Below are 288,358 nucleotides of genomic sequence, written 5' to 3' on the forward strand. Positions count from 1 at the left end.
GCTATATGTGCCTGTCTGTCAGGAGCCTGTAGTTCAGTGTTTGTCATTGGTTCATGCTATATGTGCCTGTCCGTCAGAAGCATGTAGTTCAGTGTTTGTCGTTGGTTCATGCTATATGTACCTGTCTGTCAGGAGCCTGTAGTTCAGTGTTTGTCGTTGGTTCATGTTATATGTACCTGTCTGTCAGGAGCCTGTAGTTCAGTGTTTGTCGTTGGTTCATGCTATATGTGCCTGTCTGTCAGGAGCCTGTAGTTCAGTGTTTGTCGTTGGTTCATGTTATATGTACCTGTCTGTCAGGAGCCTGTAGTTCAGTGTTTGTCGTTGGTTCATGCTATATGTACCTGTCTGTCAGGAGCCTGTAGTTCAGTGTTTGTCGTTGGTTCATGTTATATGTACCTGTCTGTCAGGAGCCTGTAGTTCAGTGTTTGTTGTTGGTTCATGCTATATGTGCCTGTCTGTCAGGAGCCTGTAGTTCAGTGTTTGTCGTTGGTTCATGCTATATGTGCCTGTCTGTCAGGAGCCTGTAGTTCAGTGTTTGTCGTTGGTTCATGCTATATGTGCCTGTCTGTCAGGAGCCTGTAGTTCAGTGTTTGTCGTTGGTTCATGCTATATGTGCCTGTCTGTCAGGAGCCTGTAGTTCAGTGTTTGTCGTTGGTTCATGCTATATGTGCCTGTCTGTCAGGAGCCTGTAGTTCAGTGTTTGTTGTTGGTTCATGCTATATGTTCCTGTCTGTCAGAAGCCTGTAGTTCACTGTTTGTTGTTGGTTCATGCTATATGTTCCTGTCTGTCAGGAGCCTGTAGTTCAGTGTTTGTCGTTGGTTCATGCTATATGTTCCTGTCTGTCAGGAGCCTGTAGTTCATTGTTTGTTGTTGGTTCATGCTATATGTTCCTGTCTGTCAGGAGCCTGTAGTTCAGTGTTTGTTGTTGGTTCATGCTATATGTGCCTGTCTGTCAGGAGTTTGTAGTTCAGTGTTTGTCGTTGGTTCATGCTATCTGTGCCTGTCTGTCAGAAGCCTTAGTTCAGTGTTTGTCATTAGTTCATGCTATATGTACCTGTCTGTCAGGAGCCTGTATTTCAGTGTTGGTCATTGGTTCATGCTATATGTGCCTGTCCGTCAGGAGCATGTAGATCAGTGTTTGTCATTGGTCCATGCTATATGTGCCTGTCTGTCAGGAGCCTGTAGTTCAATGTTTGTCGTTGGTTCATGCTATATGTGCCTGTCCGTCAGAAGCATGTAGTTCAGTGTTTGTCATTGGTTCATGCTATATGTGCCTGTCTGTCAGGAGCCTGTAGTTCAGTGTTTGTCATTGGTTCATGCTATGTTTGCCTGTCCGTCGGAAGCATGTAGTTCAGTGTTTGTCATTGGTCGATACTATATGTGCCTGTCTGTCAGGAGCCTGTAGTTCAATGTTTGTCGTTGGTTCATGCTATATGTGCCTGTCCGTCAGAAACATGTAGTTCAGTGTTTGTCATTGGTTCATGCTATATGTGCCTGTCCGTCAGAAGCATGTAGTTCAGTGTTTGTCATTGGTTCATGCTATATGTGCCTGTCTGTCAGAAGCATGTAGTTCAGTGTTTGTCATTGATTCATGCTATACGATCCTGTCTGTCAGGAGCCTGTTATTCATTGTTTGTCATTGGTTCATGCTATATGTACCTGTCTGTCAGGAGCCTGTAGTTCACAGTTTGTCATTGGTTCATGCTATATGTACCTGTCTGTCAGGAGCCCGTAGTTCACAGTTTGTCATTGGTTCATGCTATATGTACCTGTCTGTCAGGAGCCTGTAGTTCAGTGTTTGTCATTGGTTCATGTTATATATGCCTGTCTGTCAGAAGCATGTAGTTCACAGTTTGTCATTGGTTCATGCTATATGTACCTTTCTGTCAGGAGCCTGAAGTTCAGTGTTTGTCATTGGTTCATGCTATATGTACCTGTCTGTCAGGAGCCTGTAGATCAGTGTTTGTCATTGGTGCATGCTATATGTGCCTGTCTGTCAGGAGCCTGTAGTTCACAGTTTGTCATTGGTTCATGCTATATGTACCTGTCTGTCAGGAGCCTGTAGTTCAGTGTTTGTCATTGGTTCATGTTATATGTGCCTGTCTGTCAGAAGCATGTAGTTCACAGTTTGTCATTGGTTCATGCTATATGTACCTGTCTGTCAGGAGCCTGTAGTTCAGTGTTTGTCATTGGTTCATGCTATATGTACCTGTCTGTCAGGAGCCTGTAGATCAGTGTTTGTCATTGGTGCATGCTATATGTGCCTGTCTGTCAGAAGGATGTAGTTCAGTGTTTGTCATTGGTTCATGTTATATGTGCCTGTCTGTCAGGAGCATGTAGTTCACAGTTTGTCATTGGTTCATGCTATATGTACCTGTCTGTCAGGAGCCTGTAGTTCACAGTTTGTCATTGGTTCATGCTCTATGTACCTGTCCATCAGAAGCATGTAGTTCAGTGTTTGTCATTGGTCGATACTACATGTGCCTGTCTGTCAGGAGCCTGTAGTTCAATGTTTGTCGTTGGTTCATGCTATATGTGCCTGTCCATCAGAAGCATGTAGTTCAGTGTTTGTCATTGGTCGATACTATATGTGCCTGTCTGTCAGGAGCCTGTAGTTCAATGTTTGTCGTTGGTTCATGCTTTATGTGCCTGTCCATCAGAAGCATGTAGTTCAGTGTTTGTCATTGGTTCATGCTATATGTGCCTGTCTGTCAGAAGCATGTAGTTCAGTGTTTGTCATTGGTTCATGCTATATGATCCTGTCTGTCAGGAGCCTGTTATTCATTGTTTGTCATTGGTTCATGCTATATGAACCTGTCTGTCAGGAGCCTGTAGTTCACAGTTTGTCATTGGTTCATGCTATATGTACCTGTCTGTCAGGAGCCTGTAGTTCACAGTTTGTCATTGGTTCATGCTATATGTACCTGTCTGTCAGGAGCCTGTAGTTCAGTGTTTGTCATTGGTTCATGTTATATGTGCCTGTCTGTCAGAAGCATGTAGTTCACAGTTTGCCATTGGTTCATGCTGTATGTACCTGTCTGTCAGGAGCCTGTAGTTCAGTGTTTGTCATTGGTTCATGCTATATGTACCTGTCTGTCAGGAGCCTGTAGATCAGTGTTTGTCAATGGTGCATGCTATATGTGCCTGTCTGTCAGGAGCCTGTAGTTCACAGTTTGTCATTGGTTCATGCTATATGTACCTGTCTGTCAGAAGCATGTAGTTCACAGTTTGTCATTGGTTCATGCTATATGTACCTGTCTGTCAGGAGCCTGTAGTTCAGTGTTTGTCATTGGTTCATGCTATATGTACCTGTCTGTCAGGAGCCTGTAGTTCAGTGTTTGTCATTGGTTTATGTTATATGTGCCTGTCTGTCAGAAGCATGTAGTTCACAGTTTGTCATTGGTTCATGCTATATGTACCTGTCTGTCAGGAGCCTGTAGTTCAGTGTTTGTCATTGGTTCATGCTATATGTACCTGTCTGTCAGGAGCCTGTAGATCAGTGTTTGTCATTGGTGCATGCTATATGTGCCTGTCTGTCAGGAGCCTGTAGTTCACAGTTTGTCATTGGTTCATGCTATATGTACCTGTCTGTCAGGAGCCTGTAGTTCAGTGTTTGTCATTGGTTCATGTTATATGTGCCTGTGTGTCAGGAGCCTGTAGTTCACAGTTTGTCATTGGTTCATGCTTTATGTGCCTGCAGTCTGTCAGGAGCCTGTAGTTCAGTGTTTGTCGTTGGTTCATGCTATATGGCTGTACAGATCCTTATAATTGCTAACATCTACTTCATTTGAAATTGGTAGGTAGTTGTCTCATTGACAATCATATCACATCTCCTTATTTTTATAAATGGTTTGTGCTCTTCCTCTTTATCATAGAACCACTGGAGTAACAAAAGGAAAGTAAAGGAAAAGCATTTCGCTCATAATACAAGTAAAACAGGGAAAAAACAAAAGTATATTTAAATATATAAATTACAACATCTATTGAATGAAATTAAGTTAAATAAGTTCATGCTTTTATATCAGTTTAGAAATATCACCATCTGCTATCATCTAATAAATGATCAATTTCAAAATAATAAAGATTTACCTTCATTAGATATTAGCAGATCGGAGGTAACATATGTTGTCTATAGAGATCTATAATGATGCTTTGTACATTATATTCCCTATTAAACACTATTCTTTCCTACAATGTTAAATTGTATTGAATTCTATGTCATCAAAAAAATTGTGGGGAGAACTCTGAATCATCAGATCATTATATATACTGGTGACTTCGTATAAACTTGAGGGCCTCTGTGGCCTAGGTTGTAAAAGTACCGGTAGTCAAACTGTCTCGAGTTCGACGTCCACACATGGCAAGTGCACTCGGCTCAAATCTTTATGACTAGGATTGTCAAATTTTTCTGCAAAAAGGTCTGTGTTTGGCTCCTGGCACTCTGACTTCCTCCACCAACAAAATAATTTACCACCAAGAAATACAACAATATAGTTGAAAGTGGTGTTAAACACCAATCAATCAATCAATCAATCAATCAATCAATCAATCAATCAATCATTTAAACTGAAAGAACAAAACTTGTTTTTAAATAAGAATGACTCATCTCTATCAATCAATAAATATCAAGAGTGTCCTTGTACAGGTTATTTCTAATATCCTTTAATTTCAAGACCACAGTATAGATTTGATTTAAAGTTGGCAAAAGTCAATTCCACATTTTGATATAATGTTGGCAAAAGGTCTGTCCAGTGGCAAATATTTCATATCAATTCCGCATGGAATGAAGGTTTACTTACATCCTAATCTATATCAAAGATTAGTTCTGTTATACAGTGTTTGTGTTGGGGAGTAAGACCAATTTCCCCTGAATGTATATCAAAAGTCTTCATTTTTTTCTTAAATTCATTAGATTGGGAGAAAATTTGGCTTAATTTAAATATTTGTCTAAAAAATTTACAAGTAAGACATTGTTAACCAAAACTATGTTTGAAGCCCATTTATGTATTGTCCTTGGATACAAATTAATTCATTTTGCTTTTAAGATTGCATGAAGGCCTGGATTTGGGAGGGGTATACATTTCTATACTCCTGAATTTTTAGTCCATTTTTCTCTATGCAGTAAAAATATTTCTCTAATCTGTAAACCTGATCCAGGCTTTTTTGTAATAATGCATGCTTACCCTAACAACAAAGCTACACAGGTTTAGACTGTGTACACTTTGTATTTCATCTCAATTTTTATAATAAAAGACACCATGATTCTTCATAATTTTATATATCTAAAAAGTATTACACATTAAAATGTCAATAAAAACAGCTTTAAAACTGAGTGATTTACACTGTTCTGAACACAACTTTTCTTTCTTCAGTAACACATCTTCAACTAGTGTCGAAAGGGAAATAACTCTGGTTTTATCATTCAAAAGGGAGATAACTTAATTTTCTGTTGTACTTGATGGTTTTTCTTTTTCATCTTCATCTTTTATTTTATCAAACAAATCATGTTTCCACGTGGATTCTCTTTCTGAAAACAAATTAAAAAGAAAACTGTTAAATGATAGTTCATTAATACACTTACACTTACAAATGTAAGTTTCTGAAGAAGAAAAAAAACATGCTAGTTTTGCTAGAACCCGAATTGAGATTTATCAGTAAAAAATAATCTTACTATTGGTACAATAACAAGATGCTGCTTTTGCATAGATTTCCTTTTTTTATTTAATTCATTTAAATATGTAATTCTAGTGCAAAAGCTAGCCTAAGGATGCTTAGTGATGTTTCATTGTTTTCATCATTTTTATTGTCATTTAAATCAATACAAGGGATTAGAATTAAATACATGTACAAGCTAATAAGACAATAACTTATTTTTATGCTAGAAAATTTAAATTTATGAGGAGCTGTATGAAAAACTGAACCAACATTGCTCTGGTGTAATAAATATTTCAATAACTAACAAATAATTTATAATATTGTATCTCTAAATAAAATTTAAAATTTAACTGAACAGTTAACGAAATTAACACTTTATATAATATAGTGCATTCAAATGTTATACCTCCATCAGGAATGTTCAAAGACCTCAAAATTTGAAAACTCAAGGATGAGCAAGATCTGAAAACATGAGAAGCTACATAACCAAAAGGAACATCAATTATTCAAAACCTGTATGAAAAATTTAAGGTGAACAGGGTTATCTGCGGGGCGTAAAGGGGGGTATCTGCACGGAAGAACATGAAATAAAATTGCCATTTCAGGATGAACAGACAATTAAAAATGTCTTGCTTGTTGATCATTTTACCAATTTCATGAAACACCGTGAATAACGAACCTTTTCCATGGCTGCACATGAAATAAAAATGGCAAAACATAGTGCATGAAAATAACCCTTTACCACCCTCTTCTCTAAATTTTATTTTCACTGGTGGTCCTGGAAATAAATCTGTTAGTCCTCACTAACATATTTCTATGGCAAGATACCAAAATTATGTCAGTCCTTTGCAAAATTAAATGGTCAAAACCTTCGGACCACCACTTTTCCAAAACTCTGGTCCGAGAAAATGAAAAGTAAGGACAGGGGATAGCCAAATGGCAGAGATAAAAAAAATGAAAAGACAGAAAAAAATTAATAAAGGGTAGATATTAGACTGGATTATCATCTTTGAGGATTTAGCATATGTATGGACAATTATCTAGATTGGATAGTCAACCAACAAATATAAGAGAAAAGGTGATCAACATTTAGTCGAAGAAACTCTACGAAGTTATTCGAAATTTTCTCTTTGTCAGTTTTTTTCTCTCTTTTCCTTATCTGAAGACACAAATACTGTTTTGAGTTCCTCTTAAAAAAAAGTGAAATATATAAGTACAACAAACCTTTGTAACTGTCCCTTGTGTCCCTGCTGTCTCTGTTGTCCCTTGAACTACTACTGAATCCCCTACTGAATCCTCTACTTGATCCCCTGAAGCCTCTTCCTCTACCCCTTGGTGGGGGTCTTCCTCTAAAGCCACGACCTCTGCCTCTAAAACCTCTTTGACCTTCTCTGTTATCATGCTGATAAAATAAATGAATATTCATATATACTAAAGGCTATTCCATCAATTTTCATATCTACTAAAGGCTATTCCATCAATTTTCATATCTACTAAAAGCTATACCATCAATTTTCATATCTTCTAAAGGCTATACCATCAATTTTCATATCTTATAAAGGATATTACATCAATTTTCATATCTAATAAAGGCTATTTAATCAATTTTCATATCTAATACAGGTTATTCGATCAATTTTCATATCTTATAAAGGCTATTTCATCAATTTTCATATCTACTAAAGGCTATTCCATCAATTTTAATATCTACTAAAGGCTATTCCATCAAATTTCATATCTACTATTAAAGGCTATTCCATCAATTTTCATATCTAATAAAGCTATTCCATCAATTTTCATATCTACTAAAGGCTATTCAATCAATATTCATATCTACTAAAGGCTATTCAATCAATATTCATATCTACTAAAGGCTATTCCATTAAAACCAATAAGGGATTGTAGGAAGCAGTTTTCAAAATTCTTCCACAATCAACTTACTTTTTTTGTGAAATTTTGCATATAACAATTGGACATAAAACCATAAATCACAATGTCCATGTCTAAATAAAACAACCCTTCCTACCCTTACATTGATTTTAATAGAATAACCTAATTTCATTCATAATTATCTAAAACTGAAGCCACTGTATGTATCTCTAGAAACTCTACAACTTTTTTTTCTAAAGTACTGACAAAGCAGATTTCTCATTTTTAAGTATGGAATGGGATAGTGGAAAACAATCTGTTTGACTTAATTTCAGTAGTAGAGTAATACATATGTTGTAACTAGTGTTGTCAACGGTTAACCGGTTAACCGGTTAACCGTTCGAACGACCGAATACCGAATACCAAAAACGCTAACCGGTTAACCGGACTTTTTTTCAATTTTAATAGATTTGATATAAATTTGTATTGACATTATTAAATAGTTGTGTTTTCTTTAAAAATTGTCGTCGGGGTAATTAATTTGACGGATCAATTGTCCAGTATATTGATTGGTATTGTTAATCCAAAAATATAAAATTGATTAGAACTTGTCTCTCAGCTCGGGGCAAGATCTTAAGGAAACATAATTAGTTTCAAATATTTTTAACAGTAATTTTTAATCAGCAATACAATTAAATTTTACGATTTACTTCATTATTTCATTTTTGATCTTAAATTATGTAGACCTACATCTGAATGTGCAATTTCCGTCGTGCAAGTGTTTGCCATACTTTAAACTAAATGCTAACTCAAAAACTATAAAAAGCAAACCAACGGGAATGTAATCCATGTATACTTGATGTTACACCCCAGTTCTATTGTTATACTACATAGTTTCTATTTTTGAAACACGTGTAAATTGAATAGATCTATTGTTACGAATAACAATGGATTTTTACAATTGTCTGTAACAAGCGGGGTTTCTGGAAACCCCTGCTTCTACATCCCGCAAACAAAGGCCATTGTTATTCATAACAATAGAAATTGATTATTCTTCAAATAGCATGAGCATAAGAAATTACTAATATTGTTCACTACAAATTTTTTCAAGGTATTAAAAAAAAAAAACATTTTCGGAAATTCCAATACCGCAAAAAAAAAATTAAGCATCTATTTTCAATACAAAAAAATCCTTTAATTACTCCTTTGCTGAAAGTAATATTTATTTTATCCCAGTCATATGTTTCTATTTAGAAACTAGAGGCTCTAAAGAGCCTGTGTCGCTCACCTTGGTCTATGTGAATATTAAACAAAGGAAGCAGATTGAAAATTGACTACAAAGGTCAATAACTCCTACAGGGGTCAATTGACCATTTCGTTCATGTTGACTTATTTGTAGATCTTACTTTGCTGAACATTATTGCTGTTTACAGTTTACCTATTTCTATAATAATATTCAATATAATAACCAAAAACAGCAAAATTTCCTTAAAATTACCAATTCAGGGGCCGCAACCCAAAAACAGGTTGTCCAATTCATCTGAAAATTTCAGGGCAGATAGATCTTGACCTGATTAACAATTTTACTTCATGTCAGATTTTCTCTAAATTATTTGGTTTTTGAGTTATAAGCCAAAAACTGCATTTTACCCCTATGTTCTATTTTTAGCCGTGGCGGCCATCTTGGTTTGATGGCCAGGTCACCGGACACATTTTTTAAACAAGAAACCCCAAAGATGATTGTGGCCAAGTTTGGATCAATTTGGCACAGCATTTCAGAGAAGAAGATTTTAGTAAAAGATATATAAAATTTACGAAAAATGGTTAAAAATTGACTTTAAAGGGCAATAACTCCTAAAGAGGTCAACTGACCATTTTGGTCATGTTGACTTATTTGTAAATCTTACCTTGCTGAACATTATTGCTGTTTACAGTTTACCTATATCTATAATAATATTCAATATAATAACCAAAAACAGCAAAATTTCCTTAAAATTACCAATTCAGGGGCCGCAACCCAAAAACAGGTTGTCCAATTCATCTGAAAATTTCAGGGCAGATAGATCTTCACCTGATTAACAATTTTACCCATGTCAGATTTGCTCTAAATGCTTTGGTTTTTGAGTTATAAGCCAAAAACTGCATTTTACCCCTATGTTCTATTTATAGCCATGGCGGTCATCTTGGTTAGTTGGCGGGGTCACCGGACACAATTTTTAAACTAGATACCCCAATGATGATTGTGGCCAAGTTTCAAATAATTTGGCCCAGCAGTTTCAGAGGAGAAGATTTTTCTAAAAGATTACTAAGATTTACGAAAAATGGTTAAAAATTGACTATAAAGGGCAATAACTCCTAAAGTGGTCAACTGATCATTTTGGTCATGTTGACTTATTTGTAGATCTTACTTTGCTGAACATTATTGCTTTTTACAGTTTATCTCTATCTGAAATAATATTCAAGATAATAACCAAAAACAACAAAATTTCCTTAAAATTACCAATTCAGGGGCAGCAACCTAACAACGGAATGTCAGATTCATCTGAAAATTTCAGGGCAGATAGATCTTAACCTGATTAACAATATTACCCCATGTCAGATTTGCCCTAAATGCTTTGGTTTTTGAGTTATAAGCCAAAAACTGCATTTTACCCCTATGTTCTATTTATAGCCATGGCGGCCATCTTGGTTAGTTGGCGGGGTCACCGGACACAATTTTTAAACTAGATACCCCAATGATGATTGTGGCCAAGTTTGGTTAAATTTGGCCTAGTAGTTTCAGAGGAGAAGATTTTTGTAAAAGTTAACGCCGGACGCAGGACGACGACGCCGGACGACGACGACGGACGCCGGACGCCAAGTGATGAGAAAAGCTCACTTGGCCCTTTGGGCCAGGTGAGCTAAAAAGGGGGATTTTAACTCTCGGACCCCCAACCCGTTCATTATCCAGTGGTCGACTCGGGGTAGGGGTTCTGCAGGTTGGACCCGATTTAAAAGATCAATGTATTTGACTGATTGGAACCTCACCCCCTTTCTGGTGAGTTGGGACCCTAGCTAGATCAGCCCCTCTCCCCAAAAGAGAGAGTTTCGAAATATCAAAGCTGTATCTTTGTATGCTGAGCGTGTCTGCAGGTAGTCGGGTTTCTATTGCAGACACACTTATCCCCTTACAGGTCCGAATATGAATGTTTAATTATTCTCGAGAGGAGGGGGGGCTTTTTTTTCTATCAAATCGTAAGATAACAAAAAAATTAGTTATGATTACCTTTATAAAACTGGTACAGGTAAGTAATTTGGGTTATAATATTGCCTTTATCTTTAGTCTCTTCTACCAAATCCAACCCTTGCCAAAAAATATCGTCCGTCTCATACCCTTCTATATTGAAAACTGTTTACAAGGAGCATGACGTTTTTTTTTGTTTGTAATGTGAATACACGATACAGTCAACCTTGACCTGCTGAGCCATATTTACCCAAGAATTTAATTGGAATATGCAAAACAACCTTGACATTGGAAAAAATATACTCACTTGTAAAAGTTTGAACGAAGATAACCAAAAAAGGTTACTATTGGAGTTTCATGTAATAAAGCAAAAATCTTATAAATCATGGTTTGATATTGTCAATAAAATATATGCTATCGGTTTTTTTTTATTTAATAATCAATGTTAACAATATAGAGCTTAGAATGGAGTGTAACTTAGTTATACACCTCGGGATACGGCCCAGCCTTCAGCTGACGGGGTTTCTTATCCAGACACACCTTTCCCTCGGTGTATAACTAATACGTACGAATATCAGAATTAATCAATTTTAGTTGATACACTTCACATTATTTTTGGAGACAACAAGACAAAATCATCGATTTCATACATATTCAATTCTACGAGCTCAATTTTTTTTTTTCATTTTTCAATTTGAAGTTAGTACAAACGCCATAGTTAAAACCGTGTATTTGATTATCAACAGTCAAACTCCGCCAAGAATCTTCACAAACAAGCCTTATAAAACCAAAGGCCAAACTTTAAAAAAAAAACCCGTAAATGTATGACTTGCATGGAATGTAGTCACATTGACACTCATACCACATCGTCTTATATGTGTAGGGTACTAACTATTGATAAGGCCTTCAAACATTAACTTTAAGTACCGGTTAACCGGTTAGTCGGTCGAACGATTATACGAGTAACCGGTTAGACAAAAGTGTACGATTTGACAACACTAGTTGTAACAGATGTTGAAGACTAATATAAAAAACATTCTGTATGTATTTGCCTTTCCCAAGTCAGAAGCCTTTAACTCAGTGATTGTTGCTTGTTGATGCATATCCTATTTGTTTGAGGAAAATCTGCATATATGTATCAGATTTTAGAATGAGACTTCTTATTTTTGAGACACTCACCCAGTTACATTGTTTGCAACAACATATACTGTGGATTCATTATTATTAGTTGGATACCAATTTTCGTGGGTTTCGTGAGTACAGGTGAACCACGCATTTAAATATTCAACGAAATACAAATTAATAATAGGCTTTGTTCGGAGCGGTTGTAAAACCACAAAGTAAAATATCCACGAAAATGTAAGTTTTCCTTAATCCACTTAATTAATTGATAGCCATATAAAATAAATGATTACACAGTAACTGGTAATAATTTCTGAAATTTACAGTACAAACAGGTAAACAAGCCTGTCATTGTACTTTTTCACTTTCTTAAGGTGGTACCCAACACCATCACTAAAATTAATTTGGCTTGTTTAATTTTCATAAAATTTTGACAAAGTATTTATTTTGACCATTTGAAAAAATACAAAAAATTCAAAAAATTTGAACCAACCATTTTATCAGAAAAAATACACTCAGTCTGGTTATATAGCAGTTAGACAAACACTAATTTTGATCATTGAGAAGCTTAATATTCCTTTAACAACACAAAGTAATTAAAACGTTTTTAAAGAGTTATAGTGTTAGGTACCACCTTAAAAGCCACTTTTATTTAATTCAGTTGTAAATAAAAAATAAGTCAATACCTCAAAATAACTAGGATTTCTAGGTATCATCTCAGGATTTTCCTTCCATTCATCATATCTAAACTTATCTGCAAAAAAATAGAAAGTGTTGAATAAGATATGCTTGAGGAACTAATATACTGTGAAAGTACTATTGTTCATGGGGTACCAATATTTGTGGTTTTCATGGATGACTTTATCCACGAATTTAAGTGTCCAACGAAATAAAATTTTACAACCATTGTCCAAATCAAGACATGGAAAGATCACCATCAGCAGGTTTGACTTCTGATATGATCTAGAGAATATATTGAACTAGATATCATTGAGATGGGAGCCATCTCTGTGGGCCCCGCTGTGAATAATGTGCATTAAAAAATTGTATCTTTACCATAGGACATGGGTTTGTCAACTGAAATCAAAGTTTTTGACCTTGACCTTTGACCTAGGAAGTTGTAAATAAATTATGACACACCCTTTGGTGTTGGTTTATAAACATGTCAAGTATAAACTTTGAAATGATAACGGTTCTCAAGATATAGAGCGGACACGATCTTTACCATAGGACACGGGGTTGTCAACTGAAACCAGTTTTTGACCTTGACCTTTGACCTAGGAAGTTGCACATAAATTATGACACACCCTTTGGTGTTGGTTTATATACATTTCAGGTATAAACTTTAAAATGATAATGGTTCTCAAGATATAGAGCGGACACAATCTTTGCCATAGGACATGGGGTTGTCAACTGAAACCAAAGTTGTTGACCTTGAACTTTGCCCTAGGCAGTCGTTCATAAATTATGACACACCCTCTGGTGTTGGTTCATATACATGTCAAGTATAAACTTTGAAATCATAACGGTTCTCAAGATATAGAGCGGACACGATCTTTACCACAGGACACAGGGTTGTCAACTGAAACCAAAGTTTTTTTACCTTGACCTTTGACCTAGGAAGTTGTACATACATCATGACACGCCCTTGTGTGGTGGTTAATAAACATGTAAAGTATAAAGTATGAAATCATAATGGTTCTCTAGATATGGAGCGGACACAAAGTTATTACAAAGTGTTACGGACGGACAGACGGACGGACGGACGGACGGACGTACAGACTGATCACTATAGGGCGACCCGCCTTTGGCGCGGCCCTAATAACACCAAATCTGAGAATACTTTAATAGAAGTCACAGAACTACAACTGCATTATATCCATTCAATCTTTAATAACCTAAACTGTACAACTTTTGATCTTTTAATTCTCATAAAACATATTTTTGATTAATGAAAGTCAGATTTCCGGTATTGATATGCTAGTATGATAAAGTGATCATTTTAAATCCTAACAGTTCTGTACATATGGGAAATAAAAATTTCATGCTGGGCTTGATTTTGATAAGAATTATTTGACAATACAAGATATGTTTATAACATTTGTTTATGTTACTGTTTTCTTTAGGTGACATATTTATGGCCTAATTAACCATGTGATGGTCTTTAATCTGTTGATCACTTTATCATGGGTTACTAAGTGTTATCACTGCCATTTACACAGGTAAATGTTAACTTTGCAATTTCCTTCAATACAGACTATTTGTAACCTTCGTTTCTAAAGGGTTTAACTTTTCAATTATTGATTTTTTTAGAAAACTAAAATACAACAATTTAAAAACCAACGAACATGTAAATATTGCTCAAACCACGAAAATTGATACCCACGAATTAAAATACTTTCACAGGAATTAATATCAATTAAAATACTTTCACAGGAATTAATATCAATTAAAGTACTTTCACAGGAATTAATATCAATTAAAGTACTTTCACAGGAATTAATATCAATTAAAGTACTTTCACAGGAATTAATATCAATTGAAGTACTTTCACAGGAATTAATATCAATTAAAGTACTTTCACAGGAATAAATATCAGCTATTTTTTTAATTTCCACTTTTGATTCATTTATTCTCTGACATGGGTATCAAACTTGTTTGAGAAAAATATTTTTAGGCTAGTTGTTCAGCTGATAAGCATTTAGGCCAAATAAAAAAGTATGTGTGGTTCCAGTTACATCTGAAAAAAAGTTAGGGTAGGTAGGGATTTTTTTTTATTTTATGTTTTTTTTTAACATTGAGTCTATGGAAGCATCATTCTGACTTTAACAGTGCTTATGAAAAATGACAATAAAATCTTTACAGTACACTATTTTTAAGCCAAAAAGTAGGGACGGTAGGGTTACTGGAACCACACATATATTTTTATTTGGCCTTACTTCAGAAGCTTATTTTATTTTTATACCTTATAGTTAGTTCTCAATGTTTCAAATTATATTTTCTTGTCTCTGATTCTGATATATTCTTAAGATCATATTAAACTCAAAGGAACAAGTCTTTCAGCACAAAAATGGTAATATAAAACAGCAATTCCTTTATTTTCTTTTCCACCAATAGTTTCATGAGATAAAAGCTCATCAACATACCTGGTCTATTTTTAAAATCAGGAAGCCGTTGTTCTCTGTCTGGTTTATCTCCTTCAGGCCTCTTATTGTCTGTTGATTACAGAAAATAGATATGAGCAACAATAACTACTGTAAATTCAGAAATTATTGCGTGCATTTATTATTGCGATTTTTTTTAAATGGATAATAATGCAAGATGAATTATTGCAATTTCAGGAAAATCTGCATATAGTATTATGTATTAGATATAAACATGCCAGTTTTTATTATTGCGATTCTCACCAAGTCGCATTATTCGCATTCATAAAACCTCGCAATAATTTCTGAATTTACAGTAATCATAGATACCAGCATTAAAATTATGTACCCAGACACATGTTATAAGACTCTTCAGTGACAATCGAATCAAGAAATAACAAAGGACTGAAAACGCATATATATGAGAGGTTTTCTGAGAAGAGATTCAAGTCATACAGATCTAGATATAATACATAAATCTGAATTGGACAATGAAACATTTTTCCATTTGAGTTATCTCCCCTTTTCCATAAACTAATTATTCATCCTCCAATCAGCAAACTACTGTAAAAGCAGAAATTTTTGTTGGAGGATTTAATTTCATTTACTTCAGGGAAATAATATATCCATGAAATTAAAACACCACGAAAATTTAACCTACATATTATTTTACTGCCATTTAATAGAAACCACTAAACTAAATCCCCATGGAATGTTATGTAGAGTCAAAACAACGAAATTTTAACCCCACAAGAAATAAACTCTCTACAGTATAGTACATGTACAAATTAATAAGTTTACAAATAATTTTTGAACAATTTCATAGTATCTAAATATCGTCTCCTGGTGTCCTGATTCTTATATTCTGTTTCATGTGCTGTATTAAAATTTTAAGTATGCTAAAAAATATGTATGTTAAATAATTATAACGTTTACCTCTATCCCGTCCTGATGTGGATCTTTCTGGCTTCCTTTCTCTAGAACCATCTTTCTTTCTTTCTCTCTGTCTTCCTCCAATTCTGTCAAATACACGATTACTGTCTTTTCTACTTCCATCAGTACTCTTTCTTTTAGCATCAATTTTCTTCCTAAAATCAAAGACAACATTTATTACATGAAATGTCTTTTATATGCATTTATGTGTTAGTTTTATAAATTTCTATAAACTGAAATGATCTTTTTGTTTTCTCTTACTTTAGAAACCTACTTTTCAGATTTCAGAAGTCAAAAGTTGAATTTCTTAATTGGTACTGCAAGAAGAATGCAATTTCAAAGGGAAAAGAAAATGTACCTTTATCAGTAAGTTCACACAAAAACTTAAGAAAGAAAAAAGATTTAATACATTTGAAATTCAACTAAGCAAACTCCACAATTTCCCCATAAACTGTCCTGTAAGATGATGGAAGTTTTTAATGACCTTGAATGGCTATACAGCCATCATACGGTCGGTATAAGTGGGAGGATTGGCTAGCTATAAAACCAGATTAAACCAGATTATGTTGTACTGTTATACCACTGTCCCAGGTTAGGGGGAGGGTTGGGATCCCGCTAACATGTTTAACCCCGCCACATTATTTATGTATGTGCCTGTCCTAAGTCAGGAGCCTGTAATTCAGTGGTTGTTGTTTGTTTATGTGTTACATAGTTGGTTTTCTCGTTTGAATTGTTTTACATTGTCTTATTGGGGCCTTTTATAGCTGACTATGTGGTATGGGCTTTACTCATTGTTGAAGGCCATACCGTGACCTATAGTTGTTAATGTCTGTGTCATTTTGGTCTCTTGTGGACAGTTGTCTCATTGGCAATCATACCACATCTTCTTTTTTATATGTTCATCAGATAATGTCTGTACCAAGTCAGGATCATAAGAATTGTTTTCTATTCGTCCCTTTGAGTTGACATGGTCTTAACAATTGATTTTGTCAGATTTTATAGACTTCCTCCTTTATGAATTTATCTTAAAGTTTGGTATTTTTTGAAAATACATCCTCCCCTATATCGGCCTCTAACACAAATCACATTTTCTTTAGTTTGTTAGTCTCTAGAAATAGATCAATCACTTGTAATTGGCTTCTTTAAAATCAAGATCTTTCTACTCTTTGTCCTGAACATGTATTAAATATTTTAATGTTGAAGCTTCAAGCTATTAATCACTAGTTTTCTCCTTAGGTTATTACCTTGCATCAAAACTAGGACCTTCATCTTGTTTGCGTTTAGACAGACTGTGTCGTAGGTCATTAGGATTTTTCTCCACTCTTTTAATTCTGTCGTGATCTTCCTCCTTCACTAATGATTCATATTTAGGGTCAGGTTGGAAATTTAACCTGGCAAAGAAGAAAAAGCCTGATTTAATCATTTCAAGTGACTTCAATGACTCACTCACTGTAACACAAGTGTAAGGTTTTCAAGCGCTGATTCAGGACTTGAGGTTTGAGTGGCTAAAATTGTCCCTGGTCTCTATGATAAAACAAAATTTGTTCTTGCTTTTATGCATACTAATTATTTTGTTGTTCTTGTTTTTATGCATAAAAAAATTATATCTTTTTAACAAGTGCCCCAAGGGTGACTGGGGTATAGAAATATGGTCACTTGGTCTTCTCCCAACCGGCAGTAAAACGCTTGTCAAAGTGGGGTGTCCGTTTGGCTGTGTGGGATGTATCAATTTCGCAGTCACGTCCGGTCAGATTGGGGACGTTAAATCCGATGCCTCGTGTAAAGAGAGGGCCACGCTCTTTGCACTTTAAAAACCTTTGCAACAACTCTTTGAGGGGTCCGTAGGTGGCCTGTTGCAAGGCAAAATTTCTGTCCCTATCCAATATACCCTCATTTTCCAGTGGCAGTCCAAATTTCCCCAACCATCATCCAAGATGGCCTCTATTGTGACAAAACCTACCTATTGTATTTATTGTGAACTTGTTCTCGTCCTGAATATGCATGAAATATTTGCCACTGGACGTTAAGCAACCAACAATCAATCAATCAATTTTTAACAAGTTTTTGGGGCAGCATTTTGTTCACGAACCCTACATTAGAGATGTGTAATACATTGTAGTACAGGTACTAACTAAATCCATAAAATGAACAGAGAAAAACATAAAAATAGAAGTGTTCAATTTCATAGTACAAAAGTGTTGTATAAGATACATACTTTATTTCTGGACCATGCTTGAATTTCCTAATCACTTCAGGACTATGACGTCTGAAAGAGCAAATTGAAATATATTTTCTGATCCTTTTAAGACTTTTTAAAACAGATTTAGTAGTGGTGTGTTAATTGAAAGAAATTCAAATTTATTCCTTAGTGTTGAGATATCTCTGTTATATCTATTACATGTATATTTTTTTTTCTGGTGATTCAACGACTTTCATTCTCATAGTTCTTCAAGAACCTTTTTTCTGATTAAATCCTTCTTCAAATTCAATTTCTACTCATATAGTCTGAGGATAAGAATACAACAAAAAAAAATATGTTTTAAAGCAACACTTACCTTTTTGATGAACTATGTGATGCAGATGGAACAACACTAATAATTCTCTTCTCCTCATAAACATTCTCATCTAGAATATTGTCAAAACCGAATATCTTAATTTCCTCACGATCAAATATCGACTTTTTACCTTCGTCTTTCCGTCTGTGAACAATAACATTACTTGAGTCAAATTCTCTACTAATTTCCATCGGTGATGCATGCATGGCATGCGGTCCTCTTTGAATTGCTATTACGATATTGTCCTCAACCACAATGTCTCCCTGATGTTTTTGATCATCAGTTATAAATCTATCGGACAATAACTGTCGACGGATGGGTGTAGCGACAATAATGCCACTGATAAAGTCAGTTTTGTGTCGGATTTTAGGAGGGGCTGCCTTTTTTGGTGATGGTGAAATACTTCTCTCTCTTGGAGCATGATGTGATGAATTCCTGCTAATGTAAAAAAAAAACTTTCCAGTATTGATGGATTGTTGGTATTACTGTAAATTCAGAAATTATTGCCAGGTTTTTATTATTGTGAAGAATGCGTCAGAGTTGTTAATGCAATAATCTAAACTTGCATTTTCAAATATTTTGTATGAATTAAACAGAATTTTTCTCAAATTCGTAAAAATTAAAAGTCTAAAATGACAAAATCGCAATAATAAATGCACACAACAATTTCTGAATTTACAGTATCAAATGGTTTTATATAACATTGTGCATTCAAGAACAGTTTTGTGAATATTCTTGAGTTATATATATAATTATTGTAAATGATGTATGTAAATGTTGATTTAAATTAAACAAAGATGAAAAAAAAATAATTCACAATCTAAAAAACCATTCAAATGTTTATTGAGAAATACACATGTAAATTTGAATCACTGAATATAAATGAGAAGCTATTAAAAAATAAATCAAAAAAATCAAAGAAATATAAATGAGAAGCTATTAAAGAATTGTTTTTTTTCTAACAAAACTTTTGGCAGTCATTTAAAAACACTTTACATGTAAATACTGTGAAAAATTATATAACATGCAAAAAAGGTAAAGAAAGAGCATAACTATTATCAAATTGATCGTTATTTTTCAATATATTAAATTTCCTTATACATTTAATTTGTTATACATGTACATTTCTACAAGGAAATGATACAATCACTTAACTTGCTGAAGTAATTTACTCGAATAACAACTGGAGTGGTTTTCCTTACCTATCCAATCCTAACCTTTTTATTGGCATGTTTTTGATTATGTACCTAAATCCAAGTCATTTTCTTTTATACATATATGAGCAACAAGTACATGTACGATATAATTGCAATCTATTAATGTTCATTTATATTTTGAAAAAATACTTTTTCCAAAATGCAAACTTACTGCAAAAGTTTATTTCAGAAGCTGTTTTTTGAGTTTTACCTGATTTTTCTTGAAATGTGTCAATTTACTTCAATAGTATACATTTTTCAACATATAGTTTTGTTTTTTTTTATTCATAAAAGTTTTCTAATTATAAATATGATCATGATTTGATGATAAATATATATGTTTGAAGTGGTTTTCCTTTAAAATCTAAGATATCTTTAAAATTCAGTAACCTACCTGATTCAAGATGAACTTAAAAAACTCATGCATTTACCTAGGAGATAAAACTGGAGATTGACTTCTGCGACCTCTCAAATCTGTTGATGAATGTGGTGATTGTCTCCTCCTGTCTTTCTCAAGATGACTGTATACCTGTCCTGTACCGATCCTCTTAGGAGATCTCCGTACTGGTCTGTTCCTTGGTGAAAGTGATCTAGGACCTAAGCGTCTTCTCTGGGATGGTGACCTTCTTACAGGTGGTCTTGACCTTGGTAATGGTGAGCCTCTCCGTCTTGGAGATATTGACCTGTTTCTTGACCTTGACCTTCTTATTGGCCGTCTAGCTGGAGAATGTGTTCTTGAACGACGAGGAGAAAGACGTCTTGGTGTTCGAGATCTGGATCTTGAACGCCTTGGGGGTGGTCTCCGTCTTGGTGATCTTGACTTTGACCTTCTTGGTGGAGGTCTTCTGTAAGGTGATCTTGACCTTGACCTACATATAACAAATTAAAATTTATAATAACAATTATATAATTAAAATCTAAATTTAAGAAGAGAAAAATTTAAAACTTTGATATAAACTTAGATATTTATATGCATGGTTGAATAAAAAGGTTTCTGCAATTAATCAACTTCATTTGGCTCTTTTTCAATGTTTTTGAAAACCATTTTAGTACAAAAATTATGTCAAATCACTAGATGTGCGATCAGGCAAAAATGACAAAACAAAAAATGTTTGAATAACTGTTCTTAAACTTGAAGTTAGTGGACAAGTTCAATGATGGCTTAGTTATTTTTGTCCTAAATGATGGTAGTGCACATCGTGCATCATGGGGAAAACACATGGTACATCATGCGAAAACAAATGGTACATCATGGGAAAACAAATGGTACATCATGGGAAAACACATGGTACATCATGGGAAAACAAATGGTACATCATGGGAAAACAAATGGTACATCATGGGAAAACAAAAGATCAATAGAAATCAGTCTTTTACTGACGGGAAAAAATAAAGGGAAAATATATATATTCATTTATCACATATTTGTTACGAATACGTTGGGTTTTGCATATGCAATAACCTCAAAATTGCCCGGGGCAAAAAAGACGATATTGATATTGTGCCCTGATTCCAAATGACGTCACGTCATTGCGTCCTTAACGACACTTTTGTGATACAAAATTTAAAATTTTACCTGTTATGTTTCATTAAATTGTAATAATTGAACTTTGTGTCTCTATTCTGCAGAACTTAGATATGTGATAAATAGATTATAATATGGCCTTTTCCATATTGGCCCTGGTATCATCCCTCGACCCATATCGGCCCTCGGCTAAAGCCTCGAGGCCGATATGGGAGTCTCGGGATGATACCAGGGCCAATATGGAAAAGGCCATGTTATAATCTATACATATTGTTTATAATTCACAGAAGAATATATATGTTTATGTCCAATTAATCATGTTAATATCATCATTGTCATCATGTTTTCAAAAGTTTTTCCAAAATTTCATGCATCATACAAACACATTTCAATGTTCTTTTCTAGAAAATAATAAAAGTTAAATAATCATGGAAATAATATTTAAAACAAATTATTTATCATTAGAATGTCAATATGAAGGAAGTTGAAAGTTGTCAAAACAACTTTTTTTTATAATTTAATGTAAATTATTTCCCTTTAATAATAGCAGAATAGTAATCATGGTAATTGCTACAGAAAAATGTACAAATTACTATAACAACAAGAATGTGTCCATAGTACACGGATGCCCCACTCGCACTATCATTTTCTATGTTCAGTGGACCACGAAATTGGGTTCAAAACTTTAATTTGGAATTAAAATTAGAAAGATCATATCATAGGGAACATGTGTACTAAGTTTCAAGTTGATGTAACTTTAACTTCATCAAAAACTACCTTGACCAAAAACTTTAACCTGAACTTTGCACTATCATTTTCTATGTTCAGTGAACCATGAAATTGGGGTCAAAACTAAAATTTGGCATTAAAATTAGAAAGATCACATCATGGGGAACATGTGTATCAAGTTTCAAGTTGAATGGACTTCAGCTTCATCAAAAACTACCTTGACCAAAAACTTTAACCTGAAGCGAATGGACGCACAGACGGACGGACGAACGAACGGAGGCACAGACCAGAAAACATAATGCCCCTCTACTATCGTAGGTGGGGCATAAAAATAACTTCATGTTAAAACCAAAGTAATAAGTTATTGCCTAATAATACAAAGTAAAGAACTAATTATTTGTAAACATGATAAATGTCATTAGGCTAGAAGTTTTCATGTCCAAACCAAATCTCTCTAAACCTTCACCAGTGATTATTTTATTTTAATTTCATGACACAAACCACAGGATTTTGATGGTAAGGATTTGTTTTAGTTCACTGCACACACTTCATATTAACAAAGTCTGGTTACCTCTCACTGATGCAATAAACTAAGTTACAAATGTATTTGACCAGTTGATCAGTTAGGAAGGTGGTAATGGGGTTACCTTCATGACAAATTTAACAGTAAAAATTCTTGCCAAATGACATTTAACAGTAATTTTTGGTGCATGATGATAAAATATGTAATTTCTTTTAGACGATAAAAAAACACCAAAAATTTCCACGAATTACGTTAATTTTTCAAAAAAATAACGGTAACCATAATTTTTTGAGACCTCTGACAAATCACAATAAATGGTACCGGTACTGTACATTTGAAAAGACATAGCCTTTTAATCAAGCATAGTAAATTAATATGAAAAAAAATAGGTTCATTCATTCAAGTCCTGTAGATGAAGTCCTTAAGCAGTGTATTTTTTTATAAATAGTTTTGAGTAAATTCAAAATAATTTTTACAGCGGACCATCGTGATTACTCAGTGTATAAAAAAAAAATAATATTTAGGCCATTTCATGAATCATATCTTTCACTAAATATTTGTAAATTTAATTTGCACGCCTTAATTATGACTTCATTTTCAAGATAGTAGCACACCTATATCCCTGCTCTATTAAAATTTTTAGGCTATTTAAGAATCATCATTCTGCAGGGTAGTTTACAAATACTTCATTTTATTTATTCAGTTTACATGTAATATTATCATAGTTTCTAATCTTTTTCATTGTATTTCTTTTACAGTTTTATTCCTTCAGTGACAGTGTGCCTTTAATATGCAATGATTATTATGTACCATAATCTCATACATGTGATGGACTGTGAAACTCAAATTAGGGGATTTGGAAATTTTGGTCAGGAGATTAGGACTCAGATCAGGAGGTTTTTTATCGACATAAATTTTGTCGTAAATGTAACCATATGATGTAGAAATGGTGTTTTTCTTCAAATTTCCATCAAATTGTATGTTTCTATTTGAATGAAAATAAAATATTAAGACAAATCTGATTCTTGTTTTGTTTTTGATGTTTTTGATAATTGACTATGTATTCACTGCTTGCAAATAAATCATTTTACTTATTTATCTTATCTGTATAGATTTGTATTCATGTCTCCATCTCCTTATCATTGGTAACTGTATAGACAAATAAGAAAGAAATATATGCTACATGTATACATGTATTTGCAACATGATAATTAAGGTATCGGGACCGTTTGCCCTAATAACGTGTTCGCCCTAGGTCCGTTCGCTCTGAGTTCATTCGCCCTACTATAAAAATATTAATATTCAGGGCACTGAAGTTGAATAAACTTATTCAGATATTTCTATGGTATTTATATCATGTATATTCTTAAAATTTATGGAAACATTGAAATATTTAAAAGTTTATGGCTTGTTTTTGATCATTAATTGTTCAATTACAAAATAATTCGGATAACTCATTACTGTGAAACTTGTCTTTTGATAGATTAATAATAAAAACAAACATTTTATTTTGATAAAATATTCAGCTTGAAATTAATAAAACTAATGATGTAAGAACTGTAAATTATGAAACGGATTTACAAGTTCATTTATTTATACTGCATACTTTCGTGATTGACTGATTACAATTATTTTGTTAACAAATATTAATAAAGATAAATACATTGTATTCCAGTATTCTACTCTGCAAATCAAAGGGAAAATGATAAATTGATTGCGGCAATATAAATATTCTGTCAATTTTTTAACAAACTTTAACATTATAATTTGTTCAAATACTTAAAATAATGCGACTAGACAACAATTAGAAAAAAATAATAATCAGGGCGAATGGACCCTGGGCGAATAGGTATCAGAACGAAGAGGTACTAGGGCGAACGGACCCGGATTCATAAATTAATAAGAAAAATAACAAACACTAACAATAGTACTGCATGTTTTTTAAGCATTATGAAAGTCATATTTCTAGAAAACTTAAAAGACTCATACAGTGTAAAATGTTTTGCTATTTTTATAGTTGTGTAGCAGAAACATCTCGAAAGCTGGAGAGATGAACAGTTAAAGTTAACGCAACACTACATGGTAGGTCTAGAAACAAAGTAATCACTAAAGTAGTAATGATCATAGTGTAGAAGTAACATTGTGTTATTGTTACGATTTATTAACAGACTTTAGCTTAAATTTAGCACAATCTATCTCAGATGATCTGATTTTTGACAATGTTTATGTTTGTAGTGCTGAAATTTCCCGAAATCTTTTGTTGTCTGTGAAAGATATTAACCTTCTATCTCTGGAACGTCGTCTTGGTGAAGGCATTGTTAGTTAAAGGGTGGAATGCTATGCATTTACAAAATGTGTAAGAAACGATACACTATTTACAAGAAAAGACAACTCATGTCACACACCGACTCCATTTTTAGTATCTAAGTGCAAAGTGCGCTTGAAAGTAAAGAGAAAATATCCTAATTTCTAAACTTCTATCTGACATTGATGATTCATGCAACTTTTTCCTGCATTTTACTTTCATGTGTAATTTCTATATCTGTTCATCAATATTGTTCGAATTTTAAGGTATAAAATGTTAACTACGCCGTCACACGTCATTTGAAATTGTAACAATTTGCATTTTCGTCGATTGATCTTTTTTACATAGTGAAAAATCTAGATACATGTATGCATATCCTATTTTTGAACCCTGCAGCCTCTGTTGCTGGGGATAGAAATACCATTTAATTGAACATTGTCAAGCCACAAATACCATTTTTTTTCTACCGTTTAATGAGGGTAACAATGCCCTTTACCGTCGGGCGTCAAACGGTCATTTTCAACTCAATTTGATTAAAATTTTACCATGATTTGTCAAACCATCCTTATCTTTATTGGTCAGAGGTCTCAAATAATTATTGTTACGGTCATTTTTGGGGAAAATTTAACATTATTCGTCAAAATCAGTCAATTTTCTTATCGTAAAGAAAGTGTACATTTTATAATCATGTATTGATAAAAAATTACCGCTATAATAGTGTCATATAAGCTTTAAAAAAGTTGTCATTTGTCAAATCATGTTACTAGTACATGTACATTGCAGTAGAAAGGCTGAGCATGACAACATTATGGTGTTTGTTAAGGAATCAGGGTCCATCCATCCTAAAACATGTTCATGTCTGTGTTCGCCCCCTTTCACTTTGGCATCCTACACATTTGCACCCTTCGTATTGGTTTTATCAAGCATAGTTGCCAACTGACATGACAAGGTCCTGAAGGTGAGGGACACAGGCTCTTTATAGGAGCCTTTAGCATGCTTTTCTTCTCCTGTTTTTCTGTCACACCCAGTTTTATTATATTGACTGTCATAAAAACCTCGCAATAATTTCTGAGTTTACAGAATCATGTCCTTGATCATGATGATGACTTTTCACATGTTGCATGTGGATTTTGTTTTGAATTGAGCGTCACTGATGTGTCTTATGTAGACAAAACGCGCGTCTGGCGTACTAAATTATAATCCTGGTACCTTTGATAACTATTTACACCACTGGGTCGATGCCACTGTTGGTGGACGTTTTGTCCCCGAGGGTATCACCAGCCCAGTAGTCAACACTTCTGTGTTGACATGAATATCAATAATGTGGTCATTTTTATAAATTTCCTGATTACAAAACTTTGAATTTTCGAAAAACTAAGGATTTTCTTATACCAGGTTAAGATTACCTTAATTAGCCGTAATTTGCACAACTTTTTGGAATTTTGGATCCTCAATGCTCTTCAACTTTATACTTGTTTGGCTTTACAAATATTTTGATTTGAGTGTCACTGATGAGTCTTATGTAGACGAAACACGCGTCTGGCGTACTAAATTATAATCCTGGTACCTTTGATAACTATTGTATAAGCTAGTTTATAGTTTATATACACTGAACTATTTCCCTTTGATCTGTGACAGGATTGCTTCCTTTAGAACATGTGATACTTACTTAACCAGTTATAAAAGGTTGAGTTAGGGAAGTACTTATTAAGCTCAGTCAGTATACACACTACCCTTGAAACACAAGAGGCCCCTGGTTTCATGTCCTGGTGGAGACATTAGATGATTTTGTAAGAAGAATCATACACTCGTGTTAAAAATCTTAATGTTTACTGTATTAAACATTTATTAATTGTAAGCATATGTTTTTTTGTAGGATATGGATTCAGCTTCTGGAGGTGACAATGGGAATGAAGAGTCTGCCACCACGAGTGAAGGTGGATTTAAACCAAGGGACGATCATCTGGCAGTGCTCATGTCATTAGGCTTCTCTAAGAATGCTGCCACTAGGGTAAGAATAGTCACAAAAAGAGATTGTTTGGATTTACTTGTGTTCTAGCTAGGGTGCTCCTACTTGGTCATGTTGGTTATGGATAATTCTGGAGTTGATCATATGTGACATGACAGTGCTCATGTGACTTTGGTTCTCTAAGAATGCTTCATGTACCATTAAGGTAAGCTTGCCAATGATTGTCTTTAGTTTTATTCTACTGTACTCACGGTACATTGCACTTTGATTTTGTTCTATGATAAAAGGTGTTTGTTTTACACAGATCTTATTACTAGCATGACTGCTGAAAGGTTATTCTCAATCTCTGTATATCCTGATACAATAGTTAATTTTATTATTTTAAAAAATTTACTTTGATCTTTTTGTGTATAAGTTTTTCATCTCCAGTGACCTGACTTTTCCTATGCAGACAGTTTTACTAGTCCGCCCATCTGCCAGCATTTTAATATTGGGAACACCTTCTCTTTAGGAAAATATAAATCTATATTTTCATTTTTATTGGCAGGGGTTGGGATCGATTAATTTAATAGATGATACTGTGGATTCATTAATATTCGTTGGATACCAATTTTTGTGGATTTCGTGGGTACAGAAAAAACAACGAATTTAAATGTTCAACGAAATGCAAATTTTCTAAAGGAATGCATGTGAACTTGTTCAAAACCACCAATTTAAATATCCACGAATATGCAAGTTTTCTTCTATCCACGAAAATTGGTACTCACGAAAATAAATGAATCCACAGTATTCCATGTATTAACAGATCTATATATATTTGTTTGTAGGGATTATATTATACTGGGAATTACAATCCACAGTATGCCATGTATTAACAGATCTGTATATATATATATTTGTTTGTAGGGATTATATTATACTGGGAATTACAATGCTGATATTCCATGTATTAACAGATCTGTATATATATATATTTGTTTGTAGGGATTATATTATACTGGGAATTACAATGCTGATATTCCATGTATTAACAGATCTGTATATATATATATATTTGTTTGTAGGGATTATATTATACTGGGAATTACAATCCACAGTATTCCATGTATTAACAGATCTGTATATATATATATTTGTTTGTAGGGATTATATTATACTGGGAATTACAATGCTGATCTATATATATATATTTGTTTGTAGGGATTATATTATACTGGGAATTACAATGCTGATCTAGCTGCAGCTTGGATCATTGAAAATGAGGACAAAGATATTAATGCTCCATTTGAGGTATTGTAAAATATAATTTTAAAAGACATAGAACATACATGTAGAGCATTACGTATAGCAGGTTATTTTCACGATTTTCATTGAAGAAGGTATACGAAATATTTTGGCAATTATTATTTTGGCAGATTTAAATCTTTTACTTTTAGCAATACTATAACATGTACACCTTTAACATGTTTAATTTGGCGGAATTTATTTTGGCGAATTTGTTCTGTACGCGAAAATCAGCTAAAATTTACACCCTGTGAAAATAACCCACTATAAATTTTCAGATGCAGATATCTGCTAAAAGAGAGACGAAAGATACAAGAGCATACATTTTTAAACCTCATCTGTCCCTCCTGTTCATAATTCAAATCTTATAGGTTTTTTTTAAATTTCAACCATCTTAAAATTGTCAGTCTCTTTTTTTAATTACCATTGATGTCAATCTTAATTACGTTTTAAATTTGTGTCACTGAGGAAGGTAAATTTCACCTGTGATAGAAGAGGGACATTCAAACCCATAAGTCGAAAACAAACTGACCAAGCTATGGCTCAAAAAGAAAAAGATAAACAGACAAACAATAGTACACAAAACTCAACAAAGAAAACTAAAGACTGAGCAACACAAACCCCACCAATACTGGATGATATCAGGTGCTCTGGAAGGGTAAGCAAATTAATTTTCTATGTATCACTCTGCTCAGCTCATCATTGTATTACATATCAACTCATCCTGAATATGCATGAAATATTTGCCACTGGACGTTAAGCAAATAACAATCAATCAATATTACATATCAAGTCTCTATGATGTCAAATACATTTACCTTGCTGTCCTGGCATTTACATCTTTGACTTGGAATAACACCCAGGTCATTTTGTATGATTGATTGGTGTTCAACACCACTTTCAACACTTTTGTGATATTTCGTAGTGGTAAATTTCTATTGGTAGAGGAAGTCTGAGTGCCCAGACAGAACTACAAACCTTTGGTATGAAAACTGACAAGCTTAGTCATTTATGATTTGAGTCAAGTGCACCTGTCTATGTGGGATTCAAACTCACAAACTCAGTTTTGACAGGCTATTGACCACTCAGCCACCGAGGCCTCCATATAATGTTTTACAAGTGATACCACTTGGCCACCCAGGTGAAAATAATATGTTCTCCTCTGAAAGGCTGGTGAGGCAAATATACCTATTGTTTTTGTCATAAAAAAACCACATGCAAAATCAGATCATTCCATAATCAGATTTTCATCATATTGTGAGTTTAAACTATCAGCAGCTCGTCACAATAGATCACAAAGGCTAGAAATATCTCTGTGTTGACAGTATATTATAAATAAGAATAAGAAGATGTAGTATCATTGCCAATGAGACAACTCTCTGCCAGAGACTAGATGATATAAAAGTTATATGACCTTCAACAACTAGAAAATTCCTAACCGCATTGTCAGAGTTTGCTATGAAAGGACTGGAATGCCAAATGTAAACAATTCAAACGAGAAAACTTGTAGCTTAATTTATTCTAAAAAACTATTAATCAATATGAATATATGATATACAGCAAAAAATAACAACCTGATAAATTAAAGGCTCCTCACTCAGGATAGGCACATACAGAATGTAGCTGGGTTAAACATGTTTGAGGGCGCCCAACCCTTCCCCTAACCTGTGACAGTAGTGTAACAATAAAAAATATTATAGTATGTTTATGATGTATAATTATAAAAATGTTTTTATGATGTATTATTAAAGAAATGAACTATTTATCTGTTTATCACTAAACTTAAATTCATAGGCTGATGCAGAAGATTCCGATGACAGTGAAGACGACTATATTCCTGATGGTGTAGATTTCTATAAGATGGTGTTTGTTGTCAACAGTGAGTTCAGTATGGGAGTGGGGAAGGTAGCGGCACAAGTAGCTCATTCAGCATTAGGTTTACATCGGGTGTTATTAGAAAATCCACAGAAATATGGGCAGATGTTAATGTCATGGGAACAGTTTGGGTAAATATTATATAATAAATAGATTTTCAAGAAACATTTGAAAAAGTACATTTTTGAACAGAACTTACATTTAAAAAATATTTTGTGCCTAGATAGGATAAATAAAAGATATACTGTTTTTGCATTAATGAGAAAAAATACTGCTGGGATTAAGTCAGACTATTGTTCTTATTCCTACTTCTTACATTTGTTTTTCAATTTTCCTTTAAAATATACTTAAACTTTTCCCTCTCTTTTACCCTCTTAAATTTACTTTTATCAAGTAACTTCATATTTTGTAGTGTTTTAGAGGTGAAAGTTCAATATAGCTATCATTATTATTGTACAGTAAAATATTTTGTCAAGACTGAACTGATATTTGAAAATCAAATTCACCTTATCGCTTTTTATCTGCAATGCCACAATGGAAAAGTGACTGTTGTATGACGTCAATAGTTCAAGCGGGACAGATTCTCGGATCCAGCAGGAATATCATTAAGGTGTTTTAAAACTGAAATAACATTTTTTAATTTTTTTTAAAAGATGCCTCTGTAAATTCACTATTTCTTTTTTAAACAGGGAAACCAAAATAGTAGTAAAGGGAGAGAATACATCACAGTTATTAGGATTAGCAGCCAAAGCTAATACCATGGACCTCCCTAATTATCTAGTACAAGATGCTGGAAGAACACAGGTATGCCAAGGGAGATAATTCCTCTCAATAATTTGGATAAGTATGTATCTCCTTAATTATCTAGTACATGATGCTGGCAGAACACATGTATGCCAAGGGAGATAATTCACCTCAATAATTTGGATTAGTATGTATCTCCGTAATTATCTAGTACATGATGCTGGCAGAACACATGTATGCCAAGGGAGATAATTCACCTCAATAATTTGTATTAGTATGTATCTCCGTAATTATCTAGTACATGATGCTGGCTGAACACAAGTATGTCAAGGGAGATAATCGTATGAAGAAACAAAATTGTTTTTTTTCTTCTTTTTCATTGTTTAATTTGTAATGTTGTTTTCATAGACAGCACAAACTATTGGGTTGGTCTTTATTGTTCTCAAGCTTGTTGATTGAATCAAACAAATAACAATTTGATACTCTCAATTTTGTTTTCAATATATATATGTGTATATGCCTATGAACAATCATTCCCCATTTTATTTTCAGATTGAACCAGGATCCATTACTTGTCTTGGCATTATGGGAAAAATTGACCAAGTAGACTCTGTCACAGGAAGTCTGAAGTTACTATGACAACAACAAATGCTTAGCTGTGATAGGAAGATCTGTGATTTTATGTTCAATGCTTTCATTGTAGCATTTGTCATGTTCAGTATACATGCTATTTTTATCATCAATTATTGGACCAGTCCAAACAGTGTGAAAGGGGTGCTTAGTATACATATGAATTGTACTTAATATATGAGTTGGATTTCCAACAGGTGCTTGAAGCTTAAGTTGGTCAACCTTGCACTAAAGTAAAAGATCTTCTTAAAATGTGTGTAACAACCACTGTCCATTGGTTTTGACTATGCTTAATTTACATTACTTTGAGTACTTTATGACACAAGATTATCAATTCGACAATTGCCATCATCATGAATTTCAATGATCAAATATTAATATTTTAACAATTTTCTTGGGCTTATGGGTGTTTTTCAAAATCCATTGTAATCCTAAATGGAAATTTTAGTTTTAAAAATCTGACATATTTTGTCGTTTTGTTTTTTGAATTAAGAATAAGATATTTTTTTCTTTCATGTATTATATAGTTTAATATCAGTTAAATGCATTTTTTCATTCAAAACTTTTGATTGTATTTTTCATGGTGATTTGTCACTGAATCATTGAAAACAGTATATATCTGTATATTCTAATTAAGAGGGTCTGGATGGGATTTACAAAATAGAGAATAATGGGTCTAGAAATAAAAGAAATAGAAAAAGTGGTATAAAAATGGAAGAAAGAATAATGGGGTGCTAAAATATAAAGAAAAGAAAAAGTGGTATAAAATAGAAAAAAGAATAATGGGGTGCTCAAATATAAAGAAAAGAAGAGAAGTAATTTGAAAAAATGACCTAAAACATTTAAGAATAATACAAAAATGAAAAAAAACAACTCACCAAAACCCTCAAATACAAATAATGTATTTTATTATGTGTTAAAATAAGATGGATGAAAGGCCCTAGAAAAATCAGAACTAATAATTCTGTGACAAGCTATTTAATCAGTGCCACCAAATGGAATGTTTAACTGAATTAAAATCACCTTTAATGTGTACTGTATATTCAGGGATGATTCCACTATATAGTTTAGGGCCGCTTAGCGGCCCCTAAATCTGCCAACGGCCCAAAAAAAATGTACATGAAAATGAATTCCCAACTCAGGAAAATAAAATAAAAATCGATATTTCCGGAAAAGTTTCTGTCACCGATTAAGGCAACTATAATTTTTCATAGTTTTTTGTCAAAATGTTTTAAATCCCGTATAAGAATGCTGTTTACGATCGCATTTTATTAACAACGATTTAATTATGTCAAAATGTGGCAAACAATTTTATCAGCCGAATCCAATTGATTAATATGTTATAGGAGTATTCGATCTTGTAAAAGCAGATCGCCCAGCAGGTTGATAAAAATGGGTGTCAAAGCAGACCTCGGCAGAGAGAAAATTCAAATATTGATATAACATTGATGGATAAAGTTTAATGGGCGCCGATCTCGTAAAAGCAGATCGCCCAGCAGAGCCGGTTATATAATATGATGAAAATTTGATTTGTAAAAGAAATTATTTCCTCAAAAGACAAAAGTTTGAGTGTTTTTTGAAAATAATGTTGATGATAGACCATTCATGAAATACGATGTCATCATTATGGAACTATTTCAAAAGTTTTGAAGATGATTCAAATAATTTTAGAGAATACTAGTTCAATGCTTTTAATATCTTATCAATTAAGTATATGAACTTTTGTAATTGCTTTTCTGAATTCGACAATTGACCAGTTCAATTTGAAATCCATTTGAATCAAGGGAAATTTATAGAGATGACCTGCTGTTGAAAAAATACCGGATGAATGATTTTTTTCAGTGGTTTATGTTTGCTGAAATATATGTTTTTGTAATAGGCCTAGGTAACTGTAGCTAAGATGATAGACTAGAGCATCATGTTCAATGATATTCATGTAATAACAGTTCCCCATCCAGAATTATTCAAAATGTTACAACTTACATGAACCTCAGTGTACAGGTTAAACTTAATAATATACATCTTCTGTTTTTTTAACAGGAAAATAATGTTATTTCGTCTTAAATTTTATGCTTAAAAAATCCCAATTAGGATAAAAATTCCCAATTTGATGTTCAAGGGACCCATTTGAAAACACCTGGAATCATCCCTGATATTAGCATGAACAAACAATTATAATTTGATCTCGTATACATTTCTACATTTATCTATTAGATATATGTTGTATTTTCATGTTCCATTCATAAACTGTTATTCAGTATTATTTGCTACACTACAAGCTATATGAAATATTCTTTATAGTATATTACCTCTTTTTCACAGATTATTTCATCTGACAGTTTATTTCATCTGACAGCTTATTTCATCTGACAGCTTTTTCATCTGACAACTTATTTCATATGACACCTTATTTCATCTGACAGCTTACTTAAATTGCAGTTAAGTCTTTAGAAAAAATGAAACTGTTTTCATTGTGTGTGTCATGTGCAATTTTTAAAAATTAATATGCTTTTAACATCATTCAAAAATGATGGAAGTCTGATCAAGTGTGATACCATTCATCTCCCAAGACTGTTTTTTTTTAAATCGGAAATGTTTGGCTGTAGAGGGTTTTAAATATTGTATCACTCAAGGTATGAAGAGGAGATCTGTTTCTGAAATGAGTTTTAGGGAACATTTTCTTTCCAATAATCTGGGGGGAAATTGTGTTCTTTCTATTTGAAATTGTCTGTTTTTTTTTGACTTTACAATACATGTAGCAAAATCATGGGAAAGCAATTTGATGTCATTAATGAATTTTTACCATTTAAGAATGGAGATCATGGGACCACATGCTTATTATGAAATGCATATATTATTATATGCAATTAACTGGACCATGATTTGATTTGGCACTCATAGAAAATCACTGGAACTGCAGACATTAAAGTGGTGTTCAATGTAGTTTTATTGTTGGTGTGAATGATACAGTGGGTGGCCCTTTATAGGGTAGAGACAATTTTTTTGTAAATTCCAAAAAAATTGCAATGTTTTAATTTCTGCAAAACATTTGCATTTTAAATTTTTATTTCATAATTTATATACAGCATTTTCTGACATTTGTGTCCATTGATCAACAGCAATGATAGATGCACGTACAAATTTATGAATTTATAGTAGTTTCCACTGAGGGAGATGTATCGAGAACAGTGATTATTTTTTAAATAAAAACCAAAAGTTATTAATTTTAGATATACAAGAAAATGTGGAATGAGTGCCAATGAGACAATTCTCCATCCAAATCACAACTTGTGAAAGAAAAACCATTATAGGTCAAAGTATATTAACCATATTTAATTTAGTAACTCATACCTGCCAACTTTTCAAAATGCCCATTGGGGTTTTGCGTGCAAGATGGCTCTGTAGTCCTATAAAATTTTCAAGGGGGCCTTCAAATGTATTTCAATGTTGTTTTTTAGCTGCTTCACACTTTTAAAAGCCAATAGCAATTATTAAACTACTGTTTTGTTTAAAATTGTAGACAAAAATGCTCTTACAAAATTTCCATTTGAGAGCTTCCATGGGGGAAATCCCCTGCAAATAGTGACAGTTGAAGGTATTGTAACTTTAAATTATGTAATGGAAAATTGAAATGTTTTCATTCTGACAATTTCATGCATTTTTGATTATTATTAATGAATACCTGTATTTGAATGTTTGCTTTGTTATTTATGATGTATTTTAATGGAAATAAATATGAAATATAATGTTCTTCCTTTGTGTAGAATTTGGTGTTGGTGGCAGCTTTTTGACAAGTTTCTGTTTAATATCTTAAAATTCTTGAAATTTATAGAAAATTGAGAGCTTGAAATATTGAATTGTTTTCTAGAAGTCTTTCATGTTATTTTTGTCATTGTGTTGTCGGCACACAGTGGTAACCTGCCAGTCAACCCTGATGTTGTCAGTTTGAACCTCACTGGTGCAGTCATGGCAAGGAAATTAGGTTGACAACTGTGAGTAATACATCAGAAAAGTAGTGAAACTGAAGTTAATGGTCAACAATTTGTTTGAATTGGTTGAAATGTTTTCCAGTTGTGGAATTTTGTTGTGTGGTTTGAGAGGAGTTTCGATGACAAACTGTTGCAGTAGGACATTAAAGTAAGTAAGTTCAAAGGGGCGTAACTCCTAGGAAAAAAATTGAATCACAATTTCCTGTCAATATGCACAACATAGTATGTCCTTATTATCTAAAAAGTTTTCGTGATATTCTGTTGTGTGGTTTGAACGGTGTTGCGATGACAAGAAACAGGACTGACAGACGGACAGGTCAAAAACATACCCTCCACAACCCGTTGCATGGGGTATAATAATATTCAAGATAATAACCAAAAACGGCAAAATTTCCTTAAAATTACCAATTCAGGGGCAGCAACCCATCAACCATTTGTCTGATTCATCTGAAAATTTCAGGGCAGATAGTTCTTGACTTGATAAACAATATTACCCCACTTCAGATTTGATCTAAATGCTTTAATTTCAGAGTTAGAAGCCAAAATCTACATTTTACTATTTTTAGGCATGGCTGCCATCTTGGTTGGCTGGACTAGGTGGGCCAGATGAGCTAACAATGATCAAATCAATATTATCAATCTCATCATTTATTGATTGTAAAAGAAATAATGAAACAAAGCAAAAATCATATGACATGTATAGATTCCATGACAAAATATTACAATCATAAACAAATAACAAATCAATTGATATTAGTACATTCGTAAACAAAAGTTTACAGCATAAACAAATAACAAATTAATTGAATTTAGTACATTCATAAACAAAATCCTTCAAATCATAAACAAACAAATTTAATCACAAATCTGATGTTTCTAAACAACTAGTGTTGAAAAAAACCCACAATAAGATCGTTTCATCCATAACAGGTTAAAATTGGAGGAGTATTTGCAGAGAAATTTTTCAGCATGCATGTTTTCAACAGGTTCAAATGTGCAACAAAATGCAGCATGAGTGACCATTTTAACATATTAAATTTCAAATTTATAAATTACATTAAACAAGATGATAGGAGTCTTGTATGGAATTTCAGCAAGTTTTAAATTTGTAAATAAATGTACTTATTTCAGACTGCAAAATGGATTTAGGCATCTCCTCACATAAATGTTTTGTCAGAAACTTCTCATTTTCTTGTCAAAGTTTTAATAAAAGTACTTGTTGAAAAACAAAACTACTCAATACAAAATAATAGAGAAACAGTTTAAAAAAACACTGAATATGTACACAAAATTACATCGACTATAAATCATTTTGGTGTAAATCAAAATTTATTAATGCTAAAATGTCACTGATTTGCTCACCCAATATAATGCTAAACACACATTTTTTGGTTGTATGATTTGTAAGCTACTATTACTAAAATTGCATTACAGCCGATCAACTTGAGTGTGTATAAAGAAAAATATGTTTGTTTGTTTATAAGGTGGGTTATAAACTCATTAAAAGAGTATCAATTGTTAATTATAGAAAAATATGAACTTTTTTGCATTCTGCACATAACTATTGAATACCTTATTAAACCTCACCCTTTCCTAATGTCTAAGCTTCATACAAAAAGTGCTGACATATTACACGAAAGTGTTTATCACAAATACTGTGGGTTTATTTATTTTTGTGGATTAAGGAAAACTTGCATGGTTTTTTTTATATTTGATTTCGTCGGTTTTGTTGATGACTGCATACAAAATGTACAAGCCTATAGGGACTGTGTCATTTTTTGAACATTTAATTTCATGTTTCACCTATACCTGCGAAAATTGAGAAAGGGGGGGGGGGGTGGGGGGTAGGAGTGGTCCTGATCCTAAATTCCTGGACTTAAAAACATGAAATCCTGACATCCCGAAATTCCAAAGAAGAATCCCCAGATCCAGAAAGGAACAATCCCAGGCATAAAAACACCTGATCCCGGAGTCCTGATAAAGGTCCTACCCCCACCCCAATCTGGTATCCAGCGAATATTAATGAATCCAACTTAAGCATTATGAAAATATATCATTTCCTACCTTAAAATAGATACTAGCTATATATTTGTAGCTGGGAAAGAATTTCATAGTTTACCTAATGAACAATCAAACTGTTTGAACTTTTATACTATTACACACTCTTGAAGACTAGCTGTAACTTATCTAAGATTCCTGTCCCCTATAAAGCAATAACAATTATCAGTTTAATAAACGTACCTAATTTCTAAATCTACAATGTACAGGCATGGTGGAATTTGCAACTCAAATCTTCACTGACTACATGTATATATACAGACGTGACTACAGTTTATAACACCATCAGTTTAACACCAGTGATATATATACATGTATATATACAGGAATGACAATAAATAGAGATATGATTGCACATCATTCATCTGAACAACATTGTGTAATAACAAAATTACATTGTGTAATAACAAACTTATATTGTGTAAGAACAATATTGTATTGTGTAATAACAATATTATATTGTGTTATAACATTATTACATTGTGTAATAACAAAATTACTAACAAAAACATGTGTTTTAACCCCTTTTTTCTTGCAATTGGTTAGTTTTACTATGTATTAAATGTAGGCAAGATTATTATAAACAAATGATTGTACTTCATTTATACCAAAAAATATTGCGAAATAACAATATTACAATCAAAACTATATGCATGGCACTTACTCAAATTTAATTGTACATGGTAAAGTAAAGACTAGTCTAATTTTTGTTAAACTCACATCAGTTGAACAGTTCAAATAGAATTAAGGCAAGAAAAAGTAAAGCAACGCAAAACAAAGCTGTTTCAATTTTGCGATTGTGTGTTCATTGTGATAACTAGTTTTTAAAAATTTTTAGTAAACAAAGCTTCTGTGAGAGTCATCAAGAATGATTGATCACTTGCAAGCACACACTTCAATGGTTTTGACTCATTGTAAATGACAAAAATTACATTATAAATTAATTATTTACTTGGAATTTTAATATAAAAGTGGAAAAAATACAAAACTGTCCAGCAACAGTATAAAGCTTATAATAATATTTTGTGTTCCTTGTTTTGATTTTCAATTTTTCGTCAATCCATTTTTTGATTATTCCATTTTTATCTCAGCATAAAAAGATCACTTCTAACTTATTAAGGTGGTACCCAACACTAAAACAACTAAAATTAATTTGGCTCGTTTAATTTTCATAAACTTTTGACAAACAGTACTTACTTTGACCCTTTGACAAATATATAAAAATTTCAAAAAATTTGAACCAACCATTTTATCACAAAAATTACACTGGTTATATAGCAGTTTGACAAACACTAATTTTGATCATTGAGAAGCTTAATATTCCCCTAACAACACAACGTCATCAAAACATTTAGCTGATTTTACAGAGTTGTCTCCCTGTAGTGTTAGGTACCACCTTAAATATCAAATTTTAAAATGACACTCTCTTGAGGAAGTTTGCTCATGTTTTTGAATTTTTGACAAATATTCGGAATCCTGTGGTTTTATCCATGTAGTGCCATTAAAATAATTTGCCTATTAACCTCTATTTTTTGTCCATTATTTGATTAAACATAGTATAAAATATCTTCGTTGAAAATCTTATAAAATCCTTGTTATTTTTTCAATGTTTTTGAAAGAAAAAAGGTTTCAATGTTGAATATAGGGAAAGTCTAGAGAGAATTATTTCCCACCAAATTTTCAATCGCTTATACATGTATCTCGAAAACGAGCACACGGACCCATAATTTTTTTTTGCTTTTTTAGTTTCTTTGTTTATATACTATCAAAATATAAAAGTCTTTTAAAAAGCTTGTTATTTTGACATAGACAATGATAGAGTAGCGAACACCCTTAACATCAAGTAAAATGTATAATTAAAAAGCCAAAAGTTTTTTACAAAACAGGAATACAGCGTATTCATTAAGAACCGATTGCCGATTGAAATGGTCGTTTATAATCAAATTACCATCGGTTGTTTTTCTGAAGTCAAAAAAATATAAATCGTACTTTTAGTTTTAGATCGTCGGTCACTATCTAGGACAATCTAGAGAGATATATAACGGCATTTCTGATTGGTTTATAAAATTGAATTTCCGGTAAAATAGATCCTGGTTGTTGATTTCGCTGCAAAGTACTATACGATTTTGTACTGAAACCAGGAAAAGTATGCATTCATAGTAATAACGAGATTTTGTAACCAGTCAATAGCATAGTCTGAGAAATGAAAAGAATTTAAGATTTTTTTCAATCAACAACAAAGTGAAAAAAGGTTTCTTCTATGACATTTGCATTCAAATAATTGAGACACCCTCCTTGGTCATGTTCATGAAAGTGCATGATCGTGGTCCTACCATGAAATGAAAAAAAGGAGCAATGTCTTGTCTAGTAAAAGCAGACATCACATTATTTTCATTAAGTGATTTTCACTTTCTTGTTTTCAAGTGATAGAGCCTCTTAACAGCAGACTCTTTATTTTTACCATAACATGGCCTTTCTTTTGAAATGAAAGAAAAAAATGTAGAGATAGCTCGTCTGCATGTCATTGTGTAGCTTCAAATAGAGTCATAAATACTAGGACTAGGAGCATGCCACCACCTGACACCAAGAGATATATTGTGTAAAGGAGGATATACTATTATCACACATGACAGGTCTTGCTTAACATTCCCCAAACAAACATGACACAATGCTATTAAAAAAGAAATCTCACACAATCATGCCTTGACTAACCTGATCCAAGTAATAATAATAAAAAGTGAGGATGAGGATGATGTCTCCCTATGATTATAAAGAAGTGTGAGTCTTGCATTATGCATTCAAGGATGTACTTTGGCCAGGTTCTGGAATTTCTGTCAGATGTTTAATCTCTGGGTTTTTTCCTATGATACAGGGTAAAATATTTTGACCCATGACCATGATGATCCCATTTTTCCTTTCTTAAATAAAAGACTTCAATTATTAACTCACATAAGTCATTTTAATACCAAAATTTAAGCAGATCTTAGATTTCTTTCTTTCCTTTTGTTTGCTTCTTAACTAATGCTCTTCTGAATTATGGTATCAATTTTAAATTCTAGATTATTGTAATTTCACCAAAGTGCATCCTTTTTGCCTTTAAACAACAGTCCATTTAATTCATCATTTGATTTATTGTGATAAGTATTTGAGATTATTAGTACTGAAAAATGTTTTCTATGGGTTAGAACTATTTGAATAAATGCATGTCTACAGTTAAATTAAAAATATTTTCAACTAATAAAATCAAATTTAAATCTTTTCCTGAATGATCACCATGTCTTACAGAGTCATGCCTTCATTATTTTCCTCAAAAATCCGCAAACAACTTCAATAACTTGTTAGCTGAAAGTCTTGATGATATGTGATCAACTTTATAGAAAATATGACCATCTTGCTGCTCATTTACCTTATCATCATTAAAAAAATGGTGTTTGCGAAGAACAAAATTAGAGTTCAGGAGCCCCCGAGGGTGCAGGATTTTGCACCATTTTTAAAAAAAATTCTGGGGGCCTTAAGCGGCCCCCAGACCCCTCGCCGTGAAGGGCAACGAGCAAGCTCGTCGCGCCGAACGGCTACGCCGTCCGCCGGTGTTGCCTGCTACTTTTATTATTTAACCTCCTACTTTAAATCTTATTGACAACCCTGGGAATATACTCCTATTGATGCATAACAATTCTGTAAGCACTTCTCTTTTCAATAATCTGACATCTTTTTAATTCAATTTAAAAAAAAAACTGTTTCCCAGAATGCATTTCAATCAGCAATGTCGAAATTCAAAACCATAGATCTAATAAATTCTCAAGTTCTTAGTCAGAACTACTGTCTTTATAAAATATATCTCCATGATTTTGATACTGGTAAATTCACATAATTCAAAATCAATAAAGACTTATCAATAAAATTTATCTTTAATCCCACTGGAACCACTAGCACTGTTTAAATCCTCCTTCGACAATGAGGTCTCTGGAACATTGGATATAGCCTCTACTGTGAATCGACTCAAACGACGGGGAGCATTAGGATCGGATTTTCTTCTCTGCTTTTTTGGTTTAGCCTCGAAATGAATCCCTTGGTCTTTAGGAGATTCTAGTATTGTTTGGTTTTGAGATTCTGCAAATAGACGCTGAGTTGAAGTTTTCAGTCCTGTACTTTTTCCCATACTGAAAGATCTCATTAGTGATGTCTTTATTGTACTCCATCCTTTTTTACTTGGTACAGCATTCATACTGCTAGGCTGTATAACATATCTGTCAAGAAAAAAAAGTTTTAGAAATGATAGCTTAACTAAAGCAGAGCTGTTGTTTAATAATGCATAAACAAAGTTATTAAACATTTTTTTATACAAGATCATGGCCTGATCAGAAATTCTGTAAAATCCGGTTTAAAAATCCTCTTTAGAAATAAATTAGATGAACAGTGTTTCTGATATTTTCAAATGTTCTCTCTTTTTTATGAAAATATTTGAAGTTACTCATATTAATTCACGGATCTTTTTGACAGTAAATATACAAATATTTTTTAAGTTAATACATGATCGATTGCTGCTTGCTTTATATTCAAATATTTCGTCATCAGGTATGGGTTTTGCCCCACTGTTGAATGCCCTACGGTGACCAAGTTATAAACTTCTTTTTCATTTGGTCTCTAATGGATAGTTGCCGATTTGGCAATGATACCAAATCTTTTTATTTTTATTTGTTGTGTTGTGCAGTATTATAAGCAATGTTCCCTTTACCCCCTTTTATGTATAATCATATAAATATTGTAGAGACACCAATGACCTGCCCCTTACATCATTATCACTTACACAATATCTCCTAATCGTAGTTTTCTCTTTGGCGTAGGATTCAAAATTACATACGAAATAACATCTTGGTCTTCATCATCAGCTGTAATTTATATCATAACATTAATGGTACTTTTTTTACTGCACAAGGTGGGCATATGACAAGAAAATTCTATTCAGTGATTCTCTAAACTCAAAATTATAGCCAACTTAATAACTAGAATTAAAATATTTACAATACATTTTTTTGAATTTGGTATATATAAATTAACTTTTTTTTAATGCTTCTTCATTGGAAGTTTAAGAGAAACAGCTAACTATGCGGTATGGGCTTTGCTCATTGTTGAAGGCCGTACAGTGACCTATAGTTGTTAATGTCATTAGATATCAGTGTCACATTGGTCTCTTGTGGACAGTTGTCTCATTGGCAATCATACCACATCTTCTTTTTTATATTCTTATGATTTATACTACACTCACAGGTGGATCTAGGTGAAGTATTGTGTAAAGATATTGTACCTGGTTTATTATTTGATTAGCATACACATGGTTTCATAGTTGGACATACATTTCCGAAATATTTCAATGATGCCAAGTCATGGTGTGTATTATATACCTGGTTTCTATTTTATTTAAACGTCATAGCTCATTGAACCTGTTGGCACTAGGTCATTATAACATTAACAGTGCATAAGTTCCCATTTGACTGCATCTGATGCCCATTTCAACAATAAAAGTCTCATCAGTAAAGGCCAAAATATTTGAAAATCCAAAACTTCTTCAAAAATTGATGAGCTTATTAATAAGGATCAAAATATTGGCCAAAGCTGGACAAGTGAGACTTACTGTAATCATTAGGATTCATTCCAAGGTTCTTTAACCTATTCCTGATCAGATCACCAATGTCAGAATGTTCAGTATCCTTGCCCAGGAATGGTTGTTTGGGGAACGATGGTCGTACCGTTTTCTTTTTGAACGATTGATTATTGCCATTGTTGTTTACACGTTCTTTGCCATCCTACAAATATAAATCTTCTCAATAAACAAAACGTCTATAGATTTATTTCTGTTTTTAAAATTACATATAGTACCAGAGACTAGTATTATATTTGTAATTCATCAAGGAATGACTTGCATAGCGGGTTATTTACATGTGGGCACCACATTTTTTATGTTATTTCAAACAGACAGAAAACATATTACAGTCATTCCTTATAATTTATTCCAAAATGATTAAATCATGAAAAAAAAGTTGATGACGTCACAGTCAAATCATGACAAATGACAAAATTATGTCTAAGAGCTGATAGATAAAACATGTTCAGCCAATCAGACATGTTACATCCAAAATTAAATTATTAAGATATCATACAAATTATTCAGATTTATATCATAGTTGAACTTTTGGTATCTCAATTCAAGACTTCAGCTGTGTCTGTTTATACCAGCTTCATTTAATTTTCACTATTTGTATTCTTAAATTGTAATTTGTTGTATATATATATGTCATTGTTGAATTAACAAAAAGAAAAAAAAGAAACTGTAAAAATAATCAAATGAAAAATAGAAAATTAAATCGCCCCTGCCAACCAAACTAATTACCTTTTAGCAAGCTTTCACATACCCTTCACAGAGAAATACAAATTCTCAATTTATATATAATGTTTTAGTTGCTCATAAATAGCAATTTAAGGCTTAAAGCATTAACCAGTCATATCTGGGTGTAAATCAATTTTCTTGAAAATTAATTATTGTTATAAATTAATATATTGTTTTCAATGAAATATTAAGTTATATAAAAAAGATTATTCTACATGTGTAAGAAATTTTGTTATTTCACTCCTCTGACAAAAAACACCAACACGCAAGCAATGATGTTGCATTAAAACCAAACAAAAATGGGTAAAATGATAAAGTTCCTGACAGTCTATGCTTTATTTACATTTAAAGATCAGTAGTAAAAAGAATAAATTATCCAAGAATTCAAATGTTGAAAAATAATCAACTTGTAACCAATCAATAGCTGAAATACAACCATGCATTATGTATGTGCCTGGCCCAAGTCAGGAGCCTGTAATTCAGTGGTTGTCCTTTGTTGCTGTGTTACATATTTGTTTTTCGTTCATTTTTTTTGTACATTAGTTATGCCATTTGTTTTTTTGTTGGAATTATTTTACATTTGTGATTTCTGGGCCTTTCAGAGCTGACTGGTATGGACTTTGTTCATTGTTGAAGGTGGTATGGTGAACTATAGCTGTTAATTTCTGTGTCATTTGGTCTCTTATGGAGAGTTATCTCATTAGCAATCATACCACGTCTTCTTTTTTTTATATTTATGTGAAATTGCTATATTTGGCTGTTAAATCACTAGTTCAGTTGTTGAATATTTTTTTTGGTATTTGAATTCATGTTGGAGTTGTTTTACATTAAATTCTATAATTATTTAAATAAGTAACCAGTTTTACAGGAGATGATCAATAATGATTTCTGTACTTAAAATAACTACTTTAAATTACTTGTAAATAAACTGGCCTGAGATTGCAATTCAATCCAATACAAATATCTTTTTAGCATTCTGTCACGCTCAAATAATTAAACCAGCAGATTCTATAAAACCATTTTGACTGCGTAAAATAAAGCTTTAGTCCCAAAACATTTCCAAGTAACGCAGCAGCACTGAAAATTACAGAATAACTCCAGAAGCCTACCCAAATCACTTTTTTTTTTACCTTTTTGCACTTGGCCTTAACCTGTTATGGAATAGAAGTGCCTTTATGATACAAATTTGAAATTGAAGAATTTTATGGAATTCTATTCCCACTGTAAGAGATTTTATTTAGGCTGTGTCAGATAGAATGAGACCTTATGCAAGTGTATGTATGCATGTACACAAGTAAGACTTTGATTGATTTTGGACATTCAAATGCAAAGTAAAAGATGTATATAAATGTTGAAATTATGATCTCTATGTTTCATCTCATAGAAAAATTACTTTGGAATGTTACCAGTATAGATACACATGGTAGCGGGGAAAATTGAATTCTGAGGAACACCCAAAGTGAAAAGCCAGGAAGTACAGAATTTTATTAAAAGATTAAACCCAAAGAAGTCCAGGCAAATAAATGTTAAAATATGCCACACAGCCCTATGATTTGACCTTTGAATAAAACATTAGTGCATAGATCAACTTTTCATTCAAGGATATAATTTTTACAACACTTCATAGTTAATGTGGCACAGTTTAAGCCATAAAGAGAGTTCCTATGGGAAATTGCATTGTCTATATTTATATGTGTGCAACTTCTAATTGTATTGTCTATATTTACATAAGTGCAACTTTTTAATTGTGTACTACAAATTCGTATTTAAAAGGATTATTTCAATTATCTATAATAATGATTACAAAACTGTTATTTGAAAATATAATGTGCATTTTTAAATAAATGTACTATAATATATATTTGTGCTATTAAAGAAAGAGATTAATTAAAAGATATTAATATAATACATACTGTGTTTAAAAATCTACTGTTTTAATAACTTTAACAGAACCAATTTCATTTCTGTTCAATAATGAGTGAGGTAAAAATATTTGAAAATCTACCAGTAAAACTTATCCAAATAATTTATTTAATGGATAAATGTGTATTCAAAGTAGGGGAAGGGATTAGAACTTTGCATGAGGGCGACGTATTGTAATACTGTGGAATCATTATCAATCGTTAGAAACCAATATATGTGGGTTGCATGGGTACAAGTGAAGGGGGTCTCATTGGGGGATTCTGATCCCCGATCCTGCTTACTGTTTTGTCAGATTCCTGTATCCCGCTTACACTATGTACGTAAGCAATTCTCATTTTTTTGTCATTTCCTGTGTCCCGCTAGACTTCATTTCCCGTTTTCATGGCACAATAATTTGACTTTCACGTGTCACGCTTACAAGAAATCAACATGATCAACAATCCTGCGTCACGCTTAGACCCCAATGAGACCCACAGTGAACAACCAAATTCAAATGCTCAACAAATGAAAAATGTTCATAGGCTTTGTAAAACCATGAAATCATATATCCAGGAAAATGCTTTTTTAGTCCACAAAAATTGATACACACGAAAATAAATGAATCCACAGTAACTGTCCTGTGTTTGTGTAGTTCTTTTGTCTAGTTCATCCAAACTAAAGTTGTGCAGACACTAGCGATAAGGAGATCACAACTGAGTATAGTGAAGAAATTGAGTCTTCTGATGAGTATGATCACACTGCCACCAATTGTAAATAAAAATAGCAGTCTTTTTATTCGAAAAATGGGTAAATAGAATTAATAGAACAATGAAAGCATATGGAATTAAATTAGAAAGGTATAAAGAACCTTTCTCAAACTTTTAAATAGCCAAAAGAAGGTTTTATAGATAGTTAACCTTTCACTTATATGACAGTCCCATAAAATTCCATCATATTGACAACGTTGTAAGAAAATAAGTTTTTCATAGGAACTTCACCTGACTAGATGATAGCTGTATTCCTGAATTTAAAATATTTTTTCAAAATTTTGCTGTAGTCCTGAATTTAAAATATTTTTCAAAATTTTGCTGTATTCCTGAATTTAAAATATTTTTCAAAATTTTGCTGTAGTCCTGAATTTAAAATATTTTTCAAAATTTTGTAACAGCAAACACAAAATCTGTATTTTCATGCCAGTACAAAAGTACCTTCCGTGAGCTTTTAAGCTTTATAAATAAGATAAACTCAAACTGACCACTCCCAGAACACTGCAACTCTGTGAAATAACTAATAAATCTACTCTAACCAGTGGTAAAGTGTTTCAATTTATGGAGTACCAATTTAAAATAACACACTTTTTACAAATCCTACAGAATTAACATTAGACATAATTTGAAATACCTTAAATAAAAGTTTTTAAATTGGGCTTTTAAATGAAACAAGATATAATTTTATATTGTTCGTTGTAAATGGCCATGTAAAGATAAGAATAATAACATTGAAAAAAACATAAATTCTTTTTACAGCATAATTTATTTATTTTAAAACTTTTGGACAGAACTTTCACCATGATTCAAACTCAGATAAAAAAGAAGGTAAAATTTTATAACTGAAATATATATACTCGTAAATAATTCAAAGTGTCTCTTTTTAATTGGTACTCCTAGTATTTAAGGAGGAATTTAATGATGAGGCATTAGGTGGTTACTAGCACGGTATAATGTGAATTCGTACCAACTTAAACAACTTCTTCATTGTAATTTGTGGCTCATTGGTAAATAAATCCTGTTAATTAAATCAATATATAATAAATATCTGAAAAATAATGACATTTGTAATTTAATTTACTTTTAAAAGGAAAAGTTTGTAAAACTAAAAGCTAATTGATTAAGGCAAAAAAAACAACTAACTTTTCCATGAATAAAAAAGCTTCGACTTCAATAAGCATGGCTGGAAGAAGTTTTGAAAAGGATATATTGTATGTTCATGATGTTTATTTGACAATTCTGTTGAGTGAAAGATGAATATTTTTGTAACATCAATTTTGATTGGTTACTTGTAAATAATATAGTAGAACATGATTTCAGTTTTTTTTTTATTTCAAAATACTTTATAACTTACAGCACTAATTTATATTTAATATATACTTACATTACTTTGGCTTTGAGATTTCTCTGTTCTATAAATAGCAAAAGGGATTTCCCCAGTTGTAGCAGCTACTCCATGATAAAGTTCTCCATAGGTAGGATACTGTGCTAATGTCACACCTCTGACACGAATCTACAAAGAAATATTCAGGGAATATTATTTGCTTATCTTCCTTTCCAATAATCTTTGGAGGTGAGCCCTCAAAATAAAACTTTAAAGATATAGTTACGTTTGACATGCAGAGACATTTTTTACTGAAAATGTAAAAAAAAGTTGATATCAGATGAGAGAGTTGGGTTGCTGGTTTCTTTGCTCATATTATGAATTGGGGAATTTAACCTCGGCACGAAAAAGTATATGTATTGAGTTGCAAAAATATCAACCCTTCGAAATGTCCACAGTAAGATAATTTAAGATAAGTGTAAAGGTTGGTACATATTCAAATGTTTAAACCCACTGCATTTGTTTACACCTGTCTTTAGACAGGAATCTACTGTTCCCTAGTTGTAGTTTGTTGATGCGGTTCATAAGTGTTTCTAATTTCTCTTTTTTTTATATTATATATAGATTAAACCGTTGGTTTTACACTAGTCATTTTTGGGTCTCTTTATAGCAAGCTGTTCGGTGTGAGCCAAGGCTCTGTGTTGAAGACGGTACTTTGACCTATAATGGTTTACCTTTACAAATTGTGACTTGGATAGAGAGTTGTCTCATTTGCACTCATACATCATCTTCTTATATCTAATCAATTTAAAAACTTACACTAGAGAGATGTCCAGAATTCTCCTCAGCATCAATTCCTAGCAGTAATCTGACAAACGTGATCAAGTAACCTTTTACAAATGTCTGAAATAAATAATAAAAATAATTCTTGTGTTGTGTAGCCCATCTAAATTGAATATGGTCAACAAATCTATATTGCTATTTTGAAATCTGTGCCGCTTGACCAGACTATCTGCACCTCTAGAACTTTTGACATCATACAGCAATCACTTTTCCATTGTAGATTCTGATTTTTTCTATTGTGATGTTAAAATTTTACTGGAACCTTTGTGATTTCCAGTAATGGCAGACAAATAGAGATAAGGTGCATGCTATAAAGGAAACTGAGTTTAGAAAATTGTGACATAATCTTTCAAATAGTTTAATTGAGGTCTAAGGCTGGCGCCTCAGTAACTGCTAATAGTCCTTTGTTAATGTATGTATCATTGTCATTTTGCTTAGATTTTATTATTTCATATTCTTACAATGTACCCAGACTTCTTTAAAATTGAGTTTTACTAGATGTGTATTGCTTTATATTTGTTCAATCTACATTAGCTCGAGTTATAGGTTGAGATCTCACAAAACATGTTTAACACTACCCCATTTTTGCATTTAAAATTGCACCCTGCAACTGATGTTTCATATGAATAAAGGAACTAAAGAGGTATTGATCAATGAGACACCATGTCAATTCGGTCAAGAGATGCATGGACCAGATTTATAAAATGAAAGACTATTTACCTGATATAATAAACTATCTAACATACTAGCACTAAAAACTTGTCCTGAGGCAAACGGTAGTCGAAAGATATGTGATAAAGTAGAACTCATCCCACCTCGTAGTTTCTGAAAAATATATATTTTCAAAGTCAATAGTTTTCGAGCATGGGTAAAAATACAGAAGATTCTAAAATCCCTTAATAAGAAAAAAATAATACTTTGTTTAAATGAAAGAAATCATGGTACTATGGTACAAAAAATGTAAAAATCTTGAAATCAGCATTCTCCTGAAAAATTTCATCCATGTGCAAGCCTAGTATCAATTACGTCATACATGTTAAAAATATAACCCAAACACATACTAATTTTTTTTCTTACAAAATTACAACATTAATTTAAGTATGGAGAACTGCTAACAAGGCGTTTTACTTCAGACAAAATTATTTCCATGTGGCTAGTAAAATCATTCAGAGTGTTAATATTACACTTCAAATCAATTGTCTTTCTTTTTACTTTTCTTGCCAAAAACAACCATAAATTGCACACATTCTTCAGAAGAGCCAATCAAGTGCATGACATGGCACTTTTTTAGCATTAACTTCAAATCAGACCTAAATGACATGTAGAAAGGCATAAATGTTGATTTGATGAAACAAACATGTTTTAGTAAACCAATTGTTCCACAATTAACAAGAATGTGTCCTAAGTACACGGATGCCCCATCCACTACATCATTTTCTATGTTCAGTGGACCGTGAAAATAGGGTAAAATATCTAATTTGGCATTAAAATTAGAAAGATCATATCATAAGGAACAGGTGTACTAAGTTCCAAATTGATTGGACTTCAAATTCATCAAAAAATAACTATAACGGATGGACGAACAAACGGATGCACAGACCAGAAAACATAATGCCTATAAATGGGACATAAAAAGCTTAATACAATCTTTTTTATTTTCCATGCTATGAACATCAACGGTAATGTCCATTTTGATCTTTCACATGGTTTAAAATACAATTCACAAATTTAATGTAAGATGTAATGCAGGTCCAGGCAATATTTTGTAGAAAACAGAACATGGCTTTGTCTAAAAAGTAAAAGAACATCATATTAGAACTATGAATTAACTATACCTTTTCCATTCTGGAGACATATCGGTTGTATTCATTGTTAGCTTGGAACTGCATAAATCTGATATTGGTTGCCTGACTTAGCTCTGTGATAATATTAGTGTGCGGAAATAATCTGTAAGTAAAATGATCAAGAATTTAAGTGATGCTGATATTCAAATTTTTGTATCAATTATATATGTAAGCTGGTTTATGTCATCATATTTTCTGCAAGACAATTTGTAACAAGCATATACCAGATGATCTGTAATTAGCAACATTCAATTATGCATAAATTATTTCTTGTTAAAAAGAGTTAACCGGTGAAGAAGTACATTCTTTTTGTATTAACACTTGTGAGCAAATTTATCTGCTATTATTCATGTTATCTAAACCCATAAGATTCAGCAAAATAGTAATACTGCATCACAATTAAAAACATATAACGTCACAATTAGAATGTAATTGTTTATAATCTCTATCTAAAATAAAACTTACTTTAATATAGTCTGTACAGCTACAATAGTCTGTGAATCAACCATAGTCTCTTCTAATTCCCCAAATGATTCTTTGTTCACAATCACAAAATGGCTGCTCTTGTGTATTCCAGCTAGCAACAGGTGATCAATGCTACAAATAGAGCAAAAACATTATTAGGTTGCTTTTACTGGTAGAGATGAATGGAGTGCCAAATTAATGGCTTTATCATAATATTCAAAATCTTGTCTTGAAATTAAAAAAGATTTGGCCATTGCAAATGAAATGAAAACAATAATGGAAGGGTGATATCAGATACTGTAAACAACTTATTTTCGCTACTTTCGTGGGTAGAAAAATAACGCCAATATAAATCGTCACGAATATGTAAAACTTGGATCTCTCCTTATCAAACTAAATCAAGTAAATTATAAAGACATGAAATTAAACAGCCGCAAAGTTGACTAGAAAGTAACATGCAAAATTAAAGGTATCTGCGAAAAATAAATTGGTTTAAAGTAAATGTCACAATAATGTCTGGATATAGATCATAGATGACGTGCTTTATGTCCAGTGACAAATATTACATTCATATCCAAACTAGAACATCATCTTTGAGATAGAAATATATGAAACCCTACTTTTTACCAGACCAATAAATGACAAGAAAACATAATGCCCCTCTTCTGTTGTAGGCAGGGTATGAATATGATGGAAAAATCACATATTTGTTCATCTCTTTACAGCAACTGGTACCCATAAATGAAACCAGTCATACAACTTACTTTGTTATCTTTCCTTTCATCCAGTACACCATAGGAAACTCACAAATCGTCTCCAAAAATAAATCTTCTGGACTAAAAACAGAAGCACAAAATATCTACATTTACCACTATATCTTCATTTAAAGAAATGTTCACCATAGTATTACAAACTAATTTTACAGCACAACAATGCTTAGTGTTATTGATAGGAAAGTTAACAACAAATATCCTGTCACCTTCTTTACTTCTATAATCATATCAATTAACTATTAAAAGACTATCAAGAAACAAACTTCTCAATTTTATAACAGGTCTTTAGACAGTGAGAAAATCCTGAACCCAGAGGCATACTTCAGCTGGTCCCAACCCCTATACAAAAATGTAAGGAAAGGTATATACTTACTCATTTTCTAACAGTAGTACTATTGGACTCAGTAGATGCATACTGATATAGTGAGATCGTAACGGTACAAGAAAGTTATGTATCCCTCCACAGGCTTGGGAGGCACTCATAATTATCAACTGATTTTTCCATCGAGAGTCTTTGGCATTCTTATAAGAACAATGTTCACAGTCCTGTAATATTAAAAAAAGTTTGCAAATATATATATGAAATTATTTTATAATGATGACAATAGTAATTTACTAGCAGTGTGTAGAAACATACTTATAACTCATTAATTAACAACAAAACCAAACTGCATGAATTTTTTTTTTTTTTTATGTCTCATGATAATATGACCTAATTGGTATACTGCAATGAGACAGAAACCAAGCAAAGTAAAAAAAAAGGCATCTATCTATACCCAACTATAGGTCTACAATAACAAAATGCAGTCTTAAGGATGTTCGCTGCTCAGTTTCAAAATAAATAACTTTTCATAAAACTGGTATGTATTGATAGGGAATAAATTGAGGAATCCAAAAAGCAAAAAAATATAGGGGTCAATTTGCTTGTTTTCGAGATATTAGCCTTTGAAATTTTGGCGGGAAAATGTTCTCTCTTGATTTTTCATAGCTTAATCATTGACCAGTTAAAGTTCTCAAATACTATTAAGAAATAAATAAAATTTTACAAGACTTTTACAAATGACTTATAATTATACACGTAAAAGGTTTATAAAAAGAAAAATGGGGGTTCACGGGCAAATTTTTTTAAGGCATTCAAATGTTTATAACCAGAGGATTCCGAAAATCTGACAAAAATTCCAAAACATGACAAGCAGACATCCTTAACATTTCATTACGAAGTCCTCTTCCATGTCCTTGTCCAAAATACAACATCTTTTGATATTTCAAACATAGAAGAGGCGAATGAGACATACCAGCCAACTGGTTAAAAGCACATGAAGATCAAATGTGTCTCTCTTGCATGTCACAAGTGTTCTAATTGATTATACAACTGTCTTAATTGAGTATACATGTGCATAACTTACTTTCATGCTTGTTTTTTTTTTTTTTTGGTATTCTGCTTATATTAAAAAAGAATTCAAAAGTCTGTTCAATACATCACAAATACTGCAAAATAAGAAAACTTGGTCGGTCTGATGAGAATGTCAAAATAAAATTTTTGTCCCTATACTACACATAAAATGAAACGAGTGAAACTGCGAGCTACTGCTCACTGATGATACCCCCGCCGCAAGTGGATAATTTTAATAGTGTAAAAATATGCAAGTGTTCGGTAAACAGGAAGTTGTTGAGTGATGAATCTGAAAACGCATTACACGGTATTGCTGACTTGTATAGATCCTGAAACCAAATTTCAGAAATCCTTGTATAGTAATTCCTGAGAAAAATGTGACAAAATTTTCAACTTGGCTATCATATGTAAAATCATACAAGAGTTCGGTAAACAGGAATTTGTCGAGTGATGAATCTGAAAGCGCATCACACAGTATTGCAGCCTTATATAAACCCTGAAACCAAAGTTCAGAAAACCTTGTATTGTAGTTCCTGAGAAAAATGTGACAACAAGAATGTGTCCTCAGTACACGAATGCCCCACTCGCACTTTCATTTTCTATGTTCAGTGGACGGTGACATTGGGATAAAAACTCTAATTTGGCATTAAAATTAGAAAGATCATATCATAGGGAACATGTGTACTAAGTTTGAAGTTGATTGGACTTCAACTTCATCAAAAACTACCTTGACCAAAAACTTTAACCTGATGTGTAAAATAATACAAGTGTTCGGTAAACAGGAAGTTGTCGAGTGATGAATCTGAAAACGCATCACACGGTATAGCTGACTTATATCAAGTCTGAAACCAAATTTCAAAAATCCTGGTAGTGTAGTTCCTGAGAAAAATGTGACGAAAAATATTCATGGGACGGACGGACTGACTGACAGACTGACGGACTGATGGACTGACGGAAGGACAGACAGAGGTAAAACAGTATACACCCTTTTTTTCAAAGCGGGGGTATAAATATAATATCTTTGCAATGAAACATGAGAAAAGTGTTGGCATATATTGCTTTTCAATTTTTTATTAACACATTGAAAGCTCATATAGATTTCATTAAAAGTATATTGGTTTAAAGTATACTAAGAACATGTAACTATATTCATACCTCTCCCCATTTCAGACAACATTTCTGTCTTGGATTCTTCAGTATGTGACACATTGTTCTTCTGTTACCCACATATAATGTTGTTGGTGGGGAACCAGTTGTAAATCTGAAATCAAAATTACATGAATAATTTTTATCTGTTATTTTAACTGCAATTTTCTTTCTTTTATTTTAAATAAGAGTTACCACTCTAACTTCAATTTATTAATATACAATCTATTTTACACAACATTGATTTATTTTGAAGCAAAAAAAGCACAAGTTATAACAAGCTTTCTGTATTGAAACTTTGTTATAAAACAGGTAAAAGTCTCAAATAGTTTGGTAGCATGATTTGTAAGGAATCAATGAAGTTGTAATAATATGAAGGTTTTAAATTTTACATGAAGATTACAAAGTTCACAGTCTAAAAAAGGTGTAAAAATTATTCTAACAATTTTATTATAACAGGTGCACAACACAGACTGTGAGTATCACCCTGAGTATTATGATAGAGGTATGATAGGGTTATACTAAATACTTACTCTTCTTGTCCCATGTCAGAGTATATCTGTAGAACTTTAGGCAAGGCTGAGTCTGTTTGACTGTGAGTATCAACTTGTGAGTTTATTACATTCACATTAATGTCAGTTTGTAAGTCCTCTTGAGAATTGTTACTGTTAGTTTTTTCTGAATTATTCCGAACACGACGTGCTATTTCCTGACCCCACTGAAAAGTGATGGTATTGTTAAACACACTTTCTTCCTCAGCGTTTTCTTCCTCTAATTCATGTTGCAGTAACTTTTCTAGCACTTCAGATATATGATCTGTTAAAATATAAAAATGATAAATGTAAAAATTAAGAGAATCAGAAACAAATTTTATGCTTACCCATCAACCTATGAAAATGAAGGTCATGATCTGCATTGAAGATTAAAATCTCAGGTCATAATGCATATAAACTTTTTTGGAGCTGAATTAATGTATTAAGGATGTACTAAGATGAGATTTTGGAATAAGTGTCAAATGTTCGGACTCCCTGGTGGTTTTCTATACGATTCAAGGTGAAATATTTTGTCCCATAATACCTATTTATCCTATAACATAAGACTTAAGGTGGTACCCAACACTTTCACTAAAATTAATTTGGCTCGTTTAATTTTCATAAAATTTTGTCAAAGTAAATACTTTGACCCTTAAACAAAACTATAAAATTTTCAAAAATTTTGAACCAACCATTTTGTCAGAAAAATTACACTGGTTATATAGCAGTTTGACAAACACCTATTTTGATCATTGAGAACCTTAATATTCCTTTTACAACACAACGTAATTAAAACGTTTAACTGACTTTGCAGAGTTATCTCCCTGTATTGTTAGGTACCACCTTAATAGCTCATAAAAGGTCATTTGACAAAACTAAGCAGATTCTTGATTTTCTTTCTTTCGATTCGAGACCCAAATAATACCTATGCAATTACATTTGTATAAGGTAAAAGTCACAGTCAGCCTTTTTCAGCCATATTTTATAAATCAAATATCTTGAAAAGGAGCTCTATGACTGATCAATATTTTTTAGCTTATTTTGATCCTTAACTAATACTCTTCCAGCTTAAAGCATCAATTTTGATTTCATGATTTACTTAATTTTACCTTAGATCACCGAAGTACATCCTTAAGTGGACTTTTTCTCATAATTTAAATCAAACAGTTTAAAAAAACTTGTTCAAATGGTGAAGCATTCGCTGAAAATAATTTAAAACTTTACATATTATAATTTTATTGCACTTGAAAGACATTGGTCAATTTAATATATACTGCCATATCTCCTTTTCTTGTTAGTTCCATGTTATAAGCAACATGATATACCCTGTCACCAGCATGTGCATTTACAATATCTCTCTTTAGATTTGAGAAGCTTTGTTTCATCATTCCATTGCAAATGTTAATATGAGAGTATAACTAGTTAAACAATTAAAGGGGGGGGGGGGGAATCAAAATTCTTATTTTTTAATTGTTCTAAGGTAGAAAAATAATTAAAAAAGTAATACTGTCAAGTGTAGCCCTGTTTTCACAGCTAGTTGAACTGCCTCTTCAGAAGAATATCAAATTTGCCAGTATTTCAAAAAAGAAAATCACTAATGAAATGAAGGCTCCAGGTTCTGACTGAAAACAGGTCCTTTTCTGAATTTCTGAATTCCCAGGTTATTTAACGACCCGGCAGGTATTAAAAATCAAGAGGTGAGGAGTGAAATATCTGGTGTCATCCCCAGGATACAAGCAAGTTAACAGGTCTGTCTATTATACTTGCATTACACCATGCAATATTACAGCAAAACTTATCAGCAACATCACAATGTTAGAGCAGAACGTAACAGGCTTGTTTGGTGTAAGACAACAAGCATAAACATTGTTAGGAGGTAAAATATTTCCAACAAAACCGGTACAGTTAAGGTGGATCATTGATATTTTTTTCCTGGATAGAAATTTCTTAAACTTTGCCAGAATTCAGATTTTTCTATGCTTTTTCAAAAATAAAATGAAACGTATGCGTCTCCTGAGTAAGTCATGCAAAATTGCCAAAATTTACCTAGATTGTTCATGAAAAAGCACTTTATTGTGAAAAATTAGAAATCTGTGAGATCGCATTTGAAAAAAAATATGAGAAGATAGGTTTTAAAATATGATTTAAGCAAATAAAAAAAAAATGATGTAACCAACCTTGTTTTCTTGCTAAAAGTAAAAATTGAAAATTTCTTCATCTTTCCTTTATAATTTCTTTTTATAACTATTTGAGTTATCTCCCATTAAAGGACAACTTCGATTATACTTATTGTATAATAAATCTGTCTGAATAATTCAATAAATCACTTATTTTTCCTTTATTCCAATAAACAGTTCAACCCATTAATTACCAATCTATTTTGGATTCATTTATTTTCGTGGGTACCAATTTTCGTGGATAGAAGAAAACTTAAATGTTCGTGATTATTCAATATCATGGTTTTTCAAAATTATGCATACAAGCCTATGGAAAATGTGGTATTTGTTGAACATTTAATTTGTGTTTCACCTGTTCCCATGAAATCCACGAAAATTGGTATCCAACAAATAATAATGAATCCACAGTATCTCAAATTTTCAGATTTTAGCAAAGGACTAGATCTATTGTGCACTGCTGTTTTAGAATCCAAGATGGCTAAGTTAGGAGATAACATGTGGAGCCTGTAAACAGGTATTAGAGACCATCAAATTACCAATTGACACTGTAGGAGCTTAAAATACAATATTATTATCTCCATTCTAATAAAACTGACAGAAAGCAATGTCAAATCATACATTCAAATCTGTCATACATTGCTTGCCTGTAAGTTTTCATAGCATCAATTACAAACTGATGCCATGAAAATTAGTGACGTTATCCAATCAAAATGAACGTTACAAACAATGTGTCATTATAATCTAAATTAACAGTACCTAAATTTTTACGACTTTTATCATTATCCGTCTTTTGTAAGTGTGGAGTAGAAGAGACATCATGACATATCTTAGAGTACTCTTCTTTAAACTCTCCGATATAAAAACAATAATCTGTATCCTTCAGTTTGTATTCTGGTCCGGGGTTTAACTGGAGTCGGGGGTCTAGTTTGGTTATATCTAGCACTGCTACTAAACAAACTCCAAATCTGCAAGAAAGTAGAATTAAGTTTATCTGGAGTCAGGGTCTAGTTTTGTTATAAATAGCACTGCTACCAAACAAACTTCAAATCTGCTAGAAAGTAGATTATCTGGAGTCGGGATCTAGTTTTGTTATATCTAGAACTGCTACTAAATCTGAAAGAAAGTATCATGTCTTTTTATTCAGTCCAATTAACAGTACCGGTAATTTGCATACGGTATTTTCATTCTTTTATAAATTTAAAGTTAACGTAGGAAGAATTATCAGTTGTACATGTGACATAGTTTCGGATTGGTATTTTTATACAGCCATCTTGACTTTGTGGTTGGAACAATTTAGAACTTTGTTATGGTACAAAATGTATGGGCACTTTTTCGATTATTGAAAATCATACATTAACCTCTAGATGTTTTGGGTAATAACTAAGTATTGACACTCTCTAGCAATATCAAGCATAGACAACAATAATTAAGAAATTAATTAAATTAGTTGATGCAAGCTATACTTTATTGTAGTTTTAACATGCCATTGGGTAGGCATTATATTCATGATTATTTTTACCAGGATTAGTGACATCATGTGCACCATTTAAGGGTTTGAAAGTGTTTTAAAGTTAAGGAAATGTATCAAGTGCATGATAATTTGATAAAATTCATTATTCTGAAGTCAATATACACATGTGCAAACAAATTTTATTGGATTTAGAGCATGGGTTTGTTCACAAAGCGAAAGAAGTAAGTCATATAAGAATACACTTTTTGTTAAGGGGCCAGCTGAATGATCCTTTGGGTGCAAAAATTTTTTCTCCCATTGGTGGCCTTTGATTGTTTTTTACTCTTTGGTCGAGTTGCTGTCTCTTTGACACATTCCCCATATCCATTTTCAATTTCACAGTATTATTTTTAAACGAACCTTTTATGTGCATCTTTAGAGGCTTCTGTAAATGATTTATGAATATAAGATCTAAAGAAGACACTCTTAGATATCTGTATATGATAAACCTGGTTCCCTGCATGTCTACCATATACCTGCTGCCACTGCTCCTTGTAATCTGTTCCTATTCTAAATAATATATTGATACAATGTTAAATCTACAAAAGTAGTGAACAAAATACAAAAACTGTTGTGATCTTGATGTCCGATTGCATAAACTTGTAGAAAACATTCTATTGCTACTGCTTTGGCCGTCTTTAAATATTCTTTTTTAGAAATTTTTATATTTATTTTTCATAACTTTAATACTGAAATAACAAAGTTTAAATTATCCCTGTAAGATGAAATTTTAACAAAAATTCTATTTGAAGATTTAAGTAAATTTATAAAACATCAAATATTTATAATACAATTTTTAACATATATCTTTATTTGTAAATAAAAAAACATTTCAAAATGAGGCTGCAAGAAGGGGCAGATAATTTGTAAGATTTTGGAAATTAAGAACAAATCCCCCCCCCCTTTTTTTCCCTCCCTCAACAATGAGTAATAAAATGATATAAAATAATGAAAAACATTAGCACATTCAATTTTAAATAAGGTTTCATTGGTGGTGCGAGGCAAGCAGTGTGATAAACAAAACTATTGCCATGGTTACATAAAATAAACCTACTGTTCAGTGGTGGTGTGCAGCAGCAGTGTAACAAGGGTAGATAACCCTGGATACAAACAATTGTTGGCTAAAAGGGCATACTTGAACTCATCGGCACAAACTACATGCTCTACAGAAACAAAATAAACAAACTAAAATTAAAAGGCTATTTCAGTGAATTCTTAATCAAATCTTTTTTTACCATTTTTCTCCATCAAATAACACCAAACATTTTCACATATGATTTAAAATAAGCACTACGGGAATTTTTCTAATTTTCCTTCAACCCCAAAGCTAAAATTGATACTGCATTTAATGTGAAAACTGTAGATTCATTTATTTGATGAGTAGGTATACAAGATACAAATATTGTTGATTAACAACAGTCAGCATACAAAAATTTCATTGAACAACTAAATTTGAGGTTCCCCTTACCCCACAAAATACAAGAAAATTGGAATCCAATGAATTATTATGTTTTCACAGTAAGTCTGTTATGGTGACTGGCCCTCAATTAAGTAGCAGAAATATCTTTTTTAAATGATTTCAAAGAAATAGCCTTGTCTATAAATAAACAAACAATAATAAAGTAAAATGTACAAATAAACTCCCCAGAATTCTACAGCAAAAGCTTGTTTTATAAAAAAGTGACCAGCGATTAAATAAGTTTTGTTTTTACATCTATTTTTGTTGTAAAGAATCATTTCAATTAAATAATATAAAAAATTGAAAATGTATAATTCAAATTTCAAATGCAAAGGTTTTTCAATGTTTATCCCTGCATATTGAAAACTGTAAATTAAGTACTTATTGAGAGTATTTTATTTATGCAATAATATGACGAGGTGAGTATTGCAATTATAAGAATTCACAGATCTGTATGCAGAATTTTTCAAAATCGCAATAATTAAACTTGAATTTTTGTCCATTCTTGAAAATCACAATAATAAATGCATGCAATAATTTCTGAAATTAAAGTTCTGCTATTTCATTTTATTAATAAAATTTAAAATATATCTGGTCGTAGATTATACACTATAAGTTTTCACTGTAGAATTCTAAAGAAAATTAAGAATATAACAAAACTAACTAAATTCAAGGACAACACAATGTTCATAAAACGAGTCACTAAGTAGGATGCAGAAAAGATACTTTGGAAGTGAAACTATAAACATATGTGATACAATTTCAAATATATTACAATAATTATAGATGTGTGTTAACTAGTTCTTGTATTACACATGTATCTTATTACATAATTAAAAAATATTTGGTAGAAATACATGCACATTAAAACAAATGGTATTCCTATCCAGCTTAGGGACGACATAAAAAAATCAATGAAGGATAAACAACTTTATTCACATAGTTTGGGGGTGGGGGTAAAAATTTCTGCAAGTTTTGTTTATCCAAAATCAATATTTCATATATCCATATTGACCAATTGATTTTTCCCAAATTAAGTTTAGAGGGGGGTGAGGGGCAGTGAAAAAAACTATTTGAATTAAGGTTTTTTTTATCCTTCATTGAACTTTTAATGTTGTCCCTTATATTTATTCATTTTGAAAACTAAGTCTGCAAATAACAATTTTACAGGATTTTCTTATCCTTTTTTATTCAAAATAAAGACTCTTATTCAATCTCCTCTTCAAAAATAAAACAACAAATTCTACATATAGACATACACTAATCAACACAATGTTACGAAAAAAAAACCAACAGTAGTCAACATAAACAAACACAAAACAACTTTTTTTAAATGATCGGTATCAAACCTGCAAAAGTGACATGGATTTTATATTCTGTTTTAAACAACTGTATGTACTGTCGACAATCAGGGGCGAAATCTTTGACAGCCCACGATCGTAGAATGGAGTGCTCATCCTGTGAACAAAAAAAAGTAGTATTTATAGAACTATTAGTACACTCAAGAATTAATATTCTATTGTTAACTAAAAGGGGAGATAATACGCTGTTACTGTTGACAATCAGGGGCAAAATCTTTGACAGCCCATGATCTTAGAATGGAGTGATTATCACATGAACAAAAAAAGTATCCATCATAAACATTGAAGAATTAATATTTTATTGCTAACTAAAGGGGTGGTAATTCAGTTACTATTGAGAATTAGACAGTTTTTCATTCTTTAGAATTGAGGACAGGGGAGTTTTCTTATTTTTTGTTGTTTTTATTATTTGTAATATGTCACAAAGTATCAGTTTACTTATATGACGATAAAGATTTATAAATATATTTGAAGTTCTGTGTTTACAGTCTTGCCTTTTTGTCATGGTATATTAAATGTATATAAAAAAAAAAACAATGTGTTTCACCATTTTTATTTCACTTGCAGATGTGAAAAGGGTTCATTAATTACAGTGTTTCGTGAAATCAGTTAAAGAGAGCAACGTGCAAGTAATTTTTAATTGTTTGTTCATTGTGAAATTGCAATTTTTTTTTGTGTTCTTCCGTGCAGTTACCCCCCCTTTACCATGTTTATCCCCTCTCTGATGTTTTGGAACATGCTTCTCCAGTTTGTTAAATGTTACTTACAGCTTCCTCCCTGTTCTGACAGAGACTTGGAGACAAAATAAAACAGGCGTCTGCTTCCTGTATCCTACAATCATAATGTTGAATATATATTAAAAATGAACATTTTTCAACTGATTTTTAGTTTCTTCATATGTTGTACTGTTTCACCACTCTCTCAGATTAGGGAAGGGTTTGGATCCCCCTAACATGTTTAACCCTGCAACATTTTGTATGTATGTGCCTATCCCAAGTCAGGAGCCTGTAACTCAGTGGTTGTCGTTTGTTTGTTTGTTTAATTTTTCGTACATAAATTAGGCTGTTAATTTTCATGTTTTAAATTGTCATTTCAGGGCCTATTATAGCTGACTATCCGATATGAGCTATGCTAATTATTAAAGACGTTCGGTGACCCATAGTTGGTAATATCTTTTCATTTTGTCACTTGTGGAAAGTGGTGTCATTGGCAATTACACCACATCTTTTTTTATATAAAAGACATACACAGAACAAAATTTTGTTAAGAAGAAATACAACAACAGTAAACATAAACAAGCAAACAGAACAAATACTTAGGTCCTTTTTTGTAAATAAGTTCTTTAACTGTTTCAGTTCTTATACACTTTGGCTTCCAAATACTCAGCTTTGAGTATTCCTAATGAAAGAAAATTTAAAAAAGAGCTTTGGACCTGTTGGATGCATGAAATCTATAAAATGAGCTGCTTTGGATAGAAATCAAACTTTTGCAAATGAATATAATTTCATGTTAGCTGATTTTGAAAAAATCTCGATGCAAAGTCTGGAACTGTTCGAAAATTGAGTTTGGTTTAAAAACAAAACAACAGACAAACAATCATCTTTAATTTCTTATTTGAAATCAGTCAAAGTCTTATGTTTGTTCTGTGCACTCACCAAAAATCTATTTCTTTCCAACACATGTCACTAACTGAATATATATTCGTAAATATTTTGGTGTCCAATTTTCAAATATTACAAAGAATAAGTAGATTCTGAAAATGTACGATTGGCAGTTCATTTATTTGATTTTGCGCATAAAAAAATTGTTACGATATAACAATATTTAATAAATGAACTCCAATTCACCATTTCATAATCTAATGCATTCTCGGTAATAAATATAATTATACAAATTTAGATAATGCACCAGATAATGATCACCCCATTTCACTCTGTCATCCAAAGAATAACTTTATAACCATACCTGCATCTTTTTAAATCAATATCTTTGAGAGCTGATCCTTGGATATATACCACTCTGTTGACCCATTTAGGATCCTTTAATATGACTTGTAAGTTACTATCCTTTTCATCAGAACTAACAAATACTACTACATGTTCCTGAAGAGAGAGAAAATAAAGTAAAAATAAATGTAAAACACAAATAATCCTCAAGATGGAATAGTCAGGTTAAAAAATACCTTAAGGTGGTACCTAACACTACAGGGAGATAACTCTGTAAAATCAGCTTTACGTTTTAATTACATTGTGTCGTAAAGGGAACATTAAGCTTCTTAATGTTCAAAATTGGTGTTTGTCAAACTTCTATATAACCAGTGTCATTTTTCTGACAAAAGAGTTTGTTCAAATTTTTGAAATTTTTATATTTATGTTTAAGGGTCAAAGTAAATACTTTTGTCAAAAGTTTATGAAAATTAAACGAGCCAAATTTATTTATGTGAAAGTGTTGGGTACCACCTTAAAATGGAGGAAACCAAACCATTCAACCTTGAATGAGGGTTAATCAAGAATGAGCTTTTAAACCAATTAAGGTGGCTCGTGGGTACAAAAGTTTTAGCAAAAAATTTAACCTTTATTTTTTCATTACAAATTTTATTTATTACACTATTAGTTGTTACTCTATGATATGGTACAAAAAACAACCCAAAAAAATGATTTGGTTTGGCCCCAGATGACTTTAAAAATTGAAAAAAGCTCCAAATTATCTCCCTTTGGTGCAAAAATGCCATTTTTTTGGCCTTAAATATGAAATATCTTTTTTAACTCATCGGTGACCTATATTTTTTATTATTGTTTTCAAATAAGCTGTACATAAACTAAATAATTGTAAAATTTAATCGATTTCTTATATTAGGTTATTTTTTTATTTCGATATTTCCTCTTTTTCTCCTATTAGTTCAACAGAAAAAAAGGACATTAACAAAAATGTATGCTTCTTCCAGAGGCAAATTTTAGCTTAAATGAACGGTGACCCCATTTTTTTATTTCATTTTTCTTTTAAGTATATGATAAAGATCATTTATGAAAAAATATAGCGAAATCCTATATTAGAAAAAAAAATTCATTTATACCCAGGAGCCCCCTTAAATGCATGAAATTTATAAAATATTGATTTCATCATTTTGGTAGCTTCATTGTTCATACCCAAAAACTCAAAAAGGTCTTTGAATGAATATTCATAATTTAGGATGTTGTAAGCCAATCACAATATTTTGGTATACATTTTAAAAATACTACACAAGAGGCTCCTCCTCTCACCTCAGCCCCCCAAAAACAAAAACATCTTCATTCAATATCTAAGGGCAACTCATTAACAAAGGCAAAACTAAAGAAATAAATAGAGGAAGAGAATGCAATGTGCAGTACCAAGCATTATCTTATGAATGGGAAGGAAATTAAAGCAGGGGGGGGGGGGGGGATGCTCAGAGGTTTAGTCTGACTGAAGGCCTTTCATATTCTAAATGCAAACTGCAAGGTAAGGTACTAAGAGGAAATTCCATTACTAAGCTCCTAAATTTAAACAGTTTGACCCTTTCGCTGGCGAGTCCCGGTTTACCGGGATTCACGCTTCAGACAGCTGACGACGAGTCCTGTTTTACCGGGATTGGAATACCCGTTTTATACTTCCCGCTCAAACAGTGCAAACATGAGTTATCTTTCTTTGATGAATAACCCGGATAAAAGTGTAAACATGGCGGTTCCGTTTGTTGAAAACCGTGTCAAAATCAGAGGAAATTTACGGAATTTACGAGAATTTGAAATGAGGGAACATTTTTTTTGAAAGAATATGGAGGAATTGAAGCCAAACTAGAATACTTTTTTGACATAAAATGTCGTTTTATGTACAAAACACTTGGAATGGACATTGATCAGTGTGAGGAATTTGAACAGCCTCATTAAATTTTTCAAAATTTTCCTGTTTTGGGTTAAAAAAATTACGATTTGGGGTGAAAGAGCCGAATTTTGAGAATTTCACCTAGATAATGCCGAAATTTGAAGATTTGAAAATTTTATGAAGAAAAATTTGTCAAAACATGAACAAAACTGTGAACATGGTGTTAGTGAATGAAATAAATACACAAATAACTATAAACAAGTTTTTATTGACATTTATTATGAAGATCTCCCACTTGAGTAATAGTAGCCAGGGAAGCCATCGTCTCAGAGTAACTTCTGTCAGGGCAGCAATCGGTGAAAGTGTTAACGCATGGTATAACCTTTTGTAATAACCACTAACAATGAGTTTGCTATTCTTATTCCATGTATTGTATGAAGTTTTTTTTAACTTATAACAGCCAAAATAATATTGAACTTACTCTGACATCTATCATGGTAACACTAATAAATTCAGCCAGCTTTGAACAGTTGAGAAGTGAAAACAGTATATTAAGCTACTTGTAGCCTTACCTCTAATTTAGGATGTGCATAGAATTCTAAGAGAAAATCCATCACATTGTCTGCTGTCAGATGACTACTAAACACGACCACATGACGATGACCTAAAGCATCATTTCTACTGTATTCTCCTCCTGTCTTCTTTCTTTCTCTCCACACAGAAGTTATTCCTTCAATCTTAAATAAAAGTTTCCACATATATGAGGGTTATTTATGATTTTCATATTTTTACAGTTACAACTTATTTGTTTCTGAGATACTTTTCTTTTGTTTACTACTTCTTTATCCCTTGGTTTTTTATACAGTGAAATGGAACCTTTCTAATTTTTTTTTATTATCATGATAATATCCCCTTACATTATTTTGAGAAGTATAAATGACAAGAAAATCACAGAGAAATCACAAAATTTAAACATTACAGTAAAATTATATTTATATACAGCCAAGGGTCTAACTTAAACAAGTTATTACACAAAATAAGAGGCCTACTGGTATTGTGGAAATTCTGACAGAGTTATCTCCTCTTGTCTAGAGTTATGTTGAAATAATACATATCTGTTATTGCTCAAAGGAACGATGTCTCTATGTTATCAAAGGTTTTTTGGTAAGGCGAACACATATTAATTCATAACAAAGTAATGTAAATATGTTGAAATCAAACAAGATTGAAACTGTTGAAAAAGTGGTCAATTTGAAAGTATCTGACCCTATTGGCATTTCTCCTGCTAAAATAAAGATATCATGGCAAAATTAAGTATCAATGTAGAGAGGAAATTATTTCTTTAGATGCAATGGTAAAACAAAGGCTATGAAATCTTAGAAACACACCACTAGAAAAAGTTGAATTCGCCTTTCAAGATGTTTTAATCATTTGGACTACTGTGGATTCATTATTATTTGTTGGAGACCAATTTTCGTGGGTTTCAATAGGCTCTGTATATATAGATTGGCAAAACCACGAAATCAGATATCCACAAAAATGCAAATTTTCAGCAATCCACGAAAATTGATACCCACAAAAATAAATGAACCATAGTAATAAAAATTCTGTATACCATTATTATTGAATATATGTAACACTTATTCTGGCCTATATAAAGTGTACTTTATTGTATTTCCTACCTGTCTGGGAACAAAGGCAAAAGCAAAACAAATCATAAACATCATGAAGAGTTGTCCTAACCATGTATCAGGCGAAATATCTCCATAACCCACTGTTGAGAATGTGACGATAACGAAATAAACTGACTCGAACAAAGACAGCTGTTTCCCCTCGCTCCCACGCTGTATGTGCTGTATACCACATATTCTAAAAAGAAAAAGTTAAATATTGGGTCCAATCAAAGACTGTCAATTTATTTAAACCGTCTACCGGACTGTACTGTTAACCATGTGCTATAAAACATAAGAGTTACAGCATCTTAAGGAAATAGTAAACATGGCTTTATGCCTTCACTGCCTAGCTGTATATGCTGTCTCCTGTTTTTCTAAAAATGCAAATAAAATGTCAAAATATTAACAAGTTAAATAATCACCCCTGTGAAAGTTTAGTTGACTTTAATTTATATTTTTCTTTTTGCATATGTGCAAGTTGTGTTCTACAACTGTGCAGTCTCATCAATTACCATATAAACCTGTACAATAGAGTTTAGCAGTTCACATGGACAGACAGCCAGCTAGGTTATTAAAATATCTAAAACTTTGAGGGGGTTGGGGTATATAACTAGAGGCTCTCAAGAGCTTGTGTCGCTCACCTTGGTCTATGTGCATATTAAACAAAGGACACTGATGGTTTCATGACAAAATTATGTTTTGGTGATGGTGATGTGTTTGTAGATCCTACTTTACTGAACATTCTTGCTTCTTACAATTATCTCAATGTATAATGAACTTGGCCCATTAGTTACAGAGGAAAATATTTTGTTAAAATTTACCAAAATTTACAAATTTTTCAAAATTATTAAAATTGACTATAAAGGGCAATAACTCCTTAAGGGGTCGACTGACCTTTTTGGTCGTGTTGACTTATTTGTGGATCTTACTTTGCTGAACATTAATGCTGTGTCCAGTTTATCTCTATCTATAATAATATTCAAGATAATAACCAAAAACAGCAAAATTTCCTGAAAAAATACCAATTCATGGGCAGCAACCCAACAACCTGTTGTCTGATTCGATCAATTTAACCCAATGTCTGAATTGCTCTTAATGCTTTGGTTTCAGAGTTATAACCAAAATCTACATTTTACCCCTATGTTCTACTTTTAGCCATGGGGGCCATCTCGGTTGGTTGGCAGGGTCAGGGCACACATTTTTTAAACTAGATACCTTATAATGATTATGGCCAAATATAATTAAATTTGGACCAGTAGTTTTAGAGGAGAAGATTTTTGTAAAAGACGAAAAATTGGTAAAAATTGACTATGAAGGGCAATAACTCTTAAGGGGTCACCTGACCATTTTAGTCATATTAACTGATTTGTAGATCTTACTTTGTTGAACACTATTGCTGTTTACATTTGATCTATATCTATATCTATAATAATATAATAATATTCAAGATAATAGCCAAACAAGAATGTGTCCACAGTACATGGATGCCCCACTCGCACTATCATTTTTTATGTTTAGTGGACCGTGAAATTGGAATAAATTCTCTAATTTGGCATTAAAATTAGCCTAAATGTTGGAAGAAAATGTGAAGAAATTTTTCAACTTGGACGTCATTTGTAAAATGTTGTAAGTGTTCAGTAAACACAAAGTTGTTGAGTAATGAATCTTAAAAACACATCACACAGTATAGCTGACTAATATAAACCCTGAAACTAAATTTCAGAAATCATAAAATATAGTCCTGAGAAAGATGCAACAAAAAATATTCATGGGATGGAGGAAAGGATGAACAGACAGAGGTAAAGAATGCATCCACTTTTTTAAAGCTGCAGGGGTATAATTAAAAAATAAATAAGATTTCTACAAGTAAAAGAAAATAAAATATTTTGAGTTATCTCCCATTAGAAAAAGTGATAGAGATGAAAGAGGTCTTTTCAAAAATATAAAAGAAATCCCAGCACTCATAGTATTAGGCTATAAAAACATTACAAGGAAATCAAATAAAATACCCTGCAAGAAAAAAAAGCATATACCAGTACATTCATGTTCAGGCTTGCTCACTACTTAAATTTGAAATAACAGTAAAACAAAAAAATCTTTCTTAAACTTCTAAATGTTGTGTTTCTGTGGCAATTTAATGGTCAACTACTTAAGGAATACATTCTCAATAAAAATAAATAATGTTATAACATTGTTAAATTCCAGTTTTAGGATTCTCAAATGAGAAACATTGGGAATTGAATTTTTTGAAATATCAGTAGTTTTCTAGCAAATGTTTGAACATGAAATAAGTTTGCATCATGTGGTCACGAAATTGACATTGAAATTGACAACGTCGTCACAGGTAAAATAGCGATAAACAGATTATCATTGGTCATCTCAACTCGATTGCTTTTCTCACTTTCGCTTTACCAGCTCAAGCGAGAAAATCAATCTCGTTGAGATAATCAAAGATAATCTATAAATATACCACACTAAGATATTTAAACAGTAAACATGTTATGTTATGTGACAAATTAAAACATTGAAGGTGCAGAATGCCACACAAATAACTTTTAAATTACCTATCCCTGTTATACTTTAACAGTTACAATTGAACTGGTGTGATGGGACAAATTGCGGGTAGACTCTAAATGCATGAGTGATCATCTATTCATCATATTTAAAAATTTTAATTTAAATGTCTCAATTTTACCATCTGGTTGAATAAAAGGTGAAGGTAAAAAAACAACACCCATAGTCAATTAGTCAGAAAGAATAAATATTTTGTTTACCTAATACATCTTCATCCACCCTGGAATATTTTTCAGGGTCAATTAAACAAACTATAACCAAATACTGTTTTTCTTTCATTTAATGTAAGGAAAAGGGAGTAAGTTTATATTAGAATATATACCCTATTTCATAGAACATATATTGCAGGTGTAAGTTTGTGCAATATAAAATTCTACTCGGGACAATATTCCCCAATATTCATGCAATAACCCTTTATTCCACCTACCATGAGAGTGAAACTTTGGAAACTTTTTGTTTTATTTTTAGCAGAAATTATAAATAGATGATCTACCTGTTATTGCACCATCCATATCATTTGATGACGTCTGAACTCCTACGTCACACAATATATAAATAAGCTATATAAAGGAAATTGCACAACAAATGAAAAATCCATCACGTACTTGCTTTCACAGAGTATATTAAGAGGATTTGAAAAGCAAAAAGAAAACATTGTAAACATGCATAAATTTATCGAGTGTAAACCTATGTATTAAAATAAAATTGAACAATAAGATGGACAAAAACCTTTCTCATTAGGTAAGTAGAATTTCTCACATTATTTTAATGAATATTAGTGGAATGAATATAGTACTACATGTTTAATTTGTAAAAGGTTCTGTGTAACCCTGTGTCTTGCCTGTAATTGCTGCTATTAGTGTATAGGTGTAATTGTTGATCACCAAATACTAAGTCAACTGATCATTAAAATGTAGAAAGAATTATTTGAAACTGAATTCAAAATAACTCCAACTCAAGGTTAAAATGATTCTTGAACCTTCAACTTCAGACTTAGCCTAAATGTTGGACAAAGCTGATTAAAAAATGTTGGATGACTGTCTTTGTTCCTACTTGGAATGTCTTATTTGTTTTGAGTGGCCTTATTAGATGTTGACATAATTGTGTTTAACCTGTTTATTGTTGTTTACAAAATAAAAGAGGGTGTGGGGTTTGACCCCTCCCCCCTCTTTTTTTGACTATCATTTTTGAATATCATTGTATTTTAATTGGGACATATGATTGGAATCCCCTTTTTCATTCTGGGTTGGGCACCCCCCCCCCCCCTTTTTTTTTATATTAAAAATGGGTAGATTGATCAGTCTGTCTGTCAGTTTTTAAGCAGTAGAATTTTTTTCATTTATTGCCCTTGTACCTTTGATATATAATAGATATGCAACAAGGTACATTGGAACTCTGTTCTTTTATTTAAGTATTTGTAGATTATCGTTGATCATCTCAACGAGATTGATTTTCTCGCTTGAGCTGGTACAGCGAAAGTGAGAAAAGCAATCGAGTTGAGATGACCAATGATAATCTATTTATCGCTATTTTACGTATGACAATGTTGTCAATTTCATCATGTTCATGTCAATTTCGTTATCAATGCCAGTCGTGGCCTCCTTAGTTTTTAGTGATAATTATTCCATCTCAAGCGAGTAGCATGATATGAAAATTATCACAAAAAAAGAATAAACGAAAAATGCACAAAATAGCGATAATTTTATTTACACACCAACTCAAACAACATGTGAAATATTGAAAATTATGAAATCCAAACAATGCATTTACTTTTTAATATTAATTATACTTACGTGGTGAATATAAAACAAGCAAGTGTTACAACTAAAATCAGCATCTGTTGGGACAATGTCACAGATATTGTCTGGAATCGTTGTTTGGTAAGATGCAGGTCATGCTGAAATATAGAAATCGTTGATTGAAAAGTGGTTCCAACCATCCAAGTGTTACTATATCTAACTTTGTGAAATGATCACCTGCATCAAACAGAATTGACCTTAAAGTGATTGCACAGATACATGTATAAGACTTTTGATAGATTTTGGAACATTCAAATACAAAATAAAAGATGAATTTTGGGCTTTTTGGTATGGTTTTAATTTCAACTATATTTTACAAACAGTTTTTTAGACTTTGCATAGACTCTGTAAACCAGAAATGGTTAACAGATGTGTTTGTATTCATTTGCTTTAAAAGGGAGATTTCTATCTGACGCAACACAAATGTTAAATAAAATTATGGGATTGATTGATTGTTGGTTGTTTAACCTCAGGGATGATTCCAGGTGTTTACAAATGGGTCCCTTGAATATCAAATTGGGAATTTTTATTCCAATTGGGAATTTTTTATGCATACAATATAAGACGAAATAATATATCATTTTCCTGTAAAAACGGAAAATGAATATTAAATTTAATTTCTTCTATACACTGATTGAAGAAATTATTGGATTCAGACCAGGGAAGTTGTAATACATGAATATCATTGCATATGATGCACTATCATCTTAACTTTGGTAAACGAGGCCTATTACAAAAAACATATATACCACAAGTACCAGCTAATATAAACCTATGGCAGGCCCTTTAGCTATTTATTCGAATTTCAAATTATCTCATAATATATACAATATCTCATATAATATATAAGATTTATTTAAGATATCTTAAAGTATATGTTTTGTATAAGATATCTTATATAGTTCATTGGATATCATATTAAGAAAATTATATGAGATATCTTATAAACTACATGTATAAGACATCTCATAAATTATTTCAGATATCTCGTGAACTATATACATTTGTAAGATATCTTATAAACTTTATAAGATATCTTTCAAACTATATCAAATATCTAATGAACTATTATATAAGATATCTCATTTCATGAATGGTCTATCATCAACATTATTTTCAAAAACGCTCAAACTTTTGTCTTTTGCGGAAAAAAGAGCAAAATATTAAATAATTTCTTATACAAAACAAGTTTTAATCAACATAACCGGCTCTGCTGGGCGATCTGCTTTTACCATTCAAATTCATTCATCAATATTATATAAAATTTTCTCTTTGCCGAGGTCTGTTTTGACACCCATTTTGACAAAAAGCATATTTTTGATCAACCTGCTGAGCGATCTACTTTTACGAGACCACATACTCTCATAACATTTTAACTTCAATTGAATCCGGCCACTAAAATTATTTACCTCATGTTGACATAATTAAATCGTTGTTAATAAAATGCGATAATAGTCAGCATTTTTATCCGGATTTTACTATGTTTTGACGACAAACTATGAAAAACTATAGTTGCCGTAATCGGTGACGGAAACTTTTCCGGAAATACCGATTTTTGTTTTATTTTCCTAAATTGGGAATTTATATTGACAAACATTTTTTGGGGGCCGCTGGCCGATTTAAGGGCCATTCAGCGGCCCTAAACTATATAGTGGAATCATCCCTGTACTCTCATAACATTTTTAACTTCAATTGAATCCGGCCACTAAAATTGTTTACCTCATGTTGACATAATTAAATCGTTGTTAATAAAATGCGATAATAGTCAGCATTTTTATCCGAATTTTACTATGTTTTGACGACAAACTATGCAAACTATAGTTGCCGTAATCGGTGACGGAAACTTTTCCGGAAATACCGATTTTTGTTTTATTTTCCTAAATTGGGAATTTATATTGACAAACATTTTTTGGGGGCCGCTATCCGATTTAAGGGCCGTTCAGCGGCCCTAAACTAGGGACTCTGTAGGAACGTCACGTTAAACAACCTATATCTGCCGCAATGCATTTTTTGCATTTGCAACGTTTTTGTAACTGCAAAATAAACAACTTTTCCCTCACTGTAAAAAATAAATAAAAATAGCTTGAGAAACTACAGTATCTGCGCTTTTAAATTCAGTAATAATCTTATATTTCAACGTGTATATTAGCTTGCAGTAAATCTTTGAACTACGATAAGCGTTGCCGTAAACGTCAGTTTTCAGCTATCGAGACAGACAAATGCTAACCCTTTCCGTTCTTCGCGCTATTTATAGAAAGGTAAACAGACAACGAAAATTGACACACAAATGCAGAAATAAACCAGGAATCTGATTTTGTAAGTATCTCGAGTAAAATTGTAGAAGAAGGTAGGAAATTATTAATATTAACGACATTTTTTCAATGTTTTTGCCAAAAATAAGTGTTATTTCTAAAAATAACGGGGGGATCCATACTTTTCCAAAATCTAGAATATTTTCTCCGTAAAATCATGTTGGATATGTGTTGATCTGTTCTACATGAGCAAGGCGCGACCCTGGTAAAGATGGTATGTTTCGTCTAAGAAAAGTAGAAAAAAGATAGCCGTGAACGTTCACGACGTTACAAACCACATGAAATATTTTCTCATTGGAATTATATAATCGGCGCTCCGTAGAAGTGTCTTCCTATTTTACACCTTGATATCGGTGATAAACAATTATTTTTTATTTAATACTGTGTTTCAATTTTTTTTCACGAAGAAAACCATAGTATTATACTCTTCACACTGATAATCACTCGCTCGAAATCACTCGAGGATAACTATTATTACAGTGTAAAATTTCTGTTGGTTTGTAATTCAGACATATGGGTTAATTCCCTTTCCAGGTAAAACTATTGAGGCACTATGCGGGATAATAAATAAAAATAGCTTCATTCAGAGTCGGCGGGAAATTTAAAAGATATAGTTCCATATATTTTTTAACTGCCATAATATAATTCCCAATGAACTGCATTATATAGTTAGATGACAGAAGGCTGTAATGTTTATATTATTTGCTATCATGCAAATCAGAGAAAAGAATATAATTATGTAGATCTAAATTTTCAAATAAGAATTATTAAGTAGTATTTTTTTTATTATTATTATCTTGTTTGTAATTAATATGTACCGAAGGGCCCTTTAATTATTAATAGAATGATTTTTTTTTTATTTGATTTGTAGTTCAAATATTGTAAAAATATTTATTATAAAAAGGAAGATGTGGTATGATTGCCAATGAGACAACTCTCCCCACTAAGTTAAGAGACACAGAAATTAAAAACTGTAGGTCACTGTATAGCCTTCGACAATGAGCAAAGCATGTACCGCGGCATAGAAAGCTATAAAGGGCATTGAAAAGACAATGTTATTAAACGAGAAAAATAACGGCCTAATTTGGGTACATAAGGAACAAATTCAAACATGTATGTCATAGACAAACGACAACTACTGAATAACAGGCTCCTGACTTGGGACAGGCACATACATACAGAATGTGGCGGTGGGAAATATGTTAGCGGGATCTTAAATCCATTTGCTGCCATTTGATCGATAATTTATTGAAAAAATATATAATACGTCTCAATATATTTGAGCATGATAAATTATTGATAAATAAATGTGACCAAATTTACAATGCCAATTGCTGGTAATCATTTGATACCTCTGTTGCATAGATTTATATTTGAAGTACAACAGTGGACACCAAAATTACAAACTTATTAATTAAAAGCAGCAACCTTTCCTGTAAATACATTTAATTTAAAGAATATTTGTAAAGGATCAAATCAAAGAAATTGCACATGTGTAGATTAAAAATATGCATGACACAAACTTTATTTCTCCTTTCAATTACCTTGACTTCAATCGTTCCATTAGTATTAAAACTCACTATAGAAAGTGAGGTGTCTTCTGACTGTGTTGGGTGTATAAATACGCAGTAACGACCAGTGGGGATGGAGACTTAATTTAATCTAATGCATTAGATTGAAACTGATTTGCTTTCTGAATTAAAAAAAAACTTGCAATGACTCATGGCAGTCATGTTGTTGTTTTCTAACAAGCAAACCTCAGGCCAATTGACAACATAACATCAGCATGTACTCAACCACACATGGTTAAAGCCAGGCATATAAGCAAAAAAATCATAATTCTACAAGGTACATGTAAATAGGATTTTTAAATGTCAGAAATATTTTTAGTATTTAAACATTTTTATGAAAGTAGGTTAATTAAATACATGGTTATACTGACATTGTTACATCATATCAGTTTGCAACTACAGAAAACTATACTGGAAATTGTTTTTAAATTTTGTATTCATCAGATCTAAACAGTATTTTATATATTTGTTTGTATCCTCCTGAATATAATGAAATATTTGCCACTTGACATTAATCAACCAATCTATATCCTTGATCCTCCTGAATATAATGAAATATTTGCCACTGGGATTAATTAACCAATCTATATCTTTGATCATCCTGAATATAATGAAATATTTGTGACTGGGCATTAGTTAACCAATCTATATCTTTGATCCTCCTGACTATAATGAAATACTTGCCACTGGGCATTCATCAACCGATCTCATATTCTTTACAAGGAAGAATCTCCTTTTTTTTTTTAATATTACAAAATGAAAAAGAGATTATATAGGTATAGAACAAATGGTTTTTATTTCTACTATTTTATACTTTCAGGCTGTGAAACAACTGCTGAGCAATAAGATGGAACTAGGTGTTTGATGAAGGATTTTTTTTATTCAGACTAAATTTAGAACATTTTGAAAAATTAGTTTGTCTTGTCTTTGTACTTGTTATATAAAGCCAACGAAAAAAAAACCCAAAATAAAGCATTTTCTTCTTGATCTTTTATTATGATTTAATCTTTTCTTGGCTAACATGGCATTCACGATCTATAGATATAAGAAGATGTTGTATGAGTGCCAATGAGACAACCTTCCATCCAAGTCACAATTTGCAAAAAAGAAAAACCAATATAGATCTAAGTACTGTCTTTAACACGGAGCCGAAGTAGGCTGACACTGAACAGTACGCTTCAATCCCTTTAATGAATGTGACCTACAGAATTGTACTATTCGCTGGATTTGTTATAGCATGATCAACACGATGGGTGCCACATGTGAAGTAGGATATACTTACTTTTCCGGCGCACCTGAGACCCCCAGTTTTTGATGGTGTTCGTGTTGCTTATTCTTTCGTTCTTTATGTTGTGTCATGTGTACGATTGTTTGTCTGTTTATCTTTTTAATGGTTAGCCATGGCGTTGTCGGTTTATTTTCGATTTATGACTTTGACTGTTCCTCTGGTATTTTCCGCCCCTCTTCTTTAAGAGGCCCAAAAATATGACTTATATAAAACCATTTAAAATTGCATTTATATTGAATTCTTTCCTTTTGCACTGCTATAAGACCTGCTCTATTATGATGGGTTGGGGTTCAGAGGGGTCCAATTCCTAAATTTCGAGTTTACTTTTCCAGTGCCTTATTTGACAATATCTCATCTCAAAATCCCGATGAAATTTTTTATATTTTTGATAAATACATTGATTGATGAATGTGCACTGTTCAAAGCAAACAGTCTGAGTGTCTTTTGTGCAGATTCCCTGTATCTTAAATAAGTTGTCCAGTTTGAGCTAAAAAAAAAAAAAAAAAAAGATAAAAAATGTTCGTCGGTTACTTGATAGTGCATTGTACACGTTTTTACTCTTCATAACTCTGCAACTTTTGTTGAACTAGTCTGTAGCCAGGATACAATGTCAATAGATATAGGATGATGTGGTATGAGTGCCAATTTTTTTTTTTTATATAAAGTCTATTTAGCTCTGTGTTATCTTTGATCACCGCAGTGACGGATCCAAGCAGAGGGTTTTTGGGGTTGGAACCCCCCTCTTTTTTTGGACGATCAATGCATTTGAATGGAGACATATAGTTGGAATCCTCATCCCCTCCCTTGTCCTAGTTTGGGATCCCATCTTTTTAAAATGACTGGATCCGCGCCTGCATGCAGGGCGAACAGTAAATGACATTATTCTGATTATAACTTTGTGGAGTGCTCTGAAACAAGATTGTGTAACGCCAAAATCAAACACATTTTTGGGGATTAAAGTCAGAAGCTTTCGGAGGGTTACTTTTATTACAATACTAATACCCGATGAATGAAAACCCGGATTTACTGGACGTATATACACATAATTCCAGATTTAAATTACATTAAATCCAAATCCCTATGATGATATACTTCTTTTCTGAAATCGGAAGTTAAAAAAAAGTGGTCCGACCCCCCCCCCCCCCCCCTTTTTTTCCCTCCCCCTTTTCTCCTTTATGTTCTCCAGTTTAAAATGCTTATTGTTTTTGTCATTTCCACCAAATCAGTTACAATCATAAACAAACTTTAAGTAATAAAATACAAAATTGTCCTGCTAAATATGTTCAGTTTTAGTCAAATTTATTTTTTCCAGTTTTACAATTTCAATACTATTATCTCTGTTCATTTCCTTTTTTAATCATTTGAAAAAGCTGATAACGACAACATTAGCTTTAGTAAACAGAAAACATACTTTTAAAGACAATGTATCTAAGTTATCAACATTTTTACACTTTTTGTACATATATTCAGTTGGCATTAAGGATGAAGAAATTTTGGCAGAAAAAAATTGTATTGTCATCAAACTCCGACACGTGCTATGGGTCAAAGGTCAAATGATTTTCTGAAACCATGTACGTTAAATTTCTTCTGCCATATGGTACATTCAAATAATACATTGATATTAATTATGAAATACTCCTATAAAAATCCCACAGAGTCCCTACCTAAACTATATAGTGGAATCATCCCTGAACCTCCTAATTTTATTGAGATTGTTCCATTTCATTCTATAATAAAATGTTTCGCTGAACCAGCCTGATACGACCACAGAGATTGAACCTTGAACAGTTGTTGCAAATTTAGACACAATATTCAAGCTTGATTCTGTTTGAATTTGGATTGTGATAAAAATTTGACATAGTATAGGTTTCTGGCACAAAATTAATGTCAAGATTTTACACTTATTACATAATACTGTGCAATTAAGAATTCTTCTTGAAAATCTAAAAAATTTGAAATATTTTGAAAAAAAAATTGAACCCCTTAAAAAAATTAAAATCCCTCAAACTTTTTGAATCCCCACTTAAAGCAATTACGCCCACACTCAAACCCAGCCTTCCCTTTGTAGTATGGAAACTTGAAGTATGATTTCAGAGAGATCCATATTTTTAAACACAAGTTTTTGTCTGGAAACTAGAACCAGAAGCTCCACAGGGCGCAGCTTTATATGATGGCAGAGTTCGAACACTGAACAGTTGGGGCAAGTATGGACACAACATTCAAGCTAAATACAGATCTGAATTTGGATTGTGATAAATTAGATAGTGGACACAGCATAGGTTTCTGACACAGAATGAATGTGGTCTAATGAAGTTAAAATATTTTTTTGCTTTTGATCTATGTGAATATTATACACAAAGGACACAGATGGATTCATAACAAAATTATGTTTTGGTGATGGTGATGTGTATGTAGATCTTACTTTACTGAACATTCTTGCTGCTTACAATTATCTCTTTCTATAATAAACTTGACCAAGTAGTTACAGTGGAAAAAGTTAGTAAAAATTTACAAATTTTATGAAAATTGTTAAAAATTGACTATAAAGGGCAATAACTCCTCAGGGGGTCAATTGACTATTTTGGCCATGTTGACTTATTTTGAGGTGTTACTTAAGAAATAATTCATGGGGGCTTGAATATATCATGATTTTACCACAAGTTGGCCCTTTATGACAAATATTTTACCCTGAGCAATAGCGAGGGGTAAAATATCAGCATAAAGGGACAACCTGTGGTAAAATCTAGATATATCCAAGCCCCCATGAATTATTTCGATTCAAATAGGGCAAATACGGCAATTTTTTTGGATCGAAGCGCTCTAGGTGGAGGCAAATATTTGCCGTTCCCATAAATTAACGCATTTTAAGATTGGCGTAAAAAACAGAGCAAACAGAATTAGTGACATGCTCAAACTATTTACAATAACGTATTTAGATAGATTTGGATGAATTTTAATGATAATTTACTTATATGTCTTCTATGTATAAAACAAATGGACTTATACCACATTTGAGCATCATTTGTTTACATTTCCTTGTTGTGATGATTTTCAGTATCAGAAGCATGTATTTTCCTGTAAAATGCTTATATTATAACGTCATCATTCTATGATGTCAGGTACTCCAATCATAAAAAAACATATGACGTGGGAGTACGATCGGAACAGCCAATGCAATATATTCATATTTTACCACGGGTGTGTACTCAAAGCGTTTGAAGAACGTCATGTTAGAATTTGCTGTATATTATTGCTGTTTACAATTTATCTCTGTCTATAATATTCAAGATAATAACCAAAAACGGAAAAATTTCCTTAAAATTACCAATTTAGGGGCAGCAACCCAACAACAGGTTGTCTGATTCATCTGACAACTTCATGGCAGATAGATCTTGACCTGAAAAACAATTTCCCTAAGCCAGATTTGCTCTAAATGCTTTGGTTTTTGAGTTATAAGCCAAAAACTGCATTTTACATCTTTGTTCTATTTTTAGCCGTGGCAGCCATCTTGGTTGGATTGCCGCGTCATCGGTCACATTTTTCAAACTTGTTACCCCAAAGATGATTGTAGCGAAGATTGGATTTATCTGGCCCAGTAGTTTCAGAGGAGAAGAATTTTGTAAAAGATTACAAAGATTAACGAAAAATGGTTAAAAATTGACTATAAAGGGCAATAACTCCTAAAGGGGTCAATTGACCATTTTGATCATGTTGACTTATTTGTAAATCTTATTTTGCTGAACATTATTGCTGTTTACAGTTTATCTCTATCTGTTATAACATTCAAGATCATAACCAAAAACAGCAAAATTTCCTTAAAATTACCAAATCAGGGGCAGCAACCCAACAATACGTTGTCCGGAAACATCTGAAAATTTCAGGGCAGATAGATCTTGACCTTATAAACAATTTGACCCCATGTCAGATTTGCACCGGACACATGTTTTAAACTAGATACCCAAATGATGATTGTGGCCAAGTTTGATTTAATTTGGCCCAGTAGAAGAAGATTTTTGTAAAAGCTAACAATGGACGACGACGACAGACACCGGACGCCAAGTGATGAGAAAAGCTCACTTGGCCAATTGGTGAGCTCAAAAGGCGCAAGGAACTTTACTTTTGGGGAACTAATGAAAATGTATTTAAATTTTGATGTACTGAGGGGGAAGAATAATTAAACTCTCCCATCAAAATTTAAGTTGTATTTCATAGCTCACATTAAACGGAATAAGTTGCATTATCATGCAAAATTTAGTATTCATCAGATAAGGGTCTCAAGAGAGGGAAAAATACCCACCTCCTCATTTGGGTCTTTGCATCAATTCTCCAAATGGAACTTTATGCTAGATTGAGTGGACTACAACTGCATACCAAATATAATTGACCTACCACTTGTGGTTCCCCATAAACTGGCTAATCACAAAAAATACATGTAAAATAAGCAAAAGTTTCGAAGTCAATAGACCATGACTGAGGGGGCAGGGCAATATAATCTCCATGGAAATAAGATGTGCCAATCCTTATACAAGTGCATACCAAATATGATTGACCTACCACTTGTGGTTCATCATAAACAAGACCTAATCACAAACTAATACATTGTTGACGCAGCTGTCATTGGAAACAGCATACCTATGTCTCTCTTTTTGACTCCATCAAACTGTTTTTTTTAACACTACATGTATTATTATGTATTACTACTTTCAGGAGATGTAGGGAACTGCCTGAACTAAGAACTGATGAAAGCTGTGAGAAAATTCAAACTACTGACATCCCTTTATTCTTACCTTAGCCTTGTCAAACAGGATAGACAGAAAAATATTGAGCACACAAATCAAGGAAAGAACAAAACCATATAATTACTTTTTATTAAGTATTGAATAACCTGCTATCACAGAAGTTTTTCTGTTAGATGTGTATATAGAACGTGATCTCTTTACTACAGGTGAGAAATAATTTTATTTATAACACACCATCTTATGTTCAGACTGTGCTTGTAAATTAGCAGTGATCCTAATGTATATTATTTGACTTGTAAGTAAACAGATAGAATTTGTATTCACAGGGATGATTCCACTTAATATAGTTAAGGGCTGCTAAACAGCCCTTAAATTGACCGGCGGCTCAAAAAATTTATGAGAATATAAATTCCCAATTCAGGAAAAATAAAACAAAAATCAAAATTTTCCAGAAATGTTTCCATCACTGATTAATAGGCAACTATAATTTTTCATAGTTTGTCTTCAAAACGTTTTAAAATCCAGAAAATTTGTAAGGGTTCCGCGGAACCCAGTGTCTCGCCTCACTTTTGCTGTAAATCGCAGACTCAACAAAAATGAGGAAAAAACTCAATAAAAATATTCCTTTTGATACAATCTTCTGATTGTAAGAAGCTTCTGTCCAAGTTTGGTTAAAATTCAGGATAGTTTATGAATCTAATAAATGTTTTAATAACAACTGCAGACTGTACATGTATGTATGGTTCACCCTGCCACATTTTTGCGCCTGTCCCAAGTCAGGAGCCTCTGGTCTTTGTTAGTCTTGTATTATTTTAATTTTAGTTTCTTGTGTACTATTTGGAAATTAGTATGGCGTTCATTATCACTGGACTATATATTTGTTTAGGGGCCAGCTAAAGGACACCTCTGGGTGCGGGAATTTCTCAATACATTGAAGACCTGTTGATGACCTTCCACTGTTGTTTTTTCTATGGTCGGGTTGTTGTCTCTTTGATACATTCCCAATTTCCATTCTCAATTTTATTAACTGGAATTATTATTTAACAAAATTTACTTCTGGATACTATTTTATGATCATTATTAAGCTTCTGTCCAAGTTTGGTACAAACCCAGGATAGTTTAAGAAAGTTATTAAAATTTTAAAAACTTTAACCACAGAGTGAATGAAATGTTTCCCCGCAGAAAAACTATGTCCATTTAAAAGTAAAATATGGAAAAAATGGATTTATTTTTTTACAAAATTTACTTCTGGATACTATCTTATGATCATAAACAATCTTCTGTCCTGACTCCAAGTTTGGTAAAAACCCAGGATAGTTTAAGTAAGTTATTAAAATTTTAAAAACTTTAACCACAGAGCGAATGTAATGTTTCCCCGCAGAAAAACTAAGTCCATTTAAAAGTAAAATATGGAAAAAAAATGGATTTATTTTTTTACAAAATTTACTTCTGGATACTATCTTATGATCATAAACAAGCTTCTGTCCAAGTTTGGTACAAACCCAGGATAGTTTAAGAAAGTTATTAAAATTCTAAAAACTTTAACCACATTTATGTAAAAAAGTCTCAGCTTCAAAACAAGCAATCATATATGTACAAGTTTCAATATGAGCTGACAACAGAAGAAAACCTTACCATTACCGCCTATGGAGAAACAATTACGCATATTACTCCAATTATTGCAAGGAAGACAAATCTTATATGATAATCTTCCATATATTAATGGTCAATGACCCCCAAACCAACACACATTATTATAATCATCCTCTGTATCCACGGTAAATGAACAAGCCCAACCAAAATTAAAGAACCTTTGTGAGCAAGCTCACATACCCCACCCCCATTGTCACTGGACAAAGAAAATCTCACCAGGTTCCTATGTTCAGACTCATAACTCCACAAAAGTCAACTGATTCTTGCAATGACTAACTGTTGCAGTAGTATTATTAGGCTGAAATTCTAAGTTCAAAGTGGCATAACTTCGAGGCAAAATTTCCCATAATTTTCTGTTGAAAGGCACATCTACATAGTATGTCATTATTTTCTACAAAGTTTCGTGAATTCTGTTGTGTGTTTTCAGAGGAGTTGCAATTACAAACTGTTACAGTAGTGTATTACGGCCAAAATTCTTAAGTTAAAGGAGCATAACTCCTAGTAATAAAACTAGAAGCTCTCAAGAGCCTGTGTCGTTCACCTTGGTCTATGTGCAGATCAAACAATGGACACAGATATATTCATACAAAATTGAGTTTTGGAGATGGTGATGTGTTTGTAGATCTTACTTTACTGAACATTCTTGTTGCTACTATTATCTCTATCTATAATGAACTTGGCCCAGTCATTACAGTGGAAAATATTTACTAAAACTTTTCAAAAATTTACAAAAATTTATGAAAATTGTTAAAATTAACTATAAAGAGCAATAACTCCTTAAGGGGTCAATTGACAATTTTGGTCATCTTGACTTAATTGTGGATCTTATTGTGCTGAACATTATTGCTGCCTACAGTTTGTCTCTTTCTATAATAACATTCTAGGTAAAAACAAAAAACTGCAAAACTTTATTTAAAATTACTAATTTTGGGGCAGCAACCCAACAAGAGGTTGTCTCACATGTCTGAAAACTTCAGGGCAGATAGATCTTGACCTAATAGACAATTTTACACTATGTCAGATTTGCTCTAAATGCTTTGGTTTCAGAGTAATAAGCTAAATCTACATTTTACCCCTATGTTCTATTTTTAGCCATGGCGGCCATCTTGGTTGGTTGTCCAGGTCAGGCCTCACATTTTTTAAACTAAGATACCCCAATGATGAGTGTGGCCAAGTTTGGTAAAATTTGGACATGTAGTTTCAATATTACAACATGCATAAGTGATGACTCGCTGTCTCTTGGGATAAAATGATCAAATATCAACAAATTAAAACAAATATATGGCTGTCGTGAATTCTTTTTTCCACATCTGTTTTCTACAATTACAGATTGATTGGAGGATACATCTTTATGCTAAAAACCATTTAGTGGTGTAACGAAATAATAATATCATTTCTTTGAAATACTTTTAAATCATGTAAGTGTTTACACATGTATAAGCTTGACACATCTCTGAAGCCAAGCTGAAAAATAAACTTAAGAAAACATTATATTTTCAGAAAAAAAAGGAAACGACCAAAAGTGAAAATCAAAAAGTAACATAGAATGTATCATTAATTAAAGGTGAGTAAAAGTAATAACACCATTATGTTTAAAAATTAACCAAAACAAATAATCAACTAAATATTGTACAATTCAAATTTATTTTTTCATGTTATATAAGACTCAATCGAAAACAAAAACTATTTCATTTGCAAAAATTTGTAAGGGTTCCAAGGAACACACTGGACACATTTTTTAAACCAGATACCCCATTGATGATTGTTGCCAAGTTTGGTATAATTTGGCCCAGTAGTTTCAGGGGAGAAGATTTTTGTAAAAGTAAATGACAACGATGGACAAAGGATGAAGAACGCAAAGTGATTAGAAAGCTACTTTGAGCCAGATGAACTAAAAACATACAAAATCTAGGGCCAATTTTTACCCTTCTTGAACCTTTACCTTTGGTGTTTTGTCTACAAAAGACTAATCAGTATTTCAATTCAAAACAATGTATTATTTTTAAACTGAATGTAATAATTGGCAATTGCCAATCAAAATCCCTGATTTCTAGTTGATTAAAAGAATTATTTTGGGAATATTTCTATTAAGTATGGATAAACCATGAAAAGTAGACACACATTGTGTAATACTTTCTCTCACTGTTTAAGTCCTTAAATTTGAAAGGTGCCCTCATTCCAATGATTTATAATAATTTCCATGATATTTTTCATAATTTCCACTTTTACTATCGCATAGGGATAAATTATTGAATATAAGCCCAAGAAACAATGTTTCCCTTACTTAAATTGAGAGAAAAAGCTGATTTTCTTTCGTTTCAAATCAGCTGTGCCTTGGACAAATCAAGACACATTTCCAGTTATCTTCCTTTGGCTATCTGATCATCACCAATTTGGACCTGTAGAAAGTCATTCAGCCTGTTTACCTGGCGTGTTATATATGGTAATAAAAGGCATTTGATGTTTATATTATTAGGAGGTATCATCCCTCTAAAGAAAAAACAAGTCAATTAACATTTATTTACTGAGAAGTAACGGCCAGGGCATGATTTTTTTCATCTTTGCCAATCAAATTATAAACATTGATAAAGGTAAATCTGCATTTTCGTTCTTAAAAGATTAACTCAGTGAAAGTTTGCAACCGTCCATATCAAATGATATATATCAGGTTACGTAATAATGTAAAAACATACACAAAATTTTATTACATTGTAGATTTTGTGAAAATGTGAAACTGAAAATCATATGACCATTGACGCCATAATATGAAATTTACTGCCCAGCTGTTAGATTAAATGCTAAAAAAAAATTGTATAGTGATATAAATTTTACTTTTTCAGGAAAATAATTTAAATGAATTGCAAGATATGTATCATGAATGCAAGTGGATGTGGAGAAAATGTAAAGGGAAAGGAAATACCCAAAAAAAGGAGAGATGTAATGAAAAAAGTTTTTCAGAGGTGTCCACATATCATTTTCATACAGGAATCAACCATTGCATTGAAAAAGATTTGGAGAACATATTTTACTGATTTGAATTATAAATCTACTGATAAAAAAGATACTGGAATAATCTATGACACAAACACATTTGATTTAGTAGAAAATCCAATATCTGAACTAATTACAAAATACATGTATGCCAAATCAAGCCATATTATAAGAGTGGAAATGTATGAAATTTTTAATAATATGTGTGCTATAATATTGAAAGGTAAAGGTCCCAATGCACTACCAACCCTTTTTGTTTCTTGGCATGGACCTCACAAGATGTCAAAAGATAAAAAAACAAACCTTTATCATGATTTGTGTTCAGTTTTAAGTCTTTATGCATCTGAAAAACAAATTCAGGTAATTGTTGGAGGGGATTTTAATTTAGACCTCACTGAATGCCCACCAGCAAAGCCTGTCAGAGAGTGTCCTGTTACACTTAACGTAATTGATTATACCAAATTAGAAAAAAGACCTCACAAAATTGACTTCATACTAAAATCCACAAAAATTACTGTAGAAGACTGCACACCTGTTGATGTTTTTTCAATTACTAAAGACTTATTTCCTGAATTACCTGAATCATTAGTAAAAGCAATTCTTGATCATGATCCAATTGAAGCAAATGTAATCATCCCAAACCAGATAGACTCCCTTTCTAATTCTCTGGAATTGAATCGAACCAAACCACATCATTCAGGTATTACACTTTTTGATCTATTGTCAACAACCAAAACCAAATCATATTATACAGATTTTGAGCATAATGATCAATTGTCAGTGACTCAAACTAGACCATATTACACAAATAATGAACATGTTGATCTATGGTCAATGACTCAATCCAATCAATATAATTTTCTTCATCTGTCCTATCAACATGTAATGACCCTACCCAACCAATACTTTTATCCTCCAGGTTATTATCTTCCAATTCAATGGTTAATGAACCCTCCCAACAAATATTATTATGGCCATCTTCCAATTCAATGGTCAGCAAACTCTCCAAGCAAATATTATAATGACCATCGTCTATATCAATGGTCACTGAACCCTCCCCACAAATATTATAATGGCCTTCTTCCAATTAAATGGTCAGCAAACCCTCAAAGCAAATATTATTATGACCATTTTCCAATTCAATGGTTAATGAACTCTCGTAACAAATATTATTATGACTATCTTCCAATTCAATGGTCAGAAAACTCTCCCAACAAATATTATTATGACCATTTTCCAATTCAATGGTTAATGAACTCTCCCAACAAATATTATAATGGCCTTCTTCCAATTCAATGGTCAGAAAACTCTCCCAACAAATATTATAATGGCCTTCTTCCAATTCAATGGTTAACAAACCCTCAAAGCAAATATAATAATGACCATCATCTATATCAATGGTCACTGAACCCTCCCAACAAATATTATAATGACTATCTTCTATATCAATGGTCAGGAAACTCTCCCAACAAATATTATAACGGCCATCTTTCAATACAATAGTTAATGAACCCTCCCAACAAATATATTATAATGGCCTTCTTCTAATTCAACGGTCAGGAAACTCTCCCAACAAATATTTTAATGACTATCTTCCAATTCAATGGTTAATAATAAACCCTCCCAACAAATATTATAATGACTATCTTCCAATTCAATGGTCAATAAACCCTCCCAACAAATATTATAATATAAAAAAGAAGATGTGGTATGATTGCCAATGAGACAACTATCCACAAAAGACCAAAATGACACAAACATTAACAATTATAGGTCACCGTACGGCCTTCAACAATGAGCAAAGCCCATACCGCATATAGTCAGCTATAAAAGGCCCCAATAAGACATAGTAAAGCAATTCATGCAAGAAAACTAACCGCCTTATTTATGTAAAAAAAAAACGAAAAACAAATATGTAACACATAATTAAACAAATGACGACCACTGAATTACAGGTTCCTGACTTGGGACAGGCACATACATAAATAATGTGGCAGGGTTAAACATGTTAGCGGGATCCCAACCCTCCCCCTAACCTGGGACAATGGTATAACAGTACAACATAAGAACGAACTATAAAAATCAGTTGAAAAAGGCTTAACTCATCAGATAGACAAAATATAAAAGTGGACGTGGCCTGGTAACAAATATTATAATGGCCATCTTCTATATCAATGGTCAATAACCCCCCCAACAAATATTATAATGGCCATCTTCTATATCAATGGTCAATAACCCCCAAACAAATATTATAATGGCCATCTTCTATATCATGTATATCAATGGTCAATACCCCCCCCAACAAATATTATACTGGCCATCTTCTATATCAATGGTCAATAACCCCCCCCCCCCAACAAATATTATAATGGCCATCTTCTTTATCAATGGTCAATAACCCCCCTCCCCCCAACAAATATTATAATGGTCATCTTCTATATCATGTATATCAATGGTCAATACCCCCCCCCCATAAATATTATACTGGCCATCTTCTATATCAATGGTCAATAACACACCCCCCCAACAAATATTATAATGGCCATCTTCTTTATCAATGGTCAATAACCCCCCCCCCCCCCCCCCATCAAATATTATAATGGCCATCTTCTATATCATGTATATCAATGGTCAATAACCCCCCAACAAATATTATAATGGCCATCTTCTATATCAATGGTCAATAACCCCCAACAAATATTATAATGGCTATCTTCTATATCATGTATATCAATGGTCAATAACCCCCCCCCCCTCCCAACAACAAATATTATAATGGCCATCTTCTATATCAATGGTCAATAACCCCCCCAATAAAATACTATAATGGCCATCTTCTATATCAATGGTCAATAACCCCCAAACAAATATTATAATGGCCATCTTCTATATCATGTATATCAATGGTCAATACCCCCCCAACAAATATTATACTGGCCATCTTCTATATCAATGGTCAATAACCCCCCCCCCCCCAACAACAAATATTATAATGGCCATCTTCTTTATCAATGGTCAATAACCCCCCCCCCCCCCAACAAATATTATAATGGCCATCTTCTATATCAATGGTCAATAACCCCCCAACAAATATTATAATGGCCATCTTCTATATCAATGGTCAATAACCCCCCAACAAATATTATAATGGCCATCTTCTATATCAATGGTCAATAACCCCCCAACAAATATCATAATGGCCATCTTCTATATCATGTATATCAATGGTCAATAACCCCCCAACAAATATTATAATGGCCATCTTCTATATCAATGGTCAATAACCCCCCAACAAATATTATAATGGCTATCTTCTATATCATGTATATCAATGGTCAATAACCGCCCCCCCCCCCCCCCCCCAACAAATATTATAATGGCCATCTTCTATATCAATGGTCAATAACCCCCCAACAAATATTATATTGGCCATCTTCTATATCAATGGTCAATAACCCCCTAACAAATATTATAATGGCCATCTTCTATATCAATGGTCAATAACCCCCCAAAACCCCAACAAATATTATAATGGCCATCTTCTATATCAATATATTTCTCGTCATAGAAAAATCAAAAAAATAGAATATAGAAAAACCTTAACCATATAGTAGCCTATGAACAGAACTTGGATAACACAAATAAAGGGCTGCACTTTAGCGCATGATACGCCCATTGCTCTTTTAACTGTTTTCAATTTTTTTTTTTAATAAGACAGCATAAAATGTAAAATCTGACGAAATTGGTATAGTTGATGTAAAATCTGATATTTATACAAATCAAAAGGGATGTTACATTAGTATATTCACCAAAGTTTCACCAAAGTTGCATAAAATCCCCCTTTATTAAGTATAAAAATTCATTACTTTTAAACGTGAAAATCTAAAATTTATAAAAATGGAAAGGGAGCTTATGTCAATAGATATAAACAATTTATCAAAGTTGCATAAAATTTTGTGAAAGTGTTAGTTATTGTCCCAAAATTGGAAAATCTCCCCTTTTTCAAGCATAAAAATTCATAACACGGAAATGTAAAATCTGAAATTTATAAAAATTGAGAGGGAGCTTACATTGATAGATATAAACAATTCACCAAAGTTTCATGGACATTGGTGAAAGCCTTTTTGAGTTATTGTCCGAAGTGTTAAAAAAAAAACTTTTTTTTATGAATAAAGTCCCATAAATCCAAAACTTAAAATCTGAAATTTATAAAAATTGAAAGGGAGCTTACATCAATATATATAAACAATTCACCAAAGTTTCATGGACATTGGTGAAAGCCTTTTTGAGTTATTGTCCAAAGTGTTGACGATGGACCCCCCTTTTTTATGAATAAAGCCCCATAAATCCAAAACTTAAAATCTGAAATTAAAAAAAAAATGAAAGGGAGCTTACATCAATAGATATAAACAATTCACTTAAGTTTCATGGAAAGTGGTGGAAGTGTTTTGGAAATTGGTGACAGTGTTTTTGAGTTATTGTCCGAAGTGTGGACGATGGACGGACAGAAGGACGGACAACGGTATACCATAATATGTCCCGTCTAAAAGACGGGTGTATAAAAACCAAACTTTTAGGTTTGACTACATGACCAAAAATTTATTATTTTTAAAAAATGGTAATCCTTAAGACAGAACATTATCCTTTTAACAATGAAATTATGTCAGTCAATGACTCTTTACCGTAATCGGCCGTGTATAGTACGCATTTATGTATAGTCCGCACCCCCTTTACATCCCCTTAAAATCAAGAAAAAAAGTTTTGTAAAAAAAAAAAAAAAAAAAAAAAATAATTGTAAAAGTCTAGTTCACTGTAAAAAACCATTAAAAGAGAGTTATTCTCCATGTATTTTATAAAAAAAAAAATTATGTTTTATTTATTTCATAAAAAAATGAAATGGTAGAACTTTTCATCAGGTAGTTAATATTTAATAATTTTATATAAGTAGTTATTAATCAAGAGATTCATTTTAAAATCAACATTTGTCTAAGTATGTCCAAGCTGATATATAATGATATATAATATAACAGAAATAATTTGAATATTATGGAACAAAAGAAAAAAGAGATCAAACATTTATCTAAATTATTTAGCAGTAATCAAAATTTTAAAACTATTTAATCTTATATAATCTTTTCATTGATCATGTTGTTTTATTGCCTGGGATTATAATATTTAACACCTGTCAAAACTTGACATCATTATTTAATTGCTACACACCCATACTTAATCCTTAATTACCTCTCTTGATTACCTATGCAGGATGTCACACCTTTACTTTTAATAATCAATTTTGAAAAGAAAAGTTAAAAAAGAATAAAAGAATAAGAATTAAATGAAGTAAATACAATAAACGTCTCCAATATACATTGTTGATGCAGAAAAACGAATTTTAAAAAAATTTTTTTTTTTTTTTTTTTTTTTTATAAATTTCGAAAAACCGTCTATAGTTGTGTATAGTCCGCACCCCTTGTACAAACTACATATTTAAGGAAAAAAGTGCGGACTATACATGCCCAAATACGGTATACATAAGGTTGCCTCATTAGTATTCATAACTAAAACAAAGAATGTGATACTTACCCACAAAAATAAATTTAACAGAATGGACATTTCAGACCATAATCCATAGATTTACATGTACATTTTTAGGTAAAAAACTAACTGGTGAGTATTTTGTAGAGAAAACATGCATCTGGCTCAAATGCAAGTTTCAATCCTGGTATCTATGATCAGTTTATTTGTGTTAGTGTTATTTTGGATAAAAATTATGTTTTATTTTAAGAAAGAAAATTTTATGTTTGTATTTTGTAAGAATTGTAATTAATTTGTTTAATTGATTTAACCTATGCTGTGGCATTAATACTCGAAATGTCACAGTTTGCTCATAGCATTTTATTTTGAAATATTAATTGTAATTAACATATGTCACTTTGCAAGTTTAGATTTTTATCAGGATTAGGGTTTGTCAATTAAAGTTTATTTTTGCTAATGAGAGTATTGTTAACGTGACGAGACATATCTATTTATTTTAGATGTTAGTATTAATATCATTGTGCAATTTTGGAAAGGCAGTCAGTGTTTCGGAAGCGTAACCTCACACTACTCATGTCATTATACTGGACACAAAAGAATGTCTACCAGTCTACCAGTTGACTGTGTAGTGTGAGACTAAATTTATCTCCGACTCATAAATTTTACTTTAGAAAATACTTTTGAGAAACTTTTATTTTGAGACTTTATATTTTGAGTTTGAGATTAAGTTCATTTTATGATTTGGTAATTTTGGCATTTATTTCATATTTAACATTTTAAGGAGAAATAGTTTTACTTTGGATTTGATATTTAGATTTGATATTTTGTACTGTAATTAGATTATTATTTGGAATTATTTACTAATTGATTTGTTATCATTCATTTAAATTGTTATAGCTATTAAATTATGAAAACCTTCCTTGCGTTTTAGCTATTCCTATCAGAACATGAAGTCTAGCCATAGACTGACCCCCTGTCCCTGGGTTCCAGCACATACGAGTTAGCTCCCCCGTATCTAACAGTGCTCTGGAGTGGACCTTGGTGACATATTTATTGATGTTTAAACCTCATAAAACGAATAAGAGGATACAAATGATGGTATAAACAAAGCTGAGGGTTATTCTTAATTTATAAATAGATATTAGTTCTAATTAATTTTTTCTGGGACCATTGTATAAAAAAAATTTAATCAATGTGTGGCTCGATTGATCTCAGTTTTTCATTGGTTAAAATTTTATTATGATGTTGAATTTTCTTGCTGTCTTCTAAATTTCCTATTGTGACGGCATGAAAAAAGGCGACCATGTCTGATGACGTCACATAGAATATACACATCTTTTTGCAGATCATTCGACAAGAAGGATAATATTTGCCTGCGTATTGTTTGCAAATCATTAGACAAACAGATTCCACCACCAAATCTCATGTAATACGATATATTTATCCCCTCTCGACATTTAAATTTTAAATATTTCAAGCGCTAGACAAGCCTCACGTTTTAAATTTGAAAATTTAACTGTCTCCAGTGGATAAATATTGTATCCCACTCGATGCAGTGGTAGAATCTATATGTAAACAAATCTGTACTTACAAACAATTTCTGACAAGATCTTCTCATCAACCAACAATGAAGAAAACTTGGAACATATAAATCTATTAACAATGGTGGGTAAAATACCTGGAAAACAAATCAATATAAATGATTATTAAACAAATCAGATTCACTACCAATTCCAGCCCATAATATAATTGGTTTATTTCAAAGAAAATTTAAACCTTCATCTGATTGTTTTATTTTTCAAAGCTTGCATTCTTGATTTTGGATGAAAGGAGTAGGGGCAATAAGGTCCTTATTTGGCCCAAAAATTACTGCAAATTTAAAATTGATCATACTGATTCTTAAATAACCGAAAACTTGACTTAGGTATAAGGTACTAAGAAAATCAAAACAAATTTGACATCGAACAAGTTACCATGGTAACAGATCATGACCTAATTTGCATATTTTGTTAAAATACGTGATTTTCCTTGATTTTTCATTAAATTTTAAGTATATTTTTGATTGAAAAAGTATGTGCGCACCCAAGAAACAACTTTATATTTGGTGAGATTATGCCAATAGTTATAATAAAGCTTCTGTTAAATTATTTTGTTGTTTCTCGGCTGCGCTGGATGTTTCCACAACGGAAATAAAGACTGAAAACTGCATAAATTCTGTATTTTTCAACGTTTTTGTGAAACCAGTACATATTATGACGTAATTGTGACGTTGTCAGATAAAAATCTTTATGTTTTTCATTTATATTTCTTGACTCTATGCATTTCTAAACATTATGTGCCAATTTGAAATGGTTATCAAACATTTTATTTTCTTGGGCCAAAACTAGGCCTTAATGCCCCTACTCCTTTCAGAAAAATTGTAATGGATGAAAAATGCATCACACATGAACTGTTATCATTTTTATTCTTGAAAACTTTATTGAAAAATCTGGAAATCGCATGCAAAGAGAACTGAGTAAAAATAAACCTTTATAAATACAGTGTTTCTAAGCAATGAGTATTATTTTTTTTAATGAAAATATTAAAACTTGTCTGTATCATATGATATAAATCAACATTTTATATAGTTATACATAATTATGCAAACTTAACTGAAAAAAATGTGTATCAAATTCCCTTCGTTGACATAAGGAGATCTCACAATACATGTTTAACCCTGCTGTATGCTGTGTCTGTCCCAAGTTAGGACCTCTGGCCTTTGGGTTTGATAGTCTTGTAAGGTTTTTTTTAATTTTTATTTTAGATCATGTATATGTTTCAGTTTAGTAAACGGTCCATTTTCACTGAACTAATTCAAATATTTGTTTAGGGACCAGCTTAAGCTAACCTCCAGGTGCAGGATTTTCTCGTTGCATTGAAGACCCATTATTGGCCATATGATGTGTTCTGCTCTTTGGTGGGGTTGTTGTCTCTTTGACACAATTCCATGACCTGCCTCAATTTTAACTAAGTATTTAAGTTTGGATTCCTCATTGTGCAGCACTTCTTTTTAAAAAAAATTTTCATAGGATGTGGTTTATGGATGCATCATATTTATTAGAGAACCCCTCGTTTTCTTAAAGAAACAACATATCAAAGGGAGATAACTTCTACCTGTATCTGTAACTTACTGTTGCTATCAATGGCACTGAACACACTAACTCTAATATAAAACCATCGCTGGTCATCTTTGTGAGACAGATACCCTGTAAAAGACAGTTATATACTTTTTCACACAGAAGGGCTATTTTTTCAAATTTATCAGATTTTTTGTGGTTTTTAAATTTTTTAAATTGCCTGTATACAGTTTAAATTTTTTTTTTATTGCATGTGATTTGGTGTTGTAATATGTCAGTCTTATGACAGATGCCACATGTGGAGAATCTGCTTATTCTAGCTTGCTCAGTCTTTAGTTTTCTGAAGTGTTTTGTGTACTATTGTTTGTCGTTTTGTCTTTTTTTTCTTGGCCATGACATTGTCAGATTATTTTTCAACTTATAAGTTTGAATGTTCCTTTAGTATCTTTCACATCTCTATCAGATACATACAAATGATGAAAACAAAATGGATCTTTATTAAATATTTTCCACTTAATTGCAAAAAAGTGTGTTCTTTTTTATAAGAAGATGTCGTCAGACACAATCCCATTGTTATATATACAGAAAAATTCATCATTTTTCTATTTCAAATATAAAGGGTCATTCATACCATTTGGTTGAGGCAAGGTAGAGTGAAAACAACAAAATTAGAAACTTTTCATTAAAAAAGGTACATAACTTTTGAGCAGTGAAAACAACTTAATTTGTGTTTGGTAGAAATTAGCATTGTGTATAAGTTATATTGCATTTTGTTGAGGCAAACTAAAGTTGCGGAAACGATGACATCAATGAAATCACAGGTAAAATATTAATACAGATTAACAATTGTCTACCAAATTCGAGAGTGTTTCACACAGCTACATCTAATATCAGGGCTGTCGTCCTTCAATGAGCTTAACACTTAACACTTAATAGTTTTGAAATACCATCTATAATCTATGATCATCTAGTGCCTGCTTATTTGTTGCAAACAAAGATGAAATTAAATATCAAACTTACTTTAGATCCTATATACAGTTCTACACAGGCTTTGACTAGAGTTACGACTGATAAAAATACTTGTAGTACCCATGCTGCTAGAGGCCGTCTCACCCATACCAACACATGCCTGAAACAGAGATGAAAATAATTGTATCACTCTTACTAGATACATTATGAGGTCTTTTGACCCATGACAGCTTTTAGTTCCATTAGTTTACGTGTCTAAGGGGAATAACTCTAAAACTATTCAAAGTGTATTGGAGATTTATCATTATACAGAAAAAAATAATACAGCTAGCCAGGTATTCATTGTTAAAAGGTTTATAATTCTCAACAGCTTTACTGTTAAATTCTGATTTGGTTTTTCATAATATTTATTGCTTACATATTACATTGCTAAAGAAACTGACAAAATTTTGACTTCATTAGTCATCAACATGAACACCTAGACCATGTAGACAACTGGCAAGGAGAAGTTGATATAGAGTTGAATTTTCAACAACAAAAAAACAACCCAATATTGATGTCTTAAGTCAGGAACATTCATTATCAGTGTTGCCATATAGTCAGATCTTAAGTGTTTTCTTTTGTAAAATGCACTTTTTGTGTTGATGACAGCTCTTTGATAGTCTCATCATAAATTGATTCATACTTTTTGAGGGCAAATTTCAATAAAAAAAATCCATATTGTCATGCTAGTTAGGTGAAGACCCTTATGATTGACTTTTCTTATGGATAACTGTAATTTCAGATATTGTTGTGAGCATTTATTATTGCAATTTTGACCATGTTGACACCACCAACCAAAAATAATTCATGTGATTTTAGGAAAAGACAATATGTATCCAATATCAGAATGTGAGTTCTTATAATGGCAATCATATACACACCCATTCACATGATTCCCGTTAACAAAGACCTCAAACTGGTTTATGGATTTACAGTATATGTTGATTTCTATTTTTTCTTTTTTGTTGTTTTTAAGTTTGTCTTAACGAAAATACCACCTTTTTATTATCATAATTGTCAAATTGTTTGCCTATTCATTTATCTATAATGTAAATTTAGAGATTATTATGTGCATTTATTGCAATTTTTTCAAAATGTGAGTTTGATTATTGTGATTTAGACAAAAAAATTATTCAGTTACAAGAATGTGATGTCTTCTCATTGCAATATCCACCCAGAAGCATTATAAGCAAATAATATATCTATATAAAAATATACCAATAATTTCTGAATTTAAAGTATTTGAAATGTAACTGGATTATCTCCCCTTAGCTTTAAGACAAATAAATTTTCATACCAATTAATTGCACATTTCCAATTTATAGTTTTAAACTGTATTTAACTAAATATATCTTCCTTTTTATCTAAGACTTTATATACATTTCTATACCAGTTAATTACATTTGAAGAATACACAATTTCCAATTTATAGTTTTAACATGTAACTAGGTTTATCTCCCCTTACATTAAGACATTGTATTGTATATATATTCATACCAGTTAATTGCGTTTGAGGAAAACACCATTTCATCACTATCTTTGGGTAAAGTTAAGTTATGTACACTGCAGTCCATTCCACCGCTGAAAACAAAAATAAATTTGTTAATAAGACATAAAAATATGAAGTATCAGCACTCAAGCTGACAAACTTAACGAAATAATTAACTTTGTAACCAGTTGAGCCACAGAAACAATTTCTTTGTCTCCAGTTTGTTTTAATTTGTTGATCATAATATAGATAATAAACAATATGTCATCTGTTTATGTGGTTCATATAAAGTGTTTCTCGTTTCTCGTTTTTTATATATGATTAGACTTGGTTTTCCCCGTTTCAATGGTTTTACACTAGTAGTTTTTGGGGCCCTTTATAGCTTGCTGTTTGGTGTGAGCCTAGGGTCCTTGTTGAAGACCATACTTTTACCTATTATAGTTCACTTTTATAAATTGTTACTTGGTTTGAGAGTTGTCTCATTGGCATTCATACCACATCTTCCTATATCTATGTAATACATGTACATTTTGATGTAAAACTGTTATTAGCATCATACTTGTTCAACTTTAAAGCAGTTTGTAACAAATCTCTTCTTAATACATCATAAATTTAAACTTTTCAATAAATAACATGTTTAAGTTGCAGAAGAAAAAGTTTTAAAATCAATGCAAAACACTAAATTTGATGAATGGATTGTAGAATAACAATAGCATGTTGTCTTGACATAAAAAAATTGAGAATTCTGCACTAAATGGCAAAATTTATTGCAGAGTTATGAATATGCATGTTGCACTTTTAATATTTGCATATTATATGCATTTGTGACTTGGCAAGACTTATTAAAATATAAATTCAGAAACTGTTACGATTTTAAAAGAATCAGCAAAAATGCTAGATTATTAATTACAATTTTAGGAAAAAAATTACAAACATAATAATGCATTTTTTTTTATTATTGTGATGTTCACTCAGTCGCATAATTCGCAATTAATAAAAACCTCAAATGTTTTTTTTAATTTACTGTATAGATATTGCACTTTTAATTTTTGCAATGTATGCATATGTAATTTTACCGAGACATGGGTTTCAAAGTGTATTCATGAGTTGTCTGTACAACAAAGGTTAATAATTCAAGGCTAACAAAAAAAGTTCAGTGCATTTTTCTTGATGTAAATGTCTTGTACATGTACATGATGTACTTATATATAGCTTTGATATAAAACATAAGAGCACCTGGTCTAATGTTAAAACAGAAGTCCATAAATCTGTCTCAATAATTGCTCAAAAGGTGTTCGTTTTAATTTATTCAAAAGGTATCTCCAAATACTGCTATGCTAACTAATTTATTCTCGAGGGTTCCAATTTTTGTAGATATATATATATATGGGCCTCTGGGTGCAGGAATTTCTCGCTGCATTGAAGACCTGTTGGTGACTTTCTGCTGTTGTCTGTTATATAGTCAGGTTGTTGTCTCTTTGACACATTCCCAATTTCCATTCACAATTTTATAAAATTTCATTGTTTTTTCAAAAGTATGAAAACATTACAGAAAATTTATAATTCGTTGAACATTCAAATTTGTGATTCTCCTAGGCCTGTACCCGCCAACCTAAGAAAATGAGTACCCCATGAACAATGATAAACTCACAGTAATACAACTTTTTAATCAAAAGAAAATAAAGATTTGAATGGCATAAAAAATTGTTTGTGAATCTTGAATCTTGATTAACATAAATTTTCAATTTGAAAATGATTTATAAGTAGAAAGAGATACAGCCTCTTTCCCATGTCCAGTGACAAATAAATTTATATTTTTATTTCAAAAGGACATAGTTTGCAAGCCTGAAAGGATAAAAAGTCAAGACATTTAAAACCAGTTGAACTGCAACTATCTGATTATTTTTTGACCAAATGTGTAATAAAATTAAACTGAAATCTCATATATAAGTCTTTGGATATTTGTTTATACATGACCAAATGCCTGCCATGAACTTTCAAAAAGTCTACACTATTTTTATATTTAATAATTAAAATTGACAACAACACTTCAAAAGATCTGCAATTTTATTATCTATGTCTACATGTTTCGCCTGCAAGGCAGGCTTCATCAGGACAATTTTTATACAGAAATTGAGCCCCTGAAGTACTCAAAGTGGTGCATTGAATTTGACGTCGTCATGGTGAGAGAAACAATGAAAAGTGAAAGTAGCAATACAGAGTTATAAATAGATAAGATAAATATAGAAAATTAAAGTTTGTATACAATGTAACTTGAGTTCGTTTTACTATTATATGACACATGAAATTGTTCTAAAGGCTTGGCATCTAATAGGACGAACTTCCCATGGTTCCTACCACTTCGCAAGGCTTCTCTTCCAACCTGGCCATAGTTGGAGGTTACTACTTCCCGGCGCGTCGGCAACAATGGGAAGATTATGATCGCCGCTGTGGATAATAAAATTGTCAAAAACTGTTCCTTTGTTAATTATTTGGTGACTTTATATAATTTTTGGATCGTCTGCAGTAGTTGGTCTGTATAATGGCATAGTTGTGAATTCCTAGTTCATTTAAGATCGGCGCCCGTGGTACGTTTCTTCTGCAATCATTTATATCTGCTATCATTTATAGATGTATAGGTGGTATCGGACATCTTGGTCATCTTGATTCAGTTGTTTTTTCGTCGTAAGTATGGAATATTCCTTGGTCCATGTATATGCTGGTGGCCTGTAGATCGGCGCTGTTAGCTTGGCGGTTCCTTTCGGATGCAGGGGTTCACGATTAAATAATAAATTAAATTCCGCGAGGTGAACCAACGCCTGTGAAATCGTTTTGGTAGAGTCCCTGAAGTGGATACCTTGGTATGCCGGGTTGTCAAATCATGCAAATGAATGCAATCCTTAAATAATAATTAAAATTGACAACAACACTTCAAAAGATCTGCAATTTTATCATCTATGTCTACATGTTTCGCCTGCAAGGCAGGCTTCATCAGGACAATTTTTATACAGAAATTGAGCCCCTGAAGTACTCAAAGTGGTGCATTGAATTTGACGTCGTCATGGTGAGAGAAACAATGAAAAGTGAAAGTAGCAATACAGAGTTATAAATAGATAAGATAAATATAGAAAATTAAAGTTTGTATACAATGTAACTTGAGTTCGTTTTACTATTATTTTTATATTTATATATTTATTTCACTTAAGAAGCTTAAATTGTTAAGTTTCCATTAACTGTTGAAAACTATATATCATATAAATAAAATAACAATTTTCTGCCTTGAACCTGAAGAAAGTCTACACATATTTGTTTCACTCAAGATGCTAAAATGGGAAAGTTAATGAATCTAAGTTTCACAATTACTGTTGAAAACTATATATCATATAAATAAAATAACTTGTTTTGTATAATTTTGTATGAAAAAGGACATCAGTGAAGAAAATAAATTAATCTAAAAGACAAAGAGAACTGAAAATTTTGTTTTTGGTTTGTAGAATGGATTTGCTCTTTTTTTTATTTCATCAAAATATAACTTAAGGTCTCCTGCCAGTCCTAGTGAAATTTACAAATTTGAAATCTCGATGAAGTATACCAGGGGTATTATAAATGTAGTTACATTGGGTTATTGTTGTCTGTGGATCAGGCCATACAATTGCAGTTATATTGCTGTGTTTCTTTCACTTTTCGTGACCTTGAACAGTGCATTTGAATAAACAGTAAAATATATGTATAAGGGTAAATGTTTCAGTTGAATTTCTTTTGCTAAAATAAGGAAAACTAGACACATGCAAACATTTTGTGATATTTGTGGATTATTGTTGGTCATTTCAACCAGATTGATTTTCTCGCTTGAGCTGGGACGGCTAAAGTGAGAAAAGCAATGGAGCTGAGATGACCATCGATTAATAACTATTTTACATACGATTTCATCTACAACAGTATGTGCTCCCTTAGTTTTTAACAATAATTTTTCATATCACTCGAGTGCCTCAACTGTGCTGAGAAAGAAAATGATCAGTCAGTATGATCAAAGAAAATTTTTGTAAAAATAGCGATAAATAAAATTGAGAATGGAAATGGGGAATGTGTCAAAGAGACAACAACCCGCCCAAATAAAAAACAACAGCAGAGGGTCACCAATGCATACATGATAAATAAACTCATCATAGATGCGAGAATCAAAATTTTGTAAGCCAGACAATGCATCGTCTACTAAAGACTCTTGATTCAAAAAAGTTTAAAGGGCCAAATAAAGTTAGAAGTTGAAGAGCATTTATATTTAAGACCCAAAATTCTGAAAAGTTTTGCCAAATAGTTAAGGATATGTTTGTCTGGGATTGTTTTTAAGTGCCCATGAAGATTGGTTGATTGATTGTGTTTTTATACCACTTGAAAGTGCCACTTTTGGGCTATATTGTGCACAGAGAAAACCATGACCTTCGATAGAAAAACTGACAATCCCATGAAGACAAATTGATTATAAATACATAGTAAGAAGAAATATTTACATGTACCACAACAAGTTATGTTTGAAATGCACATCTATATTTTATATTGACTTTTATTGCTAAAAATTTGAGTTCATCTATATTCTCTATTACTGCAGATTATCAAATATATTCCTAATTTTTAACGACTTTTATTAGTAAAATTTTGACCTGTGCTATTTATACCACAATTATTCAAGTACATAAATTTTTCGATACAATAGTTGGAATGAAATCATGTTTACAACATTAACAAACCATGTTTACAATATAAGGTAAATTATTGAAACAAGAAAACATTATGTAACTCTATACCTCAAAAGAATCTTAAAATTGGAACGCCTATAGTTATGTCATGGTTAGACCGACATATTTATGTTCAAATGTTCCAGTCGGTAAAATAACAAGTATTAAATTTACCTACAGTATTTAATGACCTTTGGTAAAAAAAATATTATGACAAGGAGTGATCATGGTTGAAATCTCAAGAACTAAATTATAACCCTCCCCATATATTGGTGTGGCTGTCCCATGTAGAGCACATAGTCAGTGGTTTTATCTTTTGTGTTTTTAGTTGAATTCTGTATTGATTGCTGATTTGAAGAGGATGCAAGGATTTGTGATATTTCAAATTTAATTTAACATATAATTATACAGAAAACTTGTAGTTTGGTGACTCTTTAATTTGTGGTAGAACTTTAACCACAAAATCTTTAACAGTTAGTATCCCATAAAAATGACAAATAATATGGATTCCACAATACTTAGATTTGTACTTCAATCGTTTTTTAGTAGTATTTTTCATTGCTTCTTTTTATGTTTTTCATGTTGTGTATTGTGTACCACTGTATGTCTTTTTCCATACCATGTATTTTTCTTCACTGCACCCTTAACTCCAATCCATTCTGCTGTTTTAAAGATCATTATTATCTCTTACCATGCATAACTCTGTGGATCATCCAATTCCACACGGATAATGTACAGGAAACATAATAGGAATTTTATTACAAGGTCAAAGATACGACTTCCTAATCCTAAAATAATGAAAAAATATTATATCATTGCGATTATCTAACAGACAATTATCAATACTGAGATTATAAATATTGGTTTGATTTTCATGTTGACATTCATATTTACTTAATAACCAAGTAAATATGTACACTGTATTTGTTTGCTGATGATAAAATTGACAAAGTGCTCCTGTTGAAAAGGTCACAAGGTCATTGTTTTTCTTTGAATATTTAATATATGTTTAACTATTTGCACCAAATGTAAATGAAAGTCATGATACTCATTTATCATGCTTTTAAATACCATAACGATATGGTCAAATTGCTGAAAGAACACCCCCCTGCTTATGAATTATTGAAACTATCTTTCTGCATTGGCAATAATATTTTGGTGTTATATATATATTAGATACCATATCAGATCTCTAGTCTCTTTATAGTCTCATTTAGAAATATCATTAAAAGTACAATACATATTAGAATCAACAAGAAGTACCACGATGAGCTATAGATCACTGTTTATAGTTTGCTGTTTTGTGGAGTTTTTCTCTTCAGGCCATAAAAAATAATAGGTTTGTTTGCCCAAATCCTACCTACAATCTACCCAGAAAAAAGCTGCCTACTCAAAATCTTTTATTGTCCTGATGTGATAAAGTTTCTTTTTTATTCAGATAGGCATGAAATCTAATAAACATCTGATACTTAAATTTCTCTTTGCCAAAAAAAAAGGAAATGCCAACCTACCTACCCACTGTCTCTATGTTTAGGTAGGGCTTGGGCAAACCAAAATATTTTTAAGTGTGGCCTGATGGCATCATACAAACATTCATACCAGGCTAAGTCCACTGTGTGTTTGTTCGATGTATTTCTATTTGTATCCATCTGATGAGTAAGCCTTTTGAACTAATTTTTATAGTTTGTTGTTATGTTGTACTGTTACACCAATGTCCAAGGCTAGGAATGTTAGGGGAGCCAGTTAACATGAATAACCCTGCCACATTCTCTATGTGCCTGTCGAAAGTCTCTGTTGCTGTACTTGTGTTACATATTTGTTTTTCGTTCTTTATTTTGTACATAAATTAGGCCGATAGTTTTCTCTTTTGAATTGTTTACAATTGTCATTTCACCATCTTTTATAGATGACTATGCGGTATGGGCTTTGCTCTATTGTTGAAGGCAGTACAATGACCTATGGTTGTTACTTTTTGTGTCTGACGTTTCCTCTCTTGTGCTTGTGAAGAGTTGTCTCAATGGCAAACATTTCTACATTTTTTTTCCTTCCTTACATGTACATGTATCAGTTATCTACTTACTTGTTGAGGGATTTCTCAAGAAAAATCTCTTTAGTCTGTTTCTAAATGAGATGTCATTTGAAATGAACTTCACAGGAGCAGATCTGAAAAAAAAGACATAACATTGTTAATTCTGAAGAGATTTATCCTGTTCACTAAAACACATGAAACTACAAATGTGAGATTAATTATCAGATTTTGGTAAATGCTGCCTACAAACAAACTATAAACATTTAAATTTTTAATTCTCTATACATATTCCATAGCAATTTTTCGAAATAGTAAAACCATTGCAATTTTATGCAATAGTAAAAACATTGTAATTTTTCACCATAGTTAAACATTACAACTTTCCCCCAATAGTCAGATAAAAAAAAACATTGCAATTTTTGGCAATAGTAAAAACATTGCATTTTTTTGCAATAGTCTGATAGTGAAAACATTGCATTTTTTGCAATTTTAAAAAAACATTGCAATTTTTGGTCAATATAGTATGTTCCCTATTGGAATTTTGAAAACAAAGAATAGTAAAAACCATTGCAGTATTTTGCAATAGTAAAATCATTGCAATGTTTTGCAATAGTAAAAACATTGCAATGTTTTGCAATAGTAAAAACATTGCAATGTTATGCAATAGCAAAAACATTGCAATGTTTTGCAATAGTAAAAACATTTCAAATATTTCTGTATTAACAGATACTCAGCCTGTGTACTAGATCAGGCTTTTCCCACTTTTCTTTTGCCATTTATATCTTGTCCCAACTGTTATTGACCAACTTCACAAAGTTCACAAAATTGCTTTTTTCCAAATACCATTGAATATAGTTAAAACAATAAATTATCATGATTATGTGTTTATGATTCATATTTAATATTCAGTATTAATGTCCAAATGGATACCTCATTTTTCTGCTTGAAAAGAATATAAAACCGAAGTAACTTGATTATATATGTTCTTCAAAGAAATTGAAAGAGCTCTATTGTTAGTTTTTTTCTTTTTAAATCTGTCTTTCTCAAGTGTTTAAAATTATTTAAATACCCTGATTCAAAATTTTCATATCTTGTTCTATTATTAAATCTGTTTCTAACCAACAACAAAAAACACTCAGACGTGGCCTCGACCCTAAAGACATCTGCCGCTTTTATGTTTTCATTTTTAAAACTTTGTAACAAGAATGTGACAAGGATGCCACACTCACACTATCATTTTCTATGTTCAGTGGACAGTGAAATTGGGATAAAATTCTAATTTTGCATTAAAATTAGAAAGCTCATATCACAGAGAACATGTGTACTAACTTTCAAGTTGATTGGACTTCAACTTCAACAAAAACTACCTTGACCCAAAACTTTAACATGAAGTGGAACTGACAGATGAACAGACAAACAGATGTATGAAGGGACACACAGAACAAAAAAAAATGCCCCATTTAATATGAAGAGGGACATAAAAATAATCAGTGCTCTAACATGTCTAAGGAGAAGGTTCTTGTCTTCAGCTAGTACTCTAATGGAACAAAATTTTGTATGAACATTATACTTTGTACAACGCCATAATAAATAATAGGTTTGTTTGCCCAAACGCTACCTACCCAGTTGCCTACTCAAATTCTTTTATTGTCCTGATTTGAAGAAGTTTTTTTTAATCAAATAGGCATGAAGACTACCGGTAATAAACATCTGATACTTCAATATCCTTTTTAGAAAAGAAAAAAAAAGAAAATACCTACCTACCTACCCACTGTCTCAACCTTTGGGTAGGGTTTGGGCAAACAAAAATATTTTTAAATGTGCCCCAATGCACAATTTTATACTGAATACAATCAATAACATAGAACCCACCTCCTTATATTCTCCAGTTGGTTCTTTCCAGCCCTCCCATTTAACTCAAATCCCCTCCCCAATGCTCTTAAATGTCTTAGATGCCTTTCTCTATACTATATATTTTTGTCTTTCTCTTGTAACAGTTACATTTTTCTCTTTATTGAATACAATATTGATTTGTAACATAAATTGGATTTTTTCCTTTGATGTTTTTATGAAATAATTTGCTTAAAAGGTGTGGTGAGGGATAACCATATGGTATATTATATGCAAATTTATGTTGTACCATACTTTGCTAATTAAATATGCAACTCGACTAGAATCCAAAGGAAAAAAGGTGGAGCTTCAGCCATGGTATAACATATTCATTTTCATGTTATTCCATGGCTGAAGCTCCACCTTTTTTTTTTTAAATGTATCCGCCTCTTAAATATTTAGGAAACTGTAAAACGTACTAAAAGGTCAAGATCTTCATTTGTTTTCATTTTATAAGAAAAAGCAATAAATTATGTGTACCACATTTCAAGAAACCCTTTTCAAACTATATAGGATTGTTACGAATTCCCTTAATTTTGGAAACACTTACTAATTGTTTCTTTTTTCAGTTTTGAAAAAAATAAAATGTAAAACTATCATTTCTTCTGCGAAAATTCAATTAAATTTCGATTTAAAAAGGGGGTACCTATACAAAAAGGGATAAATATCGGCTACAAATATCTGTGAAAAACATGATTAGGGGACGTACACTATCTACGCCCCTGGATCCGCCACTGTTAAAATATTGTTTTATCATTAAACTTGCGTTTTAATAAATAATCTAATAAAATAACGGAAGAAAAGCATTTTTCAATTAGATGAAAATTCTGTAAAATATGATTAATTTGTATGATACATTGAAAAAAAACAAAAAAAAAACCAATTCTTACCGTCATTAGAATAATTATTTAATCCTTGTCGCTGGAGTCCGACATTTTTGTTTACCTCAGTCTGGAGACATTATGAAATTACCTGCGCCTACAATCATACAAGGGGCACAAAACTAAAAAAAAAATAATCGGGAAATCCGACATTTTCTTTACTTTCTGCAAATTCAGGGGTTCTACTACATGAAATACACAGACGATCATACACGAAGCGCAAAAGTGACTTGCGCGAGCTTCCATTTCATTGGATAAAACTGTAACGTGATCAATTTCCAATATTAGTTGAAGGTCTTGCAGCTGTCAATCATTTTATTTATATTACAAATTTTATATACCATGTGTCTTACTCATTAACATATTTAAACAAACTCATCCTTCGGATTCGTTTGTTTAAATATGTTAACTCGTACAAACCATGGTATATATAGTACTTGACATATTACGAAGTAAATCTATTTCAATTCAATTATTTAAATCTTACATAAACTGTAATAATAACTTATAATGAGATGCAAATTAATTCATAAATAAAAATATTAAAAACTAATAAATGATTGATTAACCATAATTACATTACCTGTCAAAATTTCCAACACTCTTACGCCGAGAGTTCATTGCAAGTTTAAAAGTATTTTATCAAGCAGAAACTTCCTATATTTATTAACCAGATTATCTTGACAATTGAGGGGTATATCAGACAATCTCTCTGTTACTCAGGTGTAGTGGTCCAAGTTATTAACCGTGTATTATTTAGTTTTGTACATTTCGTACACACAAACTTTAAATACCTTTTTCCCGTATTAAAAGTTTAACATGTTTCAAGGGATAAGAAAAAAATAAACAAAGAGATTTGTAACCCTGACATTTCACCAGACACCTTGGGTCTAATTTTAGACTGTAAACTTCTACGTTCTTCCATTCATAAATGTAATCAAGTATTTATTTATTTAGTTTGATATGGGATTATCTAATATCAATATTTTCAACAATAATACACCTTGTTTAATATGTTAAGAAATACTACTAGTGCATGTAATCAGATCACCTACAATCCAAGTTCGTTTAAGCAGCAACCATTTGATTTTCTGGGGGGGCTATGGTTTTTTTGGGAAAAAAAAGTTTGTTTCCAGTTTTTGGAGAAAAAAAAAATTTGTTTTTGATTCTGAGAAAAAAAAATTGTTTGTTTCACCCTCAGCTGCCACTATATGTAATGCTAAAATTGAAAGAAAAAAATTGTTTTCGACTTGTCGCGAAAAAAATTGATTTTTTTCGCCGCAGCGGGAAAAAAAAATTGTCCAGAAAAAAAAACCATAGCCCCCCCCCAGAAAATCAAATGGTTGCTGCCTTATGCAGCCTTATTTACATTTGGCATTACGTTTGTCTTATGTTTTTGCTGAGGTGATCAATGGCTTTGAACAAAAAGAATTTGGGATATAAACATCAAACTGTTGTTCGTTGATTTTGTTCAAGAGGACGTATTGATTTATAAACAATGTCTAAGTTTCATGGGGCTTAAATTAAAATATTGTTTGTTTGCCCTTTACCGACTGACCCCATAAATTCGTTCTGACTGAAAATTTTCAGACTTTTATTGTATTTACATGCAATATTTTATTTTCATTTATTTTTTTTCGTTCCTATCGAAAATCTTATATCTGTATTTCCCGCTCAAAACTTTTTTACCAGTATCCTCGGGTTTTATCTTCCACGTAAAAGGTCCGTTTGGTATCACGTGAGCATTTGGCATGAAGACTTGCATTTAGAGATTCAAAGCATTTGATTGAAATCGATGTTGAAAGTTATGAAATGATATGACGAACGTTGCCCTGTATCTTTTAATATACTTAAAGAGCAGGGTTCATTTAAAAAGTTCATCCAATAAAAAATTATCAACATATGTACAAAATATTTTGTTAAAGGACGTTGTATCCTATGTAGGGATGGCCAACTGTGATCTGTAGATTAGGATGATTATGTCACTGCCTTCGATCAGCTTTGACATTTTATTTATATCTGACATGAACCAACGTCCTGTGAATTGGAGAATAATTGGTAGTAAAATTGCCAAGTTTTCCTTATTGTACAGACCATTTATAGATGTGATATAAAATATGTGACAATTGAGTTTCAAGTCTTTTAGATTTTATTGATAACACCGCTTAGTTTTAGCTCTTTTAACTGGTTGCATGATGATGATGGTGGGAAGTGCACTGGGTTTATATTCTAGTCCAATATTCTTTTTATTTCATAGATATCATCTCTGAAAATTGAAGTTCAATATTGACATGATTGATAAAATTGGTAGAATGTCGGAATAAAACATGCTATAGATTGTACAATTGCACATTGTACAGCTGTGTCACAAACAATGCTAGGGAGATATATGATATTAATAAACCTTTCACTCAAGTTAAGCATATGTAGTACAGAATATTAGTGCAAGTTAAAACTCTTTAAATTTCCAGGCATATGAACGTTGAAAATATGATGCACAGCTCTATATTTTGATATTTGAAAACAAAATAGTAGTGCATAAGAATTAACTTCACATTCTACATGATATTTGTTTTTCATAACTTCCTGGGACTATTATACTTATAGTCCTAGAAACTTTAATAATAGTAAAGATCAGTTAAATCATACTTAAACCAAAGACAAAAATGATACGTTGTATCATGCAGATTTTGTATTTATGAAATAAAATATCATACCTACTTCTGTAATGCCTAACCATGAAAAAAACATGTACCGAGTCAAGTTATTTTGTTGGAAAGAAAAAGAAAATATTTTACCTACCTACCTACCCTGTTTCAAAAAATAGGGTCGGAAAAGTGAAAACAAACAATATTTTAATTTAGGCCTGAATTATAACATTATATGTAAATGTTTTTCTGAAATGTTGTTGAAGGTCAAATCGTGACCTAATAAATATTGCTTCTTTTTACTATGGTGAATACGTTGTAGTTGATTCTTGCAAACAGGGTGGTCATATAATCATGAAATAATAATTAATGTATTTGAGCAGTAAATATTGTCACATTTGGAAATAAAAAAGTAGTTTTACATTATTCATGATCAATGACATAAAATACTGTATAATATTACTATGAACACCTGAAGTAATGTTAAACTGGACCCCTGTTGTGTTCACTTATCGCTACACTGACAACAGGTATGGCCTAAATCCCGTGGTCAGAATTCTGACCACAGGATTTAATAATTTCGACGAGACTAGTACATCATGGGCTACATGTATGTTTAATTATGTATTATACTGATAGCAAATCAAAGAAAAATTAGCACATTTATTACTGAGTTCTTAAGCATGTTAAGGGAACAAAAGATACCGGCTCAGTTTGTCAAGAACATGTTAACACGCTCGTTGGTCATTTATCTGCGCTACTATCATGGGGTTAATTAACAGATAGAGTGGGGGGCACATATTTGCCGGGGACACAATTTCGCCGTTTTATGATTTTGAGGTGTAAAAACTTCAAAGGATCGCTGAAATGGGAGAAATATGCCGATAAATTATAATTTTATAACATTATAACAAATATGATTATTTTTTAAACTTAAACAAAATTGCGCAACTTACTGCAAAGGACGGAAAAACGGACAACAATTTTCGGTCAATTTCCTGAATGAAAAATACGATTTTCAAAGAAGTTTTTCTTAGTATTTTTTGACTGCTTGGCCTAAATTTCTGTTTTTACACCTTTGAAATGTCTGCTGTTCATCTATAATGAAATTTATTGGATAAATATTATACAGTGGCGGATCCAGAACTTTTCCTAAGGGGGGGGGGCCGCTGACTGACCTAAGGGGGGCCCACTCCAGTCATGCTTCAATGATTCCCTATATAATCAACCAAATTTTTCCCACAAAAGGGGGGGCCTGGGCCCCCCAGGGCCCCCCCTGGATCCGCCTATGTTATATTAAGCTGCAGTTTAATATTTGGTTTTAAATTGATGTGTAAAAACAGCGAATATGTGTCCCCCATTGACAAAACTTCAGGAAATTTCAAACACCCTTTAATCTAACTTAAAGTTTACAGATGATTATTTTCAAACAAACATGTTTTCAAGCTTAGGAATGATTTGCATTTGAAGTTATCTTCATATAGAAATATCAATATACTTCAAAAACATATAGACCTGAACATAAACTGTAGAGAACATGGAACGATATGGTGAAAATTAGCACTCCACTCTACTTGTTTATTTTGTGGCATCGCAATATTAACATTTGAGGTCAATTTCCAACCACTTTAATTGGCCATTTTTATTAGCGAATCGTTGAATTTGTAAGACTCGTCCAAATAATGCCAATGTGACAATAGCTCCAACCCGTTCCTTCGGTGCGAAGCTATAGATAGAACGACGGAACCGGTTTAAAGTAATGAATGTATGATCAAATCATCAATAAATTGCCAGATCTTATATTTTCATAAAATGCAGTGGGGGTTCCAGGGGGTACCTAGTGTTGCCTGTTGGAACCCCTACCCCTTTTTAAGGACTCAATAGACAATTACTGTTACATTTGAATGCGGATATTCTTGGACCCCCTTTTATCCTGGATTGGAACCCCTCCTTTTTATATGACTTGATACGCCCCTGAAACGTGGTCAGTATAAACCAAAGGACCATAGAAAAAATAAACTCATTACCATGATGACTGTTAGGAGTTGTGTCACAGGCACTTGTTTCTATCCATACGAAGGTCGACTATCCATATAAATATGGATAGTCGACCTTCGTATGGATAGAAACAAGTGCCTGTGAGTTGTGTGTCCAATATCAGTCACAAATTTACAAAAATTGGTTATAAATTTTACAATTATACGATATGTATATACACTGAATACATTTACGGTAGTGTACATCCAACATATCTCGTCTTGAACGTGTGTGTTGTAATTCATGATGCAAACCTTTTACTTTCACTTTCGTTTATTTTTTAAGTTGGCGCCAATTGAGCTAATTTTAGAGTCAATTCCGGGCAGCTCAATAGGTGTCATACCACCAATTAAAAGTCCCTATCTGTTCAACCAAATTTTGCAATTTTCGCAGCTTTCTAAATATTTTACCTTAAGTTTAACTTCATAGAAACTAGGTATATCCTGAATTGTACAGGTGTCACCTTTCTGCATGCCAATTTTCAACATACATTCAAAATCATATAAGAAAGCAGAGAGCTTCCGAAAGGAGGTACCACTAAAAATAACCCCTGGTTTTCTGGAAATCTTAAATTAGTATACTATGGAGCGCATTAATCCTCAATTTTTAATGCAAACTCATAGACAGATAAATTTTGGCTCAAAATGGTCTTAATATATTTCTCTTTCAACAAAACTTTCATTTCTGCAAATTTGTTGTTTAGTTTAGGTGAACAATGACATCAAATGCACTATTTTTTGTCCGAGTAGGCCTACTTTCACATACGTTCTAAATTTGAGGGAGTAATTGGTGGTATGACACCTTTATTAAAGGTGTCATACCACCAATTAAAAGTCCCTATCTGTTCAACCAAATTTTGCAATTTTCGCAGCTTTCTAAATATTTTACCTTAAGTTTAACTTCATAGAAACTAGGTATATCCTGAATTGTACAGGTGTCACCTTTCTGCATGCCAATTTTCAACATACATTCAAAATCATATAAGAAAGCAGAGAGCTTCCGAAAGGAGGTACCACTAAAAATAACCCCTGGTTTTCTGGAAATCTTAAATTAGTATACTATGGAGCGCATTAATCCTCAATTTTTAATGCAAACTCATAGACAGATAAATTTTGGCTAAAAATGGTCTTAATATATTTCTCTTTCAACAAAACTTTCATTTCTGCAAATTTGTTGTTTAGTTTAGGTGAACAATGACATCAAATGCACTATTTTTTGTCCGAGTAGGCCTACTTTCACATACGTTCTAAATTTGAGGGAGTAATTGGTGGTATGACACCTAAAGAGACAAAAAAGTTGATTAGAAATCTTTTATTTTGCTTTATTCTTAATCCTTAGTCAATTTGCAGTTAAAAACAGCCTATCTGAGCATTATGTGACTTATATTAAAAATTTCACAGCTCAATTTAAACTGACTGTAATGTATGACTTTAATAGAAAATACTTGAAAATTTCATTTTGGGCTACAGGAACATAAACTTTCAATATCAAGATCATTGTTTGCTGATTTGTTTTGTTTGTTCTACTTCTTTAAAGACTTTCAACAATTTTTGCAATGAATTTAGTAAAAAATCCAAGGTATTGAAGTGTCAAGGAATATTGACCCCCCTTTTTTCATCTGGTGTCAGTAAAGTACTACAAATTGATCAAAAGTGCAGTCATGGTCATTTAACTGTGTTTATTTACATCAGTTAATAAAATTTAAGATATAAAAATTTCATTTAGAATAATAAATGGTGCTTTTGTGAGTTTCTGCAGTGCTTACATTAGGCTATGCTATCTGCCAAGTACATAGTATGACGCAATGCTATAAGGGCTAAAAATCAAATAATTTCATTAAATCTGCATGACAAAATTTTGTTAGGGGTAGTAAACAACTTATGTTTCAATGTTTAACACCACAGAATAACTTTCTGTGCATTTATAACATTATTTAGGACATTATTTATATAAAAGCATATTGTCAGGATGGGAAAAGCTAAAAATAGCACAAACTCAAGTTTTTGGCTCTAAATTTGAAATATGTGACATTTTGCCCCCAAAAAGATTGAAATGTGGCTACTATTATCTCAAATGATCAGTTAAGACAAAAAAAACCAATTGTTTTCTGATTTTGATGTTTCACCGCATTTTGCTTTAAAGAGACAAAAAAGTTGATTAGAAATCTTTTATTTTGCTTTATTCTTAATCCTTAGTCAATTTGCAGTTAAAAACAGCCTATCTGAGCATTATGTGACTTATATTAAAAATTTCACAGCTCAATTTAAACTGACTGTAATGTATGACTTTAATAGAAAATACTTGAAAATTTCATTTTGGGCTACAGGAACATAAACTTTCAATATCAAGATCATTGTTTGCTGATTTGTTTTGTTTGTTCTACTTCTTTAAAGACTTTCAACAATTTTTGCAATGAATTTAGTAAAAAATCCAAGGTATTGAAGTGTCAAGGAATATTGACCCCCCTTTTTTCATCTGGTGTCAGTAAAGTACTACAAATTGATCAAAAGTGCAGTCATGGTCATTTAACTGTGTTTATTTACATCAGTTAATAAAATTTAAGATATAAAAATTTCATTTAGAATAATAAATGGTGCTTTTGTGAGTTTCTGCAGTGCTTACATTAGGCTATGCTATCTGCCAAGTACATAGTATGACGCAATGCTATAAGGGCTAAAAATCAAATAATTTCATTAAATCTGCATGACAAAATTTTGTTAGGGGTAGTAAACAACTTATGTTTCAATGTTTAACACCACAGAATAACTTTCTGTGCATTTATAACATTATTTAGGACATTATTTATATAAAAGCATATTGTCAGGATGGGAAAAGCTAAAAATAGCACAAACTCAAGTTTTTGGCTCTAAATTTGAAATATGTGACATTTTGCCCCCAAAAAGATTGAAATGTGGCTACTATTATCTCAAATGATCAGTTAAGACAAAAAAAACCAATTGTTTTCTGATTTTGATGTTTCACCGCATTTTGCTTTAAAGAGACAAAAAAGTTGATTAGAAATCTTTTATTTTGCTTTATTCTTAATCCTTAGTCAATTTGCAGTTAAAAACAGCCTATCTGAGCATTATGTGACTTATATTAAAAATTTCACAGCTCAATTTAAACTGACTGTAATGTATGACTTTAATAGAAAATACTTGAAAATTTCATTTTGGGCTACAGGAACATAAACTTTCAATATCAAGATCATTGTTTGCTGATTTGTTTTGTTTGTTCTACTTCTTTAAAGACTTTCAACAATTTTTGCAATGAATTTAGTAAAAAATCCAAGGTATTGAAGTGTCAAGGAATATTGACCCCCCTTTTTTCATCTGGTGTCAGTAAAGTACTACAAATTGATCAAAAGTGCAGTCATGGTCATTTAACTGTGTTTATTTACATCAGTTAATAAAATTTAAGATATAAAAATTTCATTTAGAATAATAAATGGTGCTTTTGTGAGTTTCTGCAGTGCTTACATTAGGCTATGCTATCTGCCAAGTACATAGTATGACGCAATGCTATAAGGGCTAAAAATCAAATAATTTCATTAAATCTGCATGACAAAATTTTGTTAGGGGTAGTAAACAACTTATGTTTCAATGTTTAACACCACAGAATAACTTTCTGTGCATTTATAACATTATTTAGGACATTATTTATATAAAAGCATATTGTCAGGATGGGAAAAGCTAAAAATAGCACAAACTCAAGTTTTTGGCTCTAAATTTGAAATATGTGACATTTTGCCCCCAAAAAGATTGAAATGTGGCTACTATTATCTCAAATGATCAGTTAAGACAAAAAAAACCAATTGTTTTCTGATTTTGATGTTTCACCGCATTTTGCTTAAAGGTGTCATACCACCAATTAAAAGTCCCTATCTGTTCAACCAAATTTTGCAATTTTCGCAGCTTTCTAAATATTTTACCTTAAGTTTAACTTCATAGAAACTAGGTATATCCTGAATTGTACAGGTGTCACCTTTCTGCATGCCAATTTTCAACATACATTCAAAATCATATAAGAAAGCAGAGAGCTTCCGAAAGGAGGTACCACTAAAAATAACCCCTGGTTTTCTGGAAATCTTAAATTAGTATACTATGGAGCGCATTAATCCTCAATTTTTAATGCAAACTCATAGACAGATAAATTTTGGCTAAAAATGGTCTTAATATATTTCTCTTTCAACAAAACTTTCATTTCTGCAAATTTGTTGTTTAGTTTAGGTGAACAATGACATCAAATGCACTATTTTTTGTCCGAGTAGGCCTACTTTCACATACGTTCTAAATTTGAGGGAGTAATTGGTGGTATGACACCTAAAGAGACAAAAAAGTTGATTAGAAATCTTTTATTTTGCTTTATTCTTAATCCTTAGTCAATTTGCAGTTAAAAACAGCCTATCTGAGCATTATGTGACTTATATTAAAAATTTCACAGCTCAATTTAAACTGACTGTAATGTATGACTTTAATAGAAAATACTTGAAAATTTCATTTTGGGCTACAGGAACATAAACTTTCAATATCAAGATCATTGTTTGCTGATTTGTTTTGTTTGTTCTACTTCTTTAAAGACTTTCAACAATTTTTGCAATGAATTTAGTAAAAAATCCAAGGTATTGAAGTGTCAAGGAATATTGACCCCCCTTTTTTCATCTGGTGTCAGTAAAGTACTACAAATTGATCAAAAGTGCAGTCATGGTCATTTAACTGTGTTTATTTACATCAGTTAATAAAATTTAAGATATAAAAATTTCATTTAGAATAATAAATGGTGCTTTTGTGAGTTTCTGCAGTGCTTACATTAGGCTATGCTATCTGCCAAGTACATAGTATGACGCAATGCTATAAGGGCTAAAAATCAAATAATTTCATTAAATCTGCATGACAAAATTTTGTTAGGGGTAGTAAACAACTTATGTTTCAATGTTTAACACCACAGAATAACTTTCTGTGCATTTATAACATTATTTAGGACATTATTTATATAAAAGCATATTGTCAGGATGGGAAAAGCTAAAAATAGCACAAACTCAAGTTTTTGGCTCTAAATTTGAAATATGTGACATTTTGCCCCCAAAAAGATTGAAATGTGGCTACTATTATCTCAAATGATCAGTTAAGACAAAAAAAACCAATTGTTTTCTGATTTTGATGTTTCACCGCATTTTGCTTAAAGAGACAAAAAAGTTGATTAGAAATCTTTTATTTTGCTTTATTCTTAATCCTTAGTCAATTTGCAGTTAAAAACAGCCTATCTGAGCATTATGTGACTTATATTAAAAATTTCACAGCTCAATTTAAACTGACTGTAATGTATGACTTTAATAGAAAATACTTGAAAATTTCATTTTGGGCTACAGGAACATAAACTTTCAATATCAAGATCATTGTTTGCTGATTTGTTTTGTTTGTTCTACTTCTTTAAAGACTTTCAACAATTTTTGCAATGAATTTAGTAAAAAATCCAAGGTATTGAAGTGTCAAGGAATATTGACCCCCCTTTTTTCATCTGGTGTCAGTAAAGTACTACAAATTGATCAAAAGTGCAGTCATGGTCATTTAACTGTGTTTATTTACATCAGTTAATAAAATTTAAGATATAAAAATTTCATTTAGAATAATAAATGGTGCTTTTGTGAGTTTCTGCAGTGCTTACATTAGGCTATGCTATCTGCCAAGTACATAGTATGACGCAATGCTATAAGGGCTAAAAATCAAATAATTTCATTAAATCTGCATGACAAAATTTTGTTAGGGGTAGTAAACAACTTATGTTTCAATGTTTAACACCACAGAATAACTTTCTGTGCATTTATAACATTATTTAGGACATTATTTATATAAAAGCATATTGTCAGGATGGGAAAAGCTAAAAATAGCACAAACTCAAGTTTTTGGCTCTAAATTTGAAATATGTGACATTTTGCCCCCAAAAAGATTGAAATGTGGCTACTATTATCTCAAATGATCAGTTAAGACAAAAAAAACCAATTGTTTTCTGATTTTGATGTTTCACCGCATTTTGCTTAAAGGTGTCATACCACCAATTAAAAGTCCCTATCTGTTCAACCAAATTTTGCAATTTTCGCAGCTTTCTAAATATTTTACCTTAAGTTTAACTTCATAGAAACTAGGTATATCCTGAATTGTACAGGTGTCACCTTTCTGCATGCCAATTTTCAACATACATTCAAAATCATATAAGAAAGCAGAGAGCTTCCGAAAGGAGGTACCACTAAAAATAACCCCTGGTTTTCTGGAAATCTTAAATTAGTATACTATGGAGCGCATTAATCCTCAATTTTTAATGCAAACTCATAGACAGATAAATTTTGGCTAAAAATGGTCTTAATATATTTCTCTTTCAACAAAACTTTCATTTCTGCAAATTTGTTGTTTAGTTTAGGTGAACAATGACATCAAATGCACTATTTTTTGTCCGAGTAGGCCTACTTTCACATACGTTCTAAATTTGAGGGAGTAATTGGTGGTATGACACCTAAAGAGACAAAAAAGTTGATTAGAAATCTTTTATTTTGCTTTATTCTTAATCCTTAGTCAATTTGCAGTTAAAAACAGCCTATCTGAGCATTATGTGACTTATATTAAAAATTTCACAGCTCAATTTAAACTGACTGTAATGTATGACTTTAATAGAAAATACTTGAAAATTTCATTTTGGGCTACAGGAACATAAACTTTCAATATCAAGATCATTGTTTGCTGATTTGTTTTGTTTGTTCTACTTCTTTAAAGACTTTCAACAATTTTTGCAATGAATTTAGTAAAAAATCCAAGGTATTGAAGTGTCAAGGAATATTGACCCCCCTTTTTTCATCTGGTGTCAGTAAAGTACTACAAATTGATCAAAAGTGCAGTCATGGTCATTTAACTGTGTTTATTTACATCAGTTAATAAAATTTAAGATATAAAAATTTCATTTAGAATAATAAATGGTGCTTTTGTGAGTTTCTGCAGTGCTTACATTAGGCTATGCTATCTGCCAAGTACATAGTATGACGCAATGCTATAAGGGCTAAAAATCAAATAATTTCATTAAATCTGCATGACAAAATTTTGTTAGGGGTAGTAAACAACTTATGTTTCAATGTTTAACACCACAGAATAACTTTCTGTGCATTTATAACATTATTTAGGACATTATTTATATAAAAGCATATTGTCAGGATGGGAAAAGCTAAAAATAGCACAAACTCAAGTTTTTGGCTCTAAATTTGAAATATGTGACATTTTGCCCCCAAAAAGATTGAAATGTGGCTACTATTATCTCAAATGATCAGTTAAGACAAAAAAAACCAATTGTTTTCTGATTTTGATGTTTCACCGCATTTTGCTTTAAAGAGACAAAAAAGTTGATTAGAAATCTTTTATTTTGCTTTATTCTTAATCCTTAGTCAATTTGCAGTTAAAAACAGCCTATCTGAGCATTATGTGACTTATATTAAAAATTTCACAGCTCAATTTAAACTGACTGTAATGTATGACTTTAATAGAAAATACTTGAAAATTTCATTTTGGGCTACAGGAACATAAACTTTCAATATCAAGATCATTGTTTGCTGATTTGTTTTGTTTGTTCTACTTCTTTAAAGACTTTCAACAATTTTTGCAATGAATTTAGTAAAAAATCCAAGGTATTGAAGTGTCAAGGAATATTGACCCCCCTTTTTTCATCTGGTGTCAGTAAAGTACTACAAATTGATCAAAAGTGCAGTCATGGTCATTTAACTGTGTTTATTTACATCAGTTAATAAAATTTAAGATATAAAAATTTCATTTAGAATAATAAATGGTGCTTTTGTGAGTTTCTGCAGTGCTTACATTAGGCTATGCTATCTGCCAAGTACATAGTATGACGCAATGCTATAAGGGCTAAAAATCAAATAATTTCATTAAATCTGCATGACAAAATTTTGTTAGGGGTAGTAAACAACTTATGTTTCAATGTTTAACACCACAGAATAACTTTCTGTGCATTTATAACATTATTTAGGACATTATTTATATAAAAGCATATTGTCAGGATGGGAAAAGCTAAAAATAGCACAAACTCAAGTTTTTGGCTCTAAATTTGAAATATGTGACATTTTGCCCCCAAAAAGATTGAAATGTGGCTACTATTATCTCAAATGATCAGTTAAGACAAAAAAAACCAATTGTTTTCTGATTTTGATGTTTCACCGCATTTTGCTTTAAAGAGACAAAAAAGTTGATTAGAAATCTTTTATTTTGCTTTATTCTTAATCCTTAGTCAATTTGCAGTTAAAAACAGCCTATCTGAGCATTATGTGACTTATATTAAAAATTTCACAGCTCAATTTAAACTGACTGTAATGTATGACTTTAATAGAAAATACTTGAAAATTTCATTTTGGGCTACAGGAACATAAACTTTCAATATCAAGATCATTGTTTGCTGATTTGTTTTGTTTGTTCTACTTCTTTAAAGACTTTCAACAATTTTTGCAATGAATTTAGTAAAAAATCCAAGGTATTGAAGTGTCAAGGAATATTGACCCCCCTTTTTTCATCTGGTGTCAGTAAAGTACTACAAATTGATCAAAAGTGCAGTCATGGTCATTTAACTGTGTTTATTTACATCAGTTAATAAAATTTAAGATATAAAAATTTCATTTAGAATAATAAATGGTGCTTTTGTGAGTTTCTGCAGTGCTTACATTAGGCTATGCTATCTGCCAAGTACATAGTATGACGCAATGCTATAAGGGCTAAAAATCAAATAATTTCATTAAATCTGCATGACAAAATTTTGTTAGGGGTAGTAAACAACTTATGTTTCAATGTTTAACACCACAGAATAACTTTCTGTGCATTTATAACATTATTTAGGACATTATTTATATAAAAGCATATTGTCAGGATGGGAAAAGCTAAAAATAGCACAAACTCAAGTTTTTGGCTCTAAATTTGAAATATGTGACATTTTGCCCCCAAAAAGATTGAAATGTGGCTACTATTATCTCAAATGATCAGTTAAGACAAAAAAAACCAATTGTTTTCTGATTTTGATGTTTCACCGCATTTTGCTTTAAAGAGACAAAAAAGTTGATTAGAAATCTTTTATTTTGCTTTATTCTTAATCCTTAGTCAATTTGCAGTTAAAAACAGCCTATCTGAGCATTATGTGACTTATATTAAAAATTTCACAGCTCAATTTAAACTGACTGTAATGTATGACTTTAATAGAAAATACTTGAAAATTTCATTTTGGGCTACAGGAACATAAACTTTCAATATCAAGATCATTGTTTGCTGATTTGTTTTGTTTGTTCTACTTCTTTAAAGACTTTCAACAATTTTTGCAATGAATTTAGTAAAAAATCCAAGGTATTGAAGTGTCAAGGAATATTGACCCCCCTTTTTTCATCTGGTGTCAGTAAAGTACTACAAATTGATCAAAAGTGCAGTCATGGTCATTTAACTGTGTTTATTTACATCAGTTAATAAAATTTAAGATATAAAAATTTCATTTAGAATAATAAATGGTGCTTTTGTGAGTTTCTGCAGTGCTTACATTAGGCTATGCTATCTGCCAAGTACATAGTATGACGCAATGCTATAAGGGCTAAAAATCAAATAATTTCATTAAATCTGCATGACAAAATTTTGTTAGGGGTAGTAAACAACTTATGTTTCAATGTTTAACACCACAGAATAACTTTCTGTGCATTTATAACATTATTTAGGACATTATTTATATAAAAGCATATTGTCAGGATGGGAAAAGCTAAAAATAGCACAAACTCAAGTTTTTGGCTCTAAATTTGAAATATGTGACATTTTGCCCCCAAAAAGATTGAAATGTGGCTACTATTATCTCAAATGATCAGTTAAGACAAAAAAAACCAATTGTTTTCTGATTTTGATGTTTCACCGCATTTTGCTTTAAAGAGACAAAAAAGTTGATTAGAAATCTTTTATTTTGCTTTATTCTTAATCCTTAGTCAATTTGCAGTTAAAAACAGCCTATCTGAGCATTATGTGACTTATATTAAAAATTTCACAGCTCAATTTAAACTGACTGTAATGTATGACTTTAATAGAAAATACTTGAAAATTTCATTTTGGGCTACAGGAACATAAACTTTCAATATCAAGATCATTGTTTGCTGATTTGTTTTGTTTGTTCTACTTCTTTAAAGACTTTCAACAATTTTTGCAATGAATTTAGTAAAAAATCCAAGGTATTGAAGTGTCAAGGAATATTGACCCCCCTTTTTTCATCTGGTGTCAGTAAAGTACTACAAATTGATCAAAAGTGCAGTCATGGTCATTTAACTGTGTTTATTTACATCAGTTAATAAAATTTAAGATATAAAAATTTCATTTAGAATAATAAATGGTGCTTTTGTGAGTTTCTGCAGTGCTTACATTAGGCTATGCTATCTGCCAAGTACATAGTATGACGCAATGCTATAAGGGCTAAAAATCAAATAATTTCATTAAATCTGCATGACAAAATTTTGTTAGGGGTAGTAAACAACTTATGTTTCAATGTTTAACACCACAGAATAACTTTCTGTGCATTTATAACATTATTTAGGACATTATTTATATAAAAGCATATTGTCAGGATGGGAAAAGCTAAAAATAGCACAAACTCAAGTTTTTGGCTCTAAATTTGAAATATGTGACATTTTGCCCCCAAAAAGATTGAAATGTGGCTACTATTATCTCAAATGATCAGTTAAGACAAAAAAAACCAATTGTTTTCTGATTTTGATGTTTCACCGCATTTTGCTTAAAGAGACAAAAAAGTTGATTAGAAATCTTTTATTTTGCTTTATTCTTAATCCTTAGTCAATTTGCAGTTAAAAACAGCCTATCTGAGCATTATGTGACTTATATTAAAAATTTCACAGCTCAATTTAAACTGACTGTAATGTATGACTTTAATAGAAAATACTTGAAAATTTCATTTTGGGCTACAGGAACATAAACTTTCAATATCAAGATCATTGTTTGCTGATTTGTTTTGTTTGTTCTACTTCTTTAAAGACTTTCAACAATTTTTGCAATGAATTTAGTAAAAAATCCAAGGTATTGAAGTGTCAAGGAATATTGACCCCCCTTTTTTCATCTGGTGTCAGTAAAGTACTACAAATTGATCAAAAGTGCAGTCATGGTCATTTAACTGTGTTTATTTACATCAGTTAATAAAATTTAAGATATAAAAATTTCATTTAGAATAATAAATGGTGCTTTTGTGAGTTTCTGCAGTGCTTACATTAGGCTATGCTATCTGCCAAGTACATAGTATGACGCAATGCTATAAGGGCTAAAAATCAAATAATTTCATTAAATCTGCATGACAAAATTTTGTTAGGGGTAGTAAACAACTTATGTTTCAATGTTTAACACCACAGAATAACTTTCTGTGCATTTATAACATTATTTAGGACATTATTTATATAAAAGCATATTGTCAGGATGGGAAAAGCTAAAAATAGCACAAACTCAAGTTTTTGGCTCTAAATTTGAAATATGTGACATTTTGCCCCCAAAAAGATTGAAATGTGGCTACTATTATCTCAAATGATCAGTTAAGACAAAAAAAACCAATTGTTTTCTGATTTTGATGTTTCACCGCATTTTGCTTTAAAGAGACAAAAAAGTTGATTAGAAATCTTTTATTTTGCTTTATTCTTAATCCTTAGTCAATTTGCAGTTAAAAACAGCCTATCTGAGCATTATGTGACTTATATTAAAAATTTCACAGCTCAATTTAAACTGACTGTAATGTATGACTTTAATAGAAAATACTTGAAAATTTCATTTTGGGCTACAGGAACATAAACTTTCAATATCAAGATCATTGTTTGCTGATTTGTTTTGTTTGTTCTACTTCTTTAAAGACTTTCAACAATTTTTGCAATGAATTTAGTAAAAAATCCAAGGTATTGAAGTGTCAAGGAATATTGACCCCCCTTTTTTCATCTGGTGTCAGTAAAGTACTACAAATTGATCAAAAGTGCAGTCATGGTCATTTAACTGTGTTTATTTACATCAGTTAATAAAATTTAAGATATAAAAATTTCATTTAGAATAATAAATGGTGCTTTTGTGAGTTTCTGCAGTGCTTACATTAGGCTATGCTATCTGCCAAGTACATAGTATGACGCAATGCTATAAGGGCTAAAAATCAAATAATTTCATTAAATCTGCATGACAAAATTTTGTTAGGGGTAGTAAACAACTTATGTTTCAATGTTTAACACCACAGAATAACTTTCTGTGCATTTATAACATTATTTAGGACATTATTTATATAAAAGCATATTGTCAGGATGGGAAAAGCTAAAAATAGCACAAACTCAAGTTTTTGGCTCTAAATTTGAAATATGTGACATTTTGCCCCCAAAAAGATTGAAATGTGGCTACTATTATCTCAAATGATCAGTTAAGACAAAAAAAACCAATTGTTTTCTGATTTTGATGTTTCACCGCATTTTGCTTTAAAGAGACAAAAAAGTTGATTAGAAATCTTTTATTTTGCTTTATTCTTAATCCTTAGTCAATTTGCAGTTAAAAACAGCCTATCTGAGCATTATGTGACTTATATTAAAAATTTCACAGCTCAATTTAAACTGACTGTAATGTATGACTTTAATAGAAAATACTTGAAAATTTCATTTTGGGCTACAGGAACATAAACTTTCAATATCAAGATCATTGTTTGCTGATTTGTTTTGTTTGTTCTACTTCTTTAAAGACTTTCAACAATTTTTGCAATGAATTTAGTAAAAAATCCAAGGTATTGAAGTGTCAAGGAATATTGACCCCCCTTTTTTCATCTGGTGTCAGTAAAGTACTACAAATTGATCAAAAGTGCAGTCATGGTCATTTAACTGTGTTTATTTACATCAGTTAATAAAATTTAAGATATAAAAATTTCATTTAGAATAATAAATGGTGCTTTTGTGAGTTTCTGCAGTGCTTACATTAGGCTATGCTATCTGCCAAGTACATAGTATGACGCAATGCTATAAGGGCTAAAAATCAAATAATTTCATTAAATCTGCATGACAAAATTTTGTTAGGGGTAGTAAACAACTTATGTTTCAATGTTTAACACCACAGAATAACTTTCTGTGCATTTATAACATTATTTAGGACATTATTTATATAAAAGCATATTGTCAGGATGGGAAAAGCTAAAAATAGCACAAACTCAAGTTTTTGGCTCTAAATTTGAAATATGTGACATTTTGCCCCCAAAAAGATTGAAATGTGGCTACTATTATCTCAAATGATCAGTTAAGACAAAAAAAACCAATTGTTTTCTGATTTTGATGTTTCACCGCATTTTGCTTAAAGAGACAAAAAAGTTGATTAGAAATCTTTTATTTTGCTTTATTCTTAATCCTTAGTCAATTTGCAGTTAAAAACAGCCTATCTGAGCATTATGTGACTTATATTAAAAATTTCACAGCTCAATTTAAACTGACTGTAATGTATGACTTTAATAGAAAATACTTGAAAATTTCATTTTGGGCTACAGGAACATAAACTTTCAATATCAAGATCATTGTTTGCTGATTTGTTTTGTTTGTTCTACTTCTTTAAAGACTTTCAACAATTTTTGCAATGAATTTAGTAAAAAATCCAAGGTATTGAAGTGTCAAGGAATATTGACCCCCCTTTTTTCATCTGGTGTCAGTAAAGTACTACAAATTGATCAAAAGTGCAGTCATGGTCATTTAACTGTGTTTATTTACATCAGTTAATAAAATTTAAGATATAAAAATTTCATTTAGAATAATAAATGGTGCTTTTGTGAGTTTCTGCAGTGCTTACATTAGGCTATGCTATCTGCCAAGTACATAGTATGACGCAATGCTATAAGGGCTAAAAATCAAATAATTTCATTAAATCTGCATGACAAAATTTTGTTAGGGGTAGTAAACAACTTATGTTTCAATGTTTAACACCACAGAATAACTTTCTGTGCATTTATAACATTATTTAGGACATTATTTATATAAAAGCATATTGTCAGGATGGGAAAAGCTAAAAATAGCACAAACTCAAGTTTTTGGCTCTAAATTTGAAATATGTGACATTTTGCCCCCAAAAAGATTGAAATGTGGCTACTATTATCTCAAATGATCAGTTAAGACAAAAAAAACCAATTGTTTTCTGATTTTGATGTTTCACCGCATTTTGCTTAAAGAGACAAAAAAGTTGATTAGAAATCTTTTATTTTGCTTTATTCTTAATCCTTAGTCAATTTGCAGTTAAAAACAGCCTATCTGAGCATTATGTGACTTATATTAAAAATTTCACAGCTCAATTTAAACTGACTGTAATGTATGACTTTAATAGAAAATACTTGAAAATTTCATTTTGGGCTACAGGAACATAAACTTTCAATATCAAGATCATTGTTTGCTGATTTGTTTTGTTTGTTCTACTTCTTTAAAGACTTTCAACAATTTTTGCAATGAATTTAGTAAAAAATCCAAGGTATTGAAGTGTCAAGGAATATTGACCCCCCTTTTTTCATCTGGTGTCAGTAAAGTACTACAAATTGATCAAAAGTGCAGTCATGGTCATTTAACTGTGTTTATTTACATCAGTTAATAAAATTTAAGATATAAAAATTTCATTTAGAATAATAAATGGTGCTTTTGTGAGTTTCTGCAGTGCTTACATTAGGCTATGCTATCTGCCAAGTACATAGTATGACGCAATGCTATAAGGGCTAAAAATCAAATAATTTCATTAAATCTGCATGACAAAATTTTGTTAGGGGTAGTAAACAACTTATGTTTCAATGTTTAACACCACAGAATAACTTTCTGTGCATTTATAACATTATTTAGGACATTATTTATATAAAAGCATATTGTCAGGATGGGAAAAGCTAAAAATAGCACAAACTCAAGTTTTTGGCTCTAAATTTGAAATATGTGACATTTTGCCCCCAAAAAGATTGAAATGTGGCTACTATTATCTCAAATGATCAGTTAAGACAAAAAAAACCAATTGTTTTCTGATTTTGATGTTTCACCGCATTTTGCTTTAAAGAGACAAAAAAGTTGATTAGAAATCTTTTATTTTGCTTTATTCTTAATCCTTAGTCAATTTGCAGTTAAAAACAGCCTATCTGAGCATTATGTGACTTATATTAAAAATTTCACAGCTCAATTTAAACTGACTGTAATGTATGACTTTAATAGAAAATACTTGAAAATTTCATTTTGGGCTACAGGAACATAAACTTTCAATATCAAGATCATTGTTTGCTGATTTGTTTTGTTTGTTCTACTTCTTTAAAGACTTTCAACAATTTTTGCAATGAATTTAGTAAAAAATCCAAGGTATTGAAGTGTCAAGGAATATTGACCCCCCTTTTTTCATCTGGTGTCAGTAAAGTACTACAAATTGATCAAAAGTGCAGTCATGGTCATTTAACTGTGTTTATTTACATCAGTTAATAAAATTTAAGATATAAAAATTTCATTTAGAATAATAAATGGTGCTTTTGTGAGTTTCTGCAGTGCTTACATTAGGCTATGCTATCTGCCAAGTACATAGTATGACGCAATGCTATAAGGGCTAAAAATCAAATAATTTCATTAAATCTGCATGACAAAATTTTGTTAGGGGTAGTAAACAACTTATGTTTCAATGTTTAACACCACAGAATAACTTTCTGTGCATTTATAACATTATTTAGGACATTATTTATATAAAAGCATATTGTCAGGATGGGAAAAGCTAAAAATAGCACAAACTCAAGTTTTTGGCTCTAAATTTGAAATATGTGACATTTTGCCCCCAAAAAGATTGAAATGTGGCTACTATTATCTCAAATGATCAGTTAAGACAAAAAAAACCAATTGTTTTCTGATTTTGATGTTTCACCGCATTTTGCTTTAAAGAGACAAAAAAGTTGATTAGAAATCTTTTATTTTGCTTTATTCTTAATCCTTAGTCAATTTGCAGTTAAAAACAGCCTATCTGAGCATTATGTGACTTATATTAAAAATTTCACAGCTCAATTTAAACTGACTGTAATGTATGACTTTAATAGAAAATACTTGAAAATTTCATTTTGGGCTACAGGAACATAAACTTTCAATATCAAGATCATTGTTTGCTGATTTGTTTTGTTTGTTCTACTTCTTTAAAGACTTTCAACAATTTTTGCAATGAATTTAGTAAAAAATCCAAGGTATTGAAGTGTCAAGGAATATTGACCCCCCTTTTTTCATCTGGTGTCAGTAAAGTACTACAAATTGATCAAAAGTGCAGTCATGGTCATTTAACTGTGTTTATTTACATCAGTTAATAAAATTTAAGATATAAAAATTTCATTTAGAATAATAAATGGTGCTTTTGTGAGTTTCTGCAGTGCTTACATTAGGCTATGCTATCTGCCAAGTACATAGTATGACGCAATGCTATAAGGGCTAAAAATCAAATAATTTCATTAAATCTGCATGACAAAATTTTGTTAGGGGTAGTAAACAACTTATGTTTCAATGTTTAACACCACAGAATAACTTTCTGTGCATTTATAACATTATTTAGGACATTATTTATATAAAAGCATATTGTCAGGATGGGAAAAGCTAAAAATAGCACAAACTCAAGTTTTTGGCTCTAAATTTGAAATATGTGACATTTTGCCCCCAAAAAGATTGAAATGTGGCTACTATTATCTCAAATGATCAGTTAAGACAAAAAAAACCAATTGTTTTCTGATTTTGATGTTTCACCGCATTTTGCTTAAAGAGACAAAAAAGTTGATTAGAAATCTTTTATTTTGCTTTATTCTTAATCCTTAGTCAATTTGCAGTTAAAAACAGCCTATCTGAGCATTATGTGACTTATATTAAAAATTTCACAGCTCAATTTAAACTGACTGTAATGTATGACTTTAATAGAAAATACTTGAAAATTTCATTTTGGGCTACAGGAACATAAACTTTCAATATCAAGATCATTGTTTGCTGATTTGTTTTGTTTGTTCTACTTCTTTAAAGACTTTCAACAATTTTTGCAATGAATTTAGTAAAAAATCCAAGGTATTGAAGTGTCAAGGAATATTGACCCCCCTTTTTTCATCTGGTGTCAGTAAAGTACTACAAATTGATCAAAAGTGCAGTCATGGTCATTTAACTGTGTTTATTTACATCAGTTAATAAAATTTAAGATATAAAAATTTCATTTAGAATAATAAATGGTGCTTTTGTGAGTTTCTGCAGTGCTTACATTAGGCTATGCTATCTGCCAAGTACATAGTATGACGCAATGCTATAAGGGCTAAAAATCAAATAATTTCATTAAATCTGCATGACAAAATTTTGTTAGGGGTAGTAAACAACTTATGTTTCAATGTTTAACACCACAGAATAACTTTCTGTGCATTTATAACATTATTTAGGACATTATTTATATAAAAGCATATTGTCAGGATGGGAAAAGCTAAAAATAGCACAAACTCAAGTTTTTGGCTCTAAATTTGAAATATGTGACATTTTGCCCCCAAAAAGATTGAAATGTGGCTACTATTATCTCAAATGATCAGTTAAGACAAAAAAAACCAATTGTTTTCTGATTTTGATGTTTCACCGCATTTTGCTTTAAAGAGACAAAAAAGTTGATTAGAAATCTTTTATTTTGCTTTATTCTTAATCCTTAGTCAATTTGCAGTTAAAAACAGCCTATCTGAGCATTATGTGACTTATATTAAAAATTTCACAGCTCAATTTAAACTGACTGTAATGTATGACTTTAATAGAAAATACTTGAAAATTTCATTTTGGGCTACAGGAACATAAACTTTCAATATCAAGATCATTGTTTGCTGATTTGTTTTGTTTGTTCTACTTCTTTAAAGACTTTCAACAATTTTTGCAATGAATTTAGTAAAAAATCCAAGGTATTGAAGTGTCAAGGAATATTGACCCCCCTTTTTTCATCTGGTGTCAGTAAAGTACTACAAATTGATCAAAAGTGCAGTCATGGTCATTTAACTGTGTTTATTTACATCAGTTAATAAAATTTAAGATATAAAAATTTCATTTAGAATAATAAATGGTGCTTTTGTGAGTTTCTGCAGTGCTTACATTAGGCTATGCTATCTGCCAAGTACATAGTATGACGCAATGCTATAAGGGCTAAAAATCAAATAATTTCATTAAATCTGCATGACAAAATTTTGTTAGGGGTAGTAAACAACTTATGTTTCAATGTTTAACACCACAGAATAACTTTCTGTGCATTTATAACATTATTTAGGACATTATTTATATAAAAGCATATTGTCAGGATGGGAAAAGCTAAAAATAGCACAAACTCAAGTTTTTGGCTCTAAATTTGAAATATGTGACATTTTGCCCCCAAAAAGATTGAAATGTGGCTACTATTATCTCAAATGATCAGTTAAGACAAAAAAAACCAATTGTTTTCTGATTTTGATGTTTCACCGCATTTTGCTTTAAAGAGACAAAAAAGTTGATTAGAAATCTTTTATTTTGCTTTATTCTTAATCCTTAGTCAATTTGCAGTTAAAAACAGCCTATCTGAGCATTATGTGACTTATATTAAAAATTTCACAGCTCAATTTAAACTGACTGTAATGTATGACTTTAATAGAAAATACTTGAAAATTTCATTTTGGGCTACAGGAACATAAACTTTCAATATCAAGATCATTGTTTGCTGATTTGTTTTGTTTGTTCTACTTCTTTAAAGACTTTCAACAATTTTTGCAATGAATTTAGTAAAAAATCCAAGGTATTGAAGTGTCAAGGAATATTGACCCCCCTTTTTTCATCTGGTGTCAGTAAAGTACTACAAATTGATCAAAAGTGCAGTCATGGTCATTTAACTGTGTTTATTTACATCAGTTAATAAAATTTAAGATATAAAAATTTCATTTAGAATAATAAATGGTGCTTTTGTGAGTTTCTGCAGTGCTTACATTAGGCTATGCTATCTGCCAAGTACATAGTATGACGCAATGCTATAAGGGCTAAAAATCAAATAATTTCATTAAATCTGCATGACAAAATTTTGTTAGGGGTAGTAAACAACTTATGTTTCAATGTTTAACACCACAGAATAACTTTCTGTGCATTTATAACATTATTTAGGACATTATTTATATAAAAGCATATTGTCAGGATGGGAAAAGCTAAAAATAGCACAAACTCAAGTTTTTGGCTCTAAATTTGAAATATGTGACATTTTGCCCCCAAAAAGATTGAAATGTGGCTACTATTATCTCAAATGATCAGTTAAGACAAAAAAAACCAATTGTTTTCTGATTTTGATGTTTCACCGCATTTTGCTTAAAGAGACAAAAAAGTTGATTAGAAATCTTTTATTTTGCTTTATTCTTAATCCTTAGTCAATTTGCAGTTAAAAACAGCCTATCTGAGCATTATGTGACTTATATTAAAAATTTCACAGCTCAATTTAAACTGACTGTAATGTATGACTTTAATAGAAAATACTTGAAAATTTCATTTTGGGCTACAGGAACATAAACTTTCAATATCAAGATCATTGTTTGCTGATTTGTTTTGTTTGTTCTACTTCTTTAAAGACTTTCAACAATTTTTGCAATGAATTTAGTAAAAAATCCAAGGTATTGAAGTGTCAAGGAATATTGACCCCCCTTTTTTCATCTGGTGTCAGTAAAGTACTACAAATTGATCAAAAGTGCAGTCATGGTCATTTAACTGTGTTTATTTACATCAGTTAATAAAATTTAAGATATAAAAATTTCATTTAGAATAATAAATGGTGCTTTTGTGAGTTTCTGCAGTGCTTACATTAGGCTATGCTATCTGCCAAGTACATAGTATGACGCAATGCTATAAGGGCTAAAAATCAAATAATTTCATTAAATCTGCATGACAAAATTTTGTTAGGGGTAGTAAACAACTTATGTTTCAATGTTTAACACCACAGAATAACTTTCTGTGCATTTATAACATTATTTAGGACATTATTTATATAAAAGCATATTGTCAGGATGGGAAAAGCTAAAAATAGCACAAACTCAAGTTTTTGGCTCTAAATTTGAAATATGTGACATTTTGCCCCCAAAAAGATTGAAATGTGGCTACTATTATCTCAAATGATCAGTTAAGACAAAAAAAACCAATTGTTTTCTGATTTTGATGTTTCACCGCATTTTGCTTTAAAGAGACAAAAAAGTTGATTAGAAATCTTTTATTTTGCTTTATTCTTAATCCTTAGTCAATTTGCAGTTAAAAACAGCCTATCTGAGCATTATGTGACTTATATTAAAAATTTCACAGCTCAATTTAAACTGACTGTAATGTATGACTTTAATAGAAAATACTTGAAAATTTCATTTTGGGCTACAGGAACATAAACTTTCAATATCAAGATCATTGTTTGCTGATTTGTTTTGTTTGTTCTACTTCTTTAAAGACTTTCAACAATTTTTGCAATGAATTTAGTAAAAAATCCAAGGTATTGAAGTGTCAAGGAATATTGACCCCCCTTTTTTCATCTGGTGTCAGTAAAGTACTACAAATTGATCAAAAGTGCAGTCATGGTCATTTAACTGTGTTTATTTACATCAGTTAATAAAATTTAAGATATAAAAATTTCATTTAGAATAATAAATGGTGCTTTTGTGAGTTTCTGCAGTGCTTACATTAGGCTATGCTATCTGCCAAGTACATAGTATGACGCAATGCTATAAGGGCTAAAAATCAAATAATTTCATTAAATCTGCATGACAAAATTTTGTTAGGGGTAGTAAACAACTTATGTTTCAATGTTTAACACCACAGAATAACTTTCTGTGCATTTATAACATTATTTAGGACATTATTTATATAAAAGCATATTGTCAGGATGGGAAAAGCTAAAAATAGCACAAACTCAAGTTTTTGGCTCTAAATTTGAAATATGTGACATTTTGCCCCCAAAAAGATTGAAATGTGGCTACTATTATCTCAAATGATCAGTTAAGACAAAAAAAACCAATTGTTTTCTGATTTTGATGTTTCACCGCATTTTGCTTAAAGAGACAAAAAAGTTGATTAGAAATCTTTTATTTTGCTTTATTCTTAATCCTTAGTCAATTTGCAGTTAAAAACAGCCTATCTGAGCATTATGTGACTTATATTAAAAATTTCACAGCTCAATTTAAACTGACTGTAATGTATGACTTTAATAGAAAATACTTGAAAATTTCATTTTGGGCTACAGGAACATAAACTTTCAATATCAAGATCATTGTTTGCTGATTTGTTTTGTTTGTTCTACTTCTTTAAAGACTTTCAACAATTTTTGCAATGAATTTAGTAAAAAATCCAAGGTATTGAAGTGTCAAGGAATATTGACCCCCCTTTTTTCATCTGGTGTCAGTAAAGTACTACAAATTGATCAAAAGTGCAGTCATGGTCATTTAACTGTGTTTATTTACATCAGTTAATAAAATTTAAGATATAAAAATTTCATTTAGAATAATAAATGGTGCTTTTGTGAGTTTCTGCAGTGCTTACATTAGGCTATGCTATCTGCCAAGTACATAGTATGACGCAATGCTATAAGGGCTAAAAATCAAATAATTTCATTAAATCTGCATGACAAAATTTTGTTAGGGGTAGTAAACAACTTATGTTTCAATGTTTAACACCACAGAATAACTTTCTGTGCATTTATAACATTATTTAGGACATTATTTATATAAAAGCATATTGTCAGGATGGGAAAAGCTAAAAATAGCACAAACTCAAGTTTTTGGCTCTAAATTTGAAATATGTGACATTTTGCCCCCAAAAAGATTGAAATGTGGCTACTATTATCTCAAATGATCAGTTAAGACAAAAAAAACCAATTGTTTTCTGATTTTGATGTTTCACCGCATTTTGCTTAAAGAGACAAAAAAGTTGATTAGAAATCTTTTATTTTGCTTTATTCTTAATCCTTAGTCAATTTGCAGTTAAAAACAGCCTATCTGAGCATTATGTGACTTATATTAAAAATTTCACAGCTCAATTTAAACTGACTGTAATGTATGACTTTAATAGAAAATACTTGAAAATTTCATTTTGGGCTACAGGAACATAAACTTTCAATATCAAGATCATTGTTTGCTGATTTGTTTTGTTTGTTCTACTTCTTTAAAGACTTTCAACAATTTTTGCAATGAATTTAGTAAAAAATCCAAGGTATTGAAGTGTCAAGGAATATTGACCCCCCTTTTTTCATCTGGTGTCAGTAAAGTACTACAAATTGATCAAAAGTGCAGTCATGGTCATTTAACTGTGTTTATTTACATCAGTTAATAAAATTTAAGATATAAAAATTTCATTTAGAATAATAAATGGTGCTTTTGTGAGTTTCTGCAGTGCTTACATTAGGCTATGCTATCTGCCAAGTACATAGTATGACGCAATGCTATAAGGGCTAAAAATCAAATAATTTCATTAAATCTGCATGACAAAATTTTGTTAGGGGTAGTAAACAACTTATGTTTCAATGTTTAACACCACAGAATAACTTTCTGTGCATTTATAACATTATTTAGGACATTATTTATATAAAAGCATATTGTCAGGATGGGAAAAGCTAAAAATAGCACAAACTCAAGTTTTTGGCTCTAAATTTGAAATATGTGACATTTTGCCCCCAAAAAGATTGAAATGTGGCTACTATTATCTCAAATGATCAGTTAAGACAAAAAAAACCAATTGTTTTCTGATTTTGATGTTTCACCGCATTTTGCTTAAAGAGACAAAAAAGTTGATTAGAAATCTTTTATTTTGCTTTATTCTTAATCCTTAGTCAATTTGCAGTTAAAAACAGCCTATCTGAGCATTATGTGACTTATATTAAAAATTTCACAGCTCAATTTAAACTGACTGTAATGTATGACTTTAATAGAAAATACTTGAAAATTTCATTTTGGGCTACAGGAACATAAACTTTCAATATCAAGATCATTGTTTGCTGATTTGTTTTGTTTGTTCTACTTCTTTAAAGACTTTCAACAATTTTTGCAATGAATTTAGTAAAAAATCCAAGGTATTGAAGTGTCAAGGAATATTGACCCCCCTTTTTTCATCTGGTGTCAGTAAAGTACTACAAATTGATCAAAAGTGCAGTCATGGTCATTTAACTGTGTTTATTTACATCAGTTAATAAAATTTAAGATATAAAAATTTCATTTAGAATAATAAATGGTGCTTTTGTGAGTTTCTGCAGTGCTTACATTAGGCTATGCTATCTGCCAAGTACATAGTATGACGCAATGCTATAAGGGCTAAAAATCAAATAATTTCATTAAATCTGCATGACAAAATTTTGTTAGGGGTAGTAAACAACTTATGTTTCAATGTTTAACACCACAGAATAACTTTCTGTGCATTTATAACATTATTTAGGACATTATTTATATAAAAGCATATTGTCAGGATGGGAAAAGCTAAAAATAGCACAAACTCAAGTTTTTGGCTCTAAATTTGAAATATGTGACATTTTGCCCCCAAAAAGATTGAAATGTGGCTACTATTATCTCAAATGATCAGTTAAGACAAAAAAAACCAATTGTTTTCTGATTTTGATGTTTCACCGCATTTTGCTTAAAGGTGTCATACCACCAATTAAAAGTCCCTATCTGTTCAACCAAATTTTGCAATTTTCGCAGCTTTCTAAATATTTTACCTTAAGTTTAACTTCATAGAAACTAGGTATATCCTGAATTGTACAGGTGTCACCTTTCTGCATGCCAATTTTCAACATACATTCAAAATCATATAAGAAAGCAGAGAGCTTCCGAAAGGAGGTACCACTAAAAATAACCCCTGGTTTTCTGGAAATCTTAAATTAGTATACTATGGAGCGCATTAATCCTCAATTTTTAATGCAAACTCATAGACAGATAAATTTTGGCTCAAAATGGTCTTAATATATTTCTCTTTCAACAAAACTTTCATTTCTGCAAATTTGTTGTTTAGTTTAGGTGAACAATGACATCAAATGCACTATTTTTTGTCCGAGTAGGCCTACTTTCACATACGTTCTAAATTTGAGGGAGTAATTGGTGGTATGACACCAATACGGATTAGTTTTTCCGTATCATGTTAATGATCCGCAATGAGTATAAAAAAAAAAATAGGACATGGACTGCCTGGGATAACAGAACAAAGAAAAATTGACAAAAAGTAAAGAATAAATAAAATCGGAATATGATAAATAATGAAAAAATGATGGGTTGCTAAAAGATAGTTGTTTGACAAATTGTTGCTGTTTCCTCACTATTTGTTTATAGATCTTTATAGGGGGTTTTCATAAGTGCATCATAATTTCTGTTTTACATTTTTCACGTTGGGGCCTTTTGAGGCATCCCAAGTGGAATGGTTTTTGCTCAGTGTTTAATGCGACATTGCCAAACGGTGATCTATCGGTTGATTACGTTTATCACGGTCATTTGCGGGCGGCCGTCGCGTAAGTTGAACAATCACAACACAAATTCTTCAGTATTTTTGTATGTAAACATAGAAATAAGAGAATGAAAAAACCTTACTATACATGATAGCTGGGACTGATCATGGCCATCTATATATTGTTCCCATATTTCCGAAAGAAATGACCAACAGAAAAACGAAATGGTCCGCTGAGTGAAGTTTTAATAATTCATCTGAGACAGTTAAGATCGAAGTTAGCTGACAAAGGCGGATTTAGGGGGATAAGGGGGCCCGCCCCCACCCCTTTTTGGAAAAAATTTTGGTTGCTTATATAGGGAATTACTGAAGCATGCCTGGAGCGGGCCCCCTCTTAGGCAATCAGTGGGCCCCCTCTTAGGCATTTCTTCTCCTGAAATCTAAATAAGGAACTTATCATAATCGGCCAACTTGATTCTTCCGCTTCAGTTATCTGTCACGGGGTGAACTTGATTCGTGGGTAGGTTCTAGGCTAGATTTTATGACACACGTTCGTTGAATTCCAACATGACGGTCTGAAGTAATAATTTCTAAACCAAAGTGTTTTTTTAACATCAATGTTAGATATTGACTGTAATCAAAATAGAAGCTCGTTTTTTTTAAACTTTTAAATAAACTCGATATATCAATTATCGAGTATTAGCATCGTTTGCCTTTTAATGATAAGTAATCGATCCTCGGAGAAAATCGTTACTCATAAATCCTATTTGAGCATGCTGTATTCAGATGTACAAGCAAAGACTGACCGATCTACCGTCGCACCGCTTATTGATTGTTTATATGTCTGATGTGGTTAACATTCTTTCCTACGGACTTTAATCTTGTTATATATATATATTGTTAAAAACTAGACTCAGCGCCAGTATCGGTATAGCCTAGTACAAAAATTGTATAAAAAAAATTATCTCAAAAAACATGATATCTTCCTGATTATGCATGTAATATTTGCCACTGGGCGGGAAAACGGTCATCAATCAATCCTCTCCTCGGTAAATAACACAATACTTTATTATTGTTTCTACCTGTTTTTACCTTTCAATATCTTCTTCCAAGTAATTTTTATCCGTTTTCTTACATCCTCTTAACATAATTTTCATTCTTCGAACCTTATCACCAATTTCATTTCAACTTTAAATATGTTATTTGATAAGAATTATTCCGTATTAAATGTATAGAATAAACAAGTTAGTGATACCGAAACACTGACATTTTTTGTGTAAAAGCTTACACTTGTGAGGGTCCTCTGATGTTGCACTCATATGGAAAGTTGGTGCTTAATAATTAAAAAAAGACAATCATTATTAGAATGACAAGCATTGTGAGGCCCCTCAAAGGTTTTCTGATACTACAAAAAGCGTAATCACATCTATTGCCACACTTATCAGGTAAATAAAAAAACAAAAACTTCCTTCTTGCATTTTTTTTGTTTAATCTTGCTAACCAGAACTAGTATTGGTGCTCTAAGACCAAGCAATCTTTGATACTGAATGACTCCTTTACTTGGTATATATTTTTCTAAGCTGAGATACCTACCTCGAATCTAGGACAAATCCATTACACGAACAACAATGCATCAGGATAATTGTCAACAACAATGCACCAGGATCTTAAAAATCTACTGCGTATACTTGATGGGGTCAATTGTCTAGATATGTGACCAAAATGAAGTGAAATAACACATATGAGTACAAGGAGGTGTGAGGTATTCGTCATTTTAAGACATTTAGACAGCAAACTCACGACATAAATAATCAAGTGATGTCAAGGTCAACAAGCAGTCTTCAACAAGAGGCTGTGGTCTATTTATAACATGTCAAGCTTGGTATGTAAATGAGACAGAAGACAATCAAAAATCAAAATTACAAATCAAAGAAAAACACTAAACAGACAAAGCAACTAAGTTAAACGACAAAAGGCAGTCAATTATATATGCAGCACACAGCAATATAAAGACTGAGCAAGTCGGTCCCCGGTAACACCCGATGATGCTCTCAAGTGTACCGGAAATGTAGGTAAGCGGTCACAGACAGCTCTATTAGTGATACCCGTCGTGTAAATGAAACGATACATCACACAAAAGAGCAATGAATTGTGGCTAAGACAATTAGCACAATATCCATGGATATCCATGATCATCTGTGACCACATGCACTTGTTTCAGAAAAAAAATCCTATATTAAAGTATATACAGGGAGGGATTCTGAGACAAGTGCCTGTGTCTGTGACGCAGATTTTCCATAACGATCAAGCAACCAAAAACATGATGGCGTTCGAGAAATTTTCAGAAAGATAACTTCAAAATAACTAATATTGGAACCCTTGGTTAAATATAGCTTCTTAGTAACATCAACACGTTATTAAGGTAAATGAAATAGGGAGCATAAGCTCCGCAATATCGTATTGAGAGATAATCTCCATGCGCAAGCACTGTTAGATATAGAATGGGAAAGTTTACTACTTGAAACCATACATCATTTTCTTTGTCGGAAAGTGAAGACACTTATTGTCAATCTTTAGATAATATAAAAAAGAAGATGTGGTATGATTGCTAATGAGACAACTCTCCACAAAAGACTCATAAATTAAGTCAAAATATCAAGTATACTTTACGGCATATGTGGCATCCTTTATTCCAAGAGCGATGAAATAGATGCGTTTAGCATAGTCGCCACTCTACTTATTACATAAATACATACACATACACATACACATATACATATACATATACAGACGGACACAAACAGACTGAGTAGACAAATGTATACATTGCAAACATACACTGACATCTGCAAATACGAAAATACACAAAATCTTTCGGAAGTATCCTACCTGAGCCAATCGTCTTCATCCGCATTATTATCCTCCATAAAATGTAAATCGATTCCATCGCATGACCTTTCTCCGTAACCCATACCTTTTCTGCATCCCTCTGGAAAAGACCGACAAAATAGTCATATAACCGACAAAATAGTCATATTACCGAATAGTAGGCATATAACAGACAAAATAGTCATATAACCGACACAAGTCATATAACCGACAAAATAGTCACATAACCAACATAATAGTCATTTAACCGACACAATAGTCATAAAACCGACAAAATAGTCATATAACCGACAAAATAGTCACAATTTTATAACCGACAAAATAGTAACATAGCCGACCTAATAGTCATAAAACCGACAAAAAAGTCATATAACCGACAAAATAGTCATACAACCGACAAAATAGTCTTATAACCGACAAAATAGTCATAAAACCGACAAATTAGTCATATGACCGACAAATTGTATAATCGACAAAATTGTCATATAACCGATAAAATAGTCATATACTGTGGATTCATTATTATTCACTGGATACTATATTTCGTGGATTTCGTGGCTACCTGCGAACCACTAATTTCAATGTTCAACGAATTACAAATGTTATATAAAAATGTATGCAGACTTTGGCAAAACCTGAAAATCGAATTTCCACGAAAACGAAAATCTTCCTCGATTTATGAAAATTGGTACGCACGAAAATAAATGAATCCACAGTAACTTTTCTACTCACCAGCGCTCGTCTCAAAATTGGTTTACACTTTTATTCATATCTCTTTTTGTTGTAAAAATATTTATTTCTTATTACGCCTCAGGGTGTATGAATTTTCAACAACGGTGTAAAATTCTGTACACCCCTGATTACACCAAGATAACTAACAATATACAGGTAAAAAAAAATTTGAGACAAGTGTCTTTGTTAGTTTAAAGATGCATTGTACGTTGACCTAATCTTTGCATAGACTTTGACAATTGTATATTTAACACAGTAAATTTTTAAAGAGATGAAAGTGCCTTTCAGAAGATGGTTTAATCTATTTCTGTAAGAAAAGAAAAATATTTGTCATAGATTTATTGACATATTGAGGATTGACACGTCATTTTTGGGTCCCTTTACAGCTTGCTGTTCGGTTAGAGCTAAGGCTCCGTGTTGAAGACCGTACTTTGACCTATAATGATTTTTATTGTACAAACTATGACTTGGATGGAGAGTTGTCTCATTAGCACTCAGACCACATCTTTTTATATCTATTGTGGATCAAGCTTGAAAGTCTGAGATGGTAATGCAAACTACACTGTTGTGCACACTGGACGTCATGTGACTCCCTATCATGCATTCTGTAACAGTTGTGTGCGCTAAACAGTTATTGTCTGTCCAAAATGAAATTCTTATTTATCACCGTGACGTGATCATATAAACTAGATATTGAATGCAATGGTCAAGCAACTTAAGATTACTTTTAATCATATAGCGTCTCTTGTATTCACATATGCATACGTGTCTCCATCCTTATTTGTAGGTTTAAGAGTTTCTGATGGTGGACAAAATAGACAAAAATAAGCTATTGAATTGACAACCGGGTTTTCTGTATTTTTAAGACGTTTTTATTCTCGTTTCAATCATAAGACCATAATTCACGAATAGCAAAAGCGAAATCATCAATTTCAGCATTTTTTAATCAGTATAACTATCTTTCTTATATATTAAAATTTGAAAGTCATTTGCTGATAGGTTCTTTAGATAATATATTCATTATACTTAAGAATTGAATGCTTCTTTTTGTAAATTTATTGGGATGTAAAAGCGTTGACCGAAGTACATTTTGTATGAAGCGCGGAAGCGCTTCATTCTAAAAATGTACGCACGGTCAACGCTTTTACAACCCTATAAAGTTACAAAAAGAAGCATTCAATACTGCTTATAATTACATTTTTCAGCTATGATCATGAAAACACGAATTTTATATATGTTATTATTTAATTCACCTGTGCACTTTATTGTTGGAGCACGTGTTATCATGAGTGAAAAGTTGTATTGAGCAATGCAACTGCTTACGGAATATCACGTGATGTGCTGTTAGCCAATCAGAATAAAATATTATAATGAAACATACACCTAATGTAATTATATGTACATACATTACATTGAAATGACAAAGATGGCCATTTTTTTTTCAATGTATCAAGGACTAGAACTCCTAAAAGGTATGAAGTGAACGTCAGAAGTCGTCAATATTAAACTTAACCACTATTACGTCATCAGCAGCAATAAATTGTAATCTGAAAAGCATTGATTGACGGTTCAGAAGTTATTGCAAGGAAAATGTTGACAACCACCCGCTATCGGAACGCTGTATTTCACTGTGCATTCCAACAAACAGATTTTTGATTCGCAAACCCGGTTAAAACGCGCTTCTGATGCATCATTTAAAAAAGTGTTGTTTTTGACAACTCTCTTGAATCAGTGTAAACATTTATTTTCAAATAAGAGAAATATATTGGAAGCTTCAATTGTTGATTCTAATTTTCAGTATACAATAAGGGTTTTAAAACAATATAATTGGATATAACTAACTATTCGAACATTCGACCATGCAAGCCAAATATATCCGACGCTCCACATTGGTAGAGTGCTATGTATATGGTATGCATACTCTTTGCAAGTTCAAGCAGCCTTTAAACAAATCATTCTGTGCCGTAAGTGAACTGTTGAATATAGGTATTTTCGGTCCAAATCCAAAAATAAATCTCTTTTTTATTACAAATGTAAGTACAAATTCCTTTTCCTTTATTACACAGATAATGCAGACCCTGTATCTACACTTATTGTGTGTTTTTTCGTCATGAACTTGTGTGGAATATTTGGCGTAAAGTTAGAACCTATGTCACCTGCACTTTTCTGAAGAAAAAAAAACTGTAATCTTATTATTATTAATAAGATACATGTATATAGGATCCCCCCCCCCCAGACAAGTGCCTGTGACCTATATGCTTACGACTAATACTATAACGTTAGTCTCAGCTATATATAATCACTCATAACTGTCTCAATCGTCAACATGGTCAATAAACTGTCATATGCCCGAGCTTCTTATTAACTATATATTGGTTTAATGCGGCGAAGTAATAGAATAGAAGAAATATAAAAAAAAAGGAGAGAAGAGAGAAAATAGGCCGATTGCTAAAATAAAAATAAAAAATAAAGAATTAAGATTGATAGATTGATTGTTGGTTGCTTAACGTCCAGTGGCAAATATTTCATGCATGTTAAGGACGATAAAGAATAGAGAATATAGAAATAGAGTATAATGAGGGAATGATAAGCCTAAAAAAAATAGTCTATTTATACAAAACCCAAACCCTCTCTTATGATTTGAAAAAAGGAGAAGTATCATAAGGTTCGAAACTGACTGTTGGGTCTTTTTAAAGAAGACTCTAAAACTCTTGTTTGAGACAACAGTAAAATAAGTACTATACATTTAACATTCTACAGCTATACAAATTAGGGTAGAATTGACCTTTTAGAAGAACCGTTAGTATACACAGTCAAATGGCTAGAACATGGCTAAAAATTGGGCTAAATTCCTATTATTTCATTTAAAATGTCTTACCAATTGGAAGTAGATCCCCTGTCCTTTACTTTCAAGGAAGCAATTTCACGGATTTGTATAAAACGTAAAAAAGTAGAACCAAAGTCTCGATTTCTTCACACGAGATTTCACTTTTAAAATCGCAGCACGAAAATTCGCCAATATCATTGTAGAACTCACCATCGAACGCCATTGCCCAGCCATCAGATTACAAAAATGAATCGAAACAACGAAATATCCCAATTTACCTGTGTTTTTGGTTCCAAAAGTATCTATATATGGAATTCAATAAATACGTTATCAAATTCTTTTTATGATATGTCGAAATTACAGGTATAAATCATGTATCATTTACATAGAATTCCGATAATACTTTTATCTCTGACAGGGAACAAACTTATGCATTGTTGACACTTTGACTTGCGCAATTATTTGTCAACCTCACTACTTGGTACAGGGAATAAACATGCTGACTATTGGCACTAAAACTGACAGACCGGTATTCAAAATATTATCCTTTAACTTTGATCTTTCCCCTTCGTAGACGTCACATTATACTTGTACCGCGTTTAAAATTACCATTGAAAAAACTTAATATCTTATTAAAGATCAATGTTTGTACACTGAAATCGTAAATATCCGTCTCAGTATCGTTAGGGTTTAAACGATTGATCTTTACCTAAAATAAACTTTCAACAATATGATTGCAAACGTTAAACATTTTACTCCTATTCGATTGGGAAACTTTTTATGCATAACATACGAAAAAAAGTTTCAGCAGATATGTGAAATGTGTTTGCATCTAGTCCTTTCTGGAGTCACGATCCCGTAAAAAAAAAGAAATATAAAGGATCACAACAAAATCATAAATCAAAGAAAGGCAAACAACACCATGACCCAGCCCCTCCGATAGAAAAAATATATAAAAATCAACAGGTGAAATGTGGACTTGGAAAGGTAAGAAGTTCAATACTTCATAAGAAATACACAGTTGGTAACTATCGTTATAAAAGTAACTTAGTTTCAATTGTACTTTTAAACGCAATGTACAATGGTCATTGTCATTGCTATTGGTCCTTTATGGCTTAATTACTTACCAGGTTTTGGTTATTTTAATGGGGTTTTGATGATCTGTATAGAAGGTTACTTGTTTGTAAAATCCTCCTCTTGCAGGACATACAGGAGGTTCGCTTTTAAAATTTAATAAGTACCGCCGTTAATCCTTATTCATAGTAAAATTTTAGACGTTCATGTTATCGCAACGTGAATGTAATGTTTCCTGGCAGAAAAACTAAGTCCATTTATAAGTAAAATACAGAAAAATTGGGAATTATATTTTTACAAAATTAACTTCTGGATACTATCTTATGATAATATACAAGCTTCTGTTCAGGTTTGGTACAAATCCAGGATAGTTTAAGAAATTTATAAAAAATTTAAAACTTTAACCACAGAGTGAATGTAATGTTTCCTGGCAGAAAAGCTAAGTCCATTTATAAGTAAAATACGGAAAAAATGGAATTTTATTTTTACAAAATTTACTTTTGGATACTATCTTATGAACATAAACAAGCTTCTGTCCAAGTTTGGCAGAAATCCAGGATAGTTCAAAAAAGTTATTAACATTTCAAAAACTTTAACCACAGAGTGAATTTTGTGGACGCCGACGACGACGACGACGACGACGACGGAATGTAGGATCGCTATGTCTCGCTTTGTCGACTAAAATCGAAGGCTCGACAAAAATGAGAAAAGATATCTTAATTAAGAGGTAAGATATAAGAGTTTCCAATAAAAAGTAACTTTCAGTACATGTGACATGAGTCAAGTGAAAGAATGTTCATCTTCCAACAGATAATAGTTAAAGCAAGATATTTAAAAACTTATGTGAAATATCTTGAAGACAAAGGTACTAGGACAAAACACTCTTTATCAATCCAGATCTTAAAAACAATAGTGATAAAAAAACACATTTTATTATCATGCATAATAAACATGTACGTGTATATACATTTTATCAGATTAGACAAAATCAACAAGACTTAATAATCAGCGTATTCTTACACGTTCGTGAATAAATGATTTCTTTAAAATACAAGTACGTTATAATTATTATACCGTAATGTGAACAAAGACGGAAATTTAGAGAACAAAGCGACATGAAAAACACACAAGTCAGATAAACTGACAAATGCCATAGGTAAAAACAAAGAACGAAACAGCACAAAACAAACAAGACCACGAAACAATACATAGAAAACTAAAAACTCGGCTAACAAAACCCACTAAAAAACTTAGTGATGTCTGGTGTTTCGTGAAGGGTTAGCAGATCCTGCTTCACTAGTACGGTATTTCTTATAAATAATTTTAAACAATTTTGAAACACTACTCAGTCTAGTTCATGGAAATATACTGTGCTCAAGGCAACTATACAATAACCTATATATATGCTATAGGACAAACACTTTTGTAGCAGTTCTTTGTCTTGAGAGTTGCTGATAGGTCTTGAGAGAAAAATGCCTACAAAAAAATTGTGTAGTTTCAAAAAGGTAAATTGCATTAGTTGCCTTTCTACAGACTTTTGAATAACTGTCACTGACTACAAACAAATAGACAAAAGTATGAGGGTGTGGATGGGGGTCATTCATTTCTGTAAAAAAAAAAATCATTTTTCAGGCCGTTTTTCTCTGTTCTTTATAAATGTTGTCTGTTTTTTTTCTCTATTCTTTATATTTAATATCCCCATTTGTCAATATTCTTTTTTTTCTCTCGATTTCTTCCTTACAGCCCTTCTTTCTAAACATTTATCCGATTATAAACCCCATCTGGTCCCTCCGAATATAACAGAACATCACCAAGGCAGTATCTAGGTAAAGTTGACAGTTGACAAGAGTAAAGGTTGACAAGTGCCTTATAAACAATTAAAAGGTTATTATTTTTTAAGTGTGTGCAATTCAGGCGCGGATCCAGAGGGGGGGGGGGGGGGGGTCCGGGGGTTGGAACCCCCTTTTTTTTGGGACGATCAATGCATTTGAATGGGGACATGTAATTGGAACCCCCCCCCTCCCCTTTGTCCTGGGTTAGGAACCCCCCTTTTAAAAATAGCTGGATCCGCCCCTGCAATTGATGATTTTCAACATATTATTCCTTCTGATTAATGGATTAAATAAATAAAAGTGCAAAATACATTTTACAGGTAGAATATCAGATATATACATCTACTATTATTGTATTTTGTTTTTTATTGCTCGAATGCATGTTCAATATAACGTCACGTGAAAGATAATGAAACTTTTCGAACGAAAAGACTACACATATTATATTTTAAGATATCATATTTTACTAAAAACAAAACAAAAAAAAACAGAAATTTTGGAAAATCAGGACATTTTTAAAATATATTTTATTAGTTTGTTTTATAAATTCGTTCTCGAATCAACAGTTACGGTTAGCGGTAGAAATATATCATTAAAAATAAATTGCGAATAAAATGTCGATATGAAAAGTTAAAAGGAAATTAAACGTTTTAAAAACACCCTCTTAAAAGTATCAAGGCAACTGTGGCACAACGGATATATAATGTATTATACATTAACGCCAAAATAAATGAAGGCTTTTCTGGTATGGTTAAAAAAAAATGTACGATATAGCGTAAAATCTATAATATTCAAGAATTTTAATTAAAGGCATAATTATTTAGATGCCAGAATCCATATTTTGTACATATAATACAATCGCCAAGATTTTTTATTAAAGTGGCAGTAATTTAAAACTAAAGCTTGAAAAGGTAGTCAAAGCCACAAAACACATATAGCACAGGTACTTACTTGTCTTAGGATGTTTTCCCTATATTATATTAAGGTATATAAAGGGGGGGGGAGATTTGAGACAAGTGCCTGTGACAATCAGCTAGAAAACAACGACAGAAATGGTAAACAAAGAAAACAATGTCTGTAAAAAACAGCAAGGTCAGAATACGGAGATGACATATAGCTAACGATATTAACGATTTCAGTTTTTAAAAACAAATGACATTTTCTGATTACAAAGTTTTTAGTAATTACTGAAGTTGCAATGGAACAGTTTAAATCACCTACTTACATTGTACGGGACAGCACAAGACTTCGACACCGACTGACTCACAAAAACACAGATATCGAAGATGAACACCATCACATGTTACATGATCAATCACAGAGAGATTACATGTAACCAAAATAAATTGAAAAATGAAACCACAAAAATAAGTACGAAATTATCATTTCATTTCCTAGAGATGACGCAATATATGTCATTTAGATATGTCATGGAAATATAATTCCCTTAAAAGTTTTATGGTATATCTTAAGGACTTTCCGTTTTGGATTTTCCTCAGAGTTCAGTAGATTTGTGATTTGAATTTTTTAAAATGGAACAAATGTTCTGGAATATCATTTCTACTGGAAAAATTATTGCAGAATTTTCTAACGGAATAAAGGATATACAATGGTAACGGCGGTAAAGGCCATTTCATTTTTTTTTGATATTTCGCTCTTTCACCTTTAACATTTTATACGGCGAAAACAATACAATGCAATAATAAATTGGATGGAGAGTTGTCTTATTTTCACTCGTACTACATCGTCTTATATCTAAATAATGTGAAGCCGAAAAAGAATTTCACTTCTCGTTTTTGTGAATGGCGACTAAGCGAATTCGAAAGGCGAAATGGCAATAACCGGCCACTATAGTAGTATAAGAAAGGAGTAGGTCCGGTAAGGACTCATTTTGGCCTCAAATTTCAGTTTCATCTGACGAAAGATTTTGACCACTTTTTAAAGACTTACGTGTCTATTTCACTTGATTTAATTAGTATCAGTGAAAGATTTTAACTGATTTAGTCATTAAAAACGATCCGATTCAAGCTCAAATATGAAAAATCTCTCAAATATGCCAAAAAACGTCACTTTTCAGATGGTTTTTGTCAAAAATGAAAGTGGCCGCATCCGTGTTCATCCACAACCTTTATATATGTTATGTATTATCATAAAATACAACTTACATTTCAATATTAAGGATGAACACGAATGCGGCCACTTTCATTTTACAAGGAAACCGTCTAAAATTTAACTAAAATGATAGAATTTTGAAGATTTCAGTAATTTAGCATGACTTAATGGTGCTACAACCCGATATATGTGCATTGTATTGTCAAAAACAGACCATATTTATGTAGCAGAAGCATTCAACTGTCCAATAAATAACTAAAAGTTTACATTTTAACAATTTTGTAAAACTGTTATATTTTGGGGCCAAAAAGGGGTCTTACCGGACCTACTCCTTTGTTCCAACAGGAATAACTTATCAATAAAATTGAAAATGGAAATGGGGAATATGTCAAAGGGACAACAAGCCGACCATAGAACTTTAATTTGCTGCAGGAGGTCACCAAGAGGTCTTCAATGCAGCGAGAAGTTCGATCCCGCACCCGGAGGCGTCCTTCAGCTGGCCCTCAAACAAATATACTAGTTCAGTGATAATGAACGCCATACTAAACTACAAGAATTGACTAAAACAGAGTTTACAGAGGAAATTATATCATACGTGGACTCGGACAAATACACATTGACAATGTGACATTTTGAGTAAACAATAATGTGTCAGTACCTTGCTTAGATGACAATGTCAGTAATGATGAATTTCATATAAGGTCAACGTTGACATTGTCAGTCTAGTAAAGAGATAAAGATGACCGTGATGGTGACAATTTTGATACTATATATGAAGGACAACGTTGACAATTTCAGATCATACAAGTGAGAGGTTTAGCTAGCTATAAAACCAGGTTCAATCCACCATTTTCTACATTAGGAAATACCTGTACCAAGTCAGGAATATTACAGTTGTTATCCATTCGCTTGATGTGTTTGAACTTTTGATTTTGACATTTGATTGGGGACTTTCCTTTTTGAATTTTCTTGGAGTTCAGTATTTTTGTGATTTTACTTTTCAGTGTCATTCTGGTACAGTTATAAAGATGACAATGTCATTATGGTAAAAAATATACAGATGACGATGTCATTCTGGCAATTATATAAATTTGACAATGTCATTCTGAAAAAGATATAAAGATGACGATGTCATTCTGATAAAGATATAAAAAGATGACAATGTCATTCTTGTAAAGAGATAAAGATGACACTGTAATTCTTGTAAAGAGATAAAGATGACACTGTCATTCTTGTAAAGAGATAAAAATGACACTGTCATTCTTGTAAAGAGATAAGAATGACAGTGTCATTCTAGTAAAGATTTAAAGGTGACGATGTCATTCTGGAAAAGATTTAAAGGTGACGATGTCATTCTGGTAAAGATTTAAAAGTGACGATGTCATTCTGGTAAAGATTTAAAGGTGAGATGTCATTCTGGTAAAGATTCAAAGGTGACGATGTCATTCTCGTAAAGATATAAAGATGACAATGTCATTCCGGTAAAGAGATAAAGATGATAATTTTACTCTGATTAAGAAATGAAGATGATAATTTTACTCTGGTAAAAGAGATAAAGATGACAATATCAGTTTAGAAAAGAGATAAAGATGACAATGTCAGTTTAGTAAAGGAATAAAGATGACAATGTCAGTTTAGTAAAGGGATAAAGATGACATTATCAGTTTAGTAAAGGGATAACGATTACAATGTCAGTTTAGTAAAGGGATAAAGATGACAATGTCAGTTTAGTAAAGGGATAAAGATGACAATGTCAGTTTAGTAAAGGTATAAAGATTACAATGTCAGTTTAGTAAAGGGATAAAGATAACAATGTCAGTTTAGTAAAGGGATAAAGATAACAATGTCAGTTTAGTAAAGGGATAAAGATGACAATGTCAGTTTAGTAAAGGGATAAAGATGGCAACCTCATTCTTGTATTTAAAAGAGATAAAGATGACAATGTCAGTAATGATGGCTGTATTGGTAACTATTGAAGTATGATATGACAACGTTGACAATGTCATTAATGATGCCTGTGATAATAACGATTTCTAGTTGGCAGTTAAGATGACAGTTGGAATTTAAGATGCCTTTGATAGTTTAGTTGATAGTTGACAGTTCGTTGTTTAGATAACAGTTGGCAGTTGAAATTGCAGTTGATAGTTAAGATGACAGTTGATAACTAAGGTGACAGTGTGTAGTAAAAATGACAGTTGGAAGTTAAGATAGTTATATATAAGATGATAGTTAAGATCCCAGTTGATAGTTATATATAAGATGATAGTTTAGATTCCAGTTGGTAATTATATATAGTTTAGATTCCAGTTGGTAATTATATATAAGATGATAGTTAAGATTCCAGTTGATAGTTATATAAGATTCCAGTTAGAAGTTAAGATTCCAGTTGATAGTTTAGATGACAGTTGGTAGTAAAAATGACATTTGGCTGTTAAGATGACAGTTGAAAGTTAAGATGAGTTGATAGTTCAGATTTATACAGCTGACATTTAAAATGTCAGTTGACAGCTAAGATCACATTTGGCAGTTAAGATGGCAGTTGACAGTTAAAAGTGTTTTACTAAGATATAAGTGAAGATGACAATTTTCTTAGCGGATTAAGATAAAAAGTATTTTGAGATGGCAGGGAAACATTGAATGAGGTTGACATCTCTGGTTTTGCGAGAATTAAAAACTGTGTGCTAAGAAAAGACGTCTCTTGTTACTCAAAGGCAATCGCTCAGTTTTGATTACTAATTATTTTGTGCTGGTAAAAGCATAAGATAACAAAATAAAAAATATACATTGATATAACTTCTAGATTTTGTCTTTTGATATAAAAGATGATTGATTGTTGGTTGCTTAACATCCAGTGGCAAACATTTCATGCATGTTCAGGACGATAATGGAGTGAAGATTTAGAATAATTGTATGCTATAAATGTAAATGAAAAGAATATATTTTAGACAATACCTGAAGAACATCCATTTTCACAGGTACACGGCTTATTTAAATTAAGATATCTCTCCAGTAACTCGCTTTCACTTCCGGTTCGTGGTAGTTTCTTTTCTCGAATAGTTTCCATTTGAGATGCTCACATCTTGTTATCGTTTATAACACCAGATATGGTTACACATGCCTTTTGTTCGTTGCACTCCATATAATGCTCGAATGAATATTTAAGTCAACAACACACATTTTTTACAAACAATTAAATCTTCAAATTTTTCAACGGAAATTGATTAAAATCTTTTTTATTGTTAATAGGGAAACTGACAAAAATTGCAATTCACAATTCAATTTTAAAAATAAATTATTTATAACCTATTAAATCTTATATATCCACATAAAAACAGTTACTACGTGTGGCTCCGTTACGGAAACATAATATAGTTTGAGATTAGAAAAATGAAGTAACGCTTATATGATTTCTCCGAAATTTTGAAATTAAAAGTTTTATAAAATAAACTTTTTAACGAAACATATAAATTTTTCCACCTGTGAAATTACGCATCCGTATCGCCAATGTAACCAGTTAACAGTTAAAATTTCAAATACGGTATAACTCTATTCTATATTATCCTAAATTGGCCACATTTCGTGAGAACGCATATTAAATTTAGGTATTTGATTTATATACGGGTATATATAAGTCATTACGGACATTGTATATTAAAATATATGGAAAATTGCTATCTTTTTAATAAATAGGCATATATTTGGAGATCATGGTGGTAAAATAATTTCATTTTACCTTGGACCAGTTTTTTATGGGGTATATAAAATCATTTCACCCTTTTCAATAACATTTTGAACAAATACAACGTAGCTTGATTGCAGGACTGCATGAAAATCTTATCGCAACAAGTTTGATTTTTATTGCGAATACTGAAAGCTTACGGATACTATTTTTTTTTATTCTAAAGAGAAACAAGAATGTGTCCTAAGTACACGGATGCCCCATCCGCACTATCATTTTCTATGTTCAGTGGACCGTGAAAATGCGGTAAAATCTCTAATTTGGTATTAAAATCAGTAATATCATGGCATAGGGAACATGTGTACTAAGTTTCAAGTTGATTAGACTTCAACTTCATAAAAAAATATCTTGACCAAAAACTTTAGCCTGAAGCGGGACGATCAGAAGGACGGACGGACGAAAGGAGAAACAGACGCACAGACCATACGACATAATGCCCGTAAATGGGACATAAAAGTTCCTTACTTGTAATTCATATGAGCAGGAACATATACATTGGTATACTGTTCCCAGATATGAGATGCATTCCAGTAAGGAACAGTAATGTGCTCATTCGTTTAATTTCTAAAAGTGACTTTAAGAACTCAATATACTTTATTTTATAATATATTTCTTTTTGTCTTTGAGAAATTCTCGGCTTCGTTAGAGTATATTAACAAAAGTATTGTTCATGGTTGTTGTACGTAATATTAATACCCTTCTGGTGATAGACGAGGGACTCGTGTTTTCTGGTTTGTGTGTCCGTCCATCCATCCGTCCAATTACAGGTTAAAGTGCATTATAGGTTAAGTCTGTTTCCCATGAAGTTGAAGTCACATTAAATTAAAATTTAGTATAAACATGATAATAATTATCAATTGTGATTTATGTAGCAATTCATAGTTCAAGGCCAGATTCCACGATTTATTAAACATTTTTGGGTTTTTACTATTTGTTTATTATTAATTTTGTTAATTTGGATTTTTTATTTAAAGAGTTTACGCTTATGAAATTTTAGAATACCTCAGTCTCCGGTTAAGACACTTACACTGTACAGTTTCTTACACTTTGTTATTAACTATATCATTCAAAATGCGAAAATATAACCTATGTATGAATAACTTATTCAATAATTGGTAACCAGGATATTCGTTGTAAATTATTTTGTCCATTTACAGTCTCGTGTTTAATTTGACCAAGGGGTACAACTCTGAATGTTCTCAAAGGGTTGTCGTTCATTTATGTTTTTTTTTGTTTTTTTGTTTTTTAAATATTTAGGTCAGTTTTCTCTATTTCCTACCCATTCTTCTCTATCACTTATTGTTTTGTCACATAATTCTCTAGTCTTTATTTTTTGCTTCATTGTTCGAAAGATTTGAACCCTTATTCTCTATTCAGTAAACCCCATTTAAACCCTCTTGTATGAAGCTCGTGTGGTTTTGCTTTTCTGAAATATTTTATGAATTTGGCTATCTCATGCTTAGATGTATAAATAGATAGATTGTAAATTTCCTTAAAACTAATTACAATTAAGTTTCTAGAGAATTACAATAACAATATAAATACTCCGGCCATCGGGGTGATCTTACACTGACACAACGCGTCTTCATGGGATAACTATTACTTACACAATAGTTAAGGGTAAATAGATAAGTATTAGAGCGACAATGTTTCACGGAAAAATTGCAGTCAAAATCCCATTTCATCAAACAATATGTGCCATCTTCTGAGAACACGATATTTGATCAATTATAGGGCATCTTTAAAATAATGGAAAGATACAAGTATGTAGGTGATGGCTTCCTTCCTCATTTATAAATATCAACTCGCTTCGATATTTTTTATAAACATCATAGCATTAGCTTGTTTACTTTCATAAAAGTGACTGATGGAAATCAAAAACATTTATGATTCCCATGACTTTTATAAGTGTACACCGGATAACTTTGATTGTGTTATAAAGAAACAATGGATAAGCTTGGATTCGTTAAAAAAATTTGTCAAACTCGTCAACTTCTCGCTAGTGAAACTTAACCCCCTACTCGTAAGCGATAATTTAGAGAACATGAAACTCCGACTCCTGTTAGGCAGTTATCGACGCCTCTCCGTCATTCGACCATTTAAATCTTGCTAGACTAAAATTGCACACATTAAGGCATAAAAACTAGAACAATTTAACCAAAGAAAACGAAAAACAGAAGAAAGAACAAAATTAAATGCAATACGTACCACTTTACAAGTTATGTATAACTGTTTGATTCCAAATGCAGTAAACAAAAACAATGAAAAAGTATTCCTTCGTGCTCTCACAAAACTGAATCGAGTTCTCCCGAAATTCCTATTAAACTTGAAACAAAAACTAAGTACTGATTAAATAACATTGCAATAAAGTAACTAAACATACACAATAAGGAAACAAATTTGAATTAATTGTCAACATACTAATCAAGAAATAATTGTTGTTAAAGATTTATTATTGTCTGTAAGTTACTTAACACGAGCGAAAATTTATGTGACCACAGTAATTAATGAGACTCTGAATGGGGGCTCCCTATTTCATAATTCTGAATTTTTCGCATAATTTTTCTTCACTCTTTATTTATTTAGATCATTGTTTTGACCAACACGTACTTTATTTCAAAGTCCTCCATTGTTTCTTTTATTAATTTTTTCTTTGTTTGCCAAATATTTCTCTATTCTAGAGACCCCATTCAACCCAACCTCTTATACGTACTAAAGAATGTTTTGCATAAATATAATTACAAAAAATGTATCTATATTTAGAATTTATAAATTCCTATATTAGTTTGTATAACTTCTCATTTGATAATTTATATAACTTATGTCATTTACAAACGTCAACATACTGGACATATTTGTTTATATAGATTAGACCGTTGGTTTTCCCGTTTGAATGGTTTTACACTAGTAATTTTGGGGCCCTTTATAGCTTGTTGTTCGGTGTGAGCCAAGGCTCCGTGTTGAAGGCCGTACTTTAACCTATAATGGTTTACTTTTTAAATTGTTATTTGTATGGAGAGTTGTCTCATTGGCACTCACACTACATCTTCCTATATCTATATATGAACACATGATGAAGTTCATCTTCTACATTGTATTTCCGAATGAACGTTGTGTTTGTGGGATTATTCGGTTTAATTCTGGTACTCTGAATAAAACACGTCCTTTTTTATAAACAGGGATGTGTTTTATTCGGAGTACCAGTGACAGTAACATAGATACCGACATAACAGTATCAAAGTTACATGTATTTTGAGTTTCAGAAGATTATTTTAAATCCTGGATTTTAGTTCACATTTCATACGCTACAAGATAAACTATGAGTTAATCAAAGAAGGGGTCTTTATTCAGTGTTCCTTTTTTTTCCCTGTTCTTTTTTGTTCACCAATTTTTCTCATATAAATGAATTGAATTGGTACATGTATCATACTGATTGATAAAGACAATAGATTGATCGATGAGTGAATGATTGGTTTTTGCTTTAAGCCGACCCAGCACAAAAAAGGCTACTTGTATATCTCTGCGAATATAGACAATATATACATGTACAGCAAGACTGGACAGTTGTCTCATTGGTAATCATACCACATCTTCTTTTTTATATTAACCGAGTAGACTACGAAATGAATTCGTTCAACAATTTGATTTCTCCGATTATTGAAACATAATCGATTTTATATGTGTCACATCGTCTTGGTTTATATACCTATTCGACGATAATCGTTACGTGCATTCGCAATCTAATCGATAATTGGATTTCGCATCGCTCATGGTTTCAGACAAATTGTCACATTTAATTAGAAAAAGGTTTCATCGGTCCCATTTTTTGCTATGTCACGTGATATATCAGAAAATGGGGGCAATGCGTGCACGGTTTTTAATCAGTTTGATACATTGTAGGTTAACAGTTTATAAGCGTACCAGGTTGTATTATGATGAATTTGCATATTATGTGTAATCACGTGCTGCTGTTATACATGTAGCTGGTGATAAAAAAATAATTGAAGTGCAGAGCTGCATATGAAATAAGTAAAAAAGGAAACATTTAGTTTACACTTGACCGAATTAATATGTCGCATGTCATCAAGATTTATGACAACTACTTAACACTTTCTTCTTATAAACGTCAGAGGAATTCTTTTAGCCAAATAAAGACAATATAAGCCTTGTAAAACCTCTTTTTGACATTAATAAAACCATAAATAGGTGCTTTTGTCAGACGGTAGTCTACATTTAACTTATTAGATAGCCAAGGCTAAAGTTTTAACAACTATAACTAATTATATAATTGTTAAAATGAGACCGACCTATGTACGTAGGGTCAACAGGGACATAAAGAGAGAGAGAAAGGGGGGCTCAGGCGAGTACCAAGATAACATAAGAAAAGGAAAGTGTTCTGCATGAGATATATAGAGTGTTTTAAGGATGTACTTAGGTGAGGTTTTGGAATTTGTGTCAAATGTTCGGACTCCTAGGTGTATTTTCATACAATACAATGAAAAATATTTTGCCCCATAACACCCATTTATTTTTTCATTTAAGACTCGATAGCTCATGAAAGGTCATTTACCAAAATTTTAGAAGATTCTTGATTTTCTTTCATTTGATATATCAATTTTAAATTCTTGATTTATTAATTTTCACCTAAACTCACCTAAGTACATCCTTAAGTTCATTTTTTGCTCAAATTGTTATTTCTGAGATGCGATGACATTTTCAGTTGAGCAGAGTCAGCCATAGAACGGTTCGACTTGACAAAAATGAAACACGTTCAATTGAGAAGAAATAACGGTATTTGGTTCATGGTCAGATTCCGCATACTATCAAATATTTATATTTTTGTAAGGAATAGAGATACTTACTCTTAGTTTTGATCTGATAGTTTCTTTTACCTCTTAAATTAAATTAAAAAAAGCTGTGAAACCTTTGCTTAAGAAATACGAAGACCCCCCCCCCCCCCCCCCCTCTGTCCCCCGGATAAGGCCTATTAACTTATAAGAATTTACGTAAACCTATTTGAAGAAAATACAAGTTATATATATCTATTATATACATTTCTCATAAATTCGACATCAACAGGTGTTCATTTTGTAATTATTCAAGCGTGCATAAATTACTAACATGTCGTTTGAAAAGTGTAACATGTAGTAATAGGGACAATATATTATGTAAGACAAGGTAATAATAAATGAACGAGTTTCCAGGGTTAGACTGCTGTCTCTATTTTAGTTGCTTATGAATGTATTCAAATCACGTGTATAAACTTGGGTCACGGCCCCAAAAACACTACAAGCAACGTCTATTCGAAAGAGCGAAGATATATTCGATGCTTCATGTAGGAAGAGTATTACGGTACCTGCACTTTAAAGAATCTGCATGTACAACAAATTGTTGGTAGCCTATCTACTGAAAGACAGAATTGTTGGCCATATCTATCAAGACCAAATTTTACACACAGTTATGGTCTAAATTTAAATCTTTCACCCTGTTGTAATACCTAGCAGAACCTATGTCTATTACATTGAGTGTTGTCTTGTTTTATGGTCCTTATTTGCGTGAAATGTTTGTTGCTGGACTTTTTACAACATCTCGTTATAATATCTAGAAGAACCTAAGTGTTGTCTTGTTCTACGGTCCTAATTTGCGTGAAATGTTTGGTGCTGGACATTTTACAACATCCCGTTATAATATCTAGAAGAACCTAAGTGTTGTCTTGTTCTACGGTCCTAGTTTGCGTGAAATTTTTTGTGCTGGACTTTTTTAAAACATCACGTTATAATATCTAGAAGAACCTATGTCTACTACATTGAATTTTGTCTTGTTTTATGGTCCTAAATTTGCGTGAAATGTTTGCTGCTGGACCTTAAGCAATTAAAAATGTTCGAAATAGAATGATCCGATCTGAGCTATTATATATTCAATTGAACTTTAAATTTACGTCTTGATGAGTTCGAATAAATAATGTAAACTCTATCTCGATCTTAAACTTTTATTTTTATTCAAAGGTCAATCACTTTTAATCAATTAAAGCTTTCAAAGGTATTTTTAAACGCAGAGTAATCATACTGACTTTCAATTATACATGTATTTTTTGAAACTTTGTAGTTTTTATATTCCTTATTCTCAAATATTCTTTCCAAGCACGTGTGACGATATGCTATCTGCTTTCAATAGTATTTTAGGCGCAGTGAAAGCATATACATTTATTTACGGATTATACATGTATCCATAAACTTTATAGTACATTCTTTATTCTCAAATGTTCTCTTAAAGCACGGTAGACGATATGTTATCTGCCTTAAATAATTACATATTAACATATGTATATTATAAATGTTACAAAATAGTATCACAATTGTAATAACATATTCTAAAAGGGGACTTTTTACTTTTCATCTTACCGGGAAGTCTGAAATAAAATAACTTACTTACCACACACCTTTACTGTTTATAGACAAAAGTACAGGTGAACTGTATGATTTCACATTTAAAAATAAACCGGTTTGTTTTGGCGATTGCGGTATTTTCTAAAATATTCACTTATGATAACACGATTTATTTACGGTTTGTTTTCGTTCTATTACAAGTAAACACATAGAAGGAAAGTATTAAAATACCGTGAAAGTGGAATTTATCTAATGTCTTCGATGATTGATTGATTGTTTGTTCAATCGATTGATTGATTGATTGATTGTTAGTGTTTACCGCCACTATCATGTTTGTCAGCTAATTAAATCCAACATCATGGACAGAAGAAATAAGACGGGTAAAAAACCATTCTAATGCAACAACGTTTGTAACGGTCATTTTGATTGGATAACGTTACTTTTTTACATGGCATGCATCAATTGACAATTGATGCTATGGGAAGTTCGAGCAAAAAAAAAAAACGGCATTTGACAGATTTTTACATCAGAGGCCCCTGAGGGGGCCTCGGGTGTATTGCCATCGCCTACTTTTCAAAGATCAAAGAGATGCCTATATAATTAGTGTTGGAATAATAACCGACATTATAGACCCGCGGACCTATATAGTGCAGAATAAAATTCCGTATCGCTTCTTTTAAATTCATGTTTTCAATGGATACTCAGTTTTTTTAATTTTGATTCAATTTTTCTTAATGCAAAATTTATAATATGAAAATGTTTTGTCGTTATAAATATTTGTATATTAATCAAACGATCTTCAATATCAATGACGCGTCGAAAAATTGTTGTTGCGGATGAATACCACGAGTGCGCAAGAGGGCAAGAGCGAGCGTGTAGAAAATCGAGAGGAAATCAATTCACACATTTATACACAGAAAGGTAATTATATTTCAATTATTTGATTTGGAGTCACCTTTTTAAACCGTTTGTAGCATATTTGTCTATAATATTAACGTAGCATAACCAGGAAAATTTAATCTGTCATAATATTAAAATAAATTATCAGGTCACGTCCCGGCCCGCAGCCATTTTGAAAATACCAGCAGATTGGGTAGGAGTACCAAGAACCTGCAAGGCCTTTAAAGATAAGGTTACTATTTGTGTATTTTTTATAACAACAATTTGTTTTTATAAAGATCTCAACAATTTTTGGAGTTAAATTTCTTTTCTTCGTAAATAACAAGAAGATTGATCACTTGGACACACACGGAACTATTTTCTGATTTTTAAGATACTGTTTCGGATTTTCGCTCCTTCTCCGACTTAGTTTGTTGCATTAGTATATGTGAATATGTCCCCTTGACTGGAAAATACGCGGAATTTGTAATGACTTTGACTATGTCTATGTAAGTAATTCTAATATATAATTATTGGTTGAATTTATTGTTTATATAATATTCAGAGAATCTTCGACTTTTTCTTCTTCCAATAGAGTTGGACTCTTTTTGAGTGTATAAAGACTCTTGCTCGTAAAATCAAGAGTCTTACTTTACACTGAAATTTCAGAATTTGGGTTAATCACATTTACTGAATTACTATAGATATATTGGGAGAAACCTTACAGTTTTGGAGATATAGATATAGATTAACTGTCCTGTTTTTTAAGTCTTCCTTAGCTTGTAGTATTGTATTATTTTGACCATACATGACATGTATCGCCAAAATTATATGATAATTTGATGACATACTTGTGCTTATCATACTCTACAGCATTATTTAATTTAAATGTGTAACCATATTCATGTCAAATTTTAGTAACTTATATTAGACACTTGTTCACACATACATGCATATGAGAACTTGAATTGAGCAAATATGATTAGTTATATATCTATGAGAAATACAATCAGTTAACTTTATCTATGAGCACCCATGAGATCTTAAATTGAGCAAATATGATCAGTTATATGTTGAGTAAAATTTGAGCTAGATCTACTCAATTGAGTTAGATATATATCAATATTGAGACTAATCTAAATGGTTATTTGAGCACACATGAGCCTATTTATACTATTGAGAGCAATATTGGGATACTGCATGGGCAAACTTTAAAGCAAATCTTTATTGAGACAAACCTATGAGCGCTATATTTTTTAATTTGTTCTTGACAATTTGTTTTTGTTTATTTAAAAAAAAAAAATATAGGGACAACAGAGTTGGTGTATGTGGGTTCGATTCCCACCCTAGGCATTCATTTATATTGGCTGGTGCAAAGCGGGCAGTTTAGCTTAGTGGCCCCACACTGACTCTGTTGTTCATATGTTACTTAAAAAAATTAGGCGGCATCGTTCAGGTCTTGCCATCTTTATTTTTCTTTTCGAAAATCAGACACAACAAAACCATTGAATAATTGTGAAAATTATACCACAGATAACTATGGTAAAACTTTAATTGTTTTTGGCATAATTAAACTTGGCTGCCATCCAAGATCTAAAAAGTTTTTATATTGATGAATTATATATATCAGATTTGGATTCTTTTGGTTACAAAACATTTTGGATGGTACATGTAGGTAGGGGCCAAATCTTTATTCCTGAGGCTTAAAGCTTTCAGGTCTGAAAATTGCCCAAAATCATCACATTTTGACAAATTTGGAACGTAAAATGTACTTTTATGAAAAGAACTCATTTATTGAGTGTTAAGACTTTTGAAATAGACCCAAATTACAAACCAAATTGAGAACTTTTTGGAGTTTTATAGTTTAGGCTATTTTGGGCAATAAGTGAAACTTGTCCTTTAAATCAGTGTTTTCACAATAACCATTATATACTAAGTATCTGTTAGAAGATAGCTCTTTCACAGTACATTGTTAAACTTAAAGATAAATATATACCAACAATGACCAATATTAATGATGGAATGAGATTATACATGTATATACTGTTTTATATTGTTACATGTACATACATAAATGAAAATTAAAACCAAACTGTTGTCATTATTCATAAAAAAAGAAAAGGGAGGTATGATTGGTATAAATCAGACACCTGTCTGAGCTCTAGACAAAATGATGAAAAAGAAATAAAGCTTATAACCATACAACATTTTTACAATCAGAAAAAAACTATACATAAATCAGTTAGAAATAGCCATGAAATGTCAAATGTTAAACAATATATACAAGAAAACTAATGGCCACATCAATGTACAATCGGGAAATCAAGATATACACCAAAAAATTACAAGGCCTGTTTTACAGGTTTCTTACAAAGGACCGACACATTCATATGGTAGTTGTGTTCTATATGTATAGTGCAAAATGTTCTCATTGCTATACCAGTGGTATCCAAAGTATTAAATCCAGAACAAAGTAAAAAAAACCTAACAGTTGAAAAACTATCCAAACGTGATATTCAATTAACAAAAATACCATCATTAGCAAATGGCTATCTACATATAATACATTGTAATATTTACAATGAACCATTTAATAATTAGAAAACAGAACCTACAATGTACATGTATAGCTGCTGATTTAAAAAAAATATAATGGATAAATGATTGACTGTGTTACAATAAAACCAAGATACAAATGTAACTCAGTGAAGCTATTTATGAACATTTAAAGAGTTTGTGTTGACTGCAACAAAAATCTAGAATAAGGGATAGTAATCTTGCTGTGTTAACATCCATTTAATTAGCAATTGATCCAAAAGCTAAATGTTTCAGAAAAAAGACCTGGATACTACATGTACAAACATTGTTAATAAATGCCATTTGTAGAGCAGGATCTGCTTACCCATCCGGAGCACCTGAGATCACCTGTTTTGGTGGGGTTCGTGTTGCTCAGTCTTTAGTTTTCTATGTTGTTTCTAGTGTACTTTTATTTGTATGCATGTCTTTTTCAGTTTTAGTCATGGAATTGTAAGTTTATTTTCCATTTATGAGTTTGCTGTTCATCTGGTATCTTTAGCCCCAGGGTTTCCCCTGGGTCAATTATTTTTTTCGCCACCTCTTTCGCCAAAACAATATATTTTTCCCCACTTTATTTTTCAATTAGCCACAATTACAATTTATCTGTTTTGATATGATTGTCTTGAACCTCTTTTTCATAGTTCAGTGAGTGACTGTATAGCTACTCGAAGAATTGTTTGCTATGTTGATTCTCTATTATAAGTTATATGTTAGCGATTTTTGTATGTGTACAACTATATGGTCATAATGCCAATCTAACAGTTCTCATTTGACCAAGTAATCATTGATAATTCACAAAGTTAAGTTTCCTAGTTCAAGTCAGTATCTCAGATATGATAGCAAATTATATTTAATATTTGTACTATATTGTATGGTGAACATATCTGTCTGGTAGGTATAATATAAACACCGTCATTTATCAATAATTCAACACAACTTGAGGTCCTCTGATGTTCAGTACTTCAGTACTTTGATTATTACATGTTTTAACGTAGTTTTCTGTCAGTTTCATTAGACATGTTAGAATGGAGATAACAATATTGTATTTTAAGCTCCGACGGCATCACGCGTCGCCAGTAAACTTAATTTGCGACCATCAAATCCCCAATTGATGCCGTCGGAGCTTAAAATACAATACAGTTATCTCCTAATTATCAGCACACAAAACAAAACCTAAATTCATTACTACCAGTAAACAACACAAACCAAAATTGAAAAAGATGGACTCAGATTACCGAATGATTCAATATTTGGAGCTTGCTTAGTACCTGCTTACAAATCTTATTCATGTAGTATACGGTGTTTCGTCAGGTATACATGGTCAACAAGTACTGAATCATGGTTTATTATATAGAAATTCAAATTTGAGCTTTTGTTCTTGAATTACTGTACATCAATATTTTTCTATGTAAACTTTATACTCATTGTATTGATTTTTCCCGTAATTTGGTCTACTACATGTAGAAATAAATTTCATGTCATATCTATTAATAAAATCAAAACGATGTTCATATACGTTAAGGATGTTATGAAATCGTGTTGACAAATATTTCGGATGAACAAATAGCATTTTTCCGTGTCAAATGTCTCTCAAATGTAAAACAATACTTATTGTCTATGTTTAAATATAACTATAAATCGGTTCTTTTTATATTTTTTTTATATAGATATATACATGTAAGAAGATCGACTGTTTACATGCATGCAGGAACAGTTAACTGATTTAACGTTCTAAAAAGAAATTTGACATCTCTGTATTCGTTTCTTCAGAAAGGGTCAAAATCTGGAATTTGACGAAATGTTATAAAAAAACCAATTCAAAGAGTCTTTATGATATCCTTCTATAATTGAGGCCCCTCATGGGGGGTCCTAGTAATCACATAATCACCATTTTTTGCCAATATAATCACATAATCATTAAATATTTGCTTATCTTTAGTAATCAAATAATCATAAACTAAAAATACAATCCTAGGTAATCAAATAATCATGAAATATTTGGCTTAATAATCAAATAATCATTAAAAAAACGACGACCAAGTAATCACATAATCAAAAACCCCATGAGGGCCCTCATAATTTCCTTCATAACAATTACAGAGCAAAGCAACATTAAAAAAATGTAATAGCTACTGAAGACAATTTTGATATACAAATTAAAAAAAAATATAAATCGAAGGACGTTCAGTGACAAATATTTCATGCTGGTGGACCAGCATATTGTATGGGATCGAATTTTACACCAGTCGTCTCTGAGAATAGTATGAGAAATAAATACTGCCTCTGAGAAAAGTTTGGGAAATTATTACTGCCACTGAGAAAAGTATAGGAAATTAATATTGCCACTGGGAAAAGTATAGGAAATAAATACTGCCGCTAAGAAATTATTTGAAATAAATACTGCCAATGAGAAAAGTTTTGGAAATAATTACTGCTTGGGAAATTAATATTGCCACTGAGAAAAGTTTGGGAAATTAAAACTGCCACTAAGAAAAGTATGAGAAATTAATACTGCCACTGGGAAAAGTTTGAGAAATTATTACTGCCACTGAGAAAAGTTTGGGAAATAAATACTGCCACTGCGAAAAGTATGGGAAATTAATCATTGCTGCTAAGAAATTATGGGAAATAAATACTGCCACTGAGAAAAGTAAAGAAAATTAATCATTGCCGCTAAGAAATTATGGGAAATTAATACTGCCCCAAGAAATTATGGGAAATAATACTGCCGGAGAAAAGTTTGGGAAATAAATAATGCCACTGAGAAAGGAATAAGATATTAATACAGTAATACAGCCACTGAGAAAAGTTTTGGAATTTAATATTTGCCACTGAGAAAAGTATGAGATATTAATACTGCCATTGAGAAAAGTATAGGAAATTTATACTGCCATTTAAAAAGTTTGGGAAATAAATATTGCCACTGAGAAAAGTATAGGAAATTAAATCTGCCACTGGGAAAAGTATAGGAAATTATTACTGCCGCTAAGAAATTATGGGAAATTAATACTGCCACTAAAAAAAGTATGAAATATTCATACTGCCAATGAAAAAGTTTGGGAAATAAATATTGCCACTGAGAAATGTATAGGAAATTAATACTGCCGCTAAGACATTATGGGAAATTAATACTGCCACTGAGAAAAGTATGAGATATTCATACTGCCAATGAAAAAGTTTGGGAAATAAATATTGCCACTGAGAAATGTATTAATACTGCTGCTAAGAAATTACGAGAATTTAATACTGTCACCGAGAAAAGTTTGGAAAATTAAGACTGCTACTGAGAAAAGAATGTGAAATGAAGACTGCTACTGAGAAAAGAATGTGAAATTAAGACTGCCGCTGAGAAAAGTTTTGGAATTTTATACTGCTACAGCGAAAAGTAGGGGAAATTAATATTGCCAGAGAAAAGTTTTGGAATTTTATACTGCTACTAAGAAAAGTAGGGGAAATTAAGACTGCCACTGAGAAAAGAATGTTAAATTAAGACTGCCGCTGAGAAAAGTTTTGGAATTTTATACTGCTACAGCGAAAAGTAGGGGAAATTAAGATTGCCACTGAGAAAAGTTTTGGAATTTTATACTGCTACTAAGAAAAGTAGGGGAAATTAAGACTGCCACTGAGAAAAGAATGTTAAATTAAGACTGCGCATGAGTAAATTATGGGATACTTTAAGACTGATAATATGTAAAGAAATATTCTGGAAAATTATTTCCAGTGGAATAAACATTACAGTATTTGTTCCTGATGGCATAAAGGGCCGTATCGAATATTTGTTCAGACATAAATATAAAACTAAATGTCCATGTAATTCGCCGGTTCAGAATTTTAAGGTCTGTGGATTATTCCATTGACAATTAAATAACGTCTTGCCATTGGTAGAATTTTCATGATTTAGGGAGAAGTTACCATACCACAATGTATAGGTGTGCGCCCATGGAAATATTACCCGGAATGGACCGAATTGATTGAGGAACGACGAACTATCATCGACCATGTTTTCCTCCTCACAGAAATTCATCTGAATATTATTTTATAAGAAGTCCCTACGGAGTTTTTATGGTCATTAATTCCGGTTTTTTTGTGTTCTTTTAAACATTGAAACAAATCTGTGACCTATTTAACGTATAATTCTTTTTCAGTTGCAGTAATTTCCCATCATTCCTGCACTCTGTCCACCCTCATTTACTTTGCAAAATATAACTAACGGATATTCAACACATATTTGAAATCGGGTTCATGTTTATGACCAAAAAAAATCATATATCTATTTTCAGATTTTAAAATACTAAGAGGTTTAAAAACCACAAGGTATTATGTAATAATTCTTTATTTGCAAAACAGACAAAAACCAATTTTGGTTAGACAAATACATTGACAAAACAGTTAAAGAAAAAATGGAATTCATTGTCTAAGATATTACACATTTTACATTTTCTTTCATTTCGTGGTATCATTTTGGTATATCGTCCAGTTTCTATTAAGAGACACTGATCGCTTATTCTAAATTTTGTTAACATTTTTCTTGTTTCTTAACTTGGGTGCGATAGGTAGTATTTCATTTGGTTATTTATATTAGATTGAAGAAATTTATATAGATTTATTTTATTATTTTCGTTTAAGTTATTTATTTTATCATCATTATGTACCGCTAATGCATTTTTAAAATTGCAAAATTACGGCTAAATTGCCTTTTGAACAGGCTCGGGTATCAGACGGGTAGGAACAGGATACAGTCAGATTCTCCAAAGAGAGACTAGTCACGGTGTATCCAATGAGAGACCAGTGCTTATTTAATATCCAGCAGTGAGAGAAGCCAAACATTTATATATCGTGCAATGTAGCAAGTCAGAATGATTCAATAAAAGCTGTGGCAGTTACATTCAAAAAGCTATGCCCGCGGACATTGAAGCACTGATGAACCTCATCAAAACATAACCATGCTAGACTCGGAGGATCTCTGGATAAACATAATCAACAACATAGCCATGCCGGACTAGGAAGCTCTCTGAAAAAAAAACATAACCAACAACATAACCATGCCGGACTCGGAAACTCTCTGGATAAACATAATCCCAATATAGCCATGCCCGACTCGGAAGCTCTCTTGCATGATCAACAACATAACCGCGCCGATATCGGAAGCTCTCTGGATAAACATAATCATAAAATAACCATTCCGGACTCGAAAGCTCTTTTGATAAACATTATCACAATATAACCATGCCGGACTCGGAAGCTCATCGGATAAACATGCCGACTACATGCAACCTCTTGTGTTCATCAGGATCCAGAAAAAAATAAACGATGAAATTGAAAGGCATGCAAAAGTTCAAATGAAAATGTTGCTGCTACATTGTAGCTGTGTTTTGTTATGTGAGACTTGAAATTTTGGAAGAAATCTCGCGATACTTGTTAAGTTTTTGCTGGATCCTTGTGTTCTCAAAGAAAATTTACCAAAGCTTCCGTTGAAAAGAAGGTGCATCATTTAGAGGCCTGGAATCTTTGATGAGTTTTATTTTACACATGTGTGACCTATATGAACTTCAATATAAATTATTAAAATGTTATTTCTTAAACAAAAAGTAAATTGAACTTGTCGATCTATTAAAAATCTTAATTATTATTTGGCAGGCAAATATTGTCACTGTATATGACTTATTTCAACAGGCACTTGTCTGAGACCAGTAAATAGGAAATTTTTACTGAGACAAGTAAATAGGAAATTTTTACTTAGACAAGTGCCTGTGCTTATTTCTAGTCATTTATCATAGAACAATTATATTCACGTTATTAGGGAGCTACCATTTGATTTTTAGGGGGGGGGGGGGGGCTAGGATGAAAATTTGTCCTGCATTTTTTTTAGCTGTAATCTCTGTCCTGCCTTTTTATTTTTCACTCTGTTTGGTCCTGGCAGTGCTTTTTGTTTTAGTTTATCCTGACTTTTTTTTACCTAAATTGTCGTCCTGACTTTTTTTTTTTTTTTGCAATTGTCTCATCCTGCCTTTTTTTTTTACTCAAAACTCCTGTCCTGCCTATTTTTTCAAATTTCATCTTCCCCCCACCCCCCCCATAAAAATCAAATGGTAGCTCCCTTAGAGTAATTTAAGAATTTAAGCACAATTGTGTAGCTGACCGGACAGATAAATGGCAATAACATTTGGAATTTGAACTTTAAAACCATAACTTTCACTAGCTCAGCTGACCGTGTGGACAGTAATTTTCTAGCTGGTACAAACTTAAATACAAATTTAAAAGAGGAGAAAATAAAGTAAACAAGTGCAAAAAAAAAAACACAATCTAGTTATATTAAACTAGCTCTTACGAAATAAATTCAGGTTTAAAGGAGGTGTAAACAAAGTAAAGAAGCGCAAGACAAAAATCTGGAAGATATAAAACTAGGCTAGCTCTTACGAACTGAAATTCAGATTAAACAGACGTGTATTAAAACAAGAAAAAAGCCTGGAAATAAAAAAAAAAATAGCTCTTATGAACTGATATTCAGATAAAAGAGAGGTGTGAAGTTAAACAAGAAAAAATCTCATATATACGTCCTCCCTCAAAGGTATCAAACTAGCTTTTTCGAACCCTGAAAATTCAGATAAAAATACTAGGTTAAAACGTGAAAATTAATATAGTTATTCGAAAATACAGTTAAATCTGCTTACCTCGGAGTTTAGTCAGATGTTTGACAATTGTTTAAGTGTGAAAATATCCCACTTTACACATTGTAATCATTTGTCCATCACAATAATTGTCATATTAATGATGGTTGTGACATACTATTATGTAATCATACACCGAGAGTGTAGACGGAGGGGTGATATGGGGACAACGTTAAGAAGAAGACATTATTTTAAAATTTGACAAGAACATAAAAAAATTGTTTAAAACGTAAATCTAACAATTATGTCAAGAAAAATAAAATCACGGTAATATTAATAATACATTTTAATACCATTTTTATTAAAAACAAAATACATTGATGACATTACAGACAGATAGAGGAACATCTAAAAAGCCTCTACAAAGAAACGCCCACAAAATTTGACCCCACTGTTATCTCTTTTACCTTTAAGGCATCTTCTTATATTTAACATCTCTTTTCGCTTTCATTTAATTTATAATTTTTAAATAATGTTTATCTCGAGCTTTAAAGGTCGTTGACCAAAAGATTGTTGACATTCTTTATTCTTATAGTGGTCCAAGGTTATAGTAAATGGTCCATACTCGGTTAAAATTCTTTCTAAGATTTATGAAATTCCCCCAAAAACATAAGACAATTTTTTATCTTTTATGAACACGGTGAATGACTGAAATAGGGGTGGAGCTTTGTTTCTTAAAAACGCAAAAAACGCTACGCTAATTAAAATTGTAAAGTTAAACTGATAAAAAATTTAAGCTTCACCTATTGAAAATTTAAGCTACATTTATTGAAAATGTAAAGCAACACTTATTAAGATGTATAAGCTACACGTATGACATGTACTATGTGAGCTCCGCTGTGGTTAGATCATTATATTATAAAAATGTAAGACGTTTTTGGTATTGAGTCTTACGAGTGGTTGTTAAAATCAAAAGAAACTGATCTACAGTACTTGGTCGCAATTTCTATAAGCTCTCGACATATATCAGTTTCTATAGTGTTGGGTTTCCGTTAAAACGTCCATGATGCAACTTGTCTTAAACTTTTCTCAGCCATAATTACTTTTACACTGTAAGTTGACTGCAAAGGGACACGTGTTTTTAAATAGTACTATATATGAAAAAGAAGATGTGGTATGATTGCTTATGAGACAACTCTTCACAAGAGACCAAAATGATAAACAAATCAACAACTATCATGAATATAGGTCAGCGTACGGCCTTCAACAATGAGCAAAGCCCATACCGCATATTCAGCTTATATAGGCTCCGAAATGAAAATTAACGGCTAGTTATTTCTCGTCTTGAAAGTGTTAAAAATGTTAGCCACCTCATGCTCAGTAACAACCAGTCAATAATAACCAGTCAATAATAACCAGTCAATAATAACTACAAACGCTGACTATACATGTCCACGTGCTTTGTGGTGTATGTCATTAGTTTTTATAAACATGACTTGTTTCCTTGCTAGACTAGACAGTTGTTCCCGTAAGGCCATGAGTGACATATATATATATACATCTTCATGCCTTATATATCATGTACTGTAGTACGCCGCTAGATTAAAACTGACGTGGAAAGGTAACACATGCCCACCGAAAGCTCTTTTATTGAGAGCCCAGGTGGTCGTGTGGTCTAGCGGGACGGCTGCAGAGCAGGCGATTTGGTGTCACGATATCACAGTAGCATGGGTTCGAATCCCGGCGAGGGAAGAACCAAAAATTTGCGAAAGCAAATTTACAGATCTAACATTGTTGGGTTGATGTTTAGACGAGTTGTATATATATATTTTGTTTACATTTTTGGTGGATAATTGTATCATTTTCAAATAACTTTTACATCAGAGTTTTCTAAAAAAAAAAATATAAAAAAACTTACTTGTAACGTCCAATACTCAAATGTACAGAATGTTCTGATGTACAATTTAGAATAAATTAATTACATACTAGTATATGAATTATGTCCTATTATAATCTACCTTTGCGTCCCATAAAACGTCAATGCAAGTCATGTACAAAATGATTTTTGTGACAACCAAATTGCAAAACAAATGATTCGTTGTTCGTTCGGATTTTTTTTAAACCTGTCAAGAGGGGTCAAAGTTAAATGAACTTATAGATGTATATTTTGTTGAAATAACGTCCAATGGCAAATACTTCATGCAGCTTAGCGTCCATTTGAAAATAGTTTATGCAAATTTCGAAAGAGAACAAATTAATCAAAACCAAGAATAGGTTCTGCACAGTTACCGAAGAAAACGGGATTTTTTACAATATTAAGTTTTTTTATAGGTAATATTTCTGTTTATCATTTTTATAACAAAAATAAGGTCGGTCGTTCTCTGTCGACACACCGGCTTCCTTTGCCAACATAAAAAAAAATCGCCCTACGAAAAGCAAATTCCAGATAGTGGGTTAAACACCAACCAATCTAAAACAGAAAAATATCCTCTCGTTCCAGCTGCAACCTTAATTTCCAACCCTGAATTACTTACGATTATCTTTGCAGAATCTAATTAAGGATGTGGAATGATTGCAAATGAGACAACTTTCACTCAGAGACTAAATAACAACAGTTTTTATTGTTTCAATATTTAATTCAGTCTTGACCTTAACCATGTTGTTAACCTGTGTGGTTTTACACTGGACAAACACAATTCAATTGATCATCAAAAATGAAAAAGTCAGACATTAGTATTTGCACACGAGCTTTATACTTCGGTCCTCATACACAGCTACGTTTGCATAGGTACTATTTCTGTACTATCTCTTTACTTTAAAATTATTGTAATATTTAGGTACTTGTGTTTTACAGTACTTGATTTGTACTAAATATTTTAGTACAGAAATAATACAATATTTCATGTTTGAAAATCATAATTTTAAGAGATTTGAAATAGAAAAATTTTCAAAATGCTGAAAATTTAACGGTAGGGTGTAACCAAAAATCTGTAGTACCTAAATTTCAAGTACAAATTAAGTACTGTAAAATACAGGTACCTAAATATTACAATAATTTTAAAGTAACAAAATAGTACTGAATATTAAAAGTACATTTTCAGTACTACAGATTTTTAGTACAGAAATAGTACCAATGCAAAAGTAGCTGTGTATTTATCATTTGGAAAATCATTGACAAAGCGTGACAACTCAAACTAATTTCCACTTGAGATACATGTAGTAGACTAACTGTATTTTTTTGTTCGAAATAGTAGAACCAATACGCCGTTTTAGAATCTAATGCATTCTGGGTAATATTTTCAAAAGCGTACCACAAAACGTTGTGATTGGTTTAAAATGTTCTAAACAATGGAAATCCATCCAATGACGCCACGTTATTTTCATTTTGGGGTACGAACAATGATATTACCCATAGTCCTTCAGATTCTGAAAAGGCGAATTGACATTCTGTAAAGAAATATGACGGCTGTTATTATTCCAACAACAACTGCTCACCTTGGTTGAAAACCTTCGATAGGTGATCCCCAATCTTGTTATGCCCCATTTACTTTAGTAGAGGGGCATTATGTTTTCTGGTCTGTATGTCCCTTCGTTCGTTCGTTCGTTCGTCTGTCCCGCTTCAGGTTAAAGTTTTTGGTCGAGGTAGTTTTTGATGAATTTGAAGTCGAATCAACTTGAAACTTAGTATACAATGTCATGTTCCTTATGATATGACCATTCTAATTTTAATGTTAAATTAGAGTTTAAAGTGCGAGTGGGGCATCCGTGTACTGGGTACACATTCTTGTTTTATCTGTTCTGTGGACAATTGTTTCACGTTTCTTGGTGTGTTTTTTTTTTTGCCATATAATTGATTGTCTTTCTACGATTGATATCTTAGTAGATTTGTCAATAACTCGAATGGGTGCATGCCATGCATCAACTAGTAGTGCATGATTATCAAAATTACTAAAACTTTCCGAACGTATGCTGATGTATCAATCTTTTTATTCTTTTCCCCAGTATTGTTAGATTGTATTGGTTAAATTGTATATTGTTATAATCGCATATTGCCCCCGTGGGCCCATTAATTATGAATACAGTATTTTCTATGCTTTTCTTTGCAATGGCAGGGACGAAACCGTCACAATATAGATCAGTTAATTTTACGACAAATTGTGTAAACAATTCATGAATGCATGTGAATGAGTGAAATGGTACGCATTTGTGTGAAATAGAAGAAACCATGGGGACAGACAGAGGAATATGCGATTACAGAAGAATCTATTTTGTGGATCGGAAAGAAAAGACAAATCTGACCAGAGATAATTGTAGCAACATATGCAACAAGTAGAAAATATGAAGGAGTAGCATAGATATCAAATCTAAGTGAAACCGATTCATGTCAACTGGGAAAACATGCGACGATGTTGGAAAAGGAATGACAAAATTTATGGTTTTCAAAATTACACATATAGCAATAACCAAATGTAATAAAGCAACAGATAATTTATAGTAAAAATTATTATTTAATAATATGTGAACGTGTTTAATTTAATACGAATTCTAGTATACCAAAAAATCTCGCACATTTCACTTAAGTTCAATGACGTCTGAATCTCGTACGTTGTTTATGTGATTTTCACATTTAACATTATAGAAATACGATGGTGTGGTTTCAATGTCAACCAGTTTATTTTACGATATATATTTCCATAAAAGTAAGAACTGCCTACATCTCCACAATCAGAGACATACATGTATGTATATATGTCTCTGTCCACAATGCAGGTATTTCATAATCAATTCTTAGTAGCTTTATTGCAATGCCACGTACGAATATGAAATAGTCTCTGCTTTTACATAATAATATCACTTATAAATATGATTATGGAGATTAATACACTGATGATTATGCATAGTAGTAAACATATGATTATCAAGATTCTGTCAAAATGGATGACATAGAAAAGTTAGCATTTGAAATAAATATTCATCGTGAATTAATAGCTCATTAATAGAGCTATAGAGAGAAGATACATCCGTCGATTGGTTGTTGGATGCTTAACGTCCAGTGGCATATATTTCATGCATGTTCGGGACTACCGTCGATGATGAAATTTTCATTTTTAAAATCAAATCAATTCTTGAGTACAAGGTAACGACCGGAAAATTCCCAAATCCTCACGGTAAAAAATGGTGTCACTCTGACGGGTTATTTTGACAGAAAAATTGGGTACTAAAACGAGACTAAAACCGGATTGCATCAGTGATGTCGGAAATTTGTAAACAAATTCTTGCGACTTAAGATAAGAAAAAAGTATGCTCTCTAAAGTAGATCAAAGTACACTAGTTTAAATGTCACGACGACACGTGTTATCATAATTTCATGACCTCGAAATATAAAATAGGAAAACACCTTAGCTATGTCATAAATTTAAATAAAAACATTTACGTTTTGTTTATATACAAAGTAACATTCTCATGCTAATATAATATAGAAATTAACATGCAATTAATAAAATTAATTATAACTACCTCAAGGAGAACTCATTGCACGGGTGATTTCTGTAGATTATATTTCTTTGTTTACTTGTTAATGGTTTTTCCCGCTTTTAGGTAAAATACACTGATCTCCAAACAAATAATTTAAATGTTTACAAATGGAAATTTGTCACCTTGCCATTGAACAAGATAAAACAACCATAAGTAGTTCACCAACTAAATACACATGTCATACCGTCCCTGAAACACATATGTAGATCTATGGGATATCTACACAGTAATATATGTCAAATACCGCTTTAAACCACTTCGGACGGATGAAATGCATATAAATTTTCCTCCATATGCTATATATAACTCCGGCTATAAAATTGATGACAAAGCGAAACGAAAGCTTGTTATACACATATTGTGCGAAAACTAAATAGGAAAACACCTATCAAAATCTGAGTTTAAAATAAACCACATAAAATAATTTAAAAAAAACTGTCTACGGATAGTAATGACTTTTTATGTTAATAACTTTCGGTAAATATCTCTATCTAGGATCTAACTGAGGGTTTTGATTAAAATTATTTGTCCATCTGAAGGTCTCTTTATTGATGGATGAGATCTAAACCAATATTTAATTTATGTTTTTGTGTCTTTATAAAAGCACACGAAGCACACTTGTCTATCTATTAGTCGTTAAAGAGGGGAAGTATACATAGTTGTAAAAAAGTGTAGATATGCAATATAAGGGGTAAAACAAAGTGAATTAATTTGTGGGATACTAGTCTAAGAGTAAATAATTAAAGATTTGTGACATTAAAAGAAGTATAAACAAAGTGAGGACGTGCTATATATAAATATATATATATAAGTACGTCTGAGTCAGGGACAACTCTACAACAGATGTATCCATCGGATCGCCATCAATGATGGTGATACATGGCTGTGGACTCAGACGTACTTATAAATATAATTATTTTCTGTGACTGTATATTACATTAATTTGTAGGATCCTTTACTATAGATAATTTAGCTGATCTGTAACAATAACATCTTCATGCCTTATATATCATGTACTGTAGTACGCCGCTAGATTAAAACTGACGAGGAAAGGTAACACACGGCCAGCGAAAGCTCTTTTTTTGAGAGCCCAGGTGGTCGTGTGGTCTAGTGGGACGGCTGCAGTGCAGGCGATTTGGTGTCACGATATCACAGTAGCATGGGTTCGAATCCCGGCCAGGGAAGAACCAAACATTTGCGAAAGCAAATTTATAGATCTATCATTGTTTGGTTGATGTTTAGACGAGTTGTATATAATACATAATGTACACATCCATGTATCACCATCATTGATGGCGATCCGATGGATACATCTGTTGTAGAGTTGTCACTGACTCAGACGTACTTATAAATATAATTATTTTCTGTGACTGTATATTACATTAATTTGTAGGATCCTTTCCTATAGATAATTTAGCTGATCTGTAACAATAACATCTTCATGCCTTATAGATCATGTACTGTAGTACGCCGCTAGATTAAAAATGACGAGGAAAGGTAACACACGGCCAGTAAAAGCTCTTTTTTTTGAGAGCCCAGGTGGTCGTGTGGTCTAGCGGGACGGCTGCAGTGCATGCGATTTGGTGTCACGATATCACAGTAGCATGGGTTCGAATCCCGGCCAGGGAAGAACCAAAAATTTGCGAAAGCAAATTTATAGATTTTCGCAAATTTATAGATCTAACATTGTTTGGTTGATGTTTAGACGAGTTAAATATATCATGTATATAGGCGGTAAAATAAATATAATGTGGGATAAAGGGGTTTAAAAGTGGGATTCATGATATGGGATGTAAAAAAGTAGGGCTTTGGGATATAGAGGGTGAAGTTGACTGGAATGTAGGAACTTATGGTCATCATGTCATCAAACAAGCTTAAGATATGGGATATACCGGGTGGGAACACAGTGAGCATATAAAATATAGTGATAATGCAAAGTGGGTGTCAGAGGCGGATTTAGGGGGGCACAAAATGGTTGATTATATACACAATCACCGAAGCATTATTGACGAGGGATCCCTATTAGGCAGCCTGTGGGTCCCCTCTTATGAACAATTTCTGGATCCACGACGAATGTGGAATCACTGATTCAGTGAAAAAGAAGGATACATGCAATTGTAGAAAATGATGAAAAATTCAAAGAATGTAGAAATTGAGCTACAAATGAAATTTTAAACTATCTAGCTACCATGAAATATCATAAAGGGACATTAAAGGTACTATTTATATTAAAACGTAGTGTTTTTTGTTATGCATTTTCTTTTCTACATTGGCTAGAGGTATAGGGGGAGGGTTGAGATCTAAAAAAACATGTTAAACCTCGCCGAATTTTTGCGCCTGTCCCAAGTCAAGAGTATCTGGCATTTGTTAGTCTTTATGAATTTTAATTTTAGTTTCTTGTGTATAATTTGGAGTTTAGTATGACGTACATTATCACTGAACTAGTATATATATATCAAGCTGAAGGACGCCTCCGGGTGCGGGAGTTTCTTGCTGCATTGAAGACCTATAATGATGCCCTTCTGTTGTTGTCTGTTTTGTGGTCGGGTTGTTGTCTCTTTGACACATTCCCCATTTGCATTCTCAATTAAATTTCAATAATTTAATGTCTTAATAAGATCTGTCTATAATACGGTTGACTCTAGTTGTCTCGAACTTGGTTGACTTGAAGTTTCGGATGAGGCAAAGTTTTCCCGTGATCCTGAACCTTGTTCCAATTGTTCATGTATTTCGATCCAATATCAAACTTGCCAAGTTTTCAAAATGCTCATTGGGGTTTTACGTAAAAAAAGGTTAATCATTTGATTGACTGATTCGATTCACAAACAATCATTCTTATACAGGTACAATTGAAAATTTACTTATTTTTTAACCTTTAAATTGAAATCAAACAGACATAGAAAAAAACAATTTGCACGAGGTTCACATTATATGTATTTATATTTACGTTTATATTTATATATATATCGTGTTATGTGGCCGTCGGTTGTTTTCGTGGTCATCTCAATAGTTAATTAAATGGCGTCTAGACTAAGACGATAACAATCAAAACCAAGGAGTAAAACGAAAAGACATTTACACTGAGATTACCCTAGTTTTTGGTGGGGTTCGTGTTGCTTATTCTTTAGTTTTCTATGTTGTGTCATGTGTACTATTGTTTGTCTGTTTGTCTTTTCATCTTTAGCCATGGCGTTGTCAGTTTATTTTCGATTTATGAGTTTGACTGTCCCTCTGGTATCTTTCGTCCCTCTTTTACATCCACAGTTACAAATGATAAATAAGAAACAACAAGAACTCCATTAAAAAGCGGGAGTGAAATCAGGTCCGCCGGAAGGGAAAGCATTTCCTGCACCGTATACGGCACCCGTCGTGTTATTTCTTTGTTCAGTTCGGTAATAATGGAAGGTAATTATGACTGAGAAAGAACATAATATATAATTTCTGACACACTTTTGTAATACTGGCCAATCAGCTCATGATCGCGACCGTAAACTTTCTTGAGTGATGACCTTAATTTGATTGATTCATAGCCCTGTCTTAACAACTTTTGAGAAAGCAGTATTCCTCGTTAAACAAAATCGACGTACTTTGAGCTAGCTCTAGAGTAACATATCAATTGAGACACATATACTCCATATGCTGGTGCCGCTGGGATGTTGCTACACAGAAATGGAGGAAAGTTGACTATAGGAAAATTAAAATTAGCGCGTTTGTCATAAATTTTGGTATTTAACCTACCTTGTCATTTGGAGAAAAGGGTCTAAATATGAAGCAGATCTATCTGTGTTGCTAGTATCTTAAATTTCAAGTTCACTTGAATATATTAAATGTAAGTGATCAGTGAATATATTATTATTATTAAGAGACAGTACATCATCAGTATACCGAAAGGTGAAATTAAAAGATTGGGCTAATTTCTTTTCTCTCTTCTGTACAAGCCCTTGGATACATTCTGCTTCATAAGACTAAAAAAAAAAATCTGCAAGTAGAGGAGCGCAATTGGTACCCATTGGGATTCAAATAGTCTGTTGGAAGACAAAACCTCCAAATTCAACAAAAATGTTGTCAATTTAAAGTCAAGCATGGCAGTGATATCCTCTTCGGTATATTGGTTGCTTGACTCTGTATGATTTTCACAAAGTAAGCTTAATTTCTGCCCAAAACTAGATATTTAAAACGTCTAGTGCCCTTTTTATTAAAGAAACATAAACTGACGAGTTCTTTAAGTTGAGCTTTAAGTTTAGTACGTGGAATGGTACACTCAAAACGAAGCTGTATATCATCGAGCCAATTCCCTGTAAATTGTTTATTCTTATAATTTGGATAAATGTTTTACATTGTTATAAATCTAATATGAGAATTTGAGTCAAATTGGTGGACTTTAATTTGACAGCTAATGCCCTTTAAAACATCCAGAAAACATGAATGTCATCTATATTATTAGTGGGAGATATTATGGACATAATTGTGCAAATCGTGATACAAACATGAAATTTGGTATAACGGTTGACTAAATGATAATTAAAAAAAATCAGGTGCTGGCCATCAAAAATTTCCATTTTTTCAAGATGGCCACCGATCATTTTGCAAATGGCGTCATATCCAAATGGCTACATTTCGTAAATCATTGAAAGCTGTCTAATAGGTATAATTCAGTTCCCAAACCACGACAAAACAACAAATAAATGACTAAAAAAAGTTACTTCCGGTTCCAAAATGGCGACAAAAATTTTGAAAATGTATTTTTTTTTTTATTTCCATCAACTTAACGAGTGATATCACATTATTTTTTATGTTTACATGTCTAGTTTTGTTAGTTAGACAGGTTGGTTATCTTATATTTATCTGACAGTAGCCAATACAAAAAAAAACGTACAAGGAAGGACAGAACGGTAGCTTTTACAGTTGTTAACACAGCTTGATTTTTCCTTCGCATTTCAAGTTCCTGACAGGAGGATGTAACGGCAGCCGAAGAAGTCCTTTTTGGTTTCCAACTGTCATCGATTTTTTTCTTTCATCCAACCCCAGTGTTTATGACTTGGTACATGTACCTGTCGAATACATAAATCAGGCTGAGCTTAAACTAGTCCTCCTTGATATGCTTTTCTTTGAATGTGCTCCGAGAAAAAAACTCTTGTAGGCGGAATTGCATCACAATGCCGCTACTTTCTGGGTAACAATTTACATAGCGCCTCGTTAACAGCAAATGTTGATGTTGTTTCTGTCATACATGATGCAAACAAATGTTTCTATGATGTCATGTATATGTCTTTATACTTCAGCGAAGAGAAAAAAAACGTCCCTTACATCTGGAAATACTTCCCATGTCATCCAAACTGACCTATTCCCTTTTCCACGAAAATCCTATAAAGTATCACATCCACTGAATACATGAACGAAAGGAAGAGTAGCTACACGAGGACCAAGCGCATTTGATATGTCACGTACAGGAAGCAAGCCGAACATGGACAAACATTCGTGTATCTGCTTCTCCATGATTACAAGGGGTAGCTGAAAAGTATCCGTATTAGTCTTAAAAGAAGCAATTCTGTCGGCAAGAAACTTGAAAAATTTCGTTTCGTTGTCATCTTCACAGAGAAAACTAATCCAGTCCCCTGGTGTTCTACCAGAACCAACACCTTTCCGTTCAGCACAAGAACCTTGCTTTTGTCTTGTCACATCTAGCCTTTAAATTATACATTTAGTAAACATCACATACAATGTCTACTCTCGAATACTTATCGATGCAAGATTTTATGTAAGACAGTATGACATCATTTGCAAAATCATCAAATATTGTTGCCCAACAAGGTAGCCTGGAATAAATTATTGCTGCTCCACCAACGATAAATGCGTCAGAATTTAGATCAGCTTATCACAAAATGTTTCAAGTATACCATTTGCACCGATTTAATACCACTGTCTAAAGTGACATCGCGAAACAAAAACGGAGGAGCAGTTTGTTTTTTTATGGATAAAGAAATATTCCATGTCAATTTGTCTACTGTGACAAGAAATAAAAGTCTAGAAAAGATATCGCAATCACTTTTAAGGTTCTCTAGCTTTGTTTTTGACAACGACGCTTACAGTTTTATTTTACGGACATAATAGGAAGCTGTTCTTTTTGATCTGGTTATAAGAAACCGGTTCTCCTTCGTTTTGCATTTGCTTCAAACGATCTTCGCATTGTTTGCCTTTGATCTTTTTAAAGAAATCCTTTTGTGTTTTTGTAGTGTGTTCATTAAGGATGTACACCCCTGAGGAGCCAAAAATTTCTAGAATTAAACTTTTTTTCTTAACCTGATTTTTGGGTTTATAAGACTGTAACAAATTAATTGGTGAAGAAAAAATCATATGGTGGTGTACTTCTTTTTTTGCTACGGCCCTTTGAAAATGCCCAATTTTGATGATTTTCCCATTTTTCATCGATTTGTACCTATTTTTGGGCTATTATCATGAAAAAAATTACAGTTCCACAATTAAACTTTTTCTCATACTTTCTATAAAGATGAAGTGGGCCAATCTGAATAAATTTTACTTACAAAAACTATAAGTAGGTGTTACTATAAGAAAGTTTTATCATATTTTGACGCTTTTTTGTGTAAAATTTACCATGCTGTCAATTTTGTATTTTTGTGATTTTTCTCAGTTTTAAGAACAAAATGCATATTATTTCAACTTTTTTTTATATAAATGAATGAAAAAAGACATATCTAAGAAATTTGAAAAGACCAAAATGATATGGGATGTACATGATTGTTGTAAAATCATTTTTTGTATCCCTCACCCATTTTCTCAAAATTTTGGCTAAAAATACTGACTTGATTGGTCGTAAAATTTGAAAACTGGATTACGCGAAAACCATTCATTGTAAATACACAATTTTTTCACAGATTTATGTTTGCTTATAATATTTTTAAAATTCAGTGATATTTTCCACTTCTATCACATATTTTGGAAATAATTCAAGAACGAGATTTCAACAAGACTGAACGAGACTGAAAAGTCAGAAGAATGCATCCTTAAGTCGTTCCGTCTGTTATAGAATGCCTCAAACAAATAGATCTTTCAAAATTCATCTGATAGTCTACTTACTTCTGGTCCAGCTACCATTCATATGTCTAAAATAGATCTTCGGTTAAACCTATGACAACAACATCGCCCCTCACAATTGCATTATTCTGGGTTTCTTTGCCTGATCAATTGTACTATTAGAAAACTATTTGCTGGTCTTACGTACAGTGAAATTATCATTTTCAACTGTGGGTGATGTTAGAGAAGGGACGCCATATCTCGGAGAAGGTCGGTAACGATCGAGAATAATTTACACGATCAAGACTTAGATAAATACGGCATCATGCTTTATATGGACTATTTGTACAAAATCTGACTCGTGAAATGAGCATACTACCAAATTCACAAGAAGTTTTTATTTTACAATTGAACACAAGGAATTAAAATATGGTCGAGATGACTATATTTCCTTACACCAGTCTATCAAATCATTGAACGTCACAGAGTCATGACATGATTATAATTTCTGTGTTTAGCTTTCTTAAGCCGATATATACAGTTCAAGCAAAACACATACAGTTATCTGATGCGCGTGTCTAGTCCTAGGTACATTTGAACATACATACAAAGAATCTAGATCTGCCGTTTTAGGTTTTGCAGTATTGGTTTTAGTGAGGACACATGTCCATCCACTATTACGTGATATATCACCCAGAATTTTATAAGTCTTTTCAATGTGCAATCCACCTCAAATGAGGATAAACTTATCTTCTCTGTACAAATCAGGCCATTCCCACTGAATAGCGAACACCAAAAGTGGCTGATTGATGTTTCTCCAGCAATAACCACATTTTTCGCCTTATCGTATCCATCGAATACCTGATCATTGCAACTGAATGGGCTTGTTTTTTAAGCAGTGGCATCATAGATGTTACACTTACTTGAACAGCTCTACAAGAGCATCGATTTTTAGAGTAATGAGAAGAACTACGATTTTAACCAGTTTTGCCCTGGTAGTGCATAAAGATCGCTCTTTATGTCTATAAATAGTTTGCGCATGCGCAAAATTGTTAAATCATGTGTATCACAACCTTGAAAAATGTTATCAAATCAAATCATAAGATCATTGAAAATCCCAAAACATTAATTTTATAGTAAAAACATGTAGTTCAAATGTTTTTTTAATGAATTTTGATACATTTTCGCGCATGCGCAAACCCTGGATATGTCAAATATTTACTAGTAAATTTTTCACAGGTTAGGAAGGTAGCTACCAAAATTCAGATAGCTGTTTTTCACTAAAAGAAGGTAAAAGAAAGTTTCCAGAAAAAAATCACGATTTTCAGACTTTAAAAACAGCCATTTTAGAAAAAGGCCGTGGCCATCTTGAAAAAATGATTTTTTTTAATGTCCAGCAGTTGTTTCTTAAAAAGTATATAATAATGATGCTTTGTGGTAATTTCCATGCTTGTATCATCATTTGCACAATTTCCTCGATTTTGCCTGGTAATATATCCCACTACATTCTAAGAAAATGCATTCTACTTTGAAAAAAATTACGTATGAAATACTGTAAATCTTACCTAGGACTGTAACATTTCAGCCAAAACAGATCTGGTCAGATTTTATATATATATATGGCTTCACTTATCAGATGGTACACTTATAATGTTATATGTAACCCTTTGTTTAATAGGAAAAGCATAATAAATCAAATAAGTATACCTGTACATAATGTTGGTTTTATATAGTTGATATAGTTTTGCTCTGCTCTAAATATATTTAATTATCAGAATAAGATAGCTCATGTTATCACATAGCAACATTAAATATTCATTAAAGATAAGGTTTAAACAATATCGTATGACGTCTATACTAAAAAAAGGTCTTAAATGAAATTGCTTTTATATTGCAGACAGTAAAAAGAATAATCATAGACAAATAAATTTAAAAAATATGGAATAACAGAGTTCCAATGTCGCGTTTCACATACTTTATCTATCCGAGGACAATGACTATTTAAAAACCCAACTTTTTACAACCTTTCATTGAGACTGAAGGATCAGTTTTAATTCGATGATAATGGTTGTGTTTAGTTACAATGACTACTCACGAAGGTCTGACTTGCACGTTCGGTATGTTTTAATCTAAATAATAATTAAAAAAAAAACTAGTGATGCAATTTATCAACCACTTCGCAAGTTTTAAATACAATCTTTAAATACACTGGTCAAATATAGTTGACCTATTGCTTATAGTTTCTTAGAAACAGGCATAACCAAGGAAACTAAACATTGATCAAAGAACAATAAAATGAGGTCAAGGTCAAATGAACCATGCCAGACAGATGTATACATTACGATAAAGTCGAGAATTGGAAATGGGGAACGTGTCAACACCCCGACCAAAGAGCAGACGACAGCCGATGTTCACCAATAGGTTTTCAATGCAGCGAGAAATCAACAAATGTATGAAATATAGTTGACTTATAATTGCTTATAGTACATGTATCTAAAAATCCAACTAAGACACCAACAGAACCACGAAAACTTAACATTGGCCAACGAACCAGGAAAATGAGGTCAAGGTCAGATGATACCTACCAGGTAGACATAAACACCTTTCAATCATTCCATACAGCACATGTAGTTGACTTATTTCTTATATAGTTTTACTTTAAAAGAAAAACACAAAAACTTAACACTAAGCAATGAATCATGAAAACGAGGTCAAGGTCAAGTAAAACCTGAGAGACTGAAATGAACATTATAAAATATTTCTTGCCTGGGGTCCTGGCTAATCTTGTCAGTACGCGCACCTAGATATCGGGCAGGGATACCAGGCTAAAAATATTTCCACATATCAAACATAGTTGACTCATTGCATATAGGATGTATAGTATTAGGGGGAAAAAAGACAAAAACTGAAGAAATCATGAAAATAAAACAAATCAATCAATAATAATAATGATAATAATTAAAACTTTTGTGAAAACGATTTTATTAAATATATTCGTAAAAAAGATAAAGAACAAAAAATATAAAAATATACACACAGCTTATAAATTTGAAAGTACTACCTCTCTCTCCTAATTGTACACACATATGTGTGTAAACTATTATATTCAAAAGCAAGTAGTGAACACTAAAACATATATAGACTGCTACTAGTTGAGAATAAGTTGAGAGGCGCTTGCTTGTATGAGTATTTTTATTAATGCACCCTCTCTGAGATGATAAAATGAGAAGTAAAACAAGGCTATACATGTAACATATAAACGAAAAACGGCAAAATAAGAAGTAAGAAAATATAAGTATAAACATAAATATACATTACATTACACTTACAAGTTTTATTTATCATGAAATACTTTTTTAATGAATAAAACGAGTAAATGAGGTTACTAATGAATAGATATACATGTATGACTTCAATTCCGAGTAAAACCAAATTAGTTACTCAATACTGGTAACATAATTTTAAGAGGACCACAATGATTTATTGTCTTGCGTTTCTGGTGTCAGACCACCAATTACTCCCTCCTATTTAGAACGTATGTAAAAGTAGTCCTACTTTGACACAAAATAGTGCTTTTGATGTCATTGTTTACTTAAACTTACCAACAAATTTGCAGAAATGAAACTTTTGGTGAAAGGGAAATATATTTAGACCATTTTGAGCCAAAATTCACTTGTCTATGAGTTTGCATTACAAATTCAGGATTAATGCGCTACATAGTACACTAATTTAAGATTTCCAGAAAACCGGGAGTTATTTTGGTAGTACCTGTCTTTTCAAAATCAGAAATTTGTTACAAGACTTTAAACATTGGTTGAAAATTGGCATGTAGGAAGGTGATACATGTACAATTCAGGATATACCTGGTTTCCTTGAAGTTAAACTTAAGGTAAAATATTTAGAAAGCTGTGAAAATTGCAAAATTTGGTTGAACAGATAGGGATTTTTAATTGGTGGTCTGACACCTTCTTAGAAAAGAACCTATTTTTTTTAAATGTATGTAACAGTAGCCAAAATGTAGGCTGGTTGTTACCTTGCAACTTACAGGTTAATAAGTTAGAAGGACAGACAACCAGTCCATCCAAATAAATGCTAACATCATTTAAAACGAATTGTAAGAGGGTGATACATGTATGTGATGGAATGACATGTGAAGATTAGTGACATGTGAAGATCAGTGACATGTGAAGATTAGTGACATGTGAAGATTAGTGACATGTGAAGAAATAACATTGTGACCAATATTGAGACATATATTTGTGAACGGCAAGACACAAGCTAATAATAAGAAAAAGTTATGTTCTTAACATGTCACAAAATAAATATTTTTAAAGGAATGTAATTTATCTATAGGGTTCTTTATATACATTATGCACGTAACTTTCATCTAGAATTTCATTTTCAATTTAGAAGTTGTCTATTATCTGGACGTCTCTGCACTGGTAAAACATAGGTGGTGCTTGAGGGTTATTTGTGACATACACGACCTGTAAAAGAACGAAAATAAAACTTTAACTTATTGATTATAGAAAAAAAATAAAAATGTTCTATTTCATTTTGCTCAGGTTTTTTTTAATAATCTGTCGAATTGGAAACAATCACCGTGAGAAGGAGGGGGGGTCTTTCATGACTATTTTGTGTCATCTTTGTGTATGCATTACAATTGGGTCCAAAACAACTTTCTTGTGATAAATTTCCGAAATCCCGAATTGACTTTAAAAGCCTAACTCAATGCTATTGAATATTTAAACAAAGTGCTAACATCACATCAGTATGCACAAAATGGGGCACTTTATTGCCACGTGACCATACCGATAATATTACAGTGGAAAATGTTCAAATCTTATACAAAGGGCTACGTAGATTTATGACTATTAAACCGTTTTCGTGTAGCTAGCCTAGCTGCTACATAGATATTAATAGCAGCTAGGCTAGCTGCTCAGTCATAAATCTAGGTACATGTAGCACTACGTAGCCGCTACTATTATATTGAACGCAACCCTGTTATATTTCCATCAGAGGCAAAACAAATCGCAAAGTTAAGTGGGTCTCATTGGGGTCTAAGCGTGAAGCGGGATTGCCGATTTTTTGTAAGCGTGACACGGGAAAGTCAAATTATTGTGTCGTGAAAACGGGAAATGAGGTCTAGCGGGACCCGGGAATGGACAAAAAAAATGAGAATTACTTACGTACATAGTGTAAGCGGGATACGGGAATCTGACAAAACAGTAAGCGGGATCCGGGATCGGAACCCCCCAATGAGACTCCCAGTTAACAATATATTATTCTCGTTTTGTTCTTGAATAATACTAGCAGAGACATAATATAAGTTTGTTTATATGTCTCGTACTTTTGATAATTAAATCTTACATACCTGAAGTACAAGCGTCTGTTTTAGTCTGTAATAAAGGAGAGAGACAATTATCAATTGCTGTGTGCTCGTATGAAAAACTAAACTTCAAGTTAAAATCATTGGCCGGTCACCTGAGTATTAGTTACTGTAAGTTTCAGTGAAAAAACTATGTGAATTAAGTTTTTTTTATCCTACATTGAACTTTTGATATCGTCCCTGAATAGTTAGTTGGGTCGATGTAAACCATATTTTCAAAATTACGTCCATCGAGGTCCATAGTACATAAAGATGAGTCGGCAATTCTTTGGTATATCGTTGTTTAAAATGAAATCAAATACAAATGACCCAGGTATTGATATGCAGAGATGATAGTCTTACGTGTCATTGTAAAGCAAAATATTGTCCTATGAAATATTGTACCGTAAGACAATTTTTCATAACTATATTTCATGAAATATTGTCCTGCATAGGCGGATCCGTTGGGGGGGGGGGCTGAGAGACCCAGGTCCCTCCTTTCTTGGGAAAAATTTGGTTGATTATATAGGGAATCATTGAAGCATGACAGGAGCCCCCCGCCCCCTTTAGGAAAAGATCTGGATCCGCCACTGGTCCTCGTCTATGGAAAATCGTTGTTTAAAATGAAATCAAATACGACCCAGGTATTGATATGCAGAGATGATAGTCTTACGTGTCATTGTAAAGCAAAATATTGTCCTATGAAATATTTTACCGTAAGACAATTTTTCATAACTATATTTCATGAAATATTGTCCTGCATAGGCGGATCCAGGGGTGGGGTGGGGCTGAGGGACCCAGGTCCCTCCTTTCGTGGGAAAAATTTGGTTGATTATATAGGGAATCATTGAAGCATGACAGGAGCCCCCCCCCCCTTTAGGAAAAGATCTGGATCCGCCACTGGTCCTCGTCTATGGAAAATCGTTGTTTAAAATGAAATCAAATACGACCCAGGTATTGATATGCAGAGATGATAGTCTTACGTGTCATTGTAAAGCAAAATATTGTCCTATGAAATATTTTACCGTAAGACAATTTTTCATAACTATATTTCATGAAATATTGTCCTGCATAGGCGGATCCAGGGGTGGGGTGGGGCTGAGGGACCCAGGTCCCTCCTTTCGTGGGAAAAATTTGGTTGATTATATAGGGAATAATTGAAGCATGACAGGAGCGCCCCCCCCTTTAGGAAAAGATCTGGATCCGCCACTGGTCCTCGTCTATGGAAAATCGTTGTTTAAAATGAAATCAAATACGACCCAGGTATTGATATGCAGAGATGATAGTCTTACGTGTCACTGTAAAGCAAAATATTGTTCTATGAAATATTTTACCGTAAGACAATATTTCATAACTATTTTTCATTAAATATTGTCCTCATATGCGGATCCAGGGGGGGCTGAGGGGCCCGGGCCCCCCTTTCGTGGGAAAAATTTGGGTGATTATATAGGGAATCATTGAAGCATGACTGGAGCCCCCCCTCTTAGGTCAGACAGCGCCCTCCCCCCCCCCCCCCCTTAGGAAAAGTTCTGGATCCGCCACTGGTCCTCGTCTATGGACACATGTCAAATTTTCATAGTGAAATTTGGTCTGTATATAGACAGTATTTCACAGAAAAATACTGTGGAACTTTGTCTAGTTAAAGGCAGGTTATATTTCGTGTTAATTGAGACAATATTTCACAGATGAATACTATGAAACTTTGTCTCGTAAAGGGGAGGTTATGAACTTATATTCATATTAGAGAAGGTCTATAGGAATTTTTGTGTATATATTTACAAAATAAGTAATTGTCAGTACATTACTTATATGTGTACAATATAATGTAATACAATGAAACATACAATGGAGAGTTGTCTCATTGGCACTCATACCACATCTTCCTATATCTATTTGACAATTATTTATTCTATAATAAACCATTTGTAAAGTATCTATGCAAATTTGAAGCTCACTATTAGTAATAATATAAATTCCTTACTAAACAAAACCATTTTAGTTATAAATCTTAAAATGTGCTTGATACATGCTTGTGTACTGTTGTGTAAAAAATTCGATTAAAAAAGATTTTCAAAGCCAGTATTGATCAGTATTTCATAGTGAAGTATTGTCCAGAGGGAGGTGACAAAATTTCACAGACAGGGACAATATTTCATGGAGGACAATATTTTATGTTACATCATCACTGAGCGTGCCAGCGTCACTTCTAAGTATGCCTTCCATCCCATTGGGGTATAAATGTGCATTTATTCAATAAACATTATCAGTGTAAATATATTTATTTATAGTGCATTGGGAAACAAGTTATGCAACTTATATCAATACCTAAAAGTTTCTATTTTGCGGCTGCGAGTGCTGCCTTGTAGCTACATTAGCCTGCTCTTTGTCGAAATCTACAAGGGTGTCTTTAATGCGCAAGAGATATGGCTCTCTCTTAACACGGGTCAGCTATTTGTCGTCCCCTTCCGACGGACTATCATCGTTTCCTCAAGACCATACTCGTAAATGGTGTCAAGGGAGAGCCGAAAATTCAGTCCCTGAAATTTTCATCCCGGAACCGGAATCGAACCAGGAACCTTTGTGTTAGTAGTCCGATGCCGCACTAACCACTACACCATGGCTCTAAAAACATTATTTTACTAAGTCCTATGTAGAAGAATCGCGCGTCTGGTGTAAAAATATATAAGCCTGGCACTTATTTTATGGGATGAGGATGTAATCTGCCTTTGGGACAATAATAAGCTGTATACAGATGAAGAACTGTTCTACCAGGGGACAATTAAAAGAATTGTATAAAGATGAAGATATTACCTGTCAGAAGGGACAGTTATTGGAACGGTATAGAGATGGAGATTGGGTTCGTTGTTGTCCTTCACTACTGCCAGTGATTGAAACTTCTCTGTACCTTCTACCCCAATATTTACCCTAAACTCTCCCTGAAATTTAAATTTTGAAATAAGCATAATTATGATAAGTATGGTTCAATCATAGAGAAATATTGAATTACACGTCAGAGGTTTACCAAATGGACCTGTATCACTTAGATACACTGTTGGATTATTGGCGCTACGATTTTGCAGCGTGCATCAATTATGATGGGTGCATTGTGGGAAAGTCGTCTTATATGACATCGTGAGAAAGATTATTTTGTGATCGACCATTTGTAAGAAAAGTAAGTTTGATTTAAGTTATTATAGTAACTACTTTTGCGTTGAGGTTACCATATGTTAACGTTTCTAGTTTAGTGTTGTTGCTGTTGTTGTTAGTGCTACTCCTTTTTCGGAGGAGTTTGTTGTCATTTAGTGTCACTTGATGTGGTCTGTTCTACTGAAGTATTTTTGGTGGGTACTTATTCTTATGTACAATTGCAGTGCTTTAGAAAACATACAAGTTTTTTTAAATAGTGTATATAATCTCGTTGTGGGGTAAGTTTTAACAATGTTTTATTTTTCGAAACTTCACAAATGACAAATACAACATAGAATTATAGAGATTTGGAAACATGCAAAACTTTAAATGAATGTTTATTTGAATTTTCGTTTGGCGGTTTTAAATGCGTTCGTCTGATGAGACGATCTAAGCTGAGGATCTAACTTAAGCAAAGTTAACAATAATTTTGGATTAAAAAGTAAAATACAAAAAATACAAAAAAACAAGGAAAATTCGAAACAGAAATTCCCTTATCATAGGGCAATATCAAAAAAATTAATAGAAAACAACTACTATAGTATCATATTCCCGACTTGGTCCAGACTTGGTTCTACTTACAGGAGATTTCTGTATCCAGTGATTGAGATTCTTCTGGAAAGTTACGGTGGTATTCTGTCCTGCCCTGCAATGTTAGAAAAGGTATGCAACGAAAAGCAAATAATAACATGATAAATAATTTTCGTCAACTAACAGGCTCCGTTGAGGTTCTTATTGAAAAACACCATTCGAAAGATTTGAGTACAACTAATTGAAAATCAACTGGACAAGTTGACCACTAGTTCGTTTTCCAAAACCGATTAATAAGGTTTTGATTAATCATTTACCTGAAATATGTTGTCGCCTTGTGAAATTGAAAAGCCCAGATAGTACTGCAGTAGCTAGCGTAGTCCCCTCGATTGAATAAAATCAAGTGTTCGAGCCCCAACGGGCCAAACCAATTTTGAAACTGGCACTTGATGATTCTTTACAAAACACATGACATTAGCTGTGGTGTAGGACTGTGAGTGAAGACTAGTCGTCTCGAAATTAAACTAATATGTTCGGCCAGAAAGGGTGACATGCACCTCTGAAAAAGCACAATTAAAACGCGGTCCAGAATGTCGTTTTACGTACAATATAAAAAAAGAAGATGTGGTATGGTTGCCAATGAGACAACTATCCACTCAAGACCAAAATGACACAGACATTAACAACTATAGGTCACCGTACGGCCTTCAACAATGAGTAAAGCCCATACCGCATAGTCAGCTCCGATAAGAAAATGTAAAACAATTCAAACGAGAAAACTAACGGCCTTATTTATGTAAAAAAAAAATGAACGAAAAACAAATATGGAACACATAAACAAACGACAACCACTGAATTACAGGCTCCTGACTTGGGACAGGCACATACATAAATAATGGGACAGGGTTAAACATGTTAGCGGGATCCAAACCCTCACTCTAACCTGGGACAGTGGTATAACAGTACAACATAAGAAGGGTTCATAGTCATACCACATTAACATGTTCTTGTCCTGATACATCTCTTGCCACACAAAAGGAAAATGAAACTACTTGAATTAAAATAAACTACACGTGACCAGGTTTTTAATTACTTTATCATAGAATATATAACATTACCAGTGGCGGATCCAGGGGTCGGGGGGGGGGGTTCCGGGGGTTGGAACCCCCTTTTTTTGGACGATCAATGCATTGGAATGGGGACATGCCAGTGGTTGGAACCCCCCCTTTTTTTAAAATGGCTGGATCCGCCCCTGATTACTATTATAACTGTTTACGATTTACCTTAAAATTGCAGCATTCTTTGGTTCTGATGGGCGTCCGCCACAAGGAGGTTTCAACAAAATGCAATCTTTTGATGCTGTAAAAGTATTTTAGAAACACGGTTATTTGGACGTGTAAATACTCACAGACTTAATTAACAAAAGTCCAAAATACTCGGCCTTTATACATGTTACTATATTTTTGTTTTAATTGAGTGGTAGATATTAAGCCATCATTAAGATTGTTTGTTAGGAAACAACTTCTTAAGTTTAGTCGGTTAGACTATAGACTGACTAGTGACACAAGAGTACGAATCCTTGAGGAGACAATGTGGGATTTTTAAATAAGATAATGCTCTCCAGTAACAAACATAAACTCAACATAATACAACTGTAGTCTGAAATTTCTCTCAAATAATGTTCAGAAATACAAGTTATCAATATTCAAGATATTTACAAAGTTATATCGCACTAGTGGCACTATTATGACTCATAATATATGAGATTAAAACAGGTTTATTATTCAATGCATGATTTTTAAGTTGAAAATACAAGGATATGGTATATATGGGGTCGGGCCACTTAATATTTTTTCCGCAAACTCATAAATAAACCTAAATAAATGGAGAATGTGTTCATGGGACACAGATGATGCTTCGCTTGCATACGACCTTTATCACTGAAATATAAAACAAGAATATGTGGTATGATTCCAATGAGACAACTCTCCACAGGAGACCAAGTGACACAGAAATTAACAACTATAGGTCACCGTACTGCATTCAGCAATGAACCAAGACCATACCGCATAGTCAGCTATAAAAGGCCCCGAAATGACAAATGTAAAACAATTCTAACGAGAAAACCAACGGTCTTATTTATGTACTCGTTTGCTTCTGACTTACTGTAAGTCGTTTAACCCTTGATCATTATTGGTTGCAGTTTGTTCTCGTGTCCTCCTGTTACACTATGACTCAATACTATAGTTTAGAATTAAGCTCTAAAAAAGCTCTTGAACGTGCTTGTGGTGACAATCTCTTACACATTTACACAGTGCATTTAATTATCGTCCCCCGTTCAGAACGGATGGGGCTGCGATATATATAAAAGATATAAAGCTCATACAAAAGGGACACATTATTTAGCATTGTGTTTACTTTTGGTCTGTGGAAGTCCAGGCTACCATATTTCTATACTCCAGTCATCATAGAGTCCAGGGCAACTCTTAAACAAAATGTAATGTTATTTTCGTTGCTAACGATTTCATAGCAGCAATGAAGACATTTTCAATTTTCTTTTCTAATCCCACTCAAGACTACTTTCCTGTTTAAATAATTTAACCACACATACACACAAAATCATGTGAATTTATATGATTCATACAAACATATCAAATTAGTGGTTTGGTTGGGGTCCTTCATTTAGGGAGCTACCATTTGATTTTTAGGGGGGGGGGGGGGCTAGGATGAAAAATTTTGTCCTGCTTTTTTTTTTAATTGTAATCTCTGTCATGTCTGTCCTGCCTTTTTATTTTGTACTCTATTCGGTCCTGCCTTTTTTTTTTACTAGTTTATCCCGACTTTTTTTACACAAATTGTCATCCTGCCTTTTTTTTACCAAGTTGCTCATCCTGCCGGTTTTTTTTTACTCAACACTCCTGTCCTGCCTATTTTTTTTCAAATTTCATCCCTTCTATAAAAATCAAATGGTAGCTCCCTTATGAAGATATTTTTTTCTTTTTCTTCATACTATTTTTTTGCTCATTATTCTTTAACATCTTTAAATATCAACACCTTGTTATTATTAATTCTTTATTTTATTAGTCCCGTTTTTCTGTACTTAGACTATATAGCATATTGTTCACTATTCTCTATTTAAACCTCTGTCATCAGTGACCCTTACAAATGCAACACAATATACGACATATACTTAATAAGTAATAATCAGTTATAGTAATTGCTTAACTCATACACATTGTGCCTAGTTTGTGATTTATCAAAACAAATCCTGTAATTACAATTTACGTTTTATACTTGACTGGATGTTTAAAAATGGATATTTATAAATATACCAGGAAGAAAATCCCGCCAATAATTTTTTATTTACATAATCACATGACCACGAATACTAATGTTTGCCATGTATTTCACTCCAAGATTTGGAGTGCATGCGGGTACAAAGAATCGTAATAAGGCGCTGTTGCCTAGAGCTTCACCCAGGAACTTCACGAGTCTTCTTGTCATTAAAATGTGAAAAGTAAATATTAGAGTAAATTCCAGCTAATCTTACCTTGTGTATTAAGTCCGGTCATCGACCCTCTTTGAGTTGGACTTATGAGGCAGAGATGACATGACATCTGTGGAACCAGAAACAGCAGAAATGATAAGGAGCACAGAACCAAACTTCCCGGTATCGCCATGTTTAGTTGTATAACCAAATCACATGCCATGGTAAAAAATCATCACGTGTCTATACAAGTTATATAAACTGGGAAAAAAATATCGAGCACATGATTATGATGTGCATAAAAAGTTGTTGAGGACAATGGCAGACCATAGATTTCCATAGCAGTATTTGTATCGACGGACACATAAATTTAACTTGTTGCCGTAAAAAAAGGGGCCGGGATGCAAATAATAATTTAACTGTCCTGATCGGCAGTGGAAATGAATGATCTTATGAAGACAGGGTGAAAAATCAATTTAAAATAATCTGCTCATCCAACTTTGACGGTGAAAAATATCTTTAATAGCAGGTGCTCGTTGTTCCTTCCCTCGACGCTACATGACCATCCAGCTCTCCAACCCTAATTAAAAATCAAATGACCTTCCTCAAACTATACTCCGTTTCTGTGCCAGTGGTTCCAGGTCACACAGCGGGTGCAAATGTAATTTTGGAAAAAGAGTAAAATTAATGACTAGACCTTCGTACCGTTATACTGTTGACTTAAGGTGTAAATGATTGAAATGGTGCATATAGATTCTTGATATTTTTTATTTTTTGGGGGGACAAAATAACTGGTTTCAGCTTTACACATCTGTGAACTTTTAAGTTTTATTATGCAAAATTTGGCAGTGCCTTCATAATGAGTATATATCTCCTAGTGTGATCACATGTTTCTATAATCATGTATTTTCTGATAATTGTAATATAAATTACGAACGCCGGAATAATTCGGCTTTTACAGAGGGTTGCTTATACAATGTACTAAGAAGTTTTTGAACAAAAGTGTTCTTATGTTAAAGTTAAATTCATGTCTTTGGCAGTTTTACAGGAACCCTTACGAACTAATTGACTGTTATTGAATACATATGTGTATGGGATGAGAAAGTGGTGCACATGACCCCTCCCCTTCATATGACCCCCTCCCCTTCAAAAGCTGAAGTTGTATGATGTTGTCTTTTTTGGAGAAACATATAAGCACGTTGTCCGTCTGAATCATTCTCTCTTAAATACAACATAACAGGGATACACTCATGATTGTTAACCAAATACTTTAGAGCTGCTTCATGTCAACTGGTCACGTTGGGCATTTGAACTTACTTTACTTAGTACACACACAGATTATTAGCACACACAGAATATTAGCATACAATTTTTGTGCCTGTCCCAAGTCAGGAGCCTCTGGCCTTTGTTGGTCTTGTATTATTTTTAATTTTAGTTTCTTGTGTATAATTTGGAGTTTAGTATGGCGTTCATTATCACTGAACTAGTATATATATTTGTTTAGGGGCCAGCTGAAGGACTCCTCCGGGTGCGGGAATTTCTCGCTGTATTGACGACCTGTTGGTGGCCTTTGGCTGTTGTCTGCTCTATGGTCGGGTTGTTGTCTCTTTGACACATTCCCCATTTCCATTCTCAATTTTAATATTTACAAATAAATAGGATTTATTATTGAATTTGATACTAATTGGTTTGATTTATATACGCGTGAATTATCAGAAAATCTATATAAACTCAATTTTCTTAAAAAAACAAGAAAAGAAGGTACTACAGACCATTCAAATATCATAAGTTCAGTTATAACAGACAACACCATGACAAAAAATGAAAAATGAAAACAAAGAACACAGGCAACCATTCCAACGCATTACACAGAGAACTAAAGTTCAAGTAATATAACCAAACCATACCCCGAGAGGAAATTAGGTGCTTCTCCACTATGGAACCGTCTTATCTTACTTCTAATACATTTCTAGGAATATGATTGGATAAAGCGTCCGCGTGCAAACCGTGTATATTTGATATAAGATTAGTAGGGATGCGGAGCTTATTTCATACACGGTTAGTAGTGGAGTTACGTCCCTTTATATTCCATATTCGGAACCCGTCCTATTGCTCATTTAGGAAGATATTTTTCAAGGAGATACACTGTATCTGTTCTAATTTTATATATCTTTCAAATGAGGAAAACTTTGTTTGGTTATTTACTAATGAAAATTTGTACTTAAATATTTAGGGAGCTATATTATTACATGTCTAGATGTTAGACGAAATGTTAATTAATGTATGTAATAACAATGATAATTGTAATGATCTTATAGTTCTGGTCCTGTCTGGAATTAAATTTATCTTACCTCCTATACATTTCTAGGAATATGATTGGTTAAAAGCGTCCTCGTGGAAACCGTGTTTATTTGATATTAGGTTAGTAGGGAGGCGGGGCTTATTTCATACACGGTTAGTAGTGGAGTTACGTCCCTTTATATTCCATATAAGGTAGTAGGGAGGCGGGGCTAATTTCATACACGGTTAGTAGTGGCAGAGTAATGTCTCTGGTAGTGGTGTTACGTCCCTTTAGAAAAACAAAATAGTACTTAGAAAAAATCGTAAAGGTTTCAACAGACGAAGAAATTGATGATTAAGATTAAAATAAATTTATAAAACACTAAAAATCTAACAAGTTGGCATTGTTGGCATCTGTTTTTGTAGGATCAATGGAGTAGTAAGTTTCTTAATCATGTTAATGCTAACTGTATTGAAGACTTGCTCATTTTGATAGGTCACTGGTCTAAATTTTACACGTTAAGATAGTCGGTAAGATAAATTCGTTACATAGTGTGCTAGTGACGTAATACGGTATATATGGGGTCAGTAAATTCCAAATGGGGATTCGAGCTTCGCTCTCACCCCATATGGAATTTACTGACCCCATATATACCGTATTAGGTCACTAGCACACTATGTAACTAATAGTATGTGATTTTTATAGAATGAAGATAATTACATCTGTCTGAACTTTTAATGTTTCTTTTCAATGTATAAAAATGTTTTTTTTTCTGTTACAAATTATAATGTATTGTTTTATGTGAACATGTTATGCTGCCCATCAAATATTCTTATTCTTATTCTGTAGGCCACACAGTACGATGATACGTCACGTTTGATAATGTTACAATTGAGGAAAAGATAACGGGACTGCGGTTATCACAAGTGGAAAAAGACCAGCAAAAGTCATCAAAAGAGGCATTCAAAGTTTGAAATAATAACACAACACTACGCTATACACAACATAGAAAAGTGAAGACTGAGAAGTTCATGGTGCTCCGGAAGAGTAAGCAGATTCTGTAGAAACAAGTGAAACTGTGATCTACTGCTCACTGATGATACCTTCTCCCAAATACCCAAATACCCAAGACGGTTAACAGGAAGTTGTCGAGTGATAAATCTGAAAACGCGTCACACGGTATAGCAAGCATGTCTATAAACCTTGAAACCAAATTTCAAAAATTCTTCTAACGTAGTTCCTGAGAAAAATGTGACGAAAATTTTCAACTTGGATGTCATGTGTAAAATGATGTAAGTGTTCGGCAAACAGGAAGTTGTTGAATGATGAATCTTAAAACGCACCACGCGGTATAGCTGACATATATAAACCCTGAAACAAAATTTCAGAAATCCTTGTAACGTAGTACCTGAGAAAAGGGCAAAGAAATATATTCATGGGACGGAAGGATGGATGGATGGATGGACTGAGAGATAGAGGTAAAACAGTATAAAAAGCGGGGGAATAAAAAGCCCTCGGAAACACAGCAAACCGTCTTATATAGAATACAAGTAATTGACACGGTGAATAGTTTATTTGAAAAATGTTTATCCTAATATAAACTGGCGGAAAATGAATAACGAAATGTTTATCCTAATATAAACTGGCAGAAAATGAATAACGAAAAGTTTATCCTAATATGAACTGGCGGAAAATGAATAACGAAAAGTTTATCCTAATATAAACTGGCGGAAAATGAATAACGAAAAGTATATCCTAATATGAACTGGCGGAAAATGAATAACGAAAAGTTTATCCTAATATAAACTGGCGGAACATGAATAACGAAAAGTTTATCCTAATATGAACTGGCGGAAAATGAATAACGAAAAGTTTATCCTAATATAATTACATCAGATGTATGTTTCATTATAATATTTTATTCTGATTGGCTAACTGCACATCTCGTGTTATTCCGTAAGCAGTTGCATTGCTCAATACAACTTTTCATTTATGATAACACGTGCTCCAACAATAAAGTGCACAGGTGAATTAAATAATAAAATATATAAAATTCGTGTTTTCATAATCATAGCTAAAAAATGTAATTATAAGTATTGAATGCTTCTTTTTGTAACTTTATAGGGTTGTAAAAGCGTTGACCGTGCGTACATTTTTAGAATGAAGCGCTTCCGCGCTTCATACAAAATGTACTTCGGTCAACGCTTTTACAACCCAATAAATTTACAAAAAGAAGCATTCAATTCTTAAATGAACGTGCGCACATTTTTAGTATGAAGCGCTCTCGCTTCATACAAAATGTACTTCGGTCAACGCTTTTACACCCCAATAAATTTACAAATCAGAGCATTCAATTCTTAAATGTAATAATATTTTTATTATGTTTATGATGCTTAGCTTTCTAAGCCTTCAAAAATTCTATATAATCGTATAAAGCTGCGCCCTAACGTTATATATATTGCTATCACGTTGTCGTCGTGACCTGTCTAGAGAATTTTCATTTTATAAACTTCTATTACAAAACATACTTTCACGGGCAAATCTTATAAGCCAAAAGACAAATTTTACACATTTTTTTCTTAATTTTTAAAGTTTTGTAATTATACTTTATCAAATTATTACTATTGTTAGTTCTTATATTATCCATTTTCTGATCAAATTTCAAAGAAGTTAAAAAAATAAAAATAAACGATTTCTGATATAAAACAGGGGAGATAACAAAATTGTAACATTTCAATGTTTTGTAAATATTGACCTCTAGTTAGTTTGGCTTTATAACTGTTTATTTGTGTACAGAGAAAATTAATGATGCAAGTTTAATTTGACAAATAGCTAATTTTATTATCTGCAGTTAAAGTTGTATTGTCAGATGTGATTAAGACCAGAAAGGATGTCTTGGTGGGTAAGGGTGATAAAATTAGATAAATGCCTATTTGTTTGTCTAGAGACGAAGTAATATTGATCAATATTAACACTCTATGATCAAAGTCAGTTGGACAAGATACTGGGAGATTGTGTATCAGCTGTGATACTGTAAGGATGTGTATTCCTTGAAGTCTTGAATCAGTTAAATGCTGAAGGACTTGTATTTAAAGTTTATATGTTTAAACTTTGTAGCTTACTTTGCCAATTGTGTTTGAAGTAAATAATGTGCATTTGTTAATAAACTTGTACCGTATTATTTAGTTACTGGGAATTTACCACAGGATATATTGTTGTGGCATAGATCATGGCTATGTCCGTCCGTCTGTGTCTGTGTTGACTTCCCCTCGGTCACGTTACAATTTGTTTATTTATATTGGATTGTTTGCAGACCCTCCCCCCTCTTTTGCACTGTCGCACTTTCATGCCTAATACTCGGCCTAATATTAAAATGACCCTCACTAAATCGTCTAATTATGGCCTATAACTAGAAACCACAACAGTTTCGTTTAATGGGCGACAAATATCCGGACTTGATATCTGGATAAAAAGCAGATATTTAGCCAAATTTTATCTTCTTGCATATTAACTTAAATCAAAGTACCGAAGTACTGAACATCGGATGACCGTAGGTTCTTATGGAAGTTCAAAAGCACTTGTCACAGAAACAGATCACATCTCTATACCTGAAACTGAGGTTAATTTACTGAGATATTTTTCCCGATAGAAGTTCGTGCTTGGATGATAAATAAATGACAGGAAATTCAACCTCCCCGTAATTACTATTTAATTTATATTGTAGTGAAACAAATCAGTATACCTTGGACTATTATACTAATACAATAATAGTCCCAGAGAATACACTGGTTTGTTGTTGTATATTATATTAATATTACGGTGGCATGTATATATAATTTTGATCTATTTATGTCATATTCTAAAAATTCTATTCTACTATTATTATAGTGCAGTGGAAGTGCATGGTGCACACTCTTCTGTAAAAAATAAAAATATAAGCCTTAAAGGCTGTAAAAGCAATTGCTGCCATGTTAATGCTTTGGGGACTTTTATTTTTATCCACATATATAAGAAATAAACCCGACAGGACTGGAGTGATGTCTAGTGAGAAGCAAGAAGGTTTTAACTTTATATCAATAAAAGACTTTATCATGAAATCATTTTTAATATGTTTAATATTTCACAAGGAGACAACAAGTTTACCAGGATAAAGTTGGGGTTAATTATACATGATTGTGCTGAAACATATAACTAATAAAAAAATCATTGTGGATAATCCCCTGGTATTGTTTGTAACTGGACAATAATTTCCTTTATTGATTTAATTTTAACAATTTTCATAATTAATTTAAATTAACCATTCAGTTTAAACATTTCAACTTTTCAGACGCATATGTTGAAAACGTAACAGAAATAAAATATCTTACAAGACATAAACATGTCACCTAAAAAATAAATATATGTTCAGCTTACTAAAGATATTTTCATAATGTTACTTTGACATCAATTCTTAAAACTTAGTCCCAAACATAATTACTCAGTTGATATGTATCATCCTCATGCGATACGAGATTACTATAATTCTGATGCAATCCCCCCCCAAAAAAGGGGGGGTCATTGTCTCAGACAAACATAACATCAAATTGTCATGAAACGAACTCTATCATTAGCGTATTTAAGGCTATAAAAAGTTTGGGCTTCAAAAGTTCACAATATTATTGACTTTATACAGAAAATTCGTCCTGGTAAACATTTATTAGTTCACAAATGATATGTGATTTTAAAGTAAAATTATTTCTTAAATCACTGCAAAATATTTTCTTTCATATTGATTAAAGTGGTATCGTCATGAAGTGCGTTGAAATGAACAGTTCTATAGCAAACATCGAATTCTCTCACAAAATGTTATCACACACTATAGTAAGGGCTGTCAGTTAAGTTTGTCTATTTTTATATTACAGTATTTATAACCTGTGTGACCTGTGTAGTGATTTTGATTTTCCGATTAATTTATGAACGAACGATTATTCTATGAATGAACAACAGCAACTGACCTCTTTCTTAAACACCAATTAAACATATAAAACTGTATTTATTATAAGAGACAATAACAATCAAAACCATGGAGTAAACAAAGACTCACAAAACCAAAGGACATTTACATCAACAGTTATAAATAATAATTAAGAAACAACACGAACTCCACTAAAATTCGGGAGTGTAATCAGGTGTTCCGGAAGGGTAAGCGTTTCCTGCACCGTAAACGGCACCCGTCGTGTTATTTCTTTGTTCAGTTCGGTAATGATGGATGTTATTATGACTGAGAAAGAATATCAGATATGATTTCTGACACACTTTTGTCATAATGGCCAATTAGCTCATGATGGCGATCGTAAAATATTTTGAGTGATGACCTTAAATTGATGAGATAATTCAGTCAAATTTTCAAAACTGAAATGATTCCATATTTTGTTGGAACATCGTACGACCTGAAATCGCAGGCATGCCAAGAAATCCTCGCTAAAAAATCCGGTCGACCCCCTACGGCAGTCATTAGTAGCTAAAGATTTGATTTCATTGAAGAAATTAATTTATGACCTTCATGTACGTGTCGCTTAGAGCACAGCCATATACCAAATGGTCAATATTAATCATCCATGTAATTTGCTCTATGGGGTGTTTGCAGAATTTCAACGGAGGCAATTTCTGGGCATGGGAGAAAGGAAGAAAGACCAATCACAATTTGTCCTATATTTGTTTTTCTCTTTTTTTAATTACATTAAAAAATAACCCTTTCAAATATAGAGTTCATAAGATACAAATATTCCCTGTGGACCCCCCCCCCCTTTATTTGTGCTCTCTATTTTCAACCCTCGAATTAAGCGTTCGAATCTAATTAAAATTAAAACCTTGCTTTCTAACCAATCTATTCATGTACCGGACCGGCAACTTTCTTTATTTAATACGAAAATCTACAGTGCCGTTATACACATGCATGTTGTTTGCTTGGAGTCTCCGCCCGAAAAGAAAGAAATAGTCTAACTCCAAGATATTATATTCCTGCATCACGTGATTTTTACCATATGGAGCTTACATTTAAATAAATACCGATTATGGAAAGTGAAACTACAATTCAAAACATAAAGTCGGAAGGCACAAATAAGAAAAAGAAAGGTTTTTTTTTTGGCAAAAGGTGCAGGTAAATTCTCTCCGTGTTTAAAATATACATGAAATATTTGCCACTGCCCCTTTTTTGTTCTATGAATTCTAACCCTGAGTTTTCTATCTGTTACTCCATGCCAAGAAATCCTCGCTAAAAATTCCGGTCGACCCCCTACGGTAGTCATTAGTAGCTAAAGATTTGATTTCATTGACGAAATTAATTTATGACCTTCATGTACGTGTCGCTTAGAGCACAGCCATATACCAAATGGTCAATATTAATCATCCATGTAATTTGCTCTATGGGGTGTTTGCAGAATTTCAACGGAGGCAATTTCTGGGCATGGGAGAAAGGAAGAAAGACCAATCACAATTTGTCCTATATTTGTTTTTCTCTTTTTTTAATTACATTAAAAAATAACCCTTTCAAATATAGAGTTCATAAGATACAAATATTCCCTGTGGACCCCCCCCCCCTTTATTTGTGCTCTCTATTTTCAACCCTCGAATTAAGCGTTCGAATCTAATTAAAATTAAAACCTTGCTTTCTAACCAATCTATTCATGTACCGGACCGGCAACTTTCTTTATTTAATACGAAAATCTACAGTGCCGTTATACACATGCATGTTGTTTGCTTGGAGTCTCCGCCCGAAAAGAAAGAAATAGTCTAACTCCAAGATATTATATTCCTGCATCACGTGATTTTTACCATATGGAGCTTACATTTAAATAAATACCGATTATGGAAAGTGAAACTACAATTCAAAACATAAAGTCGGAAGGCACAAATAAGAAAAAGAAAGGTTTTTTTTTTGGCAAAAGGTGCAGGTAAATTCTCTCCGTGTTTAAAATATACATGAAATATTTGCCACTGCCCCTTTTTTGTTCTATGAATTCTAACCCTGAGTTTTCTATCTGTTACTCCATGCCAAGAAATCCTCGCTAAAAATTCCGGTCGACCCCCTACGGTAGTCATTAGTAGCTAAAGATTTGATTTCATTGACGAAATTAATTTATGACCTTCATGTACGTGTCGCTTAGAGCACAGCCATATACCAAATGGTCAATATTAATCATCCATGTAATTTGCTCTATGGGGTGTTTGTAGAATTTCAACGGAGGCAATTTCTTGGCATGTATAAAAAAGGCACTTTTTTTACTTGAAATGACCGCGGATCTATAATTTTTATAGATCGGTTGAAACCCCAAAACTAATTTGCATAATACGTCCACAAATCCGAATTTTGAGCAAATATCTGAAATTTCGACCTCAATTTACAAAAAAAGTTGCACACGAAGGTATATTTTTATAACATATTTGATTTAAGGATGTCTGCTGGTGTCGTTTTTGACACTTTTTGCGCACCGTAATTTATAAAGAAAGTCGTAAAAATGTAAACAGTGTTTGACAAAACTAAATCAATAAAATGGTTGAAATATGAATAATAGTTATAGATTAATCATTTTATAACGTATATGTATGCTACTATTAATAAAAATAAACATAGACGACATAATTATACGACAATATTAAATCCCGCGATTTCCGGTATTTGTTTACATGGAAGCAGCCGACCACTTGACAGCTTCAACGGAGAGTCTAAAAGAATTTATAGATGTCATTTTACACCGTTTTGATAGTATTTTATATTTTTTATAGTCTTTGAAATTTTTATATATTATTTATCATGGGAAAACTTCGCAATAATGGCTTTAGAACATCGAAACAAGGATTTGTATAGTACTATACAAATCCTTGATCGAAACAAGTAAGAAAACTCGTGTCCATTCGAGAGGGTCAACGAAAACGGTATTTTGAAGAGGATCAGGATCTAGCTTTAAAGTCACTTCATGCAGATCACTCATATGATGTAACAAGTAAAAAAATAGTCCCAGATATTTCAAATATTGTTCATGAAGAAGTTTTAGACAATGACGGAAATAACTTGACCCCAACAGACTGGCGCATTGGTCGTAGAGTCGTGGAACTTGGTGTTATTGCTGACCACCTACAACAATGTAAACACTGTGGTCTACCACTGTCTCTTCATAACATTATTGATATAAAGACATATGGCTTGGGGTCAGTGTTGAAAGTGTTGTGCACAAATAAGTCGTGTGGGAACATCAAGGCTATCCCAACTGGAAAACAACATGACCACAAGATTTGGGATGTAAACACAAAGTTAGCTTTAGGTAAATATAACAAAATAAGGAATGAACACAGAAACACATGAAATAAAAATTGCAAAAAATTTGGAGAAACTCCATCTTAAAGAAAAGTATTTGTATGTTTGGGCATTTGACTTTCTAGGAGGGGGGGTGGTAGTCTTTTCATGTCGACCAGGATATTGTTTCACCCGCTATGCAGATGATTTTTTCCCCATATATGTTCAATGTGGAAAGTTTCTTTTCTTTTATTGGCAAAATGCTGGCCTGATTATTTTTTTTAATCTAAGTGCGGGCCAGATATTTTATTTTGACAAAAATTAGGGTAGGGATATTTTCCAAAAAAAAAAATAGCCACTCTCCCTCCCCCAGAAAGTCAAAAATGGTCTGTGCTAAATCTGTATTTGATCATAAAACATTATTAGATTGATCAGACCCCATACCAATTCAACCTGATTTGGGCTGATTAAAATGTGGGTGTAAGATTTAATTGAAACAACAAAGTGTTTGGTATATTTTCATATTGGGTAAGAAGGTACTAGAAAAAATACATTGTATTTTTATTTATACAGCCACTATAAAATTAAAAAAACCAACATGTATACATGTATGTAATAAGCTTTGAACATGATGAATGTGACAGTCTTGTCGGCATGCTGTCTTGTTTAATAGAAAATAAAGGAATATGGATTAAATGTACATGAGACAAAATCACACAAAATACATAAAAGAAAAAAATGAATAATGAATGAACAGGATACTGACCTAATATCACTTTATTTATAACATTGACTCAAGATTTCTGTACAAATGTTTCTATGACCTTAAACATGAATAGAACTGCACTCAATTAAAATTTTGACTGTGTTGCAGTTCTGATAAAATATAGATGGACACATTTAAAATTTTCAAGAACTTTTTCAAACCAATTTTGATAATTATAAAACTTATCAGTTATCTCTTATTATATACTGTTCTTACAAATTACCAAGTTTGTTGGTATTTTGTTTAAAATGCCAAACCTATAGGTATTATAGGTATAATGATTTAATGAATAGTTAAAAAAGCTAAAATGTTCAGTACAAACTAAATTCAGATGGTCACCTTTAAAATTTTTCGTAACTATTCCAAATCAACTTTGATTTTCATAAAACTTATCTGTAATCTCTAGTATATACTATTGTTTCAAATAACAAAATCAATTAAAAAAAATTACAATAAATAGTTAAAAAATATAATTAAGATTTACATGTTTTTCAAATATATTTTAGCTGCTATTGATCTTGGACTTGGAGAACACCAGATAAATGGCCTTCTTTCCATTCTTAATATCCCTACAGTCAGCCACTGCATGATTGACAGCAGAATAAGAGAATTTGGAGATGTCATTGAATCTGTTGCAGACCAGTCAATGGAAGAGTGGACAGAAAGAGAAAAAGAAATGACTAGAGAGTATGATCATAATTATTAGTTTATCACTCCTATTTTAACATGTATACAATGATATGAAAAATATCCATATTCATGATCTAAAAATTTTATTCTTTGAAAATAAATATACAATACATACATGTATTCCTTTTCCGAAAATATAAAACTTATTTGGCAATCTTTAAAAAAACAAGGAAAGGCCAGTTTTTAGCATGTTTTGTAGCAAGCACAAATACATCTACATTCCATATCATTCCTTAACATTATAATGTACCAGAATGACCTAGCTGATACAACTTCATGTAATAACACTATAAGTTTTATTAGGTGATGATGATGGGGGTGATTAACCACCTTGACTGGCTGTGAAGCCCTCACACGGTCAGCTTAATAAGGTCGCAAAAAGGCGTCATTGCAGGATAATTTATATTTTACACCCCCCCCCCCCCCCCCACACACACACACACTGTATTTTAAATTATCTGATTTTTGTCTGCCCATATTTCTCATAAGGCCAACTCCTCCATTACGGATGGACCAATATTAATGAAACTTGACACGGTTATAGTACGTACACAACCTGAGGCTGTGCATTAAGAAAAAATATTTTTGGTTAGAATTATTTCAAGGGAGATAATTTAATTTATTTAGTTTAAAATAGCAATAAATGGCAACAAATCTTGTAAGCACAATTACTTCTAAACGGTTCAATCAATAATGATGAAACTTCACACAGTTGTTGTCACCACCTGAGGATGTGCATGAAAGAGGATATTTCTTTTCAGAATTTTTATCAAGGGAGATGATTGCAATTACTTAGTTTAAATATCACAATATACATTGTAGGTCTTGTACATGGAAGCACAACTAGTACTCCTCCTAAATGACTGTAGCAATATTAATGAAACATTACACAGTTGATTTACATTAACAGAGAATAGGCATACAGGAAGATGTTCTTGGTCTGAAGTATTTAAAGGGAGATAATTGAACTTACTTTATATAGATGTAGTTATTTTGTTTTGTTTCCATACACTTACTTAAAACATGCAAAGTTTTCTCGTTTGAATTGTTTTACAATGTCTTATCGGGGCCTTTTATAGCTGACTATGCAGTATGGGCTTTGCTCATTGTTGAAGGCTGTACAGTGACCTATATTTGTTAATGTTTGTGTCATTTTGGTCTTTTGTGGATAGTTGTCTCATTGGCAATCATACCATATCTTCTTTTTTATAAAGACAGATAACTCTTGATCATTATTAATTTTAAATGTTCTGTCATTTTAATATAGCTATGTAAATGAATGTGTATTCCTTTTATTAAAAGGCATTAATAATAGTACTCAACACATTCATTCTGTGTCAGAAATCTTATATGCTGTGTTAAATATATTTAATCACAATCTTGTTAAGCTATATATTTTGTGTTAAAATATTTTATTTTATAGTTTGTATAATTATTTCCCTTCAGATCTGATGGCAATGACAATGTTACAGTCTCGGTTGATGCTGCATGGCAAAGAAGAGGCAGTGGCAGATCTTATGACAGCCTGACAGGTAAACCCTTTTATCCTGATTTGGACTAATGATTAATCTGACATTTAAATAAATAAATACAAATGTATACATGTACACAATGAATAATACAAAACATGCAGTTTTTATGATATGCTTAATGAGGACCCAAAATTTGTATACGATACCCTATAGTAATCAGTTTGTATTTCCATCTTGTCTGTCAGCATTTCTTATGTTGTACGATAACTCAATTGATCGATTAAAGTAAAATTTAAGACATTATGCTAAGCATCATTAGAGTAAGCTTCCTTTTGATTTGCAAGTATTTCCAATTTTTTTGTTTCTGAGTAATGAACTTAGGATTCATCTTTTCGTGACAGAAGTATTTGATTTTTTTTTTGTTGGAGGATACATCATTGGATTTATTATAGGATTAAACTCATTTTTTTCTAGAGGTTATTGATGTGTTAGCTCGGTAATGAATACACGTCAACGTTATGTTTCCATAGGCAACGTGAGTAGTTTCGGCAACATGGTTTATCGAAGTGTAAACCTTGAATAGAAACTAACGGACCAATCACATTCAAGTATTTGTGGATATGCAAATCATATTAGAATTATTAATTCATAATGAACATACTTTACAACAGTTACAACACTTGCAAAAATGAGTTTAAATGGATACACTGTCAGTTGATTGAGTTTGTTAATAAGTTTTCTTGAATAATCATATTTATTTAATATTTATTTCAAACAGGACACTGCTCCATGATTGGTTCGAAAACAGGAAAAGTAATCAACTACAAGTGGAGATCTAAAGCCTGTCGAATTTGCCAGAGAGCAGAGACATCAGGTAATATTCCTAGAGTTCATAAATGTAATAAGAATTTTACAGGAAGTGCTAAAGCCATGGAACCCGATATGGTTGTCGATATGGTCAAGGAGTCACGGTCAAAGGGTGCTAATATAACTGCAATTATTGGAGATGAAGACACGACAACCATTGCCAGACTACGTGCAAAAGTAGATCCAACAATTGTAAAACTATCAGATAGCAACCATATGAAAAAACCCATTAGAAATCGTCTGTATGAGCTCAAAAACAAACATTCAACTCTATCACCTAAAGTCATCAGTTATATAATGAAATGCTTCAATTACCTAATTGCTCAAGGTAAAGGACAGCCAAAAAAGATTGAAGAAAACTTACATGCTTTATCCAAACACCCCTTTGGAGATCACAGTTCCTGTTCCACAGATTGGTGTAGATTTATTGCAGATCCAAGCATCAAGTACAAATCTTTACCTTATGGTAAACCTTTACAGGATAAGGCATTACAAGAATCATTGACAACATTATTTCAAAAATATATATTAAATTCAGAAAAGTTAGCCAATTTAGGAAGTACTCAGAGTAATGAGAGTTTTAATAAAAGTGTTGCAGCCAAAGCACCGAAGAACAGGTTTTATGGTGGGTCTAGAAGTCTTGCATACCGTGTCGCTGCAGCTGTTGCTCAGAAAAATACAGGGCACAGATACACATTAGATGTAAGAAAAGCATGTTGATTGTTGAAATTAGTTTACTTTGTATTTACTAGTTATTTCCAATTTATATGTACTAAAAACAGTTCATGAAAGGAAGAAAATATATATATATAAAAAGGGAGATAATCCAGCTCAGTGGGTTTTCCACCAGAGTTGAGTGGGATATTCTTTTGTGAGCTCGATAACAGTACATATATTTCTTGTATTTATTTTATGATGTTTTTCTTCTGATTTTATGCATGCATCTGTATAACATATAAGTGACATTTATAAGTATTTTCTGCAAATAAGTTTCATTAAGTTTTCAAATAGTGAAATTAAAACTCATTAAGTCTCTTATTGTGTCCTGTTTTTTTATAAGAAATGGAACTACCTTGGATTTCAAAGATTTTTAATTTAATAAAAGTGAATATGATATCCTGAGTTTAAGGCATTGAAACTTGTCACAAAGTAAGCCATTAAAATCAAAGAGGTCTTTGTTTTGGATTGTTTTTTTAATCAAAGACCATCATGGCCTCAAAAAGAATTTAAGTATATTTAATTATAGTTTCAAAAATAACCTGCTTTGTTGTTCATCTATTTTTTATGTTTTCATGTTGTCTTATAGTTTTCACATGTTATATATATATGTAAATAGCCATGAACACCATACATGTCTTATGATTTCAGGTTAATGTGTCAAGTGGATTGTCACCAGGACTTTACACAAGAAAACTTGCAACCCTAAGAGACATACAGGCCAGAAAGCGAAAAGCTGTAGCCATTACAACTGAGGCAAAACTTCGTAGAATTGCATTGAAAGCCAGTCGGTAATTATAAGTGTTATATAGTTTGCACCACATTCTTTGTGGACATATATTACCCAGTTTGTGATTTTGAATATAATTTTAATTTTTCAATTGCAAACTTGATGGTTACATGAGGAGATATATAAAAAATGTATTTCCAGCTATCAAAATTCAATGAATGTGGTTTAATTTTAACTTACAAACTGTTTTCTTCATTCTAGATAATGTGATCCCTGGATAAAACAATATGTTTAGATTCTGAAAAGCTTTGTGCGATAGTGCAATGGATACCCTAAAAATTATTGTATTACTATAAAATTAATAAGAAGATGTGATATGAGTGCCAATGAGACAACAATAAACTCCATCCAAGTCACAATGTATAAAAGTTAACAATTATAGGTCAAAGTACGGCCTTCAACACGGAGCATTATAAAATTTATATTTTAATTTATCCATCATTTCAGACTTTAGATCAGTTAGAAATACTAATTTTAAGGTCAGTTACCAAAATGTTAAGGTCATTTTTTAAAAGTGGATTGACCATAAAGCCCTTCTATTGTGCTTAAATTTTTATCCTTTTTTTTATTTTTAGCAATCAGTCTAGTTCCACTTTTGAGGTACGAGAGGGGGTATGTTACCAGTCCAATACCATGATTGACACTGCGACTGAAGATAGTGACGAGAACATTTTGGAGATTCCTGCACCTAAAAACAAACCAGTAGAGAATGACAGTAAACCTGATGTATCAACAATGACACATATTTACTTTGACATTGAAGCTACAGGACTAGGTAAAAAAGGAGCTTATAGAAACAAAACCCTCACTAAAGAAAAGACAATATTTAATCTTGCATTTAGGTCCATTTTGCATCGAGAACTTCACAATATTTTATAGCAAGAATACTCCACCTTTAGTAGTACAGTATGGTAGGACACTTTGTCCTTTTTATGCATGAATGATTCTTGTTAAAATTTGTGTCACTGAGATACTATGCATTTTGCAGCATTGATGATTTCCACATTCCGACAGACAACAAAAAATAGTCATTGAAAAACTAAAGGCTCCTGGCTTCGAACAAGTACATTTGAATTTGACTAGGTAATGTTTTGAATCAGGCCAAATAAAAAAGTATGTGTGGTTCCAGTTACATCTGAAAAAAAGTTAGGGTAGGTAGGTAGGGATTTTTTTTATTTTATGGTTTTTTTTTTACATTGAGTCTATCATGTCTATGGGAGCAACATTCTGACTTTAACAGTGCTTGATGAAAAATTACAATAAAATCTTTAGGGTAGGCTATTTTTAAGCCGAAAAAGTAGGGACGGTAGGGTTACTGGAACCACACATATATTTTTATTTGGCCTCATGAAGATTAGTACTAAATCTTTCCCATTACATCACACCACTCAAAATCAGCATGCAGGTCACCAACAATTCATACAAAGAAAACAGCATGTAGGAATAATTTATTATTTCCATTCTGTAAAATATATTTTATCATTTTCTTTATTTCTTTCTTCAGGTAGAACTTCACATATAACGCAGATATCAGCAAGGAGAGGTCTGGAAACATTTTCTAAGTACATTCTACCAGCCCGTGAAATAACACCTAAAGCAGCTGAGGTTACAGGATTGACATTCCAAAATGGTTCTTTGTATTTACTTGACAAAATAGTCCCAGCTGTTGGAGTGAAGGAAGGACTGACTTGTTTTATTTCATTTTTAGAAAAATCAACCAATAATGTAATCTTTGGTCATAACATATATAATTATGATTGTCCTGTTTTGTACAATGCCTTAGATAATTGTTCTTTGCTTGATGATTTTCAAAGCAAAATTGTTGGCTTTGTTGATACTTTAAAATTGTTTAAACTTTCTTTTCCTAATCTTGGCTCATATTCACAATGTAAGTTTTGTGACACATTAATTAACCTTTCTTATGATGCCCACAATGCTGAAGATGATGTTAATGCACTTTTTAGATTGGTCAATGAAAAAATTGACAATTTTACAGATGTTCAGAAAGTTTTTCAATCAGAGCTTAGTGTATGTTATAATTATGTGTCATTAAAACAAATGAATAAAAATGTGCCTTCACTAAAACAGATGTTGGATGATAAAGTTGTAACTAAAAGAACGGCAAATTGTATTGCCAGAAGTGGACTTAATTTAAGTCATTTACGACTTGCTTATTCCAGAAATGGTAGAACAGGTATTGAAGATATTTTTAGTGAACCCTGTGGGTCCAAAGCCAGAGTAACCAAATCAGCAAAAATTATTGACAGTGTTTCAGACTTTTTGAAAGAATTGTAATGTCAGAATTGTTTACTGTAAATTCAGAAATCATTGTGTGCATTTATTATTATGATTTTGTCATGACTGGCCAAAATGCTTATAATTTTTATCACAAATGCATGTACATGTATCAGATTTCAAAATGTGAGATCTTTTTATTGGGATATACCTCTGATCAAATCATTCCATTGTTCAAATTGCGTTTTGATGTATGCCAATATTGTTATGACTTGATAAGTGGATCAGGATGTAGAATATTTGTATTTTGACATTGAGGATAATGTGATGATTTATTTTTCTGTTCTTTTAATAGTACACTGCATATATATTTACTTCAAAATACAATAAAGTCAATCCTGTTACCTCAGCTGCTTTATGTGTTAGGGACGGACCATTTAATTGCAGGGGGGGCATGGTTTTTTTTCTGGTCAGAATATTTTTTTGCGCGCTACGCATGCAAATTTAGTTATTTTTGAGAAGTAGCACAACAAATTATTTTGTTTGGCAAATTTAACATTATTTTTTATGGTAAATATCCTGTGTCAGAATATTTTTTTTGTCCCCTTGCTGGCCAAATTATTTATTTTCTCAAAATTCAGAATCAAAATATTTATTAACGAAAACACCATGCAACCCCGTTAGGCAAAGTGTGAATCATGTAAAATCATTATAAAAATTTTCCACTTTGGTTTTTTCCATCTAGGTCAAGGAGATGTTTTGTGGGCCTGTTGATTGAAAATTTCATTTTGATGATTGCCCCCCCCCTTTTTTTTTTTGCTGGTAAAAATCATAAGAACTTAGTTATAACACCCTAGGTGATAAAGAATAAAGTTAATCTGGCCTACATTAGCTGCTTAGACATTGATATGAAAATATGATAGGGATATCAATTTTCTCATAGTCACATTTTTTAGCTTTTTGAATTTTTTTTATCAAATTGATCAGATATATAGTTGGAAAAGATGCCATCAAAAGTGAGAAAAAAAACTGTAAACAGTACAAGACCATTTATATATGAATCAATATGGATTTTTTAATTGTAAATTTAAAAATTTTAGTAGAGGTTTAGTAAAAATAACTCGTTTATTGGTACAAAATACAAAAAAATCATACATTTTTTTGTGAAATTAAATTATTTTGGATTTAACTCAAAATTTGCACACGAACATAATTTTTTTTTTTTTCTTTTTGAAAAAGACTCTATGGAGCATCAATTTTGTAAAGGAATAAGATTTTCTTGTTATTTCTTATTAGTAAAAAAATCAAAAATATGTTTTCAGTAATGTTTTCCCGTACTTTTTATTTACATTATTTATTGCCAAAAATAGAATAGATCACTATCAGTATTGTAAAAAAATTTCCAACATTGTTAAACTTGAACATATATTGTTGCTTGTCATTGGAATAAAAATTGATTTATGTAGTAACAATAAATGTTTTTTGTATTTCAAACAAGGCCACCCCTTCCTGAAAAAACTGCTGATTTTCCAATGCATGTTATTGTGGACGTAAAGATGTTACGGCCGCAAAAAAACTGGACACGAAAATTTTTTTTTATATTATTTTTTTTTAACTAACATATCAGCCCTATCAATTAATGCATAGTTTGAATGATTCTTGTTATTTTGATTTTGAGCAGCAGACATCCTTAAGCCCCAGTCACATTGTAACGTTTAAAGTGCTACGTTTTACTATGTTTCGAAAGCGTAGCGAAACGGGAATATACGTAACGAAGCGTATCGAAACGTATTGATCCTTTGTTCAAAACGGGACATGCCCCGTAAGTTTTGAAAATTCAACAACAAACGTAGCGAACATTTAAACGAAGTAGAAACCTAGTAAATACGTATCAAAGCTTTGCGGAACGTAACAAAACGTACTTACTACGTATAGAAACGTATTAATGCGTGATGGAAACGTTGGTCTACACGTAATGTACTTATACGTAGCAAAATGTGATAAGAACGTAGCACTAACCTAGTAAAACCTAGCTTTTAAAATAACGGGACATTTTTATTCGCAACGTAGTTGAAACGTAGCATTTTAAAACGTAGTAAAACGTGACAATGTGATTGTTGCTTTAATCAGGTTAAAAAATAGACATGTTATGAAATGGTATATTCACGACGCTGAGGTTGACAACTTACACTTTAAATGTGGGGACTGTGTCAAAACTCGAAAGAGATTACCTAATGTTTACATTGAATATTATTTAAAAACTGCATTGATCCTTTTGGAGGCAATTCCGTATGGAACGAATATTCAATAACATTTGTACCATAAGAAATATAAGAAATAGATATTAATAAATTCCATAATATTTTTATGAAACTCTAATGCAAACAAATGGGGGGGGGGGGGACGGTCATGTACATGCAGTAGATGAGCGGGCAACGGAGACACGGGGTACATATGTGTGTGAATTCTTCGGCGATCCATTCATAGACCTTGCAAATAATCTTAGGTATTCTGTTTTATGTACCTTATCGTGAATATAAATGTAACTGGTCATTATATAGTTATGAAAAGCAAACTAAGTAGTGTATGTATATTGATCCAGTTGTTTGCAACCTAATTTTTTATCAAACGGGATCTGTTTTAAAACACCTAAATCACGATTTTTATAGAATTTCAACTTGAAACATGATGCATTATAGTTTTAGAAAATTTACTTCCGGTAATATAGCTTCGAAGGTATGTATTTTCTTCCTTTATTTCCTTCTAACTTTGTCTTAACTTGAACAGTTTCTTTATAAGGGGTTTGTGATTGATTGATGGTTGATTAACGTCCAGTGGCAAATATTTCATGTATGTTCAGAACGATAAGAGGTTTGTGTAAAATATGACTCACTACTGACCGGTTGAACATCCCAGAAGAGTTTCAAAAGCATAGCATAATGACTTTGCATTTAAACCTTAACACCACCTTATGCATATATTTTGTATTTTATTAATTCCTTAAACGTTTTCCCACGGTGGAAATTGGATTAAATTTGAAAAAGGCAGGACAGGAGTTTTGAGTTAAAAAAAGGAAGAATGAGAAACTTGGCCAAAAAAGGCAGGGTGACAGCTTATATTAACAAAAAGCAGGATAAATTAATAAACGAAAAAAGGCCGGACAGAATAGAGCGATAAAAAATGCAGGAAATATATTTCACACATGTTCAAGCCTGCAGTACTTGTCATTAGCCTGTCCTAAGTCAAGGGCCTGTAGTTCAGTGGTTGTCGTTGGCTACTGCATGTCTGTCATATTAGTTCTTCCTAAATGGTTTTATTATAAATTACTTCACTTTTTTCTGGATCTCTTATAGCCGACTACGTACTAGTATACGGTATAGGTTTTTCTCATTGTCAAAGTAAAGATCTTATGAATGCTAATAAATAGATGGATAGATGTTTCATTGTTACTGATACCACATCTCATTATTGTTGTAAACCTACGCGGGGGAAATATGAAATCGCGCTTTTATTTAACTGCCTTCACTATCAGAAGAGCCCAGCGTCACTCCAAGGACTTTCGGCATATTTTTTAAAAATAAACTTGTAATACAGCAGTTGATTTTTCTCTAGCAAGATCAAGAGTTTTGCGTTTTGCGCGTTTCCTCTTTTTATAAATAAATGTTTTGGTTTCAATTCTTTGGGAAATATATTCCCCCAATATTTTTGACCAACCGTAGAAATTTGGCGCCAACTACGCGGTGGGTGGCATACATTACCCACAGCGTTAGCTGCAATCGACGGAACCTCTCAGACCACATACTGAGCCTCAAGAACAATTTTATACCGGACACAGACATTGAATTCATACACAAGTGATTGTGGACAATAAAATCATACAAGATTTAGTTTCCTAGGACATCAAAATGATGTTCATCAATATTTGGACCAGGTTTGGAGTTAGATTTCCCCCAGAATTTTGTCATCTTAGCAGATAAAATTTATCTATGTCGATCGCCCCTTGTTACCCCCTGCAGTCGCCATCATCTAAGAGCTAAACCACAAACAGAAAGAAGAAAATGTTAAAAAAATTAATTTGCGTATATCAGAGTGTCGGGTATATGTCGATCACGCTATAAGGCGCCTAAAATCTTTCAGTCATTGGAAGCTTACGGAGACACCCTAGAGAAAAAAAAATGAACCAGACTGTAGAGCTTTGTGACGGATTAGTGGAGCGACAGATTGAACTTTTTCAGGAACTATAATACAACAATAAAACTAAAATCTAGCTGGCTTACTATGTTTATATTATCAATATAAATTTTAGAATCGAATGAACTTGTATATCTCTCAGCCCACCCACTCCTGCACGCGTACACCTTTCATGTCTAATGATAGCCAGCAATGATATCACAATAGCAATTGTCATATAGGATGTTAAACTGTTAAATGATGATGTTCTGTGAATTAACCAAGACGCACAGGATTTAAATTTTACCTATTTAAATCTATAATTAATGTTTTGACACCGTCCCCAGTTTTAAAGTGTAATTTGTCAACCTATAAGCGTCGAGAATATACCTTTTCGTAACATGTCTAATAGCATGTATGTAAATTGTCATAAATATTTCATTATGGGATCAAAACTGTATCTTATATCCTTAACAGCGTCTCCAATAGAAATACCGCTAGCATAAACAATGCTAGATTAACCTTGTCCTTGTTGAGCAGAGAACACAATAATAGACCTGTAGGGCTTCTCAAGTTTAGCTTTGACGTTGGAGAAATTACTAGTTCTATCTTTTAAAAAAGACTGTTATATTGTCAAAATTGATGACATTACAAGAGACCAATAAACCTGGTATCTATGATTAGTTTATTAGTCACAAATAAGGTATCTGTCTATAGTTTCATAGCATACACTTTGATGTATTCAGAGGATGACTTATATTTTCAGACAGCAAACACTTTGATAATTAGGGCTTTTTATCTGGTGCTTCTTTTTCAGACGAAGAATGTGCTACTGAATTCAAATTCTGGTATTTTATAATATAACTTTGTATAAGACCTGTCTTAGATACAGAAAGACAGTAACACTGTTGTGTTTTTCTATATCATTGTTTGTTTCTGTCACATCATGGGCGGATCAAGCCATTTTTAAGAGGGGGGTCCAAGTATATGCTCCCATTCAAATGCATTGATCGTCCAACAAAAGGGGGTTTCCAACCCCCGGAACCCCCCACCCTGGATCCGCCACTGCACATTATAAATCTATTAAAAAGTCGTTTCTGTTTCAAGTGTACCATTATTAGTAATGGTGATCTCCGTGATCCCAGACGTTGATACATTAGTCGCAGCCATGATGGAGCCGTCAGTCGTATCATTGTATATCATGGTGTCGGCCTCATTCGCGTCGTCATCGTTGGTCCTAGATTCCTCGCATACAATGTAAGTCACCAGTTCGTCTTGTGATGTATTGGTACCACTAGGAGTGTTACCGGTACTGAATATTTCTGTACTGGTACTACCCGCTTCTGTGTTGGGTTCCGGTTCTGTACTAGTTCTAGAAATTTCTGTGGTGTTAGTGGTGATTTCTTCTGTTTCGTGTATATGCGCAATTGTCGGCTGGAAACGAACACAAATCGAATACATTTGGTCTACTATGACACATTTCTGGTGCATGTTACATGGATTAGGCGAACACAAACGTTCATCGTACAAATAAAGTAATTCGTGTTGCCAAGTCTTAAGATTTCCAACCATCTATTTTGCACAGGTTGCAGCCTAGTAGTCAACACTTCTATGTTGACTTGAGTTATAATTGATATGTTCATAATTATAAATTAACTGTAAATGAAAACTTAGAATTTTTGAAAAAATAAGGTTTTTCTACCTCAGGAATAGATTACCTTACATGTATTTGGCAATACTTTTAGGAATGTTTTGTCCTCAATGTTCTTCAACTTTGTACTTTATTTGGCCTTTTAAACATTTTTTTTCGAGCGTCACTGATGAGTCTTTTGTAGACGAAACGCGCGTCTGGCGTAAATATAAAATTGTAATCCTGGTATCTCTGATGAGTTTATTCGTTATTTATGACTGATTAAGTGAAAACTAATAAACATTAGAACCAAACAAGTTAATTTGTCAATATAAAATACCAGATAAAATTGAGGATGGAAAATGGGGAATGTGTCAAAGAGACAATCACTCGACCCGAAAGCAGAAAATAGCTAAAGGCCACCAGGCTGAGAGCTACTGCCCTAGGAAAAAATTGTTAAAACGAAAACATTCTTACAATTGTTCAACAACAGTTGAATGAAATAAATGAATTTGTCAATATAATATGAAATACCATAAATTACACAAGATAATTAATTGCCTCGGAAAAAATTTGTTAAAAAGAAAGATTGTCCTACCATAGTCCAATCTTTAATATCTGTAAACATGAATCTTTTCCTTCTCCTTTCCTTCTTGTCTTTACAAATAACAGCTCTTGTCAACAGATGACACAATAAATGTTTAGCATTATAATGTATTGCGACACATCCAGAATAAATAAAACAATATCCAACACACATTATCGGTCCACAATTGTCCATAGATAACAATATGTCAGCTTCGAACAATTTTCGATTAGAAAAGGTACCCCCTTGTATATATCCATGTGAAGTATAAAAAAGAAAAGAAAAGAGCACTGGAATAACACTCTTTAACTGGATGCCAATCATACTTTAATTCTATTGGTTCGCCACCTTCTTTAGCGCTTTTCTAATATCTGGTTTGGGAAATAATTTTGAACAACCAATTTTTCACAATTTCGCTTTTGACGTCTGCGAGTTTAGTTTGGCCTTGCAATGCATGAGATACTTGTCACTGAACGTTAAACGAACAGTAACTATCCATATCATCAATCCATCTGCCATTGCGGTACCTCTGTTACATACCCATCATTTTGTCACATGCTAGGTACTATTCTTTGAACAAATTTCGTGTTGTAAGCCGATTCTGTCCTACATTAAAATCTTGTCGAGTAAAACAACCATTGAACAATTTTAAATGTTAAACTAAATCCTATAAAATCAATGTGGAGCATTGGTGCTTTAAAACAGAATTTTGTTAATTTCAGCGTGTATCGTCTAGTAGTAATTACGGTTTGTATAAACATACAACAAAAGTCTACAATGGTATAGCAAGGAGGTTATTTGACCTCCTTGGGTATAGTAAGTTATTGTTTTGTTTTACATGTTTATTATAGTGGTGACATCAAATAAAATGGCCGTACGGTGACCTATAGTTGTTAATGTCCGTGTCATTTGGGTCTTTTGTGGATAGTTGTCTCATTGGCAATCATACCACATCTTCTTTTTAGCTCACCTGGCCCGAAGGGCCAAGTGAGCTTTTCCCATCACTTGGCGTCCGGCGTCCGTCGTCGTCGTCGTCCATTGTCTGTCGTCCGTCGTCCGTCGTCGTTAACTTTTACAAAAATCTTCTCCTCTGAAACTACTGGGCCAAATTTAACCAAACTTGGCCACAATCATCATTGGGGTATCTAGTTTAAAAAATGTGTGGCGTGACCCGGCCAACCAACCAAGATGGCCGCCATGGCTAAAAATAGAACATAGGGGTAAAATGCAGTTTTTGGCTTATAACTCAAAAACCAAAGCATTTAGAGCAAATCTGACAGGGGTAAACTTGTTTATCAGGTCAAGATCTATCTGCCCTCAAATTTTCAGATGAATCCGACAAACCGTTATTGGGTTGCTGCCCCTGAACTGGTAATTTTAGGGAATTTTTGCTGTTTTTGGCTATTATCTTGAATATTATTATAAATAGAGATAAACTGTTAACAGCAATGATGTTCAGCAAAGTAAGATTTACAAATAAGTCAACATGACCAAAATGGTCAGTTGACCCCTTTAGAGACCTTTATAGTCAATTTTTAACCATTTTTCGTAAATCTTAGTAATCTTTTACAAAAATCTTCTCCTCTGAAACTACTGGGCCAAATTAATCCAAACTTGGCCACAATCATCTTTGGGATATCTAGTTTAAAAAATGTGTGGCGTGACCCGGCCAACCAACCAAGATGGCCGCCATGGCTAAAAATAGAACATAGGGGGTAAAATGCAGTTTTTGGCTTATAACTCAAAAACCAAAGCATTTAGAGCAAATCTGACATGCGGTAAAAGTGTTTATCAGGTCAACATCTACCTGTCCTGAAATTTTCAGATGAATCGGATAACCTGCTGTTGGGTTGCTGCCCCTGAATTGGTAATTTTAAGGAAATTTTGCTGTTTTTGGTTATTATCTTGAATATTATTATAGATAGAGATAAACGGTAAACAGCAATACTGTTCAGCAAAGTAAGATTTACAAATAAGTCAGCCTGACCAAAATGGTCAGTTGACCCCTGAAGGAGTTATTGCCCTTTAAAGTCAATTTTTAACCATTTTTTCGTAAATCTTAGTAATCTTTTACAAAAATCTTCTTCTCTGAAACTACTGGGCCAAATTAAACTAAGCTTTGCCACAATCATCATTGGGGTAATTTGTTTAAAAAATGTGTGGCGTGACCTGGCTAATCAACCAAAATGGCTGCCACGGCTAAAAATAGAACATAGGGGTAAAATGCAGTTTTTGGCCTATAACTCAAAAACCGAAGCATTAAGAGAAAATCTGACAGGGTTTAATTGTTTATCAGGTCAAGATCTATCTGCCCTGATGTTTTCACATGGATCGGACAACCCGTTGTTAGGTTACTGTCCTGAATTGGTAATTTTAAGGAAATTTTGCCGTTTTGTGTTATTATCTTGAATATTATTATAGATAGAGATAAACTGTATACAGCAATAACAGTAAAATAAGATCTACGAATAAGTTTACATGACTAAAATAGTCAATTGACCCCTTAAGGAGTTATTGCCCTTTATTGTTAATTTTTAACATTTTTCATAAATTTTTGTAAATTTGTAGAAAATATTTTCCACTGTAATTACTGGGCCAAGTTCATTATAGACAGAGATATTTGTAGCAACAAGAATGTTCAGTAAAGTAAGATCTACAAACACATCACTATCACCAAAACACAATTATGTCATGAATTTATCCGTGTCCATTATTTAATATGCACAAGACCAAGGTGAGCGACACAGGGGCCGGTTTCACGAAGCTATCCTAAGACATGTCATAAGACATGTCTTAGGACATGTCTTATGATCCTCTTATGACTATCCTAGGACATATCTCAGACCTCGTCTCGAAGCTGTCTTAGGATCATCTTAGCTAAGACATCCTAAACCTGTCGCAAGTTCTTTAAATTTTCAAATATAAATATGATCTACGGGAAAAATCATGTAAATGTAGTATGTCTTACCATAAATTATTCTAAACGTATTGATTAATATAATGACATAATTTGCAAAATAAATATTAAAAAATAAAAGTAATTTATATATAAATTGTCTTTAAACAATACATCAAAATAAATATGAAATTTTCAATGCAAAATTAAGAAAAAAGAATATAAAATTATGTCATTGTTTTGGCACAAGTGAGTTGAATTCAATTTCGACTTTATTGGTTATAAAAGGTCAAGAGATAAAATCGTGCAATTTTTAAATCAATACATCGAATTTTCATTGTTGACAAATCCCGATAATCCGTCAATGTATATATGTTTTAAGCAGGCACAGGAGAATAGATAATTAGATAATAATAAGATTTTTTTTTTCAAAATTAATATAAAAAATGAGTGTTATTTATATAAATAAACGTATAACTATCCTAAGACCATCATAAGACACCTCTCGCGTTGTCCTAACTTTATGACCAACTTTAAGAGATGTCCTAATTTAGGACCGCTTTGTGAAACCCACTTAGGACTAAGATATGTCGTAAGACCATACTAAGACAGCTTCGTGAAACTGGGCCCAGGCTCTTTAGAGCCTCTAGTTTATATTTGCAGGTTGTACTAAGCCATATATACGAAATTTAAATATCATATTTATATATATATATATATATATATATATATATATATATATATATATATATATATATATATATATATATATATATATATATATATATATATGCAAACTTAAGGATCTAAAATTTAATGTCTTATGTAAAAACTATAATGAATACGGAGAGGGGTATTGCACGAAGTCATCCAGACTAACCAAATGATAAATCATAGCCTTTGTACTTGTATCGATCACTTGATCTAAAATTAAGCTTGTCAGATGAAAAAACAACACCTTTTGTTAATATGGTTAAGGACTAAGGTTGCAAAGAAACATTTGCTACCAATCCATGCAAAATAGTAAGATGTATGTTCCTATATAATGTAACAGATGTAAATTTTTAATATTCTGTTATATCTCTATGGAGCTGGATTGAGACGTAGATTCACTCAGATACCGATCATTGTTATCTTTTCTTCATTTACACAAATGAATGTCAGGGATTCGGTTTATAGCAGTTATACATATATTCTCAGTTTATATTTAGTTTGAAGCATTATCAAAATAATTGACTTTGCATTAAATATCTTAAAGAGATTACATACTAGGAATAACTTGTGATGTATTCATGTATACTTGTATGTAATTAAAAAAAGAAACCAACAGCAATATTTGACGAAGACGAAATTAATGATGGAATTTTAACGTTCAGTGCCATATATTACAATGCATGTCGAATTGTGAATCAGTATTTAAAAGTTTTGAAATATCCGTTATTATTGACAAGTAGTACAAACTTTTCAATCTTTCCGATGGAAATAATCTCAATAAATTGTTAATTCCTCAAATATTTGGTTGGAATTAAATATCATTCATTGCACTAGGAATGTATTTCATGATAAACACCCGGTGATAAAATTGACTACAAGATGAGTTTAGTAATATATAGTATATCAAGGTACACATGATGTGTATTATAACAGATTTTATTTTAAAATAAAGTTCCAAATTACCGTCCAAGCGTGTAATGCTCAGCAGGCGGTGCGGTGCGTAAACCGGCATTACGTGTAATTAATAAGAGTTTTTTTCTAGCCCGACAGGAAATCGTTCGAATACCTGGAAGTGTCACCTCGCAGTACCCCTGGCAATAATTTCTTTAACCATGCTGATGGTCAAGTTAAGGAATTAAATAAAGGTGTTATATAAATACTGGGACATAAAAAGATTTTATAGATACATATTAGTCCTTGATAAAAAAAAAAGTTATGAACAAAACTAGAATATTGAAAATAATTTTACACGGAACAGCGCTAGTTAATTAGGGTTTCTAACTACAATGTACATATGAAAGAATACGTACAAGAAATTGCTCCCGATTGATTCCCCTATATTTACTTGAAAACTTAAAATATGCATTATAAAGAAATAAACCTGATCGTACAAAATTAACTGGATTATACTACATGTAATTATTGAAGGTAAAATATGAATATGCATACGTATATGTCAGTCGTTAATGCCCGCGTCACACTGTCCCGATTTTTACGCCGATGGCAACACGATTATGGAAATTTTCAAAATCGGGACTGATCGTATCCAGATCGGGCTATTCGTAGTGCCATCTTTAAAGCTGGGGTCACACATTCAGGATTTTTACTGCCGTCCTTGACAGGACCATTCCCGATTAAAATTTGTCAAAAGTCTGATCAAGATCCTGTGAATCGTGGATTGAAATTCGATTTGTATCTTTCGCCAGGTAAAATTCGACCGAGTCTGTCACGACTGCGTCCCGATTCTACCTAATGTAATCCGACAGAGATCAGATAGTGACAAGACAGTGAACCGACGCTGACGGAAGTTATCCGTTCGAAAACTGTCGGCATAATCGGGATGATCAGGTACTGTCGGAACGTAATCCTATCACGGTCCGCTCTATCGCATTGCAAACGGCTTTGTCTGGTCTCAGTCGTATTGTATTCTGTTACTGTCGGGACTTCTCCAGATCATTCCCGTTCCACAGGACACCGTCCCGAATACACAGAACATTGTTAGGAATTCGATCCGATACAGCAGAATCTGCCACGACATAGGCACGATTGTAATCCGACTAGACAAAATCGGCTGAGTTTCCCCGAATGTTACGGGACGCACCTAACTGTCGGGGTGCTTTGCCGAACTATTCGGACCCTTCCCGACCAGTAGGAATCTGTTACGAACTAAAACGACTGCGTTCAGACAATAATAGGACATTCCAGATAATTGAGGATACTAATCCGACTTTTTCACTTTTCGTGTCGTATCGCTGTCTGATCTCAAACGGGAGCAATAATCGGCAATGTGTGAACCCCGCATAACCATCGTAGAACCATCGGCCACTTTTTCTAGCCTTCGGGGACAACTTCGGGAAGGGTTCTAAATTTTTTTACATGTTAAAAAATCCCCGAAGGTGCGTCCGATGTTGAGGGTTCGTATTGAGTTCGTATCACCATCCTCACCATCGTAATGTCACCGGAAATGCATCTTTGAACATCGTATTGCATTCGTGTTTCCATCGTTTCCATCGGGCAGTTTTGACATTACGATGTCTACACGAATGAATCACGAAGCTACCCGAAGGTCTTACGATGGCAACACGACTTCGTGAAGAACGCGTAATCCCGTCGTGTTGCCATCGAATAAAAGTACGAAGGCAACAAGATGGAACTACGACGGCAATAAATCCAGCTAAATGTAAGTTAATTTTCGCGCTAAAATACATTTAAAGTGCCATGCGCGATATGCACTGGTCAGTCTAATACGACAGTTAAGGAAGAAGTTCACAAAACATGGAGCTCATATCATATGATTCTATGAGAACAAGAAAGACGACAGCGTTGTTTCTATTAATTCAAATGGAACAAGAAGAGCAGCTATTACAGGCTCAGGATTTACTTTTACAAGTAAAATATTATTTTTTGTCAATTTTTCATATCAAGTAACATAATGAATCATAAACGCGCCTCGTACACCAACACTACAGGTACACGTATATAGGGAAACCAACTTTTTCTTCATTATTCTGGTTTTTTATGTATCGTCTTAGTTGTTGTCACACGAATGTTTACTCCATAACCATTTTGTTTTCTATATGTCATATTTTGACGCATTTGTTGCTTTCCCCACATCCTTCCTTTTGTCTATATTATTATGATATTCTCCTGGAAAGAGCTCTTTTTGAATAAAAGGGATCAACGAACCCATTACTTTACCTTCAAGATAGATCAGTAAACATGGGCATAATTATGGGTGATTATTCAGACTAGTGCACACATTTTACAGTTCAAACAAGGCAATGCCGAGAGTGGCATCCCCTCGTATGTAACACATTGAGGACAAATATGGTCACTTTATTTGTATATGACACATGCAGAAAATGGTAAATTGAATATGCATATTTGATACATAAACTATTTTTTTAGAAATTAACCAAAACATTCAGTAGCTGGAAATACCTTTAATATTGTCTTTAGAACCAGCAGGTAAAAAATGAGCAACCGATTACCTGTGTATTATGCTATTTCAAGGAGAAAAGTCCATCTGCATGACCTTGACCTTTGGCCTTGAACGTAAAAAATGTCAGATCATTACAAGGAGGAACAATATACCAAATGTGGTTAAAATCTTTTGAAGAATATTGGTTTTAGAGTGTACACAAGGGTGATATTGCCTTGTATTACAAGTGCCACTGTGACCTTGACCTTTGAACTTTAAAGTCAATAGCACTTAATATATTCTTAACGAGTAACACCATACCAAGTTTTGAGCATTTTGGTTCTAGAGTGTCCATAACAATTTTATCTACGCGCAACTTACATGTAGTAGGCGAGGGGATAATAAACTAAATTTTATAAGAATTAGACAAAAAGATCGATTTCCCGCTACGCATGGCAGACTTGTACAGAAACGATATGTTTTCGAAATTCTGTTCGTATCATAAAAAAGTTCAAAACAGGTAGAACGCATTTTTAGATCGTTTGTACATTGTACACTTGTATTATGTACATACATGTACTTACAATTTAAAACGCGTGATGCCTTCGGTATATAATTTAAATGCATGGTAAGCTGTACACTACGTCTTTTAGACATCGTATGGCCATCGCGCCATCATCGTAATCCATCGTGTAGCCTTCGTAATCCATCGTGTAGCTTTCGTAATCCATTGTGTAGCCTTCGTGATCCATCGTGTAGGCTTCGGCGGAGATATGAAGCTTAAATACCCGTCTTCGGTTAACCTTCGTATGTCCATCTTTTGCTATCGTATATAATTTCGGCACCATCGCATAGACTTCGTTATTCATCGTACTTGCTTCGGTCACTTTTTGGTATTTTAACGAGATCGGGACCAACTTCGTACGAACTTACAATTTTCGCATTCGGGTGTCCATCGTATATAAAAATCGGGACAGTGTGACGCGGGCATAATTAGCTACATATTTCGAAATAGGCCGGAAATTGCTAGTGGACAGAAGAAAGTACAGAGAGCTCAATGTGGTATATTCTTTACATATAGAGACTGCCCTTGATTATCTCTGTGGTTGACCAATTAATGGTCAAATTCAAATTTTGATTTACGAATTATTAACGACTAAATACCCCGCGTCATGATAGACTAAATATAACACAACTCCTTTTCCACCAATCTACTTCTATTTAATGGCATTTTAAACCCCGACATATGCAAATACCAAAACAGCCACCCTTCTTCTTAAGTTGTAGCGTTAGAAAACTTAATATCATTCATGGCTCGGAAGTATGCGGAGCTCTTTAAATGCAGATCTGTGTTAAGTAATAAACTAAATCCCGCATGCAGCTGTAGCTATGATGTTGAGGATTGTATTTACAATTTTTCAAGTGCCCATTTCACTATGAAGCAAGAGAAATATTGTTTTTGATTTTAAAAAGTTATGATATACCAATTGAGCTTATATTGACTGTTCACGGTGGCCTTTATAAATTGCAGCAAAGTAAAGCAATTTTTGAATCTGAACCATCTCACATCAGAATTACATAAAGATTCAGAACTTTGCATACACTTAAAATTCTGAATTCCTACTTTTCACGCCAGTTCATATTACAAAAATATCATATTGCATTTTCGTTTTTGTTTATTATAGTTTGTATTGCATATATAATTACTATATTGTTATTCTTATGTATTTTGTGTTCAATCCCATATATGCTTCTTTTGAAAATTAAATATGTTTTAACAAAAGCAAAACGAAGATAAGTCACACAAAAAACCCTGAAAGTAACAAACCTGTACATTTGGTACATATACATGTATATATATACATATGTCACAGAAATCACTAATCAATATCAATGATAAGTTTTTAGAACAATACACGTGCCACACACACTCTATTGTTCGTCATCTGTGTGTAATCGATCGAAATTCATGTTCATTCAACCAGAACCCGTTATAATTAATAACATTTGTGTATACAATGCATATATTATCACAGCATGTTATCAAGGTTATAGTGTTTTTGTTTTATGAGTCTTGTATTTGGTAAAAACTAAATAATTTAAATTTATGGTATTTCTAAGCACCGGAAAAAAAGTTCCTAAACATTTATTATATAATTTTCAATAAGTTCAATATAGATAGAAAACAGAATATTTTATAATAGGTCATTCCTGGAATCATGTCTTTCACCGGAAAAGATCGTCAATTTCGCAAGCCTTTATGACGTCATTTACCAGATAAAAGGCGTGCCTGTATCCCTGCTCTATTGAAAGTTTCCAGCACTTTCATAAACGTCATTATGTAGGGTAGTATAGAAATAATTAATGTTCCGTAAGTACATAATCGTGATTGTCGTATGCAAACTGAGGGAGGGTGACCATCCTTTTAGATTTTAATTTCCCAAATATTTAGTGCAGTATAAGATAAAACTTTTTCACCCGTTTGCTCAACATCTGTAGGAATTTTCTATGCATACATTTTTGTCACGTGGTGATGGAAGTCACATGACAGATTCGTCTGAAAACCGTATCCCGGAACTGGCCTATAACAACACACACGCACAACTGATTTAACAACTAACTTGCAATTACTTCATATTTAACTGGATAATCAGAGTTTATGGAAGTTGCATGATGAGAGCAACTTTAGATATGAAACTATATTGACATTGTGTAGAAAACCGGAATACTGCAATAACTTAATATAAATCCTGCAGTTTCAACAAATTATTATTTTTTAGGAGAAAAACAATCAAACTGAAAACATGTTCCATACATAAAATATCTGTTTCCATGAGATGAAAAATTGTTCCCATGGGAAGATAAACTGTTACGATCGGAAAAGTTAAATTTCCATGGGAACTCTCATTATTCTTCTTTTCCCATGGGAACTGTAAAATTCCGATGGGAACTTTAAAATTCCCATGGGAAAAGTAATTTTCCGATGGGAACTTTAACTTTTCCCATGGGAACTTCGACAATTCCAATGGGAATTTTTAATTTTCCCATGGGAAATGTATTTTTAATCAGCTGTGGTGACAACAGTGACAACAGTGACATGATGAAACATATGGGGGATTTTTTTTTATCTATCACTTGGTAAAAAAATATTTTTGATATCTTGTAAACCGACAAAGTCAGATTTGCCAATTCTGGAATGGCAAATTTGTGCCGCACAGTGTACTAATATAAACTGGCGGAAAATGAATAACGATTCGACAACAATCCCCTACAATAACATAGCTTATGAACCACGTCCTCTGTACCAAAGAAACACAAAAAGTCACATGTACAAAGCACACCAGCAAAAATGAAAGATAATACAAACAACACATAGACGGGATGTATAAGTACCGAGCCACGTACGTCAAATGGATATGTCCAAAAACAGTCGAAACAGTAATAGTACTTTCATTTATGCAACCATGTTTTTATGTTAAGGATGCTTAGCTTTCTAAGCCTTCAAAGATTCTATATAATCGTATAAAGCTGCGCCCTAACGTTATATATTGGTATCACGTTGTCGTCGTAATCCTCTCAATAGAATATCCATTTTATAAACTTCTATTACAAAACATACTTTAAAGGGCAAATCTTATAAGCTAAAAGACAAATTTTACACATATTTTTCTTAATTTTTAAAGTTTTGTAATTATACTAAATCAAATTAATACTATTGTTAGTTTTTATATTTTTCATTTTCTGATCAAATTTCAATGAAGTTCAAAAAATAAAAATAAACGATTTCTGAAATAAAACAGGGGAGATAACAATATTGTAACATTTCAATGTTTTGTAAATATTGACCTCAAGTAAGTTTGGCTTTATAACTGTTTATTTGTGTATACAGAGAAAATTAATGACGCAAGATTAATTTGACAAGTTGCTAGTTTTATTATCTGCAGTTAATGTTGAACTGTCAGATGTGATTAAGACCAGAAACGATGTCTGGGTGTGGGGTTATAAAATTAGTTATGCCTATTTGTTTGTCTAGAGACGAAGTAATAAAACTATGATCAAAGTCAGTTGGTCAAGATACTTGGAGATTGTGTATCAGCTGTGATACTGTAAGGATGCGTATACCTTGAAGTCTTGAATCAGGACTTGTATTTAAAGTTTATATGTTTAAACTTTGAAGCTAACTTTGTCAATCATGTCAATGTGTCTGAAGAAATGTGCATTTGTTAATAAACTTGTATATATATATACAGTACTATTTAGTTACTGGGAATTTACCACAGGATATATTGTCGTGGCATAGATGAATATGTCCGTCCGTCTGTGTCGGTGTTGACCTCCTCTCAGTCACGTTACAATATGTTTATTAATTTTTATACTGCACTCGTTTTATTTGATCAGTCAAAATGCGTTGACTGTATATTTCTATGTCATATACAGTCACTGACCCGATATCACTTTTTTTTCTGTTTTTTTTTAGTCATATATTAAAGACATGTGCTTTTGATTTCATAAATAGTAAAAAATGACTCAAAATATTTTGTTTTGAAGCTTGAAAATGATTTCTATTCCTTTTCAGTTACTATCGTGGTCAGAAAAAAGTCACGTCTGTGGCTCAATGCACTGAAACATGGAGGAAAATCAGAGAGCAGACATCCATATAAAATTTTGCCGAAGCCACCCACAATCAAACTCCATCAAAGTTCATCATCAGGCTCCTCCCAAAAGCGTTTGTGCACACCTCAAAAACCACTCATTCCAAAACGAAATCGGTTACTCTCTTCAATGAACTCCCACCGGAATCACTATCATCGAATGGCAATACAGCTTCAAGGAGACATGAAAAGGATGACACTACTATTCTTACTATTTTAAAACAGCGATTCAAAATTTTGAAAAAAAATATTTGGCTGCTGAATTCCTAACTTTTATCCAAATGGTAAATTTCATAGGTGGACGTAAAAGTATTCAACACATTACGAAAAGCTTATGTGAGCGCAGAATGGCCGACCCGCAAGACGCAGAAATAAGTTTTGCAGTTCAAAGTCAAAAGATACTACTAGTATCAGACTTCACTGATCACAAACACAAATCTCGATTGATGTCAATTGTCACCCGCCATTCTTTCAAACTTATAAAGACTTTTTTTGGCGGATGGCGAGCTCTTTCAATCGTAGACTTAAATCTTTAAGCGCCTCGTGTGCTCTTTTACAAAGAAAAAGTTCCAAAAACTTGTCTATACCCCACAATTGTTTGCTTTGTATTTATTTGGTCTTCTAGTAGTGTTTTTCTTTCCTTAAATTTATTCCATTTTCAAAACCGCCAGCACATAACATAAAGTCATAATTTTGTTGGTTACTTGACATATTCAATACAGGATAAGAATGCCTGGAGAACATTAGAACCAAAATATCTAAAGCAGAGGTCAGACTGGGATATCAAGGTCCATGGCGATGAGGTCTGATAGTTTCGTTTTGCTTAGAACTGCAAAATTAATTCCTGCATCTTGAGGATCGCCCATTCCGCGCTCACACACGTTTTTGGTAATGTATCCAATTCTCATAAAATATACAAAAATTACCGTGAAAAAGTCTGTAGCCAGTTTTCCAAAACCTCTTAGTTGTTTCCCGATACCATATTTCCGATGTTATTTTTTTGACATCAATCTGACCGTCCCAAAGAAAAGACGAAGAGAAATATTGTCAAAAGGATATTTATTTGAAAAGAGATAGAAAATCAACAGCCATATAAAGTTTTTTCAAGATTTTGATTCGCTTTTTGAAATTGTTGAGAATAGTAGTGTATTCGTCTTCAGGTCTCCTTGAAGCTGTTTTGTCATTTGATGATAAAGATGCCGGTGAGTGTTTCATTTTAGAGAGTAATCGATTTCGTTTCGGAGTGAATTGTTTATGCAGCATGCACAAGCGCTTTTGAGAGGAACCTGATGGAGAACTTTGATGCCAACGATAGAGTTTGACTGTTGGTGGCTTCGGCAAAATCTTATATGGAGCTCTGCTATTTGATTTTCCTCCATGTTTCGGTGCATTGAGCCACATCATTGACTTTTTATCTGACCACGATCGTGACTGGAAAGGAAAACGAATCATTTTCCAGCTTCAAAACAAAATATTTTAAGACATTTAATTTTTACTATTTATGAAATCAAAAGCACATGTCTTATATGACTAAAAACCAGTCAAAATGAAGTACTTTAAGCTTTGTATTTGTTGTCATTATATAGCAGATGTGTTTGAATTAAACAAGTATCAGATAAAAACCGATTTACATGAGTTATATGCAAATCTATTCGTTTTTTATTGGAAGTCTCTACCCCTTGAGATGCAAAATCTGACACCCCGAGCGACACTTTATATTTTGATAAAAAAACTAGTTTTAAAACCAATGAGTTTTAAGTATGAAGCTATTTTTTTTGTTAAATTCCATAATAGGAATTCTATTCTATATAAATGATGCAGAGGGAAGACGTCTAAAGTAGTTTTTTATGCATAAATTTTTATATGAAGCCTCAAAATCTGCAACACGGAAGACTAGGGAGAGGTGTTCGAGAAAACAGAGCACTGAAAACGACTGATTTTTCTTGTAGGAAAAAGATTGTGTTTCAGTTCCTTCCGTGCAGTTCATTATATGGTACTAAGAATTCTAAATAAAGGAATTTTGATACTTGAACTTACTTTGATAGTTTTTCTTCGCTTCGAAATTGCCACCCCGTGTCAAACATAGCCGACACCCCGCATGTGGCGTACTACACGGTGTTCAACCTGTTCTTGTTTCAAATGCATACAACGATGCGTGGAACGACTCAACATTGTTTCTAAAATTGCAGTTATTGGAAAAACATATTTAATTTGTTAATATTTTTTGTTTGCAACCTATAAATCATTATGATTTATGCTTATGGTTGATATTTAAGTCCATACTCCAACGATTTCGTTCACCATCGAGTGTTGGTTTCAACAGGTAAATGTAAATTTCATTGTGTTGTATATTTCTCCGCGAGCATGATGTGAGGCCTTTTTAAAGGGTATTTCCCCCAATATTTAAATCAAATAAATAACCTTAACACATTAAACAACAATTGAAAATGTTTTTTTAGATTGCAGTATAAAGACAATAATAGTGCATTGACTTCACATATCAACGATATAAGGATTCGGCCCGAAACGAGGAAATAGCTCGGCACAGCCTCGCATTACCCCGTTTCCAAGCCTCATCCGTATATCGTAGATATGTCAAGTCAATGCACTATTATTGTCTATATATTAGATTGTTTGCACTATCGCAGTTTCACGTCTTTCTATTAAAATGACCTTCGCTAAATCGTCTAATTATTGCCTATAAATAGAAACTACAACAGTTTCGTTTAATGGGCGACAAATATCCGGACTTGAAATCTGGATAAAAAGCAGATATTTAGCCAAGTTTTTATCTTATTGCGTATTAACTGAAGTACTGAACATCGGATGACCGCAGGTTCTAGTGGATGGTCAAAAGCACATGTCACAGAAACAGATCACATCTCTATACCTGAAACTGAGGTTAATTTACTGAGATATTGTATTTCGGATGATACAATATTGACAGGAAATGCAACCTCCCCTTAATAACTATTATATTGTAGTGATACAAATCAGTATACATTGGACTGTTAAACTAATATAATAATAATCCCAGAGAATACACTGGTTTGTTTTTATATATTATATTGATATTACGGTGGCATGTATATATAATTTTCATCTATTTATATCATATCATATGCATTCTATTCTACTTTTATTATAGTGCAGTGCAAGTGCATGTCGGACACCTTAAAGGCTGTAAAAGCAATTGCTACCATCTTAATGTTTTGGGGAATTTTATTTTTCATCCACATATATATATATATTTATCTGCATAGTATCGCCTATTCTAGACGATCCGGTACATAGTAAATTTGCTGGTTGGTCCTTTTTATAGACTTTTATACAATCGTCTAAACATCAACCCAACAATGTTAGATCTGTAAATATATATAAGTACGTCTTATAGATATAATTATTTTCTGTGACTGTGTCTTACATTAATTTGTAGGATCCTTTACTATAGATAATTTAGCTGATTTGTAACAATAACATCTTCATGCCTTATATATCATGTACTGCAGTACGCCGCTCGATTAAAACTGACGTGGAAAGGTAACACACGGCCAGCGAAAGCTCTATTTTTAAGAGCCCAGGTGGTCGTGTGGTCTAGCGGGACGGCTGCACTGCAGGCGATTTGGTGTCACGATATCACAGTAGCATGGGTTCGAATCCCGGCGAGGGAAGAACCAAAAATTTGCGAAAGCAAATTTACAGATCTAACATTGTTGGGTTGATGTTTAGACGAGTTGTATATATATATATATATATATATATATATATATATATATATATATATATATATATGTATAAGAATTAAACCTGACAGAACTGGAGTAATGTCTAGTGAGAAGCAAGATGGTTTTAACTTTATATCAATAAAAGAATTTATCATGGAATCATTTTTAATATGTTTTATATTTCACAAGGAGACAACAAGTGTACCAGGATAAAGTTGGGGTTAATTATATACATGTGCTTAAATATATAACTAAAAAAAAAATCATTATGGATTATCCCCTGGAAGTGTTTGTAACTGGGTAATTATTTCCTTCATTGATTTAATTTTAACAATTTTCATAATTAATTTAAATTAACCATTCAGTTAAAACATATCAACTTTCCAGACGCAAATGTTGACAGAAATAAAATATCTTACAAGACACAAGACATAAAAATAAATATATGTTTCAGCTTACTAAAAATATTTTCACACTGTTACTTTGACATCATTTCTTAAAACCAAGTCCCAAACATAATTGCTCAGTTGATATGTGGCATCCTCATACGAAACGAAATAAATCTAATGCAATCCCCAAACGGGGGAGGGGGTCATTTTCACAGACAAACATGTCATTAAATCGTCATTAAACGAACAAGAACAAACAGCTCTTTCATTAGCGTATTTAAGGCTATAAAAAGTTTTGGCTTCAAAAGTTCACATAACTGTTGACATTATAGAGAAAATTCGTCCTGGTAAAACATTTAATAGCTAGTTCACAAATGATACGTGATTTTAAAGTAAAATTATTTCTTAAAACACTGCAAACCAATTTCATTCATATTGATTAAAGTTGTATCGTCATAAAGTGCGTTGAAATGAACAGTTCTGTAGCAAACATCGAATTCCCTTACAAAATGTTATCACACACTATCGTAAGGGCTGTCAGTTAAGTTTGTCTATTTTTAGATTACAGTATTTATAACTTGTGTGACCTGTGTAGTTATTTTGATTTGACGATAAATTTATGAACAAACGATGATTTTATGAATGAACAAGAGCACCTGATCTCTTTCTTAAACGCCAATTAAACATATAAAACCGTATTTATTAAGAGATAATTCAGTAATTTTTTCAGTACTAAATCAACAACTGAAATGATTCCATATTTTGTTGAACATCGTACGACCTGAGAACGGAAATAACAGGTATAAAATTTCAATTGTAATGACCGCGGATCTATATTTTTTATAGATCGGTTGAAAACCCAAAACTAATTTGCATAATGTATGCATGATGGAAATTTAGGCGATAGCAATACATCGGAGTGACCTCAAGGTCATCCTCTATAAAAAGTAAATGGGATCGATTGAAGTAGTATAGATCATTATAATGTGACTTTATTGTTGTACTTACGCGACAGTAAAATTTACGTTTTACGAAGGGCAAGCGTAAAATACAATACAGTTATACAGCAAACAATGACGTTTTCTATTTCTAAATTCATGAGCTTTTATATAACATGTATAAATATGAGTTATTTTGTAAAAATAAAATGCACAAATTCGTAGGACATATACATTATACATAATTTACAAATAATTTAACAAAAAACAGCCTGTGTTTATCTTTTAAAACAAACAAGTTATTAATTTTTGTCGAAATATGTTGTGTTTTTATACATCATTGTTTGTTTCTGTCACATCAGGGGCGGATCCAGCCATTTTAAAAGGGGGGTTCCAAGTATATGCTCCCATTCAAATGCATTGATCGTCCAAAATAAAGGGGGGGGGGGGTGGTTCCAACCAATGGACCCCCCCTCCCCTGAATCCGCCACTGCACATCATAAATCTATTTAGTAGTCGTTTCTGTTTCAAGTGTACCATTATTAGTAATGGTGATATCCGTGATCCCAGACGTTGATACATTTGTCGCAGCCATGATGGAGCCGTCAGTCGTATCATTGTATATCATGGTGTCGGCCTCATTCGCGTCGTCATCGTTGCTCCTAGATTCACCGCATTTAATATAAGTCACCAGTTCGTCTTGTGATGTATGTGGAACACTAGGAGTGTTACTGGTACTGAGTATTTCTATACTGGTACTACCCGCTTCTGTGTTGGTTTCCTGTTCTGTACTTGTTCTAGACATTTCTGTGGTGTTAGTGGTGATTTCTTTTGTTTCCGGTATAGGCGCAATAGTCGGCTTGAAACGGACACAAATCGGATACATTTGGTCTACTATGACACATTTCTGGTGCATGTTACATGGATTAGGCCAACATAAACTTTCATCCTACAAATACAGTTAGATAGATGTTGACACATGGTTGAATAGATAAAAATTCATCTTTGGTTTTTTTTTTAAAGAATTCGTGTTGCCAAGTCTTAAGATCTCCAACCATCTATTTTGCACAGATTGCAGACGATAATATCTTTTCGTTATTAATGACGGATTAAGTAAAAAACTAATAAACATTAGAATCAAACAAGTTAATTTGTCAATATGAAATACCAGATAAAATTGAGAATTGACAATGGGGAATGTGTCAAAGAGACAACAACCCGACCAAAAAGCAGAAAATAGCAAAACGTCACCAGGCGGAAGTCTATTGCCCCTGGCCTGAAAAAGTAGTTAAAACGAAAAGATTTCTTACCACTGTCCAATAACAGTAGAATTAAACAAATTATAAGTTGGTCAACATGAAATACCATTAATTACACAAGACAAATAATTGCCTCGGAAAATAGTTGTTAAAAGATAGATTGTCTTACCATAGTCCAATCTTTAATGTCTGCAAACATCAATCTTTTCCTTTTCCATTCCCTTTTGTTTTTACAAATAACAGCTCTTGACAACAAACGACACACCAAATGTTTAGCATTATAATGTATTGCGACACATCCAGAATGTATAAAACAATATCCAACACACATTCTCGGTCCACAATTGTCCAAAGAAAGCAATATGTCAGCTTCGAACAATTTTCGATCAGAAAAAGTACCCATTTGTATATATCCATGTGAAAACAGCGAGTTCAAAATCAGGACGTGCGCTAGGAGAACAGTTTTGAACTGGATGCCATTCATACTTTCATTTCTATTGATTCGCCACCTTCTTTGTCACCATCTGATATCTTTTTACTTTTCCTCTTAATATATATTATATGAACAATTGAATTGAAAATAAATAAAATCCAATTGTCATTACAGGTAATGAAAAGTAAAATCACAAAAATACCGAACTCTGAGGAAAATTCAAAAAGGAAAGTCCCTATAATCAAATGGCAAAATCAAAAGCGCAAACACATTAAACGAAATTCAATGGATAACAACTGTCATATTCTGAGTACTGAATGTATACTCACTTCATTGACGTAGTGGTCACGTGATTGATGATGCCTGATATTCTTACTTTTCAACCAATTAAATATACTAGTCAACCATCGAAAGAATACAAAATGATTCATCTGTCATTGCAAAGAGATTTTATACTACTCAATTCTTACATACTTAATTTATAAAGATCGGTTTTTTTTGTTTTTTGTTTTTATCTAATTCATTTATTTATAGGAAAATCGCTGTTTTGATTGATTTAAACAACCTTTCTTACAAACACAAAGGAGTAGGTTCAGTAAGACCCCTTTTTGGCCCCAAAATATAGCAGTTTTACAAAATTGTTAAAATGTAAACCTTTAGTTATTTATTGGACAGAAGAATGCTTCTGCTACATAATTATGTACTGTTTTTGACAATACAATGCACATATATCCGGTACTAGCACCATTAAGTCATGCTAAATTACTGAAATCCTCATAATTCTAGCATTTTAGTTAAATTTTAGACGGTTTTCGTGTAAAACGAAAGTGGCCGCATTCGTGTTCATCCTTAATATTGAAATGTAAGTTGTATTTTATGATAATACATAACATATATAAAGGTTGAGGATGAACACGGATGCGGCCACTTTCATTTTTACCAAAAACCATCTGAAAAGTGACATTTTTTCGGCATATTAGGTAGATTTTTCACATTTGAGCTTGAATCGGATCATTTTTAATGACTAAATCTGTTAAAATCTTTCACATAAACTAATTAATTCAAATAAAATAAACACTTAAGTGTTTAAAAAGTGGTCAAAATCTTTCGTCAGAAGAATCTGAAATTTGAGGCCAAAATCGGTCCTTACCTTTCTTACAAACACAAATTTAAGAGCAATCGATGTTAGACCCTTAAACTTGAAACAAATCCATGGTCGAATAAGATTTTGAATACCCTCAAGTATCTGAATACAAAATTCTTTTGATATTTTTTTCATCATTTTAAAAAATTAATTTTTACCCTGTGTTCAGACATACAAGATTTCCGATTTCCGACTTGGTAAGATTATCGGAAATAATTGCATTTACTTTTGTTTATTATCTTCATTATGTAATAGTATTATTTTATTTTTTCTTATGCATATAACTTTAACTGTTTACTCAGTTATTGGTGATATCCATTTGACGTGGCTCTGTATTTGTACATCCGGTCAATGTGTTCTTGTTCTATGGTAAAATAAATTTATTCTCGTCTTTCCTTTTTTCTTATGTGCGCTGTCTATATGCCTATTTGGGTTGACGTGGCTTTGTTATTACACATTCTGTCAGTGTGCTATGGTGGAAGTTTTGTATTCTTGTCTTTCAGTTTTGCTAATGTGATTTGTCAATATGCCTTCATGTGTGTCTTTGTTACATTTTTTTTGGATTTTAAAGTGATTAAGATCATAACACAATGTTAACTGTTGTACCCCTATTTTTGACATTTTTATGTATTTTTTCTGTTTGTTTTGTTCACACATTGTTGTCAAAGTTATGGAAAATTCATGCGACTGTCATACAGGTGAGAGGTTAAGCTAGCTATAAAACCAGGTTTAATATACCATTTCTGCCTAAGAAAATGACTCTACCAAATCCATAATATGACAGTTGTTAACCATTCGTTTGATGTGTTTGAACTTTTGATTTTGAAAGCTGATTATAGACTTTCCGTTTTCAATTTTTCTCGGAGTATTTTTGTTATTTTAATTTTTTTTTCACTGCATGATTATTTATGATCAATTGCAGTTTATATTTATGTAACAATACTTTTAATGATGAGTATATCTTCGGTTTTTCTTTGCAATTTAATTAGATATTTTGTTTTGTTCAAAATAATGATTATTTTCAAAAAATCCAATTAAGAAACAATCTTATTAAATAAATACAGAATAACCATTAAATTTATTGTATTTCGATCAACATGAAGATATATAATTAAATTTTGTTTGTTTCAGAAAATGATAATCAATTATATCTTCATTTAAAAATTAATCCTAATAGGAGCCAGAGTACTGCAAAGATTCAAATTTATTAAGAAAAATTGGATTGAAAGTACGCTAAAAGTATACACGTTGGAACGTAAAATTTTATTGCGCATAACAATACTTTTTCATTTGTCATGCAATACTAGTTGGTTCTACACGACGAGTTTCTGAATGAACTTAATAAAGTCACCGTACTCAATGTAATGCTTAGTGCATCACCAACATTATCTCGCACCTGAAGATAAAAAACATACAACAGGGCATTCACCGAGCCCAAAGCTAATTTTGCTTTATATTAAACCGAGGCTAAATACATAACGCATATTGATACAAGTATGAAACATGGTACCTTGTGATGCCATCAACTGCTATGCTGATTAATAATATAGAAAGACACACAGAGACCAATAAGTGCTTTAAACCACGTTATTTAGACTCTGCTTGATAGTTGTCTCATTGAAAATCTTTCCACATCTTCTTATTATATATACATGCATTGTATCATTGCCGTTTGCTTTGAAATTTAGATGATATATACAAGCAGCAATTAGATTGTCGATCCTCTTGTGACAAAAAGTAAGCGAATAACAAATCTCCTGCGCTGTAAATAGTTATCACAGGTACCAGGCTTATATTTTGATACGCCAGTCGGCTGAGAGAAAAATGCAAACAGATTCAGTAAACTGTACATGTTTGACACCATCAAGCATTTAACTAAAGAATATCTTTTTTAATAACGTGGATGAAAAGGTAGAATATTACTATTCATACATGAAATGCTTAAAAAACACCAATGGCAAATAACTGACTGTCAAATCAATGAATTCTGATACACCGTGTAGAACGCCACTTGCGGGGTGTCGGCTATGTTTGACATGGGGTGGCAATTTTGAAGCGACGAAAAAGTAAGAAGGTAAGTTCAAGCATAAAAATTTCTTATTTCTAGAACTCTCAGTACCATATAATGTATTGCACGGAAGGAACCGCAACATAATCTATTTCCTGAAAGCAGAAGCAGTCGTTTTCAGTGCTCAGTTTTCTCAAACACCTCGCCCTAGTTTTCCGTGTTGCAGATTTTGAGGCTTTATATGCAAATTTCGGTATAAAAAACTACTTTACACAGCCATCCCTCGTATCATTTATATAGAATTGTATTCCTCTCATTGACTTTTACCAAATACCAGTTTCTTAGTTAAAATTAATTGGTTATAAAACTGTTATTCATCAAAATATAAAGTGTCGCTCGGGGTGTCAGATTTTGCGTCGCAAGGGGTAGAGGCTTGTCATAAAAAAATACATATTTGCTGGTAAATTAGTCTTCATATGATACATTTTATTTCAAACACATCTACTTTACCATGACAAAACAAGGATTTTTCATTTTGCCTGTTTTTGGTCTTATAAAATATATGTTTTTGATTTCATTCACATCTACTTTACAATGACAAAATAAGGGTTTTTCATTTTGCCTGTTTTTGGTCTTATAAAACATGTGCTTTTGATTTCATTCATAGTAAAAAAAAAATGGCTTAAAATATTTAGTTTTCAAGCTGGTAAACGATTTCTTTTCCTTTTCAGTCACTATCATGGTAAAAAGAGTCAAGGCCATGGCTCAATAAACCAAAACATCACAAAATAGTCCTCAATATAAGATATGCCTGAAGCCTCCACCAGCCAAAATGCATCATAGTTCATCACCAGGTTCATCTAAAAAGCACTCGTGCACGCCGCAAAAATCCATTACTCCTAAAAGAATTAGAACACTCTATCCAATGAAACACTCACCGGCATCTTTTTCAGCGAATGACAACACAACTTCAAGTAATCCTGAAGACGATGATACTACAATTGTCAATGAGAAAACAACGACTTGTACACAATATACAACGGAACAGGTTTACAAACAACAAGAGGCTGTCACAACGACAGCAAACCGGATTTATTTACATTTATTTGTGTCCTGGCAATATCACAAGAACCATTACTGATGAATGGTGAAAGTGAAAATCATCAATATCAAATTTGACCTCTATTTTGTCATCAGTATCAACATTTTGAAATAATAATATTTGAAAAGCTTAGATTGAATGGTTCATGAGTAAATGCAACAACGTGAATGGAAACGCCATTTTACGATCTTTTAAGAACCATAACTCCTGAACAGTAAAAGTCAAAATCGTCATTATGGAACTTGACCTCTATTTTGTCATCAGTAACAACATATTAAAATTTCAAAAGCTTTGGTTGAATGGTTCATGAGAAAATGCACGGACACGACGGGAAACACCATTTTTCAATCTTTCAAGAACCATAACTCCTGAACGGTAAAAGTCAAAATCGTCATTATTGAACTTGACCTCCATTTTGTCATCAGTAACAGCATATTAAAATTTCGCAAGCTTTGGTAGAACAGTTCATGCATAAATGCACGGACACGACTGGAAACTCCATTTTTCAATCTTTCAAGAACCATAACTCCTGAACGGTAAAAGTCAAAATCGTCATTATTGAACTTGACCTCCATTCTGTCATCAGTAACAACATATTAAAATTTGGGAAGCTTTGGTAGAACAGTTCATGAGTAAATGCACGGACACGACTGAAAACTCCATTTTTCAATCTTTCAAGAACCATAACTCCTGAACGGTAAAAGTCAAAATCGCCATTATTGAACTTGACCTCTGTATAGTTGTCAGTAATAACATATTAAAATTTTAAAAGCTTTGGTTGAACAGTTCATGAGTTAATGCACGGACAACATTTGATTGCTGCCTTTCAAGAACCATAACTCCTGAACGGTAAAAGTCAAAATCGCCATTATTGAACTTGACCTTCGTATAGTTGTCAGTAATAACATATTAAAATTTTAAAAGCTTTGGTTGAACGGTTAATGAGTTAATGCACGGACAACATTTGATTGCCGCCCGCCCGCCCGCCCGCCCGCCCGCCCGACCGCCCGGCCGCCCGGCCGCCCGACCGCCCGGCCGCCCGCCGTACATCCCCAAATCAATAACCGACATTTTTGTCACAAAAATCCGGTTAAAAATGATTCAAGACAGTTATTTCGTTCGTAATCGCCCAGCTAGAACTATCCGTTTTCTGTTACACATCTATCATATCATATATACTTTGAAGGTCTACTCTGACTTTATACATATCTCTAAACGATCCGGAATTGAATAAAATTTGAAGAATTTGATTTAACCTGTGTTTTTCTAGGTTGAATTTCTGTTACATTTATGTTCCTATTTGTGTAGGTGTGTTTGAATTAAGAAGTATCAGATAGAGATCGATTTATAAGAAAATGTATTCTTTTTTTATGACAAGCCTCTACCCCTTGCGACGCAAAATCTGACACCCCGGGCGACACTTTATATTTTGATGAATAACAGTTTTAAAACCAATTAATTTTAACTAAGAAACTGGTATTTGGTAAAAGTCAATGAGAGGAATACAATTCTATATAAATGATACGGAGGGTAGCTGTGTAAAATAGTTTTTATACCGAAATTTTCATATAAAGCCTCAAAATCTGCAACACGGAAAACTAGGGCGAGGTGTTTGAGAAAACTGAGCAGTGAAAACGACTGCTTCTGCTTTCAGGAAATAAATTATGTTGCGGTTCCTTCCGTGCAATACATTATATGGTACTGAGAGTTCTAGAAATAAGAAATTTTTATGCTTGAACTTACCTTCTTACTTTTTCGTCGCTTCAAAATTGCCACCCCATGTCAAACATAGCCGACACCCCGCAAGTGGCGTTCTACACGGTGTGATAGCGTCTGCTATTGACGACAGGGGCATTTTGTAGCCTGGGGAGAGAAACCAATAAATAGTTGTGATAAAAAATTATGTCAACTCGTCCCATACTGAATATTACTGTTTTTTCTTATAAAATTTATTACAATTATAATTGGGACAGTACACCTTTGACCTCTCTTGTAGGAATTAAACGACAAAAATTTATTTCGGTCTAAATTTGAAAAAAAACGTGTTATCTGAGCTGGCCAGTCTTATCGCCGTATTAATTATTAAAAACTGTTGTGTTTTTTTTTACATTCAGGCTATTTGTATTACCATGATGTTTCAGATTTACTTTAAATTATGTTTCTTCTATGCAGTTTAACAGTCAGGTGTATTTCTAATGACAACATGTTCAAAAACACACAATGATTTCTACCTATTATTTTTTTCGACCGTTTTTTTAGGGTAACCCAAAACTGGTCATATTCAATATACCCTTAACATAAAATGAAACTGCGAATTGCATTAAGACTTTGGCAGATGATGCATGAACCCCTACCTTTTCAATGATGTAAATATAAGAAAAATTAAACTAGAAGAAAAATTTTGTATAACCAAGACCTACCCCCAACCAACAATCAAACAGCTGTAGAAAATAATCAAAGCACACACGAACGCTACGTAATCGTCCACAGTATGAACCTAGTGTTCAGAAGAGTATACTTTTTCTGATTTACTCGAAGTATTGGTAAAGTTTCCCCTGTCAAGTCAAGGACAAATAATAAGTCTCACAACAACATTCCCGAGTTTAAAATAAAGTTTGATCGCAAGACTTAACCCTAAAAACAAAAAGATCGTAAAGTGCAAAATGTGTGTAAAGCAAATGATAGATATTTTTTCTGTTATATATCCTGAAACACATTCTTATGTATCGCAATACAGGGTCCTCCTAAAATAAAAAAACTAAAAAAAAAACTATCAAAGTATAAATTTGTTTGCTTTAAAACTGAATTTATTCATATCCTAGAAAGAGTTTTAAAAATAACAATAGTAGGAAATGGCAACGATTTCTTGTAATACTTAGAAACTACATGAAAACTAGAGTAAACCTTGCAATTTGTGTTAATGATTAAGTGTTATCCATGTCTGGTTGAATTTTCTTTTTCCCACCTTTATTACAGCAACTACAAAATAAACAAGTTATAATTTGGTTCATGTATATTCTTATAACCTGGGACTATTATAATAATTTTGAGTATTCAAATGATACATTTAATTATATTTCCACACAATGTCATGGACCAGAAAAAACAGGTCACGTTCAAATGTGATGGTTTTGGAATGGACAGTTTTAAAAAAAGGTATATGCAACTTTTTTCTACAATTCTTCTTAAACTGTACTACTCCCCTTTCGTCAACAAATAAATTTTCAAGAGAGAAAATGACACAAGCAACAAACACATTAAATATTAGGCATTGGGATTAATACTTTAATCATCATCCTTATCGTTGCAAGCTTCTAAAACAGTCTGATGAGTAAGCTGGCCCGTAATAACGAAGCTGTCGTAGGACTAGGACATGTCTTAGGATGGTCCTAGGACACGTCTAAGTCCTAAGTCGGGTTAACGAAAGTCTCTTAAAATAAGATATGTCCTGAATGTAGTCCTAAAGTTAGGATATATAAATAGTATGTTGGCCTTAGGATAGTCCGAAAAGTTATGACGTCCTAAGTCGAAAGAAAACCAACTCATATGGCATAAAGTCAATAAAAAAATTACTTATACAATATTTAACTATTATACTGTTAATAGAATTAAACAATTAAACAGAATATTCTGTTTTTCGTTATTTTAAATTTGTAGACAACTAAAAAATCAAAATTGCTTTTCTTCATACAGAATCATATGAAATGGGCATTACTCGTAGCTTTCCAAAAAGTATGTCTATCGATGTCATATTATAACGCTCATTTGAAATAATTCATGCTGCCCTTTTGGAAGCTTGAAAATTCAATCATCATCAGCCACATTGTTTTTACCTAACCAAATTTTGAATGTGGAAAACATTTTCATATCGGTTTGCAGAAAAAAAATTAACTTTTTTAAAAAAAAACTTAGGCTGATTCAATACATGTAGTGAAATCGAATGGACCTAAGGACAAAACTTCAGTTTATATAGATGGAACCACAACACGAATATCGCCTCTAACACAGTGTTATGACCATTTAGTGTTGCTGTTCTATGAAATGCATTTATAATTTTTACAGTCTATAATGAAGTATCTATTAGCATTACATTATTTATTTTTCATAAAAGATGAAACCTTCTCCCGTTTACATATTTACTGAAATACAATAAAAATATATGTCATTTAATACTCTGCGTATTTCTATCAATTGAAATAATGTGATAGAATGTTTCTAGGACAACGGTAGTTATGATAGTCCTAAGATACTTTGTAGTACACCATAAGATATGTCTCAGACACGTCATAAGACCATCCTAAAAAATGGTCCCAAAACTAAGGACATATCTTAGAATACTTTCATTGACACAGCCCCATAAGTATTGTCAGATAGTCGGTGGTTCTTTCCGGGCATTCCGGCTTACTCTATCAATAAAAACAGACAGTCACGAAAAAGCCAACACCAATCAATTAATCAATCATTCAAACTATGTTACATCAACACAATCGCCATAGTGTCCATGCTCATATATATATGAACTATAATGATTTTTGCTTTGTTTTTGGAGGAAAATGTTTTGTTTGTCTGTCAATTTTCTAGGAACGTGTTTAAAAAAATATACTTACCAGCACCATAAAAAACAACATATGACAATTGGAACAAAACAAGCTGTAGCTATTAAAAGTATAGCCCACGTCTGTACTGCAAAATTAATAAAGACTGTGTAATTAAACCGAAAATGTATTATAATAATTGCTGATTATTTATATTGTTAAATAATTGTAAACATCAAGAAAAAAAAACCAATACCGAATTTATTGATTGTTGGTTGCTTAACGTTCAGTGGCAACCAAAGCGAAATGATCAATGTAAATTGACAACAAACTGTTCTCTATGTTGTGCAAGGTTATTTTTTTATGCGAAAGAAGTAAATTGACACTTTGAGTTAGAAAAAAAACCCATCTCCCTACTTAAATGTTTTACGAATTTAATCAAATAGCCAAAATTATTTTGGTTCTACCATTTCTAATCAAAATTGTTTAAGAGTAAATGAAATATTCAAATTTCTTGATATTGATCTTTGAGATTCAGTTATAGACACTATAGTGTATATCTATACTGCGATAATAAGGAACCGGTAAAAATTTCTTGATGCATGGGACCGGTGCAAAAAGAAAATTGTCTGAAATAATTCTCTTGGTCCCATGGTTACTGGTAGAATAAAAATATGCTTGTCCCATAAAAAAGTGTGTTTCCTATGTTAAAGCACAAAAAACATGATCATAGTTGTGGCTACATTTCATGTTACAATGTATTTGGATAGCTAAAAAATAATGCTACTATGTGTGAACTGTATCTATATTGCTGTTATAAAGCTGAAAATAATGCTACTATGTGTGAACTGTTATAAAGTAACCAAAAACAATACATACGCATATTTTATTGCCAACACAGAAGCTCAAATAGATGACAATATGTTATTGACTTTAATAAATGATACATTCAATATTCAACAATTAACATGTATGAAGTGTATGGTAGAATACATTTTTTCAAAAAAATCCCAGCTTAATTTAAAATCTGTCTATTCTAAATCAAATTTTCCAAAAAATGAATCATATTTTTTCTGCTTAGATTAAAAAAATCCCCATTATTTGAATAATCATACCAGAAGAAGTGAACATCTCGAGGCAGTTAAACGAGAGGAATGTGAAAAATAGCATCAAAATTAAAGAAATGAACATCTCCAACTTCCACTCACAACAATATTGTATTTTATTATGGGGAAAAGTAAAATTTACTATCTCAACATATATGCAGCTTGATTGATTATATATTTATATCTGGGCCATCCAGAGCTTGTTGGGTGTGGGTTCCAGATTTGTTGTGACCTTTGAATGAATATTACAATCATTTCTTTTGGTAATATGCTACTGTATTTGTTAAATTTCCACAACAATTCTTTTTCTACAGCCAGTATGTATTATAAAAAAAAGAGTTTAGGGGTTCATCACTGAACATCATTTCTGAGCATGTTAGATTTTGTTTTATTTAAGGAATTATGGTCTACATGTACAAAATAAAAAAGAAACTTTAAAACAATTCATTTTTTTTAATTATAGTTGAAGTAGCACTTTTAATTGCATGGCCATTTTCAAAATTTCAAAATTTCTGTTTCAATTCAAAGGAGATAATTTGTATAGAAAGTACATGGAAATCACACATTTTGTCAATTTTCTTAAAAGTATGGCTGGTTACACCACATTTCTTTTGATTGAAACTTCTAAAGCATATGAAATGGAGATTTTCACAAATTTTCAGAATTTCCCTATAAAAAGACAAAATATTCACACTTTTCAAAGAACTTTTTTGAAAAACAAGCACACTTTAATACTCCATATCCCTATATTTTCTACAGTAAGCTATCGTTTTTGTTGTAAATGTTCAATGTGTACACCACATCTTCCTATATCTATGTAAATATCTAATCAAATTTTTACAGATTTATTTTATTTTGTATGTTTATTTTTTTTATGTTTATTCTGTTCTATAGGTTTTTTTGTTGCCTTCACTGTTCTTTAAATCTTGAAAATGAATTTGCTATGTTTTAACTGTTAAATTCACATTGCTAGATGTTCATGATTTTAGTTTTGTTTGTTATAGATTTATCAAATAATGTTTTTTTTCATATACAGACATTGTTTAAAAAGTTCATGTCTCGTGCTTGCCAATAATGAACAAAAAAATTGAGTCCCATTCCTGTAAACACTGCAAAAAGTGCTTGTTTCATTACAGTTTGCATCGGTCCCATGCATCAAGAAATTTTGACCGGTCCCTAACGTCTTTTTTATAAACAGAGGGACGAAAGATACCAGAGGGGTAGTAAAACTCATAGATTGAATAAAAGCGACAACCCCATGGCTAAAAATAATTAAAAAAGACAATAGTACAGAAAACACAACATAGAAATCTAAAGACTAAACAATGCGAACTCCACCAAAAACTAGGGGTGATATCAGGTGCTTAGGAAGGGTAAGCAGATCCTGCTCTACATGTGGCACCCGCCTTGTTGCTTATATTATTACCAATCCGGTAAATGTTCTAATTCGGTAGGTCACATTCGTGAAAAGGGAAGGGTATTGTAGTTACGACATAAGGAACATATCCGACATCATGGTCAACCAACTCGTGGTGGGGGTAATGTAGTGATGCATTTTTTTGTAACAATTTTGGTTATTCAAATAATACGTTTAATTATATTTCAACACAATGTCATGTACCAAAAAATACAGGTCACGTTCAATGTGATGGTTTTTGCATTGACAGTTTTTAAAGGAGGTACGCAACTTGTTTTTTTTAATTCTTCTTATACTGTCCTCGTCCCCTTTCATCACCTAATTATTTAATGCAGCACTTACTTTGTGACGCCTGTTTTGGTAAATCTTGATGAGCTATGGTAGAAGTCGGTCCCACTAAATAGTCGTGCCTGGTTGAAATGATAGGTATTGTTACTGGAAAGGTTTTCTGATGCTGTGCTGGTTTTGGCTTAGTATTGGTTGTCGTTTTGTAAGTTGATTTAATTGCAAACGTTGGTTTTGCTATAGAATCAAAATGTTGTATGACATTATACTTTAACTGAAAAGCGAATTGGTTAACTGGGAATTATAAAGGAAGGTTTCAAATGCTTAACACTAAAACATTCATTCAAAAAAGAACATTGGTGACGGTTTGTTCGACAAGCCGAACTTTGCATTACACATCATACCAAACCGAATTTGCTGAATGCTTTTTTCAATAGAGATCGATATGTTCGTAGTTAAACACTTTATTCTCCTTTTGCATTCCATTTTCTGAATGAGGAAGATTTACCAAATATATTTATCTGTTGAAAGTTCGTTTGACGTAGTTAGTTTTTTTCTTCTAAAATCTTATCTTTACAGTTCACATTTTTTAAAATATGTTAAGGATGCACTGCCTCTGTCCATTATAGTATGGGATTTTTAATCTTGCCGATGAGACGACTCTCGACCATAGACCAAACATGCCAAATGACATCGAAATAACATATCTATTTGTGTCTATTCCCTAATTAAATATCATTTGAAAACTATTATATATATACTGACACGTACCAAAAGTGTTTAGTCTCTGCTCGGAGCATTGTGATTAGATGAGTATTTTGTACTATCTGTGATTTAATGATCATAGTCTCTGCTCGGAGCATTGTGATGAGTATTTTGTACTATCTGTGATTTAATGATCATAGTCTCTGCTCGGAGCATTGTGATTAATATTTTGTACTATCTGTGATTTAATGATCATAGTCTCTGCTCGGAGCAGTGTGATTAGATGAGTATTTTGTACTATCTGTGATTTAATGATCAAATATAAGATACATAAGCATTTTTCTTCTTAACTTAAAGACAGTATCCAGAGCAAAATTTTTATTATACTTGTCTCATTGGCAATCATACCACATCTCATTGCTTTTAATTATATTGTACGTCTGTCTCAAACACAACCAATTCCGTTTTCATGTAACATTTTTCTGGGCCATACTTAAAAATATGTTGGTTTGCCAAGGCCTACCCTAAGATAGAGACTGGATAGGCAAGTAGGCATTTATTCTGGGAGTTTTTCAACAAAATACAATGGATGTGTTAGATGTTTTTTCAAGTCTTCATGCCTAACTAATTAACAAAAAAACGTTCACATTAGAACAATAAAAGATTTTGAGTAGGCACCTATTTCTGGATATTAAGTAGGGTTAGAACAAACCATTATATTCTTTTTTTACGGCCCTACTTTCTAGTTTCTACTGGACATGACATTCACAATAATATCTAATCTTGTAATCATGGCAAGGTATAGGAAAATTATCTGCGTTGTTACATACTAATCCATGGTGTTTGTCACACCTTACAAGTTCTCCAGTACTGTAGTATGGAATGTGATGTACACTGTCAACCATACATTCCACTTTGGTTGTGTTTCCTCTAGGACAGAATCTTTCCAGTTCCTCGGGGGTCAGGAATTCGTGATCTGATTCTCCATTATCGACATTCATGTTGTCTTTGTTGACCCAAAGTTTGTCCTTGTTCACCCATGGTGTCCATCTACTGACACATTTATGTGAGTTCAGATTTGGTAATTTCGTAAACCTGGACGCCGTGGTTAAAGGTGTTAAGGATGTTTTTAATATCACATAATCTATAAATACAAAGAAAAATCAATTATCTTTAGTATGCTCTGTTAAATTGTACAACTTGTTCTATTAGCAATGTTAAAGGAGTAAGGGTCGATTTTGGCCTCAAATTTCAGGTTCATCCAACGAAAGATTTTGAACACTTTTTAAACACTTTTAAAGTGTCTATTTTAGTTGATTCGATTAGTTTATGTGAAAGATTTGAACAACTTTACTCGTTTCGATTCAAGCTTAAATATGAAAAATGTATCAAATATGCCAAAAAAAGTCACTTTTCAAATGTTTTTTCTCTCACAAATGAAAGGGGCCGCTTCCGTGTTCATCCTCAACCTTTATAAATTAAGGAATGTATCTCCCTCATGCAAAGCTCTGATTCCTTTCACGGATTTGGCTATACTTTTTTGGAACTTTTGGATTATAGCTCTACATCTTTTATATAAGCTTTGGATTTTACATATTTTGGCCACGAGCATCACTGAAGAGACATTAGTTGTCGAAATGCGCATCTGGTGCAGAAAAATTGGTACCGTTAATGTTATTATATATGTTATGAAGTATCATCAAATTCAACTTAAATTTCAATATTAAGAATGAACACGAATGCCGCCACTTTCATTTAAGACGGAAACCGTCTAAAATTTAAATAAAATGCTAAAATTGTGAAGATTTCAGTAATTTAGCATGACTTAATGATGCTATTACCCGAAATATGTGCATTGTTTTGTCAAAAAATGCCCATATGTATGTAGCAGAAGCATTCTACTTACCAATAAATAACTAAAAGTTTTCATTTTAACAATTTTGTAAAACTGTTATATTTTGGGGCCAAAAAGGGGTCTTACTGGACCTGCTACTTTTTATATTGTTTTGGGTCAAGACAAGCATTATAGACGTGCAATTAAGGACTTCATGATCTTGCGCAACGTTAAGGTCTCCGGGCAATATGGCAACAAGGTCCATATTTTAAAATTTTAAGTTTTTAAATTAGTTCTAGGTCTTGATTTCAATTTCAACAGTTACAGTTGTTTAGTTAGCGAATTATATTTCTGTTGCGCAAGAAAAAAATAGGTAAATTAATGTTATTCAAATTGTGGAGATTTGTGTTTTTCAGACACACAGCCTTAATCTTAATTCTTTGCCTTCTGCTTGATTTTTAAGGACATCATCTTTATTAGTCGCTAGATAAAATGACCGCTATCAACAGTCTTCTAGTATAATAACTAATTTGATCTAATAAGTCCGCAATAAACACGTATTGAAACACATTAGAATTATAGGACCTGTCTCTATATATTATCAATAGTAGGCGTTTTGTCGCGAACATTAAAAAAATAATTTATTGAAAGGGGGATTGAGTATGTACGGTGGCAGAATGCGGCCATGAAAGAATAATAAATATGTTGTTCCTTCAAAATACTATGTCGTCCCCTCAGGATACTATGTCGTTCCCACAAGATAGTTATAGAAACAGAGCAAATCATAAACTTAATGTATACTCAACAATTAAAACACAAACCTCGAAAATCCGAGCTGCAATTGCATTTATATTTTGAGAGATGGAATATTCCTTGAATTATACATATCCCACAAGACATGAATTCGTGCCACCAACTTCTTGTTATGTCACAACTCTCTAAGCATTTTGTAAGTAAATCATTTTGACAACAAATAATTTTCTGTCTTTTTCGCAGCCCTTGTCCACAAGCAGAATTGCATGGTTCCCACAAAGCCCAGTTTTCAATTTCACAATAATTCATTCCGGGTTTGCACACAATGCTCATAACAAATGGAAGACAGTGTGATACAGTAATTGAATAAAACCATCGTAACTTGAAGCCCATTTTGTATCTCTTTATATTGTTAAAACACTTTCATCTATTAACGGAGATTGTGTGCACTTAATTCCCTCTTTTCATCGTTCGATGTGTTTTGTCATTAGTGTGATTAGGGACGTTCCGATTGAATTTACCTCGGAGTTCAGTATTTTTGTGATTTTACTTTTTCCTTCTAATACGGTAAGTTTGAAAATTGTTTTAAAAGGTTTATTATCAGTTGACATCATTTTACTTTATGCTATTCCTTCCCACAATAGTTTCCATTGTCTTTTAAGCTTCCATTTCATTGGATAAAACAACAATATTCAGGGTAGCTATTCCATGATTGACGGTCTATAAAGCGAGACTTTTATATAACCGATCATATAATGAATTTAAAGGTGTTCCGATCATGCAATACCATTTCAGCAATTACGAGTAAGAACAATTTTGCATTTGAAGATTTGCGGTTTCAATTATGACTTGAAGGTACAATTATCTTTAAACTGGCTTTGATGACCCGTCGTTCCCAGTTAATTCTGTTTGCAAGAGAGTTGTTATGGGGACAGCTTATTTAGTTGAGTTTATCCTAAAACAAATAATTCACTTTCAACGGCACTTTTAAATGCGGTGTAATTTCAAAAGATATTACTTTTACAACAACGAGTTCATGATTTGTTGCGAAGCTTTAACAATTCAAATATGTCAACGGAGATAAGCGTTTAGATTTATTTTACATTTAGAAGTTAATAAAACAAGCTAACAACAACTGAGGAAGGCGGCACAGTTCAATTATAAAAGAGGGACGAAAGATACCAAAGGGACAGTCAAACTCATAAATCTAAAACAAACTGACAACGCCATGGCTAAAAATAAAAAAGACAAACAGAAAAACAATAGTACACACGACACAACATAGAAAACTAAAGAATAAACAAAATGCATTTTAACAGCAGGGTACTTTCCAACAAATGGCAAATAGAATATAAGAATAAAGCTCCAGTTCTGTACGTGATGTCGTTACCAACTTCAATGTCAGTTAATCCAGTACAATATTTAACATTATTTAATATGATATAAAATATAAAGGATAAAGCTCCAGTTCTGTACGTAATGTCGGTACCAACTTCAATGTCAGTTAATCCAGTACAATATTAAACATGATATAATATGATATAAAATATAAAAGATAAAGCTCAAGTTCTGTACGTAATTTCGTTACCAACTTCAATGTCAGTTAATCCAGTACAATATTTAACATTATTTAATATGATATAAAATATAAAGGATAAAGCTCCAGTTCTGTACGTAATGTCGGTACCAACTTCAATGTCAGTTAATCCAGTACAAAATTTAACATGATTTAATATGATATAAAAGATAAAAGATAAAGCTCCAGTTATGTACGTAACGTCGGTACAACTTCAATGTCAGTTAATCCAGTACAATATTTAACATGATTTAATACGATATAAAATATAAAAGATAAAGCTCCAGTTCTGTACGTAATGTCGGTACCAACTTCAATGTCAGTTTTACCAGAACAATATTTAACATTTCATTTGTATTTAATATGATATAAAACATAAAGGTACGGAAGCGTATAGGGGCCTTATATTAGTTAGTTAACAATGCTTAAGAAAACTTAATTAATACAATATCGTGTACTATAATGCATTAAATTGTTTTAATTTAGATAATTTACTCACTTATAAGAGATTTAACTCCTTTATTTATGGCAATATTAATTCTTACTAATTTTATGGATGTTAAGTTAAATATCTTTATCTTTTAGAATTTATTAAGTTGCATTAAATAAAACACTTTAATGTTAAGGAAACTTAATTAAGGAGTTTTCATCAATTATACTTTTAATTAAGTTCATTTACTAACTTATGATAGATGAACCAACTTAGTTAAGTCATTTTATTTTTTATATTTATCTAAAATGTATAAATTTAAAAGCTTTATTTTTAATATGGCATAACTAAGGCAAGTTAACTGTTATGGTGTATATATACAGCGAAACATTACCACGCATCCATTCTTGGAAGTAAAGCAGCATTTCAATTCGACGAAGATTTTATTTCGGAAGACGCCAAACTATGTGACCTGATAATGAATATTCACATAATTAAAATGGTAAGTAGAATCAAAGTTGATCACTTCTAGTTTGACATTCAAAAATCAATTAAATGAACAAATTACAAAAATATACTGTAAAACTAAAGAAAACACACGAAGTGAAAGTCAACAGGTAACTCTGGCTTCATATGAAAAACTTACAAGCTTTTCAATCATATTGAACATATTATGCCTCCACTCGATGGGGGTATGATTTGGTATATTGGAATAACCTGGTCCATCCGACAGAATGCCATTGCAACAAGTGGTCTATTCAATATATTACTTTACATACACGGGACATAAGTAGAGAAAGATTTTGGTTACTGTCCGACATCGACATCCTATGTGGTGTTTTTTTTTTTTATTTGTATGGTAAACTTGTGAAAAACTCTACCGAGTCATCGTGCGAGAGAAATTGCGTCTCAAGACTAGTACAGTTGCACAAATACCCTGACCAAAAATGTTATCTGCTTAATTCAGGGGCGGATCCAGCCATTTTAAAAAGGGGGTCCAACTATATGTCCCGCTTCAAATGCATTGAGCGGCCAAAAAAAGGGGGGTTTGAACCCCCGGAACCTCCCCCCCTAAGAATGGAGGCTTTTGATTGGTCAATAGATGGTGTATTTTTTGCACATGTTCATGAATTTATTCCGCTGCAAGGGAAATTTGCAGCGATTTTGATATCACCGAGGTATTTGTCATTAATAATTACCTAAGTTTACCCTTTTTCTTCTTGTCTCGTATGAGCCTCCTTTATCAGGAGCACCACCATGAGTTATGGCGTAGAAAGGAGGACATTTGGAGCCTGTATCGGACCGGTACAGATTAATGTGAGCATTTGCCTACCCAATTCCCTAGCCAGGCCGTGACGGGTTTTATTACCAGAAAGTTAACCATCCAAAAACAATATATACAATGCAATAAAAAATATAAAATAAAACATACTAACTAGATCACACGCTTACCTGATTCGCTCAGGCCTCATAGTATAAAAAAGTGCAAAACTATACATAAAATGGAACAATATCACCCCGGATGCCCCACAGATGCCTTGACCAAATACATTTAAGGTAATAACGAGGAATCCTCATTCGGTTAGAACAAAATACATATCAAAACCGACTTTTCTAAATGTCCTGATGTAACAACCCTTCACTTAGACGCATGTAACGAATTTGTCAAGGGATTTGTCTTTTGGTCATTTGTGCGTTTTGATGATATTCGGTGTAATTAAAACGATATACATGTATCATAGGAAGTAGTGGCAATTGCAAAAAATACAAATCTTCGGTCTATAAATATTCCTCGCCTTTCAGGCTCGTGAAATTTCACCGCCCCGCGATTTGTAATTTTCACAAATACCACTCCTTTCGATGATGTATCTATTGATAAATCTACCGAATGATGTTACATTATAAACGCATGAGTGACAGCATCTCGGTGAAGGGTAAAACATACAAAGACCGGGAAAAACATATGCCGGTAAAAATGCATGTACGTCTGGAAAATACCCCGGCAAAGGATAAAAATGTCTCAAACACTTTCTGAAACATCTCGTATTAGTGAAAGAGCAAAGGCCGTAAGTATGGACGTGAATCGGTTAATTCGAGCAAACAAACAAAAGACAAACCAACATCACAAAAAAAAACAAAAAAGTACACAAATGATACACAGGGATTGTATTTTCTCTGGCTATGGCATAATTTTGTATCTAAATATCCTGTTTATTTTTCAGATTGTTTTGTTTTGTGTATGTGCAACAACAGTGAATGCCATTATTCCCCAACCACAAGATGGAGCGACATTAGACGAACTTATTGAGTACTATTTCAGCCAGTTATACACGCAAGATGAAATACTGGGTTTCCTGCTGTTTCTGCACAATGTGATGATAAGCAAGAGAACTCTGAAAAGAATTTTGAGGAGATTAAATTTGAGAAGAAGAGGTGTTGAAAATCTTTTGCCTGATATTGTACGTAAAATTGTTGACCTGTGACGTTTTGGATACGACCAAGTGGGATATCGCACAATGTGGAGATTGCTAAATACATTGTACGGTGTACGTGCAACCCAAGAGACAGTCACAATTGCTTTGAGTGTAATTGACACTGACGGTGTCAATGCTAAAAGACGAAGACGGCTTATTAGAAGATCATATAACAGCAGAGGACCTAATGATTGTCTTCACGTGGATGGGTATGACAAACTTAAGCCTTTCGGCATTTCAATACATGGTTGTATTGATGGCTTTTCCAGAAAAATCATGTGGCTCACCGCCAGTCATACCAACAAGAATCCACGGTACGTTGCTCGTTACTTCGTAGAACACTTAAAGAAGTACAAGCGTGTGCCAAGATCAGTTAGGACTGACGCGGGAACTGAAAATGTTCTTATTCACAGAATCCAAATGGCCTTACGATATCGCCACCGTGATCCTTCGGCTGGAGTTCATAGTGTATCAGTTGGTCGATCAACTGCAAACCAGAGGATAGAGATGTTATGGAGTTTCTTAATGCGAAATTTTACAATTTTCTGGAAAAATTTATTTAACAGTCTTGTAGAAGAGGGAATTTTAAATAATACTGACCCTTTACATTTAGAATGTGTTCGATTTTGTTTTTTGCCTATCATTCAGTTGCATTTAAACCAGTTCGAAGAAATGTGGAACACCCATCGAATCCGTCAGCAAGGATTCGCGGAACAATGTTATGGGATTCCTAATGTCATGTATTTCCAGCCTATCATTTACGGAAAATTGGACCATCGTTTGCACTGCCCTGTGGTGACACTGTATTAGATGATATTGCAGATCAATACACTGAACAAACGCTTCACCGTGGAGTTTCACATGAGTTTAGGCAATTGGTATCCTTGGTTACAGGACTGACCATTGAAGACTTTGATGTAGTACAAACGCCTGATGAGGCTAAAACCTTATATCGTCATCTCATATCTTTGATGTTGCACACCATTTTTGCTTAGCTTCTATTAAAATATACTTTGAAAAACGATTTCGTCTTTGATTTTTAGCCTATTTATTGACATCCTCGGAAAACCCATCTTCGCTAGCCAAGGGTTACGATCCACTTCCCTTCTCTAGGGACTTGGATCGTAACCCTTGGCTAGCGAATATGCGGAAAACCAGGAGTGCCTCCGTTGCACACTCCTTCATTACCCTAGGTCCAATCTCTATCCAGAGTTATCGATCCATACTCTCCATATAGGGGGGAGTATGGACCGGCAACTCTGGATAGAGATTGCCCTGGGTCAATTGAAATATTTTCCTCATTTTTGGAACATTTGTATCGTTGACGCTGATAGGTTGTATTACACTGTTATAATGCGTTATAATCTATAATCAATCAGAATGATGGAGAAAATTAAACGATCGCGACATATTTAATACAAGGATTCAGACTGCCGTTCGGGTCGACAATCAGAGAAGGAAGTTATTTCTATAAAAGAAAAAAAAAGAAAAATACACTTCATTACGTTTATCTGGAAAGGTTATAAGTGTTCGATTCTTGCAATTCCATTAAAAATAAGCTTACAACTTCCTACTTTTCTAAATTCCGTCCCAACAAGAGCCTCACCATTTATTCATACCTGTCAATCACTACCAGAAAATTTGACCAATTATTGATCATTATTGATTTCCCCAGTGTCTATCAGCAGTTCATGTTGATCAGTTGTGTTAACGTTGCATGCCATTTCTCGCAAAATTAATATCTCATGCAGTCGATGTATTTTCAAAATGTTACATCGTAAGGGTTGTCGAGTTCAACTTACGTTTTATACATGTTTTATTTTTAATAGTACATTGACCATTTGCATTATATCTTTAATTTATTTGTGTAATCTTTTGCCAAAGGTTTTTTTACTGAACACTATTTAAAAAAAAAAACAATGGTTGTTATTAACTTACGGGAAAACGAATTTTTATTTTCAAGATTCGTCTCTTTGCCTTGCATGGATATGATGTTTTAAAACAAATGGTTGCACACACTATATATATTGTTTAATATATATGTTCTTTTATTAAATGATATGAGCAAATAAGCCATAATACGGATAAATCAGCATGTGCAATACTGAAAACGTTTCACTGTCAATATAAATCAAGATTTATTATTAGCCAACTAAGTACATTATTGCCAAAAATTATTATTTATTATAAACCCTAACTGGGCTTAATACTGTAACAGACAAACTGGGCATTAATATAGGGCCATTACAGAAAAACAGGTGCCATTACAGAAAAATAGGGCCATTACAGAAAAAACAGTGTTTATATCAAATATAATAAATTTAACATGGCCGACGATTTTCAAATATAGGGATCACTGCTCATCCTGTTTTTCAACACATAACTTCTGTTAACTTAATATCTTGGATATTTGGTATATTAAAAGCTTTATGATGTGAAGTACAAATTATTTTTTTCAAACTAACCTGTCATTAAAAGAGTAGAGAGTACATCAAGTTGGCAGCGAGACATAGTTACACTTTTGTTCAGTTGGTTAATACATGTATTAAGAAATCGGAGTTTTTATAATGGCCCAGTTATGTGTCCTCGGTCAGTAATAAAGGCCTCGAATGTCTGTTATGGCCCTCGGCGTTGCCTCTGGCCATTACAGACTTCTTCTACCATACACCTTATCGCTAATCCCGGCTGACCCGGCCGCTTGAACTTTTGACGCATGTACAACAATCACTTTACCATTGTGGCGTCAGATATTTTGTGTTATTACGTCAAATTTTTACGGGAACCTGTGTGATTTCTAGTAATGGCGGACAAATAACGATAAGGTGTATTATTACAGACCTTGGACATATAACAGGGCCATTATAAAAACACCCATTCAATAATACAATATTATTGACTTGGACTGGATTTTGACCAATTCTCTGACTGGCTACCGAAGATTTATGAAAAACAATAATTTTGGGTGGTGGTAAAGTCTTGTGGTCTTAATAAGGCTGCTAGATGGTATTTTTTGTTGTTGTGAGATTAACATTTACCATTTGCTTTACCCAATTCTAAACGGTTGATTTCACAAATTGTCCCGTGTTGTCGTCAGTAGCGAACACAACGGAACATTTGCATTGAATTCCGTCCAGTGAAGTTGAATAGACAATGCATGTGAAATAGTGCAGCCACGCATATTTTAAGCATCTTTAAAACACGTGCGTTTCTTGTTTATGAAAAGAAAAAGAACTGTAGGCGGATTCCTGTTTTCATTTAAAATTATATACATTTGAGCATTAGGTACAGATGGGGCGCCAATATGCGTAATTGTTTCTCCATAGGCGGTAATGGTAACGTTTTCTTCTGTTGCTCAGCCCATATCGTAAACTTGAATATGTATGATGGCTTGTTTCGAAGGTGAGACATTTCTACATATGTGGTTAAATTTTCGGGGTACGAAGTGTGATTCATTTTTCTGTAAATTAGTATACCCCGAAAATCTTTTCGTGATGCGGCTCTTCATGGTAAAAAGTCTTTTTTTCACACAATTATTTCTTTGAAAATTTAATACTTTGAATACATATAATAACTTCATTTTTATTCTAAGGTTCTATACTTTGTTAAGCTCAGTTACTTGTTAAAAATTGAAACATGTCCGATATCACTACATAGAGATTTTTTGTTTACAACCTTAATCGGAGGCGCGTTAGGGATATTGTCCCAGATGCGGAAATAAAGTTTGCAATACCCTTAGATTCAGCAGGTCTTATTTTCTAAAATAAATTATTACCAGAACACTCGCGAAATCACGGGCATTTTAAACTTTTGTAAAAGATTTTATGTCTGGAGAAATTCAGAAAAGGCATCAAAAGCTCTCTCCTTTTTTTGCAAAGTCCATTATTTTTTTCTTTTCTGTTAAACTCCATTATTTTTGCGTTTCTGGCCTCCTTCTTCCGTTAAGGAGTTGACCTCATATTTGAATGATTTACTAACTCCGCTCGGTAAAACAGGAGGCTTCTCCATTGATTAAAAGTGAATATTAACAAAATAATTAAAACTATATACACTGTACAATTTGGAAAGCTGATGTCTAGTTAGGCTGCATCTGGGTCCAGGGCACACTGGCTAATCTGGCCCTGAACTCCTCTCCTCGAGTGTTGGTGCAGCTGCTACTGTGTTTGGCAGAAGGTTCCAGTCTCTTATAGAGCGTGGGAAGAAGGAGTTTTTGTATACTTCCTTAGTAGCTCTTATCTGTCTTAGTCTGTGGCCACCCCTTGTTCTGTTGTCCCCATATGTGTAGTAGATAGCGGGTTGTATCTCCACTAGTTGGTTCTGTATCTTGTCGCATAGTACGAGTCGTTGTTTAATTCGTCTATACTGTAGGGGATCACACTGGAGTTGGTCTAATAGTCCAGTGACGCATCCTGGGGAAGTGTCTGTGTACTGGTTGTAGACAAATCGTGCTACTTTACGCTGTACCCGGTCGATGTCTTTGATCAAGGTGGTTTGATGGGGGTCCCACACTGTGGCAGGGTACTCAATCGATGGTCTGATGAGTGCACAATAGGCTGTGTTTTTAACAGATGCTTTGCATCGGCCCAGGTTTCTGCGGAGAAAACCGAGGGTCCTGGTTGCTTTTCCTGTTATTAATGTGCTTATTCCACTGTAGGTCTTGACTAATGGTAACTCCAAGGTACTTTCCGCTATGAACAACTTCTAGTTGGTGTCCGTGCAAGGTGTATGTTGTTTGCAGGGTGTTGCGCTTGTTAGATATCCTCATGACTGTGCACTTTTCTGGATGGAAACACATCTGCCACTTGTGTTACCACTCTTCCAGAGCAGTGAGGTCTCTCTGTAGAGTTGCAGCATCATCAGGATTTCTAATTTTTCTGTACACCAGGCTATCGTCCGCAAACAACCTTACATCTGATGATGTACAATCTGGCATGTCATTGATATATGTCAGGAATAGTAGAGGACCTAAGACTGTCCCTTGTGGAACTCCTGATATTACATCTAAAGGAGATGATGTATGACCTTCTAGAACAACTGACTGGGCTCTACTGCTTAGAAAGTCATTTATCCAGTTCAATGTTGATCCTTTCACCCCGTATACGTAGTATGCCAGTTTCACAAGACCACAATTATTCTTCCCCTTTGCTACAATGCTTTTTTGGTAACATTCTATATTTGCACCGCTTCAAACATGAAATAAATGTAACTGCTTATACACATATATGTTTGTTCCTCATCGAAATATTGGATAAGGAACAAGTATTGCAGTTCAACATAACATTCTTTGTTACAACCGGGACAATCAGGGTTCAGGGATCTTAGTTCATGACCTTTGTTCATTCTCACTTTCCTATCCTGACACAAATCTTAGCCAAGCTGATTGATAATGCTACACATGCTACAGTTGAGGAACACTTTGACCTAGATCAAACTTTAAAAGATGTTTACGACAACACAGTTTCATTCATCTAAGCTTGACGATTCCCTAACATCCATCAAATCCACCATACACCAGGATGTGCATGAGCGTACAAATACACCTACCGCTACATGTAGTACGTCAAAAAAAAATTTAGTGGACCACTTTTCTCGTATTGTAAAACACAATAACTGAGGCTATCATGCAAACAGCAATCCAACAATCTAATAATTATACCAAATTGATGACAGCAATCACCACTTCTTGTGAAACTCTAACTACCATAAGCTATGGATACGTTTGTGTGTGTGTATGTAGTATGCTAGCTACAACTCATTTATATATATATTATATATAATTATATAAATATCTGTTTGTTTATGATGAAACATTGTTCTATCAGTTGTGAAAATATTTACAGTATTATTACTCTCATATCACAATCACCTGTAGCTTAAACCCTTAAATTTTGTAGTATAAAGATACTGAGTTAGGATAGCCAGTATTTCATATATTCAATTTCTTTTATTAATATCTGCAATCAATAAAACAAGTTGTTCAATCATATACTATTCAAAAAATTATAAGATAGAATTTGAGACACTTTTTTATTCTATAAAATGAGTTTTGTGGTGATTTATCTTCCATTTAAATGGGCTTCTGGGAAGTGGGTGGTCTAGAAAAAAATATAAAAAACAAAAAAAATAAGACCCTTTTTTTTAAATATAAAAAATCTAGCTCTAGTGTTCCTCGCTTCCTCGCTGAAACCCACTTGGGCATTAAATGATCAATTAGTTATATTTTCAAGAAATGTTATGTTGTTTTTAAAAAAGGAGTTGTTGAAATTGCTAGCAATTTGCGACTTTCATTTGAATTTGGGAAAAATATTTTTGTTCATAACCATGATAACGACGGAAGCACAGTTTTGAAATATTGTTATGCACGTTTTGAAAATGTCTATAATCATGGTTTTATTAAAACATCTGCTAATTTAGGTGTTAAAGCTGAACGTAAGAGACAACCAATAGAAAAATATATAAAAACACAAGCAATTCTTTATTGGGTTAGATTAAATACTGAAAACATAAACCCATTACTAAAAGAAAGCTATACAATAAGTAAACATCTTGATTCACAAGGAATTTATACATGTAAATATAAAAAAGAAGATGTGGTATGATTGCCAATGAGACAACTGTCCACAAGAGACCAGAATGACACAGACATTAACAATTACAGGTCACCGTATGGCCTTCAACAATGAGCACTGTTATCACAGATTCAACACAATAAATGAATAATGATAACTTAAGACTTGGATTAAGAATATTACAAGCAACTTTCATTCAGAATTACTGTAAAATAAAATAACAAGTTTGAACGAAAATAACAAACTCTTTTTTTACAAAAATATTAAAGTCAAGCAAGACCAAGAATTTCATCTAGGATATCCAAATTTTGAATCTAGACGTTTATTTACAAAAATTAGAATTAGAGACCATAATTTGCTCATTGAGAAGGGCAGATATCTAAAACTACCTCGAGACAATAGAACATGTCCAACTTGTAAAACCTTAGAAGATGAAAATCACTTTCTCCTCTACTGTCAAATTAATAATGTTTTACGTTTAAAACTTTTTAATGACATGGCAATATATAGTCCTAAGTTTCCAAATCTGTCTGATACTGAAAAACTAGTAGTCCTAATAAATCCTTTTAATATAAACCAAGTGAAATAACAGTCTTTAGAACTGAGGACAGGGGACTCTTAGTTAGTTTTACTTGTATATATATATATAAGTATGTGTGTGTTCAACTCAGGTATTTTATTGTTGCTGTTACTTTTGTGTATGTCGAATTTTGAAAATGAAAAATGTATTAAAAGTTACTTATTCAAACAATCCTCTACATAAGCAAATCAAAACAAACAATACTTTAAGAACAACATATTAAAAGATGCAATTTTAATGAGGTCATACAAGAATATCTTGAAACATTTTTTGATCGGTGGTACAATATTTTGTCTATCCTGTTACCATTTTCAAAAGAAATTTTGGGTTATTAAGAAAAGGTTTAGATAAAATGTTAAGCTTGTTTTATGTAATCAATTAGACGGTTTTTAAGAGAATAAACACCTATTTATACATGTTATATTCATTCTGTAAAATAATAGATTATTTTCCAATTTTTCAGGTTGTACTGAAAAATGCCTCTAAAAATTGGTTTTCAAAGGTTGTAAAAATTACCACCAGTAATCCAAGTCTAAGATAGCAATTTATATTGTTCGGCATTTTTTCACCCTTTCAAATAAACCCAACATAATAGGATATAGCTTTTGTCTCCTGTCCTCTATTTCTTTGGGGAATTGTTGCTTAATGCCTATCGTGTGTTCCGTAGCCTGTATGCATTATTTAAAACGTACTGTAGGTCACAATGATGTAGGAAACGTGCTACTATGGATCTTCCGCCTCCTTGATATCGTCCAAACCTGTGAACGTTCCCGAAATCTATTTTATAGTCAATGCCTAGTTCATTGCAAAGAAAGCACCGGAGAAGTTCTTCGGTGTTTTCATCTCTGACATTATAAATCCGGTAAAACAAAATTGTTTTTCATGGAGCGGCACTGAAGGTCGAGCACTCTTTCCTTCATGTTTTCAAGCTCTGTTTGGCAGTCGCATTCTTGCTACTGGTCACTCAATTCTGATAAATTTTTGAAAAAAATATTTATACAGACTTTTGCTTGTTCGAGTTAATTTGATTTTTTTCTCGGTGACGATTTTGTTTCTGTCGCATCGAGCTTTAAAGGGGCACTAGCTGTCAAATTCATGGTCACCGATTTTACTCAAATTCTCATATTTGATTTATAACAATGTAAAACATTTATCCAAACTATCAAAAGTCTAAAATAAACAGTTTACAGAGCATGGGGTAGATAATATATACACGGCCGACACTCGGCTAACCGAGAGATAGGTCGGTTAATCTATATTGAGTATACGGCTATATCGGCGGTTGGTCTGTTAATCGGGTTGGTTATACGTCTGTTAAGAGTAAAACGCACAATTTTAATATTAAAATCTATTTAATATACAGATTTTAGGTACATTATAAGAATCAAATCGAAAAAAGAAAAGTGTCTGACAAAATGATATATATCATAGAACATTTTCCAAGTGTAAAAACATTTCATAGTCTGCGCAGTTTTCAGTAAAACTAAAAGGCGTCGCGCAAGTATGTAGTATTTATGCTTATACGCATAGCAATTTTTGTAATGAAAGGCGAAAAAAACAATTTTAGATATCATTTAAAGGACACAAAATCGTACTTTGGTTCTAAAATATAAATTGAAATTAGTAAATATTTCATAATTGTAATATAACGTGAGTAATACCACGTTTTAGTGAACATTATCGGAATAAAGTCTGTTAATGGGTTGGACAATTGAAATTGTGTCAGTTAAGAGTTATTTAGCCACGACAATAGTTGTGCTACCTTCATATTTTCCTTTTGAAAAAGTTCAGAATGAGATCATCTTGAGTAAAAAAAAATGACAATACGCTGCAACAGTATCCTTCTAGTAAGAACATTTTTATTTTGACTTCCTTTGCATTTTATTAAGGGGTGTGTCACTTCAATATATGGATATAGATTGCCTGCTGGCATATGCATGAATCTATTATTAACGTTTTCTTCAGCCTTATTTTTTGTGTCTTTTCAAAGTAGCACGTTCTAAAATCCGTCCGAAAGTGTCTTTCTAATACAACACAGGGTACATATAACGTGTTGTCGTTCTAAATCGTCAACATCATCCGATTGGTTCTTTTCTTCTATTACTGAATCATCTGTTGTTTACAAATCAGTCTAAAGAAGTAAATGCAACTACATTTGGTTATTTTAAGTTTTAATTCATTTTATTCCGTTTAGTTCCTTTGTACATAAGTGCAGAGGAGAACTGCGGTTGTCCGCATGTAAACTTTTAGCATTTATTACCAATATGAGTTCATAGCAATCCGTTACTGTTTCAACACCCAGGGGTGTTTCATGTCTTTATTCTCAAACAGTTATTATTTTTTTCTATCTTTTTTTATTAATGCATCACTTCCTACTGTCCTTATCTATTATTCTATATATTCTGTGTTTCAATCCAGATTCTCGTGTCTACAATGAGGGTCCGGATTGGGGGTGTTGTTTATTTCTATATTCTTTAAATTGTCTGTACTTTTCTCTACATTTTATTTTATCTTACTCATTATTCTTTCTTTATTCTTTATATATTCTAGCATCCCAATATATTTTACTTACTGATGTTTAGTTACATTACGACGTTTATCTCTGATTTATATACTGGTTAATACCAATTTAGATACAAATTAGTGTCATTCATGACAACCTAAACAGAATCCACATGATATATGCGACCATTCTTGGATGAAATCAATATGTATAGATTATAACATGCCCTTTTCTATATTAGCCCTGGTATCATCCCGAGACTCCCATATCGGCCTCGAGGCTTTAGCCGAGGGCCGATATGGGTCGAGGGATGATACCAGGGCAAATATGGAAAAACATGTTATAATCTTTAAGCTATTTATCACATATTTAAGTGTTTCAGAAAAGAGGGAAAAAAGTTCAATTATAACAATTTAATGAAACATAACAGGTAAATCTTTAAAATTTGTCCGTATCCGTAACAAATATGTGATAAGATATAAATAACACATATCTGAGAGGGTGATAGAGCAGATTGGGTCCCGAGAAAACATTGTCAACCGCGGCGAAGCCAAGGTTGACATTGTTTTTTCGAGGAATACCGATCTGCTCTATCACCCTCTCAGCTATGTGATATTTGATTTATTATAATGAATGTCCTATCATCATTTTCTTTAACAGATGAGTTTTATTATAAAGTATTTTCTATGTAGTCACGTACTTGACAGCGTAACGGGTATTTGAAAAATCATCAGAAGTGAAGTAAATAGACAATAGTAGTGCATTGACTGGACATATAAACGATACAAGGATTAGGCCCGAAACGGGAAAAAAGCTCTGCTATCAAGAAAAAAATTATTTTCAATTGTTGTTATTTTGTTATTGTTATTTATCTTATTTAAATTTTGGGTAAATACCCCTTTCAAAAGGCCTCATATCTGGCTGAGAAATATACATCACAATGAACATGATGAAATGTACATCACCAGTTGAAACCCATCGATGGTGAACGAATGCGTTTAATATCAACAATGAGCATAACACACACTGATTTATAGGTTTTAAAGTAAAAATATTAACAAGTGAAATACGTTTTTCCAACAATTGTAAAAGAAATAAGTTTGAGTCGTTCCACGCTTCGTTGTATGGTAAATTAGAACTTTAAGCATTGTATATAACATAACTTGATGTAGATTCAATTCATTGTCGTTTAAACTGCCGATTTTTGATTGGTCTAGCCGAGAGGGTGACATTCCAAAAAATTGTCACCCGCTCAGCCATGTGATAGAGTAAATTAACACCTTCGTATTAGGCAATCAAAATATGGCATTTTAACATGATGTATAATAATACTTTAATATTACATTTTTTTATATCAGTTTTCAATATTCATGGCCTAAATTCATTGTTCATGTCAGTGTTTCGGTATATATTATGTTTCATTGCTCATGTGCTGTTTCCGTATATTTTAGTCACTCGTCTTGAGCCTACCCATTTGATCCGATAACACCCCATACAGTAATAAAATTGTGCTTTTATTGCCATTCATAACTCTTAACAGACCAATTAACAGACCGGGTTTTATACATCCGACCCATTAACAGACCAGGTTTTAAATAAAGATTGATTTATGTCACCAAAATACAGATTTTTGTGTAGATTTTTCACACAATGATATCAATTTGGTTGACAAACATAATGCCTGTCTTTGTTCGATGTTCAAAATATCGCATGCAAGTAAATTTAACCAACGTGTCTTTTTGTGTACATTTTGTGTGTGTAAAATGTGTATAAATTTATTGATGAGTAACACGCCTTTTCATTTTATAGATCGTACATCGAAGCTAGAAAAATAATAATTACACCACTGGATTCAGTACATTGAATTGTTTTGTTAGACATGAATAATTTTTATGATAAACATATATTTAAAAAGTTATACAATGAAACATGCAGAATTTCCAATGATTTCCTCGATAACACCTGATTAACAGACTTTAGCCAACCCGATTAACAGACCCACCGCCGATATAGCCACATACTCAATATAGATTAACCGACCAATCTCTCGGTTAGCCGAGTGTCGGCCGTGATATAGGTTCGTTTCGTGTGTATTTTAGTCAAGACGCCCTCTAATTAACTATCGATTTGACCTCAGATGACCAGATAAGCGACGTAAACATAAATAAAGATATGAATAGATTAAACCAACACGTGCAATTGGATTTTTATAGGTCTGTTTTAATTTATTTTATAGATTAAAATAGATGTTCCTCATTGTTTTTAACCGTACTAGAATGATTTTATGTGCATCAAATTAGTAATCAAGTGATTTACCGTAGTTTCACTTTCATTGTTGACATTTTTTCTTCTTTAAATAACCAGTACACGTACAATGCATGCGTTGTCAATCTCTAGCTAGGGGTTAAATTTGAAGTTCACATGAATACGGATTTAAAGAGGTCGACTCATTCACTTTCAAGTGAACAACTAATGATCAATGTTTCTAGCGTAATTTGACAAAATTGAACATTTTTGGCTGCAAAAAGCGAATTGTTATTTCACTATATCACTTTCGATCATTATTGATTGAACAAAAAATATCAAACTTTAGATTTTTTTATATATCTCGTAGCTAGTGCCCCTTTTACATCGTCAAAAAGGTTTCCTATCCCTTGGACATTGGTTTCAAGTTCCGTTCTGTCACAATAGTTCAACATTATGATCAGTATGTGAGAAAATCAAGTTTTAAAAGTACATAATTTTCACAAAACAACAAAAGGCAGATTGCTTCTCGAAATTTCAATGACATAAAAATTGTAAAGAAACATGATTTTTTCACAAATTCGAATAAAATAAACTACTATATCCGAATAAGGGCATTCTATTTGAATGAATCAAATGGTTCTCATATTCATTTTGTATAAACATAATCTGAAACTTGGTAAAAATAGAAATATTTACACAAAATTGATTTTTCGGATCGTGAAAAATCACGTACCACTTTTTGAAGATCGTGAAAGATCTGATTCCACGAAGACGCTCAAATTATTCTTCAAATATATGATAATTAACATTTGTTATTGTTATTGAAAAAATCTAGATTGACAAAGATCCTCAATAAATTTAAGCATTTCATAGTATTAATATTTTTACCTGACCTCGACTTTGCCTCATTTTATGGATGAAGATTTAGTTTTGAGGTCAAGTCCGTATCGCAGATTCGTTGAGCTTGAGGATAACAGTCTGATGTTATGATGTACATTTTCGGCTTCTGCAAGGTTTCAAATAACATTGAGTTCATTATCACGCATTATTTGGAAATGTTCGTTTTATGTTTTTTGGTCTTTTGCTAATATACATTGTACCTGTATGCTATAGCGCCACGGTATTTGGTGTATGGTGTACATGTCTGTCTGCATGTATCATATTATGACGTCAATTGTATTTGATATATTGAATGATAGTAAGATGTCTATGTCTGGCTGTTGGTCAGGGTTCATATACTTTCGACCTTATGTTCCGAATTAATTGGTCAGACATTACTTTTATATTTATCAGTTTCTAAGGTACTGTAAGGATCGGAACACCTATATTTGGTACAGGATGTTTGTAGAGATATGTATGGCATGGTTCATCTGACCTCGATCTCTTTTTATGAACCATTCACAATCTTAAAGATTATTTGACACTTCTAGTGAAATCCTTAATATTACAGACGTTCAACAAATATACTGTCATAAGTTAAGTAGACGAGACATTTCAGCATTTACGCTCTTGTATTCTTTAGTCAGTAGTATATAGTTATGTCATTGGAAATCAATCCACATCTGCTACGTTGTATATAAACTTGCCATTTATAAAGATACAATAACATATAACTTAAGAAAGTACTGTTGCACAAAATGTTGGTCATCTAATCTAAACCAAATATTGAGACGGAAAAAAGTATTCTGGCAGTTCCTGTTGAGATTTTCTGGTTCAAAATATCCAAAATAAACACAGGCTAGGTCGACTTTTCGTCAATTTACTGAAAATCAATGATTTGTTTTGTAAAATAGGAGAATGTCATGCCATAGAGAAATAATAATTGTAACTGATATGTCTCTTCTTGGTTCAAAATATCTGAAATTGAAGTCACAATCACTTTCCTCCTTCGGATTTTCAAGTTTACTTTCTTCGAATCCGATAGAACTGCTATGATATCTGTAATGGCCTGACCATTAAGTATAACCGACGATTGGGCTCAAGGAGAAAAGACTATCAGGTGCTGATCAGGCATGATTCCAGGTGTTTTCAAGTGGGTCCCTTGAACATCAAATTGGGAATTTTTATCCAAATTGGGAATTTTTTATGCATACAATCTGAAACGAAATAATATCATTTTCCTGACCTGTAAAAACGGAAAATGTATAAGTTTCACCTGAACACTGCTTGAAGAAGTTATTGAATTCAGACCACGGAAAATGTAATACATGAATACCATGAATACCATTGCACATGATGCACTATCATCTTAACTTTGGTAAACAAGGCATATATACCAGCTAACATAAACCTATGGCACTTAAGCAGTTTAGCTATTTATTCGAATTTCAAATTATCTCAAATTATCCCATAATATATAAGTATAAGATATCTCATTTAATATATGAGATATCTTATATAATTTTCTTTTAAAGACAATGAAAGATATCGTATATTATATATTATGATATATATAGATTCTACCGCTCCATTGAGTGTAATACGATATTTATCCACTCGAGACAGTTTAAAAATTTTCAAATTTAAAACGCAAGGCTTGCCCGAGCATTTTAAATATTTAAAATTTAACTGTCGAGAGTGGATAAATATCGTATTTCACGAGATTTAGTGGTGGAATCTGTTTCTCTAATGATTTTCTAACATTATGCAGGCACACTTATTCCTTCTTTTCAAATGATCTGCAAAAAGATGTGTTCTTTCTATATGACGTCATCAGGCATGGTCGCCTTTTTTTTTGCCGTCACAATGGGAAATTCAGAGGAAAGCAAGAACATTCGACGTCATAATCGGATTTTAACCAATGAAGTACTGATAACAAACAAAACCACAAGTTCATGATTAATTTTTTTTTATACAATGGGTGCAGAAAGGGATAAATTGACGAAGAATTAGAGAAATAATATATCTTAAATAATCTTTTTTATAAGATATCTTATATAATAAAGAAGATATCTAATATATATTATAAGATATCTTATATAGTATATAAGATATCTTATAAATCTACTTTATATAATGTATCTTATATATAGTGTATAAGATATATCATTTTGTTTATAAGATATCTTATACAATGTATAAGATATCTGATAAAGAAAACTATATGAGATATCTTATAAACTATAAAAGATATCTCATAAATGTTATAACATATGCATGTAAGATATCTAATAAACTTTATAAGATATCTTATAAACTTTATAAGATATCTTACAAACTATATAAGATATCTTATAAAGTTTATGAGATATCTTGAAGTTAGATTAAATAACAAAACGGCTTGCCATATTAACAACTGAAAAAAATCATCCATTCGGTATTTTTTCAACAGATCATCTTTATAATTAGTTATCAAAGGTACCAGAATATAATATAAACTTACCTTGATTCAAATGGATTTCAAATTGAACTGGCCAATTGTCGAATTCAGAAAAGCAATTACAAAAGGTTATATACTTATATTTAAAGCAATAGCACCAGTGAACTTTAAAATTATTTTGATCATGTTTATATCTCTTGAAAAAGTTCGATAGTGATGACATCGTATTTCAGGGGGGGGGGGGGGGGGGGGGCTAATTTCTTGAATGGTCAATCGTCAACATTATTTTCAAAACCGCTCAAACTTTTGTCTTTTGAGGAAATAGAGCAAAATATAAAATAATTTCTTTTACAAAACAGGTTTTAAGCAAGTTCCATAAACGGCTCTGCTGGGCGATCTGCTTTTATAAGATCGGCGCCCATTAAAATTTATTCATCAATGTTATATCAAATTTGAATTTGTTCTTTGCCGAGGTCTGCTTTGACACCAATTTTGACAAAAAGCAGGTTTTTGATCAACCTGCTGAGTGATCTACTTTTGGGAATTCAAATACTCCCATAAAATTTTATTCAATTGAATCCGACTGCTAAAATTGTTTACCTCACGTTGACATAATTAAATCGTTGTTAATAAAATGCGATTGTAGTCAGCATTCTTATCCGGATTTTACTACGTTTTGACGACAAACTATGAAAAGTTATAGTTAATACCGATTTTTATTTTATTTTCCTGAATGGGGAATTTATAGACACATACATTTTTTGGGGGCCGCTGACAGATTTAAGGGCCGCTGAGCGGCCCTAAACTATATAGTGGAATCATCCCTGCTGATACTTTAATTATGAACCAATCTGACATATGGTAAAAAGCTGAAAAACAAATAAAATACAATTTTACAATGTGTTCAATTAATGTTATTAAAACGAAATGTCAAAGGTAATAGATAGCACAGTCCGTTGAATCCGAGAAAATGTTGTACTTTCAAGAGCAGTTAAATTTCCAGTGTTTCACGGAGAGAATGTTCAAATATGTATAGAGTAATTTGAAGGCTTCAAAAACAATGTTGTAAAGTTAACTCACTCTGTGGTTAGCCACGAATTGTGTCCTAGATGACGTTTGTCCTTTGAAAAGTTCTCCAGAACTTGTATGACCTTGCAATGTTCGGTTTGAGATCCGTGTGAGCAGGGGAAAGGTAGCGATGATACGATGTTTTAATGTTCTTATGAGGTTAAAGATGAATAATCCTCCTAGACTGGAACACATAAATAGATTAAGAATATAATCAAACGAACTGTATAAATTACGGAACGGTGTAACAGAATAATATCAATGACTAAGCAAAAAAATATGTCAATTATTATTTTTTTTTTTAGGCTTTACGATAACCACGTCTGTAAATTGCAAAAACATTCGTTTGTCAAACCTGCTCTTAGCATAAAAATGAAAAATTCTAAATGGTTGAGATATAAAGGTATTGGTTGAGTCTTTCTGTCATAATGTTGAGACTTTCTAGTTACATTGTGTCATAAAGTATATTATTGTTAAAACATGGGCGTGAGGTTTCAAAGTTCAAATTAACTACGACTAGCAATCCAACATGCGTGCATTATTACTATATATTAAAGATAAACTGTTATCACAGAGATATGTCTCGCCTTTTTGTAATTTTGATTATGCAAATGTTGAAATCAAAATAGCAATTTTACCTTTAACATCTTACACAAGTTCTGCAAACATTCAAAGTCAATGAACCATGACTGAGTTACATGGCTAAACAATCTCCATGTAAATGCCATTTACTTATGTTATAAGTCGTTCCCAAATCTAAATACAAAAATTAACTTGTAAACTATGTAAAAGTTTCAAAGTCAATGAAGCATGAAGAGGGGATGGTGCTATATAATCTCCATGGAAACAATACTGGCAATTTGCATACCAAGTATCATTGACTAAACATTAAATTAACAGTCCTTCTTAAACTGATCTAATCAAAAACTAATACAAAGATAAGTTTCAAAGTCATAAGACTATGACTGAGGGTCCAGGCCAAATATTATCCATGGAAATGAGATGTGCCAATGCTTATACAACCGAATTTCAATTAACATTGGCCAACCACTAATGGTTCCCGTTGAAGTGACCTAATAACAAACTAATACATAACTTTACAAAAAATTTCAAAGTCAATAGACCACGCTTAAGGGGGCGGAGCCAAATTATCTCCATGAAAATGAGATTTGCCAATGCTTATACAACTGCATACCAAGTATCATTGACCTACCACTTGTGGTTCACCATAAACTGACCTAGTAATCACAAACTAATACATGTTAAATAAGCAAAAGTGTCGAAGCCAATAGACCATGATCGAGGGGACAAGGCCAAATAATCTCCATGAAAATGAGATGTGCCAATGCTGATACAACTGCATAACAAATATGATTGACCTACCACTTGTGGTTCACCATAAATCACAAACTAATACATTGTTGACGTCGTCGCCGACGCCGGAAACAGCATACCTTTGTCTCGCTTTTTGACTCCGTCAAGGCGAGGCAATAAAAACTATTAAAATAGCTATGCTATAGTTTATTTTAACTAATTAAAATGTAATTTCTAATGTAAAAATAAAGTCATTCCCAAAAATGAAAATGAACAAAGAAACTATATCAATGCGCGGTACTATTCGATTTTACCTATTTACGGTTAACCTGATTTATGTTTTCTGTCTGTGGTATGTTAATTCATAAATCAAAATACAGATTCAATTTTAAGAATTCCCGATAGAAAAATGCATACCTTTACAAGCATGAATATTTTATAATATGTATTTATAAATATGATTTGGATGAATTCGATTCCTAACAGACATTGTTTAATGCCGAAAATGCGCACATTAATAACAATTTTTTTTGTTTGTTAAAAACTAAGGGTGTTGCTAAACGGCGGAAACGGAAAACGGAACGGAAACGGAAAGAAAAAAAATATATGGACGGAATTTAAGGGGGAAATGGAAAGAACTACAAAAACCAGTAACGAAATCACACAAGAATTATTGCTGACAATAGGATAGAAGCTATATATCAAAGTAAAAAGCAAACAGTTTTGGAAATACATAACATCGCTATTCATAGTGGTTTTCAATAGACAGCACTTGCATTTTATTCCTATGTTTTAATTTTAGCCATGCTGGCTATCTTGGCTGGCAGGCAGGGTTATCCAACATACTTTTCAAACTAGATACACCGATGATAATTTTTGCCAAGTTTAACCAAAACTGTCAGACGACTTTCTAAAAGACATGACTGTGTTCGGTAAAATTGGCCCAGTAGTTTCAGAGAAGATATTTGCAAAAGTTCATAAAGACGAAAACAGACGACGGACGCCAAATGAAGAGAAAAGCTCGATAAGCATCTGAAACATGCATTCTCTGCAAGATTCTCTAACATATATAGTATGCTCCAACATAGTGCGTAACCGGCTTGATTATTAGAATATTATCAATGCTTTTCATAAATATTGCAGTTGCAACTATGACAATGTGTTGTCATCAATGATTGCGCAAACACATCGGTAAGGATATTTACCGTCATGTTATATTTTGAAAAAGCCACATATATACTACTTAAATCGAAATTAAACAGTTACATGAAACCAGATAAAACACAATGCATGTTGGGTTTACTCATTCCTATGCTTCCACAAGCAAAGAGTCGTGGTAAATTGGACAACATCAAACAGGTCAAACAGGCCGTTGATTCTGTGGTATATCAAGAAACTGTTCTGGGTCAGTCAGGTATTGTTTAGTAAATGATATCTTTGATAATCGTGTGTTTGGCCAGAAGAAACATCCATACGATCTGTAAATGATGCGAAGTATAAAATAAAAATAATTTCCGTCATAAAAATAACTATCGAGTTTTCAGTTGTCTTGACATAGCATCAAAATCTTTAAAAACTACCAATACAAATAGAAAGTAACTGATCTTTAAAAACTACCAATACAAATAGAAAGTATCTTTAAAAACTACCAATACAGTTACTTTCTATTTGTATTGGTAGTTTTAAAAGATTTTGATGCTATGTCAAGACAACTGAAAACTCGATAGTTATTTTTATGACGGAAATTATTTTTGAAAAATTTCAACATTCCTTTAGTGTGAATAAATATAAATTAATTATAAAAAAGAAGATGTGGTATGATTGCCAATGAAACAACTGTCCACAAGAGACCAAAAATGACACAGCAATTAACAACTATAGGTTATTCTAATGCAACAACGTTTGTAACGTTCATTTTGATTGGATAACGTCACTTTCTTACATGGCATCAATTGACAATTGATGCTATGGGACGTACACGCAAGCGCAGACGGCATATGACAGATTTTAAATACATGTTTTAACGTTGTTTTCTGTCAGTTTCATTAGAATGGAGATAACAATATTGCATTTTAACCTCCGACGGCATCAAAGTGGGATTTGATGGTCGCAAATACCCGTTTACTGTCTCCGCTAACGCGTCGCCAGTAAACTTAATTTGCGACCATCAAATCCCCAATTGATGCCGTCGGAGCTTAAAATACAATACAGTTATCTCCTAACCGTACGGCCGTCTATAATGAGCTATGTTAACGGATGTCACACGTGAAGCTGGATATGTGTACCAATGCGGAGCAACTGAGATAACTCCCAGTTTTTTGTTCTATTGTTTATCCGTTTGTCTGTCATCTGTTTTTTTGTGTCATTTTTTTTTAGTCATGGCGTTGTCAGTTTATTTTCGACTTTTGAGTTTGAATGTCCCTTTAACGGGTATCTTTCGCCTATCTTTTAATGTTTCAACTATATCGTAAAACAACAAACTGAATGAGTGATACTATTTTCAATTGTAATACTATGAAATCGAATTCAGTGAGCACGGCTACTTGAAATGGATTGAATTTTCTGAGAAGAATTAAGCGGCATGATATACAAAGCAGTTTTGACAATATGATTTTGAAAACCCTAGACATGACTAAGACTAACTTGGTAAGGGACCGGTCAAAATTTATCGTCACATAGGACCGGTGCAAAAAATAAAAACATTTAATAAAAGTTACAACCCAATCGCTTTCTGACTGAAAAAATGATGTCCTATGCCAACTTAGTAATAAAAAGTTGGTGTCCTATTCTACTTTTCCAATGTATTGTAAATAAAAGTATGTTGTCTTTATAATATGATCAAAAGCAACAGTTTCATGTTTTATTTTGTTGATTCACATACAATTACAGGCATGGCATTATCATGAATTATACTATGAATATAGCATTGAAAAAACAAAGACATTTCATAATGCAATCAAACCACAAATAGGTGTTTGTTAAACTGAAAAATTAATGAAGCTGCATGTATCTTATATAGAATTTTATCAATACCTTTAAAGATAGCTGCATAGTTTGATGAAAATTCAAGTTGAATTTAAAAAGTTATAAAAAAAATTAAAGTGTACTATCTCTATTTTGTTCGAACTGCAACTTCTAGCTTTTTTTACCTAGATTTATTTAATTCTTGAATTTGACAGCAATACAACAAAAAACAAAATGACCTGGGATTTAGTAAGCTTAATGTATTGTATCTAAGATAGCTGTATAGTTTGATGAAAATCCAAGTTGATTTGAAAAAATTATTAAAAAAACTAAAGTGTACTATCTCTATTTTGTCCCTATTGCAAATCCTAGCTTTTTTTTACCAAGATTACTTTATTTTTAAATTTTACAGCAATACAACAAAAAAATAAATGAAATGGGATTCAGTAAGCTTGATATATATCTAAGATAGCTGCATAGTTTGATGATGCATAGTTTCAGTAAGCTTGGTATAAATCCAAGTTGATTTGAAAAAGTTATAAAAAAAATTAAAGATGCCTATCTGAATTTTTATATAATAATTTCTATTTTTACATATTGTATATTATACTTGTTATTTTAAGTTTTGTTATAAATGAATTAAAAATTATTTCAAAGTAATCGTTAGAAAAAAAAACTTGTGTCCTATGGATATTATCTGTGAAAAAAGTGATGTCCCAACAAAAGCGATTCCGGAAAAAAGTATCTGTCCTACTGCACTTTGCACCGGTCCTATGTGTAGATAAATTTTGACCGGTCCCTAAGGGCACTTTGCAAAACGTATAATATCCATGTAGGCTACTAAATTCCCGCCACTTTTTTCGCTTTAATTCGTATTTATTGATTTTAATTTCTAGGAATTGTTGTGCTTTTTTTTTTGCGTTAATACCAAACTGCAAACTTCAGTATTGTAATTGGGTGAGAAAGGCTTTGTATAGAGAGTGATTTTGTCAATTTTACATAAATATAAAGTGTATTCGAGTTTTTATTCTAGTTCCCGGGTTTCCTTATCGGTTGTTGTCCATACAGCATTGCCCCATTAAGTTTCTTTTACGTTTTCTTTCCATTATATCAAAGAATAATATCAATAATTCAGAACAACGCAACAAAATACACCACATCACTAATCTTGATTCAAGGCAAGTGAAAAAAGAAACAAAGAAAAAACGATGAAAAACATTTACCAACAAATGTATTACTTAACAACCTTTCTATCGAATCGAGGCCAAAGTCCATCTTTTAGGCCGTATGTAAAGTTCTTTTTGTGTCGTTTGGTTACTATCTTATTGACATTTATCCAATATTATTATGTAAAAGAGAAAAATCGAACAGACTATTCTAAATCGCATGAAAGACGTACGCATGACCTTATCAAATATTTCATAAACACACAGTCTCATCATCCCCTACTGATTTAAATAATTTATGCTTAAAAATCCTTTATTCTAAATTTATTCTTCTACTTTATTTTCTTGTTAACATGACTGTGTTACTAAGTATACTATATAAAACATTCCTATATAGATAAAGTTACCAAAAAGAAAAGATGTAAATTCTTTCAGTTCCGTTTTCCGTTTCCGTTCCGTTTTCCGTTTCCGTTGTGGAGCAACACTCAAAAACTAAACAATCGAACAGGACCCACTTTTCTAGGTTTATTTTAGTGTAGTCACACGTGTTGTATTGATATAATTAGGTCTTTCAACCTTTTCGGTTCAAAGACCTATTGGTTTTGTTCTGATTATTATTTTTTTTCTTCCACCAATTTTTTGTTCCTTTGCTGTTTTTTTGTTTCGCAAGATGTGGCTTAGACATATGGTATATGATATCGAACAACTAATACGCTTTTGAAACTGTGATCGCGTAACAAAAATCTTTTCCATGTAAAAGATATCTCTCCGAACACTGTGTTTCTTGTTATCGCTTAATCTTTGCAACCGTATAAGAAACCGACAAATTTATTTTACCAAATTGTTCGTTATATCCTCAGGATGTGTTGATTAATTTTGACCAAAGCTATCCGGAGACTCCATATGAGAGTTTTTTCCCCTTTTATATTTGATATAAGTGATATGCATTTTTAACTGGAAAGCCATAAGTGATAGAGGTCTAGGGTCTTTTGATTTGAGGTCCTTGGTCCAAAAAAATGAAGATGAGGTCAAGGTCAAAGGTCAAGGTCATGATTAAAATTTTTGATTTTGGCTTGTTATCTCTTATTTTCAGAAATCATATAAGATATCGACAGTGGATGCGTGGGAAAGTTTCGCTGTATATATACACCATTTCAGTTCACTAGCTTTAGTTATGCCATATTAGAAATAAAGTTTTTAAATTTATACATATTAGATGAATATAAAAAATAAAATGAGTTAACTAAGTTGGATTTATCTATCATAAGTTAGTAAATGAACTTAATTAAAACAATTTAAAACAGTATAATCGATGAAAACTCCTTAATTAAGTTTCCTTAACATTAAAGTGTTTTATTTAATGCAACTTAATAAATTCTAAAAAATAAAGATATTTAACTTAACATCCTTAAAATTAGTAAGACTTAATATTGCCATAAATAAAGGAGTTAAATCTCTTATAAGTGAGTAAATTATCTAAATTAAAACAATTTAATGCATTATAGTGCATGGTATTGTATTAATTAAGTTTTCTTAAGAATTGTTAACTAACTAATATAAGGCCCCTATACGCTTCCGTATAAAGGATAAAGCTCAAGTTCTGTACGTAATTTCGTTACGAACTTCAATGTCAGTTAATCCAGTACAATATTTAAACATTATTTAATATGAAATAAAATATAAAGGATAAATTCTAGTTCTGTACGTAATATCGGTACCAACTTCAATGTCAGTTAATCCAGTACACTATTTAACATTATTTAATATGATATAAAATACAAAGGATAAAGCTCCAGTTCTGTACGTAATGTCGCTACCAACTTCAACGTCAGTTAATCCAGTACGATATTTAACATTATTTAATATGATATAAAATATAAAGGATAAAGCTCCAGTTCTGTACGTAATATCGGTACCACCTTCAACGTCAGTTAATCCAGTACAATATTTAACATTATTTAATATGAAATAAAATATAAAGGATAAAGCTCCAGTTCTGTACGTAATGTCGCTACCAACTTCAACGTCAGTTAATCCAGTACAATATTTAAACATTATTTAATATGATATAAAATATAAAGGATAAAGTTCTAGTTCTGTACGTAATATCGGTACCAACTTCAATGTCAGTTAATCCAGTACACTATTTAACATGATTTAATATGATATAAAAAATAAAAGATAAAGCTCCAGTTCTGTACGTAATGTCGTTACCAACTTCAATGTCAGTTAATCCAGTACAATATTTAACATTATTTAATATGATATAAAATATAAAGGATAAAGCTCCAGTTCTGTACGTAATGTCGGTACCAACTTTAATGTCAGTTAATCCGTTACAATATTTAACATTATTTAATATGAAATAAAATATAAAGGATAAAGCCCCAGTTCTGTACGTAATGTCGCTACCAACTTCAATGTCAGTTACTCCAGTACAATATTAAACATTATTTAATACAATATAAAATATAAAGGATAAAGCTCCAGTTATGTACGTCATGTCGGTACTAACTTCAACGCAGTTAATCCATTACAATATTTAATACGATATAAAATATAAAGGATAAAGCTCCAGTTATGTACGTGATGTCGTTACCAACTTCAACGTCAGTTAATCCAGTACAATATATTACATGATTTAATATGATATAAAATATAAAGGATAAAGCTCCAGTTCTGTACGTGATGTCGTTACCAACTTCAATGTCAGTTAATCCAGTACAATATTTAACATTATTTAATATGATATAAAATATAAAAGATAAAGCTCCAGTTCTGTACGTAATGTCGGTACCAACTTCAATGTCAGTTAATCCAGTACAATATTTAACATTATTTAATATGTTATAAAATATAAAAGATAAAGCTCCAGTTATGTACGTCATGTCGGTATCAACTTCAACGCAGTTAATCCATTACAATATTTAATATGATATAAAATATAAAGGATAAAGCTCCAGTTCTGTACGTAATGTCGGTACCAACTTCAATGTCAGTTAATCAAGTACAATATTAAACATGATTTAATATGATATAAAATATAAAAGATAAAGCTCAAGTTCTGTACGTAATTTCGTTACCAACTTCAATATCAGTTAATCCAGTACAGTATTTAACATTTTTTAATATGATATAAAATATAAAGGATAAAGCTCCAGTTCTGTACGTAATGTCGGTACCAACTTCAATGTCAGTTAATCCAGTACAATATTAAACATGATTTAATATGATATAAAATATAAAAGATAAAGCTCCAGTTCTGTACGTAATGTCGGTACCAACTTCAATGTCAGTTAATCCAGTACAATATTTAACATTATTTAATATGTTATAAAATATAAAAGATAAAGCTCCAGTTATGTACGTCATGTCGGTACCAACTTCAACGCAGTTAATCCATTACAATATTTAATATGATATAAAATATAAAGGATAAAGCTCCAGTTTTGTACGTAATGTCGTTACCAACTTCAACGTCAGTTAATCCAGTACAATATTTAACATTTTTTGATATGATATAAAGGATAAAGGATAAAGCTCCAGTTCTGTACGTAATGTCGTTACCAACTTCAATGTCAGTTAATCCAGCATGATATTTACACATTATTTAAAATGAAATAAAATATAAAAGATAAAGCTCCAGTTCTGTACGTTATGTCGGTACCAACTTCAATGTCAGTTAATCCAGTACAATATTTAACATTATTTAATATGATATAAAATATAAAGGATAAAGCTCCATTTCTGTACGTAATGTCGGTACCAACTTCAATGTCAGTTAATCCATTACAATATTTAACATTATTTAATATGAAATAAAATATAAAGGATAAAGCTCCAGTTCTGTACGTAATGTCGGTACCAACTTCAATGTCAGTTAATCCAGAACAATATTTAACATTATTTAATATGAAATAAAATATAAAGGAAAAAGCTCCAGTTCTGTACGTAATGTCGGTACCAACTTCAATGTCAGTTAATCCAGAACAATATTTAACATTATTTAATATGAAATAAAATATAAAGGATAAAGCTCCAGTTATGTACGTAATGTCGGTACCAACTTCAATGTCAGTTAATCCATTACAATATTTAACATTATTTAATATGAAATAAAATATAAAGGATAAAGCTCCAGTTCTGTACGTAATGTCGGTACCAACTTCAATGTCAGTTAATCCAGAACAATATTTAACATTATTTAATATGATATAAAATATAAAAGATAAAGCTCCAGTTCTGTACGTAAAGTCGGTACCAACTTCAATGTCAGTTAATCCATTACAATATTTAACATTATTTAATATGATATAAAATATAAAGGATAAAGCTCCAGTTCTGTACGTATTGTTGGTACCAACTGTAATGTCAGTTAATCCAGTACAATATTTAACATGATATAAAATATAAAAGATAATGATCCAGTTATGTACGTAATGTCGGAATCAACTTTAATGTCAGTTAATTCAGTACAATATTTAATATTATTTAATATGATAAAATATAAAAGATAAAGCTCCAGTTCTGTACGTACTATCGGTATCAACTTCAATGTCAGTTAATCCAGAACAATATTTAACATTATTTAATATGATATAAAACATAAAGGATAAAGGTCAAGTTCTGTACGTAATTTCGTTACGAACTTCAATGTCAGTTAATCCAGTACAATATTTAAACATTATTTAATATGATATAAAATATAAAGGATAAAGCTCCAGTTCTGTACGTGATGCCGTTACCAACTTCAATGTCAGTTAATCCAGTACACTATTTAACATTATTTAATATGATATAAAATATAAAGGACAAAGCTCCAGTTCTGTACGTAATGTCGGTACCAACTTCAATGTCAGTTAATCCATTACAATATTTAACTTGATTTAATATAATATAAAATATAAAGGATAAAGCTCCAGTTCTGTACGTAATGTCGCTACCAACTTTAATGTCAGTTAATCCAGTACAATATTTAACATTATTTAATACAATATAAAATATAAAGGATAAAGCTCCAGTTCTGTACGTAATGTCGTTACCAACTTCAACGTCAGTTAATCCAGTACAATATTTAACATGATTTAATATGATATAAAATATAAAGGATAAAGCTCCAGTTCTTTACGTGATGTCGTTACCAACTTCAATGTCAGTTAATCCAGTACAATATTTAACATTATTTAATATGATATAAAATATAAAGGATAAAGCTCCAGTTCTGTACGTGATGTCGTTACCAACTTCAATGTCAGTTAATCCAGTACAATATTTAACATTATTTAATATGATATAAAATATAAAGGATAAAGCTCCAGTTATGTACGTAATGTCGGTACCAACTTCAATGTCAGTTAATCCATTACAATATTTAACATGATTTAATATAATATAAAATATAAAGGATAAAGCTCCAGTTATGTACGTCATGTCGGTACCAACTTCAATGTCAGTTAATCCATTACAATATTTAATATGATATAAATTATAAAGGATAAAGCTCCAGTTCTGTACGTAATGTCGTTACCAACTTCAATGTCAGTTAATCCAGTGTAATATTTAACATTATTTAATATGATATAAAATATAAAAGATAAAGCTCCAGTTCTGTACGTAATGTCGTTACCAACTTCAACGTCAGTTAATCCAGTACAATATTTAAAATGATTTAATATGATATAAAATATAAAGGATAAAGCTCCAGTTCTGTACCTGATGTTGTAACCAACTTCAATGTCAGTGAATCCATTACAATATTTAACATTATTTAATATGATATAAAATATAAAGGATAAAGCTCCAGTTCTGTACGTAATGTCGTTACCAACTTCAATGTCAGTTAATCCAGTACAATATTTACATTATTTAATATGATATAAAATATAAAGGATAAAGCTCCAGTTATGTACGTAATGTCGGTACCAACTTCAATGTCAGTTAATCCATTACAATATTTAACATGATTTAATATGATATAAAATATAAAGGATAAAGCTCCAGTTATGTACGTAATGTCGTTACCAACTTCAATGTCAGTTAATACAGCATGATATTACACATTATTTAAAATGAAATAAAATATAAAAGATAAAGCTCCAGTTATGTACGTAATGTCGGTACCAGGTTTAATGTCAGTTAATCCATTACAATATTTAACATTATTTAATATGATATAAAGGATAAAGGATAAAGCTCCAGTTCTGTACGTAATGTCGTTACCAACTTCAATGTCAGTTAATCCAGCATGATATTTACACATTGTTTAAAATGAAATAAAATATAAAAGATGAAGCTCCAGTTCTGTACGTTATGTCGTTACCAACTTCAATGTCAGTTAATCCAGCATAATATTTACACATTATTTAATATGATATAAAATATAAAAGATAAAGCTCAAGTTGTGTACGTAAATTCGTTACCAACTTCAATGTCAGTTAATCCAGTACAATATGTTTAACATTATTTAATATGATATAAAAGACAAAAGTTAAAGCTCCAGTTCTGTACGTAATGTCGGTACCAACTTCAACGTCAGTTAATCCAGTACAATAGTTAACATTATTTAATATGATATAAAATATAAAAGATAAAGCTCCAGTTCTGTACGTAATTTTGTTACCAACTTCAATGTCAGTTAATCCAGTACAATATTTAATACTATTTAATATGATATAAAATATATAAGATAAAGCTCCAGTTCTGTACGTAATGTCGGTACCAACTTCAATGTCAGTTAATCCATTACAATATTTAATATTATTTAATATGATATAAAATTAAAAAAGATAAAGCTCCAGTTCTGTACGTAATGTCGGTACCAACTTCAACGTCAGTTAATCATGCTAATCCAGTACAATAGTTAACATTATTCAATATGATATAAAATATAAAAGATAAAGCTCCAGTTCTGTACGTAATGTCGGAACCAACTTCAATGTCAGTTAATCCAGTACAATAGTTTACATTATTTAATATGATATAAAAAATAAAAGATAAAGCTTCAGTTCTGTACGTAATTTCGTTACCAACTTCAATGTCAGTTAATCCAGTACAATGTTTTTAACATTATTTAATAAGATATAAAATCTAACGGATAAGGCTTCAGTTCTGTACGTAATTTCGTTACCAACTTCAATGTCAGTTAATCCATTACAATATTTAACATTATTTAATATGATATAAAAGATAAAAGATAAAGCTCCAGTTCTGTACGTAATGTTAGTACCAACTTCAACGTCAGTTAATCCAGTACAATAGTTAACATTATTTAATATGATATAAAATATAAAAGATAAAGCTCCAGTTCTGTACGTAATTTCGTTACCAACTTCAATGTCATTTAATCCAGTACAATGTCTTATATTATTTAATATGATATAAAATATATAAGATAAAGCTCCAGTTCTGTACGTAATGTCGGTACCAACTTCAATGTCAGATAATCCATTACAATATTTATTATTATTTAATATGATATAAAATATAAAAGATAAAGCTCCAGTTCTGTACGTAATGTCGGTACCAACTTCAACGTCAGTTAATCATGTTAATCCAGTACAATAGTTAACATTATTTAATATGATGTAGAATATAAAAGATAAAGCTTCAGTTCTGTACGTAATGTCGGTACCAACTCCAACGTCAGTTAATCCAGTACAATAGTTAACATTATTTAATATGATATAAAAAATAAAAGATAAAGCTCCAGGTCTGTACGTAAAGTCGTTACCAACTTCAAAGTCAGTTAATCCAGCATAATATTTAAACATTATTTAATATGATATAAAATATAAAAGATAAAGCTCCAGTTCTGTACGTAATGTCGGTACCAACTTCAATGTCAGTTGATCGAGTCCAATAGTTAACATTATTTAATATGATATAAAAGATAAAAGATAAAGCTCCATTTCTGTACGTAATGTCGTTACTAACTTCAATGTCAGTTAATCATGTTAATCTAGTACAATAATTAACATTATTTGATATGATATAAAAGATAAAAGATAAAGCTCCATTTATGTACGTAATGTCGGTACCAACTTCAATGTCAGTTAATCGAGTCCAATAGTTAACATTATTTTTATATGATATAAAAGATAAAAGATAAAGCTCCAGTTCTGTACGTAATGTCGGTACCAACTTCAACGTTAGTTAATCCATTACAATATTTAACATTATTTAATATGATATAAAATTTAAAGGATTAAGCTCCAGTTCTGTACGTAATTTCGTTACCAACTTCAATGTCAGTTAATCCAGTACAATATTTAATATTATTTAATATGATATAAAATATATAAAATAAAGCTCCAGTTCTGTACGTAATGTCGGTACCAACTTCAATGTCAGTTAATCCAGTACAATATTTAACATTATTTAATATGATATAAAATATAAAAGATAAAGCTCCAGTTCTGTACGTAATATCGGTACCAACTTCAATGTCAGTTAATCCATTACAATATTTAACATTATTTAATATAATATAAAATATAAAGGATAAAGTTCTAGTTCTGTACGTAATGTCGGTACCAACTTCAATTGTCAGTAAATCCAGTACACTATTTAACATGATTTTATATGATATAAAATATAAAAGATAAAGCTCCAGTTCTGTACGTAATTTCGCTACCAACTTCAATGTCAGTTAATCCAGTACAATATTTTTAACATTATTTAATAAGATATAAAATCTAACGGATAAGGCTTCAGTTCTGTACGTAATTTCGTTACCAACTTCAATGTCAGTTAATCCATTACAATATTTAACATTATTTAATATGATATAAAAGATAAAAGATAAAGCTCCAGTTCTGTACGTAATGTTGGTACCAACTTCAACGTCAGTTAATCCAGTACAATAGTCAACATTATTTAATATGATATAAAATATAAAAGATAAAGCTCCAGTTCTGTACTTAATTTCGTTACCAACTTCAATGTCATTTAATCCAGTACAATGTCTAATATTATTTAATATGATATAAAATATATAAGATAAAGCTCCAGTTCTGTACGTAATGTCGGTACCAACTTCAATGTCAGATAATCCATTACAATATTTATTATTATTTAATATGATATAAAATATAAAAGATAAAGCTCCAGTTCTGTACGTAATGTCGGTACCATCTTCAACGTCAGTTAATCATGTTAATCCAGTACAATAGTTAACATTATTTAATATCATATAGAATATAAAAGATAAAGCTTCAGTTCTGTACGTAATGTCGGTACCAACTCCAACGTCAATTAATCCAGTACAATAGTTAACATTATTTAATATGATATAAAAAATAAAAGATAAAGCTCCAGTTCTGTACGTAAAGTCGTTACCAACTTCAAAGTCAGTTAATCCAGCATAATATTTAAACATTATTTAATATGATATAAAATATAAAAGATAAAGCTCCAGTTCTGTACGTAATGTCGGTACCAACTTCAATGTCAGTTGATCGAGTCCAATAGTTAACATTATTTAATATGATATAAAAGATAAAAGATAAAGCTCCATTTCTGTACGTAATGTCGTTACCCACTTCAATATCAGTTAATCATGTTAATCTAGTACAATAATTAACATTATTTGATATGATATAAAAGATAAAAGATAAAGCTCCATTTATGTACGTAATGTCGGTACCAACTTCAATGTCAGTTAATCTAGTCCAATAGTTAACATTATTTTTATATGATATAAAAGATAAAAGATAAAGCTCCAGTTCTGTACGTAATGTCGGTACCAACTTCAATGTTAGTTAATCCATTACAATATTTAACATTATTTAATATGATATAAAATTTAAAGGATTAAGCTCCAGTTCTGTACGTGATTTTGTAACTAACTTCAACGTCAGTTAATCCAGTACAATATTTAACATTATTTAATATGATAGAAAATATAAAAGATAAAGCTCCAGTTCTGTACGTAATGTCGGTACCAACTTCAATGTCAGTTAATCCATTACAAATTTTGACATTATTTAATATGATATAAAATATAAAGGATAAAGCTCCAGTTCTGTACGTAATGTCGTTACCAACTTCAATGTCAGTTAATCCAGTACAATATTTTTAACATTATTTAATAAGATATAAAATCTAACGGATAAGGCTTCAGTTCTGTACGTAATTTCGTTACCAACTTCAATGTCAGTTGATCCATCACAATATTTAACATTATTTAATATGATATCAAAGATAAAAGCTAAAGCTCCAGTTCTGTACGTAATGTCGGAACCAACTTCAATGTCAGTTAATCCAGTACAATATTTAATATTATTTAATATGATATAAAAGATAAAAGTTAAAGCTCCAGTTCTGTACGTAATGTCGGTACCAACTTCAACGTCAGTTAATCCAGTACAATATTTAATATTATTTAATATGATATAAAATATATAAGATAAAGCTCCAGTTCTGTACGTAATGTCGGTACCAACTTCAATGTCAGTTAATCCATTACAATATTTAATAATATTTAATATGATATAAAATTAAAAAAGATAAAGCTCCAGTTCTGTACGTAATGTCGGAACCAACTTCAATGTCAGTTAATCCAGTACAATAGTTTACATTATTTAATATGATATAAAAAATAAAAGATAAAGCTTCAGTTCTGTACGTAAAGTCGTTACCAACTTCAAAGTCAGTTAATCCAGCATAATATTTAACATTTTTTAATATGATATAAAATATAAAGGATAAAACTCCAGTTCTGTACGTGATTTCGATACCAACTTCAATGTCAGTTAATCCAGTACAATATTTAACATTATTTAATATGATATAAAATATAAAAGAAAAAGCTCCAGTTCTGTACGTAATATCGGTACCAATTTCAATGTCAGTTAATCCATTACAATATTTAACATTATTTAATATAATATAAAATATAAAGGATAAAGTTCTAGTTCTGTACGTAATGTCGGTACCAACTTCAATTGTCAGTAAATCCAGTACACTATTTAACATGATTTAATATGATATAAAATATAAAAGATAAAGCTCCAGTTCTGTACGTAATGTCGTTACCAACTTCAATGTCAGTTAATCCAGTACAATATTTAACATTATTTAATATGATATAAAATATAAAGGATAAAGCTCCAGTTCTGTACGTAATGTCGGTACCAACTTTAATGTCAGTTAATCCGTTACAATATTTAACATTGTTTAATATGAAATAAAATATAAAGGATAAAGCCCCAGTTCTGTACGTAATGTCGCTACCAACTTCAATGTCAGTTAATCCAGTACAATATTTAACATTATTTAATACAATATAAAATATAAAGGATAAAGCTCCAGTTCTGTACGTGATGTCGTTACCAACTTCAATGTCAGTTAATCCAGTACACTATTTAACATTATTTAATATGATATAAAATACAAAGGATAAAGCTCCAGTTCTGTACGTAATGTCGGTACCAACTTCAATGTACGTTAATCCATTACAATATTTAACTTGATTTAATATGATATAAAATATAAAGGATAAAGCTCCAGTTCTGTACGTAATGTCGCTACCAACTTCAATGTCAGTTAATCCAGTACAATATTTAACATTATTTAATACGATATAAAATATAAAGGATAAAGCTCCAGTTCTGTACGTAATGTCGTTACCAACTTCAACGTCAGTTAATCCAGTACAATATTTAACATGATTTAATATGATATAAAATATAAAGGATAAAGCTCCAGTTCTGTACATGATGTCGTTACCAACTTCAATGTCAGTTAATCCATTACAATATTTAGCATTATTTAATATAATATAAAATATAAAGGATAAAGCTCCAGTTTTGTACGTGATGTCGTTACCAACTTCAATGTCAGTTAATCCAGTACAATATTTAACATATTTAATATGATATAAAATATAAAGGATAAAGCTCCAGTTATGTACGTAATGTCGGTACCAACTCAATCTCAGTTAATCCATTACATTATTTAACATGATTTAATATGATATAAAATATAAAGGATAAAGCTCCAGTTATGTACGTCATGTCGGTACTAACTTCAACGCAGTTAATCCATTACAATATTTAATACGATATAAAATATAAAGGATAAATCTCCAGTTATGTACGTGATGTCGTTAC

At 32.2% G+C, this 288,358-nt stretch overlaps 5 protein-coding genes and 2 long non-coding RNA genes across 14 annotated transcripts; 3 read left to right on the top strand and 4 right to left on the bottom strand.

Moving 5' to 3' along the window:
- Positions 1 to 5,260: 5,260 nt before the first annotated feature.
- LOC143054633 (uncharacterized) lies at positions 5,261 to 24,905 on the bottom strand. Of its 2 annotated transcripts, none has more exons than XM_076227647.1 (10): positions 24,756 to 24,905; positions 20,129 to 20,566; positions 18,502 to 18,936; positions 18,162 to 18,212; positions 17,191 to 17,337; positions 15,950 to 16,101; positions 15,017 to 15,085; positions 12,557 to 12,624; positions 6,881 to 7,058; positions 5,261 to 5,528 (listed from the first exon to the last, which is right to left on the bottom strand). In XM_076227647.1, the coding sequence occupies exons 1-10, from the start codon at positions 24,788 to 24,790 to the stop codon at positions 5,440 to 5,442; spliced, it is 1,662 nt and encodes a 553-aa protein (XP_076083762.1). In that variant the 5' UTR covers positions 24,791 to 24,905; the 3' UTR covers positions 5,261 to 5,439. The 2 variants fall into 2 exon arrangements, with proteins under 2 accessions (XP_076083762.1, XP_076083761.1); XM_076227646.1 differs by having other exon boundaries at positions 18,502 to 18,939.
- Positions 24,906 to 24,936: 31 nt separating this feature from the next.
- Positions 24,937 to 31,946, top strand: LOC143054634 (putative peptidyl-tRNA hydrolase 2). The gene is made up of 6 exons (XM_076227648.1): positions 24,937 to 25,045; positions 26,656 to 26,790; positions 27,949 to 28,038; positions 29,827 to 30,038; positions 30,597 to 30,711; positions 31,204 to 31,946. The coding sequence occupies exons 1-6, from the start codon at positions 24,965 to 24,967 to the stop codon at positions 31,288 to 31,290; spliced, it is 720 nt and encodes a 239-aa protein (XP_076083763.1). The 5' UTR covers positions 24,937 to 24,964; the 3' UTR covers positions 31,291 to 31,946.
- Positions 31,947 to 40,972: 9,026 nt separating this feature from the next.
- LOC143054637 (potassium channel subfamily T member 2-like) lies at positions 40,973 to 172,856 on the bottom strand. Of its 6 annotated transcripts, none has more exons than XM_076227651.1 (30): positions 172,628 to 172,856; positions 138,345 to 138,444; positions 103,612 to 103,694; positions 102,223 to 102,319; positions 96,807 to 96,890; positions 95,319 to 95,427; positions 94,353 to 94,427; positions 92,774 to 92,860; positions 71,088 to 71,191; positions 66,730 to 66,916; positions 65,620 to 65,784; positions 63,176 to 63,312; positions 61,978 to 62,041; positions 61,199 to 61,307; positions 59,445 to 59,553; positions 58,751 to 58,900; positions 57,637 to 57,845; positions 54,704 to 54,986; positions 54,180 to 54,285; positions 52,005 to 52,177; positions 51,623 to 51,694; positions 50,859 to 50,990; positions 50,385 to 50,496; positions 49,270 to 49,374; positions 48,526 to 48,609; positions 47,767 to 47,895; positions 47,350 to 47,400; positions 42,961 to 43,132; positions 42,136 to 42,217; positions 40,973 to 41,575 (listed from the first exon to the last, which is right to left on the bottom strand). In XM_076227651.1, exons 2-30 carry the CDS (start codon positions 138,425 to 138,427, stop codon positions 41,221 to 41,223), a joined length of 3,708 nt encoding a protein of 1,235 aa, XP_076083766.1. In that variant the 5' UTR covers positions 138,428 to 138,444; positions 172,628 to 172,856; the 3' UTR covers positions 40,973 to 41,220. The 6 variants fall into 6 exon arrangements, with proteins under 6 accessions (XP_076083766.1, XP_076083767.1, XP_076083768.1 ...); XM_076227652.1 differs by lacking the exon at positions 172,628 to 172,856 and adding an exon at positions 167,174 to 167,250; XM_076227653.1 differs by lacking the exon at positions 172,628 to 172,856 and adding an exon at positions 157,093 to 157,111.
- Positions 73,052 to 75,963, top strand: LOC143053504 (uncharacterized). Its single transcript, XR_012971380.1, has 2 exons — positions 73,052 to 73,409; positions 75,797 to 75,963. It is a non-coding gene; the product is annotated as an uncharacterized LOC143053504 (long non-coding RNA).
- Positions 172,857 to 183,918: 11,062 nt separating the features above from the next.
- Positions 183,919 to 192,473, bottom strand: LOC143054639 (uncharacterized). Of its 2 annotated transcripts, XM_076227655.1 has the most exons (6): positions 192,313 to 192,473; positions 190,046 to 190,121; positions 188,814 to 188,877; positions 187,857 to 187,981; positions 185,052 to 185,076; positions 183,919 to 184,164 (listed from the first exon to the last, which is right to left on the bottom strand). In XM_076227655.1, exons 1-6 carry the CDS (start codon positions 192,470 to 192,472, stop codon positions 184,084 to 184,086), a joined length of 531 nt encoding a protein of 176 aa, XP_076083770.1. In that variant the 5' UTR covers position 192,473; the 3' UTR covers positions 183,919 to 184,083. The 2 variants fall into 2 exon arrangements, with proteins under 2 accessions (XP_076083770.1, XP_076083772.1); XM_076227657.1 differs by lacking the exon at positions 185,052 to 185,076.
- Positions 192,474 to 202,341: 9,868 nt separating this feature from the next.
- On the top strand, positions 202,342 to 210,748 carry LOC143053746 (uncharacterized). Its single transcript, XM_076226524.1, has 8 exons — positions 202,342 to 202,375; positions 202,525 to 202,830; positions 204,075 to 204,255; positions 205,705 to 205,790; positions 206,509 to 206,604; positions 207,966 to 208,105; positions 208,680 to 208,879; positions 209,609 to 210,748. The coding sequence occupies exons 1-6, from the start codon at positions 202,342 to 202,344 to the stop codon at positions 207,968 to 207,970; spliced, it is 708 nt and encodes a 235-aa protein (XP_076082639.1). The 3' UTR covers positions 207,971 to 208,105; positions 208,680 to 208,879; positions 209,609 to 210,748.
- Positions 210,749 to 242,187: 31,439 nt separating this feature from the next.
- LOC143054382 (uncharacterized) lies at positions 242,188 to 244,092 on the bottom strand. The gene is made up of 2 exons (XR_012971649.1): positions 244,014 to 244,092; positions 242,188 to 242,385 (listed from the first exon to the last, which is right to left on the bottom strand). It is a non-coding gene; the product is annotated as an uncharacterized LOC143054382 (long non-coding RNA).
- Positions 244,093 to 288,358: the final 44,266 nt, after the last annotated feature.

Source organism: Mytilus galloprovincialis, chromosome 12 (genome assembly GCF_965363235.1).
Source record: "Mytilus galloprovincialis chromosome 12, xbMytGall1.hap1.1, whole genome shotgun sequence".
Taxonomy (NCBI): Eukaryota; Metazoa; Mollusca; class Bivalvia; order Mytilida; family Mytilidae; genus Mytilus; species Mytilus galloprovincialis.

What these genes read in the sequence shown, in the direction of transcription:
- LOC143054633 (XM_076227646.1), bottom strand. Translation starts at nt 24,790, where the DNA reads ATGCCTTCACCAAGACGACGTTCCAGAGATAGAAG. An exon ending in TCACATAGTTCATCAAAAAG is followed by an intron (nt 18,213 to 18,501) that starts GTAAGTGTTGCT and finishes TTGCTCTTTCAG; the next exon opens with ACGTCATAGTCCTGAAGTGA. An exon ending in CACATCAGGACGGGATAGAG is followed by an intron (nt 15,086 to 15,949) that starts GTAAACGTTATA and finishes TGTAATCAACAG; the next exon opens with ACAATAAGAGGCCTGAAGGA.
- LOC143054634 (XM_076227648.1), top strand. Translation starts at nt 24,965, where the DNA reads ATGATTCATGCAACTTTTTCCTGCATTTTACTTTCATGTGTAATTTCT. An exon ending in AATATTGTTCGAATTTTAAG is followed by an intron (nt 25,046 to 26,655) that starts GTATAAAATGTT and finishes GTTTTTTTGTAG; the next exon opens with GATATGGATTCAGCTTCTGG. An exon ending in AAGATGCTGGAAGAACACAG is followed by an intron (nt 30,712 to 31,203) that starts GTATGCCAAGGG and finishes TTTTATTTTCAG; the next exon opens with ATTGAACCAGGATCCATTAC.
- LOC143054637 (XM_076227649.1), bottom strand. Translation starts at nt 149,985, where the DNA reads ATGGAAACTATTCGAGAAAAGAAACTACCACGAACCGGAAGTGAAAGC. An exon ending in GATCCACAGAGTTATGCATG is followed by an intron (nt 96,891 to 102,222) that starts GTAAGAGATAAT and finishes TTTTGTTTTCAG; the next exon opens with CGGTGGAATGGACTGCAGTG. An exon ending in GTTGTCTGAAATGGGGAGAG is followed by an intron (nt 52,178 to 54,179) that starts GTATGAATATAG and finishes TTAATATTACAG; the next exon opens with GACTGTGAACATTGTTCTTA.
- LOC143054639 (XM_076227655.1), bottom strand. Translation starts at nt 192,472, where the DNA reads ATGGCATGTGATTTGGTTATACAACTAAACATGGCGATACCGGGAAGT. An exon ending in ATAACTGTCCCTTCTGACAG is followed by an intron (nt 185,077 to 187,856) that starts GTAATATCTTCA and finishes CCTTTATTACAG; the next exon opens with ACTAAAACAGACGCTTGTAC. An exon ending in AACAGACGCTTGTACTTCAG is followed by an intron (nt 184,165 to 185,051) that starts GTATGTAAGATT and finishes GTTCTTTTACAG; the next exon opens with GTCGTGTATGTCACAAATAA.
- LOC143053746 (XM_076226524.1), top strand. Translation starts at nt 202,342, where the DNA reads ATGGCTTTAGAACATCGAAACAAGGATTTGTATA. An exon ending in TCGAAACAAGGATTTGTATA is followed by an intron (nt 202,376 to 202,524) that starts GTACTATACAAA and finishes GTAAAAAAATAG; the next exon opens with TCCCAGATATTTCAAATATT. An exon ending in GAAAAAGAAATGACTAGAGA is followed by an intron (nt 204,256 to 205,704) that starts GTATGATCATAA and finishes ATTTCCCTTCAG; the next exon opens with ATCTGATGGCAATGACAATG.